The following is a 285,981-nucleotide window of genomic DNA, read 5'->3' as shown; positions in this document are numbered from 1 at the left end:
AGATAACTATTCACAAAACGTTTTTTGTACTTGTTTAATTCATTCTATGAGCCAATTTAAAACCCTAATATTTACTACCCTTATCAGAATCTTTGTCGGCGGTGTGTACATTTATTCATACTTTTGGCAAATTCGTTGATTGTATACTACTTGCACTTTAGTATAAGAACCAATGCATTTTCTTTATGCTGTTGTGGGGCACAATAAGTACTATTCACACCCTGGTGCTTGTAGCACATGATAAAATTTGCACTTCTGCAAAGACATAATTGCTGTTTGTATACTAGCTAGGGGTGCACAGCAGTATTCTATATTTGTTGCTTGCAATGTGTGCATCTTACGTTGTGTAAAGCAAAGGCTGTTCGCTGTTGCACAAGCATAGTAACATTGTGAATTTTATGTTGACCTGTCCTGCGGTGATGCATATGGCTTTCCTATAAGGGCAGTGCTCAAAGAGACCAAATTCTTTTATGCCTTCAAAATAAAAGTGTTGTGAAGTATTTTAGGATGGTAAATGGGTGGCAGGAAAAAGAAATTCCGAGCTCCAAATTGCTCTATTCCCAAATCCTGTTAAAGCCCCAATCCCCCTTTTGTGGTTTGCAGGTTACGTATCGCTGCTGGAAATAAAGAAAGAGGTGTTGGAAACCGCCTCGTCTCCGTAATTAATTAGCATCCCCTGCCACTGCCGGGTCAGACAAAGAAAATCTCCCCCCTCCCACCGTATTGCTGTGTTCTTGCCTCTCACTTTCCACGCACTGGGCTTTTACATTGAGAACAGTGGCTTAAGGGATTAGACAGAAAAGAAGACAAGAAGCAAAAAAAAAAAAAGATCTCATCTGACTTTTTATCCATTCATAGAGTCTGAGCTTCTTCAACAATGCTGAACACACACACACATACGCACACAACAGAAGGCCTACAGATGCATTATATTGTTCAGGAGTTGTACCAGTGTGGAAAGTTAATCCATGCTCTTTGTGATGTGACTCCGTGGAGATTTGTGCCGCGCCCGATACACACCAGTCATGACAGAGCGGATTATCTGTTGCCACCCGTTGCATCTGATCACTTCTTTTAGGATCAAATGCGGAGAAAAGACCTGCAGAACACTTCCACTCCTTCACAATCCCACAAGTTAGATACAAATGTGTGACAAATAATGGAAAAAGCAGAATTAGTGACTGTGGGCTTCTTAACAGGTCAAGTGATTGCAGGCATCAAAGCAAACCAAATATCTGCTATATGGAGGGAGCTGATTTGAGGAAATTATAATTGTTTTGACACCACGCTTGAAAATGCAAATGACCTCTTAGACATTAAAAAAAAACACATAAAACAAATATATATATATATTTGTGTTGGGTAAAAAAATATATTATGTGGGCATACAAGGCTTGGTTTGACAGCGCCATGGTTCATCGTTGAAGAGATTAATAGATTTATTAAAATAGTCTGGCAGTAAAATATTCTGTAGAAAATAAACAAAATCAATAGTTCACTGCTTAGTTACATGTTACTGTTTTGCAGTGACAGGGTTAGTTCATGTGATGAACTGTATCAAGAAGATAATTGGATGCGTATTCTTCTGTACAAATGTGATGCACAGCTTGTTTGTAGATGGTCTCTTATTGAGTAACATTCGTGAAAATATACAGTATAATGTAAAATATAGAGTATAATGCATGGTATTCTACATATTAATGGTTACTGTGTAAGTACATAAACATCACTTTGGCTATTCAGTTGAGACGGCCGATCACATTCAGTCTATGATGAAACATTTCTATCCTGATGGGAATTGTTACCTCCCCAATGATGATGCCTCCATCCACAGGACACAAATGTCACTTTCAGCGGTTTGAAAATGATGTCAATCATATGAAATCACTTTGAGTCCCCAGATCTGAGATCTGAGAATCTGTCACATGGAGGATTAAAGTTGTTCTTCTGGTTTGTGGCACCCAACATGCTCTTTTCTCATTCATCTGCCATTCATATGACTGGCTGGGACTTCAGTGATCTATCTGTCAGACAATCTGCATCCTCTGCATTAAGGAATGTTGATATATTCTTATCATTAGTTCATTAGGTCATTAGCAGTGTGATGACTTGTGGATATGATTGCAATTGAATTATCCACACTGCCATTATATATATGTGTGTTTGTGTGTGTATGTGTATATATATTTGAACATTTGAATACTTTTGTGTCTGATTTGTTAGTACAGAGGGCAGCAGGCATTAACACTGACAGGTTTTCACAGTAAGCATTTTAGAATGTGTATTCAACAGCAAATGCTCTGCATATTGCAGAATATTCCTGCTGATGTCATTCGGTATCCCCTGGACGTTGGAGAATGTGCTGACTGTAGCATCGGGTCATGAGTTCAGCTGGATATGGTCTTGATTACCATATAATTCCAATCAACCCCCGCAGGCCCTCATAACAAATGCTGTGTGTCGGGACTGGTAAACAGGATGATTTGTCATTCATATGCAATCTGTAAATGTTTACACTACTGTCAAATATGAGGATATAAGCTATCATGCTAACATCAATGAAGCATCCATTAAGGCTATTCAAATCCGTCATTTTAAATGATGACAGGTGACACTTTCTTACGAAAAACATTGGTAAAGAATAAGTGTCACAGTCTGTCCTCTTAATGGTATTGTGCTATGTCGCTTATTCAGTGGTTTTAACTAACACGCACTGCATATGTTTTTATCTTTTATATGTTTATTGTAGACTTGAAATGAGAACTGTAACTTCTTAGGCAAAATTCCTTTCAGTAGTTGGAGGTAACCAACTGTATTGGTACTTTTGGAAGCCACTTTCTAAGAGAATTGGAAAACTTGTAATTTACCTGAGAATGCGAGCTTTAAAAAAAATACAAATCAATACAGCTTATATCAGAAAGTTTTCTGGTCATTGAAATATTTCTCCATTGGCCTCTTGCATTGAATTTCTACGGTCAGATAAGTCGATTGCAGCAGATGGTGGCTTGTGGATTGACACCTGGGAAAGATGCAGCTAGAAATGAGACAAGAGCTTTGATGTTGGTGTTTGATTCTTCAAGGGATCAAGGGAGAGGACAGTGAAAAAAATGTCGGTTGAAAAAAAAGAAAAGTCATGATATGTGGTCCAACAGGTCTGATTCCATTTTTTTAACCCTGCTGACAAAATGCAGAATGATATGTAGTGATAAACAGTTTTTTGGTATATGGAGTAGCACATTTTGCAGTTGCATTTGGTGCATGTTATTTAAGGACTAATAAATGGCTTGTTCTTGTCTTTAGTTTTGCTTTAATAACTTCAACGGCACATTGCAATCAGATCAATCATGTGTGCAAAGTTTACATGCTTTGCTTTCCAAAGGAGTGTACTCTAGTTGAAATTGGTCACTCTGAATTGTCTCTAAATATTTGTGAGTATGTGAGTGAATTGTGTGTGTGTGGTGGGATGGCACCCTGCCCTGGTCCCCGCCCAGTGTCCCGAGATGGGCTCCATTAGTCCTCAGCTAAACTGAGTGGTTATGGAAAGTGAGTGAGTGATTGATTATTTGTATTTATGTTTCTTCTAAATTATTGTACATCTGACCCTGCTCATTAACTACGAGATGAACTATGAGTTAAAATTACTCTCTAATATCTTGCTGTAACATGATGAGCTGCTGTGCCACGGCAGCACCTCGCCTGTTTCAGGCGTCGTCCTGTCCTTTTTTTTTGTGTGCTTAAAGCATCACACCTGACGGCCACTCAAAACTGATAATTCACCCAAACCACTGAATTATTAAGCAAAGCATACGCTGAAAATGTCTACAACAATTAACACATACAAAAAGACCAGTGACATTACTGGTATCAGATTGTTTGTCAGGTCTCCTCCTGCTGAGTTTCATTGAGTTTCAGTGAATTAATATGTGATTCATATGTTGAGTGCTTTATCTTTAATAATAAATAATACAAACCAAGAAATGTTTTATTCTTCAGTCTAAATAAGTTTAACGTTTTTTTGGGGGGTTTTTTTGAGAAAAGGCCTTTGGCATTTTGAAAAGGAGCTGTCATTGCTTCAGTAAACTCATTCTTAAGACTAAAACCATGCACTATTCACCTATAACACAATTAATCACCCACGAAAGGGTTCCACATCATAGCAGAGATCTGATGAATGTGATAGCAAGGCCATTTGACCCACCATCATTCCATTTTCAAAGCAGGACTTCAGCTTCCTTTCTTCCTCAAAATGCCACACATACCAGTCACTGATTTTCTATTCCTCGCTCTCCTTTCCCCTGTTCTGAATTCTTTTTGAAATTCTCTTTCCTCCAGTACGTCGCCGGCATCAGAAAGGAAGCGGGCTGTTGTCACCTAGGAGACCAATTGCCGGCAGTCAAAGGACGGCGTGGAACAATGCCCGTCTGAGCGCACTCATAAGACCCGCATTCATGTTGGTTTGTTCCTCCCCTTCAGATATGACATCCACATTGTTCCTGCATCTTTATATCTTTTTTTCACCCTGTTCCCACAGAGAAACAGAGGTCCCAACCTTCAGAGAACAGGCAGAGGAGACAGCCAAGGGGAGATAAAGACTTGTTGAGATGTAGCACACTGCGAACGTCAACGTCCCTCATGAGTGCTATCTCCTCGGCACAGGTTCAGACAGCCACATGCATTTTTCTATCCTCGTATTACTTTTTTTTTTTATTTAAATCTAGCTTTTCAGCAAGCCACCATGACCACTTGGTGGTTATTATGAGTGCTGAGTTTTTATGTTCCGAGTTAAAGGTGCAATGTGTAGGATTTGGCCACATGACATTATTCAACTCCATCCAGAAGGGGGCACTTTTCCCAATAAACATTGTAAAATCAAAAATGTCCAAATGCTCAAACTTACATTCCCTCAGCATGCCCTAAAATCCTCTCCAGTGTGTTGAGTAAACTATTCATTCAGTCTGAAACTCATAATCTCATGTGCTGCTTTACTTTTGTGTGCGATTTAATTGACCTTAACAGAGATTGACTAAAATAATTCAGTGGAGCCAGTGCTCTTTGTGCAATAAAAGTACAGTCACACCATCCAGCCAATGCTAACTCTATTCATGGCTAACAAACACAAACTCAGCACCAACACACAACACCATGGCAACACGACACTTCAAACTTCAACTGTGAAATCTGTGCAGGGCATGCTGGGTAGCAGCTAAAACAGCTATTGTTACTGAATACATTAATGTTGGAACAAAGATACGTATTTTATGCAAACATCATCAGACGAAACACACGTCCGAATTGCGTCCCATTCATAATGTCACATATAATCGATTGAGGGTATTAAAACCATCTGGAATATATCTGTGTGTCATTGGTATTTACCAATGTCCCTTGATTGCTGGGGCTGTATTACAAGGCAAGGCCGGTCACTGCAAGCAGATTATCATGCAAACATCTGGAAATGTCAGTTCACATGTTGTTGATAATTTAGATCATTTATTAATTCAAATTGGAGCCACTACTTGGTCAGAAAAATATGGCCGTGCGTTTTTCTCCACTTCACGCTTGTTTTCCTGCACTCATCTGTTCTGTAGGAGAATACAGATGTTAAATGCTAATTAAAGTGTTTCTGTGAATGACACTTGGCTGTGCCAATTTTTTTTTTATACATTTTTTTTATATATATAATTACCTTGCTATGCCACCCGGTACACATCGACCACATCTGACAGTAGAGTGCTAACAGGTGTGCTGATGTGAAAGTTCAGCATGCCTTTTTGTTTAACCTTCTTAGCATTTTAGTCACAAACTAGCATGTGCACAAGCATACAAACATATTTTCTGCAGGGAGTACATGGGCTGTTGTTGTCATGGAAACAGATATCCAACAGCCTTTGCAGGACAATAACCAATTGTCTCACACACACAGACCATATACTGCCTCATTCATACAGCACACACTGAACCTCTCACTGATAATCCTAATTAAAAAAAAAAATTGTATGTCATTTAACGTGTGCCCAGTTCATTTGACAGTTAATTTTTACTATGAGTGAATTAATTAATATAATAATGTACATTTTACCATATACTTGAATTTAATGAGGTGTGTGTGTGTGTGTGTGTGTGTGTGTGTGTGTGTGTGAGAGAGAGAGAGAGAGAGAGAGAGAGAGAGAGATCTCATTACATAGGTTTACTAAAATTCCAAACAATTCATAATGGCTTCTTTAACCTGGTCTGTACTCATATCCATACACTACCAGTGAAAAGTTGGACACATATGTTGTGGTTCTGGAGACTAAAATGAAGGTCATTTTAAAGTATCCAATGCAAGAAACATATTTTAGATTTGATTAACATGATTTTTCAGAGATGATTTATTTACTTTTGGAATTATCAAAAGGCGCTTCATGACATGCTCATTAACGTGAGTGAATGATAATAAATATAGTAAGTGTTTAGCATGAGCTTTCAGGGCTGTTGTAAAATCAACCTCATCTTAATGTGGTTGAGAGAAGCCAAGCTAAGCAAAGCTCCCTGTTTTGGATAGCCTTAATTCTTACACTGTTCCATCATCATTTCTATTTATTTCTATCAAAATAATCCTGATTATACAGTAAATCAATTATCAACTGGTAATGCCAGACAAATGCCTGGTGGGCACTGCATCCATTTGACTGGGGAGTCTGTCCATGTCCTGCTGGGCTTGTTCTCCTGGCCGAGTGCCTTTTCTTCATCTCACTGTACCTGCAAGCTTTTTTTTTTCTTTTGCACCCAGTACATCTCCCTCATGCTGATGTCATGACAGGACAGGGTAATTCTTACCAATGTAATAATAAAAAAAAAAAATAATAATAATAATAATAATGTTGAAGGCATATTGCGCAATCTCTACCAAAGCTTCAGTCTTCAACAAATGCCTCATCTTAACAAGCACTATAAACTGATCAATAAAAGAACATTAATAAGTCATAACTTGTTATTAATGCGGGACTGGGAGGGTGGGATGAATTTGATGTAGCATCTTATGTTGTGCATTCATTTCTCACTCTGCTGAAGTGAGTTCTGAATTTGTGCATGATGCTTTGCAGTAGATATCATCTTGGAGATTTAAGCAAGGATAATGCTCTCTCTGAGTCCTGACAAAAAGCAAGCAAAAGAACTCAAGGTCACATCAGAGGTCAGAATCGTTTTTCTTTTTTTAACTCAGAATAGACCCAATGTACAAATCCATCCAAAAAAAATCCATACCAGAGCCGTGTATTACTGAAGAAACATTCAAAGTAACACAGCCTCGCCTGCTGCTTCAGGAATGGCGATCAAATTCCATCATAATTTCTCCTCTCAGTCACCACCTCTCTCTCTTTTTTTTTGGCATGTTCTCCTTTCTGTGGTACAAAAAAAAAGGTCCATGCATCTCAGATGGCGTGTCAATCTCGCACATCCCACCGGCTGTCATTTCCTTGTCTGTCTCTTCTTTCTCTCAGTCTCTAGTCAGTCCAAATGTCTGAGCAGCGCTCCCTCCCTTATTTTTCTTCCTTTGTACACTCGTTCAATTTAGCATTTTGGTGCCTGCGATGAGATGGTTTTCAAAAGGATCCCCGCAGGGTGAAATTAAGTGCTGTGAAAACCTTTCGATTGGGAAGAAAGGAAGTGCAGTGGTGAGGCTTCTCGTCACTATTCTGCCGCTCTGCGGTGCTGTTTGTTTCGCAGCGGTTCGCCCTGCACTGTTGAACCCCAGGTTAAATGGAGTTAGCCGAGACACGGAACACACCCAGTCACGAGGTGAACAAATCAAAGCTTCAGAATTTAACAAGTTGAAAATCTGAGGGGAGGCCAGCTGCACTGTTAAAAAATTCTGCTAGGTAAAGAAAAGGACACTCACGCTCTAAAACATTTTGCATATTACAACCATAAAGAATAACCCACTAAAAGTGGCTCATTTCCAATATGTTATGGCTTATTACCTTTCCTCCCCTCAAATGTGGAACAGAATATACCAAAGAAAAGGCATCATTGGCAGCACTTTAATTTCAACTGGACCCATTTCCATGGTGCTGTTTGTTTAATGGCCACTGTTTTTACAGTGGTAAAATAGATTTTCTGATACGAACTGAGCTGTGGCTCAATTTTAAGGGAAATAACTGAGATTTTGTATGGGAAATAATCTGCAATGGTTTATGCGGCAAAAGTACAACAGGGTTCATATCCTGGTCAGCACAGTCTGTTTGATTTTGTTTGATTTCTCTCCTACAGTCTGAAACAGGGGATCAGAAATATATGTCAACATTGATGGTGTGAATAACAGCAGACATATAAAAAGCCAATGGTCACGATGGCTGGACATGGCGAGGAAGGAGGGGTTTAAGACAGGGGTTTAATACATAGTAGACAGGACAGAGGAACATCACCAGACATTGACTCGATGGCGAACAGACACAACCAGGATACCCGGAGTAACCCCTGCCGGACCAGATCATGACATTACCCTCCAAACGGTCCATGAAAGGGGGGAGGAAGTCCATATGGACGAGTGGCGACTGTTCTGTCCTTACAGCATCAGGCCCGGGCCAAACCCCTGCCAGACCGGATCATGATAAAAATAACAATAGAGCCTCAATCATGTGACTGGATTACAGTTATTTTTTTACTAATTTTTTTTGTTAGTGTTCAAAGAAGATTTTGTTTATGCACATCCGTCAAGTACGTTCTAGTCTGTGCCCAGGTGGATACTTTGAACTCATTCACTGGCATTCTACTAAGCCAAATAATGATTTCAACTAAAATGATCCCTTAAAATATGTTAACGTTACATATAAGATGAACAAAGATAAGGAATTCATTTTAATACTAGTATACATCTATATAAAATGTTATGCAATTTTTTCTGCATTGCCCAGGTCTACATGCAAACTAACAAAATATCCATACTAACTAATATTTTATATTATGACAATACAAATAACGTGTACAAAGTAACAACTAACTATAACTATTGTAGATGTAGTCACAGGTTAGAGTGCAAGTGGTTATGAAAAGTTTTAAGCCATGAAACTGAAGTGATTAACATTGTGAAACACATTATTATTATTATTATTATTATTATATATTACTTATGAATTTTAGAAAATAAAGGTAATGTACATAATGTGTAATGAGTGGGGCATAAAAGGCATCAAACTGGAAGATGTTCCACCTTGAAATGAGTGGCTATCGCTTTAGTTAAGCCAAAGAGAAATGCAGACAGTGTGGGATGAGACTTTTCTACTGAGCATACTGGAGATTGTCAGTGATTTGAGACACTGCAGCACAGCACATGGCTCACAAAACAAATTGTGTCCCCTGCTTTTAACCCATCACCCTTAGTGAGCAGTGGGCAGCCATGGCAGGCACCCATGGAACAGTGTGTGGGGACGGTACAATGCCCAGTGTCACCTTGGAGGTACAGGTTTCGAACCGGCAACCTTCCAATTATGGGATTTGAATACCTGAATACATGAGCTAGCCTGTGCTGACCAGGATATGAACCCTGTTGTACTTTTACCGCTGCCGCATAAGCCATTGCAGATTATTTCCCATACAAATTCACAGTTATTTCCCTTAAAATTGAGCATGTGATGAGGGGGGGTTCACCTTTTACTTTCTGCAGTAAAAATTTAAACGCACACATCCTCCTGCTTTGTCTGTAAATAATAAGAGCACTCTCTTTCTCTCCGGAATTATTAATTCTAATAATTACACGCGCTGTGTTACCATATACATGTGTACATCAGCTGTTCCTGTTGAAGGAATAAAATGTCAGTATTTTAATCGCCTTCAGATTTTATTTTTTAAATGCTTGTCCCATGTCTCTCCTTTTCTCCGAATAGCAGCTTGGCTGTAAGAATTCTCTCTGTCTACCTTTCCATCTGCTGTCTGACCTGACCATTGATCAGCATCCACATGAGTTTGTTCAACAAAAGCTGGAATCCATGCTTTTCTTCGTCAGGAACATGATTGTTTGGCCTTTTTTCTCAGTCCCTTGGCTATGGTGACTTTTGTAGGTCAGGCACCTACAGGGCCTCGACTGAGCCTGAGGGAACGAGTATTCCCCCCCAGTGACCTGCACTCTTGCAATGATAGGTTAGATTGAAAGTAAAGGAAGAATTCCTGAGGCTTCGCATGGGAGCAGGTGTTCCGACTAGCCTTTGTGCTCACAACCAAAAGCAGTAAACTAAACACTGTACGATTACTGAATGTCTCAGCAAAATGGAATCATTTGTTTCTGAACTGGAACAGCCCATGAAACAGAAGGTACTGATGTGCTAATGGATTTCAGTCAGCTCTGCACTCACACGTGAGTATTTTGAATTTGAAAGTGTGAAGTCCACAGACAGCTATTATCCTTGATAACAGGGAGTCGAACAGGCCTTAAACTAAAGCTGCCGAGGCTGCATAGTCTGTACTGCCCTGCAATAAAAAAATCTATAAAATTGACAATCAGTTGAACTGAGTTTATTGTGAGTACCTGATTTGGTTTACAGACAAGCTTATGCAGGCAAAGACCATAGACCAAAACAGAGACCGTTGGACTTCTGCAGTGTTAAGACAAGGATGTATGAACCTTCAAATGTAATGGGTGTTGAAATGTACTGGAATGTTTCTGTGAAAGTCATGTATTCATTACTGCAGTAATAACAGAAATCTATGATTTATATAGTTATAACATTTATATAGTAAAATTATTTAATTTAACATGAAACATAACAATATAACAAAACAGTATATAACTTAAATTATCCGCACAAAGGACCATTTACAACCCTCAGCTTCTGTATATACACAAATTAAAATCCCAAGAGATTCAAATGCATCCATCAGAATTCCTATCAAAGCCACCAAATGGGCTTGACATGAAAGTGTCCCTCCTTCAGATGGAGATGTGGAAGCCCTTTGATGTTTATGTAGGAGACAAGCAGGCTGGCTGATTGTGTTCATAAGCCTGTGCAGCCCTTAATGCATTCTTTGGTCTTAAAAACTTGCATCTGGCAAAATTCCCCCGCTCTCCAACGGAGCTCCAGAGCAATAAGGGACCTCACCCCGATGATACTCGGATCAGGGGTGATCTTCCCCAAACAAAGCCAAGGGACCCAAGGATCATAAACCATCTCGATTGATAAGAAAGAAACACAGATGGCAGTCAGGCTGGCGCCAAACCAGCATTCCTCTGTGCCTCCCCTCTCACCGGATTCATACAAAAGTCTTTTGATTTGATTTCGATACTCAGGACTTTTGGAAAAAATGAATTAACATGGCATATTTATCGGAAATGATTAACCTTTCCTCATTCCCCTTATTATCATTTTTTGTTGTTGATTTGTTTCAGTATGAAATGTTTTTTATGCTGTGTCCAATGCGCCATGTTTGATATAATTCCGTTTGATTTTGAGTTTGTGTATGTGTATGTGAAAGAGTACAGTATTTGAACCAAACCAGGATAATTTAGTATATGCTCAAGGATGATTATTCAGTGTAATAAAAGAGGGGACACTATGGTGTCACTCTGCCAGAAACTGGGGTATCTAAATAACAATTCAAACTGCCAAAACCTCTTACCATTGGTTCATACCATGACCAGGGCGGGGATCAATACTAAACATAAAAGTGATGACACTTTCTCCGTCCTTTGTTCTTTCGTCATTCATTCTTTCACCTTTAGTGTCCCCTCTTTAATTACATGGGGCAGTGGTGGCCTCTAGCAGTTAAGGAAACGGCCTCAGAAGGTTGCCGGTTCGAATCCCCACCCGCCAAGGTGCCACTGAGGTGCCACTGAGCAAAGTACTGTCCCTAAACACTGCTCCCTAGGCGCCTGTCATGGCTGCCCACTGCTCACCAAGGGTGATGGCTAAAAGCAGAGGACACATTTTGTTGTGTCACCTTGTGCTGTGCTGCAATGTATCATAAAGATAATAACTTTCACTTTCACTAAACTTTTCGAACTTCAATCCGCTCCTTTAGTCAACACGTGACACGCCTCCACTCGTTCTTCTCAGCTCAGAAGTCCAACCAACCCGATCAGACACAGAAACACATGAAACCAGCCTGAACCGCGACAACATCCACAACAAGGCAACACGCAGACATACACAACCCACTGCTAAGCAACAAGACAGCCGACAACCACCCCCACAGAAAGAACTCTCACGCATCACGCTAAGTCTCTCAATATCCACCAATATCACTTTCCTTGAACGCTGCTGATAACTGCTTTCTGATCTGCTGCATCTCCTCTGTCAGCCTTAAGCCAGAGTTTGCATCAGGTCTCATACACGGTCCTTTTGCAGAGGAGAAAGTGATTATTGCCCTATGGTGCACTATGGAGCCAGAACAAAAGCAAAATTATTTTGTATCCCAAAACATGCTGCAAAAACATAATGCTTCGCTTAGCATTTGTGATAGGAATGTACATTCCATGCAGTGCTAACGTGAAGGAGGTGCTCGTTGTGCTGTGTGGAGCTATTAGCGATCTGCTGAATGCACAACCTGAACACGCTGACAGACTGTTTGACTTGAACCATGAAAATCTCAAGTCAGTTCTCTTTAAATTCCATGGACAGGTGGACTTAGCGATAAGACGGGAACATTCTAGATCTTGTTTACACAAACAACACCGGTGCAACATCAGTGAACAGCTACAAAAGCAAATTCACTGAAGACGTTACAGTCCATCACCACTAGATCCAACAAGAAGCTGTAGATAACTGCAGAGGTACATGAGCTTCTAAAGATTCTGCGTTCAGAACAAGGTGGCCCTAAGATCAGCAAGGACCAAACTGTCTCGAGACATTAAATGTGATACACAGCAGCACAGCACAGCACACAGTGAAATTTGTCACCCTGAGTGAGCAGTGGGCAGCCATGACAGGCGCCCGGGGAGCAGTGTGTGGGGACGGTGCTTTGCTCAGTGGCACCTCAGTGGCACCTTGGCGGATCGGGATTCGAACCGGCAACCTTCTGATTACGGGGCCGCTTCCTTAACCGCCAGGCCACCAATTCGCCTGAACATGGACAGAGCAGCTAAGAGTGCACACAGGCAGAAAATTCACAGCCAAGTCAAGGACAGCGTGACACACGGCACATGTGGCAGGGCATCCAGGCCATTACAAACTACGGGATTAAAACCTCCGCCTGTGACAGTGACCCCCTCCCTACCAGAAGTGCTGCATGATATCTACACACGATTCAACACACAAAAATACCGTGACTGCAAGGAAATCCAAGCCTCCTCCCAATGATCAGGTGCTGTGTCTAACCATGGTGGACGTGAAGTAACTCACGAAATGCTGCTGGACCAGACAACATCCCTGGGAGGTGCTCAGAGAATGTGCAGACCAGCTGGCCGATGTTCTCACCAACATTTTTAACATCTCACGGAGCACCCTCCACCCTAGACCCACTGCAGTTTGCCTAACCGCATCATCATAAAGTTCCTCTGTGTTCATCTAGAGGAGAACCTCTCCTGGAATTTCAAGACCAGCTCAAAAACCAAGAAAACCCAGCAGCATCTTTATTTTCATGCCAAGGCTGAGGAAAGACCATCTTGCACCACCTATCCTCACCACCTTATATAGAGGGACTGCTGAGAGCATTCTGACCAGCTGCATCACTGTCTGGTTTAAGAACTGCACCGTATCAGACCGCAAGTCAGACTGTGCAATAGCTTCTTTCCACAGGCCATCAGACACCTGAACATTCAGGGACTTGGACTGATACCCAGACACCCACACATTACCTCTGTTATGTTGAGTAATATTATCTATTATTGCGCTGTTCCATTTTGCACAGCAGCATTATTCATTCAACTAGTTTATTGAAGTCTGTCTCATTGTCTAAAGTTTGCAGGTATGCAGGTTCTCAGTAATTTGTGCTATGTTAGACCAGGCCTTGACACATGAATGACCCATGACTTATTTTCCTGTGTTCACCAGCTGTCCTTCCAAGAGCATCTCACAAGATCTGCTTTTGGAGATGCCATGACCCACTCATCTAGAGTAACAAATTGGTCCCTGTCAAAGTTGCACAAATCAAATACTTACTAGTTATTTCCTGCTTCCAACACGTCACTTTCCAGAAATGACTGTTCACTTGCTGCCTAATATATCCCACCCCTTGGCAGGTGTCATTGTAATGAGATAATTAATGCTATTCACATACCTTGTCAGTGGTTTTAATGGTATGGCCGATGATGGACATTATTCATCCTTGATGCATTGTTTGGAACCGCAATGTTTATTTATTCGCCATAATAATGTTTAGATAATAAGAAGGCAAAAAACTTTGCGGTGTGCCAAGTCTGACATGCCCAGTATGAATGTGTCCAGGGTGTTGTGTGGTCCCTAATGAACAGGCAGACGGTGTCCTCTCTCTCATTCAGGCTTCCTGTCATTTCTGGTGAGTCATCAGCATTTGCTATGTTAGTTCATGTGTTTTTTTTTTTTCCCTCTCTGCAATGTAGGTGTCTGCTTGAATATGTGGAAACACCAGTAATGGAACACCATCGCTGCGTTCGCGCTCTGCCTCCGTCTCTCACACAGCAGCCTGTCACCAAAATAGTGGCCTGAGCTCGAATTCGGGCGTCATCGCTTTCACATTCATCAAGCAGCCCGAGCGGCTCAGGATAAGCAGGTTATCGCACGACGTTCTTTATTTTTACTTTAAGGAGAATTAGGGTCAGTCTAACCAAACCCCCTTTGATTGCCCAAGAGACCCTCACCTGCATTGAAAGAGAATGATTCATGGAGACAGATTTTAATTTAGAAGATTTCAATACTTTGGGGGCCAGGAGAAACGACTGCTCAGAAAAGCACTTGGTTATCTGCAGCTTACATCTCTTCCTGCAATATAGATGTCCTAGGATGGTCTGGTGCAGTTCCTGTTCCAGTGTCGCCACGTCCCTGGCTGGGATGAGCAAGTTTAGATAGCTCTATCTCCCTCGACAAATTCCGACACGGTGGAATGTGGAGATGAGGAAGGGAACTGATTAGTGGCATTTGGGTTGGAAGGGGAGCCAGGATCCTACTGAGTGCAGGCTAGATTTGAGAGGAGTGGGACGGGTACATTTTCCGGGCAATTCAGAGATGAGTACGGGGGCTGTTGGAGGGCTGCCACTCAACGCTAAGTGAGCTGAGAGGGATTATGATTGCCGTGCCCTGATCCAGAACAGGCCCCAGGGCAAACTGACCTGCCAGGCAGAAATTAAATATACCCACAAGGGCTGATGGATGGGGTGACTTATCCGGCCAACTTTTGTGGCTCCCCCAACTGCCACCCTGCTCCTGTTCAAAGAACAAAGGATGAAAAAAGAAAGAACAGTGCCCTCCGTCATGTTTTGCTCTTCCTAGCCGCCAGCCTGACTTTTTCCCCTCTTTTTCCAGGCACATATCCACACCACGCGCTCCCCCTTGCACTACGGCAGGGCAGCTAGTGCTGATGCATCATTCATGGGGAGCCCGGCGTTTCGGTCGGACAGTAAATTGCATTATCAGAAGGAGGCCGGAGGCTCGGGGTTATGTTTGCTCAGGTCGACTGGAGTGCCATTGATGCATTTGCCCATGCCTTGCCTCTATCAGTCCCAACTCATTAATTGCCAAACCGACCCTGTGCCTGACCACTGAGCCGATCACCATCAAGCTGCTCCTGTCGGCTCGGTCTGTTTTTTTTTTTTTTTTTTTGCCTTTCCGCTCTCTTTTCACCCCACCTCTAATAAAACATTTGCTTTTCATTAGTTCACAATGGCTCTCCGGGGCGGTGTTGGTATTACAGCCTGAACATTGAGACACGAGTCAGGGTGCACATTAGCCTTCTGTACACATTCAGTGTATTTCCACAGCTTGCCACAGCTTTTTAACCATTAAAAACCATGCTTTCCCTTTTTGCAACAGGAGTTTTAGAGAAAAAGCGCAGGGCTTAGGACCTCTTCATGAGGTATCATCTCTCAGTGTTATTAAGTCATCTGTAGCCTGAGAGTCATGCATCAGTATGACTCTTTCATGAGAATATTTCTCTGACTTCTCTCATCTCACCGCAGTTGAAGGCAAGATGACTCCGTGGGGACACGAGTTGATAATTGCCTGGCAAGACGTCCCTGAGCATGTCCAATAAGCTCCTGCCTTCAAGAGACAACAAACCATGCTCATAATCTAATGAACCCCTTTGCTGGTCGCGTACCAATTACTGCACACTGGTTATCTTCCCCCCACTGTGGCACAAATCACATCTTCCAAAAGAGACCTCCGAGCTTCTCGTTGCAGTACAGGGAGATAGCTTGTTTAACGGAGCCCTTTTCTCCCCCTCCATTTTTTAAAAACTTTGTTCTTTCTCACTGGAGCAATTTCCCAAAGCAGTGGGAGCTCAACGTGAGGCCACGGGAGCTAGAAAGAGTCACTTCAGAGGTTCAGAAGTGAGAAGTTTTCTAGCATGCACAGGGTTTTCTGTGCCTGGAGGAGACAAAAACATCTCTCATGTTCTGCTCGTGTGTCGTGTTCAGAGAAGACCAGCAGGTAGGCGTCCAAAAAAGTAGTCCCGTCTTCTGCCACATAGTGGAAAAATGCCTATTGTGTTCAGCGGGATACTTGTCAATCACCAAAAGAAAAAGAAAGAAACACAAAATAGCACAACCATTGCAGCAAGCTTGCCAGCATTGCGCATTTTATACAGTTTCAAAGTTAAAAAAAAAAAAGAGAAAGAAATGGATGTGGCTTCAGAGAGAGTTTGGGACTTTGGGAAGACGGCATTGCAGCAGTGTAGTCTAATCAAGAATGGAGAGGCAGGATTAATGAACTGCACAATTAAAAATCTAACAGTGGCCCAAAGTACCTGGCAAGATCTAAATGAAGGCAAATGAGGCACCTAAATTCCTCTGACTGTTTATTTGGTAATGTACTAGCCAGTATAAATGGCCTGTCTTTTGGGCAGAGTTATCGTACAGTCCCCACAGTTCATCTCGGGGGTTAAATTGCGTTACAAGTGTCAAACCCTCCCATTTAAAAAGCCCTAACCAAATTAACCCAACCAGGAAGGCTGCCGGAAGCATTAGCTGTAATTAAGTTGGCAGTGACAAACCCATGCCTAACAATGTGCTAATTTATTCCCGGAGGAAAAGTGTTTGTTGTTTGCATGCCTGATGAAATGCGAGCTGACACAGTTCTTTCCAAACTGCTTGCAGAGTCCCAGTCTGGTAATCCTCGTTTTCATCTCTCGGTTTAAATATGTACAGAGGAAGTGCTAGAACAAAGTATGGTGACCTTTAGTTGGGCACCACGTTGTTGTCATGGCGACGTGGTGGAAATATGGACACATTCGCATGACTTTCACAAACAGAGGGTTCATTACAAAGAACACGACCACGCACCAAAACAAGACATGCAGGTTAAGAAGCCTATGAGGACGTGGTACAAAAGGCAAACATTTATGCATTAGAAACAGCTCCACGCGATCAGGATAATTGGGAACACAGACATTACAAGACTTCAGTCAGTGTGCCCACTCCACTGACAGATGTATTTCCAGGCCTGTGGTTGTAACAGAAACACGTGCACAAGTGCACATTCTGAAAGCACGGAAGGCTGGAGGACATTTTTTGACAGCAGTGGACTTCTCCATGAGCCACCTTTTAAAGTCATTAATTAATTACATATATTTCCTTTACGTCAAGCACAGTTATTAGTTATTAATCCCAGAAAGTGCCCGCTTAGGAAAACATGACGACACAATGTCCTCATGGCCAGCAGTACTGTGAGTGAGGTCGCTCAAGAAAGAGGCTTAGACCTACATTAGCAAACTGTAATGCTGACCCATCTCTAGCTATCATTCATTGGAAGTGCAAATGGACTGTTCTTGATTGAAAGGCAATCGATAATAAGCGACATCCAACAGCAAAGCTGCCCTCGCAGACCTTCTAATTACAGGCTGGAAAAACTCAGACGGCTTGTTCCTGCCACACAGAGAACCGCAAAATGCAATATTATTGATTATACTATAAAGCATATCAACCAACCCACAGCAACATGATGAAACACTAGTAGGACCAAGGTTAGATTAATCAATGTTCTCTGTGATATTTCCAAGAAAAGGGAAAAAAAAGTTAAATAAATAAAAAAACACATTTTTTAAGTGACAATAAAACTATGTAAGCCAGATCTTTATTTAAACTCACATAAAATGTATTTTTGCCAGTGCACGGCTGGTATGTGTATAATAAATGAATGTGCCTGTAATATCCACCTGTTCACTATAAAGTGAAGAAAGCTTAATAAATTGATCTATATCAATAGTGCAGAAAGTGCAGGAATCTATTTCAAGAGGATCACAAAAACTTAATAAGAGTAGTGAATGCTGATCCATATCTTCACGTGCACATTTGTATAATTTGTTACTGTAGTTCAAAGGCGGGAAGCACACTTAAAGCAGACTGTACAGAAGAGCAGCTGCCTTTTGACACAGTTTTGGGCACTGCAATGGCTGGCTATTGACTGAGCTTTAAAACAGGTTAAACACAGTTAACACGGGTCAGTCTGAGTCATTCTGAAAAGATTTATGATACTTAAATCAGTTTATGATACTTAAATCTCTATAACATTCGCAAGATTATGTCTTTTCTTTCACAACAGGCTACGCAGCTCCTCGTCCAGGCAATGGTCATCTCTAAACTCGATATCTCTACTTTCTCCAGGTTGGACCTTCTGCAGTCACCATAAAACACCATAAAATGCAGACACACACACACACATGCACACACACTCACAAAAAAAAAAAATTCTCTAGCACTTAACAATTCTCTAACATGTTCTTTTTCTTGACAAGTTAGACCTTAGTTTTGTAACTCACAATTTATGGACACTGAATGGGAATTGCTGGTGTCTTCTCCTTGTAAGTCGCTTTGGCTAAAGTATCTTCCAAGTAAAGTAAAGAAAAGTAAAGTTTAACTATAGTATAGGATCAGCACCATGGACAGCGCTTCACCATAAGGAGAAAGGTTGAAAGAAGTTGTAGGCTTATTTTGAGATCCAGATCTTGGTGCAATTCAGATTATCACAGTGATCACCAACTGAGGATGACCATGGATACATATTCTGCATACAGGTTGCATCTTGCATCTACCATTCAAAATACCTGCTAGTCACCAAGCAGCTACAGCCATTGGAAGCACAGGACACAGCATCATGGGAAAATGTCTTCTGTGGTAGAATGTTATTTTAGAGACCCAACAAACGGGTCAGTTTGAAGGATTGTGTAGTGTGTGTGGTGTGTGAGCAACCCACCATTGATCAATCATATTCCATAAACCATTACATCTTGAGTCAGATTGTCATGTTTCAAGCATAACAACATGCTGAAATTTAAGTGCAAAAATGTTTCATTTTTTTTGGAAGACATACTGTGAAGGGTTCCTGACCTCTGCTTTGACCATTAAAGTCCTTCTACACTCTGCTAATCATGTACATTCCCTTAGGTAACACATTTTTGTACATTTATGCCACAGACAGGCACAGACAGGGAATACTTCCTGTTAGACTGTAAATCTGTGAAGTTCAGCAATATTCTGAAATGTGGAAAAAAATAATCAATCACAACTGCTCTGCTTGCAGTTAAGTTACTGGAGCTGTGATGCAAACAGCCATTAATATAGCACAAGAGCTTTTCCATCTTCCACTACAGCTACTTTCTCTTAATTGGACGACTTGGAAAATATACCACAATTAAAAAAGAAAAAGAAATCAGTTTTACAGAAAATAGATAGTTGCTGAGATATTCAGCAAATATCTGACATTACATTATATTTTCAGATGCTTTTATCCAAAAATTTGTGACCTGGCTTTAGTGACAAATGTATCATTGCAACCTGTATGAATTAGAAGCATTTCACTAGCTGCACATTTCAACATGCTACTCGGACCTACAGGCAAAAATTATCATTGAAAATAAAAATTGAGCGTGTCATTGCAAAGTATTGATTTCTTTCTTTCTCTTGTTCTCCCTACTGTTTTAATAATTTCCTCGACCCAAAAAGACCTTCTGCAGAATATGCGATCTCATAAGATCATGAAAAATCTGAAGACAGGTATGATGACACCTACCAAATTGTAGTCTACGATGCAAGTTAGTATTGAAAAATGAAGTTGAATCCTGCCAATCAATCTTTATATTTGTGCAGAATAAATTTCAAAATAAAAGTCTTCCACAGTATGACATAGGAATAGTGCTTAGGAGACACGATTGAATGTCAACGTTTCACAACGTTTTATGATTGTCATCTTTCTTCTTACACAGCCCAGAATCTTATTATATACTGTACACATCAAGCAGAGCCTTAAGTTGATTTGGTCAGAGGTTTACCTTCACTGTCTGCCGGCATGACAGTTTCTATAAAGCTCTTCACGTGGGTTCAAAGAAACCGAGTTGGTCATGCATCATCTAGTAACCTGTGTCCGCTCTCGGCCCAATTAAACTGCATCACCTTACAGTCAAATGTCCCAGACTTCTGTTTTCACAAAGTAAAATAAAAAAAACCTACATTTGAGATGTCAGTAAGGTGGATCGCCAATAATTGCAGACAGGCAAGATATCACAGCCGCATCTGAGGTCATGGAGGAGACAGGAGAACATGTGTAGGCAGAGCTGAAGGCGTGGGAGGTGCAGTTTAAAAAATTCAACGTTTTTGTTTGAGAACTGTCCAGACAATCTGAAACTCTTTCCACCAGCACGTAATGGCCCAGCTCCTTAAGATAGTTTCAATCGAGCCTAAAGTCACATATTCCTGCCCACAGTTTTCTAGTTAAAAACACTGAGCTGGTGTGTGTGTGTGTGTGTGTGTGTGTGTGTGTGTGTGTGTGTGTGTGTGTGGTGGGGGGGTTGTTCCTGACCACAGCCAGCTACGCATCAGTGTGATGGCCCCTCTGCAAGCGCTGTCATTGCCTAGTTGATTCAGCCAAAGTTGTGGTGATTCATTGCTGTTTTGCAATGTTGAAGGTTCTGTCTGTACTGTAATGAGGCTACCCATAATTACCAAACGCTTGCAGTGTTTCATTCGGTACAAAAGACATTCGCTTGTCTCTGTGCCATTGTACATTTCTGTCTGTGACATTATGCATGCTCCAGTGCTCTGTCTTTTAATTTAAGTTCAATGCATCTAATTAGCTGTTTTAGCAAACAGGCCATACAGTTGGGGGTATAAATGGGATTTTGTTTGTCTTAATGTGTGTTTTTGCATGTCGGAGAAACAAAGAAGAAAGAGAAACAGGCCGTTGATGCAAAATTACAAGGTGAGCCCATTTCATCCTTGTGTGTGTGTTTGCTTTGTTGTATTTACTTGCATCGTAGCATCTTAGCACCTTAGCTAGGCAGGAATGAAATTTCATTCAATCTGACTGGTCCTCACGAGCCCCTACTATGGACCCCAACAATGGATTCTTCTCTGTGTTGCGATCAGGGAAGCGCTTTCGCTCCCTGAAGTCCAACACAGAGAGAATGAGGAGGAGCTTCTTCCCGCAGGCTGTCCGAGCTCTCAACCACAACAGTACATAGAACTCCAGCACTTTCACTTTCACCTCCAATCACTCCGGGCTCTTTTGCACAAAATCACTTTGCACAAAATCACTTTGCACAAAATCACTCTGCGCTTTTTACTTTACTGCTCTTTTTTTTTAATGGCTCTTTTCTCTTTTCTTTAAACATTGTCTTTAACTCATTTGCACACCTTCACCCTACCAGTTACACATATTTTATGTTAAAGACGTAAAAGTGTAATATTTGGTTATGTTTGCAATATTTTCATATTGGTTCATTGTATACTTGCAACATTTGCAATACTGTGGTCTGTAGTAGTCGCAAAAAAGCATTTCACTACATATCATACCGTGTATGACTATGTATGTGTAAATAAAATTTTATTTGATTTGAATTTGGTAATACTTCTAAAATATTACAGAACGGAATATTTTTATGTATCACAGAAAACATAAATAAAGTATGGAAGGTGAGCATGGCTGGACTGGTCTTTTAAATATTGTCATATCTATCTAGGCCACACAGTGACAGGTTAGTGTCGTGGCCTCACACGACAAGACAGTCTCTGGCTTTGTATGTGTTGAGTTTAGCATGCTCTCCCTCTGTTGGTGTGGGTTTTCTCTGGGTTCTTCCTGCATTCCAAAGATATGCATGCTATGTGGATTGGTGAGCCTACAGTGTGTGTGTGTATGTGTGTGTGTGTGTCAGCATAACCCTGATAAGAAATAAGCGCTTGTAGAAAGTGAGTGAGAGAGGCCATCACAAAGATTTTCCTTTTTTTTTTTTTTCTGAATGTGTGTGTCCATCCTTCTGAACGGTGTGTATAGAAGCATTCATTGGAGCTGATAGGGCGGAACAATGAGATGATTACAGAAGAACAGCTTCAGAGGGCTGCAAGAATGACTACACTGTTCCGTGCTCCAGGTCAATACATGAGGGATCGATAATGAAAACAAGGAAGGAAAGGAAGGTCTGCCTGTTCCTACCACGCTTACGGATGAGGGAGCGGTACAAGGCTCTCTACATTCGTGCATGAGCCAAATGAGCCCAACGTTTCTAATTAGCATTTTTTTATTTGTTAGCAAAGAGTGGTTTGTCGCTTTTAGTAAACTGCATCATAGCTGTAACAATTTGCAAGTCAATATATCAATAATAATCAATTCAAAATTGCATTCCTCTATTGAGTCGTTTAGGCCACATACGGTAAGCAAATAGCGACGTAAAAAGACTGGTTAGGGAATTAATATATAATTAGCACTCACTGATGCATCTCCACATGCATCTTCATGTCATTGAATAGAATGGCTGATGGATGTTCACGGTTTTTATTGGCACCAGAACCTGGAAGAAAACCACAACAGCAGCAGGTCATCTAGCCTGAGCTCTCATGGCTTGCGAAGGATCTTCCCCATGGACACACCACCACCTGTCGGCCATCTTTCAATTAGCTAAAGCTAAAAAGCCGCTCCCTCTCAACGGCACGCGAGAAAGGCAGTGCGAGAGGGAGAGAGGGCGGGAATCAGCATTAATGCTTCTCTTTTGTCGAGGAAGAGCCCAGATCAGGAGGGCGCCGTACTTCCATGTTGTTCAGTCGCCAATTAGCAGGCAAAGCTTCACTGCTAATTAGCCTTAGCATATGGCGGAGGGTTGAAAGGGGAGTGTGCCACTGGCCTGCCTGTACAGGCGCGTGTGTGTGTGTGTGTGTGTGAGCGTTGCAGAGTTGCTCTTCCGCCCAACATTAATATAATAAGGGGAAAGAAATGGCTTGTGGTATGTTGCTCTTCTTGCCTTGTGAGCTTAGAAGCGGACCGCTTGAATCATTCAGACCTGACTCACCTTTAAAATCGCAATGATGTAGGCCATGAATCAAACATTCCCTTTTTCGATAAAATCATGAAAAAACAAAAGAAGATTTTTCACTATAATACATTTTCAGATGTTGGGTTACAGAATTAAAACAGGATAACACCACCTCCCGTTCAACAAACAACTTACTGCCCCAGTAACCCGAAACCCGGTTGCAGCTTTGATCCGCCAGGATTTCCTGCCGTGAACGTTTGCTAGGGCCGCTTCTCCCGCTAGTTTTATTTCCAACTGTGCCTCATCCGTGAATCTGTCCGTCTTCCCCTCTCACACTCTTATGCCATCTGTCTCTGAGTTCTGGTCATCGTCTGCTGACCTAACGCCGCTCGGCTCTGTTCTTCCCCTCCCTCCCGTCTCTCGCCTGTTTCCCACCTCACCAACTCCAAGTTCAACATACTTTTCCCCGTCCAATTTGGAGTCTATTTTACACGTTTAGCCTATGATGCTTGACCTGCCCAGACCCCGACCCCCCCAAACCACGATCTCTGGTCCTTGGTTCCTCTTCTTTCCCGCAATTGGGCACTTCCTCATGTGTAAGAGCATGGTGTAGCCCGCTGTAGTTTTATTGTGTATAAATAAAGATTAGGGACAGGAGCAGAGCGTTCGCTGTGCCGAGGGAACTGCTGAGTGTGTCGAAAACGCTGCCAGCCATTTTAAATGTCAGTCCCTCTCCTCTATCAACCCTCCTCCAGCCCTACATTGCAGAGAGAGGAGGGGAGAGGAGAGAAATAACGGGAGGGGAAAAAGGGGAAACACACTGCGGCACTGTGCGACTGCGAAGGTGAACGTGAAGAAGATGAGCAGAGAAAAGGAACGTCAAGGCGATGATGGTCTCTGACCAATCACAACCACCTTTTCACTTTCCCTGTGCGTTTTCACCCTTCAAAGATCTTCTGCAGCTCCCAAACGTAAAAACATGGCATTTTAAAAAATCTCAGATGACATATGGAAATAAAGGCAACATAATTGAATGGATTTCTTGTGTTTTGGATACTTTCCTTCCTTTGCCGGAATCAGACCTTTCCAGGCCTGATGGTCCCTGTGTGGCGATGATGTGTGTGTGCATTACCCAGAGAACATTTTATACTTTGACCAAGAAAATGATGCCTCAGAGGCTCTTTTGCTCTCACTCCTGCACTGTTAGGAAGAGACTGCTGAGTGGCGTCACATTGCCCCCTCCTGGTCACAGGGGGAAGGTTGTGTCCGAGCCCTCCTCGGCGTTCGGAAGCTCTCTGGAGGGCACAATGCTAAAGAAACACAGGGCTGGTGAAGCACAAGAGTGATAAATGGAAAGTCACAGTTATTAAAATAGATGGGAATAAGGCTTGGGATGTGTGACAAAACATCTGCAGTTTTACGACAAAGAGATGCGTGGCGCCCTTAGTTGTTCTGTTATGGGTAAAAACTCACCCCCCCTGGGGGTCATCGAGCAGACTTTGTAAAAAAAAAAATAAATAATAATAAGATAACCCTGTAACAGCAGAGTGGGGATTCAAAGACTTTTCTGCATGAACATCAAAGTCCTGGTATGGTCAAACTGACATGTGTACAGTAGTAACACATTTATGGCATTCAGCATGCATGCTTATCAAGAGCAACTTACAATCGGTGGAAATTCACCTTCACTTAATTTTTCTGCTTCACTGCTAGCCAATGTTGTAGTTTTGGTCTTATCGGCCTGTGTCGTCAAACAGCTATGTTAATAAATCAGTTACGTATTGTATTTGAACAAAGGCCATGATTTTTCCTCAAATCATTAATAGGTCACCACCATTAATGCGGTGGCCCCGGAGGGTGAGGACGTTCTTCCAACCAAAGCATGTGGATTTAGCTGACTGGTTTGTTTCACCTAAGAATCTGGAGCACCACCAAGGGACAGCAGCATGGTGGTGAGACTCTATGGGTGCCCTATTTATAACATGAAATGCTCTAGAAACTCCCCCTAAGGAAGGAAGCAGTATTAACAGCATTAGAATGAATTCAACAATGCACGAGAAGCGTTCAAATAAATGCGCTGCCTGCCATGCCACAGTGACTCCACCCCTTTGTTAACATACAGAGCACGCAGGCCTTGCTGTCATGGCCAGACTGTAGGTTGCAGATGCCCAGTGCCCTTTAAATGCTTCGGGCACAGTTGTTAGTCTGATATCTGCCACAGGACGCTGCACAGGCAACATGGCATCAAAAACGGGCACCACGCTGGGCGCGGCAAGGTGTGCAGTTTAAAATAAAGCCCCCAGGGAGGAAGAGGGGTGCTGCCGTCCTATGACAGGGCCAGAAAAAAGATGAGTATTGGATGAGCCTTGCGGTGACCTCATCGTAACCTCACCGCTCAAGTGTGGACCAAATGCCCTCTTCCCGTCATGATCATAACACGGCCTGACCAGAGGTGTTTTTTTTTTTTCTTTCCATCCTCTGGGTAACAATGAGGGGGAAGAAAAACTAAAAAAGAAGAGAGATTGTCTCTTAAAGTCCCGCGGCCAAGGCCAATCTCTGAAATGGTGCCACGCGTGAGTGTTCGTTTTTTTTCGGTGAGGGCTCCATTCACTAGGCTTCTCTAAGCTGCACTCTCCCCGCCGATGAGAGATTCCATTACAGCAGAAATGGGATAGCAACACAATTATCTCAAGACCAATTCTCCAAGCCCCATTGTGTCTGTGAGGCCGGTGCAAGGATTAATGTGTATGTGTGTGTGTGTGTGTGTGTGTGTTTCTTGGAAGGCGAACTTCAGGTCTATCACTCCCTCCCATGAGCGCTTTAAGCTTTTTCCATCAACATCAGGAAGAAAAGAGAGCGAGAGGGAGAGTGGAAAAGAAAGACAGAAGAAATGATCCAACCGATTGAAAGAACCTGGCCTTGGGTGACACAGAGCGGCATATGCCACTATTGAGGTGCCGTCCACGGCAGCCCGCATCGGGAGGCTCGCGAAATGCAACAAACAAACAGACGCTGGGGCAAAAGACGTGCGTGCACGGCCACACAATGACAGGGCTGACGCCAGCGGCGTCACAATTAGCCACCGACACAGCGCCCGGGCTGAAACCAAACGGCTGCATTCTGAGGCCTTGCTTTTTCCTTGGTGTTTGCAGCACAGTGCAGGGCCCTTCGCAGCGCTGCTCTCTGTTCTAACGCGCTCGCACGTTTGCCACGGCATGTGGGAAGTGATTCAGAGCTCGGTCTCTTCGGGGGGAACCGCGGGCATGTTTTGTCATATGGCCGCTTCGATCTCAACTCGCGAAACAAAAGGAAGACGAGAGCCAAAAAAAAAACCTCTAGTGACAGTGTCACAGTCTTTTTTAGTTAATTAGCTTTTTTTTAACCCCATGATGCCGTAGGAATCCACAACTTATGCATTCCATCGCAGTAGCAGATAACGCAGAAATCAACAGAAGCAGCATATGCTCTCAAACCCTAGTGGGAGTTCATGTTCATGCTCACATTTGTCTCTCTATTAGTCCCCCTTAGACAGATCTTGCTATATGAGTCCAACACTAAGCCCCACAAAGCCTCTGTGGGTGTGTTTTTAGCAGACCTTGTGGAATGACGTCTACATTTTGATCAAATAATCACCATCACAATCATTTTCAAGAAAGGCTGGAAAATCAGCAGTCCCCAGACCTTGAGGTCTGTGAAGCCCGGTCCATCAGAACGAATACTGTATGCAATATGTCTATTTTGTTTGTAAAGAACATATAACCCGTCTGGTCCAGAGACCTGTATATTTCATTCAACACATTAAGCAGATAAGAGGCTGCAATTGAAGGAATGCCTTATTATAAATTAACATCAAAATATTGCTTTGCTGGCACTCCTAGTCACAAACTCCAAAACACGAATCTTGTAAATTCTTCTTTAGTACCATTGTGACTGGTTGATGTCAGTTGTTCATGTTTACATTACAGAACAGAACAGAACTATGAAATAATTCACATGAGGTTATGCGATAAACAAAAAGTTAACCAGTTCAAAACGGAGGACCCCGCCTCCGGGAGCAGCACAGTGCGTACAATATTAATGCTCTGAAACATGGACCAATGCATCCATATCACGTGTTGTCTTCACGTGGAGAATCTCGACTAAAGGCACACAAAAATGAAAACTACCTAAACAAAACACAATTTCAAAGCCACACACATAAATGAGCATCACCAAAAAAATTGTTCGTAAAAAAAACTTTTGGCCCCGTGACTCCCTCTAATGCCAGCATCAGAGGCCTGACGACAATGAACCAACAGAACCCCCATCCCACTCCGTATTTGCAAGTTAACGACAGACCGAAATTAAAAGGTGCAAAAACCCCCACCCAGGACAGTCGGGCTTCTGATACTCAAGGTGATTTGTTACCTCCATTGTCTCTGTGACTTTCTCATTTTTGGCCATGCTCCCGCGCGGGAGTGGGAGGCGGCGATGAAGACGGTACAATGCTTTAGTTTGACGTGCAGAGCTACGGAGAGCATATGGGAGAGCGTCAGGCCTTTGTGGAGGCATCTACGCGACCGACGCGAGTGGAGGGGAAGAGGAGTGGAGTGGCGAGCCATTATTAAAACCAAAAACAACAAGGTGATGGGTGATAAGGCGGCTAATTACGTCCGGGAAGAGTTCTTCCTCTTTTTTTTTTTTATTTTTTGGAATGGCGGGGAGAGAAAGAACCCGGGAAGCGAAGCGAAGTCCGCCGCAGTTATCAGCGACTGGAGAACGCAGGCGGCCGGCCGCGCCGGGCTGAGGGACGTGCTTCGCGGGCTCATTAGTGTGGAAAAATAAAAAGTCACGTCGAGCACAAAGGAGGCCACGTGAAGGAGTTCGGGCTTCTTATCGCCCGCTCATCCGCAGACAAAGGGGGGGGATCTCACCGGCGCTAATTAGACTGAGAATAATAAAAGGGGCGAGATGAGACGGGAAGATCCCCCTGCCACCGCAGCGCCCCATTCAGCCCCTGATGTGACCTCTAACTTCTGCCGAGGAGGGGAGAGATTTGATTTGCCGATGAAGAGATTAGCGAACAGACGCAACTCTCCAGCGAAAAAAAAAGTCCCGAATTCGCCACTGCGGTCAGAATCTGAAGATTTATCTTCCTTCTGCTGCATTTGTCTCTGTTCTCCCACCCTCGCGTCTTTCTCCGCGGAGCTGATTCTATTCCTACAGCCTTTGGGTTATATTGGGAGCCCTGTATGGAATATAAACTGGGTGGAGGCTCCGAAAAGGACAAGGGCCCCCGCAACTGAACAGAAACTTTGGACGCACTTTATTTAACACCAACAAAAGGGGTTTTAAGGCTGTCAAACCGAGCGTGTTAATTTATGAAATGCATTGTAATAAACTAGCTCAAACCCAGCCACTGGGGAGGCGCGCAACTGTGCACGTTTCTTGGTGCGAGTCCCAAGCCTGGGTGAATGGCCAGGGTTGCATCAGGAGAGCATTCGACATGAAACGTTTGCCAAATGAATGGTGCGGAGAACCAGTGCAGAGGATTTGCGTACGTAACGACGCCGCATTCCGTTTTACTGCTTTGCTGGTTCTAACCTGTGGCATGGATCAGGGCCGACTTACACTCAAACAGAGCCAAGGTTTTTGTCGGTGTTAACTGTACATCAGACCAGAAGTATTCGACAACACCCGACCAGCTACATTTTGGTCGCCTGAGCAAATCAGGAGACATGTTCTTCAGTCATGTTGTTTGCCTTGCTTTTCAGTAATAGCCTCTAAAGGGAAAGAATACACACTGTGTGTGTGTGTGTGTGTGTGTGTGTTGCGCTCAATACAAAGCAATGTGTTAAGGTTTCCTGATGAATTGCTTGGGTCGAGGTGTTAATACTGACAGCACTTGTTACACATGCTTGCTTTAGGTATGGGGTCAGAGCATGTTCCTCATGGTAGCCATGACAGAATGTTTCTGGAATTAAGTTATTAATAGTCCCCTGATCCTAGTTAAGAAACATTTGGAATAAAATTATGGGCACAATTTTCAAACTAGTGCTCATAACAGCACTGTGCACTAAGCATGAATGGTCATGCAGACTTTATTTAAGTATACTTGATGACCCCTGGACACTCTTCATGCTTCTCCATCCTCTGCCTCAACTGAAAAAAAAAAAAAAAAATCGAAAAAGCTTCTCTCGCTCTTCCCAAAGTTGCACGATCCTACGGAGATCAGTACTGCGCCACAGTAAACAGTGCAGGAGGGAGGGAAAAAGAGACTAAAAGAGTAAGTGGATCCTTTGCGAGTTTTTAAACCTTTTGAAATGTCGACACTGTTTTCTTTTTCCCCGCTCTCCTGCTGAGGCGGCTTTATTTTCTCCCTCGCGCTACCCCCCTCGCGCTCTGTCGAGAGGATTATTAATTGGCCAGGTGCTGCAGAGAGGACGCTTCAGCGACGCCTACCTGCCAATTAAACCCCACCAACACCCGTCGCCTACCTGGGTTAAGTAGGTCATGTTGGTCCTTCCACTTAGAGTAGGCACCATGATGAAGAGAGAGAGAGAGAGAGAGAGAGAGAGAGAGAGAGAGGGTGGGAACAACCAGGTCATCCAAAACAACGCTGATTCCTCGTCTCTGGCTGTTGCTTTGTTTCCTCACTTGAGATGCTGCTGCTTCTCTAAAGGAGAGATAGACGGCGAGAGAGATGGGAGAGAGAGAGCGAGCAAGCGAGACTTCATTTTCAAAAGAGATGAAAAAAGCGCAAAGCCCTCTAACTACTAATAAATTCATTTATAAATATTCCCACTTAATAACAATGAGCGACTACAAAGGCTGGCGAATCTCGGCCCGCTTTGGAGGGCCGGAGCGACTAAATTGCGGCTGCTGCGACAAGCACTCTTCAAACGGCGAACCTCAGAGCGTTCCTTCTGATGGCAGAATAACGGCGCTCAGCTTCACTTTCTACAATGGAAAAAGAAAGTCACAATATAATAAAAAAAAAACAGAAAAGGAGTGGGAACTGAGACGAGGAGAAAACAAACATAAATATGGAAGAAGAAAAGACTACAAAACAGCCAGTGCTCTCAGAACCTAGCTTTGCCTAAAACTTTTGGAGCCCTTGATGTGCAAATCTCACCTGGGCGGGTAGTTACTCAGAACTGCGCCAAAAAAAGCTTCCTGAGCCAACAAGAGAACTTCAGAAGAAACTCCAATTTCTTAAGAGGTGTTTTGTCATTTGATGCTTGATGAGGCTGGAAGGGATGTCACCCTGATATCTTTCAGTTGTCGAGTTGAGTTGAGTTGAGTTGAGTTTTGGATGGTCCTATGGTTTACATGATTTTTGTACTAATCATTCAGCGATTACCATTTCCTGTGGAACATCCAGCCTTGTCATCATGGGGGTTTTACAGAACAGATTCTGATTAGACAGGATCTTAAAACTAATTCCTTTTATGACCTTTTTTGTTATGTAAAGTGTTTTATGAGATACGGCCCTGCAAAATAAATTGAAAAGCCCAACTAAATATTTGATTCAACAGACCACTTCCACCTTGTTGGATGAAAATCCACTGATCTTGGCAGAGGTATGGTTTAGGTATGGCTTTAGGCTATAGAGGTATGGATAAAGGCTGTAGACCAATGGTTTCAAAGACCTCAGAAATTCAAATAGGTTGATTTGGTTAGCTGATTTATCCCAAATGTCTTAAATGTCATATTTCTGTACAGTTCTTACTGCTAACTTGTAACTTAACTTGTAACCCTAGTTGAATTGCCATGTGTACATTGACTGTAGTTGTGTAACCCCTGAGTGACAAGAGTAAGTAGTTAGATTTACATTTACAGCATTTATCATACACCTTTATCCAGGGTGACTTGCAATCAGTAGTTACAGGGACTGTCCCCCTGGAGACACTCAGGGTTAAGTGACAGTCCCTCGTGTAATGGGCTCTCACTGGTTGTAACTTGTAAACATCTCAACCAGATAGTTTGCCTGCTACATATCTGGTTGCAGTCATCAACGAATCTGTGACGAATTGACAAGCGCTGTCATGTTGTCTGAACTAGCCTTGCAAAAAACACACGCACACACACACACACACACACATACACACACACACACAGTCCCCGAATGGAGAAGATTGTCTTTCCCGGCTGTAAACGTTTTTTTATCTGAAGCTGCACTGTTTTTGATGTTTGTAGAGATTTCATCAATTGTCCTCGGCAAGTTTATGTCTCCAGCAGGGACACTTGGTGTTGTGTGTGTGTAAAATTTAATAAAGGTGCTGGTCGCCACCGATGGTCCTGCGCGCCTTATGAGATCATTTTACTTCCCGGCCCCACACCGCACCTCCTACCCCCTATAAGGCTGTAATAAGGACTACTGCGTTGGTTACGCTCGGATCAGCCGCACCATGACAATTCCATGAGCACTCGGAGAGACACAGCAGCGAGAGATGCCCCAAAACCATCCGTTCCGGTCCTCACTGTAGGAGCTTCGCGCAAAAATTGTCTGGTGCCATGAAAAATGCCATTCGATGCAGCTGCGACACAACACGGGCATACCCTGTCATGTCATTGTCATGCCCTGTTTGAGAGACAACGGGCTCAGATTGGACCCGGAACGCTTGTCACTCCGGTCCTGTGTGAAGTCGAGAATCGTCAGCACCTGTTGTCTCCCCACCCGGTGCGGAGACGGCTTCATCCTGTCCCGTCTCAGACGCGCCCCGGAAACCGAGCGGCAGGAGGAACCGCAGACATGCAGCCTCCACAAATGGCTGATATTAAAAACAAATAAATAAAGTGAAAGTACAGCGGGGCGCGGCGGCCCGGGGATGCGCAGCTCCTGGGGAAGTGCGCGGCACGAGGTGCTGATGCTGCACTTGGCAAAGTCACGGCCCGGAAAAAAAAATAAAATAACGATGATGAAGCGGAGAGGGGCGGAGTGGGACCCCCGCCCCCCTCCCACAGTAAATCACAGAAGTGGCTGGTGGGGCAGGTTCACTCCTCACCCGGCAACACGACCCACATGTTAAAAATACAGACAGGGCCGCAGGAACACTCCTCCGCAACACCTGTGAATGTGCTGCAACGCTGTCGCCATATGCGTGCTTGTGCGCGCCTGTCCAGGTTTGTCCGGGCGCGGTGTGACCGACCCACGGGGGGATCTTGCATTCCCCATAATTCCGGCCCTTCATTATCGTTAGGCGCCAAACTCACTGATCTCATGAGCTGTGACGCAAGGTCTAGGCTATAAGCCTTCACAGGCTGCATTAGTCTGCTGCAGCATCACCAAGTCCTCACATGGTTATTAGAAATTATGAAAGACGAGTCACGTGATCTTTCACAGACGGCATTTTCCTACAGTCCTGCATGTAAATGTAAAGTAAGTCAAATCTTTTCCTTAATTATTTTTTTTAAATGAAGTTGCACAGACGTGTGATGAAAGCTTTATGTGTAATATTGAAGCCGGCAGATTTTCTTCTACTTATCCATACCCAAACCAGATAGTATACTCAGGCTCACCATCACACAGATACACACAAACACACAAATGTCAGTTTTCCGGTAGGAGCTGAATCATTCTGAGGTCAAAGCTATACTACAAGCCAAACATTTGGACCCAGCGTCAGATTTTTTTTTTTACCTGCTTGTAAAGGTACCTTGAGGATTTGGACATTATGTCCAACAATCACTGGATAGGATGCAGTGAATCTGTGCTGCTGCGATAAGGTTCCTCATCAACTAAATTACACTCAAAGTGCACGTTGTTAAATTACTCTTCAAAAACAGCCAGTTACATTGAAGTGTTTCTGATGTTTTTTTTCTTGTCACCCTTTTTAAAAAGAGCATTGCATTATTTTGGTGGTACAAAACTTCTGGCCTGTAGGCTAGATTCTAGTGCTGGCCAAATATTTACATGCACATTTATGGCATTTGGCGGTTTTAAAGTGACTTTCAGGTTACCACCATTGAAAGACTCATACGATTGTGAACTGCAACCTCTGAGAAGCTGGCCCTCTTACAGATATATACAGAGGTAGAAAAAGTACTGAAAAATGAAAGTAATTAAAAGTATCTTTACTTTGTTTAAATTCTAATCGAGTAAAAGTAAAAATTTACTTAATTTAAAATTTACTTAAAAGTTATTTAGTTACTTTCAATTACTTGATGTAAGAAGGACTAGTCATGAATCCAATACAGCACTAGTTGGTTTTATTCAACTTTTAGTCGGTATAATGTTCTGACCACCCCATAAAACATTTTTAAGCACAGTTGGCCACAAAGGTACCAAATTCTGAATTGAATGATCCAACTCAAGCATTACAATAAAAAATGAAGCCAAAATCAAATTATTGAAAACTGTGAAAATGTTCAACAATTCCTCATTATCAAACTGTGCATTTTGTTATTTCAATAGCAAACATAAATATATCAGTTATCTTTACTGACAAATGAGCACACTGACTGCTGCTAGAATTTAAAGAAATTAAATAAAGCGTTCTGCCCCACAGAATACAATGTAAGCAATGTAATGTATGGAATGCACAGGCAAAAAGCATATAAAGTGCATTCAGAAAATATTCATAGCACATCACTTTTATTTTACCACTACACTACTACCATTGAATTTTTTTACTCAGAATTACACAAAAACACCCCATAAGCACAATGTGACAGAAAAGTTTACTTGAGCCAAATTTATTAAAAATAGAAAACTGAGAAAATACATTTCTGGTCCCAATGAGCAGTTCAAAACCACCAGGACTACCTAAACTAAGTGATCGGGGAAGAAGGGCCTTGGTCAGTGAGGTGACCAAGAACCCGATGGTCAAGCTCCAGAGGTCCTCTGTGGACTGAAGATAACTTTCTAAAGGACAACATCTTCAGCAGCAATTCAACAATCAGGCATGTATGTGTAGATGGAAGCCACTCCTTAGTAAAAGGCACATAGCAGCCTACCTGGAGTTTGCCAGTCAGCACCCAGACTTGAATGCAATTAAACATCTCTGGAGAGATCTTAAAATGGCTGTACACTGATGCTTCCCATCCAACCTGATGGTGTTTGAGAGATGCTGAAAAGAGAAATGGGCCAAACTGACAAAGGATAGGTGTACAAAGCATGTGGCATCATATTCAAAAAGACTTGAGGCTGTAATTGTTGCCAAAGGATGATCGACAAAGTATTGAGCAAAGGCTGTGAATACTTATGTGATTTCCCTTTTTTTATATATATAAATTTGCCTAAACCTCAAGCAAACTTTTTAGGTTATCATTGTGAGGTGTTGTGTGTTGAATTTGAAAGTGAAGTGATTGTCATTGTGATACACAGCACAGCAGACGGTGACACAAACAAAAGTGTCCTCTGCTTTTAAACCATCACCATTGGTGAGCAGTGGGCAGCCATGACAGGCGCCCGGGGAGCAGTGTGTAGGGGACGGTGCTTTACTCAGTGGCACCTAATAGTTAAAGCATACAGCACCTGGAAGTCTCCCATCCAAGTACTAACCAGGTCCAACCCTCCTTAGCCTCCGAGATCAGACGAGATCGGGCGTTCTTCAGCCGGTATGGCTCAAGGCATTTGAATTGAGGAACAAAGTGCATTTAATCCATTTTGGAATAAAGCCACAAAAAAATGTGAAAAGCGCTGGGAATACTTTCTGGATGCACTGTATAGGCTGTTCTACTTATAACCACATGCTTCCAGGCTGCAGGCTGTAAAAGTTTAAACTACAGAAACTCAGCATTGAAAAACTGATGCTAATTATCTGAGCAACATTCTCTAACAGCAGTGAAGTTGTCGTTTGTATCAAACAAGTTGTGAATTAGTTATAACATTAAAACTAAGGATGACTTACTATGTGCTTAAAGTGCTGTGCAGAGCATCATTGTTTGAGGTCAACAACATTTTCGGATTTTGTCACCAGGTGCAGAACAACCTGAAGAATTCCTGGATACTTTTTCCATTGGTCGCTGTGTTGCATTCTGCCCAGATAGAGTGCTGCTATTTTCTGATTGGTTATTGTTTTGACCTTTTCTCTTTTTTGATTGGCTGGTTGTGACTGGCTCTAGGACCGAGAGGAGTCCTTGTTTCATAGTGAGGCGTTGCTGTCTGCGGTCCGAGAAATATGCAGTGCATAAACCTATGCAATTTTCTTTTCAGTTCAGGAGGATTTTTTCCTTCTGAATTTCATTTTTTTACTCAGTAACGGGGGGGAGGGGTTTCGTTGCAGCGAAGTTAAATACATGGCTAAAAAAAAACTTTCAAACGTACAAAAAATGACCAATTACTCACAAAAACTACTCAATTACAGTAACGTGAGTAAATGTAATTTGTTACTTTCCACCTCTGGTAGGGACATTGGACGAAGGGTGGGGTCTCACCAGTCCAACGCCATGAAAAAATACATCTTAATCACATGTACAATTGTGTCTCTGTGTTCTACAGTTTGAAATAACCAACAAAATGGTACAGCAGTACACACAAAACAATCTCCTTCTCTCTCTCTCTCGTCTACATGAGGTTAATGGAGGGGACGGAGCATTCAGTGCAGCATTTCTGGACTGTGTGAATGTCATGTCATTGCTGTGAAAAATAAAATTAATTTGGTAACCTGTCCGGAGAGACACTGAAATGTGTTGGGTCACGGTGAGTAAAGCTCCCAGCAAAAAGTGTCCTTAAAATTAGCTGAATTGTTCAAAAAAAGTTGCTGACTGTTGGAATTCTGAGGGCCTTGTGACAAAAGTTTGAACACCACAAAACAAGACAAGTTAATAAACGAGAATTATAACAGATAATGAATGGACATTTCTTTTATGATTGGCCCAAACGTAGGATACATTTGAAAAACTGGTGGGTACTGTTTTATTTTTAAGTGTTGTGTAAGGGTTTGAGGTCATGTTTTATTTGGCACAAAGCAGCGCCCTGATTCACCTGAGCATGAAACAAGACTTATTTTTCAGCACTTCAAACTCACTAAACCCCTTTGGTCTGCTGCTAATGATGGATTTGTTTTATTGGAAATGAATACAGAGAACGTTTTCCATCTGGGATTAAATAGCTATGCCGGCGAAGCTGAATTTCCATTTTATATCCGTAATTATTTCCTCTTCACAGTTTGCAAACTTTTTTAGTTTTCGTGAGTGTGTGGGAGTGTGGGTCTGCGTGCGGTTCACCTTGTGTTAAAATATTCCTCCTCCGAAGACCAGATGGTGTGTTGGTGACTGTACCCAGTAAGACCCCAGTGCATGCTGGAGATCTGTTTCTCCGTGTGAAGACTGCCACCCATGGGCTGAGAAGCAGATCTGGATTCTGACAGCCGGGAACCAAACATCTCCTTTGGGGGCTTCTCTCTCCCCCGTCGTTCTCCTCCTCCTCAGGGAAGGATCCGTGGGGGCCTGCAGGCACAGTGGAAGTCCCGGCAACCCCTCTGTGTTGTAAGGGAGCACAGTGGTAGTTCATGAAGCAGAGACTTTTCCTCTTTTCTTTTCTTTTCCTTCTCTCTCTCTCTCTCTCTCCTCCTTTCATCGGAGGTGAACTGCAGCTGAGTCACCACGGCGCCCGTGAGCCGGCTGAAATGCGCCGTGACCTTTTTCCATGCAGGTGATGAACGGTTCCAGGCATGTGCAAGACCTTTTTGCTCCCGCCGTTTTGAACAGCTCACAATCGGAGCCCAGAGCACCTTCCATCACCTCGGCGGGGACCTGCGCCATTTCACATGATGAATGCCGACTCTGTTAGCATTCTGCAAAGTTTTGTGAATGACCAGGTCTGAACGAATTGATGCATATAATTAAACCTGGGGACGGAACCGGGTGCCTCATTTAAATGTATGCCGCACAGCAATTTAATACGAGCAAGGACAAAGGTGCTGAGCGAGCGTGGATATTTCAAGGGCATCGCGACAGAAATTCTAGCAGGGCAGAGCGAGGGACGTGCCACCTCCTGATTACAATGTACACCAATCCATTCCCCAAGTGTCCAAACAAATTTTTTAAACGTTGTTACAGTTAATGGACTGCCAGTGATATGCAGCATACAAACCTCTCCTTCAACTGTGAAGTTCTCACTGTCACAGAAAGTCAGGTGTGTGTGTGTGTGTGTGTTATTGCGTATCCTTAGTTATCGTAGAGGTGTAGTTGGCTCTGAGGGAGAGGGAGGGAGAGACACAGCTCCCCTGGATAATGTGGGTACCATGAATGTCTGATGGGGCTGCAGGGTGTAGATGGGTGGGGGGTTGTGGATGGTGGGAAGGGGGATGAAGGACTGAAGGACAACATCATTAAGCTCAATATTGGCGGCCGGCAAACAAAACGGGCTGTCCAGAGCCATCAGGCTGATTCATTGGCCCTCAACGCTGACAGGACGTTTTAATTGTGTGGAGCCTCCTGTTACTGCTGCAGCCCTGTCAGCCCTGGAGATGGTAAACACAGAGACGCACACACACACACACACAGGCCCATGCAAAAACACACAAGGGTAATGCATGCACACATGCACATCCATGCAGAAACGAATTCCGTTGCTGATTGGTTGTACATTTCAAATGCAGTTAATGAACAGCTACACCAATACACATTCTCGGTGAAATCCAGGCACAATGGACCATATCTAACCCACACACGCATGCTATGGCTCTCAAATTCTGTTTTAGACATTACCTTCCTTCGTTCTAAGTCAGCCTTTGATTTTTAGCAAATTTGCAAGTCTATGGAGGCCACTGGAGGCCAGATTTACTACTCCTGGTTTTACTAGAATTGTTTAAAATTGTACACACGTTAGAGAAAAAAGCCAGTGAGGTCTAATAAATTAGAGCTTTACACAAAAATTGATATTTCACTAGGCAATATAGCTCATTTTTTACTACAGAAGCATGCTACATAAAATATATACATTTTCATTTCAGTCATTAAAGTGTTTCTTAAAAAGTTGACAGAATGTGAATGACTGTTCTCATATTCCCATTTCAAATAGATTAGTATGGATCCAGTCACTTGGCACTGATTTTGCATCACCATATGTCAATTAAAATTTTGCAAAAATGTGTCATGACCATTTTTCCAGGATGTATAGCTATAGAAAAAAGGATTTCAAGGTCTGATATTGCATGTGAAATCATTACAGCATGGAATGGCACAAAAGCATCTTGAAAAAACAGTCAGTCAGTCATATCTAAATAGACAGTCCCACAATCTGTGAAATGTCAAATCATGACATTTTGAGACCATACATAGTAAAAAAAAGAAATATTAAAAAATAAAAATCAGCAATATGACAAAAAAACATATGATGTGACTTTGACCTTTTCTAATATCTAATGTCTTGTAATGATTTTCTAATGATTTTCATTTCAGTCAGAAATTATTACTTCACTTTAATTTACCATTATGGCATGAGGCTAATTTGAAGAAAGCAACATCTTAGCCTTGTGCCTGTGGTATAACTTCAAGATTCATTCTAACATTCTAATTTCATTGCAACATTATGTGTCTCATTGAAATATCCATGTGCTAAATTTTAAAATCTCATTAATTATGTAGTAAGGTCTGTATGGTCTGAATGTGGTCTCCCTCCAACTTCTCCTGTTAGGGGTCGCCACAGTGGCAACTTTTCACATTTACTCAGGCTTCTGTTTGCTCTGTACCATACTGCTGTATGGTAATATTAGCAATTTAATAGACAATGAAATACCAATGACGGTGCTTTGCTCTGTGGCACCTCAGTGGCACCTTGGCGACCCGGGATTCGAACCGGCAACCTTCTGATTACGGGGCCGCTTCCTAAACTGCTAGGCCACCACTCAGTGAGAGTGCTGCCCTCGTGCAAGATGTGCTTGGACCCCGTACATTGCTGCTCAGAGCTATATTTATTATGGTAATTATTTCTCACAGAGGACAGGTGCGAGGTGAGTGACAACAAGATGAGTGACATATTCACAGAGCTGAGATTGTGTGATCAAGTTGTCTTTGGCTCATTACAAAGTCATGTGTGTGTGTGTGTGTGTGTGTGTGTGGTGTGTGTCTAACGGTGAGCCCACACAGATGAATATACATTCTCAATCACGGCCCATCCGTCAGTGCGGGGGGATAGATATGTCCCATTTTCTCAGCTTCGCTCCCATTTCATGCAGCTCTATCTCTCAATGTACCTTTCATTTCACGCTCCGTTTCAGCCTATTTATACACGCAACGGAGGAGAAAAATAAAGTGTTGGAGAGTGGAGAGCAGTGCTGCATTCTTGCCATTAATCCAACCTCACCTGCTTGAGTTCAAGGCAGAGAGATGGGCCAACCTTGTGGTTCGCGTAGACACAAAACATAACTCCTTCCCTTTCTTCATACAAGTGAACTGATCTCTCTCTCTCTCTCTCTCTCTTTGAGCCTTTTTTTTCCATGTGTTAGCAGAGACACAATCACAGGCGGAGTGAAAGAGTTCAGGCTAGCTATTCAAAATGTGTAAAAAAAAAAAAAACAAATCCTGTGATCTGTGATAAACATCACTATATGGCACGAGGGGGAAAAGGATGTTTTACTGGCCCGACATTTGACTCTGTTATGTGTTCCTCATTGTTATGGTTTTCATAGCCGGCGCCTTTACAAAGTGCCTGCACAACCACTAACAGTAAAAGCAGAAGCCTATTTATTGCAGTGTACAGTTATGAATATGTAGCTATGGCAAGGGTGTGTGTAGGCTGCGTGTGCAGCCTCCTGATGTATTTCAAACTGTACTGTGGGATGTGCAATAAAATTATAACAACCATATTTCCAAAGTGCTATTCATCATGAAATCTGTTGAAGGTTGTGTGTGTGTGAGTGTGTAAGAAAGAACCTGAGAGTATTTGCCTATTCTGGCAAAGAGACGGTCAGACAGCGTCTTTTAGTCAGAGAGAGAGATGATCTTGCAGAGTAGTAGACTAAATCATCTAAACAAGGTGTTATCTGTCAGAGTGCAACTGAGGGTAAGGAACACAGCCACTCCATGCTGTGTTAGTACCAGATTATTTGCCATCTTTCCTTAAACTGCTTGAGCATTAAAAAGTCCAAAGCACACAGATGCATGGTGGGAATAGGGGGCTAATGAACCTGAGGTCATCAAAAATGACCAATAACCACAATAATAATAAAGAGGCGTCTCATATGTCAAACTGTGCGGAAATTAAAGGCCTTCGACCTGGCAGCACAGTTGGGTGTGTGCACTTCACCATTTCAGCACCATCTCTTCTTTTCTGACTTTTATCATGATGTTACTCGTAGTGACACGAGGCAAGCAATGTATCGAACCATGCATTGTTGAATTGTGTGTCTCAGTGCACTACTTTTAACAGCTACAACAAGAAAAAAAAGGACCTGTCATTACTGAACACGTGGAGTTATGTACTTTACAAAAAAAGGTGAAATAACTGAAAAAATGTTTTATATTCTAGTTTCTTTGCTCTGGTTACTGCTTTGCACACTCTTGCCATTCTCTCGATGAGCTTCAAGAGATCGTCACCTGAAATGGTTTTCCAACAGTCTTGAAGGAGTTCCCAGAGGTGTTTAGCTCTTGTTGTCCCCTTTGCCTTCACTCTGCGGTCCAGCTCACCCCAAACCACCTGGATTGGGTTCAGGTCCGGTGACTGTGGAGGTCAGGTCTCCACTTTTTGTTAAGTACATAACTCCACATGTGTTCATTCATAGTTTTGATGCCTTCAGTGAGAATCTACCAACGTAAATGGTCATGAAAATAAAGAAAACACATTGAATGAGAAGGTGTGTGCAAACTTTTGGCCTGTACTGTATATGAAAAGGAAACTGCAAAATATTAGATGTAGCTATAGAATAATAGAGTATTCTGAAGTTTTAAGAATTGTAATTAATAATAATAATAAGGGAGAAAATCATGTCTACATTATCATTTCCTGTTTTTCTTCTTCTCAGCAGCAAGTAGTCCGACAATTTACCATAAACGAAGTAGCTGAAATACCAGAGGGACTTTTTTTGGTCCTGCAAAACGCCTCAACTTACTTCCTATTACACTTACAAATATTGAATTCATGAAAAATTAACCTCCACCCACACCCAAATGGCGCAATTGACTTCATTATTTATTTTACAGTATTTTAATAATTAATGCTGTGTATATGAGAACAGCTTGCTCAGGCTTAGCTGTGTATAATTAAAGAGGCTGGCAGAGCAGCGGAGCGCCATCGCAAAAAGCCTTACGGAGGATTAGAAAGTTCTGAATGTTTCCTGGCCCTGCGTGTTATTCCATCCCAGCCCGACTCTCTTGCTCTCGTTTCTGTAAAGGAATATACCAAACCTGGAATGTGACGCTCTCACATTGAACCCTCTCCTGTAAGCAGATCTATAATGAGTGTCAGGTTTGGTCCAATCTTCTCAAACCACTAAAAAAAAACAAAAAAAACATATGATACAACTGTCATTCATTCCAGTAATGGATGTATGATGGGAACAGCTATAGCCAATGCACTGCTTTTTTCTGGCAGGGGGGTAAATACTGCCAACAGCATGATTTATGAGGACCCTTAGTTAAGTGCCGACCTTAAAAATATGAGCTTTCATAATAAATGACTCTCTCAAAGCATTACACAAATCAATAGGGTCTTAAAAAAAGCACCCTTATCTTTGGCTTCCTGTATAAACGGGGCTCCATCCTGTAACCTCTTTCTTTCAAGAAAACCACTTCCCCTATTAAGCTATTTTTGATCGCTGGGGTCTTCACTGAGCGCAACAAACTTTCAAGGGCTTCGGCAGTAACATTTTTAATCCCAACAAACAAGCTTGTCCAACGCTAATCCTGCTTATCTCCAGTTGACGCACCCTTCCTGCAGTTTGTTAGATTGCCATCATACGGCACGTTCCAGCTTTTCCCTTGTGGGAATGTCAAGTGTGAAATGCAACCCCACTTTATTAGGGACTAAATGTCACATTTGAAGCTGTGAGATAATTATAACTCCTCAAGTGCGGCTTCACACAGCTCTAATTATTGCTGGCACCATGGGGGACCTGCAGCATCTTGGAAGCAAAGGTTAGGGTCTCACTCGCAGGCTGGAGCAGATGTGATGTTCAGAATTGCAACTTTGCACATAGTACATGCAAGTGTTTAATGCATTTATCACTTGTCTCCGGGCAGGAGGAGCATGTTGGGAAGTCCAGGTGAAATCATACTCAGACAATGAAAAAGAAGTGACCCGGTTTGCTAAATACAATGAGCGGCCATGTTGGCTGAGACATAAATAGCATTCACATAAATAAAACCGGGTGAATATGTACATGCATCAGCACATTTTTTCCCTGCTCCTATTGTGGCTAGTCTTCAAAATGTGTTTAATAAAGATATGCCACTGTGCAAAGAGGCCAGCATGAGTTTAGTGAGGAAAATTGGTATTTTTAGGCCTCCTGCTTCAGCTTGTTGTTAGTCCAGTTAGAAACTTGCTACAGTTAGATACTTTTGAAGCACTGGAAGCTCAGTTTTACTTGCCGTACCAAGTAAGGACAATAAGAAATGTTGTTTGAGAAGCAGAATGTTGTGAATCTTCTCTTTCTCCCTCATGGATGTAGAGTCAGGTCTCTCATGCAGAATCTTTGATGTTGGTGGGGCAGGCAGAGCATTTACTTTACTTTACTTTATTTAGCAGCCGCTTTTATCCAAAGCGACTTACAAGAGGAAGACACCAGCAATTCTTGTTCGATTTCTATAGAAAATTGAGTTTACAAACTAAGAGCCCTGATAAGGCTCAACTTGTCAGTGAAGAGCATGCTCAGAGATTGTTAGGTGCTAGACGAAGAAAAATTATAATGTATTTATACATTTTTTATTTTTTATTTATACATTTTTTGTTTGTGCAATGTGTTCGAACATACGTAAGTGTAAGATTTGTCTGTAATATTTTTTGAACAAGAGGGTTTTCACCTGCTTCTTAAAAGTGGTGATAGTCTCGGCTAGTCGTGTGGAGGAGGGCAGCCAGGGACAACAACGGAGAATAGAGATGATTGGAATCGGAGACCCCGTGAAGAAGGAATTTTTAGTCTCCTTTCGTTTGCAGATCTGAGAGAGCGTGCAGGAGTGTAGCTAGGTAGTATTGTGTTGATGTAGGAGGGCGCAGTTCCATTTACAGCCCTGTAGGCAAGCATCAAGGATTTGAACTCAATGCGAGCAGCTACCGGGAGCCAGTGGAGGGAGGTAAGAAGAGGTGTAACATGGGTGTATTTTGGCTGATTGAAGATGAGACGGGCTACCATATTTTGGATCATCTGGAGTGGTTTTATGGTGACTGCAGAGGCTCCAGCCAGGAGAGAGTTACAGTAGTCGAGTTTGGAGATGACCATTGCCTGGACGAGGAGCTGCGTAGCCTGTTGTGAGAGAAAAGGCCGAATCTTGCGAATGTTGTAGAGAGTGAACCTGCAGGATCTGGAGATCGCAGCAACATGATGGTTCAAACTCAGTTTGTCATCTATCCAAACTCCAAGGCTTTTTGCAGATGCCGTGGGTGTTAACAGTAGCGAGCCAATTTGAATTGAAAGGTTTTGCTGAGGGGAATTGTTGCCCGGAAAGATCAGAATCTCGGTTTTGGATAGGTTGAGTTGGAGGTGTCGCTCAGACATCCATGCCGATATGTCTGAGAGGCAGGCCGAAATTTTTGTTGCTATAGTAGCATCTTCTGGTGGGAATGACAGATAGAGTTGGGTGTCATCAGCATAAGAGTGATAGGAGAAGCCATGTGATTGGATGATGTGACCAAGTGAGCGAGTGTATATTGAGAATAGAAGGGGGCCAAGGACAGAGCCTTGTGGAGCCCCTGTGGTTATCCTAGAGAGGACAGATGTCTCACCTCCCCATGATACCTTGAAGTTTGGTGGGGAACTGTGCACCCACCCTGCCCATGCTTAGAAACAGTGCTGGTGTCACTGAAATGAAGAAAAAAAAGCATGCAATATTGCAAACTGGTAAAACAAATTATTGGGGTTGTTTGACAAGTAGGGAGTACCATTGGCAATCGACAAGGTTAATAAAAGAAACATGCTCATGAAAAAAGCCAGCAACTATTCTGTAGGGCACTACTAAAATATCCACTAAATAATCACCTAAAGCAGCATTTACCATTTAGGCATGTAAAGATTACATGCTTATAAGAATGCCGCTGAGATTTCTGAGGCCTGACCTCTCCGTTGTTTCTGTACGTTTCACGGTTTTTGCGTGGCAGCCTTAACGTAAGACATGTCCTTTTTTGCTGGTCCCAGCACAATAGTAAATGGTCTGTCATGCTGACAGGCCCAAATAAAAAAAAATAGGTGGGACTTCAAGGACCAGAGCATAATAAATGATGGAAAATGGTGGATTTGCAGACTTCTGTTAAAATTTTCAGTCATTGTGCCACATTAACCTCTTTTCAAATTAGGAAACCACATCTGGGTCACAACACAAGATAAAAATGCCTTTGGCGCTGTGCTCAAAGAATAACAGAAGACAAAAGCAAGCTTTAATGGGCCAATTTCTATTTCATGTCCTCCAAAATTGGTAGGTTTTCAGGGAATCCTGTAATCCCAAAGCCTGCAGATGTTTATGAGTAATCTGGCTGTCAGTCATTCAGGTCAACAACAAATCAAAGAGAGTTTTAAACACTTTTTTTTTAAACTCAATTTTTTTGGAAATTGTTAAGAGACAGTGGTATAGTTCTAATCTCATGTGGGAACGCTATCTGCCTCATGAATAATCTTATTTCATGAATAAATGGTTTTTTATTAGAAGAATCTTTCTGATCCACATAATGTCATGCCAAAAAAATGTCACCCCAGAAAGTGCAGGCTCCATCTTCACAGACGATACTGCTCGCATTCACATTGAAATAATATCAGTTCCATTTTATTTATTATCAGACGCGGCTGAAATGAGCGCTTTGGCTGAGAGGGTCCATGTAATTTAAGCTTTTTTTTTTTTTATCGCCGACAGTATTGGGGTTGAATGGTAATAAGAGTCCTCACGGAGCTCTGAAGGGAATTAAGCTGAGATGAAACACTAGCCCTCCCATAGTACCATAAGGAGAAAGTTCTAAACTGGTTAAATTGTAGGTGAAACATCAGCATGCTTGTGACATGTCAACTAATGTTTTTTTTTCGACACATGAAAGTGTGTATGTGTATCTGTGTTGTCATAATTTACAGCATTTTTTAAATTTAAATTAGAATATTTTTGACATGACCAGGGGACAGAAGAAAAAGGAGAGAGAAAAAGTGAAGTTGGAGAGAAAGGTGACATATAGGAGGGAGAGGGTGGAGGAGAAAATAAGGGGGGGGGGGGGGGGGGGGGGGGATTGGAGAAGGATAGGAAATGAACACAGACCATCTGCTTCTGTATCTGCAAAAACAGACAAAGAGGAAACAGCAGAAAAAATACAGCAACAAGCAGCATTCATATAAATCACAGTAAGTAATGACAATTAAACGTTATTTAAAATCACACAGTACTAATAATACAAGACACGCTCTGCTGCTCCAGACAATGTGTCTGTGAGTATGTGTTTGTGTGTGTGTGTGTGTGTGTGTGTGTGTGTGTGTTTGTGTGCCCACAAGGTTTCTCCATGTAAGTGGTTAATAGTGTTTGTGGGGAGCCACCGCCCCTGCCCGCCCCACAACATGAAGCCAACATGTAGAAGGCCCCGGTAATAGACATCGAGAGTTCCCCACAGAGCACAGGAGTCCTAAGAGGGCCACCGCAGGAACAATTGCAGACCCCAGATAGAAAAGGGTAGAGGAGAAATTATATGGAGAACAGAATTCTTCATCTTTGTATGTTCAGCTCAAAAATATTTTCTGATCACTTGGAAATTGGAGCACTGTGCCCTGTGCCAAGGCTAAACATTATAATGAATGTATTTTATACAGTACAGCCCAACAGAGGTGAGGTGTTTAGCGTTGTGGCCTCACACCTCCAAGGCTGAGTTGGAATCTGGACGAATCCCTGCCCTGCACCCAGTATCCTGGGATTCCGCAATTATGGATCTTGAGTGAATAAGTAAGACTATACAATAAGCTCCAACATTCTCTGAGAATTTTCTCAAGAATATAAGGCTCTTTGCATGCCCGGTACTTTCACTTGACGTTCTGTTCTGATCTATCCTTCAATAGACGGGACTGACAGACCAAAATCTATAAACATATATTCTGTTTTCTTTTTTTCCCCATTAGTTATGTTGCATCAGCCTTGTGCACAGAGACCAAATTAGGGGAAATGTATGAGCAAATTTCTCACTGGTCACTGTACAGCAGAATAGCTGTCTGTGAGCTTCTGAACACACTGCAGCCACCACTGTGCTTTACAATGATGCTTTTCAGACAATTTATGAGGAAATAAATGAGACATATGAGTCACACCTCACTGTCTGGCAGCCCGTTGGACAGGTCTGGGCTTGGCAGGTGTCTCCTGCTACCCATCTCAACATGTCATGGCAGCTGTAGAGTTTGTGGTGCTGTTTATGATGGCCTCTTAGTTTTAGTGTATCCCAAACTTAATGCTGCATTGTTTTAGTGACATTCCAGACACATAAGTTTTTTCCCAACATGTGACAGCATTCTGGGTAAGGTGCCCAACAGTGGCTCTCTGCAGAGTGTGAGGTCCACATATAAATGCTCTGTTTTTGTGGAGTGGAAGAGTCCTGAACTCAGTCCTGGTCTAAAGCCTTTTTGGATTAACTGAAGCACCGTTTTGGAGCCAGAACTAATTGCCTAACATCAGTACCTGACCTCACTAATGAGTTCCTGACTGAATGGGATAAAATCCCGCTGCAACATTCCAACTTCTAGTGGAGCAACGTGAGATATTTCAACTAATTATTTCTGTTCTACCAAAACATAACCTTTTGAAACTCAACTGAACTGGTTTGAGAGTTTGGCAATGTGTCTTTTTTAATGATAAAATAAGAGGCAAACTCCAGTGTCAAAAATATGCAACAGCATAGTTCTGTTTTAGCTTTTTAACGTATGTCATCACTTTTCACTTAGTGACTTGGTCAGGGGTTACCATCCCTGGTCCTGAAAGTACACTCATCCTACAAGTCACCCTCATTTTAACACATCTGATTCAAACACACTCCTAAATTGTTAATTAAAACTTTTTCATTTAATATAATCAATAATATTGCTTAGATATTGAAGTCCTAATTTGCTGCATACACACTGGTCTGTGACACCCTTTTTCTTCAGGTCTCATGTTATATGATCCTGCCCTGTGTGGTTCTAACAGCCTTCAGATTAGAACATAGTCGCAAATGACACAAATATCTTGTTCTCACAGTAGTAATTCTATGCCTCCGTCTATTCCTCTCTCACCCTTCGACCTCCCATCCCTTCATGCCGAAAGGCTTCATAAACATTTTCATCAGCTACTGTTTTCAAAAAGAACCGATCACAGGCTGACCGGTCCTTACCTCGGAACACGGCGCATGTATGGATCCAGATTAATGTGTTCAATGAGGCTTGCGGTAACGGTTCTCTTGTGCGAGCGGCCTGGCGTCCTGTGTTATAACTTCTAGCGCAGCAAAAGTGTTAGGGGCTGAGTGAGCATTGATTAAAGTGATTCATCATCGCTATGTGTTATTAAACGGCTTCCCCAGACGTTGCCTTATTGCCTTACCAGTATGTCTTCTTACATTTTACTGAGTCACGCCAGGCCAAAGAACCAGCCATGGAGAGCTATAGAGAGAAAAGGAAATGTGATTTTGGATGTCTCGTAAAGGCACATAGTTAAATTGTGTGATTTTTTTTTTTTGTTAAATAGACTTTTCATGCTAATCCCGTTGTTTCTGGTTCCAAAGGTTCCACAAGGATTAACTTGCCTGCCACTGGTCATGGCAGCTAAAAGATAATTTATTTTTTTGGAATACTTTTTAAAGAGTAATATACAGTACAGGCCAAAAGTTTGGACACACCTTCTCATTCAATGTGTTTTCTTTATTTTCTTGACCATTTACGTTGGTAGATTCTCACTGAAGGCATAAAAACTATGAATGAACACATGTGGAGTTATGTACTTAACAAAAACAGGTGAAATAACTGAAAACATGTTTTATATTCTAGTTTCTTCAAAACAGCCGCCCTGATTACTGCTTTGCACACTCTTGGTATTCTCTCAATGAGCTTCAAGAGGTCGTCACCTGAAATGCTTTTCACTTCACAGGGGTGCCTTATCAGGGTTAATTGGTGGAATTTCTTGCTCCATCATTGGGGTCGGGACCATCAGTTGTGTTGTGCAGAGGTCAGGTTACTACACAGCCAACAGCCTTATTGGACAACTGATAAAATTCATATTGTGTCAATAACCAATCAGCTAACTAAAGAAAAATTAGCTACCATCATAAATTTAAGAAATGAAGGTCAGTCAGTATGGGAAAATAGCAAAAACTTTAATTGTCTCCCCAAGTGGAGTCGCAAAATCCATCAAGCGCTACAAAGAAACTGGCCCACATGGCGATCGACTCAGGAACATAAGACCAAGAGTAACCTCTGTTTCTGAAGACAAGTTAATCCGAGCCTCAGTAATCACAATTTATCAGCAGCTCAGATGAGAGACCAGATAAAAGCCACACAAAGATTTAGCAGCAGACCATCTCTAGAACAACTGTTGAAAAGAGGACTGCACAAAACAGGCCTTCATGGTCAAATACATTTACATTACGGCATTTATCAGACGCCCTTATCCGGAGCGACTTACAATCAGTAGTTACAGGGACCCCTCTGGAGCAATTTAGGGTTAAGTGTCTTGCTCAGGGATACAATGGTAATAAGCAGGATTTGAACCTGGGATGTGTTGGTATGGTATGGTAGTAGCCTAGTGGGTAACACACTTGCCTATGAACCAGAAGACTACAGAGTCACAGGTTCAAACCCCACTTACTACCATTGTGTCCCTGAGCAAGACACTTAACCCTAAGTTGCTCCAGGGGGACTGTCCCTGTAACTACTGATTGTAAGTCGCTCTGGATAAGAGCGTCTGATAAATACTGTAAATTAATTAAATTAAATTAAAAAAAATTAACCTGGGTCTTTTGGCTCATAGGCGAGTGTGTTGCCCACGTGGCTACTACCACCCAAATAGCTGCCAGGAAACCACTGCTAAGGATAGGCAGCAAGCAGAAGAGATTTGTTTGGGCCAAGAAACACAAGGAATGGACATTAGACCAGTGGAAATCTGTGCTTTGGTCTGATTAAATTTCAGATCTTTGGTTCCAACCGCCACATGCCTGGTTCCCACTGTGAAGCATGGAGAAGGAGGTGAGATGGTGTGGGGGTGTTTTGCTTTGAAGGCACGCTGAAGCAGCATGGTTACCACAGCATCCTGCAGTGACATGCCATCACATCCAGTTTGCATTTAGTTAGACGATAATTTATTTTTCAACAGGACAATGACTTAGAACACACCTCCAGGCTGTGTAAGGGCTATTTGACCTAGAAGGAGAGTGATGAAGTGCTGTGGCAGATGACCTGGCCTCCACAGTCACCGGACCTGAACCCAGTTGAGATGGTTTGGGGTGAGCTGGACCGCAGAGTGAAGGCAAAGGGGCCAACAAGTGCTAAACACCTCTGGGAACTCCTTCAAGACTGTTGGAAAAGCATTTCAGGTGACGACCTCTTGAAGCTCATCGAGAGAATGTGCAAAGCTATGTACTTAAATACTCTACCATCTACTATCTACAATAATTATTTGCATATCCAGGTCAAATATATAACTTCAATTGAAAATTTTACTTCATGGCAACATTTAAAAAAAGTCAATAATTACTTAAGTTGGTAAAGCCAATCCAAGAAATTCCATACATCTGTTAACTTTTTCCAGCACAAAGGCCTCCTTGTTGACAGGATGCACCTGCTAACTGAACTGAAAAGCAGAGCCTGTTTTGAAATGTTTTAAGTTGAAACTTTTTGCAGCACGAGCAGGAAAGTCGGTGAACCTCTACCCCCAGCTTTGAGAACCGAACCCACATACAATACAATGTCGACTACACACCAATCTGCCGAGTCGGCTGCTGCAGGCGGTGAGATTGGGCAATTTGTAAGAACCGCAGGATCACCAGCACAGCTGCCAAAAGCAGGTAAGGTCCATTGTCTTCAGCTCCCCATGGTGCCTTGTAGTCCTCCTTAACGCACAAGAGATGCTGTGATAATCGTCTAGAGACGGTCAGTGTTGTGCAGTCACGGTGGTACGTGTAACCCTGCAGATTTTCCCCCCACATAGTTGCATCGAGGCCAATCACCCCAAATATTAAGGGGGGGGGTGGATCCAGGTGGCCAGACCCACTTTGTTAACTCTCAGTCAGAAATCATGTGTGCCACGACTGTTGTGACAAATGTGATGCAGAATCATTGTGGTCAGAACACACCTGGGCTGAGTCTGGCCTACACACACAAGTCTTGTGTGTTTGTGTGTGTGTGTTTTCCGTGCTTCGCAGGTGCTTAATTAACTGACGTCTGAAAGGAAAAGGGAAAGCAAAGCAAAACCAGGAACATCCACAACCAGGACTGTGGCTGAGCAGAATAAAAGTTTACATTTATTGAGGGTTTAACGCTGCACAACTGTGTTGGACTGTTTTGTATATACATTATGGCAAGCAAAACAGGAAATAAATAATGTATGTAATGGCAGGGAACTGAATATGTGCAATGAAACTTTTTTTAACGATGGGTGAGACGAGGGTAATGACAATGCTCAAAAACCCGGATAATTCTAAAATCCCAGTCAGACACAATTTCCAGGTCTCAAAAAGAGGACTTCTGGTCACCCTGATCAATCACCCTTATGTGATTTGTGATCACCTTTCGTGAGCATAATGCACATGGCAATTGAACTGGAGGGGGTGAAGTGTTCTTGGAACTGGGCCGCGACTGAGCTAACTCGGTTAGAAAATATCTGCTATCTAACCCCTAACTTGCCACTAACAAATCAGTGTAGAAGAGGTTTAAAGCCAAAAAGGTGCAGTTAAAGATGAGTAAGAAGGAGGATATCAAACATCACATGTGAAAAGCACAGCTAATGCTGTCAGCTAACACAACACGACTACTTATGAGACTTAAGTTTGTGTGTGTGTGTGTGTGTGTGTGTGTGTGTGTGTGTCTATATGTATGTATATAAGCTAATGACAAACCAATGGTCTGGTCCAAAGTGCATCCGTGCAAGTATTGCAGTTTTTCCCCAGTTGCTTTGGTGCATTTCTCACAACAGACTAAACATTTGCATAATCGCAAGTGTAATTCTCAAAAAACTGCAAATGAGCAAACATCATGGATGACCAGCAAAAGCAGATAACCTCTTCAAAAGCCATAGTCTATGCCACAAAAGCATTTATATCACTGAATATGTCAGTGCGTATGCCAATTCCATGAATCATAGTTAACAGACAAGTTAATGTCTTATCCTAGAATGGATTATCCAGTCCTCTGCAGGCATCTGCTGTTAAATCCCCACACGCAGCTTCCATGGCAGAAAGCAGTGTAATTTGTTTATGTGGGTTACGCTCATATACCTTCCACCTAGAAGCTACGAAGAACTCCTCAATTGAGTTGAGGAGTGAGGAATATAGAGGTAGGAATTCTATCAGCATCATTGGGTGGTTGGCAAACTATTGTCTGATTAGGTTGGAGAGATGGAAACTTCACACACTGTGGTACCTTTTCTCTACCAATCCCCTCTTCAAGAATGAGATACCAGTAGAGGGTGTTCAAGCAAGTCAGAAGATGTTGGGTGTTGTATGGCCCCAGAAGAGGGATATGAGTGTGGATCCCAACTTCAAGCCAGCCTCATCCATGGACATGAAAATATGTAGTGGTTTATTTTATTCCAGGTCCTATATATTCTGTAAATGACTATTTGCTGTACAGTAGATTACAGTTACAGTATTACAGCATATGTTCAGTCTTTCCTGTACATACTGATACCACTATTCACTTCTTTTCAAAACTTAAAAAAAAAAAAAAAAAAAGTTTTTCAGAACTGACAAAGCAGATATTCTCAAATACATCAGCAATAATGGCAGTTTGTATTTCCATGAGACTTATGGCATTATTTATTATTTACTATAGCCTCTTCTTGTCGAGGAATGAAAATAGGCCCCCTGCCACCTCTTTGTGGAAGTCTTGAAGACCTATGTGTTGCAGTACAAGATTGAATGGACAATAGTAATGTACATATTGCCTAGTGTGGAGTATGCACTATTGAAAATATAAGACATACTGTAACATTATAGAGTAATAAACACAAATACATACCAGTTCTCTTATGGTTGTTCCCCTCAAATTTGGCTGCACCCTTTGACCTGCTTCAGCCATTGAAAGGTCATGATTTATAACATTTATATCCAGCAAATTTCCCTTCTTACAGAGGGCCATTTGATCCCTTGTGACACTTGATCTAGGGTTGCTTGGGGATCACAACTTGTCCATGACTGGGCTTGTGCTGGTTTTTTCCTGTTCCTTTCTGGTTGTTTGGGAATTCAAATGGATCTGATGGACATGGTTTTGGGTCTTTTACAATCTTCAGGCATCTGAAATCACACTTGCAGGAAACCTGCCTTCTTGACATAGATCAAACAAAACAGCATACAGAGATTATCCAACTTGATCAAAGACTTTAAACAGTTGATGGGACTCATTGTCTGGAATCTGATAAAGTCAAAGGATTGTAGATTTGCAAACAGATCGGACATGTAGAATCCAGTGTCCATTGTACATTAAAACCAAATCAGAAAAACAAATGACAAGACTGATCAGATATTGCAATGCAAAGACATGTAAATATAGTGAGAAGAGCTTAAAGTGATATCAGGGAATTCCTAACTCAAGAGAATCAACAACAGTGGATGGTTAATAAATAATATATAATTACTAAAAGAATGTTCCACCATGCAGAGTTGCACCGACTGACAGGTTGATCTTTTTGGTTCACAAAATTCCTGCATATGTGCTATAGGATAAAAACCTGTAAGCTTTGGACCCACTGTAGAAGATAACAGACATTCCATTTACACCTATGATTGTAAACATGTTATTTTAATGTTATAGCACTGATGAGGTATTCATACATGTAAATTCTGCTGTTATCATACAGATTATGTCACAAACACTCACACAGTTAAGTGTATGGAAACACAAACAACCCATAAGCCTCTCAACTAACAACTTTGTGCTTTAGACACAATAACCTGCTAGCTTTTGACACTCTGTAGAGGATAACAGATATTGTATTTACATCTATGATCATGTGATCATTCTGAACATTTAGCTTTAACTGTGCAATTTCCAATTCCTGATCAGTTATTATCAAATTGTTCACCGTGGGCAGCTAGCTGATGCATTACTCTTACTTGCTGTTGCTGCTTCTTACAAAGCAAGATCTTTACAGCAGACATGATGTAAGATTACTTGGTTTATGATGTTCAATGTAGTACTGGTAATCTAAAATGTCACAAATCCAGGTTTTATCAGTAACAGTTGGGTCTGTGAGTTCCTCTATTGTGGCAGCCTGTCACAGGGGGAATTCGATGACGTAGTTGCAGACATACTTTCGGCGTGGGGATAAGCCGTCGTACCGGTAGAGGACACTGGGCGAGCGGGGCAGGAGGACCGGGGGCGCCTGGCCGGCGAGGAATGAGGAAGGAATGGACGCGCTGCAACGCAGCGGGGAGTCGGTTCGGGATCTTTGGGAAGGACCGGGGCAGAGGAGAACCGGAAGTCGGCGGGTTTCAGGATGGTTCGGTATCTTTGGGCAGGACAGGAGTAGGTCTTGGGCGGCAGGAAGGTAGGGGAGCATGGAATCCCGTCTTAGCCGAGGGGTCAGGTAGGTTCAAGGTCAGGGGCAGGAAGAGGTTGGAGTCAGGAAGTTCCGGTCGGGGTTCCTTTCGTGGTTTCCAGGGGATCAGGCAATTCTCGAAGTCGTGGGCAGGCGAAGGTCGTATTACGGGAATCTCAATTATCGTAGGTCGTGGGTAAGAGAGCTAGCGTCTCTGGCGAGTAAACTCATACAACTCATTTAACTCATACGAAGAGCGGGCGTGTCTCCTTGGTGTTACCTCCCTTTTATACTTGCGACCGCCAGCTTCCATTTCCTCTTCCGGGTTGCCATCTCCCAGGCTGGTGAGGTGCCCTCTAGCGGGCTGGAGGCGCGTTGGCCATGACAGAGCCCCCCCTCTTAGGCCCGGCTCCTGACGGGCCCGGTAGATCAGGGTGTGGGTCGGAGAGCCGTTGCGACGCTGCGGAGACGGAGGCGGAGACTGGGGAGGTTGCAGAGGGGATGGGTGAGCCTGACGGGGGTGGGAGACACGGAGGACTGGGCCGATGCGGCGAGGCACTCGGAAGGGTCCACGTTTTTGGGGACATGGCTTGGGTTGAGGGGTGTGGCCGAGTCGTCCCATAGCGACATTCTGGGGACAAGAATGATTCGCTGCTGTGGCATGTCGAGGGTTGTGGCGGACGCATTGGCGTCCCCACTGTTTAATGGTGCCTGTGGTCCAGTCAATGTGGGGTTCGTGGGCGGTCAGCCAGGGGTACCCCAGCACGATGGGGTCATGGGGAGTCGTGGTCAGATAAAAGGTCAGGGTTTCGATATGGTTGGGCTCAAGGCAGATTAGTAGGGGTTTGGTTTGGAACAGGACCCGACCCGAGCCCAACGGGCTTCCATCCAGTCCCCTGACTGCACGTGGTGGGTTACACCGGGTGACCGGGAGCTGGAGTTGGGTGGCCAGGTCGATATCAATTAGATTCATGGCTGCCCCAGAATCCACCAGAGCTTGTCCCTCATAACGGCCAGGTTTGGGTGTCCTCCAGCAGATGGTGATGGGAAACAAGCAGCGGGTGGTAGAGCAGGGGGAGGCTTTGGTGCTCACCAGGGGGCTCTGCGCCTGGGGTGAGCAGGGAAGACGAGCTCGGCCAAGCTGCATGGGTTCGTCGACGTCCAGGGGGGGCGGAGTCGTCGGAGCGTCCGGCCAGCGTGCTCTGGGGGCACTAGGGAAAGGGGCGTGGTTACGCCGTTCTCGGCCGCGCTCGGCGAGACGTCGATCGATGGACGTGGCCAGCGTGATTATGCTGTCAAGCGTGGTTCCCCAATCGCGATTCACCATCTCGTCTTTCACCGCCTCGCGGAGGCCATGGTAGAACGCGACGGGGAGAGCTGCGTCCGTCCACTCACTGTCGCTCGCCAGGGTTCGGAATTCAATCGCGTAATCACTTACGCTCCGATTTCCCTGGCGCAGCGACATGAGACGCAGCGCGCCGCCCGGTTTCGCCCTGGAACACAGTCTGGAGGCGGTCCAGGAAGGCGGGGACAGAGAGGCAGACCGGGTCACGTCGTTCTACCAGCGGCGTGACCCATTCCAGCGCGCGTCCCGTCAACCGGGTAATTATATACGCGACCGCCGTCTCGTCGTCGGGAAGGTGTGCGGCTTGGAGCCGAAGTATCAGACGGCACTGGGTTATAAAACCGCGACATTTCTTGGGGTTACCGTCGTAAAGTGGTGGCGGTGCGAGGCCCGCCAGTGCAGACGTAAGTGGGAGTGGCGGGGGAGCCGCGGCCGCGGAAACGGAATGACCGGGTCCACCAGGTTGAGACTGCAGCGCTTGGATCTGCGCCGACAGATCAGCGAGAGTGGAGCTAACCTGAATAAGCGCGTGCTGCTGCTGCAGTTGCATGTCGCGTTGGTCCTGGATCGTGGCTTGCTGCAGCTGCAGGGACGTGATCAGCTGGTCCAGTGTCTCCTGCATGGACCCTATGTCCGCTACGTCAGGAGATGGCCCGCTCTTACTGTCACAGGGGGAGTTCGATGACGTAGTTGCAGACATACTTTCGGCGTGGGGATAAGCCGTCGTACCGGTAGAGGACACTGGGCGAGCAGGGCAGGAGGACCGGGGGCGCCTGGCCGGCGAGGAATGAGGAAGGAATGGACGCGCTGCAACGCAGCGGGGAGTCGGTTCGGGATCTTTGGGAAGGACCGGGGCAGAGGAGAACCGGAAGACGGCGGGTTTCAGGATGGTTCGGTATCTTTGGGCAGGACAGGAGTAGGTCTTGGGCGGCAGGAAGGTAGGGGAGCATGGAATCCCGTCTTAGCCGAGGGGTCAGGTAGGTTCAAGGTCAGGGGCAGGAAGAGGTTGGAGTCAGGAAGTTCCGGTCGGGGTTCCTTTCGTGGTTTCCAGGGGATCAGGCAATTCTCGAAGTCGTGGGCAGGCGAAGGTCGTATTACGGGAATCTCAATTATCGTAGGTCGTGGGTAAGAGAGCTAGCGTCTCTGGCGAGTAAACTCATACAACTCATTTAACTCATACGAAGAGCGGGCGTGTCTCCTTGGTGTTACCTCCCTTTTATACTTGCGACCGCCCGCTTCCATTTCCTCTTCCGGGTTGCCATCTCCCAGGCTGGTGAGGTGCCCTCTAGCGGGCTGGAGGCGCGTTGGCCATGACACAGCCATATCTAAATGCCATATTGTAAGTGATACAGTCTTTAGTCCATGTTCATTTTATACCTTGTCAGAGTGAATCTGGATTTAGAAATGCCTCGTTTTCTAAAGTCTCGGGCGTTTTAGGATATGTCGGTCCTTTTTATTCAAATTAAAGCATGAGGATTTTATTCCTCAATATGCAGTTAAATTCAGATAAAAAGACTTACGGTCACAGATTCATATCAGTACAGGGTATCCCGTCGAAGGTCACTATTTGTGAAAAAACACAAGCACTGTATTTAAAACACTCATTTGATGATACCTGGCATGAAAGCATGGCACAATAGAGGTTACAACAATGAACAATTTCTAATTTATTAACACCATTCGATTACTATTGCAGTAACATGTCAATATTGTATGTAAAAATTGTACAGAAAATGTTACAGAAAAGAAAGGAGAAAGAGATAGAGGAGGAGAGCGATAAGCCATGAATCAGGCTTCAGAGAGGCTGCCTGACCCTGCAGAAATAGGGAGAGAGAAAAGGTCCAGAATCTGGGTGAGAACCCAGGAAGAGTGAAAAAAAAAATAATTTGCCACAGACCGATCAGGATTGTCCTTTGATGTAGGGCTGCAACAACGCATCAATTAACTCAATAAAAATCAATTACTAAAAGATTTTACTAACTAAAATTTATAATCGATTCGTTGTGTCACGTGACGCGGACAAATGGAAGAAAGAGCTCACACCGCTGCTGGGGTCTCCATCACACTCTCTTTATTACGCTCACAGCACCTCAGTTCCGCCACACCCGGGTAAATGGCTGTTACTGCTCTTAATTGAGACGGGCACAGTACACATACCAAACCCTCACTGTTTATATCTACAGGAAATAATAAATGGGACCATGGGAGCTTGGACCAGTCTGCTTGGTTCCTCTGCGTGATGAAAAAGTAAAGCTGCATCAAAAACGAGGCAGATGACTAACAGCCAAGTGCTGTGTGCATTTAAAGGAGTGCCACACAAATAAATGACTGTTACACACTAAAACAGACCACACGTGACTCCTGGTCTGGTTAAAAGAAGAAGACACATTTCATTGATTGCACCCTGCGCTGCAGTGTTTCACAATGACAATCCACTTCACTTTTTCACTTTTACAGCTCTCTGGTTGACATTTGATGCCTTTAAAATGTGCTTTAAAGAAAGAAATATCTAAAATCATCTTGGGCTGTAGAACAGATAAGCAAGAGTGCTGAAACGCCAGGCTTTCATATTTAATGCACAAAGCTCTCTGAGAAAAGGGCACAGGTGAAGTAGATCATACATTTTAGCCATTGTCTTAATAAAAAGCAGGAACGAGGGGCACTCAAGCTGGAGATTGTAAACGTTTCTGCTGAGTCTACCTTGTGTACTTACCCTCATTTAAAAAAAAATAAAAAGAAGATTTATGGGGTTTTATTTGCTAGACACTGAGCTAGACCAGTTCTGTGATCAACACTGCGCACCTGCAGTGAACATTGAATTGAACAGCATGAATTCTAACAGATGACTGTTGGTATTGCAAGCATCACCCTGTGTGAAGGGGGCAGTGCTAGCAAGACCAATATTTAAGAGCCAAGGTGATGTTTAAAAGAAGATGAGGTTCGGCAGGGGTAGAAATATTTTTTCGTTTGTTTGGTTGTTTTTTTGGATCCAGTTAACCCACTCTTCCTCCGGCTCGTGCTCTTGACAATTCCCTAAGCATTCATACCCACCTTTTTTTCCAATTGGTTCTTCATGGCCATCTGATGATCACATACACACATTGGGAACAAAGAGTACAAAAGGACCATCAATTCTTTATTTAAAGGCTTCACGCAGTGAGTGAAACCAGCACCTGAGTCGAAGGTTCACGTATCAATTGAGGCCGTTCATTGGCAGCAGGGGATAGGAGGTGTAAAGCGGGCCTTGGAACAGGGTGGCAATCTCTACTGCTCGGAGGGAGCAGCATGCGAATGAGCCGATTGACAAACACGGCACAGAGCGCTCCTGTACGCAGCCTGGGGGCACCGCCGCCAGCAGAACTCACTCGGCCACATGCGAGGATGCCTGTCCAAAACAAACCCAATGAGATTGGTTGAGCGGGTGGCCACATCGATCTTGCTTCCACCAGAGCAAGTTATACATATGACACGATTGATTAGGGAATCGCACAGTATTTTACGTTAACATCAGTTAATTTAACTAAGTACGAATTTTAAATTGAATGCCACGGACAGGTGTGGTGGACACAAATCTGAATACTGACTTCTGAAAAGTACAATTTGCACATTGTTCTTTTGTATGAATATTTCAATAATCATCTGTATTGGGGAATAACAGAGCATATGCTGAAAGGCTTTGGATTTACCTGCGTGACCGGTTTGCTTAATGCCATGGATATACTATAATGAAGGTAAAAATATAAATATTCTTATGTTGGCTGTAATGTATACAGTGCAACTGAAAAAAATATATTAATAATACTTTGTTGAAGCCACTTTTGCTTCAATTATACAATTTTGATTTTGTGGGTAGGAGTCTACCACAACTTGACCTGGCAATATGTGCCCCTTCACATTTGCAGAAGGGTTCCAAATCTGTTGTGGTGTTTATAAAATTAATCTCAAATCAAAAACACATAATTTTGCAATTTCCAGTTTTTAAATAGTGGATCTCTGTACATTGCAAATGGACACCACAGCACAGCTGCTGAGGCAGATAACACAGAGTGTTGGAGGTTCTGAATTGTGGCCAAGAGCTTAACATCTGTAGATATGTTGTGGCTCATTTTTAGTTTTTACGTTTGCTTGTTGTTTATGAATATGAACAGGGTGCATATCAATTCCCTCCTGTGTCTAAGCTCCAGTGTCTAACAATTTGCACACATTTTGTTCATTTATATTCAATATTTTTTAGTAAATAGTATCTTAGATTTAAAGTTAAGAAATACGCAACCAAATAGGGTTGAATTCTACTTATCTGCAAATTATTAGTAGATAGTAGCTTATTTACAAAAGTTAAAAAATAACTAAACAAATTATGTTTTAACTGTAACTGACACCTGCTAACTACTCATAGAAATTTTATTTTGTACATGTTTACTTAAAACTAATCTGTTTCATTTGTTAGCCCCCACCTATTCAGGAAATTGTATACGACAATGTCAACATATTCAATCGATAAAATGCTCAAAACACAATGAGATGTAATTAAGCAATGGATATTTCAGCTATAGCTGCATAGTACTGGGACAGACAGGAGCACTCCAAATGATCACAGTAACTCCTACACTTTCCGATATGTACTAGCACACCGAACATCACCTGAATGGAGCAACCTTCTTCTTGGGCTCATCCCCTCCCCTTCTCCGATGCTAACAAAGCAGTAATTAATGCTACTGCACTGTAATAAAATAACAATTTGGGGAAAATAAATTATAATAATTGTACAGTGTGTCCCCACAACATCACCAACATCGACACACAATGCCTAAACCATGACTGCTTATTCCTAGTCATGCTCTGCATGTGCAGTTTTAAGTAGCGGCTCTTATACTTAAAAATTTGGTAATGTGAGTATGATTTAGCTTGTTATTTTAGATTTAGCTGATTGACTAATATAATTGAATTTTACTCAACTTGAATGGATCATATTTACTAACCTCCAGAATTATATTTTATAGTGCAGTATTGCAGTCAATACCCACTTTACCAATACTTTTGCTACACCAATTTTTATGATTTGCATTAAGTTTTTTTATTTCCAGCATTTATGAGATGCCCTTATCCAAAGAAACTTACAATCAGTAGTTACAGGGACAGTCACCTGGGTTGAACCTGGATCTTCTGGAGAGTGTGTTACCTACTAGGCTACTACCACTAAGGTTTCCCTAATTCCAGTAAAATTGTCATTCTGAAATGGTTAAAAACCACAACATCATAAACTACTTTGCAGCAGTGAAGTGTTTATTATTATACATTTACAGTAAAAGGTCAGTAATCCATTGTGGTCCACAGAGGAGTTACATAACTGCTTTTTCTAGTTTGCTGCACTGCAATTAAAAACAAACTTTTTTAATCACAGCCTCAAGTCTAGTTGGTCTTTTTAATTATAACAATTTTCACACAATCTTCTCTTATCACAGCTAGCTAGCTGCAGTCATTGGATACTGAACACTCCCCATGGTACACTCTGGAACTGCAGGCCTGCCAAATCTGTCACTGATGTCAAGGTACAAATGTGGTGGCACAGATGGGTGGATCTACCAAGAATGACATCTATCTCATGAGTGGAGCTGCTAGTGGTGCTACTTTAGTTTGTCAGTTTCCCATATCAGCTTTACACATTTCCATCGAGAAGCCCAGGCATCTGTTTGGGAGCCGTTATGGGGAATCGTTAATTACTGTGTTGATTGGAGTCGCGTTGCAGGCAGATTTTTTTATTTTTTTTTTTTTTGTACCGTGGTGATGTGGCGAGAACTTCCCCACACACACTGCAGTACAAAACCACTAACAAGATCACCTATTTATAAACCATCGTTTCTAACACTGACTGTCGGCTGCTAATTAACAGGAGAGGGGTCTCACAGGAGACACGGGATGGAGGCTGGGGCCTGAGGGGCTGAAGGATTCATTCGTTTTGTAATCAGTTAGATCAATCCTAGGCCTTTTTAATTAATGCTCCTATGTGATAAATAAATAAATATTAGTGTTTTCTCTTATTTTAATCATGAATTCTACAACAGATTTAGTCTAGATGTGGCCTGCGGCTGTTTACCTATGAGGTAAAACATATATTTTATTTGTCTGTTGGTTGTCAGTAGTGTTACTTAGGTTTCCTAGCTGCCATTAATTGAACCAATGTTTTGTCCTAATTATTCTGGTTTGGGGAGCGGCACGGTGCTACGGCGGTTACCGTCATGCACTCACCCCTCCAGAATCTGGCCATAGGTATGAGTGTGTGAGTGAATAGTGTGTGTGTGTGTGTGTGTGCACCACCCAATGTACAGTAAGTCCTTGCCATGTGCCATGTGTCCTGTGATGGGCTCCAGCAGCCACAATCCTGACTTGAATATAAGGTTATGAATAATTAATAAATTATTATCATGAAATACCAAATTGGCTTGATGCCACCATTGCTTAAAACACATAAGGTGGGCGAGTTTTCACTTTTTGATATTGGAGCGTCTGACAGCTGATGCTGAAACACCACCAGTGTTGACACTCCTTTAAAAAGGTGAGGAGACAAGTAAGACAGGATCAGACAAGGCAACAGGACTGGGAGAGGTAAAAGGATCAAGCTTACTGATTCGATGTGAGTAAAGAGTTGCGTTGTCAATTCTGTATAAAGCTTCAATGACTGAGTGCCAAATACCAGGTTGCCGTTGAATACCAGCTGTGAGAATCCCCCAGTTCGCCTCCTCTGCTGGCACACAACCAGGGTCACGTGACATACGAAGAGTTTAAAGACACGAAGATGACCTGCTCACCAAATGCGTTAAGTTAAACAAGCTCGTAAAATGTTGCACCCCGGTTTGTTTTTAGCTGCCATAACTTCACAGTCATTGAGAAAAAGCCAAGCAATGTCTGAGAAAAGTGAACAGAGCAGGAGAAGGTTAAAAATGACAGTTAACAGACAGTGGAGGTCTGTTATTTATTTTTTTACCGAACTATTTGACCTTTAGGAGGTTTTTGGTGCCTTAGAGTAAAGACGCAAAAGAAAATGACCAGAGTGAGCCAAAGAGGACATTTCCTACCTCCTGGTCACAGTAAGGTTTGCAAATGAGCATCTAAAATAAAATTGTGGATAAAATGTTTGAAAGATGAAAGAAAGTCTATTTTCACTTTTATTAAAACTATTTCTAGTAACGTTTATTGGATGCCCTCACTTTAGCATGTCACTGTATTTGAAAGCAATGGTGAGCAGAGAGTCTCAGTCTGTGTGTCTTAAAGCTAAATATGACTTTCTATCTCGGTACACCCTGGGTGTGATTAAAACATGAGGTGCAATGTGCTTTTAGTATCTCCGCTCCTAAAGCCCTGCTGGAACTACTCCACGGGGAGTTCCAGAAGGTGTTCGCCGCACCTTCAGCATCACTTTGTTGATCAGTATCTGAATCATCCCAGCCTCTGCTAATAGTTGAACTTACAGCCCGGAGGCTATGACATCTTTTTTCCCCAGCTCTCTTTTATCACTTGAACTGTTGAACCAACCTGAAAATGTTTCTACTGCCACAGCATCACTCGTGTGGAGAACATTAAAAAAAAATGTTTTAAAATCAGCAGTGTAGCGTAAGACTCTTAATGACAGGAATTGTAGCGACAATTGTGAATATAAAACATATTTTACTGAGGGGCTACAGTAACGGCTGTGCTTGAAAATGATTCATGCAGTGCCTGCAACGTAGGCGATGAGGTTGTGGTTAAAATGACCCAGGTTGCCTTATGTGGCAGTGCCCTCAGCAGCCTGAAAAATATTCATGTTGTATCTTTGCGTGTGTGGGTGGCACTCAATATATCTTTTTTTTTTTCAGCCTTTTTTTTACTTGATAAAAAAACCCATAACAATAAGTAATGCTATCACCCACTCACATTGAACTGGGAAAGGAGAAGAAAACATTGCAGTTATTAGCCATACTCTCAACTAACCAGCGACAGTGCAAGAAGATAAAGGTGAGAACTTGGGATGTTACTGATTTAAATGTGATCAATAACCTCTACAATTCAACTAGAAGAAAAAATCTGTATGCAGTATAAAATGGGAGATTGCAGTTCCATGACATCTTTTAAAGTGAAAGTGAAGTGAAGACCTTCCCCTCAAAATCACCAGGTTTACACAAGGGATTGTCAATGTTAAACACTACAGCACAGCACACGGGGCACACAACGAAATGTGTCCTCTGCTTTTAACCTGTCACCCTGTGTGGGCAGCCATGAAAGGCGCCCGGGAGCAGTGTGTGGTGCTCAGTGGCACCTCAGAGGCTCAGAATGCGAAACGGGAACTTTGCAATTACGGCTCTGCACGCTTACCCACTGCCACTGCATATGGCCTGAGGTGCCATGACGGGAAGGTTTTGTTATGGGGGGGTGGATGACCACTGTACCCCTTAATCAGGGGTTCTGTTTGGACAAGGCAGACAATCTGATTGGTCTGTAGCAACTTTTTTGGGAACCACAACTCCAGTTTAAAGGAGGTGTTCAGACCTCAGTTGAGGAGCTCTTTCCCCCTCAGCTGCTGGGCCTTCTTCTCTTCTCCACCCTGCACCCTGCTTAAAACATAACATTTTTCAAAATTAAAAATGACTTTTTACGACCTGAGGGTGTTGATTTAGAAAAAAGAAAATTCCTATTCATGTCATAGGTGCTTAATGCTTAATGGGATGTGATATTGACTGACACGTGACATTTAGCTGTCCCCAAAAACAGCCTGAGAGAAAAACCACTCATCGCGCTGGTCCGAGGCTATGTGGATATGCAGGCTACAGCCAAAAAGCTCTCGTACTGCAGTGCACGGCACCTTTGTTCTAATTAACCCGTTTAATGGGTTCACCCGCCTGGCACTTGCACGCTCAATGGAGTCCATCCAGCGCTCTGTAATTCTAATAACGCGCACGGAGAGAAACGGGGGAACAGAATGCCAAAAGGTGGAAAGGTCTACCTGAGTGTTTTAATATAGCTCCGATGCCAGCACCGCGCTCTCAAACCCGCCGCGGTTTTATTCAGCACATGTTTGAGAGCCAGTGGCTTTTTGCATTTGTTTGAACTTACATGAGGTACTTGAAGTTCAAATTAGTTTTATTAGTAGCTTAGATTACAGGCTGATCAATGGCTTTCAGAATGATACAACCACACCAACATGGATAACACACACCAGATAACACAACAAGGAAACCACTAGACAGGTTTTAGAAAAAATGTTCACTTACTCCAATGACAGGAGCTCAACGTTATGCAAAAAAAAAAAAAAAAAAATCTTTGCAGGATGTCATTGCACAAATTTCACTGTCCATCAGACCAGGCTAACCTGCCACTGTGAGTCTGAAAGAGGATCCAACGGATGCATGCTCCAGCAATTTAGCTCCATGGCATCAGGAGAAAAACAAACTCTGCCACCCAGACACAGTGGGATTTGAAGCAGCGTTCAGGAAAAAGCGTGCAGTGACTCAGAGGTTGCACAACTTGGTACGACCTTTAGTTACCTCTGCCAAGTGTGTTGCCTTGAGTGCTTAGCCGCCAACTGTAGGGCTGAGAGCCGTGTTTGTCCGCATGTTGCAAAGCAATGATTTACGAATCTGCGGGCACTCCAGTCCCCAGTGCTGCTCGTACTTATGCAGATTGAATAAAATGGATTTAACCTCACCCACCTTCCTTTAGCATTTCGAAGCCCAGTGCACGTTACCCACTGTGATTATTAGCACCAAGCCTGAGCATACGGTGACTCAGCCATGTTTGGTTCAATAGCCCAGGGCTTTCACTATTGAGTCCCATTACAGTAGGCTAGACCTTAGAATCAAATCAATACTCCACAGAAAACATATGCGTTTCCAGCTGTTTTTTGGTGCCAGAAAAGAAGCCTGACAACAGGCATGTAAAATGTCTTTGCCACATCCGTTCTATACAGTAATTGATTGTGTCAAATCAAATAAAAGTAAGGAAGATTATTGAAGTAATGCTTGAATTGTGTATCCTGGAAGATGAAGAATTACTGTTAAAATATTTATCTAGAAACCAATTGAAATCATAGCTTCTAATCAGCTATAAATTTAATAATCTAATGCCTTGGTACTCAAATTGTGGCACAGTGTCTCCCTCTAGTGGTTGGGGCCAGGAGTCTCTGAGGTTGAGGTTCACAGCTGCTGTGTTGTTAATGTGCTTGTTATCCCCGTTGAAGTAGAACTAATATATGCACTTGCTGTGTGCTTGACTGTAGTAATTACAGTGCAATACATTCAATAATAAATTATGTTCATGTAAAGAATTACATTCCAGTCTAAACAAATTTTGTCATTCCAATGCTACTGTATTTCTTTTAAATGGCATCCAAAATGATTATATTTAGAGAACTACTGATTTAAGGACATACTTGAAAAAGGTTTTAATGGTAATGTACAAATGACCCTTTACTGCTTCATCTGACATCGTACGTCATACTTTTACCAAGAGAAAATGTGATTTCAAAAAAGGACATTGGAACTCTCTAACGAAACAAGTAAATTTGCACAATACATTTCTAGTAGTTAATTGCTGTCAGAGGGAAACAGGGATTGAATTTTAAGACACCCTTAGTTTATCAGTCAGTAAAAAAAAACATTAAAATCTGTTTTGCATTTGGTTTACTCTACAAGTACAAAGTTTTGTAGAGGGTGTTACAAAAGCAAAAAAAAAATATTTTTGTCACATTTACCACAAGGGAGAAAGCTATTTTAATTCAGTGTGCTCAAAGTTATTTGCTGCAGTGCACTTTCTAGTTTGTGCTTTGAATAATTGTCTGCTCTGTCTCTGTTGATGCATACAGAGAGTACAAGTGCACTGATCAAATGAAGCAATAATCAATTTTATATGTACATTAAAATGCTGCAGGTTCCTGATTCAGCATTTTACTTAATTATTTTCTAATAAGTCATTAGTTTGTAGAGGACAGTAAATGACTTCTCCAGGCACTGCAGGCACTGCAACTCTATGCTCTTTGCACCCATTTTGACTGGTTCAATTGCCATGTTGACCCAAATATATCTTTTGAGCCAATTTTCTCAGATGTTTGTAGACCACATAATGTAGACAGTAATTTAAAGACAATACTTTAGACAATACAATACTTTAATCCATACTTTAGAATAATTTGAATTAAATTAAGTAGCACAGACAAATGAAAACACTTTCCATTTACAGCAAAACTTGAAAACATTGTAATGAAGAACGGCTGAAGAAGATGATATCTAGTTGTTGTATTGATTACATAAACTTTATTTGTATGGTTAAAAATCACATATGTTGCATTAAGGATGTATCATATTATTTTATGGCAGTCTCTTGCATAATTGCTAAAATGTACTACTATTTAGTGACTAAATCTACTGCAAGAAGATTTTTTTTGGAAACTACATTACACAAGCCATGGGCTTTGAAATTCTATCTGAACATGACATTTCTTAGAATAATCTCAATATGTTAAAGACTAGAAAACAGTGAACTATTGAGATCTGGAAGTTGATTGACAGTTATTCAGCTTTTTGTTCAGGAAATATGCATAAAGTTTTGTAGTCATGGAACCACAAAGACCTGACCACGTTCAGAATGCAAATCTGAAAAGGCAACACTTTAAACCAAAAAAAAAAAAAAAAAAAACTGGTGTGGTTAGTGAAATGTGTGCTTTTTTCTGGGAGCCTGAGGTCTTGATTGGCAGAGAACATCCAGTCTTTGCTGTACAGGCAGATGGGAGCTGTGACACTGTGAGCTTTCAGCACATCACCATGACAAAAAATTAGGTGTAAAAGAATATGACTATATCTGGCACAGCACCATGATCTTCAGCGATAAAAAAAGTGGATTTCAGCCCGCTCTTATGAAAGACTATTTCACATTGGCATGTTAATCCTTGTTAACTGTGAATGCCAGGCATGGGCATCTATTTGACCATGATATGCATATGCATTGTACATATGCAGTATTTTAGATTTCCACCCACACACTGAGGGTGTATTCATTTTGAATGTGTTCAGGTTCTAAAATACGGTCAGCCAAAATAGGTATACAATACTTTCATTACTTCATACTTTCTACTTTTCCATAACGCTTGGTGATAGAGAAAGGCCATTGAGAAAACTAATTTTAAAAGCAATCATTTTACTTTTATTATAACAAAGCAACAATGCACAAATAACCCAGGTTAAAAGGCTATGATTATCAAACAATGCTTTACAAATGTAAGTGTAACTTTTTTGCTGATATCCACAGACGTGACTGGAAAGGCGAACATGCTGGTATGAAAGAGCATCTGAGAGAACTTGTCTCATATTGGTATCATTTCCGAACACAATCGGCAATCAGCAGAATTATTTCAACTCAGGCAAAATAATTGTGCTCGGACCAACCTTTTAATCACCGTAGTGCTAAATGGAAACTAGCAGGCCACTTGTTAAAAAAAAAAGAAAAGCCTTTAGTAGTCTCACAATGGCTGCATACTCTAGTTGAGAATCCCTGGCGATTGCCACTCCTTTCAGTTTGCTGATCCGGCCAAGTGTCCTCATTAATGGGGTCCTGAAAACTTAATTAAGGACGCAGCGGCGAAGGCAAGCAGTGGGTGGGCTAGAGTGCGGAGCGGCTAATGGAGTAATGCACTTCCTGCCGGCCAGAGGGAGCCCCGCCTCGGGCCAAATCCTCCTCTGACAAATGAGGCCCTCATGGCAGGGCCAGTTTGCACTCTCACCAAACAATTACTGCGTTCCTCAGCAGTTGGCCATTGCTGCCAGGATTTCCGTGAATGATCGTGGCTCATGCTCTGTGCGTGTCCCATAATGGCCCGTTTACACTAAGCCTTTTAAGACTCATGTGAATTGGTGTGGCTATCTATGTACATTTACCAGCCTATCTATTTTTCAGTTTCTGTAGGTTCTTTATATAAATATGTGTTTGTGTGTGCCTGCCTGCGTGCGTGTGTGTGTGTGTGTGTGTGTGTGTGTGTGTGTGTGTGTGTGTGTGTGTGTGTGTGTATATATGTATTTGCCTTAAAGACCACATTTATGCCTGTGGGCAGCCACAGACCTTCTATTTATTTCTTTTTCCTCTATGTGAGAGCTGATCTGACAAACAGCAGCGGGCGTACAGCTAAATGTGTAATTAATGACTTCTGAGAACGGAGGTCAGAGAGAGACCGAACAAAAAAAAAGGGATAGGATGTCTTTCACGTTGTCATAGAAACACAGAAACACACACACACACGTCATACACAAACCCTCTCGTATATACTTGCTGTCATCTATAATTGCAAACAAACTCATAGCCTGTACGCAAACCTTTTAACTCCAAACAAATGTTAACAAATGTTAACAAAAGTTCAAGTAAAATGCTAATTCTGCTTTAAATCTGGTATGACAAAGATATTTGTGTGTGTGTGTGTGTTTGTGTGTGTGTGTATACAGGACTAAAAAGAGGAAGGTCAGTGGTTTAATCAGGTTGAGGTTTGGACACACCTTCTCATTCAATGTGTTTTACGTTGGTAGATTCTCACTGAAGGCATCATGAATGAACACATGTGGAGTTATGTAGTTAACAAAAAAAGGTGAAATAAGTGAAAACGTTTTATATTCTAGTTTCTTCAAAATAGCCGCCCTTTGCTCTGATTACTGCTTTGCTCACTCTTGACATTCTCTCGATGAGCTTCAAGAGGTCGTCACCTGAAATGGTTTTCCAACAGTCTTGAAGGAGTTCCCAGAGGTGTTTAGCACTTGTTGGCCACTTTTGCCTTCGCTCTGCGGTCCAGCTCACCCCAAACCATCTGGACTGGGTTCAGGTCCAGTGACTGTGGAGGCCAGGTCATCTGCCGCAGGACTCAATCACTCTTCATAGTTTTGATGCCTTCAGTGAGAATCTACCAATGTAAATGGTCATGAAAATAAAGAAAACACATTGAATTTTGGCCTGTACTGTATATGAATACACACACCTCAACCTGATGAAACCACTGACCCTCATCTTTTTAGTCCCCCCCATCTGCCCCGGGACCAGGGAGAGACCCGTCCAGCCCTGCAATTGACACCAAGTGTCACATCAGAAAAGAAGGATCACCCGGCTCCATCTTTAACAGGATTTTTTCCGTTTCCTCTCCCCCGCTCCCTCAAAGCTTTAATTGAACCGGCAGCGGCGGGGGCGGGCAGGCGATACCTGATTAGGCGGCTACATTCAATGATGTCCGTGATGGCAAATCCATCTTGTGCTAAAACTGAGATGGATTATGGCTCTTCTGCAGAGCAGGCGGGCAACAGCGAGTCGCTTTTCACTGCCGCTTATTGCGGGGCATAAATCCATTAGAGAGGACTGACCATCCAGCTTTTCCACTTATCTACTGTCTGTCTCATGTGCCACACACAAACACACACACACACGCAGAGAGACACACATTAAACACAGAACATAGACAACATTTCAACACTTGAGGATATAATTATTCTTTCACCATATTATTTTTTTTTTCACATTTTCACATTTATTCATATTGACTGGTGATATTCGGAATTGTGAAGCACACATGCCCATATACACACACACAGACAAGCTAGCCCATCTGTCCTGGGTCATGCATAAGCCATACTTTTCCCGAGCATCTGTTTTGAGCCAACTTCTCCCTGCTATTTTATGAATTTTCTCAGGTTTGGGGAGAAGGTGGCAACTGGCTTCTTCTGGCTGTTTTTCCAGCACAAACAGGTGGAGAGTTACAAAAAAAAAAGTACATATTAAAGCTCTGATTCCTCCCAGCCCTTCCCATGACTCTTTTTCCTCAGAGATCCTGCTTTTAATCTCATGGACTTCAACCCTGCTTTTATCTGGAGTTCATTTTGATGGAGGTCCATCCTCTTTCCAGAGATAAAAAAAACCAGAGGTGGAGCTCACACGCTGATGCAAAATTAGAAGGAGACTGAGAAAGAGATTGGTTTTAAAATATCTTTAGTAAAGAAATCCCATCAAACATCTTTGTCTTGAATGAACATTCTTGGTTGAATAATATCAGACTTTGATTTAATGAACTCCTGAGAATAAACATTTTGCTGTTTGCAAGGCTTAGTTTCCGTTTTTGCTTAAACTGCTTATGCTGTGCACCTTTCATTTTACACCGTACTCTGGCATATTATTACATTTTTGACGGGTGTTAAAACGGTTCATATTTAATTGCTGTTCTGAACTAAAGCAATCGCCATTACTTTGACAAGCATGCATTCCCAAGTGTGCTTTAAATTATTTTGTGACCCACAGCATTATCCCGTGCTGAACCAGCAAGAGATAACTTTCATGATTAGTTCTAAAAAATATATATTATTATTATTGATTTAACTGTAATTAAAAAAACTGCTGATGCCTTGCTGAATTTAACGGATTAGGTCACTCTCACTGTCTGCAATTGCCAGACTAGATGAAATAGGCCTTTACATTGTTTCCAGCAGATGACATTTCTGAACTGCTTTCAAAAAACCATAATAGATGCGACGTGTGGGAAGTGTTCACTAATCCCACATAAAGTAGGTCTTCGGGATTTATAAAAAATAACCCTGAAAGACCGGCTGGCTAGATATATGTTTCTTTGAATATACTACAGTTGATTCCAACCAACACATGCAAATTGGTGCAAGCAGATTTGCCAGACATGGGACAACACTGTTGAAGCTGTTGAACTGTTCAGTATTTAAATGAAAGCGTTTTTCCTCAATACTTTATTGAATGGCACTTTTTTGCAGAAATCTGCTTGAAAAACATCAAATCTGGCAACATTGATGGCAAGATCCTACCTCCTTCTTCTCCATTTCCTTCTTTGCTGCTAAAACCCATGTGTACAAAGCACCATCAGAAAACATCTCAACCATGAGCTCCGTTATAGTCAGACCTCATCTAGTACCACATGCCTTATTCTAGTGATTCTAGTGAATCTTGTAAAGCACAATGCAGTTGTAAAGTACATTTTAAATACTTCTCACATAATCAAACTGTTTATAAAGAGACCAGCATATTAACATTTGGCAATTTCATTCTTCACATGACATTTTGCATCGCTCAATATTACTATCACAAAGATACTGTGAGAATAACTATCTGAAAGCTTCACTGAGTGCAGTCTTGAGTGAAGTCTAACTACCTTATTACTGCCACATTGTCACTGTAGGGTCTCTTGCTAAAAAAAAAAAAACATTAATAATGTATACAGTATATTAATGCACCCTGTGCTTGACTGAAAAATGTAGTAGTCAGTGCCACCCCACTTGGGTGTTTTGCAGTATTATACTTTATAATGTCAAAATGACTTTCACTAAACTGTAAAAAGCTTCGTGGATGTCATCCTCACCAACTTATCTCACCTTCATGTACTTCACAGAAAAAGAGTCACCTGTAAGCTCATCCACCGAGTCGGGCGTGCACAAGATCAGCTCGCGCTGAGACGTCAAGGCTTGCCCTGTTCCCTTATCTCTCATCTCCTACCTGGCTCACAAAAACCCTGTCACTGATGCTGCTGTGAGGTGACACGTCTCGCGGCAGTGGCTGCTCTGTTGAGAAACTCGGGGTGATTTCTTGCATGCATCCCTCCTACTGGGTCTAGTCATCTCTCTGACAGCAGCCCTGACGAGGGTGTGCATTGTGTATCTGGGGAAGACAGAGTGACTCCGTTCTTGTGTAAGTCGCAGACAACCGTGCGTCAGGACACATGAGCAGGAAGAAAAGAGTTAGAGAGGGGGTGGACGTAGAAATAAATAACAAGTACAACAAGACAGAAAAAAAGGCATCTAATTAGCCATCCATAAAACATAATTGCATTCTCTGATATCATTTAGTTATTTATTTCCTGTCACCTGTTATGCTGGGTTTTTTTAACTTTGTGTGTCTGTGTGTGTTTTTAATGAAATGTTTTGCAGCATCTCAACACTGCTAAAAACATGACAAAAGTTCTCAGCCAGTTACTTGCAGTTCTTGTATTAGCAATTAGAAAGACAACGTGGTCAAAAAAATATGTTTATATAACAAAACATAAAAAAATATGTTTATATAAAAATTGTAACTTTCCCAATATCAACATATTCAGCATTTTTACTGTAACAGTTAAGAACATCCTGAGTTAGTCTGCTAGTAAGGGGAAAATGGACTATTACAGCAGACATTAATTATCTATTTAAATATTAAGTATCTCTTTTCATGTAAAAAAAGGTTTGTGCATATTCTTTAGATTCAAGCATATTTAAATAATCTCCTTACACACGTAGGCTGTTGATCACTGGACTTGACCAGGACAGAAAAAAACAAAAAAAAAAAAAAACACAACGAATAAGTTTTATATGATCTTTAATGTTACCTTTAACCTTTAACCTACTGCTGTCTCGGCTGCTACTTCCACAAATGAAGAAAGAAAAAAAAAACTACAACTGCTTGGTTGCATAAATGTGAACACCCTTAAACTATAAGCTGGCACTTTTAGTGGTCATGTGCACATGTTTTTATGTCCACTCTATTTTTTGGGTACACTGTTATACATACAGGCGTTATTTTTTTTCGGGGGGGGGTTTGTGGGCACATAGGGCTTGATAAAAGCTGACTGACTACATGCACCTTGCTGGCCTTTCACACAGAGCACTGGACAGAGGTAAAGTGGAAATAGAAGACACCAGTAAGGGAGGGAGGGGTAATAAATACCGGCCGCAAAAGTAAATTGCACAGTTGCCGTGGCAGGACCATGCATTCTACACTGTCAGTGAGGTTTATGGTCTTCAGACCACAAATCCCAGCACTGAGGGACCAAAAATCCATTTGGGTTTTTCTTTCCTTTCTTTCTTTCTTTTTTTTTTTTTTTTTTACTTTTCCCTGAGCATTTTAAAGATTGGTTTAGGAGAAATAACCATTTATCTGCTCTCTGAATGGCCAAATGTAAAAAGCTGTGGTTTAACAAGCACACCTGCAGTCGATAAACACATTAGTGGGCTGTGTATTTTCCTCGCTGCGTCCCTCTTTTTCCTCTGCCGCATCCCTCGGCCCTTATATTCTGTATTGTGTGTTCCCTCCTAAGCACTCGGTTTCCCGCTCTGTGTGCCTTCTCTCTGTCATTATAATGTGAAGTTCGTATGACTAGAAACTACATTTTTTAGGATGCCCTCAGCAGAAATATGGTGATAAATTTAAAGAGAAAAAAAAAGTCAGCAGGAACAATTATTTGGGTGCTGCGAAGAGCCTAAAATAAAGGAACCAAAGCACAGTAGAAATGGGAAGTTTTGCAGGTGGCCTAATCGGTCATAGAAGAAACAGAAACATGAAACGTGTGTGGTGTGTGTGGGTGTGTGTGTGTGTGTGTGTGTGTGTGTGTGTGTGTGATTATGGGTGTGTTTTACGCACTAAATTGTTGTGTTTCTACAAAATGTGTGCATGAAGTGATCTCAGAAACGCACAGGCAAATATTCTGATTTGTGTGGCGGGTCACGTTTAATCTGATTCTTTTGTCTTCTATTGCCCTCTGGTGGAGATTTTTTTCTAAGTAATAATACCCAGAATTCTGTTCTATTCCACGTGGATGGGTGTTACACTATTCTTAAATTTTTCTACCAGTGATTTAACTTAAAACTGTTTATTATATATAATACACTTTATACTTTTAGGTTAATTTAGAAATGTTCTCCTTTTGTTAAGAAATGATTGTTTAGTGCATTGAAAATACATCAAATTGGTGAGAACTCCAGTACAGACAGTACAGGGAACTGGAAATGGCTGTTAATGATGGAATGTCTGCATACATGAAGAAATTAAGTCTTGAGTTCTTGTCGAATGTCGTGTTTATGAACCCAAACCTTTCACTTTCAAAGCTTTTTTTTAACCCTTTTTCAATGATATTAGTAAAACTGAAAACAGTTGCATTGATTAAAGAAGCAATAAACCTGGCAAAACTCACACTAGCACATCTTTTTTTACGTTTTTACATGTTTTACCTTTTGCAAGTTATGTAAATGATTATTTATAATTATTTAAATATTTCTTAGATTTAAACCTTTTTTTTCTAAAAAAATAATTTTTTTAATAACCCAAAATGTTTGAACAGTACCGTATTCAAATATATTATTAACAGGTTGGCTATCCTGATGACACAGACTAGAAAAAGTTGATTGCTCAATGTAAGGTCCTAATGTGCTGATGTCCTTTTTACATCAAGCCAGATTTCACTTCCATTAAGGTCCATCTGAAGAACCCTCTAGCTTCAGCAGTTATGGTGCTTGGTGGGTGTTTTGGCCCTCTGGTTCATTTCATCCTGGTTCGTCTCTAAGTCAGGAACCAGGGTCTAGAGTTGGTCAGAGAGAGACAGATTCAATTTGGGTGGCTGGGACTGAGTGGTTATGGTAGAATGCCTGGGTACATGACGAGAGCAACAATGACCCCAGGGGATCTATCTAGGACTGTTATGTGTCTTTATCCAGGACTTAAATATTGACACTGTATCTGAGTTCTGAACGTAAGCAGGAAGTCTGTTCCAGGGCAGGAGAGCTCTGCAGGAGAAGGCTTGTCCACCTGCTGAGAATTTGTTGATTCATGGTACCAATAAAAATTCACTTGATGTGAAATGCAGTGAAGACAGTGAAGACAGAATTGGAGTAATGTTGTCAAATTACCTTGTTCCATTTATGATTCTATAGGCTGCATTTTTAACTTTTTGAAGTTTATTAACAGATAATGCAGGGCATTCAATAAGTAGTGCTATCACAACGGGGGTTGGAGGACCAGGCACAACTGTTTAATAATGATTAATAATAATTGTCACGGTGGCACAGGACAGTGAGAACTCAAACGCCCGGGCATATTTATTATAGCATACAGGTGATAACACTCAGGGTGATCAGGAGCACAATAGAGTGGCATGTAAAGAATAAATGTATAATACATTTACTTTTTAAATGTTTGCATTTATAGCAGACACAGCCCTTATTACACCCCGCACTGCACCTCGTATACTCCGAGCCTCCAGTACTGCTCGCCTGGTCCCTCCATCTCTGAAGGTAAAAGGAAAACATTCATCTAGACTCTTCTCCATCTTGGCCCCTCGGTGGTGGAATGAACTTCCCCTTGAGGTCAGAACAGCTCAGTCACTGAGCACCTTCAAACAACAGCTCAAGACCTTCCTCTTTAAAGAATATTTAGATTAAATTGTAATTTTCTTGTTGTCGAACTTTGTGTACAGAATCTACAACAGAGTGAATTAAATAGATGTATTCATAGTTGGGGTCCTAGTGAACCGGAATTGATCTCTTCATCGATGGTAACTTGAAAGCACGTTGTAAGTCGCTCTGGATAAGGGCGTCTGCCAAATGCCGTAAATGTAAATGTAAATGTAAATATCCAGAGCAACTTACAATCAGTAGTTACAGGGACAGTCCCCCTGGAGACACTCAGAGTTAAGTGTCTTGCTCAGGGACACAAAGGTAATAAGTGGGATTTGAACCTGGATCTCATGGTTCATAGGCGAGTGTGTTACCTACCTAGGCTAGTACTGTTATTCATTTAATAATAAAATAAACAGGTCGAGATTCCTGTTTGCAGACTCATAATTGTGGTTTTACACTTTTGATATGTATAAGAGTAAGCAGCCATGTGATCTAAAGTGAAAGTGAACTGATTGTCTTTGTGAAACACTGCAGCACAGCACTCTGCTTTTAACCCATCAACCTTGGTGATCAGTGGGCAGCCACGAAAGCTCCCTGATGGTTCATCTCTCCTCCGGCGCAACAGGGCTTTACTTAAACTGACCCACCGTGGACAAGCACAACAATACACATCGTAGCAGTAACATGTGCAATCATGATGTCAGATAGCAACCATCTTTAGGCTACATCTACATGAAAGCTTTCTATTCTGGTAGATGTGCACTCCACAGACACACACACACATTTATTCCATTTATCGGTCTACAACTTTTGGTCTGTGTGAGTGTTAAAATGAGTGTGCTCCCGCAGGTCCAGTTGAAGGCAGGCATATATGAGGGGGCAGACAGAAGTGTGAAAGGGGGCACATGGTGGCATCGGAGGTGGGAAATACATGAGTTGGGTTGGTCTGGATAACTCTTTTTGTCATGTAATTGGATTGCACTTTGTCAGGCCTAAGACGAGTCCAAATTGGGTGTGCCACCTGAAGTCTGAGTTGAGTCCCACAAACCCCCTGATCACAACAAGGTAGCAATAACACAAGAGAAATATATAGAGAAGAAGAGGGGAAACCTGTCATCTAATTTGTACTTTTTCCAGTGAATTTTTTAGCTACTGTAATAAATCGTGTCCATATTCAGTTTTGAACAATGAATATAAATGAACATTTCATTAAAAAAATTACAAGACTTGAAACACGTTTACCAATCACTGAAACAAATTTGCAGGCAGCAAGCAAATCAAATCATAAAGATTAGGTACAATCAGGTTCATGCTCTGCTGTTTTGTCTGCTTTGAGCCAGTAACTTTATCCTCTTTACCGGAGATTGTTGATCACTTGCGTACTGCAGGTTCTCCCAAAGATGCTCTTCATCCACTACTGCTGAAATAGGTTTTTCCCACTGTGGGGCATTGGGTTAACATTTACATTTACAGTATTTATCAGTATTTATCAGACGCCCTTATCCAGAGCGACTTACAATCAGTATTACAGGGACAGTCTCCCTGGAGCAATTTTAGGGTTAAGTGTCTTGCTCAGGGACACAATGGTAGTAAGTGGGATTCGAACCCGGGTCTTCTGGTTCATAGGCGAGTGTGTTACCCACTAGGCTACTACGACCCTAATAGCAGTCTATCAACAGGTGTTTTCATGAAAGATTTTAAGCATGCAGTAGTCCAACCTATGATCAAAAAATCCTCTCTTGACCCTACAGAATCATTATTGGTCCATCTGCAAGTTGCCTTTTCTCTTGAATATTCTGGAAGAAAATTGTCTACAATCAGCTGAAGGAGTTTTTTTTCAATTTTTCAATGGATTTAGACCTTTGCACAGCACTGAATCAGCGATTTTAAATGTTTTTAGTTATATATTTTTAGCCATTGACTCTAGAGACTGTGTTATTCTTGTACGTTTAGACTTAATACAGTGGATAGTGTTATTTTAATTTCATGTTTGGAACAGTGGGTTGGCATCAGCACACTTGAAGAATCAAACTTTCGGTGTCAGCTTGGGTGACCATATGTCTTGAGGTGGTAGTGGCCTAGTGGGTAACACACTCACCTATGAACAAGAAGACCCAGGTTCAAATCCCACTTACTACCATTGTGTCCCTGAGCAAGACACTTAACCCTAAGTTGTTCCAGGGGGGACTGTCCCTGTAACTTCTGATTGTAAGTTGCTCTGGAAAAGGGTGTCTGATAATATGTCTTTCTCTGCCCCCTTCTGTATGGTGTCCCCCAGGGCTCAGTTTAAGGGTCCTTTAGGTAATGGTCTTTGGGTGTCCCACTGAGACCCTGAACCTACAGTTATCCTCTTTAACTCAATATATTAGGCCCACAGTCACTAATTTAATTTAATTTAATAGTCACTAATTCCTACAGGCCCAGGAAAACATACTCACGCTGCAGAGGCTCTGTTACAAACATCCTCATCTACCCCACCCTGTCATCTACTTCTCAAACAAGTGTGGTAGGTGGGCTCTGGAACTGTCTATCCGCTGTAAAAAAAAGCTGACTTTATCTCTGGTCTCACTACTCTCCACTCCCTAAACGTCCTGGCGCTAACAGAGATATCCCCTCAGAACACAGCTACACCTGCTTCGCTCTCTTCTGCCTACACGTTCTCCCACACTCCTAGAAAAACTGGGAGAGGAGGGGGTACTGGCCTTTTAATATCAAGAAATTGGTCCTTCACACCAATGCCTCTCACACATCTTAATATGTCTTCTTTTGAATTCCATGCAGTCTCAGTTTCTTCTCCTGTGAACATCCTTCTCATTGTCATATAACGCCCTCCAGGGCCACTTGGGCCCTTTATAGATGAATTGGACACTCTCCTCAGCATTTTCTCCTTAGAAACCCTAACTCTCCTTGGTGACTTCAACCTTCCACCAGCCAAACTCCAATCATCATGCCTTCTTCCCCTTCTCCACTCTTTTTCCTTGACCAACAGCAACATCTCTCCCACACACAAAGGAGGGAATGTCCTGGACCTGGTCTTCAGTCATCTTTCTCTAACTTCTGACCGTTCTTCCACTCCCCTTCACATCTCTGACCACCACTTCCTGACCTTTACACTCACTGTACCTACAGGATCCACAACTGTCCCCCATCCATCCTTCATTCGACACAACCTTCACACTGTCTCACCTTCATCTGTATCTTCCTGCATTCTTTCACATCTCCCAACCTCTGATTCATTCTTCTCCTTACCTCTAGAGACCGTTACTAACTCTCTCCTCACCTCACTTTCCCTTTCCATGGATCAACAAAACCCCAAAAGACTTCTCCCCCTGCACCCTGGCTCTCCGATACATTGCGCATCAATCGAAGAGTGCTTCGAGCAGCGGAGAGAAAATACAAGAGATCTCAACTTGACTCAGACCTACTGTATTACAAGAATCTTCTGCGCAAATTCTCCACTAACCTCACTGCTGCTAAAACTGCTTTCTACAAAATTAGAAGCCTCTGCCCACAACCCTAAAAAACTCCACAACATCTTCTCATCCCTACTCAACCCTCCGACTCCCCCTGCCCCGTCTTTCCTAACAGATGATGATTTTGCCAACTTCTTCACAGGGAAGATTGAAAAAATTTATGAGACATTCTCCACCACTAATCCTTCTCTACCCTTTGAAAACTCTACACCTACTCTAAATCAGTTTTCTAAGCTCACATCTGATGAAATCATTCAGATTATATCTACAGGCAACCCAACCACCTGTCCACTAGATCCAATCCCTTCTGCAATGCTTCAAACCATCTCCCCTGACCTCATCCCTTTCATTTCTTATATCATAAACAGCTCAATCTCATCTGGCCAGGTACCATCCGCCTTTAAAACAGCCAGGGTTCTTCCAATCCTAAAGAAACCCACTGCTGATCCTACAGACATCAACAACTACAGACCAGTTTCCCTCCTCTCATTTCAATCCAAAATCCTTGAGCGCTGTGTCTACAATCAGCTATCACTTCATCTGTCACAGAACAACCTCCTGGATCCTAACCAGTCTGGCTTCAGAACAGCTCATTCTACTGAGACTGCCCTTCTGGCTGTTACTGAGCAGCTACATGCGGCCAGATTGGCAAAAATGTCATCTGTGCTTATTCTCCTCGACCTATCTGCAGCATTTGACACTGTTAACCACAAGAGTCTCTTGTCAATCCCGAAGAGGCTTGGAATTCAGGGCTAAGCATGGCAGTGGTTTGCTTCCTACCTTGATGAGCGATCTTACCAAGTGACTTGGAAAGGATGCACCTCTACCTCACGTAGACTTAATCATTTTTCAAAAAAGCTATGCTTCAAGAGTAATGCAACAGTTACTTATCATTTTAAGCAGTTGTATCAATTGATAGTTGGATCTTTATAATGAAATGAATAGACACCAAACTCAGATGTGATGTGTGATTTGCATTTTGAAATAGTAATACTTTGATGTTAAGTTGTGTCATTTTGAACCAGTGATTTTAGTTCAATGAACAAATGATCTTTGGTTTATATGTATTGTATCCAAGCATTTGAAAAAAGAGTTAAGTGTTTTGAAAAATGTGCATTTTGATCATTGGTTGTGATTTATGTGTCTAAAGTTTTGAAAAATAACATGAAAGAAATACAGATTGAGTGAAGCAACTGAGGTCTGAGTATGTTCAGGTATGATCAATTTGCCTGTTTTATGGGGAGAAAAAAAACTGTAATGTAATATTTCTTTCTTTACAGAAAACATTTTCATATTCAAAATTACTGTATGCAAGATGTCACTTTTTTAAATGATTGCTTTTGTGGTTTTAATGAGTTAATGACCACTCATTACTGCTGATTGATTTCACATGTTTGTATGTATATATAAGTAAGATGAGTGGTATCGCACTGTAGTAGCCTACTCAACATAGCGAGGACATGGAGCCAGAAGTGGAAGGTGAAAGGCTAGGAATACATAGTGGTCAAAGGAATAGAAGGGGACAAGCACCCCTTTTGAGAGGTGGCCGTGAGTCTCATCATAGAGGACGGCTTAGGCCTCACCAGAGAGTTGGCCGTGGGCCTCGTCATAGAGGACGGCTTAGGCCTCACCAGAGAGTTGGCCATGGGTCTCGTTTTAGAGGTGTGGGTGAACGCGGTAGAGGACAAGACCATAGACCTAGACACCGGCAGCAGCAGCAAAGGGTGTCGAATGAAATCAGGGCTATGGTTGTAGACTATGTCATAAATCACGGCATGACGATGACAGCAGCAGCTACAATGTTTCAACCAAACCTCAGAAGATCTTCTGTGGCCTCCATTATCAGAACTTATCCGCAATGAAAACCGGTAACTCTTCAGAATCTACTCAAATTTAAGATACTTCAAACTGTTGCAGTGAATTAGTGTATACAACATGGCAGTGTGTACCAAAGGGTGTGATGTGATTGTTTTTTGTAAATTTGTTCTTACTATGACTTTCTCCCTGCAGAATAGAGATTAGGCCAAATAGGGGAGGCAGAAGCAAAATTCTGACTGACCAACAAGAGTAGGCTGTGGTCAATATGGTTCGGGTCAGAAATGATATTCGCCTTAGAGAAATATTTTCTGGACAATGATGACTTGCCATAAGTGAATGCCATAAGTTTGCCCACTATTGCACGGGTGCTGAAATGACATCAGGTGTCTTTAAAACAACTATATCATGTGCCTTTTCAAAGAAATACAGATCAAGTGAAGCAACTGAGGTCTGAGTATGTTCAGGTATGATCAATTTGCCTGTTTTAGGGGGAGAAAAAATCTGTCATTGTAATCAGTAATTGTTTTTGTATTTTAGAGGGTGATGGAGCTTGACGCTGATGAAAACCATCACAAATTCTTGTTTTTGGATGAGGCAGGCTTCAACCTAGACAAGGAGGAGATGTCGGAATGTAATTGCCCATACTCCACTTTCCTTAACCCAATTGAGTTTTTCTTCACATGGAGGTGGAAGGTCTATGATAGGCACCCTCACGAACAAGTCACTCTTCTCCTTTATTTAATGATTGTACTAACAAATACACAATGAAGTTATGGGTATCTCGTGTATGGGTGATCTAAAGTAATGTTCCTATGATATTTCATAATAAATTTGATTTTTAGAAACAATGCTTCTGCAAAACCAAAACTTCTCTAAAGATATGAATGCAATATGGCAAGTTTTGAACACTGGACAGCCTGTGTTAAGAATAATGACTGTTTTGAGTTTTGTGTCTAGAATTTTGAAAAATGAGTTTTGTTATTAGTGCAAAAGTGATTGTAAAAAAACTGTAACTGGCACACGAAAGCATGACCACAATTTTATGCACACTTAATTGGTTACCTTTTGATCTTGGCTTTTGACAGACTTTGAGATATCCATTTTAAATTGTTCTATGTGATTTTTAAAAAATTGTTATGCTCAATTCTCTGTGCAGCACTCCCAGGACTGAATGTTAAAATGCTTTATAAATAAAGTTGGTATGGAAAGTGAAAAAGAAGTAAAAGTTGTCATGTGACACACCACAACACAGCACCCAGTGCACCCAGTGAAACGTGTCTTCTGCATTTAACCCATCACCCAGGAAGCAGTGTTTGGGGACGATACTTTGCTCAGTGTCACCTCAGTGGCAGTTGGGGATTCGAACCGGCAGCCTTCTGATTACAGGTCTGCATTCCTTATCCACTAGACCATCACTTTTGCAAAACTGTGTGAGATCGTAGTTTTGTATAAATTTCTGGCTGCGAATACCCATAATGTCGCGGCTATTTGGCATGGCGAGGCAGGTGAACTGAGACAATGACAAAACTAGACAAGGAAGAAGGATGCATTCGACCGATGTCATGAAACCGGGGTTTATATCGGTGTGTCACTGGAGGAGTTCGGGGACGCATTTGCAGGCATGCTTGGAGCAAGGGGACAAGTCGTTGCACCGGGAGTAGACACTGAACACGCTGGGGAGGAGGACTGGAGGCGTTTGGTCGGGGAGAGAGAGGCCGGAGGTGAGTTGGGACGGGAGTGTAGCCGTGGATGCGCCTCCATGAGGCAGGGAGGGGACTCGGGCTTCGTGGGGGGTAGCGGGGAGATCGTCTCGGCAATAGGGGCAGGCAAACTCAATGTCAATGGCAGGCGAAGGTCGTGTTCTCGATGTAGAATCCGTCAGGAGATCGTCGTAACAAAGGGGACAGGCAAGGCTTGAGGTCAGGGACAGGCAAAGGTCGTGCTCGTGGATTCTAACCAGCTGGGTGTGGGTAAATAAGGCTAGCGTCTCTGGGAATGAATTCAACTCAAAGAGTTTTATGCTCTGCGCTGCCCACTCTCATTTCTGCTTCCGGGTCGCCGTCTCCCTGGCTGGTCTGGTGCTCTCTGGTGGGCTGGAGGTGTATTGGCTGTGACACGGTGATGACAGGGGAGACATCTGGTAACATGATGAACATGTAACATAACAAAGACCCGACAGAGAACAGACACGAATAGGGCAGATTTATACAATTAAACACGAGTGAACATGATTAGGAAACATTACACATGACTAACGTGAAACGCTTAACCCGTAACCCCTTCCGGACCCGATCATGACACATAAGTTATTTCAAGATGCCCAGCCATTATCTTTTGAACTGGCAATGGTCATGAGCTACTTTGAACTGTCCACAGTCAGGTATTGTTCACCTAACTGTAACAGTTGGCCATTCTCAGTGGCATCCCATGTCTCCCCATCAATTACATATTCACTTATTGGGCCTTGCTGAGCCCTGTCTTATCTTGGTTCTCCCACAACTACTAGAATTCAGTGCACGCTGGTTGGCCTCCGGTCTCTACAGAGGTCTTTTTTTTTTTTTTTTTTTTTAGCACTGCACACTTGCAAATGTGGAGTTCCCCTTATAACTAAAGGTCACAGAGTGGTTGGCCTACTGGGTAAGAAAACAGGCCTAATCAGAAGTTTGCCTGTCCCCACACACTGATCCCTGGGCGCCTTTCATGGATGCCCACTGCTCACTAAGGGGGTGGGTTAAATGCAGAGGACACATTTCACTTTGTGCACTGGGTGCTGTGCTGTGGTATGTCATATGTGACAATTTATCAGTTTCACTTCACTTCACAGGCCACAGAGATTCACAAACAGAAAATACTGCTTGTAGAAGTGATTCAGTGATTGGTAAAAAAATTAAAAAAAAATATGTTTGTAAATTTATTTTCACTCATTATTCATAGTTTTGATGCCTTCAGTGGGAATCTACCAATGTAAATGGTCATGAAAATAAAGAAAACACATTGACTGAGAAGGTGTGTACAAACGTTTGGCCTGTACTGTATTTTTAGCCATTGACTCTGGAGACTCTGTGTTGTTCTTGTACTATTAGACTTGAATGCGGCTTTTTGATACAGTGGATGAGGTTATTTTAATTTCATGTTTGGAGCAGTGGGTGGGGATCAGGGGGAAAGCCCGAGAGTGGTTAAAGTCATACTTGAAAGATACAATTTTCTGCGTCAGCTTGGGTGACCATGTGTCTTCCTCTGCCCCCTTCTGTATGGTGTTCTTTACTTTTCTTTTATACCTTCTCCTGCTTGGGATTATACTTATTAAGCATGGTATAGCATTCCACTGCTATACAGATGACTGCCAGATTTATGTCCCTTTTGAAGAGAAAAGCAGTAAATAACCCAAAGGTGACAATCAAAGAACAAGGCACTTTTTTAAATTATTCTTCAAAACAGATAAACTTATAAACAAAATAATGCATCTATTCATGGCTTTTAATAAAAACACTCAAGGCAGAAACACAACCATAGCTTCCCAGAAAAATGGCTCGTACACGTCATCCCGCATGTTTTCACACATTGTTGACATTTTCTGTTTGGTTTTATGGCTACGGCACACATCCTTTATGGAAACTACCTAAGTCTTGGAGAGTGAAACTGTGTGCGTTCGAGAAAATAACCAATCAAATGACAATCTTGCAGGATGACAGTGCTGTCTCTGGGAAGACAACAGACAGTAAAATTAACACTGGTTTACACTTTACAATGCAATACAACATCTCCAGATGCAGTTATTCATATATTTGTATACGTTTAAATATAAACGTTCTTCTTTAAGAAAGTAATATTAAAAATATTAGAAATTTCCTTGAGGTTACATTTAGGGTCAAGACATAATTCCCAATGAAAACTTACACAGACTGTTGTGTAGAAATGAACAAAAATACTGTGCTTGAATTTTGAGGAAACTTTTTTTGCTTTATTTTTCAACTTTGTCCTTTTTGTTTTTTAAATTAAAAAGAGGAAATTATTCTAGTTTGAATTAATTTGAGTCAGAGGCGAGACCACGGCCAAACCTCTGCCTTCGATACAAAAAAAAAAAACAGTCTGGTCTGCCTGACTTAAACATGGAAAGCCCATCCCAGCTCATTTTAATTAATAATCCCAATCATGGATGCACTAATTGGAAAAAAAGCTCTAGAAAATGACAGTGGCTTCTACAAACACGCATCTAGTATCCCGCATGTCAGAACCATGTCTGCATGGCAAGAGAATGAATATACTACATTGTATATGTAGTTCTATATTTGTTCACAAAAAAGTGTAATTAATGTTCATTTAATTATATAAATAATGGGGTTGGATATTTTTTGCTCCCCCCAGACAAGCCAAATGCCCACCCATACATGATGTTCTGGTCACACCTCTGATTTGAGTGGAGTTGTCCATTAAAAGTCTAGTTACATCTTATTTTGATTCAAATACACATAAGTGATTTTTTTTTTTTACAGTTACTTGGTTGTCTGAGGCTCATTATTACAGGTAAAGAGTGCAGGCTGGCCTGTGTTGTGCCACCCAGTCACGTTGCCCATGTTGACCCATGACCTTCCCGAATAGCCTGTAATATGGGCACATCAGCCTCACAGACCATGGCGCAATGGAAGAAAGTGTCCTGGTGTGAACTGTGTTTCCTTTTACGTGATTTACAAGGTACCAGGTAATGCTGTACACCCTCAGTGGACTCCATGGCTGTCTTGGCGGCAACGTCCATATTCGGTGGGTGGTCATAATCTTATGGTTGATTAGTGTGCAATGTATAAAAGTATGTGCAAGTTTTCAGGTCGGTGTGTTCGGGCCCTCTGCAGTTTAAAAATCGAATTTTGTCTACCAACTGATGATGAGGATGTCGGAGAGCCAATGAGATCCGAACGAACTGGTCCATCTGGGGGCTTTCCAGGTTATCATTTTCTTTGGTCTTGTGGCGAGGTTGTGGCTGTAAACGCCTCCTCCTGCCTGCTTTTTTATCGGTGCCAGTTCCTCTGTGGCTCCAGTCGAGCTTGCTGCAGGGCGAGAGGCAGGATGAGTGACCACAACGACGTGCTGATCGAGCGGAGCGGCAGCCAGGACACGGTGCTGCCCATCATTGCAAGGTCGGGGGCAAAAAAATTACAATGATCCTGGAATCCTACTGTAAAGCAGAACGCTATACGTTCAAAAAAAGTTTTATTAGAACAAAAAATATATAGCATTGCTCCAAAAATAATGCATCGTAAAAATATATTAGACATTATTGCATAACAACAATATTGTCGTTTATTAAAGTAAATGCCGTCATTTAAATTAAAAGTAAATGTAAAGAAGTGCAAGAATTTAAGCGCGATCCACTAAAATTTGAGTTATAGTGTATAGTATACAGCCAGTCCTCATAACGCAATTCTATTCTAGCTATAGACCGAAATTCTATACGAATAATTACTGCCGCTCGATGGATTTTCGATAAACATTCAGGGTAGAATTCGCTGGCAGACGCCGAAAGGATTTGTTTTTGCCTGGTGACTGGTGACGTCACGGCTGTTTCGGAGCTTTGATTGGTCCAAATGGTGAAGTCGAGCGAAAAGGGTGCAGATCAAGCTGATAAAACTCGAAATGATCATTTTTTCTTTTTTTTTGGAGAACAATTTACAAAAGCATTATTGGTTGTGCGTTTATTGCATTATCTTTATATTCCTGTTAAATATTTCATTCTGTTAAAGTTAAAACCTTGAATACAGGTGTGACACCAGTCTTAAGAAGTACTGTGTATTTTGTGTTTTTTTTTGTTTTTTTCCCTCTGTTTTCAGCCGACAGTTGTCGCCCGTGTCCCCACCACCGATTCACGCCGCTTCCTTTCCCTTTCTCTTCCGCAGCAGGAGGAAGACCGTCTCGGTGAAGATGGTCGGCCTCACCGTGCTGGCCTGCCTGCTGCTGGCCGGCCAGGCCGTCACCACCTACTTTGTGGTCTCCCAGCAGCAGCACCTGAGCAACCTGGAGGAGGGAACCAACCACCTGAGGAAGCAGCTGTCACAGAGAAACACAGGTGGCCGCCTTCCGCAGCACAATCCAGCGTTCTCCCGTTAAAAAGAGGGAGAGACAGGCCATTTTTATTGAGCTCATTGCTGAATTGAACCATCCAGGCCGTGCTCGAGACACCCAGAGCTGGAGTTTTGTGTAGGTTTATCTCCATCTTTCGGAGTTCCGGCAACTCCTAAAGAGTTCCCGGAACTTCTGAGAAACAGAAGTTGAAGACGTCTGCTTTTTAGTGAGGAAGAATTGATACACTCTTTTAATTAAAGAATAAACTTTTTTCATTTTTCTTCATGACTCCTCCCTTTGACCCCATGGGGTGTTTTTTTTTTTTTTAACCAAAATTATGAAAGTGAAATGATTGTGATACACTGCAGCGGTGACACGACGAAAAGTATCCTCTGCTTTTAACCATCACCCTTGGTGAGCAGTGGGCAGCAATGATAGGCGCCCGGGGAGCAGTGTGTGGGGACGGTGCTTTGCTCAGTGGCGCGTCCTTAACCGCTAGACCACCACTGTTAGGCCACAGCCCTATTTACATTTATTTAGCAGAAACGTTGGCTTCCATTTAACTTTTAAAATTAGGTTCATCCTCTACAGATAAATATTTTAAGAGGACAATGAATGTGAAATGCAACACGGGAGCAAGGAAGCTTTCATGGGACTTTCTCAGAGCTACTTATTTCCTCATGCTTGCTGTAGAGCTGTATGCTCTGCTGTAGTGAACATTCTGACAAGGTGATGGTGTTTCGGTTGGCATGCAGCCATGTGAGAATTTGAGGAAGAGAGTTTGTCTTTCAGTGTGGTGTCATATTTTTTCTTTAAAAAATCGAAGCTCTTCCTGAGACAGGGCAAATGAGGTTTTATGCATTCTCATTTGGGCATTAAACGTGAGAATTTGTTTGTTCCTATAAACTTGCACAAACAAGTCACAGATCAAATGTGATTGTTTCTAGCTCGAGCTTGCATGATTTTCTATATGACCGCCTTTTTTAATTTCTTGTGTTACTCACACTAATGTTTACTCTCGCCCTGCAGCCTCTGGAGGAACCAAGATGATGCACATTCCCGTGAACACCATGCCCCTGCTCAAAGACTTCTCTGATTTGGACGCACAGGTAACAGGAAACCTCAGCTGACCTCAGAACTGCAGTTCTGTAGTAGTGATGAGGATCGGCCACCAGGGAGCAGCAACAACTTACAAAAGCAACTTAAATCTGTCCACATTTACAATTATGCAGTTGCCGAATGTTATAAAATTTAAGACACTTGTATTTAGGAATTAGACAGGTGTGTATATTAAGGTGTGTAGAATATAAATATTTCCTAGAAAGGTAAGGAAAGTTTGAAAGGAAATTGCATTATTTGGTGTAAGAATGAATAGATGGTGTGAGCATATGTGAACATATGTGGCTTTTTTTTTTCTTTACCTCATAGAACCCCCCACCTAATCCAACTTCTGGAAAACCTCGAGGTAAATACACCTATCATGCCCTCTTCTCCTGAATAAATGGCAGTTTTATGTTCAATGTGTACCGATATCTCAGATACACATATAAAACCACCCACGGCTTCGCTCACCCCTCTACTCTTCTCATTCTAGTTGCAGAACTTGACACCAAATGCAAATTGGAGGCTTCTAAAAAGGTGAATCCTGGTGTGTACAAGCCCCAGTGTGATGAGCAGGGCGACTACATGCCCATGCAGTGCTGGTCCAGCACAGGGTACTGCTGGTGTGTGGACAAGAATGGAAATAAGATCCCCGAAACTCTCATCCGTGGCCGTCCGCAGTGCCAGTGAGGTCAGTTCAGACTATAAGAGGAATGGTGGCAGAGTTTAAATATCAATTTTAAGAAAACTAGTGATTTTTCATCAGGGCTCTGCCAAGATGTGTTCCTGTTTGTATGCTTGAGTTGTGACCTTCTTCTCCTCAGATGAAGGAAATCACAGGGACTGCTGCGCTTCTCCTGTCCTCTGGCACTCAGTCACCTGCAGAGTATATCCGACTGGTGCATCTCATCGGCTAGACATCCTAATAGCTCTGAAAAGACTGTGAGATCCATTTATTTTTTCTTTGGGTATACGGTTTGATTTGTGTTTTTGCACATTCTACACAGTGACAGCGCACAAACACACACACACACACACACACACACACGCCTCTTTCTTTGACTCTGTAATCAGTAGTTGGACTGTTTATTAACCCTTCTGTCATGTTAACAGTTTAACTAAATTTCTTTAAATGATATTTTAAACTGTAATGAAGTGGGAAACGATTGAAAGGCAGTTGAAGAGATGTGGCTGAACAATATAAATGTGCCTTTTTCCAACTGGGTGGCTCCTAATGCTTGCACAATAAAATATTTCTGTGTATAGGTCCGATCTTTATTTCCTCATGGGGGTATATTATTATTACTGTTATTGTTGTTGGTGTTATTTTTTTCAAAAGAATGTTAACGCCCTTGTGTCTCTCAAGTAAAGCAATACAATTTATAATAAAACGGTAAAAAACTGTACTTATTTACAGACATACAACCCAATGTACATAAAGTAAAATAAACGGCAACATGTGTGAGTGTACGGAATGAATGACTTTAGATCAAAGCAGGAACATCCTGTGCTGGGCTTTTATGAGGATGGAGGAGAAACGGTGGCACCTAATCATCACAGTGTGCAGTGGTGGCCTAGCAGCCCCGTAATCGGAAGGTCGCTGGTTCGAATCCCGATCCGCCAAGATGCCACTGAGCAAAGCTTAGTCCCCACATGTGCCATATGAATAATGGTGTAGAGCAGGGGTCACCAACTCTGGCCCATTGGCCCAACAACTGCACATTGTTGTGTTTACCTTCATTTCGCACACCTAACTGTGCTGGACCGAGGCCCTCCTGGGGACAGAGTTGGTGACCCCTGCTGTAGAGTTACTTCATCTGTCAGATGACCAATGTAATGGCATGGTAATATATAATATACAGTCCTGTAGCACTGCAATACCGTCATTAGGAATGGTGAAATATTGCATATGATGTCACTTCTCTGGGATTTCCAACCCTACTGCTGGCCAGACTCGTCGGAGCACAACACCAGGAGGGAGCAGTCGCACAACCTGACCTCAAAGCCACAGGATATAGTATAAGAATATGTGTGTGTTGGTGTCTGCTGTATTACGCACCATAGCTGTGGCTGAATTTCATGGGCATAACTTTCTGAATAACACTGGGGGGGATTATCGGTAATCCATAATGCCAAAAAGCATCATGTAGGTACAGTATCACATGACGTGACGATTATCAAAAAAAAAAACAGAAGGCCAAACACCCGTTGACAAGAAATGGTTGGGTAATACCAAGTATTCTGAATGGGGGGGACATCACCGGATAACTAAACATGCTATTGTTTTGCAGGCAAATGAAATCGACAAGTGCAATGCAAGATAATCTATTTATTAATCAGAATTATGTGATTGCATATGGGGGAGTTATGCTGGCTGGATCAGATTTTTGCAAGGTCATGACCCAACTAACCCCCGCAAATTACACCTGTGATGTGATAAGTCCTCTTGCTAAATTGTCTGGTGTTGTTGATATGTTTGAAAATGAATCCAGCTCTATATTATGGTTTATTTGTTTTAAGGTATTTGGTTTAAGGAACTGATAGAACGGCTTTATAAAATTAAGTTCAGAAATGTATATGGTCGTTATTGATTATGCATGTTTTCTTGTAAAAAGTCTATGTACAGGTTTGTTACATTATTCTGTATGAATCTGTATCTGTTTAAATGACCAAGATGATGGAAAAAGCTTCTGGTATGAAAAATATTGTCAACAAGTAAAATGCGTTTAAAAACTCAGAAACAACAACACCTGGACTGTGTGTGTGTGTGTGTGTGTGTGTGTGTGCACAAACACTGCTACAGGAGAAAGTGTACTATGTGGTGTGTAAGATGAGCATGTCATGAATAATTTAACAACCAGTAAAAGAGACGGCAGTCAGCAGACGCTGCCGCCAGGCCGGACGATTCAGAATGGACACATGTGTGAGTATCTACACAACCCACTAAAATACCTGAGCATTGAGAACACAGCGTTTTTGTTGTTTCAGATAGATGCTTGGCATAAATGGGTGGGTGTGGGTGTAACAGTGCTGATTCAGATTCCATTAAATCATAAAGGAGGCTGGAAAGGATTCGGAGCCGAGGGGCGCGGCGTCTCAGGCTGATGATGCCACCGTGGACGGGAAGATGACATTCCTGCAGCACCAACTCAGACAAGAAATGGAGATGCACCTTAGAGGTGGGGGTCGAGGGGACTCTACATGTTGCTGAAATTCTATTCAAATTTGGCAAAATGCATAATCTTAACTCCTTTGCCCAAAGAGTTCACATAACATCATCAGGAATATTTTTTCATCACACAAACTAGTTTAGGACAGATAATGAAAGCAAAAGAGACGTGTGAAATTTGCACAAAAGTGAATATATATTTAGTTTTTTTTTATTTGTGTTAGATCAGTTTCTATGACAGCTACTATGGAAAGTAATAAAAAATAAATAAGGATCCTGATTATGAAGCTGCTTGCGCACAGAGGGCCGGACCAGTGTGGAGCAGAACCAGGAGCGGGTCAGCAGGATACTTCATCTGAGGGAAGAGCTGAGGAGAGAGGAGGCGAGGATGAAGGAGGCAAACCCCAAACCTGAGCAGTCGGGTGCCACCACTCGCACTGTGAGTTTTGTACTTGCATGCAGTTGAAAGTCTGGACACACCCACTCTTTTATGGGCCTTTTGATATCTGACTACTTTGACGATGTAAAGAAAAAAATGTAATACTCAAAACTGTCTGTAGTGAACAGTCGAGCAGATTTTCCAACAGTTCTGAAAGAATTCCTACATTGAGCATTTGTTTCCAATACCAATGTTCCTGACCATCCCATGAAGCTCCTTATGATCACGACACCAGCGTGATGGCGACTTTTTACTCCTCCCATGTCTCCAATATCAAATACTACTGTGTGTAACCAGAAATATATTTACTTTTTTTTATGGCGTTTATGGCGTTAACAATAAAAGGTACAGTAACGCCCAAGTCTGGTGTGTTTACAGTGTTAGGAACTGAAGCAATAGCATTTCATCTAAATGCTTCAGCACATTTACCCTAAACGCATTTTTTTTTTATCCAGTTAGAGGAATCGTCGCAGGCTGAGTATTCAAACATGCTGCAGCGCAGACGCAAGATGAAGGAGGATCATGGGAAGGTCATCGAGGAAGAGCTGCTGAAAATGGAGCAGGATCTCGGGGAAGAGAGGGTGAGATGGCACACACGAGTCTAACGCTCATCACATACACATCGAGAATTACACATACAGAATACAGTCACAGCAACTTGAGCACTGCCACACAGTCATTTTATTACACTTTATTACTGTACTTGAGTAGAGGTTTGGGGTATCTTTACTTTGTTTTTCTGCCAAACTTAGAAATTGTCATGGATGTCTGTAATCTCTTAACCTTTTAATTACTCTAATAAAAAGCAGAGGAGCAGTAATCCCATTGGTCAAGCTGTTTTTGCACTTATTCTCTATTTAAAACTTATTACCAGAATTGTTTGTCCTCTCTCTGCTTGCACTCTAAGTAATATGTATTCATGCTACTTTACAGTTGTATTAATATTGCATGAGGTCCTGTTAGCTTTATTTTCTTTTTTAAGTCATGCGCTTTGACTGAAAAGTTGAGTTAAAACTTGTTCTGGTCATTACACAAGTGTGTTAAAAAATATCCAGATGGAGGGACCAGAAGCAGAGCGCAAGTTCGCCGCTCGTGAGAGGCAGCTGCTGCTCCTGCAGGTGGAGGCGCTGCGCAGGGAGGCGGAGCTTGCTGAGAGGGAGCTGGAGATGCAGCACGTACGACACCAGCAGGAGATACACAATCTCAGGGAGGAGAGCCTGCAGGTTGGATCCTAAAGACTGGGTGAAATCAGCCATATACGGCCCCACCTGACCCGCTACCCAAAATGTCATTTTAAGTTATTGTATTGGTATTAATTGTATATTTATTGCTGTAAATAACCTTTCCTTTAAAGTTCATCTGGGGAATTATCCCCTTTCTACTTTGAGGTTTTCCGAACGTTCCGGCAGGTTCTGGAGGAGCAGAAGCATCAGTCAGAGGCCAGGTACCGTACTCTGCTCCTGGAGGCCATACAGGACGCAGTCTACTTGTCCTCCAAAAATCAGCAGCTGCAGGTAGAGAATAAACAGCTACAAAAAGGTAAGCAAATAAGCATCAGATGACCAGTCACGATGTAGCGAAGCCAGGGGCATTATTACAAGTTACTAACGAATTAAAAGAGAAATGTCACACGTATGACAGTTGATTAAAGAACATCAGTGCAATATGTCACTGGATAGGCAAGATTTATGAAGATATTTTTGCAGAAGTTGTCGGGAAGGATAATTAACGCTCTGGATAATCACCACACAGGCCTAGAAGAACTGAGGGAGAAGAGCTCTACCAGGGTACCAGGGCCATGATGAAGGGTGGAGCAGCATAGAGCGCTATTAACACCGCTGCTTTAATAAAATGTGTGTAGACTTTTTTTTTTGGCTATCCTCACCTTTTTTCTTACACTTCAAGAAAAATAAATAAAGGGATAATTAAGTGTGTGAATGAAATGGCACATCCGTCATCATAATTCAGCTACTGAGGCCTGGCCAGTAGACAGTTCTTACAATTAAGCATGGTGCACCCAGCTTGTGATAGTGAAAGTGAAGTGATTGTCACTTGTGATACACAGCAGCACCTCTGCATTTAACCAGTGGCACCATGACAGGCGCCCGGGGACGGTGCTTTGCTCAGTCGCATCTTGGTGGGATTCGAACCTTCTGATTACGGGGCCGCTTCCTTAACCGCTGGGCCACCACTGCTGGCCTTATCTCATTTCTTCTCATGCCTCCCAAGCCTTGGTTGGCCTTCAACCTCTAGGGAGTTTTCTGCAGGTGTGCATGTGAGCGTATGATCTCATTGAAAGGGCATATAAAGTTTAGACTGAACTTGGGTGGAGGGTCATGCTCTGTGCCTGCTGCAAAGGCCCACGGACATACAATGTGACAAAAAAAATATATACCATACTACTCTAACTATGTTTCAATAGTGTACTAGTCTACAAAACAATAGTGTATTTTGTTTCATAATAAAACAAGAGAAAGCAATGACAATGAGATGTATTTATTAATTTCTGTTTTTATAAATATTCTTAAGATATAATCTCAACATTTTGGCTTTAAATAACGACAAAAATAACACAGAATGCAATTAAATATGAATATTCCAGTTACAGTGGACTCTTCATGAACGCGGTCTCCAAATCAGGTTTCATTTAGCGCCGCAGTGTCAAGGGGTCACGCCACGTTCAACATCAACAATTCGTATACTCTGGCCATAATGCCAGCTGTTAAATTCAAATCTAAATGAAAGCTAATTGGTTCATGCTTGGGGCAAGAAAATGGCTATTCTCGTAAATAAAAACATACTTTGCCTAAACAGAATAACCCAAATGAACAAAAGAAAAAAAAAAAAATCACACATTACCAAAAACATCAAAAAGGCCACAGGAGGGAAAAGCAAAAAAAAAAAAAAAAATCTAAAGGCCGATTCATTTAAAAACAGGAGAACTACCTGTAATAGAGGTAAACCGCAGCTGCTATCAGCAGCACTGGCAGCAGGAAGTACGGCGTGAGCTGCAACCCCAGAAGCCCCCAGGACAGAACGCCGTTCACCAGCATGGCGGCGGAGATGACGAAGAGCCGCGTGATTCCGCTCCCGTGCTTCATCACCAGCGACATCAGCAGCCCGTTGGCCGCCTGGCTGGCCACGATGAGCCACACGGTCCAGGAGTACCCTTCCAACAAGCCCTGGTCACCTCCCACGCTTGCCACGTGCGATGCCAGGTTGATGCCCACCCCGAAGAGGTACAGGAAAAGGTTCTGCAGGCTGAGCGGCAGCCTCTGCGCCTTCAGCACGCGCTCGGTGTAGACAGCGGCTAGCCCTGAGATGAAACTGTAAAGAAGGACCAGCAGCAGCCCCCAGGCTGTGATGTGAAGCCCGTTCAGGTCCTCCCACCCCAAACTGGCGTAGCTGTGGCACACCCCGGCCGCCACGAGCAGAGCCAGCGCCAACCACTGCCCAGGCCGCAGCCTCTTCCCCAGGCAGGAGGTATAAAGCAGGGCCGTGGAGGCGATCTTCATGTTGCTGAGGACTTGGAAGGAGCTGGGGTCCATGTAGTCCTGCATGAAGACCACCAGGTGATTGTTGAACGCGTACAGAAGAGCAGGGACGGCGTACGGCGCCACGAGAACCCAGGAGACGGACAAATGGCTGCCGCTGAGCTCCTCAAACGCGAGCAGGGTGCCAAGAGACACCAGCAGCTTAGCCAGCTCAATGAGAACCACACAGGAGGAGGCGCTGAAGGGTACTCGGCCGTCAACTTTGGACAGGGAGATGAGCGGAGCGTGGGAGCCGTAAATTAAAGTCAGCAGAGTGAGGAGGAGAAACCATTTCACCCCCCGAAGAGAGCGCCCACTGCTGGGGAGGGCTGGAAGGGCTGAGCTCATGCTATCGGTCGCAATCATTCTCTCGCTGGGGAACAGAAGAATGTTTAAACTATTTATAAAAAAAAAAAAATCAAGAAACTTCTAAACCTGTCAGTACATTTACCTGAATATTGAGAATTTGGCGAGGATTTAATTTAACTGTAACCTACAAACATGGCCATTTGGATTGCTGGCGGATCCTGCTGAAATTCAAAAGAACAGCATAGTCCAATATTTGTGGGTAAAACTATAGTGAAACTTGTATATGAACTACATATGACATCGTTATAGTCGTCATAATCATCATCCTCATGATTCACCCTTCACGAACGTGGCTATGTGGTGCCCCGCCCGAGCTAGTTGCCAGGTCCTTTCTTGAAAGAGTTCAAATAGTCTCTGATGGTCTGCTCGATGTTGGGCACGGCGTAGGTCTGTGCTATGAAAATGCCAGTACACGTGCCCAGTGCAACGCCCAGGATGGCCGAGGACCGCAGCTTGGCAAGCACATAGCCAGCCAAGGCACCCTTTAGAAATGGAGATGCCAGGAGCGAGCCACCCTAAAAACAGGACAGAACACTTAATAACAGGTAAAAACTAACAATAATAACAATAATAAATCTAACAAGTTTTTGTTAGAGAAGAGATTATGACTCATAAAGTTAGATATGCTCAGAACTCACAACTATCTCAGTGGCAATGGGTCTCTTCTAGGGGTATGTGTTGGCAAGGATCTCACGATAAGACACGTATCGTGATACATGGGTCACAATAGGATTATTAGCATTTACAGCATTTATCAGACGCCCATATCCAGAGCATCTTACAATCAGTAGTGACAGGGACAGTTCCCCAGGAGCAATTTAGGGTTAAGTGTCATGCTCAGGGACACGATGGTAGTAAGTAAGATTTGAACCTGGGTCTTCTGGTTCATAGGCGAGTGTGTTACCCACTAGACTACTACCCCAATTATATCACAATATATGTATAGGGTGGTAGTAGCCTAGTGGGTAACACACTCGTCTATGAACCAGAAGACCCGGGTTCGAATTCCACTTACTACCATTGTGTCCCTGAGCAAGACACTTAACCCTAAATTGCACCAGGGAGACTGTCCCTGTAACTACTGATTGTAAGTCGCTCTGGATAAGGGCGTCTGATAAATGCTGTAAATGTAAATATTGTGATACTGTACGTATTGCGATATTCTACTGTTCACTGAAAACGTAAAGGCCGAACTGAAATACAAGGTGCTCTGATCGGTCTGTCGTGTTTTACTGCCAGGCAGTAATACAAAGTACCCGGCTGTATAGCGCCATCTACAGGAGTGGAGGTTGTGATCGCACACTGATTCTCATCTCTGCTGACCTCACTAAACAAAAAAGCTAGACGGCACCACCTGGTGGACACAATTTGTATACAAAAATATTGATACTTAGTGACCCTGTACTGATACAATATCACCATGTAAAATATTGTGATATACTGCCATGCTGATATTTTCTAACACCCTTAGTCTCTTCAGGGTGTCTTTAATATTTAATATTCCTGTTACAGAAAACATCACATTGTGGCTTTTTGTTTGCCATTTTTAGTATTTAAATGGAATGTGCTTACAAGACAGACGATACTGCTGTGAATTTTCTAATTTCTCCAACACCTTCGAGTTAAAAGGTAGGTCTGATTCAAATTTTGGACGGGTAAGACAACCATTTCAGACCTGAGGTATTCCAGCTTGGATTTCAGTCTCCACTCGCTTCTGGATGTCCTCCAGCTGGTCTTTAAGTTCAGCCAGATCCTTCAACTGCTTCAGAGGGTCCTACACATGCAGTGGATGACAGAAAGCGCAGCACTCAACATACACAGTCATTCAAGGACAGGGGTTATGAACGCTTTTCTTCTCACTGCTACACTGAAAGGTACAAAGGATTTAATGGCAGTGGTGGCATCACTAGCTATGACTGGAAACCAAAAAAATGCTTCTGTTCTCGTCTGTTTGTCATGTCAACAAGCACAGCTTAAAAGAAGAAATTCACACAATCTCCTGCTGGAACGAGCAGATTAAACGAAACAGAAATACAAACGGTTTAATGGAGTCCAAACATAATAATGCAGGGTACAGTCTCGAAAACTACAGAAATCGACAAGCTTTATCGGAACTCAACTTCTCCTCAGATGCCGGACAACTCGCGTAGCAAAACTGGGTTTCATAATGTAATGGTCGACGGAAAAAGCGATCACTATACATGTGGGTTAATGTCGTTCAAGCGCATGACTCTGCAGTTATTAAAATCCTGTAAACGTGCACCAAAAAACGACAGAAAGTCTAGGAGTTGAAAGACTAACCTTGCCATCCGCCATGCTTGCTCGATGCAGTGCCTCCTGAAATCTGTGATCTACTCATCCTGTCTGGATGACATTCACCTCGCTGGGCGCTCGATTTCTTTAGTCTTTGTTGTTTAAAAGGTTTCGGCACCAAACCCCAACATATAGATTCAGAGCGCTGTGCTATTATCTAAGATTATTTACTTACTGTGCTGGTGTGAAACATTTGCCAGCTATTATAACGCTAACGTGGTTTATGGGTCGTTAAATATACTCTTTGCAGTCACCCAGGAAGGAAAAAAATAAATATAGCTATGTTTCCCTCTCCATAAAAGGTGATATTTTATTGTGCCAGCATATTGCAAACAAAAAACGAACCACGCCATATGTTTGTTTAAATCAAAGCTACCGATCCTGATTGTAAAAATATTAAAATATCGCGTCTATGGCTCAACGCCACGAGTTTGCAGAACCTAGAGGAGCTAGCGCGTTCACGTGTGTAAAACGCAATCGCCGATTGGCCGTTGCAGATTCATTCTGTCACATGATTGGCTGGCAACCGTGGCAACAAAGCGCCATTTTTTTAACGAAACACTGGGGAGGAAACGACACCAAAAGGGCGTCTTTGCGAACTACTGTAAATTCCTTGCGTGGAACTACTGTAATTTCCTCGCAGGCGCGCTCGCCGACCGCCCATAAACAAGTTTGTTTTTTGGGGTTTTTTTTTCCAAAGGCGGCGTAACAACTGCAAACCAGGTAAGGTTGCAACAAGACAGACGCCCATTGGATAATTCGCCGAGTCCGCGCTCAGTATGAAGACACGGAAATAAGCGAAGCTTTTCTTGCGGGAGGGAGAAGGGCTAACTGCCGAGGAGCGCCGTCGTAGCCGGGCGACCGTCGCGCGTAGCCGGCGCGGCGACGCGGGCCTAGGCGCGTCCTTGCTGCTCTGTAGCCTTAGTGAGCTGCAGGAAGAGAGCTGGCATCTCTCGGTACTGCTAACGATGGGGAAAAGCAGCCATCATTATCATTTTTTTTTTACTTCAGGGTCAGAAAACCTTTCTAATAAAATGTTTGTGTTACTACACGCGTGTCGTTTTTTCCTGCTTGTTCCTGTCACTTGTTGAAATATATATATTCATTTATCTAAATAACCAGTGGTGACGGGGACACTCAGTGTTAAGTGGATGGTAGTATCCTAGTGGGTAACACACTCGCCTATGAACCAGAAGACCCGGGTTCAAATCCCACTTACTACCATTGTGTCCCTGAGCAAGACACTTAACCCTACGTTGCTCCAGGAGGGGACTGTCCCTGTAACTACTGATTGTAAGTCGCTCTAAAAAGTAAATTCTCTAAATGTAAATGTTAAGCGACACAATGGCACTAAGTGGGGTTTGAACCTGGGTCTTCTGGTTTATAGGCGGGTGTGTTACCTACCTACTAGGCTCTGGATAAGGGCATCTGGTAAATGCTGTACGCTACTGCCACATTTCAAGCAAGCACACAAAAAATACATGATAGCATTGTAGTTCACTTGTAAGGACGTGATATCGGAATATGCATTTGGCTTAAATAAATAATGGTGTCATGGATAGTTTTGCCCTTGAAATTCAGTATTTTTAAATAAGGAAATCGATTGGTATTTAAAATAAAAGATGAGTGACCCCATTTCATTATTTGTCAAGCGTTTTTCCAAAACCTATGCTCGGTCATGGAGACTGTCTATGAGGAGGCAGAAGTGAGCGTGGAGGTGGAGAGCTGCCACACCATCATGGAGGAGCCCTCTCCGAGACGAAAAAAGAAGAGCAAAGGACAGGGCGACGGTGTTGATCGGCCTAAGAAACCCAGGTAACACAACCGTTTGCAACTCTGTTCAGTTTGAATCTGGGGGAAATACAATTTAGAAAAGAAACCCCGTTTTCCCTGTTAGGTCGGCGTACCTGCTGTACTACTTCGATGTTCATCAGAGCCTGCAGCAGGAGAACCCTGAGCTCCCTCAGTCCGAGATCAACAAACGCATCAGCGATAGCTGGAAGAGGCTCAACGTGTCTGATAAGGGCTACTACCTGGAGAAGGCCAGGCTGGAGAAAGACGGCATTAGCCCAGTGAGTCCTCTGCAGATGGAGGAGCCGCATCAAGTGCTTTCTTCTGGGCTTTTGGAATGAAGTGTTATAATTCTGTTTTTGCAGGTTATATAATAACTCTTATGAATTCTCTACGCAGAAAACTCTGTCAGGGACTGCCTCACAGAACATCCCAGGCTTCCGGAAGATTCTTCCACGGGCCAACTATGTACTCTTGCCGAGGGTCTCTGGTGTGGAGGAGGGGCCCAGCGGAGGGAAAGCAGGCAGTGCGGAACGCGCCGGGGAGACCTTTGGAGACGTGGGGGATGGTATGTTCTCCCCCATGGGTTTTGGCAGCGAGGTGGAGCTGGCAGACCAGGGCATCTCCAATGAGGGTCTGGGTGAAGGTGACACCGCCAGGCTGGATCGTTCAGAGACGCTGCAGGCATCGGCATCACACACTTTCATTACTGCCAAAAGCAGCCATCAGACAGCAGAGCAGGAGTCGTGCCACGTTGGTGACGTTGGTGCTGCCATGGAGGATGGACTACAGGGAGTGGCTTTGATGCAGCAGGTCAAAAGTGACTCGGCCCACTTGGTCACCATAATACCCAGTCAAGTGAGTATTTGCGAACCATGCATGTTGACTCACTCTTGGCCCAGGGTATGGATCTAAACCCCATATACACTTCCCCAATAACCAAATCAACTGTTACTTAAGAACTGTGGTGGCCTAGTGGGGGCAGTGGTGGCCTAGTGGTTAAGGAAGCGGCCCCGTAATCAGAAGGTTGCCGGTTCGAATCCTGATCCACTGAGGTGCCACTGAGCAAAGCACCGTCCCCACACACTGCTCCCCAGGTGCCTGTCATGGCTGCCCACTGCTCACTCAGGGTGATGGGTTAAATGCAGAGGACAAATTTCACTGTGTGCACCGTGTGCTGTGCTGCTGTGTATCACATGTGACAATCACTTCACTTTTGTCCATTGTGGCTAGTAGTGGGCGACATGTAGTCCATGTGCGATGTAGTAAATTGCTTCCCAGCCCTGTCAAAGCAGACAGCTTCTCTCTCCCACCCATCCAGAAAAGTCTCGCTGGCACATGCATGTTTTTGTACCGGAAGACAAGGAAATAAGTCAAAGTCTACTTAATGTGGACGTTTACAAGCTCAAATCTGATAACCCTGGTTTTGTAAAAAAAAATCAGTTAGTATAGTGGAAAGGCCTGAATTCATATGGATGCTTGACCCAAAGTATCAGCTGCCTTCTCACAATCGTTTTGCTGATAACATGCTGCTCAGTGAGAGAAACATGGCTGACCAGTTAACAAATGTGAGCCACTTCTCCTCAACTGTAGTTCTTTGGTCCAGCAGAACCTGTGAACCATAACTATGTTATACTTTGGTTTAAAAAAAAAAAAAAAAAGCATTAACTACGATGCCTAGGGATCTGCAGAATCCACTGAAATGGCAAACATTTGTGGCCTTGTTGTCAGTCTCCTTGCTTGTGACATTCCAGGGAACTGTGGAGAGGAAAGTTGCCCCAACAACCCGATCTGTGGTCATGATCCCCATTGCATCCAGCCTGGAGCCACATGTGAAGCCATCAGTTAAACTGGTGTGTGTCTCTGAATGCATGCTGGATGTATATTATGCTTATATTTGACTGTTTAGTTTAGTTAAACTATTAGTACTGTCTATCCGATTCTATCATTGTTTAGTCAATAAAGTACACAAGGAGAGGGCGGGGCAGTTGCAACACCCCTGGCTGTTCCTTCGCTTACGTCACAAGGCACAAACCACCCCACTGCCCAATGTGTGGACTGCATCTGGGTGGAAAGTGGGTCGCACAGGTACAACCACACACGCACACACATACACACAATTATATCTTACAAACAGATATATCATATGCAGCTCGCTAGGGTCAAATGCTTTATGATTCAGCGTGAAGTGCCTTCAATCCTCTGGTTTTCAAATGCGCAACTGAATTTCTCATATGAAAAAAACAGACAAAGAAAAACCCTGCCGTGCCTGGCAACAGAGCATCTCAGCGGAAACAGAAGAAGGAGGAAGGAGAGCAGAGGAAGGATCAGCAAGGAGACGAAAAGAGTTCACCGCAAGCTACAAAACCAATTCTCGAAATTGCAAGTAGTCTCCCTGCAGGGGGCGCCAGCAGCAGCAGTGGGGAGGCTATGGTAGCAGTGCAGAAGTGCAGCGTGTCCTTAAAGCCAATGAGGTAGGCAAAATTCATTGTATATGCTGCTTGTGAGCATGTTATAATGTTCTGTTTTTCTCTCTCTCTCTCTCTCTCTCTCTCTCTCTCTCTCTATATATATATATATAGAGAGAGAGCGAGAGAGAGAGAGCGAGAGAGAGAGATAGATATCTGATAAATGTTGTTTAATTTATCTTTGACTCAAAGCACTTTCATTGCAGTTGTCGTTTGCGGGGGAAGACTAAGAGTGCATCTACAGGAAATAAACGTCCTGTGAGAGCTATACTGCCTGCTCCTGCCAGCACAGGTACACACGAGTCCTTGATGCATTAGTGCTCTGGCATGCACATCTAGCAGCAGATGTAGGTAACATGTCTGTTCTGTGTTTTACACAATAGTTTCTCCTGCTGCTCTAGTGCAGTGGATTGCTGTTCCACCAGATAAAGCTAAAGCTGAATCCAGGGACACCAGCTTCAGAGCAGGTACCCGTAGACTCAGAATATACCGCCATGTTGGTGGTTTTTCCTATTTTAAATTCCTATGGTACTTTTCTTGTTTGTGCATTCTCCAGTACAACCTTCCAGTGGAAGCATCACAGTTCTGAAGCCCAGCACTCTCAAGCAGCTGGGTCATGCAGCCTCACCCAACCCACTTGAACAGGTAGACTTACCCAAGCAACTACAGTTGGGAACATGTTTCATGGTTTAAATCAATTATGAGTACATTTGTCATTTACTGAAATTACTTTAAATAAACACTCAACTCAAGTTAAAAACTATATTGTCTTCTAGCCAAAATAAATGCAAATAAATATAAATTTATCCTGTGTAATCTATGGATATGAAATAATAAATTAAATTGTAATCTTTTTTTTTATGCTCCGATTATGTTTAATCCTTGCAGAGCGTTCCTCCTCACCTCAGCAGTGGACAGTATGTCGTCACAGAAAACGGCATTAGAGTCCTGTCCATGTTGCCTGTAAGGCATAACTCTGGCTCCAATCTGGTTAGTCCTCTTATGCTGATGGAGGTTATAGAGCAAAGGAAGAATCAGTCAAGTAATTTTCTGTACAATGTATTCATTCATGCTTTTTGGGTTCTGTTAGGATCTGGGCTTGTCGACAGCACGCGGGCGTGGCCGCTGCAAGAACCCCTTATGCAATTATGTATATAAGAACAGGCACAAACCCCAGCATTGTCCCAACTGTGGATGGGAGCTCTCCAGAGCAGCCAGCAGGAAGTCCAAGATACCGGTAAACCACCGGCACAGCCTTCATTCACCTGTTCATCAGATTAACATTTTTTTACCTTTTTTTTTTACATTTACGGCATTTATCAGATGCTTTTATTCAGAGCATATCACAATCAATAGCTACAGGGACACTCAGAGTTAAGTGTCTTGCTCTGATACACAATGGTAGTAAGTGGGGTTTCTGGTCATCTGTTTTTAGACCCACTAGGCAACCATCAGTTAAACACTGCACCATTTTCTTCTCACAAACATGGGACAGCTCAACTTTGCAGCTTTTTTTTATTATATAATAAATCCTAAAAATATATTGTCAAAATGTATAGTTTTAGGGCTACAACATTACCAGTACTGTTTTATGTCTATGTACATATCCAGGCATCTGTGGAGGGTGTGGCCTCTTTGGAGAATGTCCTGGATCCTTACACACCACTAACGGCGGCACAGAAGGACATACAGAGGCAGAACACACTCTTGCTTCTGCGCCGAAGCCTGCAGATCCCGGAGAGTGAAGCCGAACTGCAGGATGCGCTTGCACTCATACAGCAACTCAACAGCACCCAGGTACTTCTGTCCAACTGCATTCCGTGTTCTGAAGAGAAGGGAACAATATGTGTGCTACATTCTATATTTCTGTATAAATATCGTAGAGAATTAGTTTTATTGAGGAAAATTCTGCAAAAGTGTGCATCTAGTGTGACCCTCTTGAACAGAAACTTATCTGATTGTGTGGGTGTTTGCTTTTAGGTAGTGGTGACGTCCAGTGGAGATGAGACGTCTGCACAGCTGCAGACTGGCTGGCCGTGCTTCTATGAGCCGCCTGCAGAACTCTGCAGTCTGTGCCAGTACCCGCTGTTTAAAGGCGGTCATGGGTAAGCTAGAAACAAATCATACTCACACAGGTTTATGTCTTAAACTCTAATGCTGCGTTAACGTGAGACTCTTATCGGGCAATAAAAAAAATATCGCTGTTAATCTATTCACAAAGTTGGGTTGGGAGCTGGGTCTATACTACGCAAGCTATTGTGCCGGAGTTAAATGGTTACACGAGATTTATAAGTATATTTCTTCTTTCTTGTGTCTTTTAGTTTCTTATTCCCTAAAGACTTTTATTTTGTTTTTGAGACCCGGTTCAGGTCTCTTGGACAGATGGCGTGAGCTGTGAGAGCTGCGTGGGGTTTATGTGCAAAAAGTTATTTCTTTCATTTTAATTTATGTACATATTAGGAATATTTTGCATGTGTGTTATTTTGTGAATATTTTTTAATATTCTTTTAATACTGTATATTGTAGAGAGAGATGAAGAAAGACGCGATGTGTGACGCGATGTTCTGGCGTGACCTTACTTTTTGTACAGGAATGCAGTATTGTAAATTGTGAATGCTTTATGTTAATGTTCAGTTCTCTTGGACACATGGCGTGAGTTGTGAGAAATGCAGAAAGACGCGATGTGTGACACGATGTTCTGACGCGATGTTCTGACGCGACCTTGCTTTTGGTACAGAATACACTTTGCACAGAAAATCTCTTGGGTGTCAGCTCATCATTTGTGGTTCAAGAAACGAAATCAAAAAATTACACAACACAGAAGAAGAACTGCTACACTATGATGACTTTCATCTTGATATTTTAGCGCGGATGTATACCTAGCCGAATTGCACTGTAGGGGGTGAGAATGTGTCTTCGAACTGTGAAATTACCACATCAAACGTGACGTGGTAACATGGATGCAGCTATTTCACTGAATAAACAGTTGGTAAACACAAGTACATCTTATTGAACATAATTTATTTTCATCACCAATTATCATAGTAGAACGAATTAACCCTAACCTCAAGCAGTTTGTGATGCATTTTGGAAACAGGAGATGCGCCCCTGGTCTAATGCGCCAACTGGCTTGAGCAACCCGTTCTCAAAGACTTCCTTTTAGTCATTATTTGGGTAGAACACATATTCTGAATGCCTTCGGCAGAATTCAAATGAGCCATTTTAATCTAGATTAATCCAGATTAATTCCAAGATTACAGTGAGATTTATCTATATTAAGAAAATTAATCTATGGCCACCTCTAATATATATATATATATCTCGATAATGGATGCCGAAAAAGGTATCAAAGCACATTTGAACTGCATGCTTTGTGTTTGACGGGGTTGTGTTTGTATTTTAGTTCAGCGGCAGGGCAGGAGGACTGCTGGTTGCTGACTGAGTCTCATCTTCAGACTGCCACCATCCAGCTGAAGATATGCATCAACCCGCAGTGCCTGGCTTTACACAGCCTTGTAGACCTTTATCCTGGTGTGTACTTGTGCTCAGTCCTGTGCCTCCACCTGCTCAGCCAAAAAGTAGCGATGAAAAAATCATGGAAGGAAGGTCTCCTATTATTTTGTTTTGTTCTTATATAGGTCTTTGTGTCCTTATACTGTATCTCTATCTCTCTATCCAAGTCTATCCAAAATTCACAGAATTACAGCAACATTTAGTCAGTCCCACAATGAGATTTCCCCAGGCATTCTTGGAAATTATGTCATCAACACCATTCACCAACCACAATGTTTGGTGCAAACAGGAAGTTGTGTCTGCGTTTTTCCAGATACAAATTTAATTAACCCTCTCACAAAGTGACATTTTCATAATAGGGGACTATTTAAGAATCCTATATATTGTATATGGAATGTTCATAAAGTTTTGTGTTGACAAAATATAATTTGCTTGTGATAAAAGAACAAAATATGTATTGTTTTTAGGTTATTTATAAGCCTGCAAGTCTATTTTCTGATTTATGTATTTATTGGTGGGTGCCGCCTAACCCCTGTCTTCCTGTGTGTGCTCCGTAGGTCTGTTTAATGTCGGTAATAAACTTCTGGTCAGTGTGGATCTTTTCTTTAAGATCCGGAACCACATAAGACTGGGTCACGACCCTACACTGGCAGCTCTCTCCGTCCTGCAGAATGTCCAAAATCAGCAAGGTACATAATCACCGTTTCTCCTTCTGTCTTTCTTTTCATCCTGACCCCTGAAAAAAAAAAAGACTTTTGTAATTTATCAGTGACTTTTTTTTTTGTCTGTAGAGTGTAACGTGGACATGCAGGAGCTGCAGGAGCTTCTCTGCTCTGGTTACTGGGCGTTTGAAAGTCTGACAGTGAGGGACTACAATGACATGATCTGTGGGGTATGTGGCATTGCACCTAAAGTGGAGATTGCGCAGCGCAACACCAACAATGCACTACTGCTTCATAATGTAAAGGTGAGGCTCATAGACTGCATTCATTCATCCATAACAGTCCATCAAGTTTTTCTGTCTTCCTTTCCATCATCTTTTTATAAGCTTAGTTAAGTTTTCAGAATAACTATTAACTACACATTTGTTTGTTTTTTTTGTTCTTGTTCTGTCTGTTTTTATATTGTAGAACAAAATTCTACAATATAGAAGATTCTGATTCATTCGTTTTCTTTTACTGGTAGTGTATTTAATACATACAAATGTGAAATGATGTGGAACTGCCACCTTTTCCACTCTAGTTCACATGGCCAGACTTTGCTGCATCGGATGAGGTGCACGTCGATGAGTTCTGGCTCACCATGGAGAACGAGGCTTTGGAGCAGGCTGCCTTCCCCAGCAGCCCACCAATCACACGCTTTGATGCCTCTATCATCGCCCCTTTCATCCCTCCCCTCATGAGAAACAGCACAGTCATCAATACAGAGAGGGACAAGATCCAGTCAGACGAGTGTACAGGTAGTGCACGCACAGACATGCCTATGTGCAGTAAAAACCCATGATAATGCTAAAACTAAGCATTGCTATCAGTGTCATTGAGACAAATGTGTGTGTGTGTGTGTGTGTGTGTGTGTGTGTGTGTGTGTGTGTGTGTGTGTGTGTGTGTGTGTGTGTGTGTGTTTTTCGCCTCAGGTGATCTCTCCATGCTGGTGAGGTTGATCCACGAAGGGAGGTTAAGTCCAGAGAACCTGTTTGATGATCAAACCCATGATGAGCTCATGAGTGTGTTGCAGAGCTGTGGAGTCCCTGTCAGTCCAGACAGCTCCAAGGTGTGTGTCTGTGTGTGTAAAATGTTTCTTCCCTGAACCCACTGAATGTATTATCAAAGCATGTATTTCCCATGACATTTAACATTGCTTTCTCCGTCCCTGCCTGTAGAATGAGCTGATTCACCGTGTGTGTTCCCTCTACACACACATTCAGAACGGTCAGGCCACCGGCTCACAGCCCCCCCATCACATGACTGCTGGTAAACTCAGCAAGCTGTGCCCTCATCAGGTACCCATCAATCCATGCCATCCATCCAGTTACATTTTTACACTGTGGGTGAACTCTCTTTCAAAAAAATAAGCCTTATTCTTTGCCAGGTTGTGTGTGGATCGAAGTACATGGTCAGGAATGAGACCGCTCGAGATCACGTGGACCTGCTGCTCTCTTCTCGCTTCTGGCCCCCAGTCTACATCACTGACGCTGCCCAGCAGGTGGCACTGTGCACAGACGTGCTTTACCCAGAACTGGGGTTGCAGATGTGGGGCAGAAATCAGGGCTGCTTTTCAGATCCCATGGGCAAAGCGGAGGTGAGAAGATGGCATTTGAAGAATCCTTTGATCTTTTAGTTCACTATACTGCTGATTGATTATTGGTTGCCAAAATCCGCCCTGCGTCTATTGCTTGATAAACCTTCTCATTGCTGATTCCCAATTTGTACAATCATGAAAGAATGATGGTTATATCTTTGGCTGTACCCTGAGAGACAGCTGCTGTTACACTCTTGCAACAAAACATCATTTTACGACTGTAAAATTTAGATTCTGCCACAATCGCAAAATCAACATGAAATTAACATTCGTGTTTGACAAAGGAATGTAATTTTATTGGATAGCAATGAAGAAACGAAAGCCAGGACCACATCATGCATACAAATCTTACAATAAAAAAAGTAAAAGAATGGTTTGAAAATAAATTATCTCAAACACATTAAAACAATGTGTCATGGTAATTACTTATTGAAAGAAAACCGCTGGTAAAAGTTATTTCTCAAATAAAGTTCATTGCAATACATCATTTTCAGGCTACTACAACTTCTTCTGTTTATGTGTGTGTGTTTTTAGTATGTATCCTGCGAGGAGCTGCAGGACCAGTTGTACAGTGTGGATCTCATGGCAGTGGAGACCCCCCAGGTCCACCCGGTCACCAAGTCCCCCTCTCGCTGGATCGTTAGTCCCGCAGGGTCCCTGAGTGCAGACAGGCACCCCCACCACAACATGGCCCTGTGTCGGGAGCTGGAGGCCTACACCGGCCTAGTGGAAGAGCTCCACAGCAACTCAGACTTGGAGGCGGACGGTCTGACCGAAGAGGCTCCGCCCTCTGTGAACGCAGTGCGCCGGCGAGCCCTGACGTTTGACAGCGCAGCGTATTACTACCTCTACAACCGGCTCCTGGACTTCCTGCTCAGCCGAGAGGTGGTGAGCGCACAGATCGCACAGGTACTGTCGGCATGCCAGCCCGGAGAGGTGGTCATTCGAGACGCCCTCTACAGGCTGGGCGTGGCTCAAATCAACACAGAGAATGAGGAAGATGAGGAAGAAGTGGAAGAGACAGGAGTGGAATTAAAGTCTGATCTCAAAGAAGAGTTGGTTCTGGACTGAAATATGGAATGTATTATTTGTATTATTATTAAAATGTATTATTTTGGTTTTAAATACAGAACTGAGCCCTGTTATTTACACTAGGGTTGATTACATTGAGAGCACTGGAGGATTTTAAGTGGAAGGTCATGCACCAAAGCAAGAATAATGTGGGTGAACTATGTCCTGAATTTGCATGCGCTGGTTTATCACCATGTTAAACCAATTTTTAAAAGCATTTTATGATGGGCGCTACTGTTACTGGCCTGCAGGGGGTGCTTTTTTTTTTAACTGTGCAATGCCTTTTTCTTTTGTGACTTGCAATGTATTGTATAAGTGGCCTTCTGTTATTAAATGAAGATTCTCTTCCTCAATGTGATCTGCACATCATGTTTTTTATTATATATATTTTTTACATATAGGTTGTAGATTAAGTGAATAAATAACAGGACGGAAAACATGGTATTTTAAGCAGTTTCTGTGGTCAGGGAACGACTGGCTTTGATTCATGCCATTCCTTCCCTTTAGGATATTGCACAACTCATCCTTTGGGGAGACCACTTCCTCTTAAAAGAGTTTCTTTGGGAACAGGAAATGAGTGAATCTTGTTTTAAGTTCATATGTATGAACTTGTCAAAAGAGCAAACTTTCATGAAAATATTAGAATTGTATTATCAGTGAATAGTTTCATTGCTCTAATCACAAGTACAGACAGACAGTGGAATGAAATTTGGCTTTTCAGGATTTCATTGGACTTTAATTAATCATGTCCTGGATTCAGTGCATTTAAACACAAACAAATGTGTAATCAAGATTCATTCTAGATATTCATTGTACACTACATCACAGAAGTTTGGCCACACCAGTTTGCACACCAAGGGTGATGGGTTAAATGCAGAGGACAAATTTCACTGTGTGCACCGTGTGCTGTGCTGCTGTGTATCAAAATGACAATCACTTCACTCTCACTCACTTTATTCATTAATTGATTTCTGAACAGCTAAATGACATTGCATTTCACATGTCCTTACATTAGAAAAGCTTAAAACAAATGTAACTGATTTAACATTTTATTCTATAGTAGCACATTTAGACACAAAGTTTCAAACTATTAGTTGTTGAACAAGACATTTTCTTGTAATAACATTTTGTATTTGCATTTTTTATATGAGGGAGGACCCAAATGTCTAGTCTATAGTGTAGAAAAAAATGCATTTTGATACAAATGATCACGTTCATTAATTCAGAATGTGACTGAATAAAAAAAAACGTTTTGTCAGTTTTTACCTGTTGTAAAAATGGCAGTATTTGCTGAATGCTACATCAAATGGGAAATACAATTATATTTTAACAAACACAACAACAACAAAAAAAGTAGAGTAGCCTCCTTCATAGTAAATGTTCCTTTTTTGGGGACACAAATAGTAAACACATAATCCCAGATCCACGTTCACAGCCGCAGCAACAGAAACAGAAAAACGAAGAAAAACGTTGTCTGAGATAAAGGAAAACTAATAATTCCCCAACGATCACACATCCCAAGGACATTTATTTATTTAATTATCTTTACTGTAAAATTAATGTTATAATGGAGTAGATCAGCGTAACAAATACTCAAGCACTTGAAATCATGGTTGATGTGAAAGGAGAAGACTGATTTTTTATATTTTTTTATTATTACAAATTGAAATAAGTATGCGATAAAAAAAAACATAAACCCTGACAACAATAAGAAAAAAAAGACTGCAAAATTGCAACATAAATCTTTTCAGGTATGAAACCGGGAAGATAAGGGGAAGTCGAAACACCAACACCAAAAAAAAAACTGCATTTATAGACTCAACGGGATGCAAATGACTTTTCCAGCAGTTTCAGTGGCAAATCCCTATAATAGACATTAAATGACACGGCTACACAGATTTCACTCATATGTGACTTCATTTCTCCCCTATATTAATGAGTAGTAAGTTAAAATAGTAAATTTGTCGGTTCATATGTAAATGACTTTCAAGCACAGAGCAACATGCATGAAGTTGGTTCACAGGGATCCTTCTGTATCTTGAGGAAGAGAATCTAACTACCTGGTTTTGTTGGTGTGTATTTATTGCTTTTGCCCAGAACACAATCTTTAATTATCTTTTTAACATATAGAATAAAATGCGAGGAACCCCAGGATTGACAGCCCCTATGCATCTCTCACGCTCTCACATTCATTGGCCGTCAAATACGTAGCAAGTGCAAATATCATTAAGAATAATGTTTCTTTTGTGTCATGTGTATCTATTCCTGTTAATCCCGAGAACACCAAAACCTTATTCTAGTTCAGCATGTAGCGCTGCACTTAGGGCCAGTTCAAAAACAGTGTCCATCGTGCTATATTGACCACGTCTTATTATTGTCTAATTAAGCGATCTTCTGTGTTATTATGTATTATATTAACAGCTGTGAGTATAGCTGCCTTGGAAAAGGAACATGCGTTTGGGTCACTGACATACACTCACAATGGACAATGGAGCTTAATGGGAGCAGTAGCTTTGAAGGAAACTCCGTCTGGTGAAAGGTGAGAACATGGGCAGGCGTTCAGCAGAATTGGTAGTTATTGGCCTTCATCAGTGGCTGCTGCTCCTCTCTGTTCTCTGTGGCGCGTGGCTGATCACATGACTCCTCGCTGCACTTGTCCGCGTTCTCCGGCTGGCTGGGCTCCGCCGCGTCCTGCTGAACGTTCTGATACTCACAGGATACCTGGATGGTAGCATAGGGTCATTAGCAGGCCCAAGAAGATTTTTTCTCGAAATCCTACAGAGGCCTACTGAGATTATAGAATTACCATACTGGCTCAAATATAAGATGGAAGCACTCATTTCAAAATTTCTACCAGTTTCCAGTCACCCAACATCCCATACTGGAATGTTCGTCATATATACAAACAGTATGAATCAGCTTCATTCACATGTTCTGTCAGGGAACATGACATTCAATCTATGCTCATGCATGTGAGTGTTTACGTGCCGATTGGTCGGAATCCACTTCATCTCCCAGCAGCCTCTCGATCATGTGGCCGATCTTGCTGAAGGTCGGTCTCTCTGTGGGCTCCAGGTTCCAGCACATTCTCATGATGTCGTACCTAAAGGCAGATGCTTTGGGTCACACTTTGCTGAACATTTTCTGTCTGTCCCAGAGGCGCCGAACAGACAGACAGAACACAGGATTCAGTCGTCTCTTTATGTGGAACCCGGAAACAGTCAGATTCCACTGCGGCCCAATTCCAAATCTGTCACACAGGCTCCAGACGTGCTTGAGGAAGTCGGGATGTCTGGGAGTTATGGTTCAACCCTGCTGTTAATAACTCATGATGCCAGTCTCATGATCTTCTAAGTGGTGATTTAGCATGTGAGGAACAGACAGGCACAAATCATATATTTGTTTGCAGTTTGGAGTGCAATTAAGTTTTGGTTCTTAATTTTCTTTTTTATGCATGATGCTGTGGGATTTTCCTTTTTTTTTACTCTAACATGCACTTGTTCTAATGCACATTACTCTAATTAACACATACACTCTCTCTCCTTGTTGTCATATGACCCTCCCCCTTTAACTCTTCGCCTTTTCATGCCTAGTCCTTCTCCTGACATTTACTTCTGTCTAACAACCACCAAGAGGTTCTTTAATTTTTATCTATTTAGTTATGTAAATTCTGAGGATATCATTGAGCTGACAAGTGCTATACTACGCTTTGGAAATCGGACTACGAGTCTCAAAGGGTACTCATTTTTAAAAGTGTTCAAACTGTACATCTCTTTTTACTGAAAATGCAGTGCAAGTGACTGGGTGAACAGCAATCTCTAGTACTGCCATTTCAAATGGCAAATTCCCTCCCTGACATCATGTATGGATGAGAAGTACAGTAGTTCTGTCAGATATCAATAGCAAATATGATACTGTAATTTCACATCAGCTTGTAGAGTTCAAGAGGTTTTAGGTGCCTGGAATTTAAATATTTTCAATTGTTTCATTGGCAACAGATTAAATAAAATTTACATTTACGGCATTTATCAGACGCATTCACTCAGAGCAACATACAATCAGTATTAACAGGGACAGTTCCCCTGGAGACACTCCGGGTAAAGTGTCTTGTTAAGGGACACAATGGTAGTAAGTGGGGTTTGAACCTGGGTCTGGGTGAGTGTCTGACCCACTAGGCTACTACCACCCTAATAAATGACATTTGCAATGTGTGCTAAATTAGGCACAAGAAATGGGGGTTCAGGGGTCTATTAAATGGTGGGCAGGCCCAGGGATCATGTGCTGAAAACCAGGAGAAAACCAGAGCCAACTTGCATAAAAACTGAAGAAGCACATACACACACGCAAAGATACATTACCCAAAAGAGGAACAAATGCTACTAACTGAGTCAGTCTGCCCGTCTCCAGCGTGGTTATTTTCGGATGGGCGCCCGGAACAAATTCACACTCACAAACACACCAGCGCCGCACCACTCAAAAGATCATTTGAAACAAATTTGTTTTGGAGCACAACTCAAGTGAAACAGATCTATTGCGACTGCCCGTAACAAACAAATGCACACACTTGTTTAGAGGTGCAACGGAATCTAAACGCAGCACTGAACACGGTACAGAAGAGCATAAATAGTGGCTTTAGACATTTTTTTTCCATACAATTATGTTTATGATTATCTGTACGGGGCAGCTTAAAAAGCAAGCAGCATGTTTTTGTTCCAAAATATAATTTCACACTTGCAGTAGTCACATGTCAGAGTTCCAGATATTATTACCATGTACTAAATATTATTAACTGTGATACTTTTATTCACATACGCATACACAAGTGCTTTCCTGTGATTTAGAACCAGGAAATTTATAATAGGATAATAGTGGCCTAGTGGATAAGGCAATAAAATCACAAGTTCAAACCCAACTTACAACCATTGTGTCCCTGAGACACTTAAGCCTGAGTTGCTCCAGGGGGACTGTCCCTGATTAAAAAGACTCACATTTCTGGAGGGGCGAAGTCTGGACGCTGCATCTGATATCCACCTTTAATCATCTTGTAGAATTTGGTGTCGACCAGAATGCTGGGATACGGACTTTTTCCTGAAAAACAAGAAAACGAGAATTGCACTACAACCACCAGTGTGTACAATCCTAAAATAAAAATGAGGGAGGTGTGTGCAAATTGCATGTTTGTGTGAATGAGAGTGTTTGTAAGTGCGGCATTCCTCACCCAGAGAAAAGATCTCCCACAGAAGGATCCCATATGACCACACGTCACTTTGGACCGTGTACACACAGTCAAATATGCTTTCTGGGGCCATCCATTTCACTGGTAACCGAGCCTACAGACACACACACAAAAACAATATACAGGTTAATATAAAGGTTCATTTTGATAGTATAACTTTCACTTCAGTCCTGCAGACACAACCAAATATTGTCTGACTTTATAAATGAAAATACTATTCGGAAGCTATCGGCCATAATCAATACAAAACTTAATAAAACCTCTTTTTATGTGTACTGAATGTATGCTTATTTCTACTCACATTTCCTTTCACCACATAATTGGAGTCGTTCATGATGTCACGCGCCAGCCCAAAGTCACAGATCTTTGCAATGCGACCGTCTGTGAGTAGAACATTCCGGGCTGCTACATCTCTGTGGATACACTGAGGTGGAACATCCCACACGAAGTCAGGATTTAGATGATGCGAACACAGAACTAAAACAACGATAGTTTTTGGTGTGAGCGTAAACTGTAGTTTTCACTATCCAGGGTGCTGGGAGGGTTTTGACCAGTTATTTAATAAAATGCTGGGAAGGAAGCACTGAATATGTGAATCTGTTGTAGGATGGGGTGGGGATTCAGATTAAACTTATACATTAACCATACGTACACCTCCATTAAATGACACATAACGTGTATGTGTATGTAACTTAACCAGATATGTCTGCTTTTTCATGTAATAAAATATTGGAAGAATTTGGTCCAAACGTCTGGCCTTCACTGGATGTTTAGCTTTTTAACAGATAACATTCCTAATAATAAAAAAAAATCATGAGGGCTTTATGTTTGCATTTGACGTACATTCTTTGCAGCCAGGAAGTCAAGGCCTTGAGCTACGTGGTATGAGAACCTCAGGAGATCGTCTATGTCCAGCGGCCAAGAGTCATCACCTGAGTCCCCACAGGAGGTGCCAGAAACTGGACAAATGTAACAATAAATGTACATAAGTTATGGTTGAAATATGACGTGCATGTCAAAAAGAAGAGGAGGAAGTAGAATAAAGTGAGAGAGAAGTGAAGCAGAGAGACCAGAGTCAAAGAAAAGAGGAAGAACGTGAGAAAGATTGGAAAGGTTTGAGGGTTGATGGGGTTACCCAGAGTTGAGTCACCAGGCTGGGCCGCAGGTCTCATTTCCAGGTAGCTTTGAGAGCAGGTGCTGGAGATCCCACTGTCACTAAACATGGTCATGCAGACATGTTAAAATGGCAAAAAAAAAATCAAATATTTAATGTTACATATGTCAATAAAAAGTGCTTGTGAAACCTTCTGATGAACTTCTTGTTCCCCAAGATGTTCTTGTAGTCACAGGGCTCTTCAGTCATGCCTGGCATGGACATGACAAAGCTCAAGAAAGTCTCGGCTTTGGTCCTCAGGAAGTTCAAAAGATCACCATGGCAACAGTACTCAGTTATAACCAGAACAGGTCCTGCAGAAGAGAGAGAGATCGAGAGAGAGAGAGATGCATCATGCACTGTTATTCTTCTGGCTAAAATCTACCAAACATTGTTTCAATAAGAGATCAGTCCTTCATCCTGGAATAACATTAGAACTGTTTGCTAATTTAGTGTTAGCATCCATTAACGTTTGTGTGTGTGTGTGTGTGTGCCTGCTGGTGTTTGTGTGCTTATGCATTTTTGTCTGCATGTGTAGGTCTACCTGATGATATAAAACACAGAAAACAAACAAAATAAACACTTCAATGAAAGGATGAACCTTCTAAGTCTGCACAATGTTAAATAAAATGTGTTAATATGTGTTGTACATGTGTGTGTGTGTTTTCTCACCCCCGTATGTACAGGCTCCCAACAAGTTGACAATGTTCTTGTGTTGTCCAATGTGACTCAGGATCTTCAGTTCTGACATCAGAGCCTCTTTCTCATCTGAGTGAGCGCTTGCTGTACACACACACACACACACACAATTCTTATTACATTTCACATAGTTAAATAGCCCGATATCAGAGCAGAAATACGCATGAACAACTAATCTATTGAGCCTGAACCCTTCAAAATTAAACATGAACCATTCAAATGTTATCACTAATGCTCACTTATTGTAAGGATAGAAAGATATTGCATAAGGAACATTTCATCCAACTCTTTCTCTTACATACAGAAACTACAGAGCTTGGAAGGTAAAAACTATCCCCATTACTATCTCGGAGCGACAACCCCAAATATAAGACAAAATATAAGAACAAAATGGAGCCTGTAGCCCAGAGGTTCCTACACAAGAACAGAACAGAACATTTCAAGGCTCCAGGAATGTAACTGGGTCCAAGTTGAGGGACCTGTTGTATTAGAGAGTGCCCCAAGGTCCCTTTCCCACTGTGCAACGTGTCCATACTGGACATATTCCAAAACATAATTAATATAAAAATTTGTATTGGGTATTCTGTTTTTGTCCATGACTGTAGAAAGATGGCACAATTTTAAGGAAAATATTTTAAAGAAATTGTACATGGTTAATATGGTGATTAGCGCTTTGGACTCTTTTAGCAGGTTTTGGGTTATGGCTTGTGTCAGGTTTCTGCCGGGTTTGCCACACTGACCTTTCAGCATCTTTACAGCCACTCGGGTCACTGTGTCTTCCTTCCCCAAACCATATGCTGTAGCAGATACCACCTTTCCAAAAGCACCTGCTCCAAGGATTTTTCCTATAGCATCCACACACACACAGACACGAAGGGATCCCACTGAAGCTCAACAGGTACTCGTTCTGGTTGGGGCTGAGGAAAATCAGGCCAAAATCATTGCTGTGTGTTTTGTGGAGACCGTTACCAAGCTTCAATTTGTCTCGAGGAAATTCCCATTTCTCATTGTATGGAAGCTGGGTGGGGTCAATGAAGGTGTAGTTATTTCCATTTGTGGCTTCAATGATTTTCCAGCGGACCTCATATCTGGGCTTCTACAAAAGCAAAAGATGGGAAGAAAACATGTATTTACTCGACTGACGTGCAATGCAGTGTGGTGGTACATAGAAATTACAGATATATTTATAAATGTATGTAAAATATTGAATAGTTTCTTTTGTGAAATAAACTAAGACGTTTTTTTTAAGATTTGCATGAGACGAAGTAACATTTAATTCTGCATCACCTGCTTGTACTTATAGAGGAGAATCAGTAAGAGGAGGATGAGGAAGGCTATAGATCCAGCTCCTCCAGAAACATAGCTGATGAAGGCCTTGTCTGGGGCACAGGAGAAAAATGGAAAAGACCAGTATGAACACAGTTTGCATGAAAATCTTCAGTCTTTACTTTACTTTACTTTATTTTGCAGTCTCACTTCATGAAGGCTTTTAAAGCCAAAATTACCGCAAACTTCAATGGTGAAGATGTCCGCACCCTTCCCAACGAGATTGGTGGCTGCACATTCCACGGTCATGCTGTGTTCAGACGGCTGAATGGTCAAGACGCTCTCAACCTCGACGGCTTCAAACCCCTCCTTCCGCACCGCCACCGTGTCCCCGTGCAAAGGGGTGGGGCTTCCCATACCCGTGACATTCTCACTACAGCTGGACAAAAAAAAATCCATTAAACCAACAAATAAATCTGAAACATTCACACTGTAGTCGCAACACATTGATACAATGTAAACCAAAATGTATAAAAAGAGTAAACTGTATGATTGCAGTACAATATAACATAATTATATGGCATGAAAAATGCCACAGTTCTGAATTTAAAGAAAAGTTTTAAAAAGTAAATAAAAAAAACGTTATGGAGAATAAATACACTGCAGTATATCTCCGAAAGAAGGACAGGAAAAAAATGAAACATTGTTAAAACAGAAAAAAGGAAACTTACAAGTTTGTGATTCCAGGGCACAGGTACCAGAAGATTTTAGGAGCTGGGTATCCATAAGCAGAACATGTGAGTGTGGTCCTGTTCTCCCTCATCACCACAGCAACTGGCTTCTCTGCCAAGAGGAATAAACGACAAGCGATTTTATTGAAATAAGTTCCGCTTAGTTAACATTCCTCATCATAATTTTGCACATATTTCAGTTTACGTACGGTACATGAGAACGGTAAAGGTGATGGAAGTGTTGGCCTTTTCGCTCTGAGCGGAGAATGTGTACAGGCCCTGCTCCTGCGAGTTCACCCTTCGTAGGATCAGTGTTGCCTCACCTCTGAAATGTAATAAATGCAAGATAAGTGTGAAATGATCATGTTTAATTCAACAGGAGAATCAGCAGTGAAAATGCTGGTGATTCTGTCCCAAAATAAGGCTGCTATAACAGTTGGTTGACGTCGATTGACTCAATTTTAAGTTCTTGTCAGACCCAGACTTTTTGGGGTGCTCCGGTTCCAGTTCCAGTTCTGCATGTTTTGCGTGTTCCTGATGCCACTCACCCTTTTACCTGCCCTGCCACCGATCCCTAACAGTTTGGTTTGATGCAATTATTGTCTTTATTATGATTCTATGAAGATGAACAGCCGTTCAAAAGTAGGGTGGTAGTAGCCTAGTGGGTAACATACTTGCCTATGAACCAGAAGACCCAGGTTCAAATCCCACTTACTAACATTGTGTCCCTGAGCAAGACACTTAACCCTAAATTGCTCCAGGGAGACTGTCCCTGTAACTACGGGTTGTAAGTCGCTCTGGATAAGGGCGTCTGGTAAATGCTGTAAATGTCCGGGGTCATATAGAAAACAATATGAATTTGAAAATGACTTAATTTGATATTACTGTAACAGTCAAAACAATTACAAATGGACAATAAATAAATCTTTTTAAATGGCAGTGTGTATTACATATTACGAAATAAATTTGCTTTACTATTATTACTTCTATTAATTGTACATTAAATATCCAAGTCTACTACATAGATCTAAAACCTCCACCACTACAAATTATAGCACAGCCAAGATTTTGATCTCACTGTTGGAATCATGACATTTGCCCCACCAATGGTGCAAAATTCAGCTTGTTTCACAGGAGATGGTTAAGCAATAAAAGTTATTTGAATAACTGTGTAACTTCATTTACTGAAAGACCTCAACTACAAAACCCACTTCCTCCCACGTCTCTCTGTACCCCATTTCACCACAAATTTACAAAATGTTTCCTTTGTTTTTACTTCAGCTATGAGGTAACCTTACAAAGTAATTTAGGAAATCATAAACAGTATATGGCAAATAGTGTTTGTGTGATTAATATCTGATATTGTGAATGCATATTTTGTGATTGTATTTGTGTACTTTAAACTGACTGAGCAAAATCCGAGGTTTTCGAATTTGTCACGTGGTGTTAGGTTGACCTGTGCTGGTTGTAGGAGTAGAACTGTTGCTCTTGCGTGGAGGAGTTGTGAGCAGACTGGGTGTTCCAGCCCCGGGCTCGGAGGGGAGGGTATGCTTCAATCAGCACTCGGAGCTCCAGGTCACTGCCTTCATAGACATCCACATTCAGAGACCCATGTGGTGGCAGTAGGGAGGTAAGACGTGCATACCCCTTATCTGAGACAAAACAAGCATATAAATACAATGAAAATGAATTTCTAATATATACACACACACACACACACACACTTGATCTACATTTACTTTTATGGCAGACACCTTTACCCAGACCACCTTACAGGGACAGTCCAAATTCCATTTAATAAAACAAATGTAAAAAATTTGAAACACTTTTACCTTTCACCGCAACAAACTTACAAGCAGCAAAACATAGGGAAAGAACACGTACAACAGACTGACATTTCATGTTTGCTGACCGATATTTATCGATCAGACTGAACTTGACCCGACACTGAGGCAAACTTAAATTGATAGATATTGAACCCAAACCCGACCTCAGGTCAAGATTTACAGATCTACTCTGAAGCAACTCAGGGTTAAGTGTTTGTACTATGTACATATGTTAGAATTGACAATAAGGGCAGTTGTGGCCTAGTGGGTAAGGAAATGAAACCAATCTGCCAAGGTGCCACTGAGGTACCACTGAGCAAAGCACTGCTCACCAAAGGTGATGGGTTAAATAGCAGAGGACACATTTTGTTGTGTGCACCATGTGCTGTGCTGCACTTTTTCACAATGACAATCACTTCACATTCACTTCACCTATCCTAAACCTAAACCTAAACCTAAACCTATCCTACTATACTGTACTAGGTTTTGATGGTAACTTGATCCTTACCTACAACCTGTAGGTATGTGGTGGAGCTGTTGACTCCAGCCTCATTTGTGCCAATGCAGGTGACATTGCCTGTGTGTGCCAGGGACACTGCAGGAATAGTCAGGATGCTCTCAATGTGCAGCTCACTACCTCTGGCGTGAACCTCCTCCACAGCCTTCAGGGACTGGTAGGGAAAAGAAATTATTTGAATTAAGCTTGAATTGATCAATAATGTCCATAGGCTATACTAGAATAATTACTTTATTGTAATTTAGATGGTTCTGTGCTGTATGTAGTATAAAAATGTGCCTACATATCCAGAGCTGTGCTTCCAGGTCACGTTGTAGTTGAAGTTGGGATTGCTTGTTGTGCAGATGATGCGAAGCTCCTCTCCAACAATGCGCACATACTCATCTTGCTTCAGAAAAACATATGGCGGGGCTCGTAACCCTAGAGACAAAAGTAAAGCAATAGACAATATATGCTGAGAATGTTACAACTGAAAAAATCTACCTGTGTGTTTTAGCAATTATGTAATTGTGCATGAAAAAGCACATGCTGCCATGTTGTTCCAGTTATGGCCTTGCTTCTCAAAAGGGAGGTTGGAGTAAATTAAATAAATAAAATATATTCTTGGTGTTTTTATTACATTTCCTGAAAATTATTAGTTGGGAAGCATTTCAAATCTTGATGGCTAGATGACTCGTATTTTGTCTCCAAATTGCCCAAACCAATTAGACTAAGCATATTGGGAATGTGCACTCAAGTATTGCAAAGGTCTTGGTGGAGCGGATTACTTGACAGGATCTCTGAGAATGACATACACAATATTAGGCAAGTGGACTTAACAGTGGTCCAGTGGTGGCCTAGCGGTTAAGGAAGCGGCCCCGTAACCAGAAGGCTGCTGGTTTTAATCCCGATTCCCCAAGGTGCCACTGAGGTGCCACTGAGCAAAGCCCTGTCCTCACACACTGCTCCTCGGGCGCCTGTCATGGCTGCCCACTGCTCACCAAGGGTGATGGGTTAAATGCAGAGGACACATTTCGTTGTGTCACCGTGTGCTGTGCGGTGATACAGTGACAATCACAATGACAATCACTTCACTTTCACTTAACATGCTTGATATATCCTAATGCTAATAACTGACCATGTTTGTGAAGACTTTATTCTTCACTTCAACATTGTAAAAAAAAACCATTGAAATCGTGTAGAAATTAGCCTCTTACTCTGTACAATATTCAGTCTGAAGGATTTGGAGGTCAGCACTTTCTTTCCAAGCTGGGCGGTGCAGACGTAATCAGCACTATAGCCAGGCTGCAGGTTATAGACGGTGATGCCTCTCCGTGGGTCAGCAGTGAAGTTCATGCTGGCTGGAACCGCTGACATATTGCTCATGCGAAGTGACATTCCTGTGGCAGCAGGTTCAGAGAGGAGGCATGGCAGCAGGCAGTCATCGCCTTCCTTTTTCACCACTCTCAGTGAGGTGCTCGCCACCCGGAAGGGATTGGCCGGATCTGGAGATGAGGAAAATGAAAATGTTCCTCCACAGTGTCCTCCACAAACATCTAGAATGGCAAATTCTGAGTACTCACCTCTAACAAATACATGTACGGCTGAGTAAAGCCTGGTGAGATTTGCATTGTTGTAAACACACGTGTATGTCCCAGTGTGCACTGCCTCTGCTTGCGTCACCTTCAGTGTCTTGCTATGTCCGTTTCTGCTGGTGACAGGCTTGCTGAGTCTTACTGATCTGGGTCTCCATGTCACTGGGGCATCACCACGACAGGTCAGCTCCAGGCGACTTCCAACACTGAGAACCACATCAGACGTGGTCACCAGCTCAGAATTCAAGAGGATCTCCGGATTCCTCACACCTGACCAACGTAGAGATACTTGGGGTCAGTACATTAACCAATGATCGGATTAGCATTGAACACAGTCACCTACATCCTGGTTTAGACGCACTAGGACTTTAGAGTCGTTAGAGTCATGAATGGCACCACTTTCCTGCATATTTATTTATTCATATTTTTTTTTTATAAAAAAGTCTAGGTTTCAAACTAATCTGGCAAATATTCATATATTATTTAAAAGGTAAATAAATGAACTAATTACAGTGTGGTCACCGTAAATATATTGGCTTTTTGAGCTTTTATGTTTGGCAAAAATGCTTTTACACTAACAAAGCAAAACAGTATCATAATTTCACAATTTTTCCAGCATGTAAAACAAGAACCTCCAACTCTCCCAGACCAGTGGAGAAACGAAAGTGTAAACTTTGTGCAAAATGATGTGCATGCTGTTTGCTGTGGATTTTAGCCTCCAGGAAACACAATGCAGAATCAAAACCGAAGCTACTGTTTTATTCCTCCTGTGCACTTCTCATTTCATCCCTCCCTCCATCAGAAGTAGTGCACTAGCTGGCCATCCAGAATGTCAAACTAGCTAGAGATTACAGGAGAACAGAGGAAACAGACACACTACACTTGGATAGACACGTGTGATATATTAACAGGAGGGGGTTCAAATAGTCCGAATCTTTCTTATTTTGGTAATGTAAAAAAAAAAATCCCCAAAATGTGTCCCAAAACATACATTACTGTAATTTTCTAAAAGAATCAAACTTTCATAAGCTGTGTATTTCCCTTTTTTAAATTTAGTTTATGTAGAACTGCTACCCAAAGAAGTCTAAGATTCTGGATTCTCTGTAACTTGGTTATGGCATTGCTTAATATAGCACAGTATTTCCACAGTATGATAATTAATGCTTAGTTGTGTGCAATGGCAGCCAATGCCAATGACGTGTTTCACGGCAATGAGTTCATTTAGTCGTGAGTCATGAAAACATTGGCAAACACTATTGCATACAGCGAAAAACAAACATTGGCCAACATTGTGGCTTTTGCTTATGACCATTTTCTTGTGTTTTGGACAATATCCCATTCACATGACTAGTCCACTACTACCATGACTTAAATCATTGTTGTTCTTCATATGCATTCATAAACGTCTAAATGAGGCTAAAATGTTATATTATACAAGGCAATCTGAAATCAGTCTGACTTCTCACCAGCATGACCACATTGGTCTTAAATAAAACTACACTTCAGATCAACCAGCACCTAAACACCATTAACAACTGTCAAATATACATACTAATATACTGATTTCCTAGTGAAACCTGCTGCACTGCATAACTGGCCTATGCTTCATCTTCCATCTGGACAGTCATGTTGGAAACTGGGACGTCTGAAAAGACAATGTGGCTTTTAGATGAACAGCTGTGCCAGCTCTGTGGTATAATTAATACGTAAGTGCGTTTACTATGTGACTGTGTTCATCTAACGCAGTCCAATCCCATGATGCTGGTGATTAGCACATGCTGATATTTTACACCCTTTTTTTACACCTTGTGTGGCTAGTGTGATGCCAGTATTATTACAGTCACACAGACAGGGTTTTGTGCACTGAAGACACAGCAGAGTTCACACACAATGCACTCACTAAGAAACAGGAGTGTAAATGGGTCAGAAAAGGTCAATAATATTCTGGCAGGAAAAAGGGAATAAGACCACTCAGATCCATCATTCTGTGTTTACTGTTGATGGTATGATCTTTTTATTCAAAGCTACTTTAATGGCCAATGACATTACACAATAGTTAATAAGTAAAACCCAATGAATACATTTATTATGTGAGTGGACTTTGGAGAACTGAAAAAAAAACAATCAGCAAAACTTCCCACATTCTGACGAAACCAAACAAAATCAAGATCAGCATTCGCAAATCAAAACTTCCTTATACTAAATGAGTACTGAGAAAAAAAATACATTTTTGTGAATTAACTTGCAATGGATTGTAATTAGATAAGGAATTCAAGTTTGGGAACTGAGGTGCATTAATGTACAATGCTCTCTTTCCACATTAGATATCCCAAGACCAAACAAACGTTGTATTCATACGATCACACACACAACACAGCACTGCCCATGATACCACCATGGCCCAGTGTACTTCACAAAACACCCTGGAATATCATGTGCACAGGCCAGTAAAGTAAATCTTTGCTCCTATGAAGACAGACGACAAAGTCAGAAATTGATGTTGTGTTACCCCTGCTACACTTCAACCCTTCTAATGTAACTGTGTAGTGCCTGAACTATTGATCAAGATCAGGGGAATTCATTATCATAAGGAAAACTACAAGCATACAAATGGATAAGCATCGAAACACTATATGTATGCAACAGCCATGGTAGCAAAATGCCACTGATGGAGAAGGACAATAGAATAAATAATACGTTTAAATAACAAGTCAAAAGCAAAGCTGACATATATCTGTAGAACACAGCTGAAGTTTTACATGACTAATGCAATATGTTTTTATGTAAAATAAATGTATTGTTTTATTCTTTGTAAACTGTATTATTCTACGTGTGTTTGTTACATTCATTGTATTTATTGTGTGATAATTGTGTGTGAGAGTGTTTTATGCATGGAGTCCATCTTATTTGCACACCAGTTTTATTTATGGTCATCACACTAAAGCCAGGAATTCCCAGCGGAAATGCAGATATGCACATTTTTTTTCTCATGTAAGTCACAGATATGGAACACTTTCAATATGACTATAAACCCCCCCCTCCTGACCCCAACCAGTTCATGGCTTCACACTTACCTTGTGCTGCGAGGGCCACAACGCCCAGGATGAGCACCATGTGGAGCATCCTGAAGCCTCTGTCGTTGCTGGTTGAGCAGACAACAGAAGTCTCCTCTTCACCAGCTGTCCGGCGAATGAGAACTGCAAGTTGTCTCCGCTTCAGGTCACTTCTTCTTTCCACAGACTTGGCAAATTGCTCAAGATTGCTCAGACCTTAAAAAAGGAGAATCAGGGACAAATGAAACCAGTGGTCATTTTTTTTAGGGAAATGTCACCAATCAAATCCAATTAATACCACAAGCTGATGATCACAGACTAGAATGTTAACAGACTGAAAAGGGTCCATCTGCATCTGATCTGTTTTCCACAAACGCTCTCCTTCCATATTCTTTTACTCATTCCTCTTGTTCTGTTGTTCCATCAGCAAAGCTGAATCAGGCTTCTGTCCTGCCTCCTCTCTGTACTCAAGTGAATCAAATCCCCTCCAATACATCCCAATCCACCATGGATGGAGACTTTTGCATAAATGATCCTTTTGACTGCTGTCTGAATCTGACCGAGTGTGTGGAAGACCTCATGATATCTGTGGCCAGTCAGGGTTTTGAAGGCAACGATTCCTCCTAAACAAAGAAGCACTGGTTCGTCCCCATCTGTGTCTGCCCTGGGCATGATGGGAACAGTTAATCAATTCCTCTGACTCCAAAAACCTTTACGAGAATTTCTTGAATATTAGTAATGAAGATAGCATGGCTAATGTATCTGAAGAGACCGTGTGGTGTGAAATTCTCCAGGCTTAATGAAGTTATCTACAGTAAGAGCTACAGAGAAAAAAATAGATGACAGAAATGCTCTATTGTAATATTTTATTTTACAGCAGGCACTTAAAATACAAAATATATATGAATATATTTTATAAAAAAGAAAAAAAATACAAAACAAAACTTTGGTACCATATTGTGTGATTAATTCTATATAGACTTTAGTGGTGTGAAGCACTGTGCGACAATAAATGGCATCCTGTGTGACGTATGCGCTTTGCTACGCTCCAGTACATTAAGTTCATTTTTCATGGTTAAAAAAACAAGATGAAAAAAATAAGAGACATATGCTGGCTCAGATTGAGTTTTCTGCATTCAAATGAGTGGTTAATGAAAGAGAACAAGAAAAAGAATAAATCAATTAAAAGAAAAAATAATTGTAATTAAGTATTGGTCCCCGTTTTTTTTTTTTTTTTTTTTGCAATCTTAGTGCCTGTGAATTTAAAGTGATCCCAAAGTCAGTATCATTTTTCAAGGCTACAGAAAGCTGTTACATTCAAAAAGCAGCAAAATGTGCTTGACAAAATTATAATTATAATGACAAAATTATAATTCACACAAATATACAAAATGAAATTTACAGGAAAAATAAAATGACCATAAATGAAATACAATGATAATAACTGTTGACTGAATGTGGTGTGTAAAACTACACAAAACTACAACATTTGTACAAAATATCTTATGAAATATCACAGTGCATCAGGTCATAGGTGTGATGAGTTTGCTAGGCTGGCGCATCAACATAAAACTTGATCTACTAAGTAAAAATAAGATGTTATTAAAACATTTCTGTCATCCAGAACACAGTATTTAATGATAATTAAAATGGGAGGAGCCTGAAGATTGACAGCTCTCATGCATGCTACTTCCTCACTGTACATGATTTTAAACCTGTACTGGTCAATACGTAATATGGGCAAACATCATTAAAGACCACGTTAGAAACCATTTAGCATTCAGGCTTCATATAGAGATAATTGATAATATTCACTTAGTTTTTTTATGCCGTCAGTTTTTCTTCTTAACATGTTTAATGTATCACAGTTACTATCAATACTTGACAGTGTGACAGTAAAAATTAATAAGATTTGTGTCAGGATTTTTTTTTATTATTCATAATGACGGTACTTGGAAATATAAACATTTTTGTAGCTGAAAAGTTTTGATTTATTTTTAATTATTGCTTATAATAAAACTGAAACATATTAATGACACTGTGACAAGCATTATGAAAATTTAATTGGTACTAATTTGAAACTGTGGCTACACAACACTGTGAATACATCTGTGTAAAAGTCATGTTTTTATCTTCTATGTGGAATCATCTTTATCATAAATAAAAAACCAAAAGAAAATTATGAAAGACAGCAAAAGGACACAACACTTAAAAACCCACAGTATAGAAAAAAAAAAAAACATAAAGTGCACATTTTTATTACTAGCGTTTTCAACAAGAAGTGAATACTATTTTATTATTATTTTTAATAAACTGTGGTTTGTGCTTTGTGGTGACTCGATGCAGCTGTCAATGTGTGAAGGGATCAATCCCATTCATGGGTTAAAAAATAACAATAAAGGAGTCACAAACAGTTTTAGTCATACGAGGGACCAAGAGAAAATGACTCCATAGCCCTGAAAGTGTTCATAATAGCTAATTAACAGCAACATTTTCCAAACACTATAATCAATTGGGGATCTTGCATAAGTGAACACATACTTTTGAGAGATGTTTGTGCCAAATACCACAACGCCTCAATAATCATCGACTAATACCATTGCAATCATCACATTTTGCACACTGAACCCAAAAGATATTCAGATTTCAGCAATCTTTTTTTTTTTTTTTTTTTTTTAATTAATCACACATAACAGTTCAACATTGATCAAGCAGATCAATATTTTCTTTATGGCGCTTCTCATCGGAGGCATAGTGAAGCGAACATCAGTGCATTCCACACTCACTCCACCACAGTCTGTACCACATGTAAGTGAAAACAGGACCTCAGAATGTCAAACCTCTACAGAAAACTCTCCTCCACATTTGGAGTGGTCGACAGGATGGTTTCATCTTCACACTCAGGAATGAGCTGCTCTTCTTCTGCAATGATGACCGGGGCTTCCAGGGAGATGGTCTCATCATCAGAGGCCAGGGAGCTACGCAGGAAAATGGAGAACCACAGATGAGTTGTAAAGTTGTAAAACAGGACTCCGCACTCATGGTTTGAGAGTAGAGGCTGACCTTTGCCCGTAGAGGGCACTGTAGCACAGAGTACGTAGCGGTAGAAGCGTACACAGAGCAAAACAATCCGATTATCTAGAAAGTGTGTGGTTAATTTTCTTGTCTTCATTAGAAATAGTATTTTCCATAATAGTAAATTTCATAATTTAAAGGGTTTTTTTTGTAATCAGGATTCATACTCCTTTGAAAAAATAATCATCTGCAGCTCTACATCTACTTCACTTTTATCAGAATTTAGGTTGAGGAACTTAAAAACAGCATTTTTTTTAATAACAAAAATGTTATTAATAAAGACAGTGTTTGGTTAATATATGGGAAACAGACTACAGTTGGCTAATGGATGACTCAGTTTATATGGGTAGCTCTAAAATTCTTCATAAAGCTAAAAATATTACGGTTTTCACGTTTGAAATGGCTAATATTACTTATTATGATTCCTGGAGGCACTTTTGGACACGGAAGAATGCAGTTATAGGAACAAGCAGTCAGGAGGGTAACCCAACAACTATTGTGGGGAAAAATAAAAATACATGAGATGAAACAGATCAAAGTTATATTAGTAAAATGCTGTCTAATTTATATTTAATTACTTACCATTACTTAAATAATAAAATTATAGTTTTTTTTTTTTGGATTTTCGTCTCTATGAATGACTATACACACATTTATGACTATACACTCCCCGGGCACCTTTCGTGGCTGCCCACTGCTCACTAAGGATGATGGGTAAAAATACAGAGGACATTTCATTCTGTGAACTTTGCTTGCTGTGTATCAAAACATTCACATGTCTGCCAAAACATTTTTGGGACTTTTGTCTTGAAAACTACAGTGACTAGCTGGCTATCTAGTTAACCATTCTGTACAATTGTACTATTACATTGACTCACTAGCTTTCTTTGGATGAAATTGACTTGGATAGAATGTATCTTTTAACGCAGCAAAATTAGAATTGCCATGTGTGCCATTCTGGATGTTTTTACTATGGCATCACCGAGCTCCCATTAGTAAAATTTGACTTTGATTAACCATTCATGTTCTCTGAACTCTGACAGCACATAAAGGCGGCATCTGGCATCCTTATTTTCAGGGTATTACCTCACTTGGCACGTTTGTGGCCGCATGAGCTCATCAGGCTGCCTTTATTTATGCGCACATCTTGAGTTGAAAGCCGAGAACAGAACAGAAGTGGACCCGTCTGAGTAAACCCTGGTTTGAAAGGACAGGGAGAAGTGTGCCCCTCTGACTAAACCCCACAGATGGACCAGAGGATATGTGTCATGATGTCTGCCCGCCTTGTGGTTATCGTTTGTCTGAGCAGGGAAGGAAGTCCGATTCTACCTGGAGGGACTTTCCGTCAGCAAGGGCGAGTCCTGTCCACCATCCTCGGGTTTTGGATCCGGGATGGGGATGATATACTCATTATATGGTGGCACTGTTGGATCTGGGTTCGGAGGGGTAGAGCGGACAGGTGGGAAGCCTGGGAATGGTAAGGACAGCCTGGGTTTGCAGCGAATCACTGCTGGGTGGGCACTCTGGAAGAAGTTCTCATTCACCTGGTTGTAGGTCTGTTGAGAAAAAAGGGAGACATGATTCCGGTTCGAAAAGCATCCTCATAACCTCACACATGTTATGAAAGCTTGTACAGTCACTGCCTATAGTGTATAAAACTTGATATTTTATACACTACTGGAAAAGATTCACATGTGTGAACACCCATGTCTGTGAGGTAGTGAACAGGATCCTTAATATGTTAGTCTCTCCCACACCCCCGGGTCCTGCATTAATGTTGTTTCCCATGTGGTCAGTGTTTTTCAGTCAACTGTTTATATGTTTACGGCCATCGTGCCATTTATTTTCATTTATCCAAAAGTGTCAAGATTTTCACTTTTTTTTAATGATGCATTTGTTAAGGTAAACATATAGTATTCTGTTATGTACAGAGAATTCTACATTTTATTTATTATATTAATTTATTGTATGGATTTTGCATTCTCTGTTGGCTGTGTCCTCTTTCTGCAGGATAAAGCACCATGCTACATGGCAGACATGGTCCAAGAATGTAACATAAAGACAACATAACACAACAGCAAGTTTAAGGTGCTGACTTGGCCTCTCTAGCTCTCAGTCCAACTGAGCATGCATCTGTGGGATGCACTGGAAGAAAAAAGTCCGATCCTCTGAGATACCCCCTCACAGCACTTGCAAGATCTGCTACTGATGCCTTTGTACAGGTTACCACAGCACCTTCAAAGATCTAGTGGAGACTGTGTCTCATAGTTAATAAAATTCGGTCATTAAATTAAAATATTCTTGCCAGTGGTTCAAATCAAGCCTCACTTGATTTTTTTTTTACCAGGTTTTCATCCAAAGACACAATATATAGTTTTTGTGCAGAACTGTCAAAGAAAAAATGGTTTATCCCCGCCAGTGAAAGAAGAAGTAAAGGATGAGTGACCTTCTTATAGCTGTCAGTCAGCATGTTTCCCATTGTTTGCACCAGGAAGGGAAACTCGGGTCTTTTCTCATACTTCTCCTCCCAGCATTTCTTCATCACTTCATATCTACGGGTCAACAACAGGACATTGTTTACCCCATCAGCAACACACTGCAATATTAGCAAGCATTCCCCATACATCTACAACATCAACATCTTACATCTCGTCTGAGGCATGGGCGGGTTTGGCCATGCGGTAGCCTCGCTTTAATGCGTTGTAGAAGAGCTCGTTCATGGGAAGGTCTGGATATGGAGTTCCACCTTAATGCCAAAACGTGTAAAGCAGGTCATATTACAAATTGGATGCACTGAGTGTCTGTCTGACAGATACTTACCCAGAGTGAAGATCTCCCACAGAAGGATGCCAAATGACCAGACATCACTCAGAGTGGTGTAGAGATTATGGAAGATGCTCTCTGGGGCCATCCACTTAAGCGGCAAGAATGTCTACAAACCAACAATGCGCAGAACTTGCATTCAAAGAGTGTCACTGAATAAATAAATAAATACTTTTATTGAAGCGTGAGCACTGCTATTTCTGTACTATTCACAACAAATTGCATAGCCATAGATTAAACATACATGCCATTATTACTGAGCGTGCTTATGCAGCAAAATTCAATATGGCAAGATATCATGAATTTAACTCACACTGCCTTTGGAGATGTAGTTGGAGTCGTGCATGATGTCTCTGGCCAGGCCAAAGTCACAGATCTTCACCAGCTTCCCCTCGCAGATCAGTACATTTCTTGCTGCCAGGTCCCGATGCACACACTGTCCAAGGGAGACCAGGGCACAGCGTTTGGCAAATTTAGTACATTTAATACACAGCAATGATGCATAAGCTGATTTTTTTATAAGATAGAGGGAGCAAATTAAATGTTTCGTGTTGAAGTATACACTGCCCGGCCAAAAGAGTGGAGGCTATGGTATTTTTTCTTCAGTCACATTTGACCTCTGTACCTTATTTACCATAGAAGCTGGATGAAACTCCAGTATAAAATCAATTATCATGACTGAACAATATGCAAGAATATGAAATGCTGTCATCAGTTCAAAGGCTTGCAGCTTTGAAGTGTGTAAAATCTGAAAAAATGTAGCTTTATTTTAAATGTTTCTGATTACAATCTCAAGTTAAAGCGTAAAACTTATTTGAAAAGAAAGAATGTATCTTATGTTAATTCAAAATGCACCTCAACCCACCAACCCTGTCAGCACTTAAGCTTGTTAAATGTAACATGTGGAGCCTCAAAACTGAGTTCATCAGTTCATCAGAGTATCACGCTTTGGAGTTACGCACATTTTTGGATGCCAGGAACTCCATGCCCTTGGCAACTTGGTAACTGAAGCCGACCAGGTCAGTATAGCTGAGGATGGAGGAGTCACTGATGACCAGAGAGTGGTCCACACTGTGACCTAAAATACATGAAAGTAAGTCAAACAATAAGAACACTAATAATATATTTTTTATTTAATATAATTGTCCTGTAGGTTGTCACAGTTGTTGTCACCAGTTGGGGGCAGCACGGCAATAGCATTGCATTGTCAGGAAGGAAAGGAAAGGGGGGGTTAAATCTATTTATCTCCATTTGAACCAAAAGAGGTGAACCCTTTAGTCCATCTCCAAAACATCTGCTCTCCACCTGTACCACATAAACATTTACAGCCAGACCTAAACACGCTCACCTCAACATTTACTGCAGGACCTGAACACACAAATAGATTCTACACACTGATTATTATCGTAACATCCTTTCTGTCTCGCTTGCAGGACAAAATCGTCTAAAAGTAAAGCATAATAATCCTTTCTGCAGTGTGACCGGTGCAGGTGAAGTCAACCTTGACCTTATTTTGCCGTACATTCTTTGGGTTCTTCCATAAATCTGCTTCTGGAGTTGATCCAGAAGGCCAGAGGAGAAGAGCTATGCTCAGGCTAGCAGCCCACAGACCCCTCGGCGGGTTACCTTGTTCCTGGTAGAGGTCTTGCTGGTAGGGTGAATCGTAGGCTGAGGGCTGGATGTCGGCGTATTTGATGGTGTCGTTCTGCTCCTGCATGGGAACGTACTGGCTTGGCTCGTCTTTGCTCATGTCCATGTAGCCACCGTCACACTCGCTGCCAAATGACACGTAGCTAGGAAAGGTTTCCACATATTTAAAGTTAATAACACCTTGCGTATTTAAAGTTAATATACACAAAAATGTGCACAGCTAGAAATAGAATTAAAGGATTTAGAAAATAATTCAAGCCACAAAATAAAGACAGATGTTGGTGGTCCTCACCCTTTTTCTGTTGGCTCTATGGCTCCATTGCGACAGATTTCTGCCTCCAAGCGGTTTTTGTCAGCATAGTACTGTAGCAACGTGTGCTTGTTCCTGTGCAGGTAGTCCACCAGATCTCCATACCGACAATACTCTGTCACCAGGTATAGTGGTCCTGACACAACAACATTTACAGCATTTATCAGACATCCTTATCCAGAAAAAATACACTGAAAAATTGCAGTGTTTATTGCAGTAGTTGAATAAATATTCGCTTGTCCTTTTAAATTAAGCTGTATAATTTATAAGGAGTAAATTGTCCTATTTTAGTTCTTTGTACTATAATGCTACTGCCAGCAGGTTTGTTTGGTTTATTCACATTACAGCAATGCTAAAATATTAGGGGTGAGCCATTGTTGTTTTCTGTGTGGTTACAGGCACAGTCCCCCTGGAGACACTCAGGGTTAAGTCTCTGGCTCAGGAACACAATGGTAAAAAGTAGGGTTTGAACTTAGGACGTTGTGGTCTTCTGGTTCCCAGGTGATTCTGTTACACTCAGTATCTCCGAAGAACACGTGTGTTTGTGTACACTCGTGCATACAGTGTTTCGGACTCACCTTGTTTGGTGCAGGCACCCAGCAAGTTGACAATGTTGAGGTGGGGTCCCAGGTGACTCATAATCTTCAACTCTGACATGAGCGCCTGGGTTTCACTCCTTCGAGCTGTTGCTGAAATACAATAATAATCCAAATTACAAACTCATCCAGGTAACCAGCATGCTGTGTTTACAGTGGTCCTCAAACGCTTTACTTAGGAGGGCAGGATTACTCCGCCTAGTTCTTTAGCAAGGCCGGAATATGTCAGTTTTCACCAGAAACAGTGCCAGAGCAACCCTTGGTGGCTATATATAATCAAATTAAATTTACACTGACGCCCTTTTACAGATCCACCTGGTGACGCTCAGGGTTAAGCGTCTTGCTCAGGGACACAATGGTAGTAAATGGGGATTGAACCTGGTACTGTAACATATATTACATTTACACTGCTAGTTCCTCTTAGCGCTGGGGGCAGCTCATGGCCCACCAATGTAGGCATTTTAAAGACACATCAAATATACAGAAATTTAATAGACATTCTAGAATGTGTTAATCAATCCAGTGTGCAAGAGTATAAGATAGTTTTAACTTGCATTTGAGCATCTTTACAGCCACTTTTGTTGACGACTGGGAATGGGTGAGACCATAAGCTGTTGCTTCAACAACCCGCCCGAAAGCTCCAGACCCCAGAGTTCGCCCTGCAACACCACAGAAACCATTTAAAAAGTCAGCATTATTCTCATGTAAATATAGTTCTACAGATTCAACAAACAGTAATTCAGAAGTGCAAATTCAGTTAGACAGTCCATCATACCCAAGACCAGGCTGTCTCTTGGCATCTCCCAGGTCAGGTCATAAGGCAAGTGAACAGGATCAACATAGATGTACTCATGTCCATCCAGGCTCACAGACTCTATGACCTTCCATCTGATCTCGTACCTCGGCTTCTACCACAAACAAGAGGCAGAGCAGGCCACTTTTCTTATTAAAATGCATTTTTAATGCTGTACATTAAATATATTTTGCGAACCTAAAAAGCAAACCCAAAAGTAATCTTTGTAAAATTAAGTTCATATAAAAAAATGACAACTAAACTGAATACCATACTATACTATAGGGATGCAGGGAGAAACCAGGCGAAGCAACACACCTTCCTCCAGACAGCGATGAGGATGATTATGGCGATAATAGCGATGACCACCAGTGCTAGAACAGCAGCTAACACTGCCACCTGAGAGAAGAGTGCTGAAGACCCCCCCCCCCCCCCCACACACACACACACACACACACAAACACACACAAACACATGCATTTAACAACATGGTCATACATGAATTCAGAACCTGCTGTATTATTGCATTCTACTTTAGAATATGTAGTTCAATAGACATATAGAGATCAGAAATCGAAACACACACACACACATCTTCAAGTCCCAATCCTACACTTGTCAATTAGTAGGGCTACGTACTCTTGGACACAAGTTTGATGTTCTGTCCAGTGCTGGCGAGGACATTCTGGGCTTCACAGTGAACAGTCAGCAACTGCGGCCGGTGGAAAGTCAGCTGACTGTGTGTCTGGTGTGTGCACCGAGAGGGGTCATAGGTCACAGTTGTCTCTATGCTTGCACTCTCCGAGTCCACTGCCACTGGAACCAGTATGCTGATGTTGTCACACCTGCAGGAACACACACAAGATGCACAATAAGGCATGCAGACAAGCACACGTGTACCCACAGACATGAAGCGCGCTCACAGCTAAAGCCTGCCCCCTACTGAACAGAACACAGCAGTGTAATAATGAAATATTTTATTATATATGGTCAACAGAAATGCAGCAATGAACCATGCAGAAGGTCATGACCATGGTAATGACATTAGTAAGAATATGATAAGATGAAAATATTGACTCACCTCTCCATGATGTCACAGCTGTACCACTGGATGGTGGGTGAGGGAACGCCCTCTGACACACAGATGACAGCATGCTTCTGCCCAGGCAAAGCGTGATCAGAGAGCTCAGTGATCTGAGGGGGAACTGGAGGGATGGAGGGGGAACATAGATGCATCATCACTTGTCTGGCTGAAGACAAGTAGAAATAAATAATAATGAAAATAATAATGAATTGAACTGCAATCGTATCATTAGGATTGGTTGTGACTAAACTTCCAACACATTTTGAAGATTGTAGGCAGGAAATCCCATAAAAACAAACAGGCTCATCTCAGCCAGAGGGTCAGTGAAAGATCTAACGTGACAGAAGGTCAGTGTCATATGAGAGGTCGCTGACCATCCTTGACACTGCATTCCTGAATCCAGTGTTCTCTTTGGTTGAGGCTAGAGACAGTGTGACCAAAGTCTGATACAAAATGTTTACAGGGGGTTGCCTTGATCATTTCTCCCACCCTTTACCCTTCCAAGTACTAATCTCACCAATAATTGAGAAAGGAATGAATCAGTGTGTTCTGGAAGTCATTTAGATTAAGTACCGGATAGGCCAATGACTTAGTGGTGGTTCTCCCATCATCAGAGTCATTGCAAACCCTACCCTTCTTCTGTGATATACACACTACTGATAGCTCACCTCTGACTTCCAGGTCAAAGGTTATCTCCTTTGTGTCATCTCCGTTGGCAACGTGGGCAGAGTAGATGCCTCTCTGGTCCATGCGGATGCGCACCAGTGTCAGCGTGCTGATGTACCTGCAGACAGAGCAAAGAGCTTGTTGTTTTACTTCTGCAATTCTGTACTGCTTCGATAGGGGGTGACAAGCTTGAAAGACGTGTACCTGGTCTCACTCTCCTGTCGCAGGGTGACAATGTTATCTTTATTGGGGCTGAGGCCAACCCCGTCTCTTCTCCACTGGACCTGAGGGTGAGGATATGCATCCACCACCACCCTTAGCTCCACTGTGCTCTGTAACTGGGCAGAGGTGTTCTGTGCCAGGGGAGACAGGGCTTCCACGTAGCCTCGCTCTGGGTGACAGGACACACAGAATTCCATAATTTATTCGACTCTCACATTGTGATTGGCTCGTTAAATACAGTTCTGCATATTGACCCTTTTGGTCCTGTCCCAATTACAGAAATCTACACCCACAAAGCCTACAGTTAGGTCATAGATGGAACTGTTTTCATCATGTGTGCTTAAGCTTTTTTTAATATTCAGACATAATAATAGTTTAACACTTTAACAGGACCCTTTCTATGCACTTCATTAATTAAGTATAATAGGGATGGATGGCACCCGCCCTGCACCCAGTGTTGCAGGATGGTCTCTTGAAGTCATAACCCTGATCTGGATTCAGAGGTTAAGCATATTGAGTGAGTGAGTTGGAAAAAAAAGGTTTGACTTAAAAAACCTTTTTATACATGATGTGGAATTTCATGCAAGCTTATCATTTCACAAAACTGTAATGGAAATACTCTAGTCACAAATAGTCACATTTACAGGTCTCATGACTGGACTAAGGAGAAGATTACGGTCTTGTTTTTGATAAGGGAAGAAAACAAATTTGGAAAGTACAAATTTGAGCAGAACATTGCACGTTTTGCAATGCTGTAAAGAAAAAAACATTTAAGAGTGTTGCCTTTAAATAATAGATTGCATTTCACACCTGGTATTGGAAAAAAATAAATTGCAATATTGCAAATTGCTGGACTGTTCTGACTATACATCACTATGATTTATTTATTTTATGTATTTTAGATCTAATAATGCTGATTCCTGTAGTGTTAACAAACACTATAAACACTGGTCAGGCTAAGGTTTTAGAATTAGATCTAAATACACAACCATATGTGGTCATGACTCCATACTATGTTTTAGTAAAGGTGTCTTAGCGTCAGTTCTATTCATGGAAAGTCTTAGAAAACCATCCTGGTCTGACCCAAACCAGCAACACTGAGAGATGATGACATTGCAAGGATGAAGTATATGACAAGAATACATGGGTAGAAAATAAAACCTGTGATTACTGGAAGACTAGACACACATATACAAAACTACTTTTAAGAAATCTAAGCTTTGGCCAAGAGATCTCTTTCTTTCTTTATTTTCTTCCCTTCCTTCCTTCAGAATAGCTAAAGAATACCCACTGCTATGGTAACTGAGTCCTCTATTGAACCCTTCACCCAACATGGTTGCCAGTTTGGGACTGTGTGCCATGTGCAGGTTTAAAGGACTGAGGACTGTGACAGAAGGGACCCCAGCATCCAGCATTCACAGTGAACAGCTACTCTGTGCATTTTGTATGGGTGTCTGCACCTTGCACATGCAGCAGAAAGGTAATAAAATATTGCTGTAGGGATTCAAATACCCAGTTTTGAATACCCTTTGTATAGAATGGAAAGTCTGGAAATTTCAATAGCCAAGTGACCTGTCACCTAATACAATATAAAACAAAATGACAGTGTCAGATTGGTATTTAAGTTAATTGTTGTTAATTATTGATGATATCAATTGATTACCAGATCCTTCACTCACCCAGCACTGTGATGTTGATGTCAGAAGACTGAATCTCATCCAGGATGCTGTTGTGCACGAAGCAGACATAGGACCCCGAGTCCTCCAGTGTGGCCCTGGAGATGGTGAGGTTGGAGTAGACGCTCCCCCGCACCAGATCCTCTGTCTGCACCTCAACTGCCCCCTTTTGAAAGGTGTCATGTTTTCGTCATGCTGAAATATTTCATCAGTTTGTTTCATGTGTGTTTTGTATGTGTATGCTTATTAAAGCATGTGAGTCTCACTGGAGTCTCTCTGAAATGGTACATTTCAATGACACTCATACACAACATATAAAATGCAAAAAATTGTAAAATGCTTCCTGTATCCCTAGCATCCAGATCCATAACTGCTAAAACATTAGGTCCTCACAAGTGTGTAAATACAAGATAGCACAAATACACAAACGTACGCTGTAGCCTAAAACTCTGTCAGCGCTGAGCCGGAAGAGGGAACGGCACATCTTGAGGTGATTAGGGGAGAGGGGAGGATTGCTGGGCTTACGGGAATAAAGGGAAAACAAAACAAAATGTGTTCGGCCCACTCACATCTTTGTTCGGAAAATCCCAGGAGAAGTGGACGAGCTCTGTTCCATGGACGGTGCACATGATGCTCACACTCTCGCCCTGCTTCAGCGTCGTCCTTGAGGCGTTGAGGTAGGTGCTGAACACTTCCGCCACTGTGAGTGGGTGTGATGGAGTAACAAGAAAGCGTTGTTTTACCTCTTTCTGGGGACTTGTTGCATTTTAATCCAATGCAGAGCTGTAACATATATATATAAAAGTAGCCTAAGAGCCATACCGTGGATGTTGTAAGTCCTGAAGGACTTGGATTCTTTCACCTTGCCATTCAGCTCCCCTCTGCAGAAGTACTCCTCATCCTCAATGATGCCTGTGAAGCCCTCAGTGGGGTTGTAGTGGCCAAAAACTGATGTCTCCATGTTTTGAGGTACTAAGGTAACAGCAATGAGGGGGTTTGTCACCAGACATGGGATGGTGCCTTTGTAGTTGATCTTGGTGACAATGTTATGGTCGTTCTCCAGAAACCATGAATCTGGATCTGAGTGACAGACAAACAAGATTACGTGCAGTGAGTAGACATGAAATATAATAACTGAATGATGTGGCTAATGAATTAATGGAGGGCTTCTCACCCGGCACAAAGACAGCCACTTCCTGTCTATTATTTGATTCCTCCTCTGAACAGACGTACACACCAGTGCTCCTCCATGTCACATTCTCCAGCAATAGAACAGCAAAGTTCTCCTTTATGTTCAGCACTTGGAATGGTGGAATGTTCTCCAGACGTCTGTAGTTCCAGGTCACTGTGCCTGAACTCGAACAGTTGAGGGAGTAGGACGTGCCGGCAGCAAGGACCACATAAGGGTCCCCTGGTGTGATCTGAAGACCAATGCCACCATGGAAAGACTGCAGTAGAACTAAGAAGCACAACATGAGACCAACAAGATAATTCCATGGAGAACATCTCAACCATCCATTTAACATTCATAAGAAAAATATTAGCAATTATCATAAATATCAGATTACACTCATAAACATCAACAATAAACCAAGTGATGATTGTGCATGTTCATCTTACCTGCCACAGACACCATGAGGCAATACATACTCCTCCTGATGGTCGTCATGGATACAGCACTTCTTGTTCTGTAGATACACATTGAGTAGGACTGTAAGCACAAAGTTCTCAACATTATCAGAGACATCATTGCACAAATATTTCCTCACTTGGAGAATAATTGTTGCGGTTCATTTTTTTTCTTTTCTTTTTCAAGGCTTCAGCTTGGCTTTGTTAACATGATTGCTTTAGTAGTCATCAGGACCAAGTGGTATCACCTCCCCAGCCCACTCAGGGAAATATGTGCTTCAATGAATCACTGCAGATCACTGACAGTACTGATCTACATTATCTACATAGATTCCAAAATGCTGAGCTCACAGGGAAGCTCCTGGACGTTCCGATTTAAAAAGTAGATGGATTTCTCATTCTGCCCTATTTCTATGTCATTAATCTTATTCAAGAACATCTGTGACACTGACCATGCTATTATCTTTGTATGGAAGGTCAGATGTTCAGCATAGCTCACACATGTTGCGATAACATGGATCCTCAGCACAAACTTGAGTTCACGTTGCAAACTAATCAAAAAGGAAGCATTCTAAAGGATTATACATGAAACCAATTATGCACATGAAACAGACGACCACTAAGAACAAGACACTTAACCCTGAGTGTCTCCAGGGAGACTGTCCCTGTCACTACTGATTGTAACTCACTCTGGATAAGTGTGTCCGCTGAATTCCATATATACATAAATGCAACTTTTGAATCCCTCACTGAAAGCTTCCATGCAAAGACAATCATGATTGGTCATAAAAGGTGATAAAAATGTGATTGGTGATAAAAATGCTGTAAATGTAAAAGGATGGAGGTTTAGTTGATTGCGCTTTTATTTATTAATGCAAAGCCCTCCTCTGTGTTAAGGCGTTTCAAGAGGTGTACACTTAACACCAAGAGCATTTGTTCATTTAGCCATTTCTATTTTGGACAGATATGTGGCATAATGAGCTCCTGCGGTACAGCGCAGAGCGTTTCAAACCACTAATCTTGGAAGTGTTTGTGCCAAGCCCCGGCACATGAAGTACACTGGGGTGTGGACATGGCTGGCAAACCCAGAACACAGAACAGGCAGTTCTTCCAGTCATAGCGCTTGACCCAGAATCAGCTCAAAACAGCGCTGGCGCTGCACCACGCTTCACCAGATATGAACACAGCTTTATCTCACTCTAATTTAGCCTTTGTTTCCATCAAGAACCAAACATGTCAGTGTGAATCTCTGGTTCTGGTTCTGCTCTGCTGTGAAATCATGTCTATCAACCATATTCTAGCTTTCTTAAAAAGAAATGAGAACCAACTCAAAATGATTGCAAAGCATGATTAGATTCATTGTGAGACTGAAATCTTAGAATTGATCTGAGTTTAAAGACCAGCTTGGTAGGACAGAGGGACAGCCTCTCATTGCTGCCTTAATGAGATGTAACCTAATCCGCTGAAAAAGAATCTGGTTTCTTTATTGACAACAACATCTCTGGGTTGGCCATCATTCGTCGGTCTCCTCAAAAACATCTCTGGGCTTCCAATGTGTCTAATTAAGGAACGATAGGTCAGAGAGGTCACAGCTGGTGATCCAAGGTCACAGTGCCATGACTGATCTGACCACTGACAGCAAGGAAGAAAAAGAACGAGGGAGGGAGGGTAGAGAAAAAGAAGAACATCGGTGCATGTAGAGTGGGTGGAACTGGAAGGACGCATGGAAGGATGGCGTGAGCAGTAGGTGCTTCAGTGGTCCAAGTCTGGAAACATTTAGGAGCAGATCACAGCCCTATACAGCCCTAAACAGACCTAAACAGAGGCTGGGAAAATGAGTGAGGGAGGAAAAACATTAGTAGGGGAGGGGAGAGGACGAGGGCAAAGGAAGTGGGCGGGGAGACGCTCCAGCCCTTGCAGGGAATTAATGGGGAGAGAGAAAAAAAAAAAAGTCATCCATCATAATGATGAAGTGAGATTTTAAAACGCTTTTTGATTGTTCAGGATCGTTAAACCCTGATGCTTTACAGCGTGTCACCTTCTAGTCAGAACTGCCCGGGACTGTGCTGTTAAGATATGACTTCACGGAGGAGGACAACTCCGACTGCAACGTCAGGGAGACAGGAAGTTCTGGATTGAATTCATCGCTGTGCTGATTATTCTAATGTGTCCCAGGTCAGTTGTTTCCGCTGCTAAACGTGTCCAGCTCCACTCCTACACACTCATCTCCTCCCACGCACGTTTCGCAAACACCGAAAAACTTTCTCATGCGGCAGTGCTGACGCTGGAAGCGGCACTGGGGGGCCGGGCTGGGATCAGGGGTGGGGAACAGCATCAGAACTTTTTTTTCATATTCCCAGAACGCAAAGGACAACTTTCCCATGATCCCTGATCTAAATGGAGGAATTGGGGGGGTCGTGTTTACCCATAAGGCTATTCTGCTACACACTTGGGATAACATTTGTCATGTACATTGAATTGCATTTTGGAGTGTAAATACATAAAAACATGTTAAATATAATATATATGTGTCTAAACATGTTAATCTATGTTAATCATGTTGATCTATGTTAATCATGTTGGTTTTAATCATGCATGGTTGGTTCTAAAACAATAAGAAATGCTAATATAAAATTGCACACCCGTTCAGACTGAATATGGACTGTTCACCAGCAATAATTTTAAGTGTTTTATGTGTTCCTGGTTATGGTCTACGCCTTAACGTCATATTCATGGATCTGAGGTTCTGCGGTGTGCAGTAAAACACACGTAATTCCCCAACCACACTGTCAAAATGTCAAAACAAACATAAATAAGAAAATTGCTGCAAGAGTAAATTATTGGGATCAAGTCATAAATCTTCGCGTCACCATCAGACCTACTGGTATGCATTTGGTCTGAAAAATACTGTGAAAATGCACCCAGAACTTGATCTGTATTTGTGGAGAGCACTGCACACCACGAAGAGTTGGCAGAGTAAACCGGGTGAGCCTAGTGGTGGAGAAGCCAACTTGGCAGAGCACTGATTCCTCTAGACATTTCAGGTTTTAGGGATAGACAAAAGCTAAATAGAGCTCAGACTGGGGAGGGGGGCAAGAGTCAATGAAAACAGCTGACGTTGGAGATGGTCCGTAGTTCTTCAGGTCCAGCCAGACCTCCAACGACTCGTCCTTTCAGCTCTCCCAGAGAAACGCCATGGAGAGCAGGCCAACGTGTCGCACGCGGCGACCCAAACAACACTACTACTGACGCTCGGCCACCTGCACATCCACACACAATGCTGAAGAGCCGGGCCCTCGGATGGACAAAGCACCACCACCGGCACACATTTGCACCACAACAGGACCTGGCTGGACAAATGCCACTTGCCACATGGAGCTGGGGACAGAAACTGCGCCCGGCATGACGTACACACACATCAACACTCGTCAACAGAGGCAGTGTTGTGTTCATGCAAGAGGAACTAAGCACTTTTCAACAAGCTGCAACTCTGCAACTTCTTACATGCTCTACACACACTGCATAAAAAAAGAACCAAATTAAAATGAAAACACAATCCTTAGCCAAGTGCACACAGTTGAATGTTATTGTCCGTTATATGATGATGATTTTTTTTTTTTTTTTATAATGATTTATATGAATAGCTTTTCTGATGAGCAGGGCCTATCCCAACCAATTAATCTACACAGGCAAGCTGAACACTGACCAAAACGTTTCTTGCCAGAATAAAATACATAAAACAGAATGTTGTGTAGTACAGCAAATTATAAATACAACATTTGTCTATATATCATGGCTACATTATTTGATGTTTTCTGATTCATGAATCATTTAAAGCGACATGACGGAGTTAATTCCTAAGGAACTCAAGACTAATTGTTCCTCTCTACATGTATGCAGATATTCCATCTTCAAGAGACATTGCTGCCATTTTGAACAGTAGTGAGTAGACGTATGTCGTCGGTGATGTTGCAGTCATGTCAGTCTGGGTCAGGGTGCAGGGTCATGTGGTTTTTATGTGTTCTGCAGAATGGTGGGAATCTCCTGCCTATATGACCCCTTTCCCAGTGTCTCTTTCTGACACACTCTGAAGTGTCACACAGACTGTCTCAGTCATTCTCTGATGGTGAGAAACACCATGTGTGTGTGTGTTTGTGTTTGCAAGCACACACTTGGCTTTGTGTCCCTGAGGAATATTAATATAAAATACTTTTTGTTTATGTTTCAACATCTGGCAGGGATAAGGTCCAAGGAGAGAGAATAAATCCCATTAACAACATCTCTCTCTTCCTCTATGTCTCTCTCTCTCACACACACACACACACACACACACAAAGAAAACCATCAGCTCACAGCTCTGAAGTAGTAAAAAAGAAACCTTTTCCAATGTCTGCCTCTCTCTCTCCCTCTCTCTCTCTCACTTCACACACACACACACACACACACTTACACACACAGCTGGAGAAGGTCGGACTTCCTGCGCTGGGAGAAATGCAGCACCCTCACGTGGGTGTGAGGGCGGGGTGCACATCACTGCCAAGACCACAGAGCCCAGCGCAACGTGAAACAAGTCGCATGGCGCACACACAACCCGCCATGGCCGGCAGTGACACTGCAGTCCACAAACGAGCGACAAACACAGCGTCCTCACCACCACAAACCACCACAACTCAGCCTGTCAACAAGCACCTGCACCCCCACTAACCAACAACTAACAGGAAGGCTGTTCTCAACTGTGTTATGATGCGACTCTTTACGGGGCAGTGGTGGCCTGGCGGTTAAGGAAGCGGCCCCGTAATCAGAAGGTTGCCGGTTCGAATCCCGATCCGCCAAGGTGCCACTGAGGTGCCACTGAGCAAAGCACCGTCCCCACACACTGCTCCCCGGGCGCCTGTCATGGCTGCCCACTGCTCACTCAGGGTGATGGGTTAAATGCAGAGGACAAATTTCACTGTGTGCGCCGCATGCTGTGATGCTGTGTATCACAAGTGACAATCCTTTCACTTCACTTTAGTGCTTCTGCAACATCAACCCCTTATGACGGGAAATGACATCACAATACGTTTCAGAGTTCGTGACTTTTAATCTGCCATTCGTCTCTCAAAGAAATGATTGGATTGACAGTAGTGAGCTTTTTCATTGTTATGGTGCCTCTGCAGTACGTGTCGCTTCAGAGTGGAGCAGGCCAGCAGGTCAGTGCAAAGTGCTTGTGAGAGATCACCTTAATTCTGAGAGCGAAGGGACTCAGGACAACATTGAAGACAACCCAGGTTGGCTTAAAAATTCATTTGGGGCAAGGGGCAGCCATTATTGTGACTTCTATCAACACTCATGTATTTATGGAACTCGGCCACACATACAGAAACGTTATCAGAGTGCTATCATACAGGCTGGAATTTTTACTCAAGAGGAGATGAGCCCACAACTTGGACGTCTTAGTCAGTGTCACCACACCACCATGAAATTCCAATAACTTCCCTCCAATTGGACAACTAAGACTGGGGGGCGGGGGGGGGGTTCACTTGCACACGCGGTGAATACAAAAACACGTGAAGTTGACTGTACACAGAGGTTGAAACAGGCTCTTGTTAGCAGGGCTCGTGCCATCTGGGCTGCAGGCGTATCTCAGCCTGCGGGATCTGGCGACTGTCGGACTTCACCAGAGCCGATGGGAAAAGTCATCACTTCTGCCCCTGTAAAAATAAATGCCTCTTCCTCCTCACCCCCCTCCCCCCTGGGACAGACTGGTCCGCTGCCTGTGTGGAGGAGCAACAAACCCCCACATCCCAAAAACCCACAAACACAAAGCCCACGTTTTAAGTGCAGCATTTGTCTTTGATGGGTTCCTGTGTTTGGATGACTTTGTGTGTGTGTGTGTGTGTGTGTGTGTTTGCATTACTCTGACATATTGCACATGTTTACTGACAAATTTCAGACAGCGGGTCAGAGGCTGGATGAACAATTGCAAAACAAAGTTCTTTTACACTCCCTCCGCCGATACATAAAACCCAGACACAAATATATATATATATATATATATATATATATATATATATATATATATATATATATATATATATATATATATATTTGGTATTGTTATCTATTATCTAAAAGCATTTCAGGTGACGAGCTCTTGAAGCTCATCGAGAGAATACCAAACAGTGTGCAAAGCAGTAATCAGAGCAACTAGAAACTAGAATATTAAACATGTTTTCAGTTATTTCACCTTTTTTTTTGTTAAGTACATAACTCCACATGTGTTCATTCATAGTTTTGATGCCTTCAGTGAGAATCTACCAACGTAAATGGTCATGAAAATAAAGAAAACACATTGAATGAGATGGTGTGTCCAAACTTTTGGCCTGTAGTGTATATATATATATATATGGTATATATTAATATATAACTATACCAAATAAAATTCATCGCACAATAAGAAATTGCAAAAACAAAAAACAAAACTTGCATTGTGTGATATTTTTTTTATAGATGCCATAAGTAGTTTTCAGAAAAAATCATTATATTCAGTGTTTTAGGATATTCATCAGATAAAAAAGGACCAGAAATCCAATCCAATGTGCCAGAAATCAATTTTTTAGTAGGATACAATGTGTTTTATACATGGAATAAATATAAAACATGCTGCACATTTACTGGGAATGAGCCTTTGCAGCTGAGAGGGGAGAGCCACATTTATTTTGTGCCAAAACTTGGCATGAGCAGCAACTTTTTAAATTCCATGCATTGTTTCCCATTGGCGCGGCGAGTGTTGAAACGGCACCAGAAAAGATGACGTCCTGATCTGCTCCATTAACCGCGATTCTGTAATGAATCCAAGTAGTATAAACCTGGCACTGTACAATTCGTTTCATCATTTCATCAATATTTAAATGTCTTAAAGGCATCTCACAGTGAAGTCTGATGAAATGCATTTACATTTCCCACCTAAAAGCAAGTGCATTAATTGCACTAATTCCACAGAGATGTTGTTCATTTAGCTGCTTTAGATCTCTGTATGATACTGAGTGAGGAATGGAGTGAGTGAGCGAGAGAGACTGAGGGGTGGAGTGAGTGAGTGAGTGAGTGAGTGAGTGAGTGAGTGAGAGATGGAGTGAGTGAGTGAGTGAGAGAGAGAGAGAGAGAGAGAGAGGGGTGGAGTGAGTGAGTGAGTGAGAGAGTGAGAGAGATTGAGGGGTGGAGTGAGTGAGGGATGAGTGAGTGAGTGAGTGAGGGATGGAGTAAGTGAGTGAGTGAGAGAGTGAGTGAGGGATGGAGTGAGTGAGTGAGAGAGTGAGTGAGTGAGTGAGTGAGTGAGAGAGTGAGTGAGTGAGTGATGGAGTGAGTGAGTGAGAGAGTGAGTGAGTGAGTGAGAGAGTGAGTGATGGAGTGAGTGAGAGAGTGAGTGAGTGAGGGATGAAGTGAGTGAGTGAGAGAGTGAGTTATGGAGTGAGTGAGTGAGTGAGTGAGTGAGTGAGAGAGTGAGTCAGGGATGAAGTAAGTGAGTGAGTGAGAGAGTGAGTGATGGAGTGAGTGAGAGAGTGAGTGAGGGATGAAGTAAGTGAGTGAGTGAGAGAGTGAGTGAGGGATGAAGTAAGTGAGTGAGTGAGAGAGTGAGTGAGGGATGGAGTAACTGAGTGAGTGAGCATGTAGAGTGTGGGATGAATTAGCGTGTGTTATACATGAGTTCAGCCTCTGTACAGGAAGCAGTGACGTCTGTTTAAGTCTTGCTGACAAAAGTAAGTTGGGTTGATCTTGATTTCCGAAAAGGATCTTTACCACAGCTGTACAGTGCCTCCTGAAAAGCTGGGGTGATGGAGGGGTCTCAGATGTGGGAGCAACTCTGATGTGGCTTGTGGCTCTAGACCCAGCAGTCACCCATCACAGACACAGGCGGCCGGAGTCATGTTTTAAACAACGGAATAAAATCTGTAATAAGAGGAGCGTTCTCTGAGGTGAAACATTTGCTGCATTGTGTACAGCGCCAGTCAGAGCGGAGATCAGATCAGATTCAGCTGCTGCAAAGTCAGGCACAAGACAGAGGATGTAAAGTCAGAGGATAAAAGCTCTCCACCTACACAAACACACAGAGCTATTCTCCCTCCACACCCTCTTTCAGCCATCTCACCTCAACAAACTCCTGTCCTGTGAGAATCAGAAGACATTTACACAAATATGCATGTCTCTGTGTGTGTGTGTGTGTGTGTGTGTGTGTGTGTGTGTGTAGTGAAAGCTCAGCCTTGTGTTTGATTTTAAACATATCTGACAGACATAGTTAACTCTGAGTGTCGCTGCCAAAATGCAGCATCTTGTGGTGTCTATTATCATCTCCTCCACATTTTCATCTGGGCCTTGACCCTCTGATACACACACACAGACACAGACATACACGCACAACACACACACGGACATACACACACACACACACACATCATAACTCACTCTTGGTAGAACTGTTCCTGCATATAATCATCAGTCTTTCCATCCATCATAATTTGGGGAAAAAAATGCATTTTTTGTTAGTGACTCTTGTCTGATTTCAGTAACGTTCGAGAACATTGGACATTGGACCAGGGCTGCTCGTGGTGGCTTATGGGCACAATGTCCCCACACAGGACTATTCAAGCTCCTGATAAGTACCTTCTTCCAACCGTAACACTTTAATTACTGTGCTGGCTCTGCCCATACCCTGCTCTCTGCTGCTGTGGCCTTGTGCACATCATCTAATAGATCTTCAATTAGAAGTCCTACAGGTCCCTACTTTATATAATTTTATATTATACACAAAATAAATGCACAGAATGGTTAACTATACAGTCCAAAGAGTCCAACTGAAGTATAAAGTTGCCCTGCTTTATCCTAAATGATGAGAAATGTTCTCAATGTATTGGGTTCTTCCATTTTTTTTCAGTCATATCCTGTAAATCAGTAGAGCTCCAGTAGGTGTTGTATTACCTCTTCAAATAGTTACCATATGATATGTGCTTACTGCGTTAATAAACTGTCGTTAACATGTAATACCATGTAAATTCCTGAAGTACCACAAAAGGACCCAGACAGCCAGCAACACTGTACTTCCAGACTGCAGCAGACTGATCTGAGATCAGTACGAAGCAGCAGTTCAGAGAGAGGGCAGATGTTTAAGACTGGGCGTATGGACCTAATTTAAAGCACTTTTTTTTTGGTGTGCCTCAGAGCAGAGGGGGGGGAACAGCTGATGACACGGAGTGAGTCCTAGCCAGAACTAGAGATTCCTGAGTTCTTATGCAGCTATGCCCACAAGTTCCCGGCAAAATTGAATAAGCTTCCTATCAGAGCAGTCCCCTGAGACCTCCCAAAAGACTCTTCTAGAACTTGGATCATTCTTTTTTTTATTATTCTTTTCCTTTGTCTGTTTTCCTTGTTACTATTAAATTCTGTAGAAAATATGCAGAATTAAAACACTAAATCTTATGTAAGTCACTGAGCAGATCTTCATCAAAACAAGATCACTCTGTCTGTATGCAATGACGGACACGCCGCTGCAGTTCTCACCCATTGAGGTTTAATACAGCCTCATTCAGCTACTAAACATCTCTTTCCCCACATACGCACATACACGAGTCACAAGTCATTCAGACATATGGGGGTCTGTATATTAACATCATGAAAAGAGTGACATACAGAGGTCCTTCCAGTAAGGCAGAAGACGGACACATCACTTTGCAACCCTTGGCACAGAAACTCATAAATAAACTTTCACATCCCTTCCATTACACTTTAGAGTTTTACATATTACTGTCATATAACAGTCACTTGGATTTTTTAATTATGTCTAATGTTTTCTTGTAATAAAATTTGAAAATACAAGTGTATTTTTTGTCCGCCATGGATAATGCACACATTTGCATGAAGTGACTGTCAAACCAATAAAACCCTAATTAAGAGATATGTTGCCAATTTAGTATACAATTACATTTACAGCATTTAGCAGACGCACAACCAGTAGTTATAGGGACAGTCCCCCCCCTGGAGCAACTTAGGGTTAAGTGTCTGGCTCAGGGACACAATGGTAGTAAGTGGGATTTGAAACCTTGGTCTTCTGGTTCATAGGCAAGTGTGTTACCCACTAGAATACTACCAGCCCATGTTGCCAGATCAAGGGTGATGAGTGCACCCCAGCTTTCAGAGTAAAATACTGGCGAGCTGGGACACAAAAATAGCAGGAAGTTAAATATGAAGTGTTTGTATTTACCTTAGTGCAATCTAAACAGTTTTCAAACTTTTCAAACTAATTTCTGTTTCTCTACATCTGAAATTATGCTATAGAAATAAACCATAGGTAATCTGCTGCTGATTGAGTTCCAAATTTGTTCAACGACAGGAAATCTTGACCCCAAACACGGCTCTGTGCATCATCATCTAGGCTGTTGCTCCAGCCCGACCCCTGACCCCCAGCCCCTGTGTGTCTGGAACGTTGGCACTGCAGCTCATTAGGCGCGCTCCCCTCAGTGAGAACGTAAACATGCGCCGGTTTTCATGGTAAAACGTGTACGTGCCCCTCTGAGCCAAACGTTTGTCTGTCGTAACGCTCACCGTCACTTTCAGGCATTCACAATGAAGTGTTACAGTTCAAGACAAATGACTGTTTGTATCACAAACATCCCCCCGACCCACACACACACACACACTGACACACACACACACTCACACACACTCACACTGTGTTGTAAATGCCAGCAGCATGTTTCAGGCTCACGCTGGAGACTTTAACCGCCAAGAAAACCTAGGGCATTTTGCCATGGCAACAGCATGTACCGTCTGTGCGCCCGGCCCGGCGTGTAGACAAACGTCCCCTGACGCTGGAGCTCCATTCATCTGCAGCTCGCACTTCACCAACAGGGAGTAACATGCGCGAGAAAGGCACGGACGATCCTTACCTTCCTGCCTTCGCGGGGCGCCTCTGCCGTTGCCGGGTCTCTCTCCGGCGTGGGCAACTCTCTCTCCCTCTGGCTCGCGGCTGCCTGGGACTCTGTGCAACAGTCTCCAATTAAGCCAGCCTTTGTAGAAGCTGCAGCGGATTCCGCAGCTCTGCCGGGGTGAAGGATGAGAGCCTAATCCCCGACGGTCCCTGGGGTCTGGGCCGAGGCTCCAGTCCCCTGTTTGTTTAGTTGAAAGGCTACTGGGGGATCCTGATGCTGATAAAGCGCCCCCCTCCCCCTCTAAAAAAAATAAATAAATGAAAAAGCACGCACACTAGAAATACTTTAGAAGAGTCGACAGAGCAGCCGAAGGTGGGGAGTGACAGCCGAATCGGGAATAGGGTGTGTGTTGATGGTGGAGATCAGGGGGCGGTGGCCTGCCGCCGGCCTCCAGTTCGGGACTGACAGCAGAGTGTACTCTCTCTCTCTCTCTCTCTCTCTCTCTCTCTCTCTCTCTGTTCATCCTGGAAAACAAGCAGGAGAGAAAAAGAGAGGAGAAAGGGTGGGGTGGGGAGGGGAGTCCTGGGATTTTGGCAACCCTCACCATGAGGGTCCAAAAAGGGAGGAGGGAAAACAAAACAAACTGAAAGGACAGAGAGAAAAAAAAAACAGAGATGAGAAAAAAGGCAGGGAGGACAGGACACCTCCTGCACCAGATCTGGCCTTTCGGACGATTCGCTGCACCCTGGCACGGTGTGGGAGAAGAAAATAAGAAGAGATTTGAACGACTACATGCTGTCTGGTGCAACTGAGCAAAAAGGAAGACAGGAGAAAATGAATTCAGGCCCCTCATACATATGAGCTTGTGTGTCTGTTTTCAATCACACACAGTCTGAGGGTAACGGATTCAGTGCCTGTAACAATGACCTGTTGCTGACTAAACGCATTTCTTCTTGTCAGAGTGTATATGTGCATAATAAGGTTGTGTGTGTGTGTGTGTGTGTGTGTGTGTTCAGCAGCGCTTTTACTGTCCAATGGCTGCTGACTGGACTAAAGTTCCATGAAAACTTATTTTAACCCCTTTACACTGATGGCAAAGTTAATTTATCTGTAGAGATAAAAAAAACAAACACAGGATAATAAATATGTAACTTATCTGTTATGAATGTCTAAGTACAGTTAACGTTAATGTGCATATATAATATAATTGTAAGTAAAATTTGTGTTTCATTCGTTTTGTGATGTGAACTGCACAGTGCTGTGGCCACAGACATCCAGGGTCGGGGGTTTCAAACCTGGCTCCCGACCTTGTGTGCAGAACATGCCTGCTCTCCCTGTGTTGCGAGGGTTTCCACTGGGTCTTCCAGGCCCAGCCATCCAAAATCATGGACTGGTGACTATAAATTGCCAGTAGAGTGTGTGAGTGTGTGACTGAATGGTGTGTGTGGCCTGTGGTGGGCTGGCATTCTCTGGTGCCCACAGTCCGAGTGTGGATTAAGTGGTAAGAGTTTAGTGAAAGTTATTGAGTTAGAGGGGATTTGTGAGCGTACACAATCAATTTCAGTATGTTTATTCATTCTTATACATTCTAATATACACATAGACATAAAAAAAGCACATACGCTTGGACATTAGAAATACACTTCTCTTCAAAAGCTTATGGTCAGTTTCTTATGTAATTTTTTAGGATGGGAAACAATTGTTTTGTTTATTAAAAAGACATCAAATGGGTGAAAACTCCAGAAAACTTGTTTCCCTGTTTCCTGGAAATGGATTGGAAATTATGGAATACTGGCCAAACGGACACTAGTACAGTATCCAATGCATCTGCAGATGTGATTTTGGCTACATTATTATTTCAGTCAATGATTATTTATCACCATTTCATGTCTTCTTGGAAAAAAGGCCACATCTAAAGAACCCTAACTTTCGAATTAAAAGGAGTCCACAAAGGTACTGAGGAGAACTGAGAAGGAAGAAGGATTGAGAAGGAAAGTAGTCTTAAATTCTGAAGTATCAGCACAGGGATTCCTTTCAAAACACAGTGCTATACACAAACCATTTTCAGCCTCCCATTCCCTCAGCCTTCCTCGCCAAAATATCCCCCTAAATTTTGAGAGAGCTACAGCAGGCAGCACTTGTTTTACTCGCACATGAAATGTGGCAACAGAAAGTGCACCAGTACATTACAATGCAGTTGACAAGTCTAAACTATAAAGTAATTATTTGTGTTAATATATTTAAGGATTATGCAGATACAGAACAAGAAATCCCTGATTAAATAAAAGACAAAACCGAACTAAATAATAGTGTTATTAGCTGGTAATTCCATTAATCTGTCTACTATATTATTCAGTTCAATTTCAGCCTTTGGTTTTCAACCATTTTGAACTGTAGACATAACAGAGCTGAAGTTGATGATGACAAAGTGTTGAAGGCTGTATTTAGTGATGACCAACACGCCCTCCACTTGGAGCATATAGCTTTATTGTGTACACCCAAAAATTCCAAATTCAAAAATGTTGTTTAATTACATATAGAGATTGCTTCTGATTAACTAGTTTAATCACCTGCTACTAATCTAACATATACCATTTTTAAAACTACTGTTGCCAGTATTATCACAAATTTTTTTTATTCCTCAAAGTGTGGGATGCAGCGTAAATTGAGGTTCTTTCTAGATCAAAGCAGGCCATGTCTGTCATTAAGGCCGTGCTTTCAGACCACAATCTAATGGTCTGGTTGAGTGAGACGCTCAATCGGTGCAGACCTACACACAGTCTAATTGTCTCTTGGTGCACACATATGTGTAATCCCGACCCCAGCCATTAGTCGTATAATGGTCCCAGTGCTCTTGGCACAGGCAAGAGTGGAAAACTGAGGGTGATTCTTTGCTTCAGGAAGTCTGTTCCACGTCTCAAAGCAATAAGCAGTGTTTTGTTTTGCATTATTGTCATCATTATTATTATTGAAAGTTGTTGTATAGTTAATCAACTCCAGGAATAGTAGAAATACATTCAGGGCAGCTCCATCCCTCTTTATCTTCAGAGGAATCTCATCTCAGAGTGTCTGCTCTCCTAAACCACCTCTGCTTAAACATTATGCCATGTAACCTTGATATCGTAGCGTTGAAAAATTCTACATTTCTGTCTTAGTAATTCCTTATTATTGACATTTCTAACCAGATATTTGTTGTATTTTGCATGGGTGCATTTATAGTTAATAAAACTATTAGATGCATGATTATGATAGAAATTACATCTTAATTTTTATGTATATTCTATACTATTATAAATGTTCACGATACATTTTCATCTCAATTTGGCATATGGTCATAACCATTAACAGGAAAGTTTTTGTGATCATGCAGAAATTCTTAGGCTGCTGGAACTGAGGCCTTTTCATAAAACAGATGCTAGTAATTGTTTCTCTCTCCTTAAGGTTTAGGGAGGTGGTCGCACACCTCCAAGGTTGTGAGTTCGAGTCGCAGCTCAGACCTTGAGTGTGTGTGAAGTTTCTCCCAGTTTCATCTGGGTTCTCCTGTTTCCTCCCACCATCCAAAGGCACGTAAACTGGTGCACTGGCGGCTGTGAATTGTTTTTAGGTGTAAGTTTGAGAGTGAAGCCTAAGGATGGTGGGACACTTCATGCAACCACTTCACTTTCATGTGTGTATGTGGTGGACTGGTTTCCAGCAGCCGTAACCCTGAGCAGACCTAAGTGGTTTTGGAAAGTGCGTGAGTTATATAGCCATGTGCGCAAAATTCTGCTGTAAGCGGTTTTGACAGTATAATGTAAACAAAAATGTCTCACTGCTACACTGCTCAGTTCAATAATCCACTGTCCCACACTGGAAAACCGAATTTAATGTCCTTCCTGAATACATTGCTGCCCTCTACAGGAAAGGTTCTACACAGCAGATTAACACCGTTCCCATATTGATGTTATTCAGCTTCAGTGGCTGAACTGCAGGTAGTTATGAATTAATTCTAGTGGAATATGTCAGGCAGTTCTTCCTTTAAATTCACAGAGATACGCCACACACTAGACTTAGTCAAAGTTGCTCAAATCCTTGTACTTTTCTAATTACAACCTATAAAGAACTGCTAGATTGCTTAAGATAAATCTCACATCCTGGTACTATGCTCTTCACCTCACCTGCCAATGGTTTTAATGATGTAGTGAATGACTGGTGAATAAGAACACCGAATTTGGTTTGGTTTTATGAATGTAAACAGTTTTGGTTGGTGGGGCTTTTCTAAACAAGAAAAACCGAAAAGAAAAAAAAAAACGTGGGGACAGTTTCATCTGAATTCAAAAACGAAAGAGGAAACAGTTTTTATACTTCTGAGCAGTTTAAATTATTCGTGGTCATGAGCAGTAGCACTTCCCCTACATAGTATGTCGGAACATCAGTGAACTTGACCGTGGTCAGACAGGCAAATCGGATCTAGAGCATGTGGAGGTGAGATCCCATCCAGTGGAAGAGGGGAAATGCAGCAGCGGCAAACTCAGGTATCTTCCACTGACCAGGAATTTTTCTGTCTAGAAAACCCCAGAAGTCAGAGTTGACAAATGATCATGCTCTGTTCTCATTGGACAATCCTGACAATGGTCTTCAACAGCCGACCGCAATAACTGAGGAGTCACAAAAGGGCATCCTTAGCAGCTCCATGACTTCCTGGTTAACCAAGCCCTCTCTGCCCATTTGTCTAAGAAAAAGGTTCATAATCATCAGGACCACCACTTAAGAAAAACACAGACTCCTCAATAATTCAGAGCCTCCACCTTGGACCAGAAGGCTGAATGTGGACTAAATTCGCCGCAAACTGCCTCACAGCACCAGTTTTATATGGTTTTATTCTTTATTGTGTTTTTACAGTTAATACACGATTATCTACCTCCTGCCCATTCATGGTTTATGTTGAAGTCCTCCTTTATTTCCTTCTGTTGTATTGTGAAGTTGCACTCCAGTCTTTCACTAGTTAGATTTTTTTTATTTTAACTTGCACTATGATTTATATTATATTGATATAGCTATTATATTACATTTACAGCACTTATAAAAAGCCCTTAATCAAAGCAACTTACAATCAGTAGTTTCAGGGACAGTCTCCTGGTGGCACCATTAATTGATGTTATTCAAGATAAATTTCATCACAATGAATAAAACAAACAAAAAAAATTGTTATTAATAGTTATTGGTATTTGGTATTTTGTAATATAAATGTCAATATTTTTTTTAAGTAAGACCTGTGCAGACGGAGCCAAAATGCAGCACTGGCAGCATGATAACACCTTACTAGCACTTGAAGGAGAAACACAGACACGGTGAAAGTAGAAAAAAGATAAATGTTTTAACTGAGGCTGACTAGAGAATAAATGCATCACCATGGAGAACAATACGTACATTTTAGCAGAAGTCCTGATGGTGAAATGGTGACCAAGAAATTGCAGAAATCAGCCTACCAGGTATTATACTGACATACAGTGAGTGCAGAATTATTAGGCAAGTTGTATTTTTGAGGAATAATTTTATTATTGAACAACAACCATGTTCTCAATGAACCCAAAAAACTCATTAATATCAAAGCTGAATGTTTTTGGAAGTAGTTTTAGTCTGTTTGTATTTTTAGCTATTTTAGGGGGATATCTGTGTGTGCAGGTGACTATTACTGTGCATAATTATTAGGAAACTTAACAAAAAACAAATATATACCCATTTCAATTATTTATTTTTACCAGTGAAACCAATATAACATCTCCACATTCACAAATATACATTTCTGACATTCAAAAACAAAACAAAAACAAATCAGCGACCAATATAGCCACCTTTCTTTGCAAGGACACTCAAAAGCCTGCCATCCAAGGATTCTGTCAGTGTTTTGATCTGTTCACCATCAACATAGCGTGCAGCAGCAACCACAGCCTCCCAGACACTGTTCAGAGAGGTGTACTGTTTTCCCTCCTTGTAAATCTCACATTTGATGATGGACCACAATGGGGGTTCTCAATGGGGTTCAGATCAGGTGAACAAGGAGGCCATGTCATTATTTTTTCTTCTTTTATACCCTTTCTTGCCAGCCACGCTGTGGAGTACTTGGACACGTGTGATGGAGCATTGTCCTGCATGAAAATCATGTTTTTCTTGAAGGATGCAGACTTCTTCCTGTACCACTGCTTGAAGAAGGTGTCTTCCAGAAACTGGCAGTAGAACTGGGAATTGAGCTCGACTCCATCCTCAACCCGAAAAGGCCCCACAAGCTCATCTTTGATGAAACCAGCCCAAACCAGTACTCCACCTCCACCTTGCTGGCGTCTGAGTCGGACTGGAGCTCTCTGCCCTTTACCAATCCAGCCACGGGCCCATCCATCTGGCCCATCAAGACTCACTCTCATTTCATCAGTCTATAAAACCTTAGAAAAATCAGTCTTGAGATATTTCTTGGCCCAGTCTTGACGTTTCAGCTTGTGTGTCTTGTTCAGTGGTGGTCGTCTTTCAGCCTTTCTTACCTTGGCCATGTCTCTGAGTATTGCACACCTTGTGCTTTTGGGCACTCCAGTGATGTTGCAGCTCTGAAATATGGCCAAACTGGTGGCAAGTGACATCTTGGCAGCTGCACGCTTGACTTTTCTCAGTTCATGGGCAGTTATTTTGTGCCTTGGTTTTTCCACACGCTTCTTGCGACCCTGTTGACTATTTTGAATGAAACGCTTGATTGTTCGATGATCACGCTTCAGAAGCTTTGCAATTTTAAGAGTGCTGCATCCCTCTGCAAGATATCTCACTATTTTGTACTTTTCTGAGCCTGTCAAGTCCTTCTTTTGACCCATTTTGCCAAAGGAAATGAAGTTGCCTAATAATTGTGCACACCTGATATAGGGTGTTGATGTCATTAGACCACACCCCTTCTCATTACAGAGATGCACATCGCCTAATATGCTTAATTGGTAGTAGGCTTTCGAGCCTATACAGCTTGGAGTAAGACAACATGCATGAAGAGGATGATGTGGACAAAATACTCATTTGCCTAATAATTCTGCACTCCCTGTACAAGACATACTAGACATTCAGTCGTACATTTTGTCAGACAAGATAAAACACCCAGCCTGTCACTGTGGCAAAAACTGACATGATTTTACTGGCCTTAATAAATGTGATCGAATACAGCGTCACTTTATCCCAAATGAAATACACAAATGTGGTTTGGATGAAGTGTAGATAACTGGGCAAACATGTTTTTTTGTCATATTTAAAAATGTAAAGAAGATTTTCAGGGCCAGTGGAATTCATTAATGAAATAAAAATTCATCTCACATTTATGGCTTAAAAACCTCCATGCAAGAGTTTTATAAAACATTTCCCATACAAACTCCACATACAGCATTCCTAGCCTACCTGGATGGGGACATCAATAAATCATGTTTTTTTTTTTTTTTTTTAATTATGTAAATTGTTCTGTAAGAAATAGGTTCAGGTTGTGGGGGTGTCATCTGTAAGGGGTTTAAAGCCGCAGTCTCCAGGATGCTGAACTTGAACACAGCAGAAAGAGCAATGTTTGTTGGCGTGCTAGTCAAAGTGAAGGCCCTCTGTCTGATGGAAATAACCAATGTTGAAATCGCTGACACATTTGCGGAACCAAATTTAGCCCTCGGCCAGCCAGGGAGAGAGGTGCACCTTTCTGTTTACTTGCTGACCCTGCCGATGAAGATCTGTTTGCAGAACAATCAGAAGAGATGAAAGGCTGTAAGGCAAATGGAATATGCTCCCCAATCTGGTCCTCCACCACACCAGGACCAGCATTGGTGGTGTTCTTCAGATTTCCATAGCATGAGTTCTCATAGGCCTAATGCACATCAGAAGAGGAACAGAGAGAACAGATGGAATGATAGAGTAAGAGAAACACACACACTTCCTCCTTGCAAACCTGGTGGTGGTTTTGCAAGAGAAACCAAAGGAAGTGGACACTTTTAAGAAGAAAAAACAACATTAAAAAAACGCTGCTACTCTGTATTATGCTGTGGCTTTCCTTAGCATTACATGGCATTGTATTTTTGAAGGTATGATGCCCATCATGCATGTGAAGCTCTGCAATGTTTGGTTTATCTGTATGAAAGCTTATTATTGGACTTTTTTTATAGTTGGACATGCCCACTCCCCCACTAGGGTTTCTTAATAGAAAAGTCTTGTACTGGGCTTAAATCTTTCCTTACCCCACATTGTACACACATTCTGGACGTTGGACACTAAATTCTGACAATCATCATCAGACATCATCAGGATGAAATAAGCACAGAATAACCCCAAAACTGTTGTCGCTGCTCCTTTTGTTTCAGAGTAGCAGAGGCTCGATAGGATCTGCTAAGTGATGTGTGATCTATGTGGCAAATAAGTGACACATGGTCTAAGTGTGAAAATAAGAAACGTTGGTGTTGGTGTTTGGGCATTACAACCAGCTTTTAAGCGCTGTGTTTCGTTATGCAGGTTTTAATCCATTTTATTCCCACATTACTTAAAGTGCTGTTAAGAAGGAACTTGGCCTAAACAATGTTGAACTGGACTGAACTGGACTTGGGGTAGATGCAGCACTACTGTGGTGCTGATGCAGAAGAGCAAGCACTAGCCTGGAACAATTACCTCCTTTTTGGACTTTATTTGGACTTTGCTTACAGCTTGTATTTCATTATACGCGGTTTTGAATTTCTGAACATGTCATAATTCATGTCATAATCTCGACTATTTTATGCAGAGTTAGTGAACCAACTGTAGATTCATTATGCATCTTATTTAATCTCCTAGATGGTATTATAAAATGATTGTGCAGTAAAGGAAGTTGCAATAAAATCTATAGCTGAAAAGGTATGCAGCTTAGAATACATCATGTAACAGCATCTAGAAAAATAAACACATAATTTAGTGTTCTGTAGATCTATAGATCTCATGCATGAACGAGTGCAGATTCTTTTCATTGCTCAGAAAAATGGAATTGTGAGCATCACTTTTGCTGAGATATCAACATTAAAAAACAGGTTTAAACAACCATAACCACAGCTACTGCACAAGACTGTCCAGGCTGCCCACAGCGATTCTTTCTCTGGCCCACATCTGCTTTCAGTACATGCCTGAGGCACCAGAGAAACATTTTTCATATTTGAGATTGGGAGCAATCTGTCTATTTAACTAAGCATGTCTTTGACTTATTTATTTATTGACTTTTCTGAAGACATTTGAATATTTTTATATTAGTTTATTAGAGTCCTACTAGTTGCTTCGAATCACACAAGGAACAGGTTTTATTTGAAGAAACAGGGCTTTATAATCATAATCGTGATAAAAAAAAACATCATTTATTGTAGTTGAATGTGTTTAATATGTTTGATATGTGTAAATATGTCTATACAAACACAAACAAACATATTACAATTGTTTAGTCATGCCTGGTTAGTATTAAAGGAGAGTTTCTTTATTTTAACACTTTATCTGTACATATCGTGTCACTTTAACACTTTATCTGTACATACTGCAGCAAATGATAATGAGTGTTGGATGGAAAATTGAAGGGTTTACTTTTAAGAAGAATGATGGTAAATGCTGTCCTCAGCTTCCTCTTTTAAAGGCAGAGTTTAAAAATACACATGGAGACACGTGGAGCTCGCTGTGTGAAAGAAACTGTACTAAGAAACAAAATTGCTGTTGGAACAACATCACACATTGCCTTAAATGAATAATTAGTATTAAAATGTTTAATATAAGAAAGGTTATCTTCATGCATTGCATGTGTCTCTCTGTGTGTATTAAAATACAATAAAGTTGCATTTGTAAGTTGCATATAGCAGAGTACAGATTTCAAATATACAAAACATAATTAAAGATAAACAAATATACAAATTCTTATTGAGGAACAGTTGAAGTCTGAAGGCACATTTAGGAACTTATTAACTTTTAAAAATATGTATCAGTCTTTAAGGGTGCTCAATTTTGTCCTATTTTCTTTGTACTGCATCTTTAATGAATTCTGAACCAAAACCAATAATATGCTTTATTCCTCATGACAATCTCAACATTTAAAATAAAGTGAGATGCAAAGTATGGCAGCCTGATCTGTAATAGAGTTCTGATTTTAATCTCTTAATGTGTGGCATTGAGTTGATTATAGCTCAATTTCATAAAACAAAAAATTTGATTGGTATTGTCAAATCCAAATCGATATTTAATTAGATGTACTGTTCCAATTCTACTGTATTTGCATGCAATTTAGCATCTAAACAGATGTACTTCATTTCAAAACTTGTGTCTAATGCGAGTGTGGCTGTGCACTTTCACATTTCTAAAGCACATAAAAACCTACTTCATAATGCATCACTGACTTTGGACTTGGTTTTGTGTCATAGCACAAAGTAAATTCGCAACCTTACAATAGCCAGAACTCACACCTCTCCTATGAGCATGAAATGCATGCAAAATCACTTGATTTCCATCTAAGACATTGCAAATACAACTAAAATGAATGACTGAAAGTCTGACCTGAAAGTAAAGGCAATTCACAGCAATTCAGATGCTGTATTTACTACTGCAAGTACACTAACCAGCTACGAAGGCAAGTTATTTCCCATAATGCCACTGTGTACTATACAGTGTTAAATAGGGTAAAGTCTGCACTTCGTAACACTGTTCTTTATTCTCACCTTCTGTCTTGGCAGGAACATAACACCTTTTTTTATGTTTTTACATTTAAGGCATTTATTAGACACCCCAATCCAGCGCGCCTTACAGTCAGTAGTTACAGGGACAGTCCCAGTGGAGACACACAGGGTTAAGTGTCTTGCTCAGGGACACAATGGTAGTAAGTGGGATTGTCCACTGTCCATTGGAATCCTGTTCCTTGAACTTTTTAAGTTAAAACATCAACATTTTAGGGCTTTTATCTGTGAAACTGTACAGTTTGTCCTTGACAAGATAATAAATATCTGGATTCACACTCAATATTGCGCATAAGAACAAAGGTGTGAAGATGCTGTTTGCTCAACTAAGACGAACAGTGGAATACACACAGTCCATCTGCTCCGCAGGTGCCTGAATGTTCTTTTGGGAAGTTGCCGAAAATGACAGCTCCCCGTATTCCACCTTCTCTTCCTTGTACACCTTCCTCTGCTGTGGCTTCCTGTTGAAGGACACCTCAGCATACTCCAGCTCTACATCTGGATGGATGGACAGACCAAATTAAATGACACTGAATTTAGCTTTAAAGAGGAAATAAAATAGACTGATATGAAAAATCTGCATCTGAAAGTCCTCACCTGGAATGTTGATCTTTTTTCTTTGGTTATTAATGTTGACCTGGGTATAGATCACATCATTGGGGTCTCCGGATGTATTTCCTGAAGAGTGTTGGAATTAAATCATTAGACATTGACAAAAAAAATGTGCATACTGTAAGTGCACAACCCCAGAGTGTCTCTCAGTCAGAGGCCCCCAACCACTGGGTCTTTTGTCTTTGCACAACATCTGAGGGAACAAGAAGGTTCGTGCCAATGAGCTCACAAGAGGGGAATTTAAATGAAGTTGACACTAGGCACAAATCGCTAATTTCCCTACATTCACTTCGGCAAATGTTAAAATGATGATTGTGCAGCTGCTTATGACATTTGATTTTGCCTCTATATTCAAACATATTTTGAGTGCAGAACATAATCGATCAAATCCTAATGACGTTGCTTGATGCTTTTCTGGCAGTGGTATACAAATTCTCCTTAAAATGTAGTGCCGGTATGTGGCGGCCTGATCTACAGAGTATCACGTTGCGTGGCAACTGGCAGCCGTGGCACATTTACACGGCATCAATAGGATCTTTTTTTTTTTTTCTAAAAACAGTGAGGACTGAATACAGATAATGTTTATGCTCATTGTAGCAAATCAAAGCGTCTGCACGATGTACAATTCTCACACGTGTTCACAGTCGAAATTGTCCCATTTACATTTATAGCATTTATCAGATGCCCTAATCCAGAGCGATTTACAATCAGTAGTTACAGGGACACAATATTAGTAAATGGGATTTGAACCTGGGTCTTCTGGTTCATAGTTGAGTGTGTTACCCACTAGGCTTCTACCACCCTAGTCCCATCAGGGTCGTGTGAAATGGGACGTTTAGTTTAATTCAGCTGAGTTAAAAAAAATTGAATTCTGTTACTGAATACTGTGTTGAACTAAGATGCCACAACGCCAGGGTTGGATTTTTTTACACACAGTATTGCTGTTCACTGTTTATAGTTCAATAAAGGTTTTGACATGCAACTGTTTATCAATTTTTACCTTAATTAATAATAGAATAATGTTAATAGAAAGGTATTAGACATTAAAATAAATGATTGTTCTATAATTCAGGTCTATAGTTACAATTACAAATGTTATTCAATTTAATCTTGGCAATAGAGGCCTTGAACGGAATCTTTGTATTGTTCTCTTTCAAAGTGATTGCTTGTAACATTTTTCCAAAGAAAACATCTTAATTTTTAAGCTGTGACTGAGTTGAAAACTGACATTTGCTTATTCAATGTTCGTTTGTATTACAGTAGATTAAATAATGTCAGTTCTGTTCTTTACCTTCTGTCACTGCAGTGAAATTAGACATTTCGTTTTGAAAAGTTACTCATGGTTACAGGCAGCCATCTTGGAAGAGAAAAATACAAACATTTTTCTGCTCGTTGTGTCAAATCAAAGCGTCCACACAGACATACCAGACCATAACTCTTGTATTTGAAAACATCATTTGACCATGTAGAAAATTTATGGCATGCATTGTGATGCATCGATATCAAGGCACTGATAATAGTAATCATAATCGAATCTTGAGACCACAGTCTGCACTGTCTACTCGGCCATATTCTGTATTGTGTTTGCGCCATTAAATAGCCCCTACAAAAATGTGAAAAAAAAAACAGAAAAAAAATATTAAAAAGGTCTCTACTGATTTTCTGTTATGGTGATGTTTCGTGATGTGTTATTATGCCTGCTTTATGGTCCAACATACTGCAGATTGGAGACCACTGGTGTTAATGCAAGATTCCCAGGTCTGATAATATTTAAAATATTTCTGACCTGTTGTTTCTTTAACCTTCTTCCTCTTTGAGATGTAGAACACCCCTATTGTGACTGACAGACATAACAGGATGACTCCCAGTACCACTGCTGTAGGCCAAAGGACTGCCAAAAAGAGAATCACAGAATAAAGACAGTTCAAGGTGAAGCCAACCCCCAAACACCCATTCAGGTCAATAATAAAAATAAAATAGCAAGTTCATATGTCTTACAATGAAGCCAATGTGTCTCTGTTGTCCCTGTTGTGTCACTATTCAATGTCTCTGTTGTGCAGTTTGAGTGAAGGCTTGAGTTTGTACCTGTTTGAGGTGGACTGGTAGACAGAGGGGTTGTAGTTCCTGAATTTGGACAACAAGAAATCAACACACTTAAGATTTAGTATATGTCAAGTGTTAATACTATATAATAACATTACTACTAATAATATGTTATTATTATAATAGCAATTATAATTATAATAATACAACAATAACGGTATTATTAGCAGTCTTAGTGGTAGAAAGATGTTGAAGTAACTTTAACCCATGTAGTGGAGGAAGAATGAATAAAGAGAAGAATCACTCACTTCTACATGGATTCAGGTCTTGAGTTTTGTTGACGCTGCTGACGTTATTGGTGACAGTGCAGGTTAGAGCTCCTGTCGCTTCCTCCTTCAATATGACATCAGTTCCACCTTCACCCAGTGGTGTCCCATCCAGGGTCCAGCTGTACTGAGGACTGTCCCCACTGGAGGAACAGGTCACCCTCCTCTCAGAGGGTAAGCAGGTGATGTTCAGAGTCACAGAGGATACAGGAGCTGTAGAGGAGGAGACGGGATTCATCATGAAATCAAAAGTCTTCAAAAGTTTGTATAATCCAAATGAACTTCTGTCGGGGAAATAAAAATTATTTATTTAGCAGAAGGACAATCCCAGCCAAATGGTGCAGAGGAAAGGAAAAACGTTTATTGAGAACCTCTGCTGCGCAGCAGGAAGACTCTGACTAAGGTACACACATGTATTTATATCTCACCCCTACCCTCTTTCTGTGGCCAGCTTGCAGAGCTGGGACCAAACCCTAATAAGCAGGTTTTTCCATCCTGTGGTTTTTACCAAAGCAGAAGATTAAGATGACCTTCCAAAAGCACAAACTGATCCCTACAAATACTAAATCAAAATACACCTTTGTACATGAATAGAAAAATAATTAGTAGTTATAGTCTAATAAAATCCTGCAAGCATATGATGCATTATAATTTTTCCATAGAACGTCATTGTTAACTCAGACCTTTTAAAAACATAATTATTTACCTTCAATAAAAAGATGTAACCAGTTTGTCCCCACCAGTGACCCTCCTTCATCATAGATCTCAGTACTGTATGTTCCTGTATCTTTCCTCTCCGCAGGGTTAATAATCACGGTCCAGTTACTAATGATAAACTGCCAATTTGGAGGGAGATTCTGACGTGTGATTATATTTTTCTTTATGTTGAATATTTTTTGAGTCCCTGCTGTAAAACTCAGCTGGGGTTGTTCAACATTTATCAGCTGCAGATAGACCGGGTGTCCCAGGGCGGCATAACATGTAGTATTTTGTCTTGCGTCGCAAGTAAACATCAGACCTGCAAATAAACCAGACAGAACAACAGGGCGTTTATGCTTTTCAATGTTTTAAAAAACGTTGTTTAGCTTCACTTTGAATTGTAAGTTTTGACTTTAAATATCTGATTGACTTTAAAAGAATGTGGACACTATTTACATTAGGAATGCAGACATGAAGCAATTCAGATTCTGTCATTTGTTTATCATATATCTCAATCACTAATCATCATGTTCAGTGTCATTTATATGGTCACCTAAAGCACATCCCATAAGTGAGCAACTACATTTTTACCTTTCTCCAAATACCGATGACAATACACTTTCTGTGCTAAAGTTTAAACAGTTAACAGGGTTGAGGAGGCTACATTGAAATTTTTACTGAAAAACATCAGAAAGATGATGGGCTACTACTAGTCTTACTCCTACTCCTACAACTACTACTTTTATAGTGACATAAACCCAACTAATACAACAGATGAAATAAAACCCATCTCACCACAAGACGCTCCTGTGATCAGCATGAAAACAGAAAAAATCAAGGCAACATTCATGGCTGTGAATCCCACCACCAGCAGCAGCAGCAGCAGGGAGTCTACGCCTGTTCAGTACGGAAGTGCCAGACTGCCGTCAAAAGTGAAGTGACCGATATCGGGGAAGTCTAAGGTTTTTGTCTTTCCTTTGGAAAAAGGAAGTGACAGTCACTGGTGGCATTTGTCAGCTGTCTGAGCACATTGTTTTAATGTGTGGATGTGCTTCATTTCATTCATTTGAATAGACACATGCGTTAAATGGATTGTCACGCTCACTCACATCATAGCTGTACGGTTTCTACCCCACCAAGTGCAAACACAATCAGACAAGAGTCTGATATTCAAAGAGTAAAAGTGAAAGTGATTGTCATTGTGATACACTGCAGCACAGCACACAATGAAACGTGTCCTCTGCTTTTAACCATCACCCTGAGTGAGCAGTGGGCAGCCATGACAGGCACGCGGAGAGACGTGTGTGGGGACGGTACTTTTGCTCAGTGGCACCTCAATGGCACCTTGGCGGTTTGGCGGAAACCTTCTGATTACAAGTACATTTACATTTACAGCATTTATCAGACGCCCTTATCCAGAGCGACTTACAATCAGTAGTTACAGGGACAGTCAGTAGTTACAGGGACAAGTCAGCTTCCTTACCCGCTAGGCCACCACAGTGTGAAATGTTGAATGATCAAGGAGACAAGAGGCTTTTTAAAAAAAACAGTGGAGGGTCCCATGTGGCATGAGTGTGATGCCACATCCCATGAGGCTTGATATATTAATATCTACACACACATACCAAATTCTTTCTGGTTATATTCAGTTCGGACCTACTAGAGTTTTGCCTACACACTATGTGCCAACATTGAGGAAAAAAAGCAGCTATGCCACTAGACCACAGCCCTGGGGTCTCATTTATAGAACTTTGCATTGAAAAAATAGAATGTCAGCTTATGAAAATGTGTGCACACACACATACCTGCACGGAATATACAATGGGTACAGATTTCCTCATTAATGTACACACAGTACCCCATACTGACAGAATAATACAGAATTGTTGACATTTTTGCAGGTTTATTGAGAAAGAAAAACTGAAATATCACATGGTCCTAAGTATTCAGACCCTTTGCTCAGTATTTAGTAGAAGCACCTTTTTGATCGTATACATCCATGAATCTTTTTAAGAAAGATTTTTCACAACTGGATCCTCTGCCATTCCTCCTTGCAGATCCCCTCCAGTTCTGGCAGGTTGGATGGTAAACGTTGGTGGACCATGTGGTGTTGGAGAAGAGAATAGAGTGTGTAGAAAAAACTCTTTCTCCCTCCACACAAAGCACTGTATTCAACCACTCCAATTTGATGTTACCTGGCAGAAAGAGGCATGGCACAACAGAGGTTAAAAATGAACAGTTTCTAATTTATTAACACCGGTAAATAATTATTGTAGTTACATGTGAATATTAAAAAGGTACCAAGGTTACAGAGAAAGTAAAAATGAGAAGAAAGAGTAAAGAGGGAGAAGAGAAAGAGAGGGGGAGAGAAAGTCTCAGAAGCCTTCCGGCTTCCGAGGGAAACCCCCCTGAGCAAGAACCTCAGAGGTCCCCTTTTCCACATGTGAGCAGACTTTTATACCCCTGGCCTACAGGAAGTTGTCACTGGCCTACAGGAAGTTGTCACTGGCCTACAGGAAGTTGTCACTGACCAATCAGAACCTGTTGTTTCTGATGTCACGCCCCCGGTGCCTCCCATTTGGTGAAGACAAAGAGGGTGGGCGGTCCTGACGGCTGATACTTCACACGTTGACGTCGGACAAAAGGCATGTAAAAACCGGGGTGTCGAATCTTCACCCACAACCGTCGACACAGGAATGTCACACTTCCCCCTGCAGACATCTGTTATGCAAGGCAAAAGCAGGCTCCCGCGATGTCCATTCTTACAATAACAAAAAACCAGAGTAATGTCCAAAAACAGTCAACAGATGCACCACTCCGTGTGCTGAACAAAGGGAAAAGGATGGGGTTCCACTCGACCCTCGGGCTGGCGTTGAGATCGTCCGGGGAGTCCTCACTCATGATCTTTCCTGTATGAGATTCCAGTCAGACTTGTGACTCTCTGCCGGGTTCTTGGACGTAAACACATACACACGCACACTGCACAGACACAAAGGGATAAAATGTGGCGTTGGAGAAGCGCTCTGTAGACTTTGGATCACGTGGATCTTTTATGGTGAGGTGGATCTATCCGTGCCGAGAGTGCCTTGGGAGGGAACGTGTTGAGGAACCTACGACTCGGAACTGTGAAAGCAATTGGGACTTACCAGGACACCCGCGGCTACACACGACACGACACGCAGACACAGACGTACAGTCTAATACTCCGGGCAAGGTGAGCATGTCGGGGGGGCGGAGCCAGCACGGACGTGACCAGTCCGGAGCACTCTGGAGAAGGTTATAGTCCAGGATATCCCTGTACTTGGCCACGGTCATCTTTCCCTCAATTGCAACCAGTCGTCTTGTCCCTGCAGCTGCAAAACACCCCACAGCATGATGCTGCGACCATCATGCTTCGTTGTTGGGACTGTATTGGACAGGTGATGAGCAGTGACTTGTTTTGCACACATACCGCTTAGATTTAAGGCCAAAAAGTTTTTTCTTGGTCTCATTAGACCAGAGAAACTTATTTCTCACCCTTCTGGAGTCCTTCCTGTGTTTTATAGCAAACTCCATGCAGGCTCTAGGAAGGGTTTGCCCCAAATGTCTTCCATTTAAGGATTATGGAGGCCACTGTGCGTTTAGGAACCTTAAGTGCAGCAGAATTTTTTGTAACCTTGGCCAGATCTGTGCCTTGCCACAATTCGGTTTCTGAGCTCTTCAGACAGTCACTTTGACCTCATGATTCTCAGTTGCTCTGACCTGCATTGTGAGCTGTAAGGTCATATATAGACGGGGTGTGGCCTTCCTAATCAAGTCCAATTAATATAAACAAACACAACTGGACTCAAATGAAGGTGTAGAACCATCTCAAAGACGATCAGAAGAAACTGACAGCACCTGACTTAAATAAATGAGTGTCATAGCAAAGGGTCTGAATACTCAGAACCATGTGATATTCCAGTTTTTCTTTGTTAATAAATCTGCAAAAATGTCAACATTTTTGTCAATATGGGGTGCTGTGTGTACATTATAAACTTTTTATCAAATGGATGCAATATAACAAAGAGTATATATAACAAAGTCTGAATGCTTTCCCACTGTATAAGTCGCACTCTACATGGGATTGTTCACACGTAGATTTGCCACATATTCCGCCCTCTACTTTCCGTCCACCATACATGCTAAACGCAAATCACCTCATGAATAAGTGATTAAAAAGTTTGTATTGAATATATCATAAAAAAAAAAAGATTTGCAGCACATCAAAAAGCGTGTCTGCTACCGGAGGCGGTGAGGGCACATCGGGGCTGGCACTTCTGGAAACTCTCATAATTCGGCCCACTTTTGTGGAGTGGCATAGTAACTGGCCACCTGATGCATCTAAACATCTCCATCTGCATTTCAATGAATACATCAAAATTACACAATGTTCTTATTATCTTACCAAGAAGCCAGCCATTGTGCGTCTGCCCTGTTGAACCAGGCCATCATGCAACCATGTTTGTCAGGAATGTTAATTTGAAATTAGAAAGTGAAATTAGAAATTGAAGTGATTGTCATTGTGGTACACTGCAGCACAGCACACAGTGACACAACAAAATGTGTCCTCTGCTTTTAACCATCACCCTTGGTGAGCAGTGGGCAGCCATGACAGGTGCCCGGGGAGCAGCGTGTGAGGACGGTGCTTTGCTCAGTGGCACCTTGGTGGCTCAGGATTCGAACCGGCAACCTTCTGATTACAGAGCCATTTCCTTAACCACTAGGTTAGTAGACATCATAGATTAAGAGTGTAGATTAGGTTAAGATTTAAATGATATATTTTACTTATATATTCACTATTATACAGTGGGTTGCAAAAGTATTCTGCCCCCTTGAACTTTTTCACATTTTGTCCCATTACAGCCACATACATGAATCTATCTATTTATTGGAATTCCACGTGAAAGACCAATGCAAAGTGGTGTACACTTGAGAAGTGGAACGAATATCATACATGATTCCAAATGTTTTTTTTTTTTATATATATAAATGACTAAAAAAAAAGTGGGGTGTGCGTAATTATTCAGCCCCCTTTGGTCTGAGTGCAGTCAGTTGCCCATAGACATTGCCTGATGAGTGCTAATGACGACCTCAGAGGTTGTTTAAGAGAACATTGGGAGCAACAAAACCATGAAGTCCAAAGAACAGAGATCTACAGCTCATGTGGGGGGATTTGTCCATAGGACAAAACCACTGCATAGCACTGCACAAAGTTGGCCTTTCTGGAAGAGTGGCAAGAAGAAAGCCATTGTTAAAAGAAAACCATAAGAAGTCCCATTTGCAGTTTGCCACAAGCCATGTGGCGGACACAGCAAACATGTGGAAGAAGGTGCTCTGGTCAGATGAGATCAAAATCAAATAAAAATTTTGGCTAAAATGCAAAACGCTATGTGTGATGGAAAACTAACACCACACATCACTCTGAACACATCATCTCCATTGTCAAATATGGTGGTGGCAGCATCATGCTCTGGGGGTGCTTCTCTTCAGCAGGGACAGGGAAGCTGGTCAGAGTTGATGGGAAGATGGATGGAGCCAAATACAGGGCAATCTATGAAGAAAACCTCTTGGAGTCTGCAAAAGACTTGAGACTGGGGCGGACGTTCACCTTCCAGCAGGACAATGACCCTAAACATAAAGCCAGGGCAACAATGGACTGGTTCAAAATAAAACATATCCATGTGTTAGAATGGACCAGTCAAAGTCCAGGTCTAAATCCAATCGAGAATATGTGGCAGGATCTGAAACCTGCTGTTCACAAACGCTGTCCATCTAATCTGACTGAGCTGGAGTTGTTTTGCAAAGAAGAAATGGTTAGAAAGGTGGTTCTACAAAGTACTGACTCACTTTTCAGTTATTTATTTGTAAAAAAACTTTGGAATCATGCATGATTTTCGTCTGCATGATCTCTCAAGTGTACACCACTTTGTATTGGTCTTTCATGTGGAAGTGGGCTGAATTCTTTTGCAACCAATTGTTTGTAAATATGTGACTGAAAAAGTGAAATTAAATATTCTGTGTATTACTAGCACAATGAACTTTTTATTGTTAGAGTTATACGTCGTTCCAAAATTTATAAACTAGAGAAGAAAGACACGAAGCAGTTGAGTTCTTTTTTACCTTCAAGGAGAGCGATCAGAGACGCGCATTACATCATGCCTCCAACAGCTCTGCGGTATCAGTCGCATCTTCTCTTTTTATTTAGTACAGGGCGGTACATTTACCATAGGGTCACGTGCTTATAATTCTTGCACGTAGGCTTGTTTCTTGGTAGACGCTCCATCACAAGGTCATGCTCGCTGGCTTCTTGCTTCTCAGCAGTTGCAGGCCTCCTCTTATCAAGTCATGGTCATTCTGTCCTTCAAACAGTCCTTCTCACCCAAGAGACTAATGATTCACATAGTTTGCATATTCCAAAGATTAATACAGTTTAATACATGTGAGATATATATGTAAAAAAGGTAATTGCATGATAACTTATATACACTTTCCAACAATTATATATGTACTAATGCCACTCACGTTTTTGCTCACTGTCTTCACCCACGGTCACATTTTTTTATGCAGTGGGGCAGTGGTGGCCTAGCAGTTAAGGAAGCGGCCCCGTATGCAGGAGGTTGCCGGTTCGAATCCTGATCCGCCAAGGTGCCACTGAGGTGCCACTGAGCAAAGCACCGTCCCCACACACTGCTCCCCGGGGCCTGTCATGGCTGCCCACTGCTCACTCAGGGTGATGGGATAAATGCAGAGGACAAATTTCACTGTGTGCACCGTGTGCTGTGCTGCTGTGTATCACATGTGACAATCACTTCACTTTACACTTTACACTTTATTTTTTTTACATAAATGAAACTCCTGGTTTATTTGCATGGTCGTGGTCACAGTTACAATTTTTCACTCCTGATATGTACAGAGCTGTTGCACGTGTTGTAATCCATATTCTACACATTATGTTGCCATTTATTATATGTTGTGTCATTGTTGTATCATATGTTGTATCACATTTGCAAATTTAAATATCGTATTTAAACATTAATTGTCCCCACTGTGAAGAAGCATGAAAGCAAGCATGACGTTATTTACATTTTATTTTGTGACAATAAGGAAAATAAAGGAAAAAATGAAACAATTGTACAAATGCTGTGTTCAATTGTGAACTGGTAATATATTTGGCATGGTTAGACAAATCTAAATGGGTCAAAAATGATCAAAAGTGGAGAGTAAAGGACATTTATTTTAGTGTGGTCTGCCCTGTTAACACGCAAGACTTGCTTACATATACATTTACATTTACAGCATTTATCAGACGCCCTTATCCAGAGCGACTTACAATCAGTATTTACAGGGACAGACCCCCTGGAGCAACTCAGGGTTAGGTGTCTTGCTCAGAGACACAATGGTAGTAAGTGGGATTCGAACCCGGGTCTTCTGGTTCATAGGCGAGTGTGTTACCCACTAGGCTACTACCACCCAGTTGAAAGGTTATTGCCACTTCCCTATCTCAACCTCCAGTTTTACAGCCATGTACATTAATATTTATTAGACATTTATTCATATTTTTAATTTAAAAAGCTATACCCTTGAACCAAAAAATTTAAACTTATAGTTTTTGAATTGAAATGTTTAATGTATTATTGCAGGTTTTCTGTGATGCACACATGAAAAAAAGACAGATTATGTATTCTCTCTCTCTCTTTCTCTTGCTCAATAAATGTTCTTTTTCTGTTTGTTCATTCCTGTCACCATAGTGTGTCATGGGTCATGAGCTTTAAATGGAATTGTGACTCGTTGGTAGATCTTGATGCAGTAAAGCCAGGAGCAGCATCACTTGTTTACAGGCCATCGCTTGTTCCAGCAGTTTATGTACAGGTGCACTTCACAAAATCACAATCACAAAAACATCAAGGCACGTAATGCATTTAAAAAATACATTACAGACAATAATAATTTTGCATCATTTGTATAAAAAGTGTAATTTCTATTGCCATTTAAAGATGTCACTTGTGAGATAAATGCTACAAAACAGCCCAAGAAGCATTTTAATGTGTGAAGGAAAAAAGGACTCATGTCCAAAACATGCATCATCTATCTTGTTACAGAGATATTTACTGACGTTACCATGGTACCCATCTGGCATTGTCTCACCATGTCTTGTGATACTACCATGTAGCTGAAGAGGTGATAGTGAGTAACTGTAGCATAAAGTCTGAAACCCTGTTAATCAGAGTTTAAACTTTACTTTACTTTTTTACTTTACTTAGCAGACGCTTTTATTTAAAGCGACTTACACGAGGAAGACACCAGCAATTCCCTTTCGGTTTCCATGAATTGTGAGTTACAAAACATAGAGCCCTGGTACAGGCCTAACTTGCCAAGAAAAAGAACATGCTAGGGAATTGTTTTGTGTGTGTGTGTGTGTGTGTGTGTATGTGTGTGTGCGCGTGTGTGTGTGTATGTTAGACTCTTTTGAAATGCTTTTTAGTTTTCAAATGTTTCTGTCTTGAGAGTCACTGGAGCAGGGGGACGCTTTTAACCAGTCTCCTAAAGCAATGCTAACTAAACCAGTTCCAACAACGCAAGAGTGGGCGTGTCTGTATCTCAGGTGAAACTGACCCCCAACAACAGCAACAACAACAATGGCGAAACTAATGCAGTACCTTAGCGACCCACACAAGCACCCTTACGATCTAAACAAGCGAATCCGATACAGAGTCGAAGGTAAATCATTCAACTCTACAGAGAACCACACGAGAATGATTACCGCTGCGTCCGCTCTGGATGGCAAAGACTCACAATCTTTAATGTTCTTAAACTGAGGTTGTTTGAAGCAGGTCTATGCCGTCCTTCATACGAGTCTGCAGCTCGCTGCAATTTATGTCACTGAGCAAAATAATATTTTAAGATTTAATACAGAATCAAGCCTACAAAAACAACACATGCCCTTAACCATAAAAAACGGAGAAAAAAAAAACAGTTAAAGCTGTGCAATGTGTTCATCACATTGTGCAAAGTATTGTGGGATTCTGAGTGTCATTTTTGGGAAAATTGCTTCCTCAGTGAACATGAATGTCAGAGTAGACGCATTCCACCTTCTCCGGAGGGGAGCAAACAGCCGGCCCTGGAGCAGAAGAAACTTTCACCTCCCCGTATTCCACCTTCTCCTCCTCTCTTCTGTTTTTTTTTGGTCGTGGTGACCTGTTCATCACAGACACCTCAGCGTACTCCACCTCTGCTCCTAGTGACAGAAACAGAGCATCTTCACACAGTGTTCATCACATACAAATTTTCAATTATAAATGTGCATTTCTCAAATATTTATTCTAACCTGATGTGTTGCCGTGGTTACTGATACTTTTCTTTCCCACTATGACACCAGCATATACTACATCCTGACAGTTTTCTTCTGCATCCCCTTCAGTAGACAAAAAAAAGGAAATAAATACATTTACATCTTCAGCTACATTTACACTTACGGCATTGATCAGAGACTCTTATCCACAGCGAATTACAAACAGTTACAGGGACAGTCCCCCTGGAGTCACTCAGGGTTAAGTGTCATGCTCTGGAACACTATGGTCTGGGTGGGTTCATTGGCGGGTCTGCTACATACTGTAAATCTAACGCAAACTATGTTCCATATACAAGGGGACCCAAAAAGGAGGAACACAAAAAAAGGGAAGTGGATATAAGAGCTGATTGCCTTGGATCACCAGTAGGTTTATTTCAATGATTATATTGTACAAGCTTCCTTGTGACCAACAGAACTACATGTTGATTATTTACAGTATTTCTGTTATATTTACCAGTACTTATGTTATTAAATGGTGTCGGTTTATGCATGCATCGCTTTAATCTTAGACACACCCACAAGCTATGTGCTGGAAACAAACTTTAATGAAGCATGTTTCATGAATGGGTTTCTCTCTACATGAATGTTAATTCCAGTAATGGCATCATCATGAGCGGCTTCATTAGATTCTCATTTATATAAACGTTTCATCACTGTATAAAAATGTTTATGGCATCTTCAAAACTGGTCACACCCGTCCCCTTTCGTATTGGGATGGACTAACAGTCCAATGCTAATTATCCCATTGATTACTGAATTCCAAAAGCTAAAGGTGTTAAGATAGACTCCAAAAGACATGGTTAGACTTTAAATTTGCATTTGGTTTGTTGTCTTGACTGCAGCTGCGCTGTATTTGTCACTCGTACCTGCTTTGTCTTGGATGTTTCGCTTTCTGAACTTGAAGAACATTGCTACTGACAAAGCCAGACATACCAGGATGACCACCAGGGCAATGGATGCAGCTTGGAGAGCACTTATGCCTAAAAAACACACCACTGGGTATGAACGTAAGAAACACAGATCGTTTTGATTTTAAACTTCACAGCCAGATCATCAGTCATTTGTAACCTTTAGGTGACCCGGCCCGGAAGCATGACTTTCCCATCATCTGCTTATTAAACATGTCTAACCCTGACCCTTACATTCTCAGTTCATGAACCCATCTTCAAGTGGAGGTTGCTGTAGCTAGGAGGATTTGTGGGCTTAAAGGGAACCAACTTTTTGGTCCACTCCCATCATGCATTGTGACAACTTTTGACCTTTTGACTACTTTTAAGTACGGCAAAAGCAAAAAAGACAACTTGTTCAGTTCACAAGCGTCAACATTAGAAATGGTAGCCATCCATGAAGTGCAATGCTAACTGAATCATGGCTTGATGATCTGATGGGGTTATCACATTTAAATGCACTGTTAGCAGCACCATTACCTGATTGGTTTGAGCCTGCTGGATGGGCTGAGGGATGAATGGATGAATGGGTAGATAAATAGACATTATTTTAAAAAGTAACACATCTTTGAATTACAAAATAAAACAATGTAGCCGTGTTAATTTAGTTGAGTGCATTAAATTGCTTTAGGTCTGATCTACATGTATATCTGATGTAAAGCATCTTTACAGTTACAGTTTATAAAAGATTTGAGAATTTACCTTCGATTTGCAAATGTATGTTTTTTTCCTTAAGACTTTCCCCATTTTCGTTATAGACTTTAACTCTGTATGATCCAGAGTCGCTTGTCTCTGCAGGGTTGATAATCAGGGTCCAGTTAAGAAGAACAAACTCCCATCTTGGGGGGAGGTCCAATACTTCGCCTTTTTTTTTTTTTACTTTAAATCTTTCCAGAGTTCCTTCATGAAAACTCAGCTCCTGTTGTTCAGCATGTATGCGCAGTTCCAGATACAAAGGCTGTCCGGCTTCTCCAGAACATGTAGAGTCCGTATCAGCATGACAGAAAAAATCCAAACCTGAAAATGAAAAAGGTTTTCACACAGAAAGAGGTTTTGTGAATAAAATTTTTCTTGAGTGTACTGTTTATTAGTACACCATATTGTCATTATTTATTGCTCTGAAATGACTGCGCTCTAATGCACTCAACTAACATGCATCCTTCCATTTCTTGTGCTACACAATATTACAGTTATAATATTGAAAAATATACCAGACTCACTCATAGATTCATTCTTTGTTATTAGGTGCTTCTGTATTAAATTCAATTATTTGTTCATTAGCCTGGGTAATTAGATTAGATTTTTACACTAGGTTTTTTATCAGGGAGCATATAAATTGTGTGGCTAAAGCCTACTTCAGACTACGTAAATAATTTTTAAAAAAATGAATCCTCAATTTATGCCATGCTAAATGTCTCGTTGAGTCGCCAACAAGCTCCTGCCGATGATAGAGCAGAACAGGATGACAGTAAGAGGCACTCTCTGTGTCTTTGTTATAGAGTGTAACATGTGAAGTGAAGTGATTGTCACATGTGATGTACAGCACACGGTGCACACAGTGAAATTTATCCTCTGCATTTAACCCATCACCCTGAGTGAACAGTGGGCAGCCATGACAGGCACCTCAGTGGCACCATGGGATTCGAACCGGCAACCTTCTGATTACAGGGCCACTTCCTTAACCGCTAGGCCACCACTGCCACCCTCATCACCCTAGATTGGACTCGAACCCTCAATCCCTGGTTTAGGAGGCCAGTGCCTTATCCATTAGGCCACTAGGGCTTACATAGTATAATGTGGTAGTAGTATGGGTGGCAGTAATAGTAGGTAGGTAGTAGTAAGGGTGGTAGTAGCCTAGTGGGTAAGACACTTGCCAGAAATGCCAGATAAATGACAGAAATGTAAAAAGCAAAACCATCAAATATTTGATAACTTGAAAGCATGTTGTAAATCGCTCAGGATAAGGGCGTCTGCCATAAACGTAAATGATCCAGAGTTGCTTGTCCCGGCAGGATTATTAATCAGGGTGTGGTTATGAAGAACAAACTGCCATCTCATTTTTTTATTATTATTTTAAATTCCTTCTTTAAAATTAAGTTCCTGTTCTTTAGCATGTACATTCAAGCAGCAAATTACAAATGACAGAAAGTGGCAGGATCTCCAACTCTCTGTACAAAAGACGAACCATACTGCCTCTGTGCCGATCCATTTCTCTCATAGCTCATTCGTCCGTCTGTAAAAGTCCTCTTTAGTGAGTGGGTTGCATCATATCTTGGGTCACTTCTCATATTTCTTTCCCGACGGGGTCAGTGGGGGGGTGGAAGATCATGCAGAGCATGACATCCAACTACTCAGACCTTAGTCAATGGCCAAATAATCCTTTTTTTTTTCTTCGGTCAGCGGAAGACAAAGAAACATTTAACACATTTTCGAGATGTTCAGAGATGTCCTCCTGCCTACCCCAGCTGTACAGCTGTATAAACCTTCTGCTTCTGCTCTCTGTTTGAATTGGTAACATTAATATAATTCTCTTTTGACGCTCGCTCAGTCTAACACCAGATGTCATTCTGAAAGATATCATAATCAAGAAGAAACAGCAGCTTACCAAGGGCATTCCTGGACAATATCATCAGCAGCACAAGTATCATCTGCATGCTGTTCCACAGCTCTGTCAAGACAAACGAAAGACTTATCACAAGAACAGCGTCTATGTGGACCTCAGTCATGTGTGGCGGCTGCTGTTGAAACTGCGTTTCCCGTTCTGTCATTTGCAGAAGTCGTTGCGAGGATAATGAATCAGCACTTACTTTCTGAGGAAAAAAGTGAACTGCTGAATTCACTTAGAATTTGTATGTTAAACTTATAGAAACGTATTTAGCCCTAAATCATGTACAGTGTGCCTCAATGAGCTTTGACAGGCACAGTGTTGACACCCCCACACTTTCTGCACACAAGGAATAACTCCACAAAAAAATGGGACCACAAGACAGCTGTAACTGCTTTCATATGCCAGTATTCTTTTTATCTATCATAAATTGATGAAAGTAATATATTATTAGATATCTTGTTAATATATTTAGGAGTTTCTAAACTGAACATGTTTCCTCCTGAATGTTAAAAGTCTACAAAAGGTTTCCAGTACTTGTAGTAAAAGCCACACTCGCCTATGAACCAGAAGACCCAGGTTCAAATCCCACTTACTTCCTTTGTGTCCCTGAGCAAGACACTTAACCCTGACTGTCTCCAGGGGGGGGACTGTCCCTGTAACTACTGATTGTAAGTCGCTCTGGATAAGGGAGTCTGATAAATTCTGTAAATGTAAATGTAAACATACTTGTTGCCAAAGCGGTGACGTGTCAGGTAAGGAAACGGACCTGTAATCACAAGGTTGTCGGTTCAAATCCTGAACCGACATAGTGCCACTGAGCAAGGCACCGTCCCCACACACTGCTCCCCAGGCGCCTGTCATGGCTGCCCACTGCTCACCAAGGGTGATGGTTAAAAGCAGAGGACACATTTCATTCTGTCACTGTGTGTTGTGCTGCAGTGTTTAACAATGTAAATACACCATATCGAACCATAATGCTTTCACAGCGAGTAGGTGATTAATGAAAGTAGATCACCCTGCTTAGACCTATGTAATAAAGCTGTAGGGAAAATTTGCTTCCCTTTAACCTTAAAAAAGACAAATAGAAATATTAGGGTTCCTTTTTCAAAGAGAACTTGCCTCTGCTCACTCTGCAGGAACCTTTTGGAATAACCATATTACAGTATTTTTTTTATTGGTTTGGTACTATTTTCATAACTAAAGTGTGCATTTTCAAATCTCTTAGTACAAAACTCACATTTGATCACATTTGTAACACCACTAGTCATTCTTTCAAATCTGATGTCATGATTTCATTGTATTTGCACATATTTTCATTCCACTTAATCATTGTTTCAGAACACATGATCATTGTGATATATTTTGAGAACATTTGCTTTAATCACCCAAACAAAACAGTAAGATCTTTTTTCAATTTAGAACTTTTACCAGTCATTTCATTCAGGTTTGTAAGATGAGTCACCTGTGGCCGCCTGCACTCCTACAGTAAACTAATTCCGCTTTGCACAAGGTGCAAACAACCTTAGTCTTGTCAAGGTTTCCATTGGGAAGCTTTTTAAAAATAAATTTTCCCTGAAGCAAACCCGGCAGCTTCATAGCTGCATCCATGTTACCACGTCACGTTTGATGTGGTAATTTCACAGTTCAAAGATTTGTTCTCGCCCCCTACAGTACAATTCAGCTAGGTATACAACCACGCTAAAATATCAAGGTGAAAGTCATCATAGTTTGCGTAGTATAGACCCAGCTCCCAACCCAACTTTGTGAATAGATTAATGGCGATATTTTTTTTTTATCGCCCGATAAGAGTCTCACGTTAACGCCGATAACGGCCCACACAACACAAAAGGGAGAGAAAAAACAAATAATTTACATGAGCAAAATATATTTTTATTTTTATCACTTTCACACAATTATTCAAGCCGGTGATTAACATTGGGCCATACATTTTCATCAACATCACAGTGGATGTCTTTGTTGTTCAGGCACCATGGGAAAAATCCCGCCATCGCTAAAGGTAAAAGGAAAAAATTCATCTGGACTCTTCTCCATCTTGGCCCCTCGGTGAACTCCCTCTCGAGGTCAGAACAGCTCAGTCACTGAGCACCTTCAAACGACAGCTCAAGACCTTCCTCTTGTTAACTTGTAACATTTTTCTTATTGCCGAACTTGTGTACAGAATCTACAACAGAGTGAATAAAAAGATTGTATTCATAGTAGGGGTCCTAGTGAACCGGAATTGATCTCTGCTAAACCTATTTATAGGTTATGGAACATTTTTTAATTCATAGATGTAAATATAGTAACAAAAAAAATAAAATCCTCTTTTTGGCAGATTTCAAATATTACCTTGGTACTATTACTGGTTCTTCCAACCGGAAGGCTATAAAAACAGGACCGGCATCCTGTACACCGTCCGCAGGCACTAGTCACTCTGGTCAGTCTCTGGCACGCCCCGCTGGAAAAATCCGCCGGCCTCCTCGTCTCGCTTAACGCCGGGAGCACCCGAACTGCGCGACCGGTCCCCTAGACCCCACGGTAGATTTCGAAGGCCATCGAGGTCCAGCCGCACGGATTCTTAATCTGAGTTCTGCCTAAACCATGCCATGCCATCTGCCATCCATCTACAATGAGGGGAGACTTTGTGGAGAATTTGGTTTAGAAGCATTTTACATCTAGTAACAAATATTTTACAATCATCTAGTGTAGCTGAGAACACTTCCTAATTAATATCCTAATTAATGATCCTAATTAATATATTTATGTTTGCTATAGAAAGAACAAAAGCACAGTTTGTGTCACAATGAAATGTGTCCTCTGCTTTTAACCATCACCCTTGGTTGGGCAGCCATGACAGGTACCCAGGGAGCAGTGTGTGGGGATGGTGCTTTGCTCAGTGGCACCTCATTGGTGAGGTGAGGTCTGATAAGTACATTGTGACAGAAATCATCAAACAACAAATGCACAGAGAGAACGGATGCAGGTACAGGGTGGAAATCAACATTTATTTACACCAACATAAAACAGAAGGGGTTGATGCCCCAAAAAGCCAGATGCAGGTTCTCTTACACACTGAGGTGAAAACAAGGTGGGCTAAGAAACCAGGCAAGTAATGAAAGTAACTAAAAGCTACATAAAAATCTGATTGATGACCTTAGCGCAAAAAAATTTAAAATCCCAAACATTTGGCACAGTTAGCTTTCATCACTGGTTCCTGAAGCGGTGTGTGACCTGCATTTCCTGACTATTGTCTGTATGTGAAACAAAACACAAGTTAGAATTTTCTCTATTTTACAAAACCCCAAAAAAGGACGTTCTGACCTGGGATCTGTTGTTCCTGGTGTAGAGATAATAGAATCCAACCCAGAGTGATGTGAGAACGATGATCTCAGCAAGCCACACTGTGATGAACACTAATAAACCTGAACAAAAAAGATGCTTCATTTAACTTACACAATTTGAACAAAGGACAAAGAGCAAACTATTGGATATTTCTGTAATTATTGTAAATTGATGAAAACTCTTTATTGCGGTTGCAATACACCATACTAGTCACAAGTACCAGCAAAAAACTGGCCATCAACCCAACCTTTCACATACACAAACATTACATATGAGGAGGTAGACAGGTCAAGAAGAGAGGGGATATGGAAAAACAGAATCACATGGGGAGAGAGGAGGAGAAAACAGTCCCTAGACTGTGCTCCAATATGGAGCACATAGTAAAAGCTGTAAAAAAACTCTCAATGAATGAGACAGTATACAAGATGAAGGAGCAAGCAGGAAAACAGGGAAGGGGGTTAGAGAGAAAAGATGCATCCGCCGAGAGCAAGCGAAGATTATTAGTAACAAAAATAATGCCCTTCACCACAGCTCTGATGGTGTTGGTCAGGTTCATTCATATCTGTGTCCTGGTTGTAAGTGCCACTCACTGCTGGACAAAAAGTTATGATTTTCAGAACCTTTGTATAATAATAATATATTTTCTTAATAATAAATACATAATCACTTCACTTTATCTTATCTTGTGTGAATCTGAAATGAAATGGTTTCATGTTATTGTTTATACTTGTACCGGTACATTTCTGCATCTGAATAGAAACTGTAGATGGGGAACACGTATCTATCGATATATTAACCCTTTTGTTGAATCAATATAGTTTAGATCTTGCCTCTAAGGTCCAGCTTTAAGCTCATAACTTTCAGAAGCAACACATGCTCATTACAAACTCTGTATGTTCCAGAGTGGCTCGTCTCTGCAGGGTTGATTATCAGGGTTCATCGCTCAGGTAGCTGAAGTGCTTTGCGTAATTTGTCTTTACATTTACCACTTAATTTACCATTAAAGGTGCCTGTTATTCAGCATTTATATTCAGTGGCGATTATATGTACAGTATACACACATACACACACACACACACACACACACACACACACACACACACACACACACACACACACACACATATATATATATATATATATATATATATATATATATATATATATATATATATATGCGCATATATATAATCCATGTCCACAACCACAAACTACAGAAAGTCATAGAGACTCATTCCTTTCTCATCAAATTCAAATTTATAGATCATATTTGCAACTATACGTTCAGTTTTGTTTCGCTTTTTGGTGCCACTGTTGTTCTTGTTGCCACAGTTTGTACCTGTTTGAGGTGGACACGTTGACTGAGGGGTTGATGGTCCTGAATTTGGACAGAAAGAGATTGGCACTCTGAGGTATTGCAGCAGTAATAAAATGTAGAAAAAACCATAACCCCTATACTGCAGAAGAATGAATAAAGAGAAGAATCACTCACTTCTACATGGATTCAGGTCTTGAGTTTTGTTGACGCTGCTGACGTTATTGGTGACAGTGCAGGTTAGAGCTCCTGTCGCTTCCTCCTTCAATATGACATCAGTTCCACCTTCACCCAGTGGTGTCCCGTCCAGGGTCCAGCTGTACTGAGGACTGTCCCCACTGGAGGAACAGGTCACCCTCCTCTCACTAGAGGGTAAGCAGGCGATGTTCAGAGTCACAGAGGATACAGGAGCTGTAGAGGGATTCATCATGAAATCAAAAGTCTTCAAAGGTTTGTATAATCCAAATTAACTTCTTTCGTGGAAATAAAAATTATTTATTTAGCAGAAGGACAATCCCAGCCAAATGGTGCAGAGGAAAGGAAAAACGTTTATTGAGAACCTCTGCTGCGCAGCAGGAAGACTCTGACTAAGGTACACACATGTATTTATATCTCACCCTACCCTCTTTCTGTGGCCAGCTTGCAGAGCTGGGACCAAACCCTAATAAGCAGGTTTTTCCATCCTGTGGTTTTTACCAAAGCAGAAGATTAAGCTGACCTTCCAAAAGCACAAACTGATCCCTACAAATACTAAATCAAAATACACCTTTGTATGAAAAAGCACAGAAAAAGAATTTGTCATTATAGTCTAATAAAATCCTGCAAGCATATGAAACATTATAATTTTCCATTAGAACGTCATTATTAAATCAGAACTTTCAAAAACAACATAATTTACCTTCAATAAAAAGATGTAAGCAGTTTATCCCCACCACTTTCCCGTATTCATCATGGCTCTCAGTTCTGTATGTTCCTGTATCTTTCCTCTCCACAGGGTTAATAATCAGGGTCCAGTTACTAATGATAAACTGCCAATTTGGAGGGAGATTCTGACGTGTGATTATATTTTTCTTTATGTTGAATATTCTTTGAGTCCCTGCTGTAAAACTCAGCTGGGGTTGTTCAACATTTATCAGCTGCAGATAGACCGGGTGTCCAAGGGCGGTGTAACATGTAGTATTTTGTCTTGCGTCGCAAGTAAACATCAGACCTGCAAATAAACCAGACAGAACAACAGGGCGTTAATGTTCTCCAACATGCAGGAGAAGAACATGTTCCTCGGGATGTCAAGAACACATATAAATATGTGTGTGTGTGTGTGTGTGTGTGTGTGTGTGTGTGTGTGTGTATATATATATATATATAATTTCCTTATACACTGTAAGCTCTTACACCCACATCTGTACTCTGTCTCTTCTCCTATTTGTAATGATCCTCCCCACTCCCGGGGCACTGAGTGCAGGCCCCGCTACGTCCCTATTCCCTACACCCGGTTTACACCCTCCTTTAAAGGAGTTCTTGCACTAGTGTTCTGGGTCTAGTCTTGCCAATCTGTTATTGTCACTGTGTGTGGCTGTGAGTGAGAGTGTTGCGGGGCCGCCCGGCAGACCCGGTTTTAAAGGGTTGTCTGTGTGCTGGTAGATTCCTATATATTTATTCGTCCCATATTACAATGAACGGATTTTTGTTGAAGCACCTGCTCCTGGTTCTTCCCCTTCCTTGGTGTGGTGACACCACCACCACCATCATCATCTCCTGCACCTGTCTGCCCCATTCAGGCCCTGCAATAGCACTACCCAGCACTACAACCAAGTATTTGGTTAGGAGCTGTTGGGTGAGCTGAACCTGAGAATCTGTAAACTCTCGTTTTGTGGGGCTTCGACCCATTTTCTTGTTTTTGTAAATCATTGTTGTTGCAAAATATTTTAATTTTTCCCCTTCTTATCAACTATAAGTCAATAGGTGAGCCCTGGGAGCATGGGGGTGGGGGCTCCTAATGAACTAATGATTTAGGCAGAGAGGAGGCAGCAGTATATTGGTCTCAGAGAGGGGACTGGGACCTCCCGGGTCTGTACACTTCGAGTGCATGCATGTGGATGGAGCCACACACAAGCAGTGAGAGTTCCAGGAATAAGGGTAATCGAATAACCGGTGTCCGTGGGCAAATATGTCCGTTCACAGTAAAAACACTAGTAGCAAAATGAACGAGCATGTGGGACACAGCTATTTTTATACGGTCCTTGCAGTAGCCCTCTGGATGTCAAGGGATCTGTGCCCCCTCTACGAATTTGGTGGCCTGGCAGGGGTCATGACTAATATATACTTTTTTTTCCAGATAAAGTGGGGACATTTTTATTGCCCTTCTGGTCTGATCTGCCTTTTTTGGCAACTTCACAATCCAACACCATCTCTCTGGCCACAATATTTCATGAAGTGACATTAACATCATTTATAATCATCGCATCTGAAATTTATGTCCTGGGAATTGAATTAGGTTAACGCATCTGTTTAATAGTGAAGATTTAAGATGGGAAATTCCAGGTCCATGGCATTTTGTGCTTTTGTCTTTCGTGAAGGTCCCCCGCCTGTATCTTTGTCAAGCCACGACACCCCCCAAACACGAGGTGTCAAAAGCCAGCAAATGGCTTGAGGTGTCTCAACGAGAAAGACAAGGCAGAGACAACAAAGGACAAATCCTGATTGGTCCGTGGCAACTTTTGGGAGTCAAATGTATAAACATCTGTAACATTGGATCCATTTTTACATTCAATATTTACATGTAACTGCAATAGTTATCTACTGGTGTTAATAAATTAGAAACTTCTACTGTAACTTCTACTGTGTCGTAGAAGCCTAGTGGTTAACAAACTCGCCCCTGAACCAGAAGACCCAGGTTCAAATCCCACTTACTACCATTGTGTCCCTGAGCAAGACATTTAATCCTAAATTGCTCCAGAGGGACTGTCCCTGTAACTATAGATATTAAGTTGCTCTGGATAAGGGCGTCTGGTAAATGCTGTTAATGTAAATGTATTGTGCCATGCCTCTTTCATGCCAGGTAAAATCAGATTGTGTTTAAATACAGTGCTTGTATCTTTTTTTACAAAAGTAAAATAATTTACAACCATACTGTAATACAAGAATTTGGGACATGGTTTCACGTCATATAAAATAAAGGTGACATCACCTGTGCCCAATCGAGACAGGGTTTAAAAGGCACCACGCAGCCACCAACTGTGAACTCTGTAATGGACCCTGCACTGTTTAGTAGTTCTGATAATCGCCACACGCCTGCGGGTTAGTTTATGTTGTTCCCCTTTTTTGCTTTCACTGTTTTTGCCCATCAAGCCTGGTTTTATTTCTGTTTTAATAAAATCCCATTCCCAGAATCTCCCATCTCTGTGCTTACTTACCTCTTCAGCTCGCCGACGTGACAATCTACTGGTGTTAACAAATTAGAAACTGTTCATTCTTGTAACCTCTATTGTGCCACGCCTCTTTCATGCCAGGTAACATCAGATTGTGTTTAAATACAGTTTAAATACTTTTTTTTTCAAAAGTAAAATCATTTACACCCATACTGTAATACAAGAATTATATGGTTTCACATCATATAAAATAAAGTCTAGAGGTGACAGGATCATGTTGTGTTTATAACTTCAAAAGCTGCCTTAATGGAACTTACAAATACAACATCTCTGATCAAAAAGTGAAATTTTACTAAAAACCATCTTACCATGGGACCTTCCTGTGATCAGCATCAAAACACCAACAACGCTTTTCATATAATTTATCCCCAGTACCATCATCATCATCATCCAAGAACAGCAGAGCAGATAACAGAGTCGAGTTTCTGTCTGCTGATTATTACCAGCAGCGAGTCCACAACTGTTCAGGAAGGAAGAGAAAGTCTGTGAAGTGACCCACTGGTCTGAGGAACAGGAAGCGACATGCACTGCTTATGTCTATTTGAAAAAGGTGGTGTTTCTTGAAGTTAACTCGCTGCCATTGTAATTCACTCATTTTCTTCACTTTTCTGCCAATAGTTTTAACGCTGGGGTTGATTCGTGTAGGTCTGTGCAGGTAGGAAAAAAATCGAGTTGTTACGTTCTTATGTTTGTGATGTTTGTTTGTCTGTGTGTGTTACACCATTTTAGTGAGAGGGAACACGCACCAAATTACTGGCTCCACCCCGGTGCAGTGATTGGCTGTTGTTTTCTTTTAAAGGTGCCCATTTGCAGTGTTCCAGGTCCAACAGGATTTGGGGGTGGCACATAGGAGTCGGTGTGGGGCAGTTTGCCGCAAGAGAGATAGTGAGTGGATCATGGTCTTGTGTGATAATGTACCTCCTTGTAAAATAAACTGCTTTTCAGATATCACTTTTTCTGTTGACCAGCAGTGTTGTAACATGAATAGGTTCCTAGATGGAGATTCCAGCTAATGGCCCAACACTTTTAATTTATGGTCACTTTCTGCTCCTGTGTGAGTGTTTTATTTTATTTATACCCAGGACAAACATATAAGGCTCTACCACGGGGAAGGGGACGAGGAGGGGCAAAGCAACACTCACACGAGGACTCGCACTCCACACACACCACCTGAAGCACAAAACAAGACCAAGACCATTTACCAAATTCAGACCAAGACCACAAACACGAGAAAACCGGAGCACCCGAATCCTTTCACTCGAGTCAGGTTTTCAGTTCAATATGAGAACCTGGAACACTGGTGCAGGAAGACATTTATAGTGCAGGGAATTAAGGGGAAGTGGCCTCAGTGTTCCGGGAGTTTTCATCAGGTGTGCCCACCACTTCATGGGATCCTCTGTGACAGTCTCATATGCACAGATATTGACCATGTTGAGATATATTTCTTTTATATATGCATACTACATGTAAATATGCTATTGCAAGTATGGGCTTATGAGATATTTGTTTTCATCTATATTTTTAGGTTTGTCTATACAGATCAATATGTGTATTTGTGCTAGACGAAACATTTCAGTAAAGTAATTCACACAATATAATGCATTTCTCCATATAATGCATTTCTCCGTTCTATCTCCTGTCCTGGAGAACTCATTACAAAAACCCCTGCCTGTTACATTTTTTGCGCTGACGCTTGCCATTTGGCTAGTCTGGCGTCATGTCCCCCGTTTTGTCCCCTGTCCCCTGTATTGTTAAAGAGTTTTCTTTTGACCTTGTACTCGGTTTACTGTTTTTGGGTACCACAGTAGTATAGATCCATTTCTGCAAATCTCACCCTGGGCGCCGGCATCTATTAACTTATTAACCATTTTGTTGAATTTGTTTTAGTCTTCAGCTAATCTTCAGTTGCAGATTAGGTTACACAAACAATTTAGAATATTATGCTGAATATTAAATACATTGGTTGTTCATTTGTGTTGCAGTGTCCAGTCGCAACCTGAGATCCTCAGCTGTGGGTCTGTTCTGCAATCCTGGCCAAAAGAGGTAGGTTCCTTATTCTCTTTTAAATCCTTTTCATAACCATTTAATAAAATACTAGTTATTCAGTACAAAATCTTTTGTATGAAACGCCATGTCACTATTAAAAATGCCACTGTGAGGTAAATTCATATTGCATTTAAGTTACATTATATTGACTGCAGGCACTGGTACTTCATGCCTCAGAATGCTCAGAATATACCATACTGTTCAACCAATAAACCATCTTTAAAAGAGTCTATCTCCGCCCCTGTGATGCCGCACAGGAGGATATGAATTCAGACTTTCAGAAAGGATATGAAATCAGAAAGGAAGGAGTACAACAGATGACACCTGAAATAACAGTGTGTTACGGAGCTGTTGGAGAGCCTGTGTATCTGCAGCTGCCTGCTGATCCACAAGAATTAGCATTTTATAAATAAATGCACAGCTGTCAAGTCTGCAGAGAAGAGTGACTCCGGAACATATAGAACTGAGATCTTCAATAATGCAGGGGTAGAAATGGAGAACCTAAAGATGTACATATTTATCGAAGGTACGCATTTATCCTCACCCCTGTGGCTACTGTAAAATAAGTTCTATGTTGTATAGCATCAGAAATCAACCTGAATCCATTAATTGTTATCAATGTATTTTAGCTGATCTCACATCTTCTGATGTGATGCACAAAAGAAGTTACTGAAATCATTGCTACATGACCACAATAAGTGAGAAGAACAAATAATCAGAGGTTTGGAGAGAAGAAAGACCCAAGGAGAAGAGAGAAGGAGCCACACGGGTCCAGGGGAGGAGAATTAAAACCCCCTGAGCATCTCATCTGTGGATCACTCTACAAGATCAATTTGATTGTCTTTTGACATTAGTGTGGAACCTGAAGACCTGATTATGGCCACCTGACGATACTCCTGGTCTTGGACCTTTTGAGGAATGTTCTGCCTTAACAATGGTTTGGCCACTTGAAGAATTTAAACTCCACTAAACTTAACCAACGAAGAGGCAGCAGAGCCCCAGAAAGCTAGAAATAAAAAAAGCCACAAAATACTTTACATTGAGAAACGAGAAAATGCACAGATGTTCTATTTTGGTTACATTCCCACATGGAGACGGGGAACAATAAACCCTGCAGGTCAAAAGTGACTGGCTCTTCTATATAATACTGTTCTATTCAGAGATTCAGAATTTAAAACATCAGGGAGGGTCAGAATTTCTTCATCAGGGAGGGTCCAGTTAGCATGATAACTTTTTTGAACCAAAATTCAATATTATAACATTGGTGATGGTATGAATTTGGATCCAAATGTTAACTTAAACTGTATTGCCACTTCAGCTCCTGTGTCTTCAGTAAATCTGTCTATCAGTTGTTTGTCCTCCGGAGAGAAGAAGGTGACCTGTTCCTCCAATGGGGACAGTCATCATTACACTTGGACTCTGGATGGGAGCCCACTGAGAGAATAACAACACGCTCCTACTGAATGGGATGGTAACTGGACTTCTCTCCTGCAATACGGCAAACAACGTGAGCAGTGGCCAGAGCAAGCTGCAGATGACCACATGTCAGGGTGAGTTCCGTCTCCATGCTCTTCTCTGTACTTAGTATTGGGCGGTTCTTTCCTCATGTGTCTGGGCCATTCTGGCTCAATCCAACAGTTGGTCCACACTCAACCATCTACAAACTATTGACAAATCTGGTGAAATGTGCCTTTTAGGATTCACACAGGCTTGAGATTTTATGTCAGTAAAGCCTGATTGGACAACCTTTGGCTTGGGTGGCCTGGTCAGCTGAATAAAAGCATATGACTTTGGCCCAAATACAGTATGTGTTTATTTTGCTTGTGTGCCTATTCCATTTTGACCTACAGGCCATATCACTGTCAGAATTGTAAGATATTGTGATCTATTTATTGTCCCATACCATAAAATTATCAAGATTTGTTCACTACAGGTCACCAAACGTCATGCATTTCCATTTGGTTCCATCCAGTATAGCCTGAGAATTATTGATGCAATTATTTTTCTTATTTTATTAAAATATTTTAATTTAATGTATGTAACAGTGACTGACTTTTTAATTAGAACTGGAACACGTTTCAAAAAGTCAAATTACTTGAATTACATTTAGAATTTTGGCCCAGAGGTTAACAAAAGTATCGGCAAATCCAAATATTTGTTGAGTTTTGATTAATCTTTGGAATACGCAAACTGTATTAATCATAAGTCTCTCGGAGTTGAAACTGTGGGCCAAAGGACAGTTTGCAGAACCGTTTACAGGAAAGAGTTACCGTGACTTGATAAGAGGAGGCCTGCAGCTGCTGAGAAGCAAGAAGCCAGCGAGCATGACCTTGTGGTGGAGCGTCTACCAAGAAACAAGCCTATGTGCAAAAAATTATTATAAGCTTATATGGTGTGATCCTATGGTAAATGTGCCGCCCTGTACTAAACAAAAAGAGAAGATGCAACTGAGACCGCAGAGCTGTTGGAGGCATGATGTAATGCGCGTCTCTGATCGCTCTCCTTGCAAGTAAAAAGAACTCAACTGCTCCGTGTCTTTCTTCTCTAGTTTATAAATGTTGGAACGACGTATAACTCTTAACAGTTCTTGAGTGGACGGTTAGGCTCTCTTTACTGCTCTTAAAGGCCTCTTTTCTATAGGGACGTTGCTTTTGGGACTTTGGCACTGTCATGGTGAAACAGGAAAGCGATTCCGTCAAACTGGTTCACAAGTTAGTCTCAGATGTCAACAGCCAAGTAAAATAGACCAGTTTTCATTCTCATGATGACTTTATTGGTCACAGCTAGAAGGATCATGCTTCAATCAATCAATATTTATTGATATGGCGCTGTCATGATCCGGACCGGCAGGTGTTACTCCGGATCCGGAGTTCGGACCGTGTAATGTTCCCTGATCGTGTTCACCTGTTGTATATTTATATAATTGTATAAAGCTATCCTGTTCGTGTCTGTTCGCCGTCGGGTCATTGTGTGTTGATGTTCCCTTGTTGTGTAAAGTCGTGCGTATGCGTCCTCCTTCATCGCCATGTCCAGCCCACCGTGACAGGCGCTTTTACAATGTCCACTCTCACAGAGCGCCTAACAAATAGAACAGTGCTCAAGGCCCCAGATGAGCAAGCCAGAGGCAACGTCCCTCTAACAGGAACAAAACCTTCAGAAGAAACCAAGACTCAGCAAATGGAACCCATCATCTTCTGACAGCTAGATAACTAGCTGTCAGTTGTTTCTGTGGTGTATTACAACACCCGGGTACTGGGGGCATGGCGCGGTGGACGCGGCTCGAGGTCCTCCTCCACCACCCTCGGTTCCGGAACCCAGGGTTCCTCGAGACCGATAACGCACCAAACGGTGGCTCTGCAGCTCCGTCTTGATTCCCACATTAAAGATATCCATTTCCTGATCACCACTATCATCACCTCACCTCTTCTCCTCGGGTTTCCCTGGCAGGCCATCCATGAACCACACCTGTCTTGGTCATCGGGCGTGGTGTTGGAGTGGGGAGTGCATGGTCATTGCTACTGTCTTCTGCCATCTCTGCCCTCCATGTCACCACGTCCCATCCTAGACACCGTCCCTGCCTGAAATCATGCCCTATCATCATTTTCATCCCGTCCAAAGCTGCCCAGCTGCTGGGCGACATGGCCATTGACCTGCTACTAGGATCCACGCCACCAAGAGGACATCTCTACTCCCTCTACAATTGGCCGTGGAGCAGTTTGTGGCAGAGGCCCTGCATCAACTATCATGGCCTCAACAAAATCTCAAAATATTTGCACTTTCTCATTGTCCCTGGACCCCAATTTGTCTCAGCTGAGGATCCCGAGTCGCTTCATCCTAAACCCATCCTTGGTGGCAGCATACCAGCAGCATACTGACTCTACCAGCGCTCTACCACATTCCTGTGTACCGTGGCACATAGATATTCCATCACTGGAATCACAGGACATTTTTTTATAGTCCAATGTCGTCGAAGACAGCCTCAAGGTGGTGTGGTTCCTGGCAGGAGGTCAATGGCCATGTCGCCTGGCCGATAGGGTGGTAGCCGTGCAGCCTTGGACGGGCTGAATATGGTGGCCAGATCGTGGTAGTAGGCTGGGACGGTGTCCAGATCAGGGCGAGGAGGTTTTACTGTAGGTTCGGTGGTTCTAGATGGCCTGGGTTGGAGACAGTGGCGATGACAATGCACTTCCTGATGACCAGGACAGGTGTGGCTCTTGGACAGCCAGCCAGAAGGGTCCTATTTTCCTGCCTTAGTTTCAAATAGCATAATTTAAATGTGTGGAAATATGTGTCAGTATTGAATTAAGTTAACCCAACAAATCATCATCATCATCATCATCATCGCCTGCACCTGTCTGCCCCAATCAGCCCCTGCAATTCTTTACCTTACCACATTTCACTGTGTGCATTGGATGCTGTGCTGTGTCACATGTGACAACTAATCACTTTCACTTTTATGTTTGTTCTCACGTCACCAGTCTTCGGAATAATGTCACACCCTCATCTGTCCTCTGACTGCTTCTAATATTCAGATAGCACTTGCACTGGTACCCTGCACCACCACACTATGTAAGAACTCATCTGTGAGCACTGTGATCTAGTCCATCACTAACTGGACTAGTTTATGTTGATTTGTGATTTAGAAAAACGAAATTATTTTAAATAAAGGAGCTCAAAGCACCAGAAAAGGTAGCATCAGAAACATCATCAGCATCAGTGAGGTATCAGTCAGCAACATTTCAACTTAAAAAGATCACTAGTAGACATTTAATATAGAACAAAGACATTTATTTAGAAAGTTTTGAGGTCTGTGATCATCATGCATTTCTTCTTATCTTCTTCCTTTAAGCTTGAGGTATCTACTTTTGCCTTTTGGTGTCTTTCCCTTCTTGGAGGTTTTTAAGGCATCCTTGTTGCCTCCACAGTTTGCATCAAATGTCTCAGCATCGTAGCATCGCGACCTCTATGAAGTGGCCCATGACCTCGAATAGGGGGAGGATATTCTTCTCGTCGACCGTTTCCGTAGGGAAAGTTGCCTTTGAAACGTTTTGCAGGATGTCTGTCATAGAGAGGAGGACGACCTTGCATTTGGTTGCCGGAAGGGTTACTGCAACTCTTGTAGAAAGTGTCAGAGCGTTCTCTATACTTCCTTTCCTGTTCCTGATAGCTCTCCTTCTCAAAGCAAATCCGCTGTCCTCCAAACTGTGGGCCAGGTGCTGGTTTCCTGTGAATAGGTGAGCGGCTGCGGGAACGGTAAGGCTTGGAGTCGCTGTAAAACGGTGCACCGCGTGAAGAACCATTAAATGGGAGCCTGGACCTACAAAAACACATTTCAAATAAAGGTTAATAGAACTTTCAAATGTTATCTTTAAAAGTCTGTTAATAAGACATTATACATCAATTATTTCTGAGTCTGTTGTATTAATGTGTATAATTTTTTTGGTAATTAGAATCTAAATCCACTCACTCTTCCTTCAGCCATCTCTGCTGCCTGTTGATGTTCTTTGACGAAACAGGATGTGTTGCCAATGGTGGGATTGGGTTGGGAATTGAAGGCGGTGCACCAATTTGTACCCCTGAACCAGGTGATGAGGGTCTGGAAGCCTGCTGAGGGGGTGCAGGAGGCAAAGAGGTGGACTGTGTGGTCTGCAGTGGAGCATTATCTGTCGTAGTTTGGGGAGTATTAGCCAATAAGGGGTCCTGCTGGCAGGATCCAGGAACCTTAATTGGTAGGATAGGCTGCTGCAAATGTGGTGGAGATTGTTGAGCTGCAGCCTGGGGATAATTTGCGGCAACAGCCTCTCTGATGACTTTAATGTAGCCAGTCTCTTTTTGGTAATTATTAATAACCTGGGTAAACAAAGAAAACAAAGAAAAATTAAAACTTCTTGCCAAATTGTAAAGGTAGTAATGACAACAGTGATATAAATGTCCCTTACCTGGCGCAGATCTATGTTGGCAACTAGATCATCTGGAAACACATTAGTCTGGTTGCAAGTGGGACACATAAGCTCCTCAGACTCTAACAATGCTGTGCGAATACCTACAATTTAAAAAAATAATTAATTAATGGAGTCTTGGATCGACCACTTAATGAAACAAATCTCATGAAAAACGTCTTATTAAAACTCACACTCATCACAGTAGCTGTTTCCACAGCAGGGAGTAACTGCTGCATCATTCATGAAGTCCTTGCAGATGGGACACAGTAGCTCATCAGGCACAGGATCCTTTTCTTCTGAGGAGCAAGATGACTGCTCCTGGGGAAGGAAAGGAGGTTTCTCCTTCTTCTTTATAGCATAGGACTCCCTATGAGGGAAGAACAATATTGGATTAGATTTATATTTTCCACTTATGACATTTAGCAGACACCCTTATCTAGACTGACAATCAGTAGTTAGAGGGACAGCCCCCCTTGAACAACTCTTAAGTGTCTTGCTCAGGGACACAATGGTAGTGAGTCGGGTTTGAACCTGCGTTACTTAATAGGTCATTACCACCCTGTTAATGCAGCCATCTTTAATACACCTCAGTTATATAAAACACAGCACAGTTTTCACTTACGCATTAATTATGGGGATGGCATAAACTCCGGTGTTTGTCAGCATGGCTCCCTTCACGCTCGTATCAGCAACTTCCATCATGAAGCTGCGTGGTATCCCGGTGCTTCTTTTAATCCTCTGAGAAGCGTCAAAGTTTTTGTCCTGCAAGACACAAATAAATGCTTAGTTCTGAGACTGGACTGGTACAACGTATGAATGTGAAAAAGAAAAGTACAGCTCACATACTCCAATTGTAGGACAGTTGCGTATGTAGTGGCCAGTTTCCCGACATCGAAAGCAAATATAGTTTGGTGGGGGTTGTCCAGCAAGCTTGTCCATGTACCTGTTAAAATAGAAAATACTCATGTTAAACCTATTATTCCTATAAATGCAGGTATTAATGAGCTTCCAAGAAAGAACACTTACTGACTGTAGCACTGACTAGATTGAAACATCACAGCTTTAATCTTGTCTTCTTCGGATGCATTTACTTCTGCGAGATTGGTAATCTGTATGGAAAGAAAGTTTTCATGTTCAAGTTAAAGTTCAAATTTATTTATTAAGCACTTAACAACGCAGTTGACCAAAATGCTGTACACAGACAAAAGAAAAGACAGTTGTCTCAATTGAAAAAAAGCTGGTTTTGACATCTGAGTTGATCTGTGCATCGAATGTCAATTTGCTGTCCAGTCTAACACCAACATTTTTCGCTGCATGTGTCAAGTGTTGCATAAAACAACCTAAGTCAATGTTAACTCTATCACTTGCTCCACACAACATGACCTCTGTCTTTTTTTCATTTAAATAAAAAAAAATCAGTGACAACCATGCTTTAATTTCTGCGATACACTCCAGCAAAAATTTTTCATGCACATTTGTCAAAAAAAAATGCTGATTCACGGTACGACCCCTGCTTGGTTGACCCCTGCTTGGTTAACCCCTGATTGTTTGACTACTCCTCTGATGTCTGAAGACACTCTGAACATGTTCAGTATTTGTCAAAGAGTAATATTAATATCACATCATTATGTACAGCAAGATTACATGAGAGATTGGAGTTTCAATATGAAATAGACATTTTAACCTTTTTACACTATGAGTAAAGTTATTAATGTCTTAAAACATTTATAACATGACTGCTGTACAGTCATATACATAGTGAATATTATTAATTAAGGTAAAAATGAGTGGTTGTTACATACCGCCTGTAATGATCCACTTGAAGGTGCAGAACGGTCACTAGAAGACAAAAATCTTTGCTTGGGAGACTTGACTCCTTTAGCGGGAATACGTCTAATGATGACCGAGGAGTTTTTGGGTATGAGGGCGTCATCATCTGTGTATTCTAGAACAGGAAAGCAGAAAAGGATTACCATAAGCGTGCAACCAGAACCACCATAATCTAATGATCTGATACAGTTTATCAGCATTTAAATTATTGTAGTTTGATTTCATGTACACTTTTACTGATAAATGCTCATTTGTCGACATTACAACAAGCTGAGTAATTACATAAAAGAAATTTAACAAGTGTGATTACAGAATGAGTCAAATTCATCATTTATTTAAAATACATGCAGAGCTCTTCACTTTTCTAAACGTTTTTCTATGTATGTTTTTATGAATTTAACAAGTGCAGTGAGAATAATGCCCTAAAATACTCTTATGACTGGATAACATATATAGATAAAAATGTTTAGAGGGTCTAAATGAACTACGTTTATAACTGTAGGAAGCATGCAGCGGAATGGGCTAAACTCTTTCAGCTATCACGCCATCTAATGCTAACATGATCAGGGTCTTTAAATAACCTGTCTAGTTATTAATACATGTTTAATAAAACCACTGTGTGCTTTGTTTTATACATTGTACAACTAACCTTCATTTGTCTCGGCGTTGCTGATCTGTAAATCAGAGCGAGTCGCATTTATATTTTCTTGTCTCATGATCTGCCGCTTCAGATCACTCATCATTATGTGATGAGCATTAAACAGGACCATATTATGGTCGAGTTTGGAAAAAAACTTGTAATGAACAGAGAACATGTTGTAAAATTTTAAAAACGAATCTGGCTTATTTCTCCCGTAATATGAAAATGCGCTAGCAGTCCCTATTTAAAATCATTTAGGGTGGGCGTGGTTATGTCCTGATTGGCTAAAAAAAAAAACAAATTGTGAAACAAATCGGTTTCCATGACAACTATCTGGCCAATCAGCAAGAGTTATCTTAAGTCCATTAGAGTCCTCGGGGTTTCATTTTTTTGCGTGTTATTCTGTATAACAAGCGGCAAATAAACATGGCGAGTTCAGCAGAAACAGCTCCGCTCCTCAAACGCCACATATGAGCGCAGATTAAAGCCGTGTGCGTGGCGGGGTCAGCGCAATTACGGAGGGACGCGGCAAGTTCTAGGGCTGCCACCCGTTATTTAAAATACAGAATTGTCCCGTATTTGAAAATGAAATTGCGCGTCCCGTTTTGAATTTTTTTTTTAAAGCAGTAAATCATGTAAATCATCCCACATTCACTTTATGAAGACGCCTCATTTCCTACTTTTGATTGGATGACACTTGACGTCATCGTTAGTTTGATTGGTCGGTTTAACTGTCCGGTGAGGAGGGCGGGTCTTTTAAGTCGAGTCTGCAAAGTGTTGGCAGAGAGGAATATTAAAAAAATGGCACATGCTTCTCCAGGTAAAACCCCCGCGTCTTAAAGTTTCAGCGCTTAAACGCAAGCGGCTGCAAAAATAGCGCAGAGAGTGGAAGGAAACAAATACTTGGCTGCAGAGTGTTGGCGGGAATTCTTATCATGGTGGCCTGTCAGACGTGCGACAACATGCCTCCGGATTAATAGCTAAATAAGGTTAAAAATGTGACCCAGTCTGTGAAAACCTAGCTGGAGTCATTTTATTTTCTTGTAATTTACTGTTTTCTACCTGAAATAAAGAACAGTCTGTGAACATAATAAAAATATATGTATTTAATATTAACTGAGTAAAACCATGTCAACAACTGAAATCACAGTGAAATGAATGGCTAAAATCAAACTTTATCTCAGAATTCGATTTGGCCGGGTTTTCACACACTGGGTCACAAATTGTAATTTGTAAAAATTCTGTAAATACAACGTAAGTGGATAACATTCCAATGTAATATTATGATTCATTTGTTAAGGTTAAGCCAGACACATAAGCATTCATTTATTACATGAAACATTACATTTAATACATTAATAAACAACATAATGACCATGTAAAGAAAATAAACTAGTAAATTGCAACTTTCCATATTTTAAAATTAGAAATAGGCTATATAAAAGCTTTACTAGCGAATGTTTGTAGCTAGTTTATGTTTGTGCTGTTTCCATGTTTGGATTGGTGTTACTGCAAATAAGGACAAATATTTTAGCCAAAATCTGTTATCAATCCCACCCTTTAAAATGAGGTTCATTAGTATTTTCTCCTCTCCTCTAGGTTACAGCAGCTGAGTTGATGCAGGCGTACCCCACTATTAAACACAACATCAGCTATATCAGTGCTGACTGTGGACACAAGCTCAACCAAAAGATTCTGCATGACTCCAAAATCATGAAGAAAATGTCTGTCGGGAGAACAAAGGCTGAAGCAAAAAAGCAATGGCTGATGTTGTAGATGTCTTAAAGTCATACAAACCCCTCCCTTTCTCCATACAGATAGATGCATTAAATAAAGGGAACAGGAAGATGTTCCCCTTGCAGTTCAATACTTCAGGCCAGAAACAGGGATCTGTAACAAAATGCTTGATTTTGGAGAAAATGCAGATGAGTCTGCTGCTGGTATTATAGGTTTTATAGAACAATTCCACAATAAATCTGGCTTATCATTAAGTCAAGTTACTGCATATAGTGCAGACAATACTAATGTTCATTATGGAATCCACAACTATGTCTTCACTAAACTAAAGAAAAAGCAAAAAGATCTGCTGCAAGGGAACTGCCACGCCCATATTGTGCTCAACATGGTGAAGCATGCTCTCGACCAGCTCACTGTAGATGTGGAAAATGTTTTGCTGAAGGTCTTTGTCTACTTTTCCACATCTGCCAAACGAAGGGAATCCTTTAAAGACTTTTGCTAGTTATGTGATGTGGAGTTCCATGAGATTCTACGACATGTTTTAACAAGGTGACTGTCTCTCAATCCAGACATCTCCCGTCTTTTGCAAACATGGACTGCTGTCAAATTTTATTTCATCAGCCTCGGAGAAGAGTGTCCCAAACAGATCAGGTCTTTTTTAAAGCTCAGTGAAGCCTCAACTGAGGAAGATCCAGATGATGTGGAAGTTTTGTCTCCAGTTCTCCAATTGCATCTTCTCCCTATTTGAGGAAGTTCTTCTTGTGAAGTGATTGTCACATGTGATACACAGCAGCACAGCACACAGTGCACACAGTGAAATTTGTCCTCTGCATTTAACCCATCACCCTGAGTGAGCAGTGGGCAGCCATGACCGGCGCCCGGGGAGCAGTGTGTGGGGACGGTGCTTTGCTCACTGGCACCTCAGTGGCACCTTGGCGGATCGGGATTCGAACCGGCAACCTTCTGATTACGGGGCCGCTTCCTTAACCGCTAGGCCACCACTGCCCACCACTGCCCAAGAAGGTCAAGAAGCTGGAAAGTGATTCAACCACCTGTGTTGAGAAATATTCCATTATGTCTACCTTCAAGCAAAAACTCATACAGAGAAGAGATGAGCAATTTTATGGCTACTTAACAAAAGTAAAGCTGCTAAATAGGATGGTAGTAGCCTAGTGGGTAACACACCCGCCTATGAACCAGAAGACCCAGGTTCAAATCCCACTTACTTCCAATGTGTACCTGAAAAAGACACTTAACCCTGAGTGTCTCCAAGGGGGGACTGTCCCTGTAACTACTGATTGTAAGTCGCTCTGGATAAGGGCGTCTGATAAATGCTATAAATGTAAATGAAAGAATTTCAAGTATGCCCATGAAGCCACAGATGTGGAGAGGCTGGGCTTCAACTGGTGACCTTCCTACCACAGGCACAGAGTCTTAGTCCACACGCTTTTATGCGAAGATGGTAGTGGCCTAGTGGGTAACACACTGGCCTGTGAACCAGAAGACCCGGGTTCAAATCCCACTTACTACCATTGTGTCCCTGAGCAAGACACTTAACCTTAAGTTGTTCCAGGGAGGCTGTCCCTGTAAATACTGATTGTAAGTCGCTCTGGATAAGGGCGTCTGATGAATGCTGTAAATGTAATGTAATGTAAAAAATATTCTCCCACATGAAGCAGACAGGGCAGATTTTACAGCATTTTCAACACAGCAAGAGAATTGGTTTGACTTTTCTGTGGACAACTGGCTGTTCTTCCTGCAACTTCTCTCTCTACAACATGCCATGCTTTCCTACAGCGACACTGAGAGGATCACTAGTAAGCTCAACCTTATCCAAAATGTGAACATGGATGACCTCTATGATGAATGCACCACTGCAAGTACCATTCTGAAGAGGCTCAAAGATGATGAACGGAAGTCCAAAGATGGCTGCCAGGTGGCTCTCTTTCAAATGGCTGACCTGCCTGTACATAATCAGCCACATCTTGAGCATCCCAGCATCAACTGGCTATGTGGAAAGAATCTTTTCCATGATGACCAATAAATGGAGTGACAGCAGGAACAGGTTCTCTGTGGAGCTCTTGATCACCCTCAACTTTAAACAGTCCTGTTCAGAGTTTTACTCGAGCTGTTTAAAAGACAAACAGCTACTCAGTGCTGCACAGAGTGACAAGAAGTACACTTACAAAAGAAAGTAGACCTGACACGCTCCAGTACTGCACACCGATAGTTCTGGTCTGCTGGTGTTCAAAAAAGGTTCCTTTGTAATTTTGTGCACTTTCTATATTTTTCCAATTGTATTTCTGAATCTAAAATATTTAACATAATAATTTAATAATTAGTGAATCTGTACATTTAATAAGTTATTAAAATGTGGTTCACATATTACAAGGTCAACCAAAGCCTGTTTTTGTGGCTACTGTTACACTTTGTTTGACCTATTTTGGTCTATGTTCATTATTGTCAGCTATGCTGGTCAGCTACGATTATCATTAGAGAAGTCTGTTGAGTTGTAAAAGAGAAAGACTGACTGCATTTCAATAAAAACAGTTTATTTTAATGTCCAAGTATTCATACTTTCCTGAAAACATATTTTAAGTTGCGATTTACCACCACTGGCATGCCTTTGGGCCTGTGATCACTGTGGTCTTGGCCCTCATGGCATGTGGCCCCTGCTGCAGTATGAGTCCCTTGTTTTTTTGTATTAAAAGTGGTAACCCCAGCAGCAACCCAACACACCACCTCACACCCTCACTAAACAGGCGTTTCTGAGCGTTCAAAGCCATTGACAATGTGTTTTCTTTTTATTCTTTTTTTTAAATGTTTTTGTCACGGGTGGGCTGGACATGGCGGTGAAGGAGGACGCATTCGCACGACCACAGGACAGGGGTTTAATACAGACTTCACGAGACAGGGGAACATTAACAATGACCCAACGACGAACAGACACGAACAGGATAACTTTATACAATTATATAAATAGACAGCAGGTGAACACGATCAGGGAACGTTACACAGGACAAACATGAAACTCCGGATCCGGAATCCGGACCGGAGTTTCATGTTCCGGACCCTGCCGGTCCGGATCATGACAGTTTTTTAATGTTATGCCTTACATTCGCCACAGCAGATCAACCATCTCTGTTTGCCCATTTCATTAATCTTCCTCTTCCAAATCTATAAATCTCCTACTAGGCCTTCCTCTTCATCTCTTGCCTTCTCCCATGAAGATAGAGTTCAGGTCCTGCTGCACATCTTTACCAACTCTGTCCCTCTGCTGAGCCAAACTATCTGGATTCTTTTCTCTCTCCTCCAACTCGCCATACACCTAAACTGTGGGTTTCATCACCTCTCATGTCTCCTGACAGATCCTCTCTTTGTACTGTCTGATTCTTTCATCTCTATGTCTATCCTACTTCTTCAACCTCTTCTTCTGAGACCTCTCCTGTACTTCCTCCGTCCACCACCAGATGTCCTCTTTCCTCGGTCCAGACTTCACACCAAGCACCTCTCTAGGTTTTTTCCTCTCCAGTTACATTTACATTTACAGCATTTATGAGACGTCCTTATCCAGAGCGACTTACAATCAATAGTTACAGGGACAGTCCCCTCTGGAGCAACTTAGGGTTAAGTGTCTTGCTCAGGGACACAATGCATTTCGGCCCAACCGCTCGACCGATGATGCCATCTCCACTGCACTCCACTCAGCACTCACACATCTGGACAAAAAAAGACTCATATGTTTGAATGCTGTTCAGCATTTAACACTATAATCCCACAACAGCTCACACAAAAACTGATCCAGCTGGGGCTCAACCCCTCACTGTGTAACTGGCTGTTGGACTTCCTCACAGGAAGACCACAAGCAGTACGGGTTGGCAGTAACACATCCAGCACCATCGTTCTAAACACGGGGGCTGTGTGCTGAGCCCCAAGGATGTGTGCTGAGCCCCCTTCTCTTCACTCTGCTGACCCATGACTGCACTCCGTCACACTGCTCCAACCTCTTCATCAAGTTTGCGGATGACACGACTGTGGTGGGACTCATTAATAACAGGGATGAGTCTAACTACAGAAGCGAGGAGAGCCGCCTGGCCACGTGGTGAATGTAGAGAAGACGAAAGAGATTGTTGTTGACTTCAGGAGAGGAAACACTCAGCATGCTCCTCTGACCATCAACGGTGCATCCGTGGAGAGAGTGAGCAGCACCAAGTTCCTGGGTGTGCACATCACTGAGGATCTCTCCTGGACAAATAACACCACTGCACTGGCCAAGAAAGCACAGCAGAAGAGCAAGAGCACAGGACCAGCAGACTGAAGGACATCTTCACCCATCAGGCTGTCAGGAAACTCAACTCCCTCCCAGCTCTGCCCCCACTCCCCTCACTCCCCTCTTCTGCTCCACAAACGTTCTGAACCCTAACACACACAAACTGACCATGCACCAGTCACTCTGTGCAGCTTTGGTCTGCCAACTACCTCACTTGTCACTTTGTCACTTTAAACTTACCTTTGTTGCACTACATGGTTTTGCACTCTCCACCATGTGCCCTTATTTGTATATGGTGTTTTTAAATTTGTATATTGTGTTTTTTAAAATTGTATTTATACATTTGTATTCAATGTTACTGTTGTGTATTTAATGTTACTTGTAAGCACCATGGGTCTGAAAGTAACGTAATTTCAATTCTCTGTATGTCTTGTACATGTGGCAGAATTGACAATAAAGCTGACTTTTAAGTGGGATTTGAACCTGGTTCTGGTTCTGGTTCATAGGTGAGTGTGTTACCCTCTAGGCTACTGCCACCCACTTCTGCAGTAGTTGTTAAGCTATTTTGCAATTCTTCCCTGCCACTCAGTGCCCGACCTCCTCCCTGAAGTCCACCTTACAGTTTCCGATGTCCTCCTGCATAGGATGTAATCAACCTGTGTACATCTTACAGTCTCCACACTTATACTTCAGAACTTATCTTTCTAACCCATATCACCTCCACCTGCGGTGCATATGCAGCAGAAACATTCATCAGCACCCCTTCAATTTCAACTGTAAACTCACCACTTTGTCTGACACTCTTTTCACCTCCAGAGCACGATGACATCTACCCGCATTTCTCCTGCCGTTCACCTTGTGGTTAAACTATTTGAACCTCTTTTAATACACTTGACCTTACTTCCGTTCCATCTGGTCTCCTGCACATGCAATATATCAACCTTCCTTCTCTCCCTTGTGTGACACATGAATGACAACAGAATTTAAATTTTACGATCTATACACATTAAATGTTGGTTGAAAGTGATGTTTGGTTCTGCTGATAATGCTTCAGTTCCTTTGTTTTATGCAGGTTGCATATTAGATTTGGCTTGTTTGAAATCTATTTGTGGAACATAGTAGCCCAAAAGACTGGTTTATCTTAGTTTATAGTGAATGTAGCACTTTGAACTACAAAAATGTGTGAAAGTCTGTCGAGGGTTGTGTTGATTGTGTTCTTGACTGTACGGTTAGGTTCTCTTTACTGCTCTTAAAGGGACATTGCTTTTGGGACTGTGGCACTGTCATGGTGAAACAGGAAAGCGATTCCTTCAAACTGCTTTTTCAATTTAAGAAGCACAGAATGGTGACTAAGTAGCTGTTTCACGTTGGTGACAGTATGAAGTTAGTCTCAGATGTGAACAGCCGAGTAAAATAGACCAGTTTTCATTCTCATGATGACTTTATTGGGCACAGCTAGAAGGATCATGCTTCAATCAATCAATATTTATTTATATGGCTCTTTTACAATGTACACTCTCACAGAGCGCCTAACAAATAGAACAGTGCTCAAGTGTGTTAGCGTCCCAGCAGATGGGGTCAGATGGGCCACCAGAGGGCCAAGCAGGACAGTCTATGGAGGTGGGATATGTCATGTGATCACTCAGAAACCAGCTAACCAACTGGAACCAGGAACTACGTCCAGAGTGTAGTGGATGGTGAAAGATAAAGAAAAGAGAAGAGTGAGTTAGTCTTGAGTTAGCAACAAATAACAGTAACTGAACAGATAACTAGACATTTCCGGAGGCAGTAACTACTGCAGCGTTACTAATGTTGTTAAAGTCTGGACTGTATAAGTAGGTTTTTTAGCCTGGATTTAAATACTGATACCGAACAGTTATTATAAGCAAATGCTCTATTTCCAGCACTGACTTTGCGTACAGCCAGTAAGCCTTCACCCAGAGAACGAAGGGGGTGTGGTGGGTAATGAGGGACTAGTAGGTTAGCAACCTAGTAGCAACCTGCCACTGAAAGAGCTGCTCAGTGCTGTTAGAGTTTCCTGCATGGGGTGGGAGATGTTGTCCAACAGGGATGACAGCTTAGCCACCATTCTACTGTCACTCACCACCTCCACTGGGTCCAGAGGGCATCCTAGAACAGAGCTGACCCTCCAGATCAGCCTATTCAGTCTCTTCCTGTCCCCAGAAGAGATGCTGTTGGCCCAGCACACTACACTGCAAAAGATGGCTGATGCCACTACAAAGGTCATAAAAGGTCTTCAGGAGTGTGTCACATGCCGGGAGTAACACGGAAACGAGGTAACGTGACTCCTATATATTAGGCTGGAGAGCAGCTGCCAATTGCTCAGTCATTGAATGACGCATGCCATTCGACTCGGCCCCGAAAACCTTCAACCCAGTAAGACCGTACCTGTCCTCTCTGTTCTCCTGACCCGCGAACTCCTTCCTGTCGCCCTGTCCTACCCTATCTTGTGTCTTAATACGCGAACGACAACATCAGTGTGGTGTTGCGACTCGCGCCGTCCACGTTCGCAGATTAACGTGGAGGAACTTACTTGCCTCCCTGCGTCCCGCCGCACCAAGGTCTCTCGTTTCCTCCTACACGTCTCTCTCGTTCTGGTCCCGGTTCGCGTTACAGAATGACTGAGCCGCAATTACGCGCTTCACAACTCGCTGCTTTATGCGATCGAATAGCGCGGCAGGAGAATCTTTTTGGAAGTCTGTCGCAGGAGGTTCGCTTCCTGCAGCAGCGCGTACATGAGATGAAGGTCGCGCACCGAGAGCATGAAGCGGCTAGCGCTGCGCAGAGCCCTCGCCCCCCCGCGGTTCCCGAACCCAGTTTGCCGGGACCGAGGTGCTCCTCACCGCTCTCGTTGATTTTCGAGCTGCAGCCTAGCCGCTACCCCAGCGCCCGGTCCCGAATCGCCTTATTACTAACCCGGCTCGGTGGTTCCGCAGCAGAGTTGGCGGCTGCGTGAATTAGTTCCCCCAGTTCTGCGTCTCTCTCATATGCCGAATTCGTGGAGGAATTAAAAATCACCTTCTGTCATCCGGACGGTGTGGAAGACGTCGCGTCGCAGCTGTACCATCTGCGCCAGGGTTCCTCATCAGTCAGCCAGTTTACCGCCAGATTCCGGACCCTGGCTGCAAAGACTCCGCTGGGCGATCACGCCCTCCGGATGATGTACTATGAGGGACTGGCCCCACGAATTCGTGGTGAGATGGTCAGCCGGGAGATGCCAGCAACGTATGAGGCCCTCATACAACTCGCGATGCGGATTTTTAGTGACCAATATTATCACCTCACCACTCCTCCTCGGGTTCCCCTGGCTGTCCCTCCATGAACCCCACCTTTCCTGGTCATCGGGCGTGGTGTTGGAGTGGGGAGCGCACTGCCATCGCCATTGCCTTCTGCCACAGCCCTCCCCGTCTGCCTCCTCGAACCCAGAACCGACCCGTCTTGTCCTAGACCATGTCCCCTCCTGCTATCACGACCTAGTCACCGTCTTCAGTCCAGCCAAAGCTGCCCAGCTGCCTCCCCACCGACCAGGCGACATGGCCATTGACCTGCTGCCAGGAACCACTCCCCCGAAAGGACATCTCTACTCCCTCTCGAAGGCAGAGCAATTGGCCATGGAGTGGTTTGCTGGCAGTCAGGTGGGCCCTCGAGGAGTGGCGGCACTGGCTACAAGGCAGTGACACCCCCTTTCTGGTCTGGACCGATCACCAAAACCTCATATCAATCAAAGCTACCAAACATCTGAATCCCCGCCAGGCGAGGTGGGCATTATTTTTCGAGCAATTCAACTTTCAACTCTCCTACCGTCCCGGGTCCAAAAATCAAAAAGCCGATGCTCTTTCCCGTCAACACGCCCCAGACTCACCATCCTCTGACCCCGAACCCGTTCTTCCTCCTCATCGCATCCCTCGAGACGAAGGTCCGGGCGGCCCAGGCATCCGACCCTGGCCCAGACAACACCCCACCCGGGTGCCTGTACGTCCCAAATACCTGCCGGCCCGATGTACTGCATTGGGGCCATTCCTCCGTCCTCTCAGGCCATCCAGGATGCCAACGGACCCTCTCCTTCATTCGCCGAGCATTCTGGTGGCCTTCAGTACGGCGGGACGTACAGGCCTACGTGGATGCCTGTGACGTCTGCGCCCGGGCTAAGACTCCCAACACTCCGGCTGCTGGGCCCCTGCGTCCCCTTCCCATTCCTCATCGCCCCTGGACCCACCTCGCCTTGGACTTCATCACCGGCCTCCCTGAAGCTAGTGGTATGACCACCATCCTGACCATAGTGGATCGTTTCTTCAAAGCGGTCCACTTTGTCGCCCTGCCCGGCCTACCGTCCTCTGCCACAACCGCTGACCTCGTGCTTCAACACGTGGTCCGCCTCCATGGGTTCCCCCAGGACATCGTGTCTGATCGGGGACCCCAATTCATCTCAGCTGTGTGGAAGGCGTTCTGTCGCCTTATTGGATCGACCTGCAGCCTCTCCTCTGGCTACCATCCCCAGACCAACGGTCAGGTGGAGAGGGCCAACCAACAGCTGGGACGATACCTGCGGTGCTTTGCGTCAGAACACCAACGCACCTGGCCCGGGTTTCTCCTGTGGGTGGAGCTGGCCCACAACCTGCAAGTCTCCTCCGCCACCGGCCATAGTCCCTTTGAGATCTGCCATGGATATCAGCCCCCCATCTTCACGCACCAGGTGCCTGCAGGTGGGGTCCCCTCGGCCCGTCAGATGATCCGCGGTTGCCGAAAGGCCTGGAAATCTGCGCGGTCGGCCCTCCTCATCGCCTCCCGAAGGATGTCCACCCAGCACGATCGCCGGCACCCTCGTCGACTGCACTTCCGAGTGGGACAGAGGGTGTGGCTGTCCACCAAAGACCTACGTCTCAGGACTGAGTCACACAAACTGTCCCCTCGATACATCGGACCATTCCGGATCCTCAGTCGGATCAACCCCCTCACATACCGTCTCCAACTCCCTCCTGCCATCCGTGTCCACAACATCAGTGTTGTGTTGCGGCTCGCGCCGTCTACTTTCACAGATTAATGCGGAGGAATTTACCTGCCTCCCTGCGTCCCGCCGCACCGAGGTCTCTCGTTTCCTCCTACACGTCCCTCTCATTCTGGTCCCGGTTCGCGTTACAGAGTGGCCCCTGTACTCCAAAAGACCTGAGCCTCCGCAGCAGGGACAGCCTGCTCTGCCCTTTTTATAGAGTGCATTTGTGTTGTGAATCCAATCATGTTTACAGTATTACAGTAATCAAGTCTAGATCATATGAATGTGTGAACTACTTTATGTGCATCACAAATGGAGAGAAACATCTTAACTCCAGCAATGTTTCTTAGGTGGAAGTAGACCAAATTTGAAATATCTTTTTTTTTTTTATATTTTCAAACTATAGGCTAGGCACTTATTCTAAATGCTGCATTACTGGTGTAGATGCTGAGTTATAATGGAACACTCTGGGCATAATGTATAAACGTAATGTGACATAATGTAAATAGTTGTAATAAGGTCATTCATGTATTCATGTACAGTCATATCTGCGGCATACATTCTACATCCAGCTATTAATAAATGTGTGTGAGTACTGAACGAAAGATGCTGATGTCACGGCAGCTGCTACTTTGCTGGACCACCAGAGAGGTGTGAAGACCATGAAGAAGACATCGACCAGCCAAGATTTAAACATGGACAACATGAACTCATTGTTGATTCATGTCACGTAGTTGTAAGCCATTCCTGGATTTGATACTTGTGATGCTGACCTGTTTTGACACCAACCTTGACAGCTGTGGGATCGGGGTGCCACCAGTGCAGAGCTTGCTCAAGAATGGCAGGAGGCAGGTGTGGGTGCATCTGTACACACAGTAAAGCAAAGACTTTTGGAGGATAGCCTGGTGTCAAGAAGGGCAGCGAATAAGCCACTTCTCTCCAAGAAAAACATCAAGGACAGACTGATATTCTGCAAAAAGTACAGGAATTGGACTGCTGAGGACTGGGGTAAAGTCATTTTCTCTGATGAAGCCTCTTTACGATTGTTTGGGGCATCTAGAAAAATGATTGTCCAGAGAAGAAATGGTGAGCGCTACCATCAGTCCTGTCTCGTGCCAACAGTAAAGCATCCTGAGACCATTCGTGTGTGGGGCTGCATCTCATCCAAGGGAGTGGACTCACTCACAATTTTGCCTAAAAACACAGCCATGAATAAAGAAATGGTACCAAAACATCCCCCAACCATCCAAGAACAATTTGGTGAAGAACAATGCCTCTTCCAGCATGATGGAGCACCGTGCCATAAGTCAAAAGTGAGAACTAATTGGCTCAGGGAACAAAACATTGAAATTTGGGGTCCATGGCCAGGAAACCCCTGAACCTTGTGAGATCTTGTGGTCAATTCAAACTTGTGGACAAACAAAAACCCACAATTTCTGACAAACTCCAAAATATTGACTCTGTGCATAAACTTGATGTACTTGTGAATAAAACCCTTTCAAAATTATAAAATGATTGTAATACATCAGCGCTCCTTCCTCAAGCGATATTCCAACACGGGAATCACAGGACATTTTTTACCACGGCCTCGAGGTGTTGTGGTTCCTGGCAGGAGGTCAATGGCCATGTCGCCTGGCCGATGGGGTGGTAGCTGTGCAGCCTTGGACGGGCTGAATATGGTGGCCAGATCGTGGTAGTAGGCTGGGACGGTGTCCAGATCAGGGCGAGGAGGTTTTACTGTACGTTCGGTGGTTCTAAATGGCCTGGGTTGGAGACAGTGGCGATGACAATGCACTTCCTGTTGACCAGGACAGATGTGGCCAGCCAGAAGGGTCCTATTTGCCTGCCTTAGTTTCAAATAGCATAATTTAAATGTGTGGAAATATGTGTCAGTATTGAATTAAGTTAACCCAACAAATCATCATCATCATCATCATCGCCTGCACCTGTCTGCCCCAATCAGCCCCTGCAATTCTTTACCTTACCACATTTCACTGTGTGCACTGGGTGCTGTGCTGTGTCACATGTGACAACTAATCACTTTCACTTTTATATTTGTTCTCACGTCACCAGTTTTCGGAATAATGTCACACCCACACCCTCATCTGTCCTCTGACTGCTTCTAATATTCAGATAGCACTTGCACTGGTACCCTGCACCACCACACTATGTAAGAACTCATCTGTGAGCACTGTGATCTAGTCCATCACTAACTGGACTAGTTTATGTTGATTTGTGATTTAGAAAAACTAAATTATTTTAAATAAAGGAGCTCAAAGCACCAGAAAAGGTAGCATCAGAAACATCATCAGCATCAGTGAGGTATCAGTCAGCAACATTTCAACTTAAAAAGATCACTAGTAGACATTTAATATAGAACAAAGACATTTATTTAGAAAGTTTTGAGGTCTGTGCTCATCATGCATTTCTTCTTATCTTCTTCCTTTAAGCTTGAGGTATCTACTTTTGCCTTTTGGTGTCTTTCCCTTCTTGGAGGTTTTTAAGGCATCCTTGTTGCCTCCACAGTCTGCATCAAATGTCTCAGCATCGTAGCATCGCGACCTCTATGAAGTGGCCCATGACCTCGAATAGGGGGAGGATATTCTTCTCGTCGACCGTTTCCGTAGGGAAAGTTGCCTTTGAAACGTTTTGCAGGATGTCTGTCATAGAGAGGAGGACAACCTTGCATTTGATTGTTGGAAGGGTTACTGCAACTCTTGTAGAAAGTGTCAGAGCGTTCTCTGTACTTCCTTTCCTGTTCCTGATAGCTCTCCTTCTCAAAGAAAATCCGCTGTCCTCCAAACTGTGGGCCAGGTGCTGGTTTCCTGTGAATAGGTGAGCGGCTGCGGGAACGGTAAGGCTTGGAGTCGCTGTAAAACGGTGCACCGCGTGAAGAACCATTAAATGGGAGCCTGGACCTACAAAAACACATTTCAAATAAAGGTTAATAGAACTTTCAAATGTTATCTTTAAAAGTCTGTTAATAAGACATTATACATCAATTATTTCCGAGTCTGTTGTATTAATGTGTATAATTTTTTTGGTAATTAGAATCTAAATCCACTCACTCTTCCTTCAGCCATCTCTGCTGCCTGTTGATGTTCTTTGACGAAACAGGATGTGTTGCCAATGGTGGGATTGGGTTGGGAATTGAAGGCGGTGCACCAATTTGTACCCCTGAACCAGGTGATGAGGGTCTGGAAGCCTGCTGAGGGGGTGCAGGAGGCAAAGAGGTGGACTGTGTGGTCTGCAGTGGAGCATTATCTGTCGTAGTTTGGGGAGTATTAGCCAATAAGGGGTCCTGCTGGCAGGATCCAGGAACCTTAATTGGTAGGATAGGCTGCTGCAAATGTGGTTGAGATTGTTGAGCTGCAGCCTGGGGATAATTTGCGGCAACAGCCTCTCTGATGACTTTAATGTAGCCAGTCTCTTTTTGGTAATTATTAATAACCTGGGTAAACAAAGAAAACAAAGAAAAATTAAAACTTCTTGCCAAATTGTAAAGGTAGTAATGACAACAGTGATATAAATGTCCCTTACCTGGCGCAGATCTATGTTGGCAACTAGATCATCTGGAAACACATCAGTCTGGTTGCAAGTGGGACACATAAGCTCCTCAGACTCTAACAATGATGTGCGAATACCTACAATTTAAAAAAAAATGTAATTAATGGAGGCTAGGATCGACCACTTAATGAAACAAATCTCATGAAAAACGTCTTATTAAAACTCACACTCATCACAGTAGCTGTTTCCACAGCAGGGAGTAACTGCTGCATCATTCATGAAGTCCTTGCAGATGGGACACAGTAGCTCTTCAGGCACAGGATCCTTTTCTTCTGAGGAGCAAGACGACTGCTCCTGGGGAAGGAAAGGAGGTTTCTCCTTCTTCTTAATAGCATAGGACTCCCTATGAGGGAAGAACAATATTGGATTAGATTTATATTTTCCACTTATGACATTTAGCAGACACCCTTATCTAGACTGACAATCAGTAGTTAGAGGGACAGCCCCCCTTGAACAACTCTTAAGTGTCTTGCTCAGGGACACAATGGTAGTGAGTCGGGTTTGAACCTGCGTTACTTACTAGGTCATTACCACCCTGTTAATGCAGCCATCTTTAATACACCTCAGTTATATAAAACACAGCACAGTCTTCACTTACGCATTAATTATGGGGATGGCATAAACTCCGGTGTTTGTCAGCATGGCTCCCTTCACGCTCGTATCAGCAACTTCCATCATGAAGCTGCGTGGTATCCCGGTGCTTCTTTTAATCCTCTGAGAAGCGTCAAAGTTTTTGTCCTGCAAGACACAAATAAATGCTTAGTTCTGAGACTGGACTGGTACAACGTATGAATGTTAAAAAGAAAAGTACAGCTCACATACTCCAATTGTAGGACAGTTGCGTATGTAGTGGCCAGTTTCCCGACATCGAAAGCAAATATAGTTTGGTGGGGGTTGTCCAGCAAGCTTGTCCATGTACCTGTTAAAATAGAAAATACTCGTGTTAAAACTATTATTCCTATAAATGCAGGTATTAATGAGCTTCCAAGAAAGAACACTTACTGACTGTAGCACTGACTAGATTGAAACATCACAGCTTTAATCTTGTCTTCTTCGGATGCATTTACTTCTGCGAGATTGGTAATCTGTATGGAAAGAAAGTTTTCATGTTCAAGTTAAAGTTCAAATTTATTTATTAAGCACTTAACAACGCAGTTGACCAAAATGCTGTACACAGACAAAAGAAAAGACAGTTGTCTCAATTGAAAAAAAGCTGGTTTTGACATCTGAGTTGATCTGTGCATCGAATGTCAATTTGCTGTCAAGTCTAACACCAACATTTTTCGCTGCATGTGTCAAGTGTTGCATAAAACAACCTAAGTCAATGTTAACTCTATCACTTGCTCCACACAACATGACCTCTGTCTTTTTTTCATTTAAATAAAAAAAAATCAGTGATGTTTTAATTTCTGCGATACACTCCAGCAAAAATTTTTCATGCACATTTGTCAAAAAAAAATGCTGATTCACGGTACGACCCCTGCTTGGTTGACCCCTGCTTGGTTAACCCCTGATTGTTTGACTACTCCTCTGATGTCTGAAGACACTCTGAACATGTTCAGTATTTGTCAAAGAGTAATATTAATATCACATCATTATGTACAGCAAGATTACATGAGAGATTGGAGTTTCAATATGAAATAGACATTTTAACCTTTTTACACTATGAGTAAAGTTATTAATGTCTTAAAACATTTATAACATGACTGCTGTACAGTCATATACATAGTGAATATTATTAATTAAGGTAAAAATGAGTGGTTGTTACATACCGCCTGTAATGATCCACTCGAAGGTGCAGAACGGTCACTAGAAGACAAAAATCTTTGCTTGGGATACTTGACTCCTTTAGCGGGAATACGTCTAATGATGACCGAGGAGTTTTTGGGTATGAGGGCGTCATCATCTGTGTAATCTAGAACAGGAAAGCAGAAAAGGATTACCATAACCGTGCAACCAGAACCACCATAATCTAATGGTCTGATACAGTTTATCAGCATTTAAATGATTGTAGTTTGATTTCATGTACACTTTTACTGATAAATGCTCATTTGTCGACATTACAACAAGCTGAGTAATTACATCAAAGAAATTTAACAAGTGTGATTACAGAATGAGTCAAATTCATCATTTATTTAAAATACATGCAGAGCTCTTCACTTTTCTAAACGTTTTTCTATGTATGTTTTTATGAATTTAACAAGTGCAGTGAGAATAATGGCCTAAAATACTCTTATGACAGGATAACATATATAGATAAAAATGTTTAGAGGGTCTAAATGAACTACGTTTATAACTGTAGGAAGCATGCAGCTGAATGGGCTAAACTCTTTCAGCTATCACGCCATCTAATGCTAACATGATCAGGGTCTTTAAATAACCTGTCTAGTTATTAATACATGTTTAATAAAACCACTGTGTGCTTTGTTTTATACATTGTACAACTAACCTTCATTTGTCTCGGCGTTGCTGATCTGTAAATCAGAGCGAGTCGCATTTATATTTTCTTGTCTCATGATCTGCCGCTTCAGATCACTCATCATTATGTGATGAGCATTAAACAGGACCATATTATGGTCGAGTTTGGAAAAAAACTTGTAATGAACAGAGAACATGTTGTAAAATTTTAAAAACGAATCTGGCTTATTTCTCCCGTAATATGAAAATGCGCTAGCAGTCCCTATTTAAAATCATTTAGGGTGGGCGTGGTTATGTCCTGATTGGCTAAAAAAAAAACATATTGTGAAACAAATCGGTTTCCATGACAACTATCTGGCCAATCAGCAAGAGTTATCTTAAGTCCATTAGAGTCCTCGGGGTTTCATTTTTTTGCGTGTTATTCTGTATAACAAGCGGCAAATAAACATGGCGAGTTCAGCAGAAACAGCTCCGCTCCTCAAACGCCACATATGAGCGCAGATTAAAGCCGTGTGCGTGGCGGGGTCAGCGCAATTACGGAGGGACGCGGCAAGTTCTAGGGCTGCCACCCGTTATTTAAAATACAGAATTGTCCCGTATTTGAGAATGAAATTGCGCGTCCCGTTTTGAAAATTTTTTTTAAAGCAGTAAATCATGTAAATCATCCCACATTCACTTTATGAAGACACCTCCTTTCCTACTTTTGATTGGATGACACTTGACGTCATCGCTAGTTTGATTGGTCGGTTTACCTGTCCGGTGAGGAGGGCGGGTCTTTTAAGTCGAGTCTGCAAAGTGTTGGCAGAGAGGAATATTAAAAAAATGGCACATGCTTCTCCAGGTAAAACCCCCGCGTCTTAAAGTTTCAGAGCTTAAACGCAAGCGGCTGCAAAATAGCGCAGAGAGTGGAAGGAAACAAATACTTGGCTGCAGAGTGTTGGCGGGAATTCTTATCATGGTGACCTGTCAGACGTGCGACAACATGCCTCCGGATTAATAGCTAAATAAGGTTAAAAATGTGACCCAGTCTGTGAAAACCTAGCTGGAGTCATTTTATTTTCTTGTAATTTACTGTTTTCTACCTGAAATAAAGAACAGTCTGTGAACATAATAAAAATATATGTATTTAATATTAACTGAGTAAAACCATGTCAACAACTGAAATCACAGTGAAATGAATGGCTAAAATCAAACTTTATCTCAGAATTCGATTTGGCCGGGTTTTCACACACTGGGTCACAAATTGTAATTTGTAAAAATTCTGTAAATACAACGTAAGTGGATCACACTCCAATGTAATATTATGATTCATTTGTTAAGGTTAAGCCAGACACATAAGCATTCATTTATTACATGAAACATTACATTTAATACATTAATAAACAACATAATGACCATGTAAAGAAAATAAACTAGTAAATTGCAACTTTCCATATTTTAAAATTAGAAATAGGCTATATGAAAGCTTTACTAGCGAATGTTTGTAGCTAGTTTATGTTTGTGCTGTTTCCATGTTTGGATTGGTGTTACTGCAAATAAGGACAAATATTTTAGCCAAAATCTGTTATCAATCCCACCCTTTAAAATGAGGTTCATTAGTATTTTCTCCTCTCCTCTAGGTTACAGCAGCTGAGTTGATGCAGGCGTACCCCACTATTAAACACAACATCAGCTATATCAGTGCTGACTGTGGACACAAGCTCAACCAAAAGATTCTGCATGACTCCAAAATCATGAAGAAAATGTCTGTCGGGAGAACAAAGGCTGAAGCAAAAAAGCAATGGCTGATGTTGTAGATGTCTTAAAGTCAGACAAACTCCTCCCATTCTCCATACAGATAGATGCATTAAATAAAGGGAACAGGAAGATGTTCCCCTTGCAGTTCAATACTTCAGGCCAGAAACGGGGATCTGTAACAAAATGCTTGATTTTGGAGAAAATGCAGATGAGTCTGCTGCTGGTATTATAGGTTTTATAGAACAATTCCACAATAAATTTGGCTTATCATTAAGTCAAGTTACTGCATATAGTGCAGACAATACTAATGTTCATTATGGAATCCACAACTCTGTCTTCACTAAACTAAAGAAAAAGCAAAAAGATCTGCTGCAAGGGAACTGCCACACCCATATTGTGCTCAACATGGTGAAGCATGCTCTCGACCAGCTCACTGTAGATGTGGATTTGGGGGTGACACATAGGAGTCGGTGTGGGGCAGTTTGGATGCTCAAGCGGAATATTGGATGCTCAAGATCTTTGGTCCCACAGAAATCACTGCAATCTTCATTTACCAAATTCAGACCAAGACCACAAACACGAGAAAACCGGAGCACCCGACTCCTTTCACTCGAGTCAGGTTTTCAGTTCAATATGAGAACCTGGAACACTGGTGCAGGAAGATATTTATAGTGCAGGGAATTAAGGGGAAGTGGCCTCAGTGTTCCAGGAGTTTTCATCAGGTGTGCCCACCACTTCTGTGGCTGTGACAGTGTCATATGCACAGATATTGACCATGTTGAGATATATTTGTTTTATACACTGCAAAAACGCATAATCTTGCCAAGTATATTTGTCTAATTTCTAGTCAAAATATCTAATCACACTTAAAATAAGACATAATCAGCTACAGATTAACATTTCAGTGAGATATAGGAACTTGTTTTTAGACAGTGTATGCTTGGATATCTTGTTAAGTGAAAAAATCTTGACAACATATTGTTTTGAGTCATATCTGACATGAAACAAGCTTTTTTGGTCTTTCATAAATGTTTTAAGCTGCTGTGTTATATGTAAAAGATGATTCATCTTGTTTCAAGAAATAGGCCAAACTTGAATTAGGACATTAAATGTGCTTTATTGAGAACTGCAGGTTAATATCATGCCCAACATTGCATATGAGTATCTTAGGTACAGTGTGGTTATTTTTGTTACATATGCCTACTACATGTAAATATGCTATTCAAGTATGGGCTTATGAGATATTCTGTTTTCATCTAGATTTTAGATTTGTCTATACGGATCAATATGTGTATTTGTGCTAGACGAAACATTTCAGTAAAGTAATTCACACAATATAATGCATTTCTCCTTTCATGTTTGTCCGTCTCCTCTATTTCCTATCCTGGACGAGTGATATTAACAGAAAATTATTCATATATTTAGTTATTCATTATATTTAGTTATTTAGTTCTTGTACTAATAATACATGTTCGCTTCATGATGTTTGTGCCCTGTGGCCACCTGAGGGCGTCACTGTGGCAGGTTTGTCTATTCTGATTAGTCTTGCCTGCCCCTTATTTCCTGTATATTGTAAAAAAATTGTTCTTAGCGTCTTGTTATCCTTGTGCATTTGGATAAATTTTGTGCTGAGGATTGCCGTTTGCCTAGTTTGGCCTCATGTCCCTCGTTTTGTCCCCTGTCCCCTGTATTGTTAAAGAGTTTTCTTTTGACCTTGCAATTGTACTTGGTTTACTGTTTTTGGGTACCACAGTAATATAGATACATTTATGCAAATCTCACCCTGGGCGTTGTCATCTATTAACTTATTAACCATTTTGTTGAATTTGGTTTTGTCTTCATCATATCTTCAGTTGCAGATTAGGTTACACAAACAATTTAGAATATTATGTTGAACATGAAATGCATTGATTGTTCATTTGTGTTGCAGTGTCCAGTCGCAACCTGAGATCCTCAGCTGTGGGTCTGTTCTGCAATCCTAGCCAAAAGAGGTAGGTTCCTTATTCTCTTTTAAATCCTTTTCATAACCATTTAATAAAATACTAGTTATTCAGTACAAAATATTTTGTATGAAACGTCATGTCAGTATTAAAAATGCCACTGTGAGGTAAATTCATATTGCATTTAAGTTACATTATATTGACTGAAGGCACTGGTACTTCAGAATGTCTCAGAATGCTCAGAATATGCCACACAGTTCAACCGATAAACCATCTTTAAAAGAGTCTATCTCCGCCCCTGCAATGCCGCACAGGAGGATATGAATTCAGACTTTCAGAAAGGATATGAAGTAAGACTTTCATATACTGCACAAAGAAAGGAGTACAACAGATGACACCTGAAATAACAGCTCTTGAGGATGTTCACAGACTGAACATACAGAAAGTTGAATGAGTTTCGTACTGATTTCTGTAATTCTAGTAGTTCTATAGACACAGTTCAGTTGGGTGCTGAATTATTTTTGGATGTGGAGAGAAATGTGTCTGGTTTTTGGGCTGCTGATCATGTTAGCTGTGGCTCCTCAAGGTAAATATTGGTTCCTGCTATATGTGTGTGACAGCAGAATTGCTAATTGTTGATTTGCACATATTAATTCTATGCTTATTTCATAGTAGTGGCATTGTAACCGCAATGGTAAATAAATCATAATCATCTTGACTCATATTGCATGCTTTTTTTGTTGTTTCAGAACATTGCCTCTGCTTTACAGTAAAATCTGGTCATTTTACCTTCAGGTCACGAGTCTGTCTGTCAAGTAAAGCAGGATGCTGTGTGTTACGGAGCTGTTGGAGAGCCTGTGTATCTCCAGCTGCCTGCTGATCCACAAGAATTAGCATTTTATAAATCACAGCTGTTGTTTAAACTAAAAAAAGGCCGAAAACAGTCCATCTCGCAACAATGGCAGTTTATAGACGTGAACAGGACCCTGCTTGTCAAGTCTGCAGAGAAGAGTGACTCCGGAACATATAGAACTGAGATCTTCGATAATGCAGGGGTAGAAACGGAGAACCTAAAGATGTACATATTTATCGAAGGTACGCATTTATCTTCACCCCTGTGGCTACTGTAAAATAATCAAGTTCTATGTTGTATAGCATCAGACATCAACTTGAATCCATTAATTGTTATCAATGTATTTTAGCTGATCTCACATCTTCTGATGTTATGTAGATGCATAGCACAATAGAAGTTACTGAAATGGGTCATTGCTACATGACCAGAATAAGTGAGAAGAACAAATAATCAGAAGGTTGGAGAGAAGAAAGACCCAAGGAGAAGAGAGAAGGAGCCACACGGGTCCAGGGGAGGAGAATTAAAACCCCCTGAGCATCTCATCTGTGGATCACTCTTCAAGATCAATTTGATTGTCTTTTGACATTAGTGTGGAACCTGAAGACCTGATTATGGCCACCTGACGATACTCCTGGTCTGGGACCTTTTGAGGAATGTTCTGCCTTAACAATGGTTTGGCCACTTGAAGAATTTAAACTCCACTAAACTAAACCAACGAAGAGGCAGCAGAGCCCCAGAAAGCTAGAAATAAAAAAAGCCACGAAATACTTTACATTGAGAAACGAGAAAATGTACAGATGTTCTATTTTGGTTACATTCCCACATGGAGACCCTGCAGGTCAAAAATGATTGGCTATTTAATGACCGACGATGACCAGTCAGATGAATCGAGTCAGCAGAGGACAAGGATCAAGAGATTGTGGAGCTACCATTGCATTTACTGTTCTATTAAGAGATTCAGAATTTAAAACATCAGGGAGGGTCAGAATTTCTTCACCAGGGAGGGTCCAGTTAGCATGATAACGTTTTGAACCAAAATTCAATATTAGAATTTTGGTGATGGTATGAATTTGGATCCAAATGTTAACTTAAACCGTATTGCCACTTCAGCTCCTGTGTCTTCAGTAAATCTGTCTATCAGCTGTTTGTCCTCCGGAGAGAGGAAGGTGACCTGTTCCACCAATGGGGACAGTCATCATTACACTTGGACTCTGGATGGGAGCCCACTGAGAGAAGCACCACACAATAACTACACGCTCCTACTGAATGGGATGGTAACTGGACTTCTCTCCTGCAATGTGGCAAACAACGTGAGCAGTGGCCAGAGCAAGCTGCAGATGACCACATGTCAGGGTGAGTTCCGTCTCCATGCTCTTCTCTGTACTTAGTATTGGGCGGTTCTTTCCTCATGTATCAGGGCCATTCTGGCTCAACCCAACAGTTGGTCCACACTCAACTATCTACAAACTATTGACAATTTTTAGTATTCACACAGGCTTGAGATTTTATGTCAGTAAAGCCTGATTGGACAACCTTTGGCTTGGGTGGCCTGGTCACCTGAAAAAAGCATATGGAAACACATGGAAGTCTTTGGCCCAAATCTTGGCCGTTTTTTTTTTTTTTTTTTAATTTGTCTTTAGAGATTAAGATTAATCTCTAATCTCTAGAGATTAATTTTTTTCTGCAGAGTGAACATGACCGTGATCCCAAAACTTAACTTTGTGTTAGATAATGTGCTGTTTTGGCTACTAAATGACTTTTTAATTAGAACTGGAACACTAGCAGTTTCAAAAAGTCAAATTACATGGTGAATTACATTTAGAATTTTGAGCCAGAGGTTAACAAAAGTCCCATCTATGGGCAAACCCAAATTTTTGTTGAATTTATCCAGAATGACCCATTGTAATTTTTTCATTTTTAGGGACTACAGCTGTAACTCCAAAGGAAGGACTTTCTCACTTAACTACTCCGGCCACAAAGACGGCCTTACCCTCTGGTGATACAAATCACAAATTACTCAAGTGGATTCAGAGTAAGATGTTCATTTTTAATACTCAGTCTTGCGAGCACTGCTTTACAACTTTATTGCCTTAATGTGTCATTTGCATAAATTACATTTTGGGCTTGAAGCAAACAGAATGAGAAAAAAAACTTTTCCACTCATGATAATCCACAGATCAGAAAGAGTTCTCGTCCAAAAGGTCCTCAAGAGATGCAGGGCTAATGAATGCATGAAATTATTTTAAAATTATATTTCTATTATAAATGTATATTATAATTTTATATTATAAATTATAAGTCTTATTTTTTCATATTTTAGAATATATATGTTGTTTTGAAAGGTCACATCTTGATCGTGTCTGTCTCAGCGGGGGTTTTCCTGCTTTGCGTGGTCATGTCTGTAGTACTCTGCTGCCGATGCAGGAGGAGGAGGAAGGCAGGTGAGAGAGAGAGATGCTGCACCACTGACTGATAATTCACTATTTCACGGTCGCCTCAAACATGTGGTAATACGATAACTTCAGAGATGTAAGGCACTGGGTCATCAAAACAAATTCTGAGTAGGCTTTGAGTTTCCATCAGAAACTTCATTCTCCTTTTTTTTTTGTGTAGTTCTTAGAACAACTTGCTTGGGTAAAATCCATGACAGCAACCATCAAAACAGGCAAAAGTAAAAAAAAAAAACAGTAAAGTACTTGTAACTTGTGCTGTAAGCAATGTTTGAATCCCTTTCATCACTTATTTATAAAAAATTATCTGACTCTGTCTGAATGTGATTTTAAACAGTAATCCAGGCCAGGACAGTATCAAGGTGCAAAAAGGATGGTCCAATAAATACAACACATTTCTGAGAAGTTATTTGCATCAATTCATGAAAAACTGAGCTGCACCTGTACATAGGGTTTGCGTGCAGTACATTACATGTATATGTGCAACTGCAGAGAAATGCACAGAAATGTATTGTTTTTTTAATCCCATGACCTTCTTTTTGTTTAAAGCTGGTAGACTATTTAACTGGAGTTTGATTAACTTCAGAGACCAAAGGTTATTGTTAAATGGGAGAGAGGCTAGGAATTATGGGTAAAAATGGTCACATGGCTGCATTTATTTCAGGGGAAAATCAGGATGAAAATCAGTAATCAGCCCAGATCAGTAATTGTTCCGGTCTCCTCTATTCTACAGATGTGGATGAAGATTACCAGCTGAACTAAAAGGAAAACCAGGGAATCCAGCCCCGTTTGCCAAATCTAACATAAATACATTAACATAGATTTTGGCTTTTTCCCCTCTGTTGTACATTTATGGTCTTAAAGCAGTGGCGCTGCACTCCACCCATGCATCCTGCAGTTCTGCATGTTTTTAACGCAGTTCTACATCTGTACTACAATCACTTTGAACTTGTAACATTCTCATTCATTCTTTCTTTTCATTGACTGAATACTTCCCCTTTTAACCTCCTACCTAATTTGAAGTGAAATGTATTTATTCAAGTTCTGGTTGGATACGAACATGTCTTTATAATGCATGTGTATAATATTTGCTATGAAATTACCATGTACCATGTAATTAAAACACATGTTTTTTTTTATAAACACTGGTTATTATGTTAATATGCAAAATGTTGTTAACATATTTATTTATTCATTCTTTACATTTCTGTATCCTTCATTGGTTTATTTCTTCATGATGTCAAGTTTCCATTCTAAGCGTTTCTCCCCCAGATAACTCGAAAACAGGAAGCTCTGCTGTGGAAGATCTGACTTGATACAGACGAGTCTACTCACATTTTCTCACGTTTACTGACCCCAAAATTTCAACCGGTTGTACTGATGTGTTTGTAGAGACCAGTGTAGATGAGAGGTGAACCTTTTTGCTCAAAGTTCAAACCAAACCAGATCTTGTGTGTCCATATATTTTAGTCCATATATGTTACATCTATATTTTCAAAAATATGTGAATCTACAAAACCAGTAGCATAAGTGTCACAAAAAATAAACCACAAATGCTGGGTGTTGAAATAGGCTACATATAAAAGTTGCATGCACAGCATTCTGTGTGCAGTAATTATTTTTTGCAACCTACACTTCTGAAGCATAATAGGCTTCCTGTGCTGCAGGATGCCTTGCAGCTCAGCTGCATTGTGCAGTAACTCAATCCTGATCAAATCTTGCAGTTAATAACGGGAAGAAACTTAAACCAGAAACAACAACTAGTACTCAAAACAAAGCAACTAAATGAACAAGCAGAATTAACTGTAGGTAAACTGTAGGTAAAATGTTGTACTGCAGTTTCAGGTTTTAGTCAGATATGAAATGGTTTACTTTTGGTGAAGCGCCATCATCAGGAAAGTGAAGTGATATTAATTGTCAAGCACAGCACACGGTGACACAGCGATATGTGTCCTCTGCATTTAACCCATCACCCTGAGTGAGCAGTGGGCAGCCATGACAGCAGCCCGGGGAGCAGCGTGTGGGGACGGTGCTTTGGCAACCTTCCGATTACGGGTCCACTTCCTTCCTTAACCGCTAGGCCAACACTGCCCCATTCAAGTACTCTGACCCGGTAACACCGATACTGACAGTGTTACATCTATATTTTCAATTTACCTTATTTTCAACTTTATCCTTTATAATACCCGCAGCTTTCAGCACTGTCAACATTATTCCTTTGCACTACTTCCAATGTTGTAATTTATGGTGTTCTTTAGCTGATCAGCTCTTTTTGGGTGAGTACTGTCTATATGTCCAACAGACCTGTGTACACAGTTTGCGTTTGTCTGTACCTGAATTTTCTTTTTCCATCAAAATTTAGGACATGATTGCACTTTTCTAAAACACATGAATGCTGGTGTTATTATCTACAAAATAACCATTTAAATAAAATCACTATTTTGTTAGTTGGCTTAAATATCTAAAAAATAATTACTGTTTGCTCAGACAGCTTTTTTTAACAAAGCATGAAAATGATGGGTGTGGTTTTAAGATACAATTTACAATGTTAGTTGAGTACTTTCTCTGTTCACTAGCTATCAGAAGGGACAGGGTTTAAGTGTCCACAAAAGGACTCTAAGTTACTTTTTACTAATGTCTTATTAACCTGTCAAGAATTAATAATTGTATTATTATGTAATCTTATGCATTTAAAACATGTCTATATTGTCATTGTCACTGTCTACGCACCTGATTTTTTTTTTTACTTTGGAGGTTGTAAGAGCACATGCTCAAACAAAGTGGCGGCTCACCATCACACTGCAGGAAGTGTGGCCATGAGCTTCACACACAGGCGTCATTCATATTCCCCTCCCGTCAGGGTCACACGAGCCCATGGGCCTGAAACCCAGCCCTGTTCCCAGCAATGAGAATATGTTTTACTATTCCCTACTGAATCCCATTGAAGGGTTGAACATTGAAGGGTTATTCCACAAATTAAACATTGCATTATACATTATAAAAAATAATTATCAATAAAGCATTATAAAAAAAATCAATATTAGATGTGTTCATACAAGAAATTTAAAAGGTTCTTTATTGGCATATATAAGACACCCAAATGCATGTCCTATTGCATTGTAAATAGTAAATTTGACAGTGGGAAATAATTTATACCTACTTAATTAACTTTTATTAATAAATAAATCTTTTACCTATTTTGTATTAATTTATTCACACATTACTGCTGTATGTAGCCCAGCAACCACGTGAACATTCATTGTTTTTTTCCACTATTTCTGTTGCCACTGTAAGACCTCCAGAATAATAGCACTGCATTATTTACAAAACTATTGATAGGGAGACATGTTCAAGATTTTGCCTTATAACAAACGGAATAATTAAAAATGAGCATAAGCACGCGCATTCGTAAAAACTCGCTATATCCGATTGGACATCATCCTGGTGTTCAGCTTCTTAAAAAAGGCCCTCATCCGGCAGTGTTTGCACTTCCGCTTCTTCGCTTTGCCTTTCTTGTGGGGGACCTTGCGGCGGGGCTCTAGCTCCGCCTCTTCGTCAGCAGCCCACGGCCCCCACGCCCCCCCGTTAAACCGCGGCTCCGCCCTCGGGTCCTCGGTAGGGTAGCGGACCGGCACCGACGTGCGGTTGTAGTACGCCAGGCGCGCCAGCAGCTGCTTCGCCACGTCCGGCCGCACGGCCGAAAGGTCGTTCCGTTCGTAGGGGTCGGCGGTGACGTTGAAGAGCCACAATGACTTGCGCGTCTGCGTGTAACGCTCCAGGTCCCACCAGGCGCCGGGAAAGCTGGGCAGGGTCTGGGGGGGCGTCCAGTCGCCGTATCCCGGGTCGCCCGTCAGCAGCTTCCAGTCCCCGACCCGCACCGCCGCCTGCACCGCCGTGTCCCAGATGCCCCACCCCCGACGCAGCGAGCCGTGTCGCACCCGCTTCTGCAGCGGATCGATGTTGTGCAGGATCTCCAGGCGTGGCGACTCGCGACCCTCGCTGATGGCTGCCCACGCGTCGTGACCGTCCAGCCCCTCGCTGGCGTTGCCCCCCGCCAGCCGCACCAGGGTGGGGTACCAGTCCGTCACGTGCAGCAGCGCTCGACTCACCCGCCTCTTGCGCCGGAGCAGAGGGCTGTGAACGAAGCCCACCCCCCGGATTCCGCCCTCCCAGTAGGTCCCCTTCCTCCCCCGGAGGGGCCAGTTGCTCCCGCCGAACAGGGGCTGGCCGCCGTTATCGGTGGAGAAGATCAGCACGGTGTTGCGGTAGTATCCGTACTTGCGGAGGGCGTAGGTCACGTTGTGCACGGCCTCATCCACCGCGGCCACCATGGCCGCGTACTTCCTGCGCTCCACGTTGCCCATTTGCCGGTAGGGGTAGACGTAGGAGCGCGGCGACTGCAGGGGGGTGTGCACGGCCTGGAACGACAGGAAAATGAACAGCGGCTGAGCCGCCGGGTCGTGGGACGCCAGGATCTTCCGCACCCTCTGCGTGTAAAGGTGGGTGGAGTATTTGCCCGCCTGGCTCCAGGCCACCTTCTCCCCCTCACGCAGGTCGTAGCCGCAGACGCCGGGGCCGTCGCACGAGTGGTAGGTGTAGTAGTCCACGCTGCCCGTCAGCGAGCCCAAGTACGTGTGGAAGCCGCGGCGCGTGGGCAGGCAGTCGCGCTTGTAGAAGCCCAGGTGCCACTTGCCCACCATGTGGGTGGAGTAGCCCAGCTCCTGCAGCCGCTGGGGCAGGGTCGGCACGTCCAGGGGCAGGCAGTTGGGCTGGCGGGGGTGGATAATGGAGTGCTGGAGGCCAGTGTGGATCTGATACCTGGAGAGTGACAGGCAACTTTATGGAACGTGATCTGCTCAGATGCTCCCCGTCTCCACGGGGAATTACGCAACCGCTGCACTTTACAAGTAAAAGTCCAACAGACAGAGACACGTGTACTATACACACGTTTTAACTCAGAGCACGCGCCTAATGTTTCTATGCATATATTGTTTAAGAAGCAAAAATTGCAGAACGCTACAAAACATTAGTAGGCAGTTTCATGTTATTAATATTATCAGAAGAAGAGGCGAGTGGGTGGATGAATATGTGAGTGTGTGGATGAATGGGTGGGTGAGTGTGTGGATGAATGGGTGCGTCAGTGGGTGGATGAATGAGTGTGTGGATGAATGGGTGGGTCAGTGGGTGGATGAATGAGTGAGTGGGTGAGGGTGTGGATGAATGGGTGGGGATGTGGGTGGGAGAGTGGGTGGATGAATGAGTGGGTGGGTGAGTGAGTGTGTGGATGAATGGGTGGGTCAGTGGGTGGATGAATGAGTGGGTGGGTGAGTGAGTAGGTGGATGAATGGGTGGCTCAGTGGGTGGATGAATGAGTGAGTGGGTGAGTGTGTGGATGAATGGGGGCGGATGTGTGTGGGAGAGTGGGTGGATGAATGAGTGGGTGGGTGAGTGAGTGTGTGGATGAATGGGTGGGTCAGTGGGTGGATGAATGAGTGGGTGGGTGAGTGAGTAGGTGGATGAATGGGTAGCTCAGTGGGTGGATGAATGAGTGAGTGGGTGAGTGTGTGGATGAATGGGTGGGGATGTGGGTGGGAGAGTGGGTGGATGAATGAGTGGGTGGGTGAGTGAGTGTGTGGATGAATGGGTGGGTCAGTGGGTGGATGAATGAGTGGGTGGGTGAGTGAGTAGGTGGATGAATGGGTGGCTCAGTGGGTGGATGAATGAGTGAGTGGGTGAGTGTGTGGATGAATGGGGGCGGATGTGTGTGGGAGAGTGGGTGGATGAATGAGTGGGTGGGTGAGTGAGTGTGTGGATGAATGGGTGGGTCAGTGGGTGGGCTGAGTGTGTGGGTGAATCACCTGCCCGTGATGAACTGGCTGCGGGACGGGGTACAGATGGGCTGGGTGTAATAGTTCTCCAGCTTCACCCCCTCGGCCGCCAGCCTGTCCAGGGTGGGGGTGCGGATGTCGCCGCTGTGGTACCCGATGTCGTTGTAGCCCTGGTCGTCGGTCATGATGAAGACAACGTGCGGGGGTCTCTGGGGCTGCGTGGCCGCGCCTCCCGCCTCGTTCTCCAGCTGGTTGGGTCTCGTCCAGTCCCACGAGAGGTAGCCCAGGCTGAGCAAGCTGACCACGGAGAGGCCGGTGAAGGCGGACACTGCCATGGCAGCGAAGCCCGGCGTGGACCGCACACGCGTGGACGGAGCCGGAGGCGCTTCACGCGCGCGCCCGAGGAGCCACGCTGCGCGCAGACGGAGCGGCGAATTCAAACTAAAAACGCAGCTCGCCGAGCCGGACAGGAACAGCAGGGGCTGGGCGGGATTTACTAGTCCAGATAAATTCCCTCCGGGAAACGGAGAAAAAATACACACACACACTTATATATACAGTACAGGACGCACCTTCTCATTCAATGTGTTTTTTTTTATTTTCATGACCAATTACATTGGTAGATTCTCACTGAAGGCATCAAAACTATGAATGTGTGTGTGTGTGGTTGCAGTGATTTTTTTTATTTTTTATTTATGACTGTTTAGTCCAGTTGGTTGACTTTCTTGCTTTACCAGAACTAGGGACTGAAAAGAAGTGATGTATCTTTTTTTTCTTGTCCACTAAACAATTATTACAAAAATAACTAAATAATATTTTTTCCATGAACAAATATGTGGTTGTATAGTGATTTAATAGTTCAGTTCGTTTCAAGAGTTTTTAACCATTATAAACAGCAATAACAGTTGCAAACACATGCATACAATACCAATGGCCTAATAAAGCAGAAAAAATGGCAGAATAAGAGAACCAATCGTGTTTCTACTTTCTGTAGAGTCTGCAAAGATTTCACAAGACACAGTCACAAATCAAGCTCTGTAAATGTTATTTAAGTTTATTTAAGCAGAAGTAGCGAGCATCCATCAAATCTGCCACAAAGGGGACATTAATATGTGCTCTATGCAAGAATAAACTGTTTCAGCGGTAACCCTGTTCTAACTGTGCATGGTGTACCATTTCCTTTAATCGCTCATCTTAAATAAATACATTGTTGGGGCCATCCTGGAGACTGTGTGTGTCACAGTGTTGCCTTTACAGATTCCGAACTTGAACTGGCGGGCCCCTGGCATGCAGTTTTAGGGGTTCAGGTTCTGGGTGGACCTCAACAGGGAAAGTGTTCAGCCGGTGCACAAGAGCTCCTTTATCTGCGCAACTGCTCTTGTCGTCAAATACTGTACTCGGATGAGAGAGTGAAAGAAGTGGTCTTAATCTGCCCCACCCCTACGTTTCCTCAACAGAGCCTCTATTGACACCCAGAGCTGCTCTGGAGGGCTGATGGGAGACCTGCTACGGCTCCGATGGTGATCACATTTACAACCAGCTCTGGATAGGAAGAAATGTAATTACTAAAATGTTCTTTAACTGCAATGTTTTTGCCATTGTGGTGGAATTATACAGCAGTATGGCATCGAAAGAACAACAGAAGCCGAATAGTAGTACTTTTTAATAAAAATAAATGGCATAAAAGACAGGCAGTCGTGCCGTGACTTGTTTACCCGTGTGACTTTTCTAGAAGCGGAAGCTGACGAAGGAGCGGGCGAAGGATGGGCGGAGACGCCGCCACCTTAACCACTGGGAGACCAGACGACACAGAGGCCCTTCACAAACACATGGGGGTCGTTTCGACGCCCTCACGGGGGTCACACACTGAGCACTGTCCTCTGTTCACACACGCAGGTCAGGAGATTTGCCCGTCATATAACTCGTGTGTGTGTGTGTGTCAGGAGTGTTGCACAAGGCTGTGCGGGACAGCTGAGTGTGTACCTGCATGCAGGTGATGGGATGTGTTTGTGGTGAGCAATAAAACTAACATCGTGCAGGAACCAGACATAGCATCATATTTTTGGGAAGGCTGGTGTGTTGTTATTTCCCTTGGCAACGCATGACGCTGACCAAACAGTTTTGCCCCCTGGGAGTAAATACCTCCATTCCACGAGTCAACACCCAGAGACCTCAATCTCTTTGAATTTTTGAGAAAGAAAAAGAAAGTGGTTTAGAACCCTGCAACCTTGCATCATGTTTTGGAACTATCAACCAACCATATATATAGTAATGTTTTGATGAATTTTTTGGGATATAAAGTCATTTTATGAACAAAATAAGATCTGACACTAAGCAGCAATGAAAAAATCTTGCTAAATAAGGACTGTGGTAAAGTATTTCAACCTGACGGATGAGTGAAAATGCTGTGATTTGGCTGCTGTTTTGGCTGCTGTGATTGCCATGTATTCATGTATTCATATTTTCAGATGCAAGCCTTAATTTTATTCTGCATTGTTTTCCCCTTGTTTTAGTTGTTACAGACTAAAGAGCACATTCATATTTTATATATATATATATATATATATATATATATATATATATATATATGTGTGTGTGTGTGTGTGTGTGTGTGTGTGTGTGATATGTTATAATATATATATATATATATATATACACACATATTATATATATATTATAAATGCTAGACAAAATTTATCATTCATGAATAAACAACTATAAACTGAAATGAAATAAGAGTTAACTAGTTAAAGGGTAGTGGTGGCCTAGCGGTTAAGGAAGCGGCCCCGTAATCAGAAGGTTGCTGGTTCGAATGAGGTGCCACTGAGCAAGCACCGTACTCACACACTACTCCCTGTCACTGCGCCTGTCACGGCTGCCCACTGCTTACTCAGGGTGATGGGTTAAATGCAGATGACAAGTTTCACTGTGTGGACCGTGTGCTGTGCTGCCGTGTATCAAAGGTGACAATCACTTCACTTTAAAAGTTGTACAAGTGAACAAACTTGAAACTTGTTCTTCTTCGGTGGGAACTGGAACAGCATTAAGCTAGATCAAACGATCCTCATGACGATTTATTAAAGCAAAAAGCACCCAACGCCACGCCACACTTGCTGACTGAGTTGAAATTTTAACTTGTTTGCTGCAGCAGTACAAACGTTTTCAGTGTTTTTACTCTTCCAACACAGACCAACATGTTCACCACATGTTCTCCTTCACCCCAGTTTCCAGTTCCCTGTTTCAGGGGGTTTTGGCTAATTTTTCTCAAAAAAAAACAGACCTGAGAGGAAATCATTAGTGAAAACCGGTTAAAGGCGAAATCCCTTCTCTTCCAGATGTTCAGGCTGGCAGGCAGTGAACAAACGTGAACAGTCACAGGATCTTCAGTCAAACCGACTCGCCCATACTGCTAGACCTACTTGTTCTCATCGTCATCCTCTTTCCTAAAACTATAAATATATTTGGGTGGGAATGGTGCAGACCCAATTGACCAGCTTTAATATGCACGTATGACCAGTTTAAGGTACGTTTTCACACAATTACCAGCATTGGGCTTGGATTGGACCTTGAGGTGCCTGGGGGTCTGGTTGGAGTATCTTCGCTGGTTTGATTGGCCACTCAGGGAGACTGCAGAGCTCTGAGCCTGTTAAGTCTAACCCATAAGCCGCATTAACATTTGGCAAAGACCATCACACCAAATTCACAATGTTGTTTATTGCTTCACCCTTCGTGAGGTAAATAGTTTGGAAAGCGTTTAAAATGCTACATTTCAAAATCATTACTCGAGTAGAGTTGCTGACTAGCTATTCCTAATTTCAGAAGTTAAAGCCAAATCCTGCTACTAGCAGGGTTCTAACTCTGATGTGAACTAATCATGGGGGTTTGTAACCCCCAGATCTTCAAGGTGTTGGTGGCAGTGGGTGGTAGTAGCCTAGTGGGTAACACACTCGCCTATGAACCAGAAGATCTGGGTTCGAATCCCACTTACTACCATTGTGTCCCTGAGCAAGACACTTAACCCTAAATTGCTCCAGGGAGACTGTCTCTGTAACTACTGATTGTAAGTTGCTCTGGATAAGGGCGTCTGATAAATGCTGTCAATGTAAATGTAAGATGTGAAGATCCTGCAGATCTTCAAGGTCTGAAGTCTCAACAAAGTCAATTTTCATTTCATTTAATTACATCAAGGACTGCATGTTTTGGTCAGTTGGACGTCATTTTCTGCTGAGCATGCCTACATCCAGATATGTTTGTTTGCCTTTTTCTGCTATGTGGCCCACCCCGATGTAGGTGAGAAAGTGGTAAAGCCCACCTTGCCCAGTGCCAGGGTGTTGCGATTGGACGCTGTGCCCCCATTTATTTATTTATTTATTTATTTATTTTCCTCTTTCCTTTTAGGTTGCAATTAATGAATGAGTTCCATTCAGTCCGGCGACCTCTCTGGCCACCTGCGTACATGACCCTGCGAGCTTCACCCCTCTAACGGCATGTACTCGCCCCCAATCACTAACTCCCAGATTCCCAAGGTCCACAGTATAAAATCTTATCCAAACACACCTGCTCTGGCTACGTCTGACCACACTGGCCGAAAGTGCAACGCGGTTATTTGTCTCTGTTGCCTTAGACCAGCCTCTCTGTAGCATTACACGTCTGAATTTCAGGAGGGGGCATTTTCCTCCCCATCTGATGACTGCAAACTGGAGCAAATGTGAAACCGCAAGAGAAAAACAAGGTCAGCAAATAGTTCAGGTGAGGCAAAAGTCAGGCTTTTGAAAAATTCACTCTGGTTTGCTCCACGTCTTTTTAAGGACCGTGAAATGATGAGAAACAACCAGGTCACCCCCAACATGCCCTGCTTTTCTGATTTCAAGCAGCAGTGGTTCATATGATTCAGAGAGTAGAATAAATGTTGCAGAGGAAGGAGACAGAGGTTTAATAGAAATTGTTTCAGTCAGACAACATCATTATTAATGTATCTGGGGACTGTTTGTTTAATTTTTTTTCCATTTTTAGTTTTAGCTGAAAAAATAATAATTATACCCAAATACCTACTATTTAAAATAGGTCAAACTATTGACTATTAAGAATATTATACTGGATAGAACCCTATTGTTTAGCTTCTTGTTAATAATTGAGAGTCAGAAAGGAGTGAAAGATGTTTTGTGCATTACATAAAATGACAGAATAATAACAAGAAAAAAAATTATCATTCACAGCCCTATGTTTTTTTTATTTGCTTCATTTATCAAATCTGGGTTGTATCACGCTATTTTGTTCCTTTGCTGTTTGCTCAGATTAAGTGCTCTTTATAATCCAAAAAGGCAAAATATGATTTATTATGCTAAAATAAGTGCGTTCTCGATGTTTTGTTTGGTAAAGCTGAACAGCTTACATATAGACCTAAGTCAACTTACGATACCAGACGAGTTACGACTTTTGTTTAAATAATACATTTCCCGGCATGCTCTACAGACCCTCGCCGGAAGTATATCTGCAGGTCGAAGGTGAAAGCCTTTCCGCGCACAGCAATGAGTAGAAGTCCGAAAATGTCTCCAGTTTGATAAACTGTTTTACCTTTTTTGTTTTTAATTATCCTTCGCGACTTTGAAACATGACTTCAGAGGAGCGAGCAGGGGAAACCGACCTGATCGGATTAATTTATCATCACCTGAAAGACAACGGATATAAGGCGGCGGCCAGCGTGCTGAAGAAGCATGCGCCTCTGGTCAGTCCCACTTCCACGCTGCGCGCGCGGGGTCGCGCCCACGTGTGCGTTGTGTTTACGGTGTCGGAGGAAGAACTTGATCTCGACTCTGCGTCTACCCGATACGTAGTGTTACTTTTAGCTGTGGTTCGCGACGTGCGTTTGCAACCCTCTGAACGGCGCTGCTGTTCAGAAATAAACAAACAAATAAATTGCAAATGAGACGTGCGACTGTTTTCTTTATTGTTTTACTGATTTTACTGTAATAAAACGAATGCATATATTCCAGGTAGCAGCCAGTACAGCAAATACCTCACTATGGAACGTGTACAACAAATGGGCCGTGTGAGTGTCTTACTTATTAATAAACGTTATAAAAATGTTTCTTGGGAACTTTTACATGATGCTTTTGTTCATGCAGTGGCTGTCAACTGTCGGGCATCAAGCCTCCAAATACTTCAAGCACACCGTCAACAGGTATTCTTACTGCGATCATGTTTAGTGGGTGGGTAGATGTGTAAAGGTTTGAATTTAATTACATCAAGCGGTGGTGAAGGTATAAAATAAAAATGCCCAAACTCCCTCATGCAGTGGTCAGTACCTGGTCTGAGGACTGACCTGTTGATCCTGGTGAAATGATGAGCACGGGCTGTCGCACAGAACACAGGAGATGCTTGAATTGCTGAGAGGTTATGTGCAGGCAGCAATGATGACCGATCAGTGCTCATGATGACCCCTGTCCACCTCCCAGGGTATCTATGGTGCAAACCGTGGGTCGTCCTGAAGATTGTTGTAGACAACATATCTCTTTTTATTGTGGGGGTTCACCAATCGACATGATATCATCAGATAATGGCTCAGTAGCAGAGTGCCAATCTATGATCTATTTAGTTAAATTGTAGGAGTTTCTCTTTTTCTACATCCATCAGATTTAACATGACCAACTTTAAACAGCATGTCCAGAATTTGCCAAAGAATCCGTGCTTCATAATGAAAGTATGCCATTCGAACTCTGTTACTTTCAGTATGATGATGGGGTCTGTCAGGAATGCCGGCGAAGAGGTCAATCCTCCAAATTTCCTAGATCTCACTTTTGATTTAGCATTTACTGGAATGGACGATTCAAGCCTGTAGTTTTAGTATTGCAGCTCCACGTGGCCACATGTTATCCCAAACCTTTTTTCGCCTTCGATATTGTCCTCAGGCTACTGTGTTAATTTTCTTTCAGTTATGTTGTAGAGTTATACACTTGTTATGCACTTCCATTTGCACCAATGAAGTTTTTTTTTTTTTCCTCTGCTCTCTGAACTTTCCTCTGTCTGTTTAGTTACATTTAAATGTTTTCCTTTTACAGAGAAAGCCAGGAAAAGGTGTTCAAAGGTAGGCTGTTGTGTGTACAGAGATTTTATATAGTCCTATATATTGTTACAATAAGAATGTATTCAGTATATTGATCTGCCCCTCGTGTGCTTTACTGTAGGCAGGCAGAGAGAAAAAGAACAGGGTCAAATCACCGACTAAAAACGCAAAGAAGAAGAAGAAGAGTGGCAGTGTACCATGCCCGTCCGTGCCCGTCACTGGAGACGTGTCTGACTCGGACAGCAGCCTGGACATGGACAAGTGGAAGACGCTGGCCATGATAATGACCGGTACCACTACGCCAAACACGAGAAAATACTCTGCGGTTCAAACGTTCCGGGTCATTGTTTTAATTGTCATATTTTCCATTCAGTCGTTGACTGAGTTTGATTAAGATGATGTTGAGCCCACATTTTCTGATCCAACTGATAATCAAATTCAGTTCAGTTTTATTGCATTTTTAATCAATTTAATAATCTGACAGACTTGACAGTATTCATTGGAATTCGAGCCTAATTCTTGCTGATAATTGTCCTATACAGATAATATGCATTTATTAACTGGTTTTTGTAGATAGTATTGTCATTTACAACATTAGAAGGATTTTTGATAGCTCTGATGTTAATGAATCAGATCAATACAATTCAACGACAAGGACAATGATAAATGACCTAAAACATTATTGTGTTTAAGAGCATGATAGGAGTTCCCAGCACTAAATACCAGTAATGCTGTTCTGACTGCCATGTTGACAGATGAGCAGATGATCGCCAGACAAGAAGCCATCGCATCAGTGGATCCCAGCGGCCCGACTGTATCTCCCGCCAAGAAAGAGAAGAATGTCAAGAAGCCCAAATCCAAGGCCTCTCCTAAAGACAAAAAAAAAGAAAATAGTGCCAAACCCAAAAAGAAAAATACTCTGGGAATTGACAAGTCGACGAATACTTCATCAAAAGATGAAAATGCAGATGGCGGGAAACACTGTAACGAATCCCGGCCGAGCTCAGCAGATAAAACTGCTGAAATACATTTGAAACAAACAAATATTGTGGAAAGTAATCAGACTCCTTCAAAAACGGGCAAATCCAAAGGGAACGTATTAGCAGAAAAAGATGCTGGTGTCTCTAAATCTGAGAAGACAAAGTGTCAGAATGATTCAAATCCACAGACTTTTGTCAAAAATGGCAAAGCAAAGACTCCTTCAAAGCACAATGGAGCTCAGAGCATCTCTACTGATGAAAACAAAGACCGTCTTCTGAAACAAAAAAAGGTCAAATTACTGACCGATGAAAGTTGTCTTATTTCTCCAAATGGCAAAACCAAGACCACAAACGAACCCCCCACCTGCCCTGAAGCCGCATCTGCCCTGAGCTCCTCAGCAGACATCACAGAAGACCCGTCCCAACACAGCGATGCCAAAAGGGACAAGAGTGAGGAATCTTCAGATGTACCATCCAAAAAAGAGAGAAAAAAGAAAAAACGACAAATAGAGGAGGCCACAGATGTCCCCATCCAACCCGAGACGCCAGAAGAGCCACCCCAAACGTCAGCCATGGCTGAGAAAAAAGAGAAACACAAAGACAATCTTCTGAAACATAAAAAGGTCAAATTACTGACCGATGAAAGTTGTCTGATTTCTCCAAATGGCAAAACCAAGACCACAAACGAACCCCCCATAGACCATGAAGGCAAGAACTCATCAGAAGAGAAAATATGTAAGACCTCATCAAAGAAGAAGTCAACGTGTCTTATTGAGGAGAATTCTCAAACACCTTTAAAAACTCCAAAGTCCAAAAAAAACAAGAACCTTTCGCAAGATCTTGAAGACACATCTGCCCTGGCCTACTCAGCAGACACCACAAAAGACCCGTCCCAACACAGCAATGCCAAAAGGGACAACAGTGATGAATCTTCAGATGTACCGTCCAAAAGAAGCAAAAAGAAGACTGAATCCCAGCCCAGATCAGCAGATAAAAATGAAATCCATTTGAAACACACAAATATTGTGGAAATTAATCAGACTCCTTCTAAAACTGGCAAATCTAAAGTCTCAAAAACTCTGTCGGATGATGGCGAAGGGGATATATTACCAGAAAAAGATGCCGGAGTCTCAAAATCAAAGCACAATGGAGCTCGGAGCATCCCTACTGACGAAAACACAGACAATCTTCTGACACATAAAAAGGTTAAATTACTGACTGATGAAAGTGGTCTGATTTCTCCAAATGGCAAAACCAAGACCACAAACGAAGCCCCCATAGACCATGAAGGCAAGAACTCATCAGAAGAGAAAATATCAAAGAAGTCAAAGTCCAAAAAAACAAAGATCCTCTCGGAAGATCTCGATGCCCCATCGGCCCTGGGCTCCTCAGCAGACATCACAGAAGACCCGTCCCAACACAGCGATGCCAAAAGGGACAAGAGTGAGGAATCTTCAGATGTACCGTCTAAAAAAGAGAGAAAAAAGAAAAAACGACAAATGGAGGAGGCCACGGATGTCCCCATCCAACCCGAGACGCCAGAAGAGCCACCCCAAACGTCAGCCACGGCTGAGGTAAAAGAGAAGAGTAAAAAAAGGAAGCACAGAGAAGAAGATGCCCCAGAGCTGGACCCTGAACCGAATCCCCCCGAGCCGAAGAAGAAGAAAAAGATCAAAAAGAAATGCGAACAGGAGGAAGAGCAGGGGATGAAGACTCCGGCGGAGACAGACGTAGCGCAGGAAACGACAGACACCACGGCAACCGCCGATGTCTCCTCCAAAAAGAAGAAAAGTGAGTAAAACAAGGCGATGTCATTTATTAGACCACATGCAGACCACATGATCTCGCCTCATGATTGGCTGGGAAGCGCATTGGGATTCATGGAAAGATCTAGATCAGGGCTGGTTGGGCCGGTGAGGGAAACGGTGTTTTGAGACAACGTTTCTCTCAGACAGTCATAAAGCCTCTAGGTCATCTTTTCTTATTATGGCAAAGTTTTAGGTTGTTTTTGGTGATTTTGTTGGCTGCAACTACTCTGTGGCAGTCATGGAGACTTAAGATGGAGCCATTTTGAAGAATCTAATGCAAGAAACATATTTAGTATTTTTTGAATCAGGAAAAAGTGAAGTATGTTTGAGTGTTTTTCCAGAGTCGCATCTTTTTACACTTCATGGGGCTTTGTCATCATCAAAAGCCGCTATTGCTGCTGTGGTGGCCTAGCGGTTAAGGAAGCGGCCCCATAATCAGAAGGTTGCCGGTTCGACTCCTGATCAGCCAAGGTGCCACTGAGGTGCCACTGAGCAAAGCACCGTCCCCACACACTGCTCCCCGGGCACCCACTGCTCACCAGGGGTGATGGTTAAATGCAGAGAACACATTTTGTTCTGTCACCGTGTGCTGCGCTACAGTGTTTCACAATGACAATCACTACACTTTCACTTTGTGAGATGCTCATTAACATGAGCAAACGATAAGAAAGTGTTCAGTATAAACATTCAGGACTGTTGGAAAACCCGTCCCCGTCGTCTAACTTGAGCCAAGATTGTGAAATGCCGCCATCGCAGCAATGACTCCCTGATTTGGAGAGATGTTCAACAATTTGACATTTTTTTGGTTTATTATAGAACCTCACTTGTGTTGTACAATATGACAATTTTGATTTCTAAATTACACTTTACTTTCCTCTATTCTGTTCAATGTACGTACAGAGAAAAAGCACCAGGAGAAAGAGACAGAAGAAGTGGAGGTGTCCGGACGTGAGGCTGACGCGGCAGCTGCAAAGAAGGTATTTTATTTGCCGTTGAAATTTCTCTCAATATGGCTCGTGGTGGTTTGTAACTTAGCTGATTGTCTCTGCTGCACAGCAGTCGTTGTTTTAGGTCTAGCTATGCGGGTATGTGGTACGGGGATTTATTCATTTAAATTTTTTCTTTTCCAGAAAAGGAAGTTGCTAAAGAATACACAGGATCAAGCATGAGGAAGTGATGAGAAGGCAATGGTGAATGGAGGCGAAGAAGGACCTGTGCACCTTTTTATTTCCCTTTAAAAAAAAAAAAAAAAAAATCCTTCATGACTCAAAGCTGAAGTTCAAATCTGGGCACCCTACATAATGTAGATTTTTTAAAGAGACTGTTGTATACAGCAATATATGGTTGCTTTATGTGTATGTACACAATTTTACATGTTGTAAAAAGATTTTCTACAACTTTTTAGATTATATTTTTCCTAAGAGTGAACATCGTGACCGCCGTTCTCGCCAGGGGGCGCTGTCATTTGTTTTAATCGGGATCCATTCACAACACCGGCCGCAGAAGAAGGTCGAACAGCAGCAACAGGGCAGGTTGTGGGCAGGTCTTCAGCACCGACAGGGACGTTTAAAGTACAGCGGGCGTGTGTTAGTAACTTTATTTTTTAAAACTATTCTACCCCTGAACGCGATGCGGTGATGTGGCGGCTGAGAACGGTCGGGCACAAGGCTCGTGGTCCGGGGATCCGCTCAGAGGAGTTCAAGTTAAAGAGACGCGAGCGAGAGAAAGGTAAAAAGTAGGATTCATCCAAATGTATTTTATACTTTGTCAGGTGTTCAAAACGAACGGTGAAGGAAATAAAAGAATATATTATTTTAAATGAAGTCATTCTTCGTCTTTTTTTAAAATCCTGCACACCGGCGTTTAGCCTGAAACAGTCTCATGCACAATAATAAATTATAATAATATCAATGTAAATATATATAAAATGACCATTTTAAGTTTTATTTACCTTACTTATTAATATCCAGCAATTATGAAAACCCCGCAAACGAATGCTAGAATGATGAAAAACGGAAGTGAAATGAACCCATAAATATTCCAATGCAGAATGGATTTAATTTCATTACTTAATGATGGTCTTTAACTCAACACTGTTAAGGCAGTTGAAGTCTGGCGTAACAAGGAAATAATCATTTTTTAAAAAGATCTCTTATTGTGTACTAAAATATTTACTGGGACAAAATGAGCCCAGTTCAGGAATATTGTCGGCTTTGCTCCTTTTCCAACTTCCTTTAGTGCCGTATAGGGACTGATGAGCAAATTCCATGAACTTGTCACCTTAATGCCTCAAAATATTTTAGCTTTGTCTAGAACAGATGAGAGAGTTTTAAAACCTGCAGCGGTTCCCCTTTAAATCGCAGTGCTGCGGCAGGCTCGACGGGACCGCCATCTCGTCAGCAAAAGGCTCCTTCTGCATGACTATGATGAGGAGGAAGGAGATGAAGAGCACACGCGGGCCTCGGTTAAGCCTGCATCCAGTGAACAGGTGACGTTCGAGCCCTATTAATGAACAAATATCTCATGCTTTTAATTGTGCCATTTATTTGTTCGTTTGTTTGCTGCCAAGGTTGTGGAGATAATGTGCAAGCTTCAAACTGGTGGTGAAGACAAGGCCACCGCGCTGCGTTCGCTCAGAAATGTGCTGAGAAGCCCTGAGGTCCACGTCGCGTTCATCCGGTATCTCCATCCGTGCACTGTTCCCTGCCACGTTTACCGATACGCCTGGTGCGCAGCGTTTCAGTGACGCCGTTCCTGCTCGTTGCATGTCTGTGTGTTTGTGCGCAGGTTGGAGAACAGCGTGCCGGTTCTGGTGGGTCTCCTGAGTGGCTCAGATGCCCAGTGTCGTGTGGAGGCAGCAAAATGTCTGCACCAGCTCTCTCACTCTCCTTGCCCCAACGTGGGGCTCGCATGTCTGCCAGCCACCCCCTACCTGCTCACCTACCTCTCAGGGCAGAGAGGCAAGTTTACTGTAAGTGCACTTAGTTACATGCACTTACACATCATGCACATCATTTAATGTCATCTCTCTGATCAATTAAAGAAGTCTCAATGCCGGTCCAACAATGCACAGATTCTTCAGTCAAGTGGAAGTGTATGTACTTATGAATGCAGTCTACATGACATTTGTTCACTCTGAATGCAAACACTGGAGATGGGAAAAAAAAAAAAAAGCTCTGTTTGCCATTGCCTAACCTCAAGTGAAAGTGAAGTGATTGTCATAGGAGCAGTGTGTGTGTGTGTGTGTGTGTGTGTGGATGGTACTTTGCTCAGTGGCACCTTGGTGGTTCAGGATTCCAACCGGCAACCTTCCGATTACGGGTCTGTTTCCTTACCCACTGGGCTGCCACTGCATGGAACTAAAGTAACAAGCCATTAATGATGTCAATGTAAAAAAGAAAAGAAAAAGTGTAGTTTTTGTAGGAAAACATGAAATAAATATGTATGAAATAAGCACTCTGCTTATATGCAGTAGTGGTGCTTAACAGCCCACTGTGAGCGCATCATGCTGGATAAAAATGAATGCTGGAATGAAAATGAATGCTGGATAAAACCATTTTCCCTTTTTTTTATTTTTAGGAGTTGTGTCTTTACACGCTGGGGAACCTGTGTGCTGAGAGTGAGCCGGTGAGGGAAAGGCTGCAGGCCCAGGGGATAGTGATGGCGCTGGTCAGCTGTATACAGGTAAGCATTTTCCAGGGCATTCATTCAAACTGTGTGAGAGGACAGGTCCAGCAGCGGATTTGGACTGAGTTTGTGCTCCGTCAGAACCATGGTGGGAGTCTAGCCGTGCTGGAAGCTGTGGCGTTTACGCTCTCCCAGTTACTCCAAGCCAGAGAAGGCGCTTCGAAAGTTGCACCGTGAGTCTCACCCACACAGCTGACTTCCAGACACAACCCAACATTTTGAACCACCAGTATACAAAAGCATTACTGAGTAACAGTAATATGTGTAAATAGTGCTTCTCAGATGCCAAGTACCACTTATTTGACTGGCATTAAAAAAGGTTTTTGACATTTTTATGTATTTTAGAAATGTGATCTCCACACCTCACACATAATAAACATTGTTTCCTGCAATGCTGATTGGTGGACGATTGCTCGCAGGTTGGTTTTGACTTTGGGACTGATCCCTCATCTCGTTGCTGGACTGACCCCTGACCCTGAGTTTGGCATTGGAGCTGCTATTGAATGTGCTTGGTGCTTGCACTACTTGGCCAGCTGGTGAGGGATTGAAGTTCTTTTGAAGAATCTGTTTTTTTTTTGTTTATACCCGATTAGTGAAAAAGAAAAATTGAGCAATGCGTTTCCTGACTCCCTGACAGCGAAGTGGACAAAAGTGAACTGATCAGCCAAGGTGTTGTGTCACGTTGCTCCTCCCTCCTGATAACTCTTGAAGAGACTGTGGCTCAAGGTGACCTTCAAGAAGGATTGGAGCTAGTATGTCTTAATACCTTCCCTACATTTTCAGTCTTGAATTCTGTGAAGTGTTTTTTGATTGAAATTTGGTGTATTCCTGGTTATCTTATGAAAATCTAATGTAACATATTTTGAGGATATGCTTGTATAGTGGGGCAGCCTAAAATGTAATGTTTCGTTAATTTTTTTTATTTTTTCTTTTACCCCAAACAGCTCATTTGGCCCTTGGTCCGTTGCCTGGGCAATCTCCTGGCAAGCAGTGCATGCGAAAACACTGAAGAGTGTGTGAGGGACACCCGTGTCCTGTCTGCGCTATGTGGATTTTCTCACAGGGTCCTCCAGATGCACCCAGCCCTCACAAAAGAGACTCTTTGGGTAGTGAACAACCTCACAGGTACCACCACTTGGGCTGGACGATCTCTCAATCGATGACTGTTCTAAAATTCAGCTCATGATGGTCATGATAAAAATGGCAGAAGTTGGCATATTTTGAGTGCTGACATTACATTTAAATGGAGACTTATGGCTGCCAGACATCCCAAGAGAGTCTCGTTCATATTTAGGGGCAGTGGTGGCCTAGCGGTTAAGGAAGCAACCCTGTATTCAGTAGGTTGCCGGTTCGAATCCTGATCTGCCAAGGTGCCACTGAGCAAAGCACCGTCCCCACACACTGCTCCCCGGGCCCCTGTCATGGCTGCCCACTGCTCACTCAGGGTGATGGGATAAATGCAGAGGACAAATTTCACTGTGTGCACCGTGTGCTGTGCTGCTGTGTATCACATGTGACAATCACTTCACTTTAAAACTTAAAAAAAAAAAAATTTAAACTTAAATTTTTTTTTACAAAAAAAATATTGACTGATGCCCGCAAATTTAATAAAATATACTTGAAACTAGAGCAAGTAATTTTTTAAATAAAAATTAAATATTAGAAATGTTTTTTCCTCAACATCTTAGAGCCTTAGAACCTTCTGAATGTCTTGTTTTGCTATGTAAACCAATCTAATCTAATCATTCAATTTGAGTATATCTCAATGTTTTTGCCTTATTGCTCAGCACTAACCTTCACCAAAATGCACCAGATTGTGGTGAGAGGTTAAATATAATAGACTGTAAAGAATACACAGATTACATTATTGCACAGATAGTCATAATATAATATCACATTATTATATAACATTTAATTTTGCATGTCGGCACAACAGTGTAAAAGTAATAATCAAATTTTTTTCTCCCAATAGCTGACTCCCCTGCATGGTGTTCTGCTTTATTGTCCTTTGGTCTGTTGCCCGGGCTTCTCCAGCTTCTACCTTTGTCTCTTGGAATCAACTGCATGGTGAGTGCAGCCCAGAGCAATTTTACATAAATAAATAGATAGCTAGGTGAACAAAGTTGTGGTCAGAAGTTACATACACTCATTGTGGACTTGAATGTAGTGGTATTTTAATCAGGCTTTTGCTTTTGAAGAAACAGTTCATCCTGTAAGTTTTCCAAATTGTGCTATGTTAAAGGATTATTCCAAAACGTATTAAATTTGCAACACCCCATGCTTGAAAATTATGCACATGGCCCAGCGGGTAAGGAAGCAGACCCGTAATCGGAAGGTTGCCGGTTCAAATCCTGAACCGCGAAGGTGCAAATGAGGTGTCACTGAGCAAAGCGCCGTCCCCACACACTGCTTGTCCTGTGCTGCAGTGTTTCACAATGACAATCACTTTGCTTTCACTTGTGTACAATTAGGTAAAAATGTAAAAATTGGACCTCAAAATGTGAAAAATCTGAAGCATTGTGAATACATTCTTGATGCACTGTTTGCGGGACAGCCGACTTGCATTAAGAAGTTAAGCACTTCTTCATGTTCCTGATATTTTGTGATGTTGTATGGCTTTACTAAACCTTTGCCTTAATGTTACCCTCTTCATATGTGCAGGTGCTGAGGATTGTGGGCAATGTTGCTCATAAAGGTTCGGTATTCTCCCTCATGTTGACACAAGGTGGCCTCCTCCCTCCTCTCTGTGCCACACTCAAGATGGCAGACCCCGAAGTTGTAACTCTGAGTCTAGAAGTGCTGTACCTGCTGGTGACAAGTAGCCAACAGGTGGGTCTGTAATCACTGATGGAGAACTTTAAATAGAAATAGAACTAAAAAATATCTTCATTGAAGTGTACTTTCGGGGAGTTTGGTGGACAAACTGTGATTACATGCTTAGTTGAGTATGTTGTGTTTGGGCTCTGGCCCTTCGTGACCTTGGGTGTAATGTAAGACAACGGACAGTCAGCCTCGCCTCACCAAGCTTTTTTTCTGCAGGCGGGGGAGGAGTTTGTGAAGCAAAATGGCCAGTCCGTGCTCGAGATGATACAGTACAGCAGTGACGAAGCTTTACGACAGCGGGCTGCCGCCATCGTGGACTTGCTGCCACAGGCTGCTGCTGTAAGATAACAAGCAAACATCCTACTACTCTGTACACGCTCTCACACCGGCCAACAGTGCCTTGCAAAAGTTTTCACCTCCCCCCTTGTTACATTCCAACCTGTAATTGAAATGTTCTTTTAATCTGCTCAAAAAAAGTTGGTGAAATACATTGCACCACACAAATCAATGTAACACTTAAACAACACAATGTAACTCCAAGTCAATCACACTTCCGTGAAATCAAACTGTCCACTTAGGAAGCAACACCGATTGACAATCAATTTCATATGCGGTTGTCCAAATGTAATAGACAACAGGTGGAAATTATAGGGAGTTAGCAAGACATCCCCACTAAAGGCGTGGTTCTGCAGGGGGTGACCCCAGACCACTTCTCAGGTCCTATGCTCTCTGGCTGATGTTCTGGTCACTTATGAACACTGGCGGTGCTTTTACTCTAGTGGTAGCAGGAGTCTACAACCCACACAAGTGGCCCCAGGACTGCAGCTCATCCAAGACTTTTTCTTTATTCAGATCTATGAGGTCTTATTTTTGTGTTCCCTGTGCATTGTATATGAAATTGGCAAGTATTCAACCCCTTCATTGAACTCCAGAACGGGTCATGGAGTTTCTGTCCATAGGACCACAATAAGCTGTTAAACTCCAGAGAGCTGGGCTAAATGCAAGAGTGATTACTTAGAGTTAAAAATAAGAAACCACGTTTTTAGTTTGCATGTAGGTGACTCCCCAAATGTGTGGAGAAAGGTGCTCTGGTCAGGTGTTTTGGCCAAAAAATGCGATGTCTGGTGTAAACCCAACACATCCAATCACCCTAAGAGCACCATTGCCAAAATGAAACATGATGCTGTCAGTAACTCAAGTAACATAATTGCATAGGAAGATTAAAAACAGAATCATACAGAGCTGTTGTTGTTGAAGCGGTTTTGTGATTTCTTTGTTTTGGTGTCCATAGGATGAAAGGTGATGATCTCAACGTTGTCCAAGAGATGCATATAAAATTTGCCCATTGCAAATCCTGTTTAAAAGAAAAAAAAAAAAAGTGCCTCAAAACATTTCATCCAGTGCTTGATTTCTGTTACATGAACCTTTTTAATGACTATGTTATTTTTGCTACAATAAAAAAATCCTGCAAGTTTATTATAAGCTTTTTGACTGTATTCATTTGAGTGAAAGTGTGTGTGTGTGTGTGTGTGTGTGTGTTGGCCCCTTTACCTACACTTTGTGGTCCAGCTCACCCCAAACCATCTCGATTGGGTTCAGGCCCGGTGACTGGAGGCCAGGTCATCTGCCGCAGCACTCAATCACTCTCCTCTGTTCAGTCATAGTTTTGATGCCTTCAGTGTGAATCTACCAATGTAAATGGTCATGAAAATAAAAAAACACATTGAATGAGAAGGTGTGTCCAAACTTTTGGCCTGTGTATATTTGTACTATATTAACTATGAAGGGTTGTGAACAGTAGTCATACAATAAGCTTTAGGAAAGAAACGATTTTTTTTAGTTAATTACATTAGTAAAGTATTTGATGTTTTTGGAGCTCCACATTTTCCATTTACTTGTGGTTCAAGTTCAATGTTGAAACTGACGGTGGGCGTGGCTTGCCTGTGGGCGTGGCGATGACGCGTTACTCCTGCGACACACGCTCCGTCTCTCGTCCACTTCACACGCAGCCGAGCCGCTCCGCACCAGCGCCATGGCCGACCAAGCGCGGCTCCAGGAGGCGATTAAAGCGCAGGGGGAGGTGGTCAGGAACCTGAAGGCCGAGAAGGCGAGCAAGGCGCAGGTCGGTAGCCGGGCGGAGCGTCCTGCCTCCCTCCCTCCCTCCTTCACGTTGTGCTCGAACGGGAGATGTACGTGTCGGCGGCGTCGCGCACGGCTCTTTCCCACGTTTCCCGGGGAGTAAAATGAACGTGGAATGAACATTTATGTAGTTCGGTCCGCGCCGCTTCCGTCATGTTGTCGCTCCGCCGCTGCTGAGTTTCTGTTTCGGCCGTGTTTTCACGTGGGTCGAATCCGCAACGCAGATGATGTCCGGGAGGTGCGCCGTGTGTGTGTGTGTGTGTGTTGTTTGAGGTGTGTGTTTGGCTGTGTGTGTTGCGAGCGGCTGATGCAACCGTTCGGTAAACTGTGGATGTTCCTGCGGTTACGGTTCCTCCCTAACGTTTTAAAATGAAAATGTCGCCGCAGGGACGCGGATCCCTATTGACAACATGACAAAGTGAAAGTGAAGTGATTGTCATAGTGAAACACTGCAGCGCAGCACACGGTGACACAACGAAACATGTCCGCTACTTTTAACCATCACCCTCGGTGAGCAGTGGGCAGCCATGACAGGTGCCCGGGTGTGGGGATGGTGTGTGGGGACGGTGCTTTGCTCAGTGGCACCTTGGTGGCTCGGGATTCGAACCAGCAACCTTCTGATTAACCGCCAGGCCACCACTGCCCACCACTAACCCTTCTGTTGTGCTGCAGCTCAAATTCTATTAGGTTTTGAATGAGCGATTTTAAAAACGGTGATTCCCTGGAACAGTTTCACTTGCGTCCTTTATAAAACTCAGACCGAAATAAAGCGTGTCTCTTCATGTTCTGAGTGACGTTCCAATACTTCTGCAGGAGGCACACCCTCAACTTTGGTTTTTATATATGATTTCTTTATTAAAATTTCAAAACCATAAATTTGCAGTGGTGGCCTGGAAGCAGCCCCATTATCAGAAGGTTGCCAGTTCGATTCCTGATCCGCCAAGGTGCCACTGAGCAAAGCACCGTCCCCACACACTGCTACCCGGGCGCCTGTCATGGCTGCCCACTGCTCACCAAGGGTGACGGGTTAAAATCACCCACATTTTGTTATGTCACCGTGTGCTGTGCTGCAGTGTTTCACAATGACAATCACTTCACTTTAGAAAAATGCAGAAACAAATGTTATAATAGTCTAAAGTTGTATGATGTGAGAATTTGTCAGAATGCTGCAGTTTGGAAGCATGTAATGTGATTTTTTTTTTTTTTTTTTTTGCACGTTATTTGCATATTTCACTCCCTGAAAAGTTTTGGCTGCGTTTATAATTAATCAGTCATTGGATGAGGGCATGCCACACTCTGCAATGTGAAACCGCTGTTCAACTTCGCCTCAAGTGATTTTCTTTTTTTGTTTACATAAAAAACAGATCAAGTATTGATTTACCTGAACCGTTTATTGCAGAATTTCCCAATTTTCATGTAACAATGAAATGTGTAGAGAAAGAGACAAAAAGTCTCCACGGTTCAAATATAGAATTATTCTCTGAGCGGCAATCTAATTTGGTTTTCCATCTGTAGACTTGCTTCTAGGAGCTCATTCATTACGTGGTTTGAAGAGACCAAGACCCAGATCTTCTGGCATATCTCTAGATATTAACAGATTTTTCTGTTAATAAAATGAAATTGCCATATTCGTTTTCTCATAATTTACTATTTTCATGCTTGAAACTTGCTGAACAGTTTCAGTGTTACTTGTAAAGTGTTAGTGTTACTGTAACTAGTAAACCTACTACTGCCTAAAACCTTTGCACACTACCCCTGACATAATAAAAGGGTTAAATAAATTCATACCATCTTACTTTTCAACAATTCTGTAGCCATAGAAAACCTGATCGTGCTGAAGTGAGCAAGTTGCATTAGAACTGCTCACTCTCTCACTCACATCCCATCCCAGGGCACTGGGCACAGGGAGGGTGTGGAGCCATTCCACCGCACAGAATTCGAATTACTTCAACATTGACACAGAATGAAAGTAGTCTTGTGTGTGATGCCCTTGAGATAAAAACCGGTTGTTCCAACGTGTTTGTGTTCATAGATGCCTTCAGAGTAGGAGCACTGATTGTGTTTTTGAATTTGTGTTCATCTGCACTCCTACTCTGGGAAGCTTTGTGAATTCAGCGTTCTGAAATCCTCAGTTGATTTTTGACCCGAGCTTCCTCTTATGTTTTACCTCCTGGCTGCTGTGATGCCACACGCCCCTAGTGATAGGGATGCTCATCACTTTTCTCCTGTTCTTACTGTCCATTGCCGTGGAAACCCATCCCTTCATTCTCATCTGTCGCTGTTGGGCCTCTGGACCGGCTTGGGAATTCCTGAATCCTATATGATGGCTGTGGAACACTGTAAATGATCCCTGCGGATGGACTAAAACTCATTTTCTGCTTTGGACTCAACATCTTCTGTTGGTCTGGTGCCTGTGTTTCGTTTTTTTTTTTTTTTTTTTGCACTGCTAAAATGAACACTCTGGGCCTGGTGACACTGCGGGTGTGTGCTGGTCTCATGGGCCGCCGGACTCTGCATGTGCTTCCACGTCTGCAACGCTCCTCCTCTGGCATGACCATCCCACAGGTAAACACACACACTCTCTCTCTCACACACACACACACATCATGGTTCTAAATTCAGCCACATCAAGTTCATAGATCGCACACACTCCCACTATAATCGATCTTTATAATGTAATGTATGGATTGTATCGGTGTGTAGTGGGTATGGGCTATAACTGCTTATATTTAATGATTGATCATTAAATACCCCATAAACCGACCAGACTTCCCATCACCACAGGCAATGATTACAAGGTCATCTCTGTGTGTTTCAGATTGATGAGGAAGTTGCCAGACTCTTACAGCTGAAAGCTCAGTTAGATGGAGACGATGGGAAGCAAACGTTTGTCCTCAAGACACCCAAGGTTTGAGAGAGACCATTTTAACACCATTTTGTGTAAACCATTTACCATCATTTATTTTTGCTGCTACTGGTGTCCAGAATACTTTTTCCATTTCTTCTTTTTTATCTTCATGTTTTTGTTTTTTTATTAAACCTCCTGTAAATAGATGTTTATATAGATAAAAAATATATATATTTTTTGCAGGGAACCCGTGATTACAACCCCAAACAGATGGCAATCAGAGAGAAGGTCTTCAACACTATCTTCAACTGCTTTAAACGCCACGGCGCTGAAACCATTGACACGCCAGTTTTTGAGCTGAAGGTATTCCTTTCTTTCCATTTTTCTATTAACTGTTTTTTTAACTCTAATGTTAGTGTTTATGCAACGCTGCCTTATCCATTCCTGTCACAGCCTGTCTTTGGAATGTGCAACTCATTGGGATTTGCACTGATTGCACTCATTATCCATAACCACTTAACACATCAGGGCTTCAGGTTGCCGTTCACTCAGATATGTGTTTTGGGAAAAACCAGAGAACCTGAAGGAAAACTCACACAACTCACTTCAAACGTTTATACTAATTTGTTGTGAAATATCACTGACATTTGTGTCAATTATTTCTGTCACCTCTGTTTTCCGTCAGGAAACGTTGACCGGGAAGTATGGGGAGGATTCCAAACTCATCTATGACCTGAAGGACCAGGGAGGGGAGCTGCTGTCCCTCAGATATGACCTCACCGTATCCTTGGATAACCTCGTTGCTGTGATAAAGTCTGCTCGGTTTTTAGTATGTTCGAAGTTAGTGGTTCAATTACTTGGACATGAACAATATTCTGCGGTTTTGATGGTAGCCCAGTGTTCATAAAACTCAACCAGCTCGACCTACTGATACAGACTTGTCTAAACCTCCGTTACGTGAAGATTGCAGTGGAAGAGCAAATTTCGCTGCTGGACTTCTTTTATTATTACCTTAACCTTTCTTCCTCCAGGTGCCATTCGCCCGTTACCTGGCCATGAACAAAATTACCAACATTAAGCGCTACCACATTGCCAAGGTGTATCGTCGTGACAACCCTGCCATGACCCGTGGCCGTTACAGAGAGTTTTACCAATGCGTGAGTCAGTGTTTCTTATCCAACAGCCACTGCAAGGAAGCACAAGAATAAAGGAATTATCCAAATACTCACATTTTCCTAATTATGTACATTAACTATTTACAAGAGGTACAATATACTACTATATACTGTTGGGAACATTACTGTGGAATTGAAATTCAGTACAATTACAAGTTACCCTTGTAAAGGTTAGCTATTTCAATTACTATATAAAATACTGTGACAACTTTTGTAAAATGTGAATGACTATTCTCTTACTGTCAACCGTTTTGTAATCTGGCAGTGTTTACCTTATATGGCAGTACTAAACATTGACTGTCAAACTGCTCTCAATACATGAATTAACATTATAATTGATGAATTGAACGAAGATAATACAGCCACCACAAGGTCAGTCTTTAGGTCTAATTCTACTGTAAAATCATACAGTTATAAACCACTGCTTAATCAAATATTTAGCATTCAATAGCACAGAATAATGCGAGGAACGTGTGAGGGTTGGGCGTGGTTCCTCCGTACATCTCCCCTCCGTCCCGGTAAACCGGATAGTTCACTGTCAACACACCTGGCCTAATAGTTCTGATATGGAATATACTGCTATAATCAACATGTCCATCTTGTTTTCAGAGCTGTTTTAATGCTTTGTTTCTATTGGTGGTGCAACAACGCATCACAGCGTGCATAGGTCAAAGTTCAATAGGATTTATCTTTGACAACGGTGTACGCAGAATCTCTGTATGGCAATCATTTTATATTTTTTGGACTGTTTCTTAATTCTCTGTGTGGCGTAGCGGACCCATAATCAGAGCAGGTTCAAATCCTGAACCGCCAAGGTGCCACTGTGGTGCCGCTGTGCAAAGTACTGTCCTTTCATGGCTGCCCACTGCTCACTCAGGGTGACACATTTTGTTGTGGGTTTTTTTCTGGGTTGGTAAATACTTGCCTATGAACCAAAAGACCCAGCTTATTACCATTATGATCCTGATCAAGACACTTAACTTGTCCGAGTAACTACTGATTGTAAGGATAAGGCCGTCTGTTTTGTGCTGTAAATGTTCTGCCTGTTCCGGTTCAGGATTTCGACATTGCCGGGCAGTACGATCCGATGATCCCTGATGCGGAGTGTCTGAAAATTGTCCATGAGATCCTGAGTGAGCTGGAGCTGGGTGACTTCCGTATCAAGGTACAACATAGAACACAGAAGGACGTGGTGTGTGTAAGAGAGAGTGAACCCACAATGGAATAGTCTGACTAGAACTGTGAAAATGATGTGTTATACTGTTATTAAGTGTGCACTGCAACGTCGGGGAAATTGAGCGTGTCTGTTTAAATTGAATTTAAACAGGTGAATGACAGACGGATTTTGGATGGAATGTTTGCTGTGTGCGGGGTTCCGGATGAGAAGTTCCGTACTGTCTGTTCTACTGTGGACAAGCTAGATAAGGTGCGCTTATTTTTGTTTTGTTTCTATCATGCACTGTTGAATTTTCATTTCACATAGTCCATACCATGACATGCCTGCAGTAAAAGCGGTTGCTGGTGACTTTTAATGGACTTTTCATAGTAAATGGTCATTTTTTTGTGTAAGAAATAATCAGTAATCGATTGTGCTTGCTACTTGTTGGCCAATTTACTGTGGTTGCAGGCCATTATTCTTCTTTATGAAATTACTTTGTGCTGTATTCCATTTTCCAAATATATAACCTAGCAGCCAATCAGAATGGAATAAACAATGAATAATGTGCAAGAGGTGGAATTTTTCCCTTTAAAACAAAACAAGTTCATATAAACACTGTCTATTGTAGTTGCCATGGGAGGAGGTGAAGAATGAGATGGTGAAGGAGAAGGGGCTACCAGAGGAGGTTGCTGATCAGATCGGGGGCTACGTCAGCCTGCAGGGTAAAGCACCCCATGCTCACCCCTGCTCTAATAAGAGGAAGATGTAGACAGGATTGTTCTTATTTCTGGACTGAATATTTTGCCCTTTTTTATTTTATTTATTTAATTTAAAGACTTTTCTGACATCTGCATGATCTACAGGTGGCATGGACCTAGTCGAGCGACTGCTGGAGGACCCAAAGCTTTCAAAGAGTAGTGACGCAGTTGCTGGTCTCAAAGACATAAAGCAGCTCTTCGTCTACCTGCAGCTGTTCCGGATCACTGACAAGGTCAGAGGTTTCACTTGGGACATTCTTTAAAGTGGGTGAAGTGGTGGTGTGCAGTCACAGATTCACAGAGAACCACGGAGATTTGGACACCCCAGCAGTTCATATTATGTACAGCGTGAGGCTTATAACCATCTAAAATATGGACACAGAGTATCCATTTATCCTTGTAAAAATGAATACATTAGAGACGAACTGAAGCCACGTCACGATGCAGGTTCCGCAGATCATTTACATCTAAGTAAATATTGCCACACCCTATTACAATATAGTAGAATTAGTGAAAACTAAAAGTGAACAAATACCAGTGATGGGAATAACAGTGTTACAATAACGCCGTTACTGGCAGAAAAAAAGGCAAGTATTTACCAACCCACAATGTATGAAACAATGAAGGGCTGGATAATGAATGTGATACACTTGATCAGGGTATGAAAACTGAGTAGGGCGGAGGGTTTAGACCCACTGATTTAGGTAATCTTTTTTACGACAGAAAAAAATACACTACAAGTACAACAAGTGCCTTGTATGTGTAGTTGTTTATCTGACCTTTTATTTAAATGTGTGTCTGTAGGTGGCATTTGACCTCTCTTTGGCACGTGGCCTTGACTACTACACAGGCGTGATCTATGAGGCCATCTTGACCCAAGCTGGTGTGCCCCAAACCCAGGACCCTCAGAATGGGCCAGGGGTCGAGGAAGCCTCTGTGAGTGTAGGGAGTATTGCTGGGGGTGGCCGATACGACGGACTGGTGGGCATGTTCGACCCCAAGGGCAGGAAGGTGCCTTGTGTTGGTGTCAGTATCGGCATTGAAAGGATCTTTTCTATAATGGAACAGAAGGCTGAGGTGAGAATGATTTATTGTTGAATTAAGACTAATTCTGTATTGGTTTTAATATGACAAGCCCTCTTTTTCTAACTAACTTGATCAATTATCGAGATAATATTCTGCTTGATCTCTGTGATAAAAAGCATATTTTGTGTGCCCGAAACAGTTTTGAAATGTTTCCCCCTCAGACCTCGGCAGAGAAAGTGCGCACCACAGAAACTCAGGTCATGGTGGCTTCTGCACAGAAGAATCTTCTGGAAGAGAGACTCAAACTCACTGCTGAACTGTGGGATGCTGGTGTCAAGGTGAGGGGTGTTTTTGTGGTAACACGTTCATTTGCCCCCGAATGCGGTGTGCCCACTCTTGTTTGCATGTCTGTCCAGGCAGAGGTGATGTATAAGAAGAACCCAAAGCTGCTGAGTCAGTTACAGCACTGTGAGGACACTGGGATTCCTCTGGTCGCCATTTTAGGAGAGCAGGAGCTGAAGGATGGAGTGGTGAAGCTGCGCAATGTCACCACCAGGGAGGAGGTGTGTGTTTCAAAATTTTGTGAGGACAGTGGTAACTAGGTATCATATTTATTATATAAGTCACAGTTTACTACAGCAAATCCTAAATTATTTGTAAGTGACTATTTTAGTCAACAAACCTTTTTGACACAATGAGGACGAGACTTATATGCTGGTCATAACTAATAAAATATCATGTAATATTGTTGACTAATAAAAACAAGACTAAATATGGTTTACAAGGTAAACTATACTTTGTTGATTAAAACGAGACGTTATTTCCTCCCATTTAAACACGTTATTATATTGCGGTTTCGGTTTCCTGTATCTCCCATCTGGTCAGTAGATGACGTCACTTCCACAATACGCAATTGCGATATTAATTTGATTTCAGGATACTTGTGATAAGTGAACTGATGGATGGGAGAAAATGACTAATCTTTGGACGTTCATTCTTTACAATGAAATGGAAAAGAAAATAGAATGTGTGGTTGAAAAACATGGAACAAATCAGAGCATCTTCTGTGTCTGGAATGGATGTATTCTTGAGTCTATAGAGTAACAATAATATAATTAAGTTAACCTTGTTTTAATTAGGAAATGGGTTTGACTAAAAGAAAATGTTTTTGTATGTTTTAATACAGGTTAAATAGAATTGTATTAATTGTAATTGTTACTAAACAAGCAAGCACTATACCTGCTGTAATCAAACTCTACTTTGCAATTAAACAATGGCCTACATGTTTTTCTCTTTTTCAGCTGAACATCCCAAGAGACAGTCTAATTGAAGAGATCAAGAAGAGGACAGCAGACTGTTGAAAGCCACACACACACACACACACACTCTTTCGCTTTAATGTGTCTTTAATGCACCCCGATCTCCTGAGTGCAATGCAACTTCCTGTGGCTCGGTTTACATCTTTTACAGTTCTGTGCATTCTGCAGTATAAATGGTGTTTCTTCAATTCCAAGGACCCCAAGGTATAAAGTGAACGTGGCACTGCTTTAGTCACAGAAGAGCTAAAGGTCTGTCTTGCTTAATCTAAAATATAATCCAGTGGGACTTCTACCAGGGAAAATCCTGTTTAATATTTTAACTATCCCAACACACCACAAGATTAATCAGCCTCCAACTTGGAAAGTTGACCATAAATAAAGCCTGTCTTCAAGAAATATTGAGATTGGAACAGTTGTATTCTTGGTTCAATATTCAAAAATAAACTTGTCATTGATTATTAGAGGTCTTAATTTGGTTGTCTTAAAAAGCTAGTTTGTGGTGGATTTTCACTTAATAGGTCAGGTTTACAAATGAATCACACATACACACAAATTTTTTTTTATAAATGCTTCATTGTCGTTTCTTTTATTTTAAAAGCCCCTGAAACCAAAACCTTCAGACTGAACAAAAGAACCTGACAGGATTCCTGGAGACCTGCCTCCATGCAAGATTAATCTGTCATTTTGCACTCAAACACACAAAGCAAAGAACGCTTTATATTTTCATTCTAAATTCTCAACCGAACCAAGGCGTTTTATCAAAGGCCTGTACACCAAAAAGTAGTGAACATGCATATAATAAATACAAAAAAAATAAACCACACTTTGTGAAAAGCAGTCTCCGCTGTGAAGTGTACACACACACAAAAAAAAAAAAAGAAAAATCCCTACTCAAACAGGGCAGTAGAATCCCACAACTGAAATCACAAGATCGTATGACCTCCAATTCACCTCCATGGTTCATGTTGATTAGAATCAGAATTGTATCTCTCATTATTATCATAGTGAGGAATCTCATCATCCAGAGTGGACTGGATATTCCTTCATGCTCATGTGTTAATTCAGGGTTGTAAGTGAAGCCTGCAACTGATCTCCAGAAAAAAAAATGGGGGAAAAAAACAAAACAAAAAAAAAAAAAGCTCCCTTAGCTTTCTTATGCATTAAGTGTACGGGACTCAACAGACAAACATAAAATATTATAAAAACAATAAAATCAAAGAGAAAAGTGGTGGTAAAAGACAACAGTAAGGAAGCTAGGCATCGGCTAGGGTCTGAAGTACCCTTTCAGCAATGGATCTACGCAATTCCTGCTCCAAAGAATGGCCGGGGGCGCCAGGCAGGACCTGGACAAGGCCGCGGACCGGGGCAGGGAGCCCTGGGATGCTCACGTGGTAGGCAAAGCAGACAAAACCATCCAGGCCGGCGGAGCAAAAGCGCCAACTGTACAGCGGCTCTCCGAGGTTGCACGTCTCACACAGCCTGCGGAGCAGGAGATCGGCGTTCCTCTGCGGACCTCCGACCGCAGGCGACTGCCCCACCGCGCAGTCCTTTGGCAGGTCGACGCCCTGCTTGTGCAGACACACCAGTGGAGACCCCACTGCCCGAGGGAAACTCTGGGCGGCGGGGCACGGGACCGGGTGCGGCTGGAACCGGGATGATAGGAAAAAGGAAGGAGGTGGTGGTCTGGGGTTCATCTTAGGTGTGGTTTGAGCGACTGGTCTTTCCTTTTGGACGTCCTCTTCGGGCCGAGAAAAGCACATCCACTTCACCGTGATTGGTGTACCATACCGCTTCTTAAACACTACACGGCACAAAGGGATAAAGGGTGTCCATCAGTTCATTCAGAAACGCAAGTAATGCAGACTCGGCACCTCTCAGGGCACCGTTTTGGCCATTTAAAGTCACTAAGTCATAAAGTCTCTGTATATTTCATGACTGAGGTGCATGTTTTCCTTTGTTTAATATAGAGGTGATGAATGCCACTTACAGGTCAAAGGCCAGAGAGGCCCACTATGGTTTTCCAGGATTGGGTGTGTTAATCAGAATTATGCTACATCTAACTTCTCAGTGTAAATGTCTTTTTAAGTCAGGTTTTAAAAACATACTTCGTTCGATGCATTATCTTTGTTTTAAGACGTTCAAGAAACAAATTACAAAACCAAAATAACCCCTGTGCATGTTGGGAGGCGACAGTGATTTACTGTCCAGTCTGGCCCCATGCATTACAGAATGAACTAGTGTTCGACTTTTTTTACCCTGAATACAGGGTATCCGCAGCCTTAAAAAAAAAAAAAAAAAAAAGCCAAATCTAAGACATTTAAGCCAAATTTAAGACGCTTCACGCTGTGAGGGCCAGATGCTTTTCTAAAATACAATATTAAACACAAAATTAATACTTAAAATCATTACAAATCACTGCAAATGTTATTTCCTCAATATTATAGCGTAATAAAAATAAATAAAACTAATAAGAATTACAAGTACATTTTCAGAAAGGTGTACTATACATAGTAGTACGTAGGAACTGCTGGATATAAATTAAATGTTTTAGGTGCTGATACCAATATGCCAGGTTGCCTCATATTGTTGCATTTTAATGCTGACACTGACGTCACACACTACTTGTAAAATTTACAAGCAGCGAATCATACGGAAAGGACTGACTGATATATAGGTACAACAGACCAGAAGCCCGGTACACGGCAGGAACGGTTCACAGACTGAAGTGCGTCTCAGTTTAGTCAGTTGGTAAACTTCGAGAGAATAACATATATTGCTGAACGAATCGTAGAATTTAGCCGTCTAGCTCCATAGGTGGTTCAGCAAATTCTAATATCATATACAAAAATGCAAAACACGCATTGGAAGACCTTTAACTTTGGATTTAAGAATAACAATAATTTTTAATGGTATTTAATTTTCAAAAATTAAACTGAAGACTAAGGATGCATGGATACCATGTGAAAATAGGCCTGTAATTTACTGCAGTAAAATTAAATAATCATTAATTCCATCCGTGCATCATTTTGAAATCGAAGTAACAAATTTGCAATGTGGCCAGAGAACAAAGTTGAATTTTGTTTCACTTGGACCTCTGTGCGCTCTGATAAATGTGCAGTATTTGGTCACAAAGGTGGTGCTGAACCCCACGACAGGAACGGCGCGTTCACCTCAGTTACTGAGGGAAGCACCATCTCTGCGCCTCAGGTCTCATCCGGTTTACATTTACAGCATTTACCAGACGCCAGAGAGACTTACAACCAGTAGTTACAGGGACAGTCCCCCCCTGGAGCAACTTGGGGTTAAGTGTCTTGCTCAGGGACACAATGGTAGTAAGTGGGATTTGAACCTGGGTCTTCTGGTTCATAGGCGAGTGTGTTACCCACTAGGCTACTGCCTAGGCTCCAGGTGCGTACTGGTCATGTTTCATATTTGTATCATCACGACATTGTTAAAAACAATGTTGAAACCAAAAATTCACTTTTGGCCTGTCATGTCAAAAGTACTGCTCACCAATTAAAACACAGAAGAAAACGATGTCAGTATCTGAGCTGTGCCAGACCTGGATTAACAGCCTTTCTGTGAAACCCTGATCCCCATTTCATGTAGTATTTATTTTATCTGTGTGTGTGTGTGTGTGTGTGTGTGTGTGTGTATATGAAGATAGACTCCTACCCTGCATCACCTCCTTCTTTGCCATGGAGGCTGCATGGTGAGATGAGTACTGCACAAGAGCTGAGGTCTTCTTGTCTCCCAGGGTTCCGACTTGCATGGTTCTGATGGTGACCGCCTGCACTCCGTCAGACAGGCCATTCAGAATATCCAGGAGCTCCTCCCGCACAAGCGAATGTGGCAAGTCTCCTAGCAACAGCTGCCGTTTATCTGTGCTGCGACGCACCACGAGCAGCGTCCCACTGGGCAGGCGGAACCTGTGCAGCTGGCGAATGGCAGATGCGGCGACCGCAGAGTCGCCGTATTTGGCATAGGCAAAGCCGCGGTTCTGTCCACTGAAATTCATCATGAGGCGGAACTCGTACAGCTGGCCCACGGATTGGAAGAGCGGGATCAGGTAATCCTCGTACAAGTCGCGGGGAATGTCACTGATGAACACCTCAGAGCCGGAGCCTGGTGGCGGTCCAGTCCAGCCTGTGCAAGGTGCAAAAGGACCAGTCCAGGATTAGACAAGAGAATAAGTAACCACACAATTATGTCTACACTCAGCAACTGCCAACTGTGAATAGATGAACAAGCACCAAAAATAATACTGGTCCTTTTAATCATTGTATGGAAGATGCACATGACTTCAGAACCATTGTAGAATAATGAAACAGGGGAGTTATATTAGGGTTATATTAGGGTTACCTGCAAGGAAACACGTGCAATCATCATTGCGGTGCATTAAAAGTTCTTCACAGGCAACATTTCACCTAAATCAACCATTTATTGGATTATCAAAAACTTTAAGGAGGGCAGTTCAAGTGTTGTGAAGAAGTCTTCAGGGTGCAGCAAGTCCAGCAAGCACCAGAACCGTCTCCTAAAGATGATTCAGCTGCGGAATCGGGCTGCCACCAGTACAGAGCTTGCTCAGGAATGGCAGCAGGCAGGTGTGAGCGCATCTGCACGCACTTTTGGAGGATGGAAGATGCACATGACTTCAGAACCATTGTAGAATAATGAAACACTCCAAAAACTGCAGCCCCATCCAATGAGACCGTGACGAGAGGGAATTGCAATTTTCACACTTTTTGACTATCCACAAAGCAGGCGGCGTTTAATCAGGAACCGGGGGTGTCACGTTCAGGCCTGGGAGACCAAGGAAGCTGAAAGTTGGAAAATGGATCTCTAGATTGCAGGGCAAATTAAACTGCCAATTTGACAGCTAAAACATGCGACCTTCATGGACCAAGCAGAAGAAAAACCTTTCCTGCAGCCTAGGTCACAAAATTCTCAATCTGATCATTGCAATCCAACATTTAAACTATTATTGGAACCGATGGCTGATTAGTTTAAAGCTATTTAAAGCTACATTTTGACCACACTTCATGTAAAGTTTAGGTAATTTGAAAAAATTTGACTCCACACTAAATCAGTTGACTTGTTAAAAAATAATAATACTAATAGTGAAATTGAAACACACCACAATTTCCCACTCTTGTCGAAAAGTGTAGTTATAATTATTGTGCTGCAACAGACGCGAGGTTATCCGACAAAATATTCTACAACACCGAAACATTCCTACAGACCCGACTGCGGCTCAACTAGTTTTACAGTTTATTTAGTCGCGAACTTGCAGAGAAACTGGCTGCTGCAACTTCCACACAGCAGTGAAGAAAGGAAAGAAAAAAGCCTTTAAAAGTGCGGCAGGAGAATCTTACCCGGCGGCGGGCCGCCATATTTCCTCTGGCCGTTCACCTGCGTCAGCCGGACGCCCGTCTTCATCAGCCAGTCCTCCAGCGCCTTCACCCGCTTCGGGCTGAAACTCTGCGCCACAGGTTTTGGACGTGAAATTATTGGTAGTTAATTAGAACTATGACATCCGCAAACCGGGTTTGTAAACGCCAAGCAATTAACATCCAATTAAAGAATCGAATTAAAAGGCAATTAGCGGATTTGGAATATTCAGAAGGACCGTTTTGCCAAAAAAAAAAAAATGCTACTCCGTATACATTAAACTGTTGAACATATAGAGTGAATATTTTAAAATACTTTTTTTTACTTACGAACATCTGCTCGCAGCTGTTTCCCTCCATTATAACCACTCTGCTCCACATGCGCGGCTAATTGAGCGGCCTGGCGCCCGAGGTCACGACCCCTGGCCCTTCCAGCCGATTGGAGGAAGCTGCTGTGGAACTGGCCAATCACGGCGCAGCAGGCGAACTACCAGACGACCAGACAAACACTGTGCTCGTACGCTATTATCACCATTATATTATATATAACAACTACATACATATATACAAATGTATGCATATTGTCCGTCTTGTATAAAAATAAAAACCGTCTGCATCTTCATGGCCTGTACAAATTTTTTTACCAAAGTGTCTGTGTTCTGATTGGACGGCCTATTCTAGCCCTGCAAGTGTTACTAATACGAATATGACACCAAATCAGAGCGAATGTAGAACTGAGCTGATCAAATCTGACCAGGCTAAAAGCCGATTGAAGCTGCTGTACCTGAACTGTTTCTGAATTGTGTTGTGCTTTTTACATTTCACATTTCATTGTCACGTTGTGACTCTTTTGATTTTGATTGTTTTATGCCGTATCAGAATACAGCATATCCAACTTTGTTCATTACTTCATTGTGAAATGTGTTCACTTTGCAGTATAATATTAATAATGAATTTAATACTCAGATATTGCAGACGGGTGCTAAAAGTATCAGGGGAGTTATATTAGGGTTGAATGTAACAAGCACAAGGCTGGACATCATTCTGTCATGCTGGTTGAGTTAGAATGCTTTAAACGGGGGGTGATGCTTACAGTCATTGTTCTTCCCCTGTTAACCATGGTTATCTGCAAGGAAACATGTGCAGTCGTCATTGCGTTGTGTGTGCACTGTGTGCTGTGCTGCTGTGTATCACGTGTGACAATCACTTCACTTTAAAAATTTCTTCACAGGCAAGATTTAACCTAAATATTTATTGGATTATCAAAAACTTTAAGGAGAGAAGTTCAAGTGTTGTTCAGGGTGCCCAAGAAAGTCCAGCAAGCGTCAGGACCGTCTCCTAAAGATGATTTGGCTGCGCGATCGGACCTGTTGTCAAGAAGGGCAACAAAGAATCATCCTCCGACAGCAACTTCTCCCATCCATCCAAGAACAGTTTGGTGAAGAACGATGCCTTTTCCAGCATGATGCCATAAGGCCAAATTGACAAGTGGCTCAGGGAACAAAACATTGAAATCAAGAGGCGGGTGGATAAATAAAAACCCAGAAATTCTGACAAACTCCAATCACTGATTATGAAGGAATGGTTCGCCATCAGTCAGGATTTGGCCCAGAAGTTGATTGACAGCATGCCACGGCGATCTGCAGAAGTCTTGGAAAAAAAAAGGCCAACACAGCAAATGCTGACTCTTTGCATAAACTTGATGTAACTGTCAAGAAAAACCTTTGAAACGTATAAAATGCCTGTAATCTTACTTCAACAAACCACAGAAACAACTGGCAAAGTGGTCTAAAAAAAAAACGAAGCTGTAAACCAGTATTTGTGTCATTCTCGAACCTTTTTGGCTGCGTCTGAAGATGATGAGCAGGAGCATGGCTGGCCACCCCTGCCTTCAGTCTGTTCCTCCACCGGAGGGCAGTGTGTTTCCGCACATTTCACACCGAATGTGCAGCGTATCACCTGGCCTAGTTTGGAAGAAATTACACACGCCTTTTTTTTTTTTTTTGTTCTCAGGAAACTCTTTTGACACAACGGTATTGATCGCTGTTTTTAACTAATGACACGGGCAAAGAGTTACATACCTTACTCTTTTGGATGAAGGTCTGAAAATATTCTCATGCTCACCTGCTTGCTCGCACTTTCACTGGGTCTATTTTTAATTCCTCCACCTCTCTCCCGCCCTCTGCCTCGGAACGGATAATTGCGGCGTGCACGGATGGATCCGTCAGCAACTGGTTATACGTTGGAAGCCTCGCCTGGCGCATGTCCCGCATTACGCGCTCGGTGACGCAAACGCAGGCAGAATTCAGGCACCTAGTCATACTTCTGCTGCGGTTGTTCGTCTGGCACGGGCTCAACATTTAGCCATTAGTAAAGTAAACCAGAGCTTCAGATATTTGCATCTAATTTCGTTTAAGAACCCTGTCAAACATCTGGTCTCTGTGACAGGAGTTTATGTCCCATTTTTGCTTCATTGGATTTCCTCCAGACAAAAGGTCAAGGTCACCGTGACCTTATGTACAGGACTCCAGGCGAAAGTTTTAACACCTCATCATTTACGGGTCTTTTTTATTCAGTTTCTGATGACAACATTTCATACTCTCAGCTTCTCTTGATGTGGAACAAAAACCAACATTTTTCCTTCATCAGACTGTTCAACATAGCCTCGTCATAGTCTCCATGGAGTAGGTGTGTTGAAACGTTTGTCTCATAGCATACATGCCATTCTTATTCATTCAATATGTACAGTATTCTCATTTATCTAAACAGACATTTATCTTAAACAGGCATCTAAACAGGCATTTTTTCTTTAATTTAATTGTACAGTCCTTTATAATTTGTACAGACGGAGTAAATTTCACTGCATGATGTCCTTGCATAACAGTGTATAACTTGTATAAAGTTCTTGAATATGTCAAGAGCCCTTGAAGGGGTCAAAGTTACTTATACGACCACAAGTTGGGATTTGTAGTTTTTTATGATTCATGCTGTTGCTTCCCCACAATTTATTTAGCACATGCTCTGTGTTTACAGCCTTCTTTCTGAGTAGTTGGGGCGGGACTCTGAAAAGCGGGAAACTGCTGCCGTTTAATCCCTGAAGCCTCTGAGTTCCCCTTAAGGTGTTGCGTTTATGACTCTTTTACAAAATTATCTTAAAAACCAGGTTGCATTCATGGATGTAAGTAATAATTGCTTTCATGCTTAATAATTAAGCGTATCCAGTTTATAATTCTCTCTGTATAATTTCATGCTCTTTGCTCCTCTCCCAGATCACATCCGGCAATGTTGAAGCTAATTAAATTTAAATATTAAAATCAATCCTATCTCTCGTTTGCGCAGTCACGCGGTTGCTATGCAGTGTCAGCTGCATAGCGACAGCAGATCTATTGCCGGGGGCGCAGGGGCACAGCTGCATGCCCGCCCATCCTCACCTCGACGCTGGGCGGGGCCGATCTTGACTCTATCTGCGCCCACCCCCCCACAAGGGACCCCCGAGGGACCAGCAATCTGTCATCTGTCACAGCCCTCAACTCTGTCCTGAGTTACGCAAGTCGGCAGAGTTCTCCGAGAGTTTCCTTCAAAAAAAAAAACTTCTGCTCTGGCTCTCCGGAGGTTGTTCTTCGTTGGCAAGGTTTACAGTTAGGCTCTTGGGGGGAAACCCTTTAGAAGATTTTCCTCTTTTCAAGTCAGTTTCCTATTAAAACATTTACGTTCAGTCAGCTGGTGGTCTTAATATGCCATGTGCTTGCGTCCAGGCCTGCGGTTCTCCTCGAAATCTGATGCACTACACTGAACTGGGATTCTATCGGTTGGTCGGTTACTGTGTGAGTTGCAATTTGCGATTTGTTCGACTTTCTCCTGATTTGCGGGATTTTACAGCATTTGCATATGAAAGCGCCTGCGGGGTTTTCGGCGATCGGAAGGCCGCTCGTGTTCTCGCTATAGGGAAGTAATCTGTCTGCAGTCGACCCCGGCGCAGCGGCGCGGCAGCAGGCATACAGTGACAGATGTGTGTTTGCATGCGCTGTTTGGCTCACAGTGTGTGTGTGTGTGTGTGTATGTTTGTGTGTGTGCGTACCTCTCACTACTGTAGCTGCCGTGTGGCTGTGTTTGGCCAAGCATTCTGGTCAATATTAGCACCGCAGCCGTTTTCAAAGGGATCTGTTTGTTCCTCCCCTCTTATTCGGCGCCCACTCCCTCTGTCACTCATTCGCCCTCTGACTGTCGCTCACCATGTGCGTATCGCTGACACACAGCGGTGAAAGAAAAAAAAAAAACTCTCTTGAACGTATGCAGGCGTACGCAAGGAGTTGTTAATGTGACGACAATGACCGTTCAATAGATCAAACAGCAAACTGATCAGGACGGATGAGGACAGATTTCAGCTCTCTCTACATAATGTCTGTTGCATTTAAAATGCCCTGCACTGTTACTGGCATATCATAAGCTTTGAAAAGAAAAAACAAACTGAGGCTTCTTCCATGCGATTTTTATAAGGTTGGAGGATGCAGAACAGGACATCTGAGACCATGTATCTTTACTGACTTTTTCAGAAACGTCTCGGCGATGCCAGGCGCCCTTACACAGTTTTCCAGGGATTTCAAGGCTGCAACATCATACTTTACACTTGCTGGTTTTTATTTTAAAATAAGATTTTTCTTTATTGGCTATGAATAAGGTAGCAAATATCCTTGTATAACCTTCCTTATTCTTACAACAAGCAAATGCGTTTTGTCAAAAGCATTTTGTTGTTTTATCAGACCACATATCATGGCTCCTGCATTTTTTTTGGGCAGACCTTCCAGACCTTTTGACATGGAAGGGGTATCAGATTATGTGACTTTTCCTTCATTTATAATCCACCAACAGTTGCCCTTTCATATTGTTCCTCCTCATTATTAATCAGAGCTAAAATCATTTGATACCTCATGACGTCCTCTTTTTATTACTTCCATACTGCAGCAGAAATAGGCTTTTTTGAAGGCAAGTAAATATCCCCTGGCTGAAATACATCTCCCTCATTTGGTTTGCGTTTCCCTTTATCTGAAATGATGGGCAGCGAAGGGAATGTGTCCCCTCTGTCACCTCATATGTGCACCCCCGTTAATCAGGAAGTCATGAATCACATCTCGGCCCTCCAACCAACTTGGAAGTGTACCATGTAAACAGGAGGCACGCTTCAGTTACACTGTGTTCTCTATATCTGCTTTGAGATTAAGCTTCTTCACTGAGAAGAAGTGACACTGGTTGCCTAGTAGGTAAGGAAGTGGGCTCATAATCGGTTCCGCCAAGGTGCCACAGAGGTCTCCCTTGAGCACTCCTCCCCGTGTGAAGGGTCAAATGCAGAGGACACATTTCGTTGTGTGCACCGTGTTTTCAGTTTAGCGTGTTTGGTGATGATCCTTCCTGTTGCAACAGCAAAAGTTTATTGATGGCTAATTATCTGTGGAAGTCGGTGCTTTATTTACTATATTTCAAACGGTTCTTTCATATGACATCGGCTCGTGAATTGCCTGAAGATTAATCAGTGGAATTTATCAATGGAACATCACAGCGATAAAATACTGCCTAGCTTAGCCAGCACACAGAGTACTTATTTAAACCCTGAATACAAGCGTGCGGACAAACAGACGATCTGGATAAAATGGCCAAACATTGTCCACCAAACCCCTCAAAAACATGTATTAGAATTTAATATAATGAGCGATCCAAGGCAGTCATTCTGTTTTTTTGTCAGGACAGAGCAGGGCAGGGCACAGGGTTTAGCTTCTAGTGCAATCCGGGTGTGTGGATACACGGTGCGATCTGTACACTTTATCTAATTAGGAAAATGCACTAACAACTAAACTAAATTAAAATGGACACGGGTCTTATCAGAAAACAGAATGAGGACCAAGCATATGACATCCTGCCCCAAATCATACCAGTCATTATATAGTTGCCCTTCGAAAGACACTTAACTTTACATTGCTCAAGTGGGGACTGTCCAAGTAATTACTGTCCCAGGAAGTGGCTGACAAATGAGGTAATGTCGGGGGCGGGGTTAATTATATAACTGATTATGTTCAAAACTAATCAAAGTGTATGTAGACAACCAGGCAATGGTGAATTATTGAAACAAAAAATGAATGAATGAAACAAATAATGAAATATTTGTGATACACTGCAGCACAGCACACGGTGACACATCGAAATGTGTCCCCTGCTTTTAACCCATCGCCCTTGGTGAGCAGTGGGGAGCCCGGGGAGCAGTGTGTGGGGACAGGGCTTTGCTCAGTGGCACCTCTGTGACACCTTGGAGGTTCGAGATTCGAACCCACAACCTTCTGATTACGGGGCCACTTCCTGCCTGTGGTGATCAATATATTCTTGAAAATGTTCTTGTAACTAACATTGCTGTCTTGTCCTTGTCCTTGTTAACATTTAACTATAAATGAATAGACAGATAGATAACATTCTAGTTTTTTTAACAATATGTAACAATCAGCTGTTATAGGACTGTTAATAATAAAATGAATCAATAAAATAAATATGAATTATTTGATCTTTCAGGTTTGAAAACTTCCTGGAAACAACATTTCCAGCACGGTTCTAGTTGTGTTTTTGCTGCATGTTTAGAGCCTCGAAATGTCAGTTCTATTATTCCAACTATTTGACAATAACAGGCTTTATTTAGCCAGTCATCTGTTGCTAGAATCTGTAGTGACAGTTGGTCTCCGCAAGATTTGTCCTTTAGTCATAAATGCAGACAAAAACACCTACTCACGCCCTCACACACACACACACACACACACACACACACACAAAGCATTCAATTAGACATTTTCCTCTGAGTGGTGAGCCCCAATTGGCAGAATTTTGTTTACCAAGGCTGTAAGTACCGGTCTCCAGACACTAGACACCGAGGGGGCTTGGCAGCGAAACGTCAGATGCTGGGCTTACATCCTCAGCACTCGATTTCAATTCTTCCCACATATGACACACATTTACTGATCCCATTTCGGTTGGATATTTAATAACGCCTTTATGGTTTGAAGGTGTTGAGTGTGTGTGTGTGTGTGTGTGTGTGTGTCAGAGGGGGTGGTGTGAATAGCCGTAATTGCTTTGTTTGTGTTGTGTTTCTGTCTGCGGGCTGGTAAGCTGCTGCCTCGGTGCGTCTGAGTGTCATTTGACATTTCTGGTGGCACTAACAAGCGTGCGACGCGAGCGGGACTGAGATGGACGTTCTGGAGTTCGGTTATCAGGACAGAGCTGATCTATCGGCTAGATTCCTGGTGTGTTTTTGTGTACAAGGATGACTTTGAATGCACAAGCTACATTAGTCAATAAGAGAGTCCGACCTCACAAGCGTACCTACGCCGTAATGCCACACACCAGACAGCCTCTTAACACGGCACTCACAGCACGAGAGAAAAGGTCACGGTGATCGTAAAACAATGATGGGGTGAAGAGTGAGGAAGAGGATTAGGGGAGGGGGGAGGAGAAGAGGCAGCTGAGGGACAGATGGGGGAGAGAGAGAGTGAAGTGACGGAAAATGAGCAATCAGGACGGAGGATGCGTCAGGGGCTGAGGCCAAGGCACAGATAAAGAGGGATGGACGAGAGCCATAGAGACAGAGAGAGAGAGAGAGTGGGTGAATCTTAAAAGTGAAACGCCGGCCCCAGATGGAGCCACTCGGCGGGACAAGCGAGAGTCACGGCAGAAGGGGACAGCCCTGAAAGACACTTGCCCTGATTAGTTCACTGTTTGTGTGAACGGCCCGAGTGCTGAGGCACCAGCAGTGGCCAAATGAACAGACACAGTGAGTGGGCCCTGGGCAGTACAGCATTAGCCTGCTTTTATTACCAATACATATTTATGTTAATCTTTCAACGTTTTAAAAACTGTTTTTGGCGGTTGTCATGTTCTTTATTGGAAAACAAGGCCAGTTCATTAATTTCGGCACATAACTAAATTAAAGTAAAAAATAAATAACATTTTGGACCAGTAGACTCCACCAGATTTTAGACGCATCGTCCATCACAATCTTACTGAATCCTGACGTTTGCCCATTTTTCAGCTTTCAACACGAACTTCAAAGACAAAATGTTCACATCCCACACACTGCCCTATGACAATAATATTATAAATAATAATAATTATTATTATTATTCAATTCACAGGTCACAATGTTAACGATCAGCTTCTATCTATATATTTATCTATCGATCCATGAATCAAATCTTTATTGATTAATCTTTATGAATAAAATGAATCTTTGTTGTTGTCGCTGTTATTGTGACCCTATATAGAAATGATTTGTGATTTCGATCGGTTATCTAATGCGCCCTGGCCGCTGTGTAGTTCATCTCCAAATGGAAAGTGGCACCATTAAAGTGTCGCGTCCCGTGAGTGAGGCTGTCGCCTTCTGTCGCCGCGTCCACGCTGCCGCAGACGCCCGAGCCAATCAGGACGCGGCGCGTCCACGGCGAGAGTCTCCGCAGACCGGGGTCCCTCACTCTCCATCCGCACCCGACCAGGCGCGCATCTGCCGGACTCCGTCCTCTTCCTCTTCTTCTGCATCTTTTTTCTTCATCTTCTTTTTGATCAGGATAAATGAATACATTTGAACATTTTATTTTCCATTCCATCTGCCTGTCTGCTTTTTTATTGTAATTATTATTCTGGAAGTTTTGCTCTTGCGAGGAGCCTCTGGGCAGCGCGTGGACGCTGTAGATGAGGATGCTGATAACAAACAAATCAGAATAAACTTCAGATTTCCCCGTAAAGTGACCTGGTGAGGACTCAGACGCACGCACGCACGCGCGCGCGCGCGCTCGCGCGCCCCGCTTCGGCACCGCCGCTCGAGACGCACGGACGCACCTGGACAGATGACGGGCGACATGATCGTGCTCGGGATTGTGCTCAACATCTTCACCAAAGGTAGGCGCTTTTCTGGCGTGCTCGTTTCGTACAAAGAGGGTCAAGAACAGAAGTCGTTTGTCTGAATAACAACAATGCATGCAGAAAATACGAATATGAATATGCAAATTCCAATGTCAATGAAAAACCAGGAGGTCCGCAGAGGTTTGGACACACCTACTGAACGGCTCTCCACCTTGCCGGACTTCTGGAGCTGGACTGATGCAAAACGAGCTATTGATAACAACTGGCATATTCATAAACATCAGTCCATAAAGTCCATAATTCCTCCTGAGGACACAGATTACAGTTTGGGGACTTTGTGGGCCAGCTTACTCCATTAATTCTATCTATCTATCTATCTATCTATCTATCTATCTATCTATCTATCTATCTATCTATCTATCTATCTATCTATCTATCTATCTATCTATCTATCTATCTATCTATCTATCTATCTATCTATCTGTGGATTGATAGATGTGTAGATGTTTGTGGACTCAGTCCTTATCTGTAATTTTGTGAAATCCCTGAGAGTGACCGTGACAGGGCTGTGATCTGAGGCTGACGATGGCCGCGTGAAGGACCACGCCGTGCTGGATCCAGTAGAAAAGATGCGGTGACCTTTGCTTCGCCAGCTTGGACTCTGCTCCCGACAGACGTCCGTATTTTGCCCGCGTTAATGATTACAGCCGTGGTGCTGTTTTATATTGCATCATGGGTGGAGGTTATCAGCGGGACGCGGCGCCTCGGAGCATCCGAGGCCCTGAAGGGTCCCTTTGCTTCGGGGAGAGGTGTTTTAAATAAAGAGTCTCGAGCACCAGCGTGTTATCAGCCGACTCCTGTGCACAAACAGCAGCAATCTCGGTCCCTTATCGCCGTCCACGCGCTCGCGCCCTGCGCCAGATGCCTGGCAGGTGTGTTTGCAAGGTGTTGGTGGCGAACAGCGACTTGACCCTCAGCGCTCTGACAGGTCCGTCGGTAGATCGGTACGCTGTGCATAATAACTCTGTCACTTTTAACGTGCTGCATGCAGGTTCGTACATGAAATGACTAGATTATGCCACAGAGCCAGGAAGGGCCGCGGGGTTTTAGATGGGCGCCAGGCGTACGGCCGCCGCGGTGTTTGGGGAAGTTGCAAGAGCGTCGACTCGGGCTTTCAACAGAAACGGGCACATGGCAGACTGGACTGGGAGTTTCCAGTCCAGTCAAGAGTGTTGTTTTGTATTTAACGTCCTCACAAACACATCACCATCTCTCTTTACCTCTCTCTCTCTCTCTCTCTCTCTACATATACACACACACACACACACAAACACTTTATATAGTGAAATACTGCAGGGGTGGAACCAAAATTGTGGGTTTGATGATACATTATCCATACATATCCACGTATCAAGGTTTAATTTGGACCCCTTCAACCGTGTTTTATAGCCAAGGGGCCGAAGGACAGCGGTAAACAAGCAAACCATTAAAAAGAAGGCTGGGTTTAGTCTAAATACATATGGAAAAAAAGATGAAAGCGTGTGTTTGTTTTTTTACCTCAGATACGCCGTTACTTCTGTCGTCATGCTCTGATGTCATGTGGTGTTTTATAGGGGCTCCTTAAATCTGTTTTTTTTTTACGACCCCTTGGTATCTTATTAATGGTTTATTTTACGCTTCTGTATGGGTTATTAATCAGCTGAGAAGCACATTCATTAGTCAACTCTGTCCCCCAACACCCCAACTATGGATGCTGGCTTGCTTGTGATTGGCATGGCATGTGGCTTTTGGCTTCAGTAGTTCGCCTTGGTTGACCACAAGGACTTGGGACCGTGACAGACATTGATCATTTAATTACATTACATGTGTTTGCAGTAAGTCTCTCTCTCTCTGACACACACACACACACACACACACAAATATGGTCCTCTAAGTGCAAGTCAATGCATTTGGGGAAAAAAAGTGCGTCCTTTATCGCAGACTGTATGGGTCTGTGATTGCATGAGTGATTGGCAGCAAATCTTCCGCTGACTGTCAATCAAAAACACACACACTCACACACACACACAGTATGACTAATGTCAGCATGTGTCTGATTGGAATGTGCCTACACACTGAGTCTGTGTGTGCCCCCCTCCTGTCAGTCATTCTCTCTCTCTCTCTCTCTCTCTCTCTCTCTCTGTCTCTTGATCTCTCTCACTCTCTCTGTTTATAGCACATTGGCAGGGTCCTAGTACAGGGGCATGAAGTGCCATCAGACTGCATGGGGCTGTCCTGACCAAAGTGGTGATTACTTTTTTTTTTTATGCAGTCACGTCCTTAAAACAAATTCAAGAGCAATTTTGACAGCGTGCAGCCGAGTTTGTTAAATGGCTTTTATGGCTGAACATCGCTGCATCATCTGGTACGAGCGCCGTCTGATGCCAGAAGACTGCTGTCAGCAGCATTGGGCTGCTGATGTGGGATGAGTCACGTTTGGTATTTTCAGAAGGATTCAGTGATGGGTAATAATTGCACTGAACCCCGTCATCCGAATCCATCTCCCGTCCCCATCCTTTGAATGTGGGTGGTTTGAAAACTGGGGTAATAAGAAGATACAATTCTTGCAAAAATCGGAAATGTAGCCTACAGTTCTGAAACTGTCCCTGGTTCACTATCTCTCTTGGATATTAATTTTAAAATTATTGGTTTTTCATTGCATGCAATTGATAGAAGGGGGAAGTCATCAATGGCGCCCTACTATGTCCGTTCTGAACGGTATTAATTGTCATTATCTGTCTAGCATGGGGCTCTAAATAAGCAGTAGTGTTCTATGAGTAAGTCAATTAATCCTCCACTCATGGTGATTCTCATTTGTTGCCACATTTGTTTCCTTGAGTGTTCTTCAGACTACGTGATTTTACGATGATCTTGACATGTAAACTACCAGTCAAAAGGTTGGACGCACTTATTCTGTCAAGGTTAAACAGACTAAGATGGAGGCAATTTTGAGTAGGTGTGTCATAAACCTTTGACTGGTAAGGTATGAAAGTGGTCAAAGATACTTTCTAACTCACACCACACATCTAGCATGATAAACATTTGGTTGAGTGGCTGAGATTAGGTGATAAAAATGGGCTGGGACCTCCAACCTTTTATTTTATACTTCAGAACTGATCATTGCACAGTTAGTAGGCTCGTATTTGTCAATCGTCTATTTTTGGTAATTTAGCAAAAGAAAGAATGGACACTACAAAAACCAGTCACATTTGTTATGTGATGAACATCTGTTTCCTGATAGGGAAGGTGTCTTTCAGAATGAAAGGAATACAGGACATGGGTGTCAGTGACTTAGTTGAGAATGACCTTCATTTGCCAGAAGTCAACCAATCTCAATGACTATGGGATATTTTGGGGCGTCTCACCACCATCTTCAAACCTCCAAATAAGGGAATGACTTTGACTGCATAATTTTTGCATTGAGAGTGCTCTTGAGGTTCATGGTGACCAACACCTTCCCTATGGGGCTTTCCCCCTGCTGCCAATGATCCCACAACTAGACAAAGCCCAACTAACTACTAACATTGGTGTCAAAATCCATGACTAGAGTTGAAAGCATCTAATATGGGCGAGTCAGGTGATTTTGGAAGGAAGGTTCACTGTAAATGGGACGGGGTGATGGAAGGTCTCCTGGTCACGCATGGCACTACAACTCAACCATTTCTGTTTGTTTAACTTATGGGCACTAATTGCATGCCCCGCCCACAGGTGTATTACCCTCGCCCACGGTGGAGCAAGGGGTGGCTGTGGACTGCACAGAGGCATATCAGCACTGTATGAAGGAGGCGAGGTGCCGGGGCCTGATTCAGCAGCTGAAGGAGTGCGTGGAGGAGGAGTCGGAGGGCCAGCTAAGCCTTGAGTTTAGGAAGTCCTGTCAAAATGTGCAGAGCGCCCTGCAAAGGTACCGACCCCTACAGGACTGCCGGTGCCAGCGCAGCTCCCGTCGAGAGCTACACTGCCTAAGGGTCTACTGGTCTCTCAGATTCCCCAAAGGTGAGATAATAATCCTATTATCTTTTTAATTGTGTGTGTGGGTTCTGAGGTGGTTGAATTATGGACTAATGTGATGAGATATTCATTTTCTATTATTAGTGAAAATATGTCTGTGTTGTGCGCACGATTGCAGCACAGCAGTGCTGTTAATTATAGTTAATGACAAGGTAATGATGCCATTTTGCAAGCATAATTAGTCAGAGAGATTCACCCATTGTTTGCCTCAGATTAAAAAAAAACAATAATTTTATATCCATGTATGTGTGTGTGTGTGTGTGTCACAGGTTACAATGATATTGAAACGTCTCCTTATCAAGAAGCTGACTTGGAGATGGTGAGGAACATGGACACTCAGAAATTTGCCTCGATAGTTGCAGGTACTCAGTCTTTCTCACACAAACCTAATATTTTATGGCTAAAGCCAGTACATCACTCGAGCATAGCCAGTACTCGACTTGAGAAGGGGCGTCACCCCCTGAAATAAAAACAGCCAGGGCATTAGGGGTGTTGAAATTAATTGTATAATCAATGCATCGCATTGGTTCTGCATCGATGCAGTGCAGAACATGATCGATTACATCATAATGATAAAAGTTGTTGAACTTTGACCGCTGTGCGGCGTGTTTCTGCCACTTCGAAACACACACGAAGCGGGAATGGAGGAAAACCTGATCTTAACCGTCTCTGAGTGTCCAGAGATCTACAACACGACATTATCGTGTTACCTCGTCTTACTGTTGTGCTGAGCCCCCGCGGCAGTGCCGCACTCGGTCTGAAAGCGGCTTTAGATTTTCTCCAGTGAGTAGAAAAACGGTCTGTGTTCATTCGTCGCTCACCTGACGCCACGCACGTCTGAACCAGCTGTTTTTCTGGCGTTTGTGGATTGAAGTTGTAATGGTTTTGGGTCGGTGTGTAGTGGAGGGAGCGTGCCGAAGCATGCAGAGAAAGGAGGCCCTCTGGGAAAAAAAGAGAATCTCACGCTGCTGCCGGGGTTTCCGTCACGCGTTCTCTGCATCGGTACTACCAGTATATACCATACCATACCATACCATATTACTTACAAAGCACTTTAACACAACAAAGGAGCTGACCAAAGTGCTGTACATTAAAAAGAAAAAATAAGTTACATTACCAGAAACAAAACAGACATGGACAAAAAGTTCATTAAAAATTAAGAACAAAAGAAAACAGAATAAAATAAAGCATGCAGCAGTTTGCAAGGGGTTGCTAAATTAAACAAGGGGTTGAATAAAAGAGAGAATATTTTAGACAACATATTAAAAGAGTTAAGAGAGGACTGCATAAGAAGCCTCATAAAACACTGCATACGAACACTGTACAAGTACCACGTCACACTGGGTTAAAAGCCAGGGTGGTAAAGTGAGTTTTTAAATGAGATTTAAACGCAGTGATTGACGGAGCCTGTCTGACACTGATTGGTAGGTCATTCCTTAGACGTGGGGCGGCCACTGGAAAGGCTGTTACAACTGTTACAAGGTGAACGTCACATTTTCATCATGTCACAATGTAGAAAATATATGGGATGCATTGCGATGCATTGATATCTTAATCGATAATCGATACGCAGCGATAATCGTAATTGAACCGATTGATGCCTCTACGGGGCATATGGCAATATAGGCAAATGCTAAGGGAGCCATCCATCCAGGGGGCACCCCAGATGTAGGAAGAACAAAAAAAGTGTTTTTAAAACTAGTTTGTATTAATGTGTCATAATAAAAGAACGAGACCACATGAATTTTCCTGCGTAGCAAAGCAAGTATTAGTAGTACTAGTAATAACAATATGTACATTTCCAATAAGGCCACCATGGCACACCCTCCTCTTTCGTCTTTGCTACGGCAAGCCAACAGGGCCAATAATCGGCGATTTTTTTTTGAGGTTTTGGCTGTGGGGTCTCTATATGGTATCAGTAAATAATGAATCGTTTCAAATTTGAAATAAAACCTTTTTCATAACACGTCTGTGTCCTCAGAGTCTTCCATCCCGCTGGATGGCCAGAACCAGTGTCTGAAGGCGGCCCAGGACTGTGGCCTGTTTGAGAAGTGTGGCGCGCGGCGCTCCGAGTACGTGCTGGCCTGCACGAAACCGATGCCGGGCTCTGACCACTGCAGCCAGCAGAAGTGCCACAGGGCCCTGCGCCGCTTCATGGACCGCGTTCCAGAGGAGTACAGCTTCAGCATTCTCTTTTGCCAGTGCACAGACACTCTGTGCGGAGAGCGGCGCCGGAAGACCATTGTGCCGTCGTGCTCGTACGAGGACAGAGGGGAACAGCCCAACTGCCTACATCTGAAGAGTGACTGCATGAGAGATGACTTATGCAGGTGAAAGATTATTTGCAAATATGTGTTTGTCCTTATCTTCTGCAACCTGAGCTGATAAAAAAAAATACATTTCGTTGGCTGCTATGATGAGTTCATTTACAGGAAATACTCGTAAATACTCTATTGTCACGCTATTGTCATTATTGGCAGCATCAAAAATCAAACTGCTTAAAAAACAACGAGCTTTTGGTTTGAACCAAAAGCTCTTTTAGGTTTTATCTGATGCTCCTTGACTTTGCGTCTCTGTGTGATAGGTCCAGACTGGCCGATTTCCAGCAGCATTGCAATCCCTCCCCCTACTCAGGGTGTGCGAGAGAAAACGGAGCCCTCTGCCTCCGAGCCTACGCCGGACTCATCGGTCAGTCCTCTCTGATGTCTCATACACCTCTGCCTACCCGGGACACACGTGCATTTATACGTTCAATGCCGCATCACCTGACCTCTGCATGCTATGAATGCACATATTGGAGGAAACTGCATTAAATCCTCCCGCAGAAATATAACTGGCTTTCACTTATGCTAATCTTTATTCCTCTTCTAAGAAAGCAACCTTTAATTTGATTTGTTGTAATTTACTGTAATCCGGTTTTCTGTTATTCACCTTAATGAAAAAAAAAAACTGTAATTTGATCCACTATCACGTGCCCTTGTGACTTGGCTTGTTTATGATTAATAACTTTATTTCAGCAACAGTAGCCTGCTGCGCTTGTGGGGGGGGCATTCATAAATTATTCAGCATGACTAAGAGAAGAGTCGCATCGCGAACAATAACTGTAATGATGGCTATCACAACAGTGAGTGTCATCAGAGTTTGATTGTTACAGTGATCGTCGGTGGGGAAGTCTGGCCTTCAGCCAGGAACGTCTTCTACTAATCAGATTGTCTTTGACAGGCATTTGACATTAGCATAATTATTGAGAGAGAGAGAGAGAGAGAGAGAGAGAGAGAGAGAGAGAGAGAGAGGGAAGGAGTTTTTTTTTTTTTTCGGAGATGCTAATGAGTGGCTGATTGGCCCTGTACCCCCCGCCGCTGGCGACAGGTACGATCATGACCCCGAACTACGTGCGGAACAGCAGCGTTGACGTGTCGCTGTGGTGCAACTGCGCGGGCAGCGGGAACCAGTGGCACGACTGCGTCCGGCTCCAGCGCCTCTTCACCAACAACACCTGCCTGCGTGAGTCTTTCGCTGCACGAACAATGCTTACTGCTACGGTGACCCCACGGAGCATCTGGGCTTCGTTCGGCCGTAATTACACTCACCGATTATACCGAAATGCAGCACATTTCACTAAAGGCGGGATGCGAGCGGAGGAAAACATTTCCCCGTGTGGTCCGTCAAGCCTGGCACCTCACCAGAGTCCAACAGCTGCGTAACACAGCAGGAGCCAGACTCTCCTCCCCCCCAAATATGGTGTGTGGTCTGCGCTGTCCATCTCTGAGGACTGCGCCAATGTGCTTATCTCTCAGACGTTATTGAACCAGCCTCTGGTGAGCTTCTCCATCCCCTCCACGAGGCGCAGAAACTCTGAACGGTTCCCAAAGCCCACAGCCACACTCTTGTCTGATGAGTAAAGACATGGAGATTAATGTAGTCCTCCATGAGGATGCAACTGTTTCTTTTTATTGCGTTAAGCAGCTTGAACATGTCTGCAGCCATTCTCTGCAGTAGGCATCTAATAAGGGATCCCCCATGCTAGGGGCCATCACTCCAGACCATGGGGACTTGCAGTCAGATCATAAACTCACTCTACACTTAATGTGTCTTCCCAGACTTCTCCCAGACATGCTTATCTGAGAAGTTGGTCCTCCAACTTCTCAGATAAGCATGTCTGGGAGAAGCCTGGGACCAAAGGGAAGGTACCAAAGGGAAGGAGGGGATGAGCACACTGTACTCCCTACAGCAGCTTTTTTATAGCAGCTGCACTTCTACAAATCACATGTGGCCAGAGGAATTTGTGTGAATTATGAATTGTCCAGTCGTTGGTGGTCACTATCAATGGTCATCTGCACAGGCAGGCATATCTAAAAGAGGACATTCAGACATCAGGACATCAGAGGATAGGACATTACTCCGACGGACTTATGTGAGATTGCTTATTAAAGGCTATGAAGAAGTTAAGAAGGTGCAAGCACCTCTGTTAGGTGGACATCATCATACTCTGCAGTCTCAGACAACAAATAAATGGCTTCTGTGCAAAGGCCTTTTTTTTTGCAAAAGGACTTTTTTCATTGTCTGTTGAATAATTTGTCCAAACTGTCTTTGGAAGGACAAAAATTCTGCTTTACTTAACTGAATCTTCATTCTCCTGGTCAAATACCCTGGATCTGTATGAGCTACCATTACTTTAATTTGTGAATCTGTCTCGATAATATTGAAAAAAAGACATATTTGAGTGAATTTTCACTGATGACTCCAATCCCAAACACATTTTCACAGTCCCATCCCCAAAAAGATCTCTTTGCATCGACTATTTGACTACAGGGAGTGCAGAATTATTAGGCAAGTTGTATTTTTGAGGAATAATTTTATTATTGAACAACAACCATGTTCTCAATGAACCCAAAAAACTCATTAATATCAAAGCTGAATGTTTTTGGAAGTAGTTTTTAGTTTGTTTTTATTTTTAGCTATTTTAGGGGCATATCTGTGTGTGCAGGTGACTATTACTGTGCATAATTATTAGGCAACTTAACAAAAAACAAATATATACACATTTAAATTATTTATTTTTACCAGTGAAACCAATATAACATCTCCACATTCACAAATATACATTTCTGACATTCAAAAACAAATCAGCGACCAATATAGCCACCTTTCTTTGCAAGGACACTCAAAAGCTTGCCATCCATGGATTCTATCAGTGTTTTGATCTGTTCACCATCAACATTGCATGCAGCAGCAACCACAGCCTCCCAGACACTGTTCAGAGAGATGTACTGTTTTCCCTCCTCGTAAATCTCACATTTGATGATGGACCACAGCTTCTCAATGGGGTTTAGATCAGGTGAACAAGGAGGCCATGTCATTAGTTTTTCTTCTTTTATACCCTTTCTTGCCAGCCACGTTGTGGAGTACTTGGGCGTGTGTGATGGAGCATTGTCCTGCATGAAAATCATGTTTTTCTTGAAGGATGCAGACTTCTTCCTGTACCACTGCTTGAAGAAGGTGTCTTCCAGAAACTGGCAGTAGGACTGGGAGTTGAGCTTGACTCCATCCTCAACCCGAAAAGGCCCCACAAGCTCATCTTTGATGATACCAGCCCACCTCCACCTTGCTGGCGTCTGAGTCGGACTGGAGCTCTCTGCCCTTTACCAATCCAGCCACGGGCCCATCCATCTGGCCCATCAAGACTCACTCTCATTTCATCAGTCCATAAAACCTTAGAAAAATCAGTCTTGAGATATTTCTTGGCCCAGTCTTGATGTTTCAGCTTGTGTGTCTTGTTCAGTGGTGGTCGTCTTTCAACCTTTCTTACCTTGGCCATGTCTCTGAGTATTGCACACCTTGTGCTTTTGGGCACTCCAGTGATGTTGCAGCTCTGAAATATGGCCAAACTGGTGGCAAGTGGCATCTTGGAAGCTGCACGCTTGACTTTTCTCAGTTCATGGGCAGTTATTTTGCGCCTTGGTTTTTCCACACGCTTCTTGCGACCCTGTTGACTATTTTGAATGAAACGCTTGATTGTTCGATGATCACACTTCAGAAGCTTTGCAATTTTAAGAGTGCTGCATCTCTCTGCAAGATATCTCACTATTTTTAACTTTTCTGTCCTTCTTTTGACCCATTTTGCCAAAGGAAAGGAAGTTGCCTAATAATTATGCACACCTGATATAGGGTGTTGATGTCATTAGACCACACCCCTTCTCATTACAGAGATGCACATTATCTAATATGCTTAATTGGTAGTAGGCTTTCGAGCCTATACAGCTTGGAGTAAGACAACATGCATGAAGAGGATGATGTGGACAAAATACTCATTTGCCTAATAATTCTGCACTCCCTGTATTAATAAATAGCTGGGACATTTTGATGCAGTTTGTTGAAAAGATTGATAAAACGAGAAACAGAAATGATAAATTTAGGAAACAAATGATGCCACCCTAAATAGGGTCAGTAAATCCAGGCAAGTAAATAGGTTCATACAAATCAATCTTACAAATCATCTTTCATCTCTGCAGTTTAATATAGTAAATATAGAGGTGAAACCTGTTAATTTTTAGAACAGTACAGAAATGACCTAAGCTTAAATTATAATCAATGTCAGTGTCATTCAAGATTTACTTTTATAAATGAATTTTTCTTACTAAACGTCTGTTTTGGTTGCCCGAGGTCTCCATTAACATTTCAGCCAAGCATTACTAAACTTTAATGTAACAGACATCATTTTATTTATTTATTTGATGACTTATCGTCTATGTTGCCAGAACAGTTTGCTTCTATTTGTTCAGCCCATCTTGTTTTTTATCTGCTGTTGTTTTGGTTACAATAAATGTTTTAAGCATGATTTTCTGCTGCGGTTCTCTAGATAATGCCATCAACACCATGGGCAGCTTTTCATCGCACACTCCGCCCCTTCCAGTACCATCCCCCTCCCAAATCAACCAGGTCGACGTATTCAACATCAACATCCTGCCCGGCTTCAACTCTGTGAGTTTTCCACAAACAAAATCTGTCAATGTGAATTATTAAAGGTGATAAGAGGTCATCACACTGTGCCATGTGGCTCCAGGTTTTATACTCATACCAAATGTATTCTGCTTTACGTCATGTAATCGCCAGTCATCAAAGGATGGATCCTGGGTGACAGGAAAATGTTCTTTTTTATTATTCACAATTTATTGATGCGAAATTCCATGAAACAGACAAGGGAATTGTGTGTCTGGAGTGTTAAGGGACAGTCAGTAATACACAGTACTCTGGATTTACATAAATAAATAGACAAAACAATGAAGAAGCACACTCGCCACAGTCACAGATTCAAACCCCACTTACTAGCATTGTGTCCCCGAGCAAGACACTTAACCCTGAGTGTCTCCCAGGGGACTGTCCCTGTAACCACTGATTGCAAGTCGCTCTGGATAAGGGCGTCGGCTAAAATGCCGTAAACATAAATGTAAATGATGTGCATACGATGCACTGATGGGTGATGTCTTTGACTTAAAACTAGACGCACACATCGAAATATTGCATCTGGGGAACATAGCTTCATAATGCACACATATATTTGCAAAATCACAATGAACACACAAGGCCACACTGACTCTGGAGTGCGACTGAAGATAATCTGGCCCTGAAGACAAAAAACTAATTCCCTTCTTGCGGTCCTTCCTTTGTCTGTCATCTCTCCTTTTCTGTGCCAGATACCCTGTTCCAAAACCATCGCTTGACTCTCCCATATTCCTCTCCCTCTCTCTTTCTCTCTTGCACAGACTAGCCCTATCAGCTTCACTCCTTTCTTTTCTCCCTCCACTCTCACTCTGCTTTTCTCTGAGAGGATTAGAGAGGGAGGGATCTGCAAAGCCAGAGCATCAATCAGGCCTCATTATTATTAATTTATTCAAGTCCATCTGTCTGTCTCCTGCTCCTCTCTTTCTCTCCTTTCCCAAATGAAATAGTTGTGAGCAAATAAGGCAGCGCCAGAGCAGGTAAAGAAGCAGGAACTGGGCATTAGAGCTCATAAAAGCAATTTAAATTCAGAGCAGAAAATGTGGGGGATAGAGAAGACTCACTAAATAAAGTTAAAAGTAATGGCATCAGAAATCCCTGCTCTGTGTCCGTGTTTCTTAAGAAGTCCTGTTGTGTGTCCCACTGTTTGGTTTATTTATTTCCTTGCTCTTGCTGTTATCACTCACTATTCTCTCATACATCAGTTTCTCTGTCCTCCCACTATGGATCTTATTCCATTAAATGTCTCTCCAAGTTAGTTCTCTTTCACACAGACTCAGTTTTGCATATAATTTAGCCAACGCACTTAGCCAGAGTGACCTACAAACAGTAGTTACAGGGACAATCCCCCTTGAGACACTCAGGGTTAAGTGTCTTGCTTGGGGACACAATGTTAGTAAGTGCGGTTTGAACCTGTGACCTTGTAGTGTGACTTTGTGGTTCATGGGCGAGAGTTTTACCCACCTGGTTACCCACTTGTCGCCAGAGTGCTGGATGGATGCAGCATAAGAATTCTGACAAATTATACAAATTATACAGAACACAGTAGGGTGGTAGTAAATAGTGTGTTAGTAGCCTAGCCTTGTCTCCCTTAGCAAGACACTTGACCCTGAGTGGGGGGCTGTCCCTGTAACTACAGTTTGTAAGTCGCTATGGATAAGGGTGTCTGATAAATGCCATACATGTCAAATGTACACAGGAATGTGCATTAAGGACACTGTAAAATATGTATTGATATAAAATGGCATATATTGGCATATTTGGTCTCCCCAGTGTAGAACTCATTAGTATACAGTTTTAGTCAGATGACTTGTAGTAATTTAGGGCTTTCTGTGACTTCCGCTGGTTTGTTTGACTGCACTCATTGGACTGACCAACTCTCATAACAATGACATTTTAGTGAAGAAAATTACAGAATATTGTAGATTTACATGGAGAAGGAAGGGGTCTTGCAGCCATTTCTAAACAATTGAAGAGTGTTTGAACAGATCATCTGATGTCATTTTGCCAGAGTCTGGAAGAAAATCCAAACTGTCACCAAAAACAACCCAGCAACCAGCAAAAAAATTCTCTCCAATTTGGCCTTGTGTCCACAAAGTACAATGTATTTCAGGGGACCCATAAATAGTTTTTAAAAATAGTTTAAAAAGTAATTTTCTGAAAGGGGTGAATTTCTCTTTTGACCAACCCCAAACATGTCATCCATAAAACACGTTCATGGTTGTGCTGCAGATTGTCAGTGCTGAATCCGTACCTGCCCGATTGATTAGGGTAAAGGTTAGGATTAGTTGTAGGCCGTATCATGGTGGCTTTCGGGGTACGCATGCACATGCATGTGCCGAACTGATCAGGCAAGTGGTAAGGATATGGATGGACTGACACAGCACCGTGGAGGAAAACTAGACGTGAAACATGGGGTGGTGGTAGCCTAGTGGGTAACACACTCCCCTATGATCCTGAAGACCCAGGTTCAAATCCCACTTACTACCATTGTGTCATTGAGCAAGACACTTAACCCTAATGGTCTCCAGGGGGAAACTGTCCCTGTAACTACTGATTGTAAGTCGCTCTGGATAAGGGAGTCTGATAAATGATGTAAATGTAAGGAGCGAGACCAGGGAGTAATAGCGCCACTTACAGGTGTGGAGGGGGAGTAAAACAGCATTCTGGACGTTTTCCATGTGGATGACAACATTTCAGATAATGCTTCTGTGTTGAGGGGTCTAGAGGGGGTCTGTCCAAAGCTCGACTGAAATTCATAGCTCTCCATATTGACAACCCAAACGCTTCTGGAGAAAAGTTTCATGGTCAGATTAGACAAAGATGTTTGAAGGGTTTCGAACCCAAGAACACTGTATCAGCTGTCAAACATCATGGTGGTGGCATCAGGCTCTGTGGTACTGCTACGTTACCTGCAAATTCTTCAACATCAGCTCATCCCAGATCACTGAAACTTAGACACAACTGAGTGTTTGGACAAGACAATAATCCCAAACACCCATCAAAAATGGAACAGATAAAGCACCCAAACCCGGACCTCAACCGTATATTAAAACAATGTGATCCAAAAAGCCGAATCCGTGCCAGGAAAGCTGTACCAGTTCTGCTGAGAAGAGTGGTCAAATATACAGTCTGAATTCTGGAGCTTGCTCATGGTTCAGCTTGCAAAGGGACATTCAACCAATATATAATTATATATAATTTAGCCCCAGCGTTTATTATAAAACACAAAAAAACATATATATATTTCGCCCGAGAAAAAATAAAAAAATCACTGAACGCCCAAAATTAGGTTTGGGCACATGACCACAACTACAACCACACATCTGTACATATGATATTGGCCCAAGTATAACAAGACTTATTTAATACTAATTGTATCATTTATAACATGCAGTTTTAGGATTTTAATGAATATGAATGGAAAAGTTCATCTTTGTTGAGGTATGGTTCTCATCAAGGCTTTTTGTGCGTCTTAGGTGGAAGACAGCGAAGAGGAAGAGGAGGAAGAAGAGCAGGCGGAGGAGATAAACAGCAATCCGGTTCACATGATCCCTCCGTTCTCTGAGAAGGCCACCGTGTCCAATCTGAACTCGGGCTGCGGAGGGAAGCTGCAGACGGCCCTGCTGGTGCTGCTGTGCCCACTCAGCGTGTCTATGAGCTGGGGCTAGGGCCCTGGGAGAGAGAAAGAGAGAGAAAGAGAGAGAGAGAGAGGAACGAGGGACTGTAAATTTGAATCTTTCTCCCCCTCTGCCTCTTTCTGACCTGTCAGAACACGTTTTCCTGTACAATCCCCGTCACCATAGCTGCCCCTCCGCCCCGCACACTGGGAGTCCGGTGGAGTCTTTCTGATCTTTGCTAGACCAGGGTGACCGTGGGCCCGAAGCACTGAAATCTCCGTCTAATGATGTACCTCTGCTTTTTTTAATCATGGGTGAGGACATGTTTACCATTGTTGGCAACATGATTAAAAAAAAACAGACCTTTCTTATGTTAATCAGCTCTTCATACGCACTGTTTACATTGCTGAGTTCACATATTCTGAGGCACTTGTGTGTATTTGTGTGTGTGTGTGTGTGCTTGTCAGGAGGCAGGGGAACCTTTTATGCTGGGTAACGCTCTGTCTTTCACTCGGCAGCGCACACAGACACGAGCTGGTCACCCCCGGCTGCTCCGCAGATTGGTGAATGCAGCGATTCTTCTCTCGATTTTTTGCGCTTATTGCTTTTTATCTGTGAGGCGCTTTCATTTAGACTCAGCACGGGCGGCTTAACCAACGGCATAAATAAAAACAGCAGAGACGAGAAGAAAAAAAAAAAAAAAACACGACTCGCAGACAATAGAGCTTACAAGAAAGCATAAGATACGAGAACTCGGCGGGTCCTGCCAGCCCTGTCTGGGTTTGGGGCTCACAGGGGAAGAAGGAGGGACAGCGAGAGATGGAGAAACCTTTTACTGCATTTCTCGAGGGGAGGGCCTGTTTTTTTTATAGTCATGAGAGACAATAGGCATGAACTCGCACTGGGTGGGCTTTTCGTAGGAAGTGAAATGGAAAGTGAGAGAGGGACCCTCCAGCGGAAGAACGTCACATGCTCTTCTTGCTGTGTATTATAAATGTTTTGCTGACGGTAATGTTTCACCCCCACCCCTCACTCGATTTACCGCCTCTGTCTGGGCAATGAAAATGAACGTCCTTCTATGGAGCTTTAGCTGTGGGTGTGGGTGGGTGGGTGTGTGTGTGTAAAAGGTTTTACTTGAACCACAAAACTTCCAAAAATATATGTGCACCATAACTCAATATATCAGATTAAAGGTCATGCAGTAATATGTAGTTCTAATGCCGCCTGTGGATAGAATAGTTAAAGTAATTGAATCATATTAAATCATTCCGACAGTTTAACTTCGAGCTGACACCATCCTTATCACTATGGAAAAATAGAAACATATTTTAAAAATGATTTTTCAACCCAAAGGTATGCTGGAATAAGATGGACCAGAGTGGATGGGTGTTTTTCTCTTTTTCGTGCTTTAAACAGTAAAAAGTGCATTGTTAAAAAGTTTTGGATCTCACTCAAGACTCTCATAAATCCTTGTCCTCGTCTTCCTCCCCTTATCCGGGTCCGGGTCACGGGGGTAGCATCCCAAGTAGGGAATCCCAGACAGCCCTCTCCCCAGCCACCTCCACCAGCTCCTCCGGCAGGACCCCAAGGCGTTCCAGACCAGACTGGAGATTTCACTTCTCCAGTGTGTCCTGGGTGGACCTGGGGGCCTCCTGCCGGCAGGACATGCCCGAGACACCTCCCCAGGGAGGCGTCCAGGAGGCGTCCTGACCAGATTCCCGAACCACTTCAACTGGCTCCTGTCGATGTGGAGGAGCAGCGAGTCCCTCCTGAATGTCGGAGCTCCGCACCCTATCTCTAAGGCACTATCATAAATCATTATGCATTATTGAAACATCACAACGTCTTTATTTTAATTTCAAATCTGATAACTGATTTACTTACAACTGAAGTAAACTAGACTGACGTCAGATAAAGACCGCCTGTCAAAACCACAGAGATAAACACAAACAGGATCATCAGGCAGCTATCCAATTTTTTATCCTATTATTACTATTACATTTCTTTATTATTAACACTTCTTTTTGTACGAAAGACTTTTGAACGCCGCTGAACAGCTGGAAAAAAAACAACCCACAACGCATCCAGAAGGCCAGAAACAGCTTGACTGCAGCCTTGGCTGCTCCCACAATCTTCCTTAGCGGCCAGGCCAGCAAATCGATCCTCGAGGTGTTCACCACTGCAGAACTTCATTAGGGATGAGGAGCAGCGCAGCTCCAGGCCAATGCGTCAGTTCGCTGAGACGCCCGCTGCTTTATCTTTTAATTGTTGTGTGGGTTTGTGTGTCTGTGTGTGTGTGTGTGTGTGTGTGTGGCCCCTTGACAACGAGGGTAAGGACGAGTTGAAACGTAATTGGGGGGGGGGTTCTGGGGGGTGAGCGGCAGGGGCCGTGATTGGTGAGTTACGTGAATGTGCTTCATAAATAAATAAGGAGATTAGCCATGCGTTAAATAAAAATGTAGAGAGTATTGGGAGGGGGTGGGTGGGGTGGGCGGTAAATCAGACATGGCACACTTGCCCTCGTGTTTGGCATTACAACAGCATCCCTCCCTCCCTCCCTCACCCGCCTCGACCCAAAACTCCCCATCTTTTAACTTATTTAAAACGACTCCATGGACGCGGCCGAACTGCTACACGGCTTCTGGTTCAGACAGAGAAGGAAATTTGAAAGTGGGCACCGGCATGCAGGGATGAACGAGCTGCGGAGAATGCAGAGTGCAAGGGGAAGAGTGAATAAAAGAAAGGTTGGGTGAGCGAGAGGGGGCAAGAGAGAGAAAAAAAAGAAATAGAGAGCTTGTGAAAGGAAAGCGCTAGGAAGAACGGGCCAAAGGAGAAAGAAAAAGGAAGAGGGTGAAAGAAAGAGAGAGAGAGAGAGAGAGAGAGTGCCTTCTGGAATTTTAGAGGCATTAGCAGTGTGGTCAGGCTTTTCTGATTTATTTTGCTGCTGTAGGCTCTTGTGTGTGTGGATGTGTGTATGAGTGAACATTACCCCCGCGTAGCCAGCTTGATATGCTTTCCATCTCTCAGACTCCACCATTTAATTTTTCTATTGTGTACGAAAAAAACTATATGTGATTTTAATTTATTTAAACTCTTCATGGTATGTAAGCACTATTACGTAAATCTTTTTCAATGTACAGATTCCTTTAAAAAGCAAAATCAGATTCTTGAACTGTCACTTGGACTGATGGCTCCACTGACTGTATGTTATTGAGAAAAAAAATAATAAAATCCCTCCATTTGTTAAATTCCTGTGTTCAGACTTGAATGCTATGTATTTATGTGTATACCAATCACTGCCTGTAATCTTCACATTTCCACGCCCGTCACACTGACAGCACCCCTGTTCTGATGAAAACCTCTTAGTTTGATTCCAGGCAGGGATTTAGCCCGGCCTTGGTCTCGAATCACACTGTGTGCAGCGATTCTGCACTGCATGCTGGATTTAGTTCAGAACCAGGTTTAATCCCGTCTGGGAATATAGCCCACTGTGATTAGCACAGACACTGAAACTTTGCAAGATTTGGACTACGTATTGTTGTCTTGGCTACTTCAGGTTCCGCCGGTTCTCTGTAGGGTATGTCCAGTTTGGAGTTTCAGGAACCTGCACAGTATGACTACATAACTGCACAACTTCAATTTTAATTGAATTTAACACAGTCTTTTTCGTGTGAATGAAAAAAAGTATAGTTCCAGTCATTGATTCGATTAAATGCTCTATCTAGTCTAGTCATGGGGTATTAAAGCAATCTCACAGTACTGTACTGAAAAAGTTCCAAGTTGCACTCTTAATCAAGTTATCATGTGCATTAATCCTTTTCTGATTTCTGATTTTGAAATCTCAAAATGCCATGATCTCCTACTCAGAAATTTGGGCAATCCGAAAAAACCAAGATTGTTGCACTGCACATATTTTTTTTTTTTTTACTATTTTATCATATTTGTCTGTTTCGGCCTCAATAAAGCTGCCTTACACATAACTTCTGTCTGTAGACTTGTCATCTCAGCGTTTGGATTTAAAAAATTCAGTTTTGAACCATTCATGGCTGTCTATGCTCCAAATTGTTTTTTGTGGTCAATTGTGAAACCACATTACTGAACTAGAACTAGGACCAAGAGTAGCAAATAG

The 285,981-nt window shown here is 42.3% G+C and overlaps 17 protein-coding genes, 2 long non-coding RNA genes and 2 pseudogenes across 31 annotated transcripts in view; 9 read left to right on the top strand and 12 right to left on the bottom strand.

Annotated features, from left to right (window-relative positions):
- The window catches only part of LOC114768492 (uncharacterized), a 7,137-nt gene extending 2,412 nt beyond the window's left edge, over positions 1–4,725 (top strand). The window contains exons 3-4 of the long non-coding RNA XR_003743067.1: positions 4,333–4,454; positions 4,532–4,725. This is a non-coding gene — a long non-coding RNA (uncharacterized LOC114768492). The remainder of the gene's footprint in view (positions 1–4,332; positions 4,455–4,531) is intronic.
- Positions 4,726–85,824: 81,099 nt separating this feature from the next.
- On the top strand, positions 85,825–89,284 carry cd74a (CD74 molecule, major histocompatibility complex, class II invariant chain a). 2 transcript variants are annotated; one of them, XM_028961070.1, is made up of 6 exons: positions 85,825–85,996; positions 86,756–86,922; positions 87,948–88,027; positions 88,347–88,383; positions 88,513–88,710; positions 88,844–89,284. In XM_028961070.1, exons 1-5 carry the CDS (start codon positions 85,926–85,928, stop codon positions 88,707–88,709), a joined length of 552 nt encoding a protein of 183 aa, XP_028816903.1. In that variant the 5' UTR covers positions 85,825–85,925; the 3' UTR covers position 88,710; positions 88,844–89,284. The 2 variants fall into 2 exon arrangements, with proteins under 2 accessions (XP_028816903.1, XP_028816902.1); XM_028961069.1 differs by having other exon boundaries at positions 85,832–85,996; positions 86,753–86,922.
- Positions 89,285–89,633: 349 nt separating this feature from the next.
- On the top strand, positions 89,634–92,906 carry LOC114768039 (trichohyalin-like). Its single transcript, XM_028960105.1, has 5 exons — positions 89,634–90,942; positions 91,078–91,198; positions 91,491–91,627; positions 92,083–92,208; positions 92,683–92,906. The coding sequence occupies exons 1-5, from the start codon at positions 90,931–90,933 to the stop codon at positions 92,860–92,862; spliced, it is 576 nt and encodes a 191-aa protein (XP_028815938.1). The 5' UTR covers positions 89,634–90,930; the 3' UTR covers positions 92,863–92,906.
- Positions 92,907–94,184: 1,278 nt separating this feature from the next.
- LOC114768468 (probable UDP-sugar transporter protein SLC35A4) lies at positions 94,185–95,852 on the bottom strand. Its single transcript, XM_028960782.1, has 3 exons — positions 95,808–95,852; positions 95,612–95,687; positions 94,185–95,533 (listed from the first exon to the last, which is right to left on the bottom strand). Exon 3 carries the CDS (start codon positions 95,524–95,526, stop codon positions 94,570–94,572), a length of 957 nt encoding a protein of 318 aa, XP_028816615.1. The 5' UTR covers positions 95,527–95,533; positions 95,612–95,687; positions 95,808–95,852; the 3' UTR covers positions 94,185–94,569.
- Positions 95,529–98,285, bottom strand: slc35a4 (solute carrier family 35 member A4). The gene is made up of 3 exons (XM_028960783.1): positions 97,831–98,285; positions 97,205–97,303; positions 95,529–96,044 (listed from the first exon to the last, which is right to left on the bottom strand). Exons 1-3 carry the CDS (start codon positions 97,843–97,845, stop codon positions 95,844–95,846), a joined length of 315 nt encoding a protein of 104 aa, XP_028816616.1. The 5' UTR covers positions 97,846–98,285; the 3' UTR covers positions 95,529–95,843.
- Positions 98,286–98,402: 117 nt separating this feature from the next.
- Positions 98,403–109,229, top strand: hmgxb3 (HMG box domain containing 3). The gene is made up of 22 exons (XM_028960781.1): positions 98,403–98,565; positions 99,495–99,657; positions 99,740–99,914; positions 100,033–100,491; positions 101,388–101,486; positions 101,590–101,721; positions 101,881–102,107; positions 102,308–102,393; positions 102,485–102,568; positions 102,658–102,746; positions 102,990–103,091; positions 103,192–103,338; positions 103,713–103,898; positions 104,082–104,206; positions 105,505–105,632; positions 106,172–106,303; positions 106,406–106,581; positions 106,857–107,073; positions 107,248–107,384; positions 107,494–107,613; positions 107,703–107,912; positions 108,447–109,229. Exons 2-22 carry the CDS (start codon positions 99,521–99,523, stop codon positions 108,981–108,983), a joined length of 3,705 nt encoding a protein of 1,234 aa, XP_028816614.1. The 5' UTR covers positions 98,403–98,565; positions 99,495–99,520; the 3' UTR covers positions 108,984–109,229.
- Positions 109,230–109,920: 691 nt separating this feature from the next.
- On the bottom strand, positions 109,921–125,531 carry csf1ra (colony stimulating factor 1 receptor, a). 3 transcript variants are annotated; one of them, XM_028959744.1, is made up of 22 exons: positions 125,337–125,531; positions 125,060–125,254; positions 121,974–122,255; positions 121,608–121,895; positions 120,695–120,831; positions 120,403–120,565; positions 119,525–119,720; positions 118,278–118,393; positions 118,069–118,180; positions 117,607–117,776; positions 117,359–117,450; positions 117,041–117,167; positions 116,812–116,916; positions 116,045–116,155; positions 115,524–115,686; positions 115,355–115,434; positions 115,063–115,178; positions 114,521–114,643; positions 114,202–114,313; positions 113,972–114,071; positions 111,972–112,086; positions 109,921–111,704 (listed from the first exon to the last, which is right to left on the bottom strand). In XM_028959744.1, exons 2-22 carry the CDS (start codon positions 125,106–125,108, stop codon positions 111,543–111,545), a joined length of 2,919 nt encoding a protein of 972 aa, XP_028815577.1. In that variant the 5' UTR covers positions 125,109–125,254; positions 125,337–125,531; the 3' UTR covers positions 109,921–111,542. The 3 variants fall into 3 exon arrangements, with proteins under 3 accessions (XP_028815577.1, XP_028815575.1, XP_028815576.1); XM_028959742.1 differs by having other exon boundaries at positions 117,577–117,776; positions 125,337–125,529; XM_028959743.1 differs by having other exon boundaries at positions 117,577–117,776; positions 125,358–125,529.
- A 358-nt stretch (positions 125,532–125,889) lies between these two features.
- Positions 125,890–150,935, bottom strand: pdgfrb (platelet-derived growth factor receptor, beta polypeptide). The gene is made up of 23 exons (XM_028959740.1): positions 150,482–150,935; positions 139,554–139,621; positions 139,108–139,392; positions 138,756–139,013; positions 138,503–138,633; positions 137,937–138,099; positions 136,240–136,426; positions 136,038–136,153; positions 135,367–135,490; positions 134,925–135,130; positions 134,604–134,698; positions 134,268–134,400; positions 134,047–134,151; positions 133,475–133,585; positions 132,879–133,032; positions 132,563–132,729; positions 131,899–132,014; positions 131,250–131,372; positions 130,934–131,045; positions 130,760–130,859; positions 130,560–130,665; positions 129,443–129,669; positions 125,890–128,016 (listed from the first exon to the last, which is right to left on the bottom strand). Exons 2-23 carry the CDS (start codon positions 139,600–139,602, stop codon positions 127,881–127,883), a joined length of 3,204 nt encoding a protein of 1,067 aa, XP_028815573.1. The 5' UTR covers positions 139,603–139,621; positions 150,482–150,935; the 3' UTR covers positions 125,890–127,880.
- An 8,881-nt stretch (positions 150,936–159,816) lies between these two features.
- LOC114768311 (junctional adhesion molecule A-like) lies at positions 159,817–165,772 on the bottom strand. 3 transcript variants are annotated; one of them, XM_028960521.1, is made up of 7 exons: positions 165,642–165,772; positions 164,854–165,165; positions 164,130–164,360; positions 163,777–163,902; positions 163,565–163,669; positions 161,764–161,844; positions 159,817–161,664 (listed from the first exon to the last, which is right to left on the bottom strand). In XM_028960521.1, the coding sequence occupies exons 1-7, from the start codon at positions 165,694–165,696 to the stop codon at positions 161,489–161,491; spliced, it is 1,086 nt and encodes a 361-aa protein (XP_028816354.1). In that variant the 5' UTR covers positions 165,697–165,772; the 3' UTR covers positions 159,817–161,488. The 3 variants fall into 3 exon arrangements, with proteins under 3 accessions (XP_028816354.1, XP_028816355.1, XP_028816357.1); XM_028960522.1 differs by having other exon boundaries at positions 163,565–163,618; XM_028960524.1 differs by having other exon boundaries at positions 163,864–163,902.
- Positions 165,773–171,937: 6,165 nt separating this feature from the next.
- LOC114768194 (uncharacterized) lies at positions 171,938–177,909 on the bottom strand. Of its 3 annotated transcripts, XM_028960355.1 has the most exons (6): positions 177,769–177,909; positions 175,866–176,180; positions 175,644–175,670; positions 175,083–175,196; positions 174,193–174,279; positions 171,938–174,102 (listed from the first exon to the last, which is right to left on the bottom strand). In XM_028960355.1, the coding sequence occupies exons 1-6, from the start codon at positions 177,887–177,889 to the stop codon at positions 173,921–173,923; spliced, it is 846 nt and encodes a 281-aa protein (XP_028816188.1). In that variant the 5' UTR covers positions 177,890–177,909; the 3' UTR covers positions 171,938–173,920. The 3 variants fall into 3 exon arrangements, with proteins under 3 accessions (XP_028816188.1, XP_028816189.1, XP_028816190.1); XM_028960356.1 differs by lacking the exon at positions 175,644–175,670; XM_028960357.1 differs by lacking the exons at positions 175,083–175,196; positions 175,644–175,670.
- Positions 177,910–180,705: 2,796 nt separating this feature from the next.
- Positions 180,706–186,342, bottom strand: LOC114768366 (uncharacterized). 4 transcript variants are annotated; one of them, XM_028960593.1, is made up of 7 exons: positions 186,165–186,342; positions 183,327–183,638; positions 182,606–182,839; positions 182,453–182,491; positions 181,640–181,705; positions 181,093–181,193; positions 180,706–181,022 (listed from the first exon to the last, which is right to left on the bottom strand). In XM_028960593.1, exons 1-7 carry the CDS (start codon positions 186,244–186,246, stop codon positions 180,966–180,968), a joined length of 891 nt encoding a protein of 296 aa, XP_028816426.1. In that variant the 5' UTR covers positions 186,247–186,342; the 3' UTR covers positions 180,706–180,965. The 4 variants fall into 4 exon arrangements, with proteins under 4 accessions (XP_028816426.1, XP_028816427.1, XP_028816428.1 ...); XM_028960594.1 differs by having other exon boundaries at positions 181,640–181,702; XM_028960595.1 differs by lacking the exon at positions 181,640–181,705.
- Positions 186,343–191,881: 5,539 nt separating this feature from the next.
- LOC114768563 (E3 ubiquitin-protein ligase RBBP6-like) lies at positions 191,882–196,489 on the bottom strand (annotated as a pseudogene).
- Positions 196,490–208,857: 12,368 nt separating this feature from the next.
- LOC114768562 (E3 ubiquitin-protein ligase RBBP6-like) lies at positions 208,858–213,514 on the bottom strand (annotated as a pseudogene).
- Positions 213,515–217,072: 3,558 nt separating this feature from the next.
- On the top strand, positions 217,073–221,440 carry LOC114768226 (uncharacterized). The gene is made up of 6 exons (XM_028960396.1): positions 217,073–217,580; positions 217,790–218,089; positions 218,958–219,200; positions 219,769–219,879; positions 220,190–220,288; positions 221,031–221,440. The coding sequence occupies exons 1-6, from the start codon at positions 217,520–217,522 to the stop codon at positions 221,057–221,059; spliced, it is 843 nt and encodes a 280-aa protein (XP_028816229.1). The 5' UTR covers positions 217,073–217,519; the 3' UTR covers positions 221,060–221,440.
- A 2,276-nt stretch (positions 221,441–223,716) lies between these two features.
- On the bottom strand, positions 223,717–226,460 carry arsia (arylsulfatase family, member Ia). Its single transcript, XM_028960575.1, has 2 exons — positions 226,156–226,460; positions 223,717–225,115 (listed from the first exon to the last, which is right to left on the bottom strand). Exons 1-2 carry the CDS (start codon positions 226,458–226,460, stop codon positions 223,717–223,719), a joined length of 1,704 nt encoding a protein of 567 aa, XP_028816408.1.
- Positions 226,461–231,622: 5,162 nt separating this feature from the next.
- Positions 231,623–237,428, top strand: LOC114768505 (axoneme-associated protein mst101(2)-like). The gene is made up of 8 exons (XM_028960841.1): positions 231,623–231,850; positions 232,119–232,174; positions 232,251–232,306; positions 233,184–233,209; positions 233,310–233,478; positions 233,944–235,959; positions 236,877–236,953; positions 237,107–237,428. The coding sequence occupies exons 1-8, from the start codon at positions 231,737–231,739 to the stop codon at positions 237,143–237,145; spliced, it is 2,553 nt and encodes an 850-aa protein (XP_028816674.1). The 5' UTR covers positions 231,623–231,736; the 3' UTR covers positions 237,146–237,428.
- Positions 237,429–237,566: 138 nt separating this feature from the next.
- Positions 237,567–243,962, top strand: tmco6 (transmembrane and coiled-coil domains 6). Of its 2 annotated transcripts, XM_028960843.1 has the most exons (13): positions 237,567–237,704; positions 238,340–238,464; positions 238,546–238,655; positions 238,764–238,947; positions 239,556–239,660; positions 239,745–239,836; positions 240,083–240,199; positions 240,301–240,415; positions 240,608–240,788; positions 241,636–241,730; positions 242,325–242,492; positions 242,703–242,825; positions 243,778–243,962. In XM_028960843.1, the coding sequence occupies exons 1-13, from the start codon at positions 237,614–237,616 to the stop codon at positions 243,787–243,789; spliced, it is 1,518 nt and encodes a 505-aa protein (XP_028816676.1). In that variant the 5' UTR covers positions 237,567–237,613; the 3' UTR covers positions 243,790–243,962. The 2 variants fall into 2 exon arrangements, with proteins under 2 accessions (XP_028816676.1, XP_028816675.1); XM_028960842.1 differs by having other exon boundaries at positions 239,556–239,836.
- A 479-nt stretch (positions 243,963–244,441) lies between these two features.
- On the top strand, positions 244,442–253,371 carry hars (histidyl-tRNA synthetase). Of its 2 annotated transcripts, none has more exons than XM_028959991.1 (13): positions 244,442–244,608; positions 247,444–247,533; positions 247,717–247,836; positions 248,159–248,254; positions 248,505–248,630; positions 249,706–249,813; positions 249,976–250,074; positions 250,436–250,529; positions 250,671–250,798; positions 251,370–251,642; positions 251,813–251,929; positions 252,008–252,154; positions 252,893–253,371. In XM_028959991.1, the coding sequence occupies exons 1-13, from the start codon at positions 244,519–244,521 to the stop codon at positions 252,950–252,952; spliced, it is 1,548 nt and encodes a 515-aa protein (XP_028815824.1). In that variant the 5' UTR covers positions 244,442–244,518; the 3' UTR covers positions 252,953–253,371. The 2 variants fall into 2 exon arrangements, with proteins under 2 accessions (XP_028815824.1, XP_028815823.1); XM_028959990.1 differs by lacking the exon at positions 244,442–244,608 and adding an exon at positions 247,041–247,190.
- A 721-nt stretch (positions 253,372–254,092) lies between these two features.
- dnd1 (DND microRNA-mediated repression inhibitor 1) lies at positions 254,093–258,652 on the bottom strand. The gene is made up of 4 exons (XM_028960520.1): positions 258,631–258,652; positions 258,286–258,391; positions 256,586–257,056; positions 254,093–254,711 (listed from the first exon to the last, which is right to left on the bottom strand). The coding sequence occupies exons 1-4, from the start codon at positions 258,634–258,636 to the stop codon at positions 254,164–254,166; spliced, it is 1,131 nt and encodes a 376-aa protein (XP_028816353.1). The 5' UTR covers positions 258,637–258,652; the 3' UTR covers positions 254,093–254,163.
- Positions 258,653–259,355: 703 nt separating this feature from the next.
- On the bottom strand, positions 259,356–260,522 carry LOC114767760 (uncharacterized). Its single transcript, XR_003742982.1, has 3 exons — positions 260,425–260,522; positions 260,137–260,264; positions 259,356–259,426 (listed from the first exon to the last, which is right to left on the bottom strand). It is a non-coding gene; the product is annotated as an uncharacterized LOC114767760 (long non-coding RNA).
- A 6,292-nt stretch (positions 260,523–266,814) lies between these two features.
- gfra3 (GDNF family receptor alpha 3) lies at positions 266,815–284,204 on the top strand. The gene is made up of 8 exons (XM_028960360.1): positions 266,815–267,222; positions 270,934–271,218; positions 271,503–271,595; positions 273,215–273,563; positions 273,818–273,921; positions 274,603–274,737; positions 278,093–278,214; positions 281,712–284,204. Exons 1-8 carry the CDS (start codon positions 267,171–267,173, stop codon positions 281,901–281,903), a joined length of 1,332 nt encoding a protein of 443 aa, XP_028816193.1. The 5' UTR covers positions 266,815–267,170; the 3' UTR covers positions 281,904–284,204.
- Positions 284,205–285,981: the final 1,777 nt, after the last annotated feature.

This window comes from Denticeps clupeoides, chromosome 18, assembly GCF_900700375.1.
Source record: "Denticeps clupeoides chromosome 18, fDenClu1.1, whole genome shotgun sequence".
Classification (NCBI taxonomy): Eukaryota; Metazoa; Chordata; class Actinopteri; order Clupeiformes; family Denticipitidae; genus Denticeps; species Denticeps clupeoides.
The sequence above is the reverse complement of the archived record's forward strand: the minus strand, read 5'-3'. Positions and strand labels throughout refer to the sequence as shown.

Bases quoted from the DNA above. Each gene is read 5' to 3' on its own strand.
- cd74a (XM_028961069.1), top strand. From the start codon at position 85,926: ATGAGTGACCACAACGACGTGCTGATCGAGCGGAGCGGCAGCCAGGAC. The intron at 85,997-86,752 runs GTCGGGGGCAAA...TCTCTTCCGCAG, and splicing joins GTGCTGCCCATCATTGCAAG to CAGGAGGAAGACCGTCTCGG. The intron at 86,923-87,947 runs GTGGCCGCCTTC...CTCGCCCTGCAG, and splicing joins GCTGTCACAGAGAAACACAG to CCTCTGGAGGAACCAAGATG.
- LOC114768039 (XM_028960105.1), top strand. The intron at 91,628-92,082 runs GTGAGTTTTGTA...TTTTTTATCCAG, and splicing joins CGGGTGCCACCACTCGCACT to TTAGAGGAATCGTCGCAGGC. The intron at 92,209-92,682 runs GTGAGATGGCAC...AAAAATATCCAG, and splicing joins AGGATCTCGGGGAAGAGAGG to ATGGAGGGACCAGAAGCAGA.
- LOC114768468 (XM_028960782.1), bottom strand. From the start codon at position 95,526: ATGATTGCGACCGATAGCATGAGCTCAGCCCTTCCAGCCCTCCCCAGC.
- slc35a4 (XM_028960783.1), bottom strand. The intron at 96,045-97,204 runs GTCTGAAATGGT...TCCTGTTTTTAG, and splicing joins TCCAAGCTGGAATACCTCAG to GGTGGCTCGCTCCTGGCATC.
- hmgxb3 (XM_028960781.1), top strand. From the start codon at position 99,521: ATGGAGACTGTCTATGAGGAGGCAGAAGTGAGCGTGGAGGTGGAGAGC. The intron at 103,899-104,081 runs GTACTTCTGTCC...GTTTGCTTTTAG, and splicing joins AGCAACTCAACAGCACCCAG to GTAGTGGTGACGTCCAGTGG. The intron at 106,582-106,856 runs GTGAGGCTCATA...TTTCCACTCTAG, and splicing joins TACTGCTTCATAATGTAAAG to TTCACATGGCCAGACTTTGC.
- csf1ra (XM_028959742.1), bottom strand. From the start codon at position 125,108: ATGCTCCACATGGTGCTCATCCTGGGCGTTGTGGCCCTCGCAGCACAA. The intron at 116,917-117,040 runs GTAACGGTCTCC...TGGATGCTATAG, and splicing joins TCGAGACAAATTGAAGCTTG to GAAAAATCCTTGGAGCAGGT. The intron at 116,156-116,811 runs GTCAGTGTGGCA...GTGTGTGTACAG, and splicing joins GGCTGTAAAGATGCTGAAAG to CAAGCGCTCACTCAGATGAG.
- pdgfrb (XM_028959740.1), bottom strand. From the start codon at position 139,602: ATGACGACCATCAGGAGGAGTATGTATTGCCTCATGGTGTCTGTGGCA. The intron at 139,014-139,107 runs GTGAGAAGCCCT...TCTGTCACTCAG, and splicing joins AGTGGCTGTCTTTGTGCCGG to ATCCAGATTCATGGTTTCTG. The intron at 138,634-138,755 runs GTATGGCTCTTA...ACCCACTCACAG, and splicing joins CAGGACTTACAACATCCACG to TGGCGGAAGTGTTCAGCACC.
- LOC114768311 (XM_028960521.1), bottom strand. From the start codon at position 165,696: ATGAATGTTGCCTTGATTTTTTCTGTTTTCATGCTGATCACAGGAGCG. The intron at 163,903-164,129 runs GTGAGTGATTCT...GTCCAAATTCAG, and splicing joins AGACCTGAATCCATGTAGAA to GAACTACAACCCCTCTGTCT. The intron at 161,665-161,763 runs GTGAGGACTTTC...CCATCCATCCAG, and splicing joins AAAAAAGATCAACATTCCAG to ATGTAGAGCTGGAGTATGCT.
- LOC114768194 (XM_028960355.1), bottom strand. From the start codon at position 177,889: ATGACTGAGGTCCACATAGACGCTGTTCTTGTGATAAGTCTTTCGTTT. The intron at 176,181-177,768 runs GTAAGCTGCTGT...TTTCATTTTCAG, and splicing joins ATTGTCCAGGAATGCCCTTG to GTTTGGATTTTTTCTGTCAT. The intron at 174,103-174,192 runs GTTAGAATAAAT...TTCTGTCACTAG, and splicing joins TAACCACGGCAACACATCAG to GAGCAGAGGTGGAGTACGCT.
- LOC114768366 (XM_028960593.1), bottom strand. From the start codon at position 186,246: ATGATGATGATGATGGTACTGGGGATAAATTATATGAAAAGCGTTGTT. The intron at 183,639-186,164 runs GTAAGATGGTTT...GTTTATTTGCAG, and splicing joins GATCACAGGAAGGTCCCATG to GTCTGATGTTTACTTGCGAC. The intron at 181,706-182,452 runs GTACAAACTGTG...CTTTTTGTCCAG, and splicing joins AACGTGTCCACCTCAAACAG to CAGTGAGTGGCACTTACAAC.
- LOC114768226 (XM_028960396.1), top strand. From the start codon at position 217,520: ATGTGGAGAGAAATGTGTCTGGTTTTTGGGCTGCTGATCATGTTAGCT. The intron at 218,090-218,957 runs GTACGCATTTAT...TTGCCACTTCAG, and splicing joins GATGTACATATTTATCGAAG to CTCCTGTGTCTTCAGTAAAT. The intron at 220,289-221,030 runs GTGAGAGAGAGA...TCTATTCTACAG, and splicing joins CAGGAGGAGGAGGAAGGCAG to ATGTGGATGAAGATTACCAG.
- arsia (XM_028960575.1), bottom strand. From the start codon at position 226,460: ATGGCAGTGTCCGCCTTCACCGGCCTCTCCGTGGTCAGCTTGCTCAGC. The intron at 225,116-226,155 runs GTGATTCACCCA...GTCACTCTCCAG, and splicing joins AGCCAGTTCATCACGGGCAG to GTATCAGATCCACACTGGCC.
- LOC114768505 (XM_028960841.1), top strand. From the start codon at position 231,737: ATGACTTCAGAGGAGCGAGCAGGGGAAACCGACCTGATCGGATTAATT. The intron at 232,175-232,250 runs GTGAGTGTCTTA...TTGTTCATGCAG, and splicing joins GTGTACAACAAATGGGCCGT to TGGCTGTCAACTGTCGGGCA. The intron at 233,479-233,943 runs GTACCACTACGC...CCATGTTGACAG, and splicing joins GCTGGCCATGATAATGACCG to ATGAGCAGATGATCGCCAGA.
- tmco6 (XM_028960842.1), top strand. From the start codon at position 237,614: ATGTGGCGGCTGAGAACGGTCGGGCACAAGGCTCGTGGTCCGGGGATC. The intron at 240,200-240,300 runs GTGAGGGATTGA...ACTCCCTGACAG, and splicing joins TTGCACTACTTGGCCAGCTG to CGAAGTGGACAAAAGTGAAC. The intron at 240,416-240,607 runs GTATGTCTTAAT...TACCCCAAACAG, and splicing joins TTCAAGAAGGATTGGAGCTA to CTCATTTGGCCCTTGGTCCG.
- hars (XM_028959990.1), top strand. From the start codon at position 247,077: ATGAACACTCTGGGCCTGGTGACACTGCGGGTGTGTGCTGGTCTCATG. The intron at 247,837-248,158 runs GTATTCCTTTCT...GTTTTCCGTCAG, and splicing joins CGCCAGTTTTTGAGCTGAAG to GAAACGTTGACCGGGAAGTA. The intron at 249,814-249,975 runs GTACAACATAGA...GAATTTAAACAG, and splicing joins TGGGTGACTTCCGTATCAAG to GTGAATGACAGACGGATTTT.
- dnd1 (XM_028960520.1), bottom strand. The intron at 257,057-258,285 runs GTAAGATTCTCC...CACCTTGCACAG, and splicing joins ATATGGCGGCCCGCCGCCGG to GCTGGACTGGACCGCCACCA. The intron at 254,712-256,585 runs GTAGGAGTCTAT...TGTGCCGTGTAG, and splicing joins AAAGAAGGAGGTGATGCAGG to TGTTTAAGAAGCGGTATGGT.
- gfra3 (XM_028960360.1), top strand. From the start codon at position 267,171: ATGACGGGCGACATGATCGTGCTCGGGATTGTGCTCAACATCTTCACC. The intron at 273,922-274,602 runs GTCAGTCCTCTC...CGCTGGCGACAG, and splicing joins AGCCTACGCCGGACTCATCG to GTACGATCATGACCCCGAAC. The intron at 274,738-278,092 runs GTGAGTCTTTCG...GCGGTTCTCTAG, and splicing joins CACCAACAACACCTGCCTGC to ATAATGCCATCAACACCATG.